General features: G+C 32.2%; 4 protein-coding genes across 11 annotated transcripts; all 4 read left to right on the forward strand.

Annotated features, from left to right (window-relative positions):
- Positions 1 to 822: 822 nt before the first annotated feature.
- Positions 823 to 17,526, forward strand: LOC127714224 (heat shock 70 kDa protein 12A-like). Its single transcript, XM_052220247.1, has 8 exons — positions 823 to 841; positions 3,554 to 3,620; positions 3,893 to 4,009; positions 4,378 to 4,446; positions 10,610 to 10,912; positions 12,673 to 12,897; positions 14,136 to 14,292; positions 15,665 to 17,526. The coding sequence occupies exons 2-8, from the start codon at positions 3,561 to 3,563 to the stop codon at positions 16,729 to 16,731; spliced, it is 1,998 nt and encodes a 665-aa protein (XP_052076207.1). The 5' UTR covers positions 823 to 841; positions 3,554 to 3,560; the 3' UTR covers positions 16,732 to 17,526.
- A 1,578-nt stretch (positions 17,527 to 19,104) lies between these two features.
- On the forward strand, positions 19,105 to 57,693 carry LOC127716439 (heat shock 70 kDa protein 12A-like). Of its 5 annotated transcripts, none has more exons than XM_052222629.1 (7): positions 19,105 to 19,115; positions 46,056 to 46,101; positions 51,344 to 51,442; positions 52,169 to 52,468; positions 53,954 to 54,178; positions 54,458 to 54,614; positions 56,423 to 57,693. In XM_052222629.1, exons 2-7 carry the CDS (start codon positions 46,063 to 46,065, stop codon positions 57,595 to 57,597), a joined length of 1,995 nt encoding a protein of 664 aa, XP_052078589.1. In that variant the 5' UTR covers positions 19,105 to 19,115; positions 46,056 to 46,062; the 3' UTR covers positions 57,598 to 57,693. The 5 variants fall into 5 exon arrangements, with proteins under 5 accessions (XP_052078589.1, XP_052078588.1, XP_052078592.1 ...); XM_052222628.1 differs by lacking the exon at positions 19,105 to 19,115 and adding an exon at positions 43,517 to 44,063; XM_052222632.1 differs by lacking the exons at positions 19,105 to 19,115; positions 56,423 to 57,693 and adding an exon at positions 43,517 to 44,063 and having other exon boundaries at positions 54,458 to 55,040.
- On the forward strand, positions 31,746 to 42,190 carry LOC127716440 (heat shock 70 kDa protein 12A-like). 2 transcript variants are annotated; one of them, XM_052222634.1, is made up of 7 exons: positions 31,746 to 31,790; positions 36,111 to 36,159; positions 36,582 to 36,707; positions 37,001 to 37,300; positions 38,508 to 38,732; positions 39,686 to 39,842; positions 40,656 to 42,190. In XM_052222634.1, exons 2-7 carry the CDS (start codon positions 36,118 to 36,120, stop codon positions 41,732 to 41,734), a joined length of 1,929 nt encoding a protein of 642 aa, XP_052078594.1. In that variant the 5' UTR covers positions 31,746 to 31,790; positions 36,111 to 36,117; the 3' UTR covers positions 41,735 to 42,190. The 2 variants fall into 2 exon arrangements, with proteins under 2 accessions (XP_052078594.1, XP_052078593.1); XM_052222633.1 differs by lacking the exon at positions 31,746 to 31,790 and adding an exon at positions 31,797 to 31,905.
- Positions 57,694 to 95,298: 37,605 nt separating the features above from the next.
- Positions 95,299 to 235,405, forward strand: LOC127716431 (uncharacterized). Of its 3 annotated transcripts, none has more exons than XM_052222618.1 (16): positions 95,299 to 95,380; positions 106,883 to 106,977; positions 162,432 to 162,492; positions 172,823 to 172,878; positions 177,441 to 177,557; positions 183,279 to 183,491; positions 185,812 to 185,940; positions 188,170 to 188,448; positions 190,667 to 190,831; positions 194,968 to 195,282; positions 196,219 to 196,419; positions 197,195 to 197,263; positions 198,703 to 198,910; positions 200,454 to 200,561; positions 203,373 to 203,438; positions 233,297 to 235,405. In XM_052222618.1, the coding sequence occupies exons 3-16, from the start codon at positions 162,436 to 162,438 to the stop codon at positions 233,576 to 233,578; spliced, it is 2,265 nt and encodes a 754-aa protein (XP_052078578.1). In that variant the 5' UTR covers positions 95,299 to 95,380; positions 106,883 to 106,977; positions 162,432 to 162,435; the 3' UTR covers positions 233,579 to 235,405. The 3 variants fall into 3 exon arrangements, with proteins under 3 accessions (XP_052078578.1, XP_052078576.1, XP_052078577.1); XM_052222616.1 differs by lacking the exon at positions 233,297 to 235,405 and adding an exon at positions 204,079 to 204,464; XM_052222617.1 differs by lacking the exons at positions 106,883 to 106,977; positions 233,297 to 235,405 and adding an exon at positions 204,079 to 204,464 and having other exon boundaries at positions 95,305 to 95,380.
- Positions 235,406 to 288,358: the final 52,953 nt, after the last annotated feature.

Genomic DNA, 288,358 nt, shown 5'->3' on the forward strand with positions numbered 1-288,358 from the left:
ACGTTACATTAAATTTCTCTCAAACTATTAAACTGATTATGACAAAACTTGACAGTAATGCTTGAAATAACCAGTATTTCACAGAGAATTAATCCAACAAAAATGTCTTCTGTATTATTTGAATTTGTAATAGCTAAGCAAAAGTGTTAATTAAAAAATTTCCCTAAAAATCATTTATTTGTCAACAACTCATGTAAGGAAGGAGTCAATTGATTGTTTGATATCTCGTTTTGCTGAAAACGAATTGATGTTACAATGTGACCTAACGAACCAAAGACATTTATTTGGTAGTATCAGAAGATATAATAAATTTAGAAAATAATTTGACGAAAGACGCCATGTGATTGTAATAGGTCAGAGAGCAATAGCTCATACGACACATAGTGCAAATATAAAAATAAGAAGATGTGGTATGAATGCCAATGAGAAAACTCTCAACCAGAGACCAAACGACGTTGAAGTTAACAACGATAGGTCACCAAACGTCCTTCAACAATGAGCAAATTAAACCAATACTGCAAAGCAAGCTATAAAAGGCCCCGAAATGACAAATGTAAAACATTTAAACTTGAAAACTAACGACCTGATTTATAAACAAAACAATAAACGAAAAACAAATATTATAAACAGGAACAAACAACCAATGAATCACAGGCTACTGACTTGCATGGGGCAGGCACAAGTTAGCTATACGAATAAAAATGGGAAGGCAATCTATTAAACATGTACCTGTAAGCCAAGTATGTATTTTCAATATGAAGTCACGAATGTCGATATAGGTTTTCGGAAAATCTAAATCTTATCGTGACCTGTTTTAAATATTGATAAATGACAATCACAGGTAAAATGTTGCTATTGAGTTTCTTTCTAAAACGTAAATAAATGCATCGCGTTGGATGTGATAAGTAGTAAGACATGCTTGATGTTTTTACTGTTCAATATGCTCTTCATTTTAAAATGCTAAGGATTAAGCTTTCGTACATCAGTAAGTATGATTAATATCTGTTTAGTACCTTATCAGAATATATGTATCATGTCTTTGTCATGCAGTACATAAAGGTTAAATGCCTTTGTGCACTTAACTACTTAACATTTAATGCAATGTAACATATGTAAGCATATCAACTAGAATCGCTGCGTTGAAGACCCATTGGTGGCCTTCGGCTGTTGTCTGCTCTTTGGTCGGGTTGTTGTCTCTTTGACATATTCCCCATTTCCATTCTCAATTTTATTCCCTTCTTTTTGTTTGTTTATGGGTTTACTTTATCTACTTCAAAACGTCAAAGCCGATGTCCGCCCTTAACTTAAGTTCTTTCGAAACAAATGTCCTGATTTTTACGTCGTTATGCATTTAGACATGCTGATTGTTTGTTTGTTAATGTTACGTATAATTGTTAGCTATCATTCCACAAGTTGGGGCATTTGTGTCGGCTATACACATCTAGCTAAATATTTTGTGTTCAATTTTGTTTACTCATCATCCGGACTCGAAGTAAAGAGGGTTTAATTGAGAGCACTTTAAATCCCAGTCGCATTATTTTTTTAGGCCAGTTGATATTAATTTATATTTGCTTTCATCAACCGATATACTTATGCAGAGCGAAACAGTAGGAATCCTTAAAAAGCAATATGAAGTATTACTTTTAATACATGGGTATAACATCAACCTTATTTGATTACATAGAAAAAATGAACAGGCTTTTATCTCTTTTTAATAAATATAAAAAATGGTATTTTAAAGGAGATAACAGTATTTTAATACTGATTCCCGAATATCTTCAAAAACAGTTCTTTGATTTGAATTCTAATACTACTGGGAAAAACACGATCAAATCATACATTTTTCAAAACATTTACACGAATAAGAAAAAAAGATCTAACAGTTTGTTTCAAGAAATTAATTTCAAATAACTTTTTCTTTACTGCTGGTACATATCAGTTGGTTCACTAACTCATAATTATGGCCTTAAAAATCTGATTTTTTAATTACAAATATGTTGTGAAAATTTGATGAAAACAGATACTGAAATGTCCAATTTGTGTCAGTTAATGAAGATTTGCACCAATTGCGTCATCAGGGATGTATTTGTGACGTCATAAATGTAGGTGAATTGCGTAAAAACCTGATTCTTTGCATAATTTGGCAAAATTAATGAGTAACTCAAGAGTTTTCTGAAAAGTTAACAGTGGCGCCATCCTTCGCCCACAAATATTTTTGCTGAAATATTTGTTATACACCATATTTTTTACTTTTCAACCATAATTCCAATGGGCAAGGGATTGAGGGCGCCACATATGAAATCATGAAAAAAGGTAAAAAAAAGGTGACATATTTCTGGAAAAATGGACTAAAATAAAATGCACTCCTATTGCAGGCTTAAATATTTATAATATATGAAGCAGTTATACAAATTTTCTTAATATAGTTTAAAAAATAATACTTTTAGCCATACAAACACGTTAGATTTGCTCAAACAATTGAAGTTTAAAAACTTAACCTTTACAGGGTCGTTTATTTGGTTTACTGGCTCTACTCCGATTTCTAAAATATATTTTAGACGAAATATCCTTATGAATTGGAGTATTTACATGCATAGACAATTGACGGGATTTGATTACATAATCTAAAGTATTTTAAGTGGTTGATAACAATGACAGTACCACCTTTGTATATTCTTAATTCTTTTAAAGAATTTAATTTAGTTGTTGTTCTCGACATGGAAATATATACTATGACACATGCCGGTTTTATGTAACCTTAAATTAGTATTTTAAAGTCATATGATACATAACAAAACATGGATTCGATTTATATACTTAGTATACAGTTTTACTATAAAACACGTGAATAGGGACTTTCTTTTGAAAGAAAACCCTTTAGTTTATCCAAATCTTCATAAATGTACAGCTTTTGAAATATTGTCCTTCTGTAACCTTATTCGCCGACAGCTTTTCCGTTTGTAGTAAACTTAACATTGACACTCTCTTTGGAACTTCGCCAACCACCCACAACGCAACTGCGAGGTTAAACCGTGATGAAAGAATAGGTTAACACGTGGAAGGTAGATAGTACTTCATCTTACTGATTTTCAAGTGCTTCATGTTTCTGTGTTAATTGCGTATCAAGGTCACGATCGGTAAACCTCGGCAATAAAACTACATTCAATTAGCAGTCAAAGTTTTAAACAAACGATCACCGAATGAAATATTGTTTGTCGCTTTAATTTATAAATTCGTAATAAATGAGAAAAAAAAACGTGCAAAGAAATTTCAGTTTTGAATAAAAACATTCATTAGTTTCCTAACCATTAGAATGACAAGAAACTCGTTCCATTTGACTTTAACAATGAAGGTCATATAAATGATATGCATTTTTACCAGAATGGAAAATATATACCAAGACAATGATTCACAAGTTATTTCGAAATAATAAGTCTGAAGAGAAACACGAACAAGAAGAAGAAAGAGAAGTAGGATGAAGTAAAAAACGGATAACATTTTATATTATGGATACTATTACACAAAATATGTATATTATTTTTTTATACAACAGATTGACAATGGGAAATTGTTTACAAGGAAGTAGACGAACACCTTATTATAACCAAAGTGGACATACCGTAAGTGTGGTTTTTAGTGCTAATGAAACAAAATTGACCTAAATTAAATGTTCAGGAAGAGATAAAGTATTGGTAGAGGAAGGACCTTATCCTTATGACATAAAGTTAAATGTTTATTAATAATTCGTTCTTTCTTTTATAAAGAAAATGCAATCTAATTACTTGTCAGTTTTATTCAGTAAAATGTTTAATCGTTTACATGTAGTATACTGATACACAAAGTAAGAAAGTGAATGAATAATAGTCTTTTCTTTTTTTGGGGTATATTCCAGACAAATCCACAAGGTATAGAACCAAACCAGTTATATCCAGTCCTACAGCAAGATGGTCAATCTATCATGGCATCAGCTCCACCGCCATATTCGGAAAGGGATCCAAATATACCACAGGTATGCCTGCTCTACAAGTGTAATTGTATGTGATAAAACTGTTCAAATGATGAAGAAAGTATACAAATAGGAAATCGCAGATTCAAGTTAAATTCGCAGTACAGTGGATACTTTCTAACCATATACTCTGTGTATTCACAATAAGAAGGTTTTGGCCCTCTTTGTTTGTTAAAATTTTATCAAAATTAATTGATATATTGGCCTCCCAGACGTCGAGCGTATCACATGGCGGTTTCTCAAGAAACTTGTATCGTGCGCACACATTTAATGATATAAACTTTAGTTCGTTAACCTTTATCGTTTCTTTTGAAAATCTTCAGTTTTAAAGTTTATGTCCTGACAACAGTTTAATTCTCGTGTGTTTTCAGATATCAAACGGTAGACAATCAGTTCGCCATGTCCAGAGGAACAGACCATCGATGTTCGCCCAGGAACAGGTACTAAAGTTATGTATCATCTCAACAACACTATGTCACAGTGAATTACCAAGAAAATGCTTACTTTCTCAATAGCGTGCCTTACTTTTGATTCTTATAATCTAACTAAGATTAAATTTCACAGTAACGTGGTATGCAGATTAGTTGTCATAACAAAGTAGGTATTTTGTTTGTAAAAGCAGCATTCTACGTCATATGGGGTTTGTTGGAAAGTTGTCTCATTGGTAATCATACCCATCTTCGTTTTTTAAATTTATATTTAAATGATTAAGAATTATTCGTCTTGTAATTGTACAGAATAAATGGGAATGCGGTTGTACTTGTACGCAATTTACACCACTTCTTATCTTATCTTTTTACCTGACAACATTTGAAGTAGTGCAATGAAATAAAGGTTAAATAAATACAATATATTCCTGCAAGCTGTTTGATAAATAGAGAATATCATATGGCTTTTACAATACCACATCCGTATCAACCCGAGACACCGGCCAATATAATCCCAAGAGCTCTGCTCGAGGGATTATATTGGTTCAGGGTTGATACGGTGTGTGATATTGAAAAAATCCATATCATATACACTTTATTATATACATATGCAGTTGGAAAGCAAGTCCTTGGAAACGTCCGTTGTCGTCAAGCTCTATCAGCAACAATAGCAGGGGGAATTAATTAGGTGGCGCTACAGTCGTCGGTGACGTCAAAAAGTCCGCGAAATAAATCGGCTAAAAAATCGACGTTTAAACTATTTTTTTCAACTTGTCATGCTTTTATTATAATTGATTTTTAAAGTTTGTAGATTTGGTGAACAATATAGTTTCAATACGACATTGAAACATTGTCGAAAATAACTTTTATTTGCTGTTACTTTATCCTGTTCGTTCTAAAAATGATCAGCCATCTTTTTTGTTCGCCAAAATCATCGAATTTATATAACTTGACGTTTGCGTATCCAAATACGGAATAGAACGTTAAAAATCTTAAATGAAACCGGGTAACCTATTTCAAATTTCTACACAATTATGAAGCCATCATTTTTTACTATTATACATCAATTTTGGTGACCACCAGTCATGTCAGTTTGTACCTGGTTTTGTTTTGGCTGCGTTTCTACTTCAAAACAGTAAAGTTCAACTTCTTTTCATTGTACCTGTTTCCAAAGTACTCTAAAATACTGATTTTATTATAGATATGAATGAAATTGTGATTAAAAATTATTGTTTTTCACAATTCCATACGATATCTCCATTTTAAAGTAATTAAACCCCTTTTTGATCCCCTACACAAATTAACGGTGCCATTGTTTTCTTTTTCAACATACGTCATATATAACGTTTACAAAATATGTGTCAGGGTCATGTGCATAGTGAAAATTTACACATTGGACAAGTGAAACAACAAACAAAGTTCTTCTTTATGGCGTTTGAAACTATAGGTCTAAGAAAATTTCATTTATACTGGAAGCAAATATGTCAAATTAATGATGGCCTATGGATAAACAAAAGCACAAAAATAGCAATAGAAAATGCATTGCAAAGAAAATTTCTGGAGGAAAAAACATATGAAAAAAGGAAATGAAGGTCAGTTAATTATATTTATATTTTATAAGTTAAAAACCTTGCTTATCAATTATCTCTTTACTAAGTAAGCTACATTAATAAGAGCAAACACTAGCTTTTCAAGTCAAACAAGAAATTAATTCATAGAGATGTGTGATTACAAACATGCAAAATTGAATTTATTCAAATGGCAAAATCTTGTCAAATTTAATCATCATGGATCAATATTAAAGTAAAATGCCCAAGATTTGTCATACCAACTTTCATTTCTGAGATTAATATCCAATTATTCAGGTAAAATATACAATACTTTGTTAATAAATATGTAAAGCAGCAGATACAGCAACCTGAAGAGAAGAAGCCTCAATTTTTTTTCAAAATGTTTACTTTCATAATCTATAAAATGCAAAAGTTTAAAACAGCCTTCCAAGACGTCATAATTATTTGGACTATAAAATACCCTGAGAAATTGGACAAGGGCTACTGAATTTTACATAATAATGATTTTAAAATTTAAAATTATGTCACTTTCACTTATAATTTTAAGCATTATTTATTTTACAGAAATTTTTGTCATTTTTTTGGTAAACTTATCCTTTTTCTGTATGATATTTTTTAGGCAGTACTGTACTGTTCAACTAAGAAACATAGGCTTGAGTTAAAAGGCTTTTTTACTTTGAAGAAATTAAATTGTGACTCTTGGTCCCACTTTATTAAAATATAAAATATAAATGGTCAGTACTATTTTTTTCAGAAAGATTATTTAAATTGTATACAGTATGTTTTATTGAATTAAACATTGTTAGAAGTAGTTACATTAGGAGTGATCCCATATCCCATTATAAAAATTATAAACTGAAAGTAAATTTCATCAGCCAGGGCTAATTTATATATCAATTCAGGTTTCTAGATATAATTTTTAACAATTTTATGTCTTTTAATTTTTACCTGTAATCCTTCTCTGAAAAGTAGAGAAGTATCTCTTCTTAATATTATAATAACATAGTTGTTAATCGACTTTCTTTTAATTTCTTCTTGATTTTTGTAAAATAAACTCCTTTTTATTCATTTTGGTGGGTTTTTATTTTTGACTGGTGATATCAAGGGGAGATAACCACTTGCACAAATCGGCAAAAAAACCACCGCTTCGTGTTGAACATAACTTGACGTTTGCGTATCCAAAACTGTATTGCCTAGATATTCATATCGAGTGTTTGTCTTAATGGGATGCTTTATTAAATTTAAATTCAGCCCATCATTTTTAGTTTCCTTGAAAATATTTAGATTTTTCGATCAGGAGCCTTGACAATTTTCACACAAACTTCAAGTTTGAAGATAAAATAAAGAATAAAGGACTTTGAGTTGATGTGTAAGTTTTGACGAGTTAAAACTATGAATATTCAAGATTATTTTGATCAATAAGTTTTTACTATGACAGTGGTATTTTAGTGAGTAAAAGTGAGGTTTGTCTCATCCGTAGTTTTACTGAATTTTCACGGTCACGTGACTCTATTGTTGCTGATAGACTTGGGGTCAAACCGTGACCTGCTTTCCAACTGTATGTACCTCACGTAGATGTTTTTTTTATGTGACATGACGTCATACAGATAAAAAGGTTTGAAATGACGTCATACAGATTATAGGTTTGACATGACGTCATACAGATTGGGGGTTTGATAAAGCCTTTGCAACCGTGCTGATATCGATATCATCACGGGTGGCTGATACAGTACGCTTGCCAATGATTGTATTACACATACAATTTATCTGTATTTACTACTAAGTATATAATAAATAGAGAATATCATATGGCTTTTTCAATATCACATCCGTATCAACCCAAGACACCAATATAATCCCAAGAGCTCTGCTCGAGGGATTATATTGGTTGAGGGTTGATACGGTGTGTGATATTGAAAAAGCCATATCATATACACTTTATTATATACATATACCTCACGTAGATGTGTTTAATGTGACATGACGTCATGCATATTTTTTTTGACGTCATACAGATGAGGGGGGTTGAAATGACGTCATACAGATTAGAGGTTTGACATGACGTCATACAGATTAGGGGTTTGATAAAGCCTTTGCAACAGTGACTGCAATCGATGACGTGACGTCATATAGATTAAAGGTGTGATAAAGCCTTTGCAACCGTGCTGATATCGATATCATCACGGGTGGCTGATACAGCACGCTTGCCAATGATTGTATTACACATACAATTTATCTGTATTTACTACTAAGTATATAATAAAGGATACTACAACACACCCGCGGCATCGCGGGTCTGTGACTGAATTAAATTCCTACGCCTTATTTTCAGCCTGGTTTTTTAGTATTCGTTTTGTCATTTGATAAAATCATGCTGATTATAAGGTGCACAGTTTTCTCTGCTTTCAAAATATTTCTGTTTGAATCCGTCCTGGTTTTCTTACTACAACTAGAAACTACTTGTAGATATATTTTTTGGTCAATGATTGAATTAAGTAGTGTCAATCCCTGTATAATGACGAATTTCGGGTTTGATTATGACCCGTGTATATAGCAAATCCCAAATACACCATTTGTTGGAGCGCCTGACAGAGGTGGAACGTACAGGTTTAAGTAACAGGTAACATGTGACATATACTATTGGTATCGGTATCGGATTCGACCCGGAACTTGTTGATTATTGGTAAATTATATTAATTATGTGTGGAAAACAAAAGGGCCTGGAATGGTGTAATTTTTAATCAAAATCATTGTCCTATATTAGTTATATATAAAGTTGAATTCTTTGATTTGTCGTTTTTATGTCATGCCGGCTAACAAATTGGACCTCGTTATTTTAGTAGTATAGATAGCGCTTCTGAGTTTTGACATTTTAATACGTGTTTACTTATAATATGGGAGATCGTACAAAAATAACGGATACCATATGCTAACCAGAAAATAATTACCTAATCTTTGCTTTCAACTTTGTGTTTTCCTAGATTATTGGTATTTTTTATGCATGCATTTTTTTTTTACATTTATGAAAAACTCTATCAAATGAACCTTGGTATCAAAAACACCTATATTAATTTTATGTTGAAAATAGCTTGAATTAAACATATTCATACATTGCTTATTATAAGTATTCCGAATGCTGTTATTTATCGCGCTGTAACCATCATATTATGAGTTCGATACAACACATACCTGATAAAGTATATTAAAACGATTTATCACTGTTTGTTGTAATATCCAAGCTAAATCTACTTATTGATCTACTTTTTGAGCAATACCTCTGTTACTTGGTACTATATTCCAAAGCTTATGTTTCCTGTAAAGGGATCTCTCTTGGTTTCTGAGTAAACAGAAGAAACGGAACGAAGTATGTTAATCAAAGTACTGAAGTACTGAACATCGGATGACCGCAAGTTCTTGTGGATTGTCAAAAGCACTTGTCACAGAAAAAAATCACATCTCTATACCTGAAACTGAGGTTAATGTACAGAGATATTTTTTTTCTGAGACAAGTTCGTAAGTGGATGATGAATAAATGACAGGAAATTCAACCTCACTGTAATAACTATTATATTGTAGTGATACAAATCAGTATACACGGGTTTGTTGTTATATATTATATTAATATAACAGTTACATGTATATATAATTTTCATCCATTTGTATATCATTCTATTCTACTTTTCTAATAAGAGTGCAGTGCAAGTGCATGGTGGACACTCTTCTGTAAAAATTCGATTTTTCTAAAAGATTGGATATGAGTAGGCATTCTTATTTTCCAGCAAAAACAATCTTCCATGCAGAGTTACCGGTCCTTGCCGGGATTGTCGCAAAATGATCTTGAGATATAATAAATTCTTCCGCATGCTTTACCATATCAATTATTTATAACTTATATATATATATATATATATATATATATATATATATATATATATATATATCTATCTAACGACAAAACATTTTCATATTATTAATTTATGTTCTAAACAAAAATATTGTTATCAGTATTCATTGAAGAGATGTATTTATAACAAACGATAAGGAATGTTATTTTGCACTCGTTAATATCCGCGTATTTATCATGTTTATAGATCGGTTACAAACCCAAAACGAAAGTTACATAATGGAAATCTAGGCGATAGCAATACATCGGAATGCCCTCACGGTCATTGCGATGTAAAAATGAAGCAATTTGTCGAAATTGTACGAACACCATTATATCTTGGTTGATCGTTACGGGATATCTATGTCGCAGATTATCACGGATAGTTTTCATTTGTGGTAGTAGCCTATCCTTGTTTGCGACTGAAAAGGGAAATGAAATGATGATAAAAGCTGCATGTAGACAAGCAGGAACTCTGTTTGATTCCGGAACACCTGGGTTCACCCTTGGTTAAAATAGAGTTCGTGATGCATGATAGTTTGCTGCGTAACATGTAGAAGACTTTTGTATGTTTGTCTTGTTTTGTTTTTTAGCCTCTGTATTATCTGTCTTTTTTCGACTTAAGTTTTGACTACTGACTTTGTATCTTTTTGTTTTGTTTTGTAAAGATATTCACAATGAACAACTTTGTACTAAATACATGAAAACTTTGTATTTTAAGAATCCAACAGAAAACAACAAAATATTGGTAGCAGCTATTGATTTTGGTACGACATTTAGTGGGTATGCATTTTCCTTCCGACATGACTACGAAGCCGACAAACTTAAAATATCAACCAATCTTTGGCCTCACAACAGTGGATTGTCGACAAAAGCTCCATCGGCCGTTCTCATTGGCCCTGAACGACAAGTGGTTGCATTTGGTTACGATGCCCAAAAGAAGTATGCGGATATATTGGAAACTGACGATGGGACTGAATACATGTTTTTCCAGAAGTTTAAGATGATACTTTACACAACAGAGGTAATTGAACATCATTATATCAGTGTAATTGCATTTGTTAATCTACGTTTAATTTTCACCTTTTCAATAAGTTTCGGATTTTCAAATATTTTTGCCTCGAGCATCAACGAAGAAACCTTTATTCGCATATGGTGGAAAAGCATTGGTACCGTTAGTTTTATTAAAACATAAATTCAAATCATTATGCTGAATAACATTACCTAACTTTGAAAGTTTTCCCTGATATTTTTTCTCTTGTTAACAAGCATACCAATGAATCTTCTTGTTTGTTTTTGTTAGGAAAAACGTTATTTTCTAAAGTAGTGTTAAAAATGTACTCTCTCAATAATAGTTATCAATGCAATAATATTGATTTATAATCTCAATTTGAAAAACGATTAATGCAAACAAAAAGGTTAAAATTTATCTCTTTTTTTCAATCAATTTAATGTAGCTATCAAAAAGGCTTGTGCATATATGCAACATTATCAGCGACGTAAACTTAGTATATCAGTCTGTCAACTATGTTTTTTGTTGGTGAAAACTGATAAAATTCTTATCCATTGTGTCAAGAACCAAAACAAGTAAACAACTTTCATTTGTATAGCATACTTAAATGGACATCAAGGTATAGAAAAGGCTGGGCTTTCCAAGTAGAAAAAACTGTTAATTTGTTAAATGTGAAAGATCTTGTGTATAATTTATCTTTCTCTACAAAAACTGTGATGCGTACAATTTGCGAAAAACTAACCGTATTAGATAACACGGAATGGCATGGGGATGTTTTCAATGATCGACGTAACCCCCCGAACGGAAACAAATTACGTATTTATAGGCAATACAAACACAATGTGTGAAAACCGAACGTTACGTCCGTCTGAACATTTTCAAAACCGAGCGACGTACCATGGCTCTGTTTCGCTTCGGTTCACTTCTACTTGCATGCGAGACAGGAAGATACTCCAGGCCGCCTACGCCCATTGAACACAGCATATGTGTGTTGTGCGAATCCAACAGCGTGGAAACAGAAAAACACTTTCTAATGGAATGCTCATTATATGACGATCTGCGATACAATCTCTTTAATGAATGCTCAAAACTAATCGAGGACTCAAGATCTTGATATAAACAGAAACATTATTGAAATAATGAACTGTATCCAGTATCATTTTTGCAAATTTTTACATAAATTTTATTTGCGTAGAACATTATTTTTACAGTAATATTTTGGTGTAATGAATTTTTAATGCTTTAATTGATCAGATTTTTACCCAATTGCATGTGCTCATGTTATAATATTTTACAGTTGATATATATATATTTATTCATTTTAGATATATTTTTTTTTCATGTGACTTGTCCCATTCTGAGCTAAAAGTTTTCGAGATTATCAACAAGTTTAAATAGTATATTTTTGTATATATTTTGGTTTAAGGATCAATGTATCATAAGTCATTTTTTTGTGCTGGATATCGATTGTTATTTCTGTGTATATAATATTATGTGAATGTCTTGTTTCAATCAATATATGCCACTATCATAAATAAATTTATTCTTATATATAGCTTATTGATAAGTAAATACGAAACAGAACAAAATCAGTGCAAATATTAAAACTATTTTTTTAGTTTATTTTTGAATCAACATAATATATACATTGTGTTTTATTGCTAGTCTGATGAGTGATTCACTGTTGTCTTAGTTATTTTAAATTAAATTAAATAAAATTAGTCGCTGTGCTTTCTATATAACATTTATATATGATAAAAATATTTTGATAGAACTTAAACAGTCAAACTCTGATTAATGACGTCACAGGGAAAGAGATGCTAGCTATTGATGTATTTGGTCTGGTAATAGGATATCTACGAGACCATTTGTTACAGAGACTGCGCGGCAGAGACAATCAAACTTTCTTTCAAGAAAATATGATACAATGGGTGGTTACTGTCCCGGCCATTTGGAATGATAAAGCAAAGCAGTTTATGCGGCGAGCAGCAGATCAGGTGAATAAGCGGACGATTTTCTTTACTTTCACTTTATCTTGTATTCTATACTATTTCAGTATAACACTAGGCAATGTGGAAGTTGGAAATACCGTTTTCATTTTCATTATATAAGCATATGAAATACTAGTAATACGTACATTTAAGGAGGTATCTAGTACGCGAATATACATGCAGAATACTGATGTGTTTTAAAATATCACAATGTCAGATCAATATATGTGACTTTCACCCTCTTATTTATGAATTTTAACTAATTAATAAACTTAGTGATGTGAGATGTAGCTTCTTACTGCCAAATGGATTATTGAGTGAACTGATTAATGCTTGGTCTTATTAGATTAAACGATTTGACAAAAAATTCTTTATTCTTTCCGTTTAAAAGGAAGGATGTGTACAAATTCTCTTTCCTGTATTAGTACAAGAACAAATATCTAATATTCTATTTATAGAATCATTGTAATTGTTTAGACAATAGTTTTATCTCGACCGAAGTTAAGAAATAGGTATCGTTGTTTGCAATATTTTCACAAGAAAAAGTTTTTAATAATATAACGTTGACAAATTTCACGGTTAACTTGAGAGACAGTAGTAGTGAAGTGCTTTGAAAAGTTGAAGCTGACTGAATTAAGAATCTTACACCTAATGGAACAAAGCAGTCTGCAACCCAATTGTAATATCTCTTAATTATTTCGGGCTCTTGAACACGTTCACAAAATAAATTTCCTATCTTATATTAGTATATTAAAAATAAATTGAATATTTCATAAATGGGGAGATTTCTGTTTAATTAACACATGGTTATAGCATCATCTCTCGTTGTTCTACCCTTTCAAAAAAAAATTTACGCCATACAAAATGCTGTTTTTAAACATTTTTGTATTTAAACCTTAAACAATAAACAAATTCAAACCATACTAGAGCACAAACAGTCATATATCTTACCTATCAAGTTATATTTATAGCGTTATTATTAAGTTTCTCGTTTGTATCAATACTCATGTACCCATGTTCAAGTCTCATAAATTGATAAAGAAGAGACAATTCAAGGTAACAATCAAAAACTGAAGGAATCGCATGAACTCTAAAAGGAGCGAGACAGGTTGCCTTCTCCTGCTACATGTATGCATGCATTACCCACCCATTGAATCCCCTCAGTCGAATAAACATTCGAGACTGGAACACAGTCCTGAAAAGAAGGTAATAATTGTTTAAAAGACGTAATTTATATATTATAGGGAGGTATCAAGAATGAAAATTTGACATTAGCATTGGAACCCGAGGCAGCAGCTTTATACTGCAGATATATTCCACAATGCATTAGTGCGTCCGGAAGTACGATTTCCACAACTGCACTAGAAAAAGGAACAAAATACCTTATCTTAGATTTAGGAGGTATGTTATTCTACTGTGTGACATTAACATAACTCAAAAGATATGTACCTCGTTTAGATAAATATTTAGAAAAAAGGTCGTATAGTATGAACTTTTTTACATTGGTCAACGCCATGTATGATGAGCCTAAATGAATGTTGCAGTGAGTAGCATGACAATCAGAGAACACTTCGGAAAAAAAATCCTCGACTTATAATTTGCACGTAACATGTCCGATTTTAAAACAAAAGAAATTTAATTTTAATTACTTACTGAGAATACTCTTTTTATTAATGCGCGATGTCGACATTACACATAATTAACTTCTTTTTGCATTCGTTTAAATCAAGCTGCTTCGTTAAAAACTTTCGGAAATACAGATGATCATGATGGTAAATATGTGTTTAACGTCCAGAGGGAATAAAAACACACTTATCAGAACGTAATATAGATATTATCCCGCCTTCTAATAGACCGACACGCTTATCATAATTTGTTAACGTGCTTGTTCACAATAAAACAATCCACAGAAATTAAATTGAGAATGGAAACGGGGAATGTGTCAAAAAGAGAACAACCCGACCAAAGAGCAGAAAACATGTCACCTTATCGGGGCATATTATTCTGACTCCGAGCCAGTCTTTAATTTTGATCGAGACAAACCTTCATCAGTAGAGCTCAAAGCTAGGAGTTTGGATAGACGAACCTGTGACTATGATAAATATAATCATTTCAATCACATTTTCATATTCATGACTGTAACGAAAAAAGTAAAATCACAAAAATACTGAACTCCGAGGAAAATTCAATCGGAAAGTCCCTAATCACATGGCAAAATCAAATGACAAAACACATCAAACGAATGGACAACAACTGTCATATTCCTGACTTGGTACAGGCATTTTCAAATGTAGAAAATGGTGGATTGAACCTGGTTTTATAGCGCTAAACCTCTCACTTGTACGACAGTCTTATAAAATTCCGTTATATTTACAACGATGCGTGGACAAAACAGACATTAACGAAAGACTGTTGATCAAAAGATATTTACATGTCGGCACAATGAGGGTTCCGGTTTTTACTGAATATAAATGGAACGCCTCATTGTGCCGACATGAAAATGCCCGTCTTTCATTACTGATAAAAAAAAGCACTAATGGGCATGTTCTTCTTCGAAAAAGATTCAATCGGTAAGTAATGTTTGTCAGATTAATTAAAAAATCACGGTAGTTACAAACAAGTGCTTATACCTCCAAATTATTTAAATATTTCATTTCCGATAAACATTACTTTAATACACTAACATTATTGTTACATATATGTGTTTACAGATTTTATTTGTCATTTTTCTACATTTAATTTGAACGTTAAATCCATATAAATTATAATGCAGGAGGGACCGTTGATGTAACTGTACATGAAATACAAGAGGATGGCGCATTACAGGAAGTACATTATGCTTCCGGAGGTTGTTGGGGTGGTTCCACGGTTGATATGGAATTTAGAAATCTATTGGTGAACATTTTCGGATCTCAAGTTATAGAAGAAGCCAACTCTAAATATCCAAACGAAATACTAGATCTGTTCTTAGACTTTGAAATGAAAAAGAGAACCTTTGAACCTGTACAAACGTCCAGCGTTGCTTTAAAATGCCCGGCATGCTTATACGATATTTTCAAAGACAGAAATAATATTACAATACAAGAACATAATGCACAAAGTGCGATGAAAGATGCCGTAGAATTTAAAAGAGATAAGATTTTCGTCTTTGCTCCTACCTTCAAATCTTTGTTTGATAATTCAGTGTCATCTATTGTTCACCACCTAAACGAATTACTTCACACGTCGCCTGTAACCGGTGTAACTACTATCCTTCTGGTGGGTGGGTATTCTGATTCATATGTGATCAAAGACGCTATAGTTTCAAACTTTCCACACATGCGCATAATAAATCCTGACGACTGCTCGTTAGCTGTTCTGAAGGGTGCAGTTCTATTTGGGCACGAACCAAACGCAATTACATCAAGAATATGTAAATATACATACGGAGTTGTTATGAACAAAGTGTTTGTTGAGGGAGTTCACCCCGAGAGTAAACGGCGTAGGTACAACGAAATGGACATTTGCGATGACATCTTTGATATTCATCTGCACAAAGGGGAACAAATTGAAATAGGAAAACCGAGACCAGAGAGAGCATATTACGCACCATACATTGGCGCAGATAGTGCACTATTGGAAGTTTACGCTTCAACTAGCGAGTCACCAACATTTGTGACGGACGATTCTTGTAGTTATCTTGGAAGTCTCGTTATACAACTGTCGCCAGATTATAATGATAAAATGAAAGAACAACTCATAAATGTCAGTTTTCACTACTGTGGCACAGAATTAGAGGTTGCTGCCAGGGAAGAAAAAACAAGAAATGTTATGAAGGCAAAGTTTGATTTTATAGGTTAGAGTATTGCAGGTGGACAAAAGATGATGTTCTTGTGAATATAATAAGTGATTACAGAATAATTAATACAACTAAAAACTAAACTGAAAAATAAGATGTTAATTCTAGTCAATTAAATTAAAATTTGTACGTGTTTCTTATTCATAGGACAATATGGTTGAGCTTATTTGTCAACGATCCAAAAAATAAACGTTTTGGTTGCCGTTCTTTGGACCATTTTGTTTTGAAACAACAGAAACTGGACGCCATTATATAGCCAAGAGTGTTGAAATTGGCGTTAAAAACAAACATTCAACAGATCAATTAATTTGAAAAGTATTTCATTTGTTAGAGACTATTTTAAAATCGTTTTTCTCATCTCAATGCTTCTTTCAAATACATATCACAATCAGTTTGTGAAGGAAACGTAACAGTCTATATCAAATGATATAAAAACTAAAGTTGTGAACGTTTATGTCAATTTTCACTTTACAAAACAACAACAACCAAGGAACAATTTCATAAGTGTAAGGATGGCACACAAAACTATAACAAAGAACAAAATACACCAGTCAATGAAATATCACAAAAACTATTACGTATTATAGACCAAAGAATCTACCTGTTTATTTCGACAAAATGTGATTCAAATTACTAGTTTGAGTTTGATTGTGTATATATTTTATTTTTATGGCGATATTCATTTTCTGGAAAGCTAATGTAAAGATATTGATCAAGTAAAATCAGGTACATGTAACATGACATGCAGGAAATGGTGTGAAGAAGTGACAAAAATAAAAATAGTACTAACAATGAAATGCAACTATCTCCTCTTCATTCCTGATGCCTTCTCGGGCATAAATAAATCATATACTTGCATCGACTGAAAGTAGCACAGTTTAATGTAATTTAAGTAAGCCAATAATACTAACAATATAGGTCTAATTACAACACTAATACTGAAACTAATAATAAATTGAATGATGATATAGTTCCTAATGTTTCTACGTATTCATACATCCCTGGTTAAAAAAACACGATACAATAAAATTCAAGCAAACAGAACAAAGAGGTAAAGAAATTTAACACGAACCACATAAGTTTACAAGTGTGCACGTTGAGTGCGACGTTGACTTTAAATCATAACTTCGCATAATGAAAGGCAATCATGCAGCTTCTGCGTTCGAAGCGTTTCTTTTGTAAGACCTTAATAAGAAAACTCAGTGTCGAAATTAATTAAGGATAAACCACTCAATACAATAATATTCCAATTGTTTAATCAAAGAGTTTTTTTTTCATTTTAAAGATCCCCTTTACCTAGGGAAGTGAATTTTCATGCGTCAAATATTAGACAAATATACAAACGGGTAACTTATCTAAACTAAAAAAGTGTTTGCCGTTACCGAAGCAATAACTACTGTCCAAAACTACATTTATAGTAAATAAAATCACGCATTCCAAATTTACTAAGTGTGTAGTGTTTTACAGAATATACTTTCAGCAAGAACGTTTACTGCGAAAAAAAAGCCGAAAAGTATGAATACATGGGGCTTTCGCAACGCTTTGGTTAGTAAACGTAATTTAGCAAACAATTTTGGGAAGCCAAAGTTATTTACTTATATTGTGTAATACATGTACCACGGCGCCCTATATTGAACATGTGATGGTTACAAGAGGATCACACGATTTAGATTATGTTGTTTATCGTTTTCAGTACATATTTGTTGGGTTTCTTTTTCGATGAGAGTATTGTGGACCCTAAACTGATATACAGTAGATTTTCTAATAATTCACCCCATACTCATAGTCGGGTATTAGTAATTTTGAAAACCCAATTCGTCAATAAAATTACGTGTAAATTCAAACTAATGTGAAATCCTATTACAATTAATAACCAAATAATAACCCAGTTCAGCAGAACTCATCAACGTCAACAAGATAAAGAGTTTTAATTTGAACCGACATAAAACCGACATAAAACACCACCGCTACTCATGGGTAGTCAAGGTCGTTAAAAACTCCCCTCGTCATCACCACCAAAATATGTGCAAAGTGTGATGTGTAAAAAAAAGCCAGAAGGGTTAGCCAAAATTACTACACTAGTTTCACCCGCGTTGTACATTGCAAGTAAAAAAAGTTGCATTCGAAAATGTCACAGTCGAGGAAGCAAGGACAGGATTGTGCGAAGGCTCTTAAATTGGCAAGAAGTGAAAGAATCGGTCTAGAATAAGACCAAAGTATTAAAATACTTAGACTTACTGACAATATGAGTATTCTTAGACCACGAAGACTGGATAGACTTTTAATGGTTTGGTTTCTGTTGTTGATGAATTATATTCAAAAGGTATTGTAAAGGTACAAGAATACTTGTATTAACTCCAACAAAATCGTTCAACTTTCAATACAAGTCATTTGGTGGTTATTAAAGATCGCTAATACTAGCGTCTGATTAAGAAAAGAACTGATATTTAGAAAAATCGTCAGAATGGTAATGATGCGCCACACAATAGATAATCATTAGATACGTTAAAATTTCAATTTTAATGTACACTAAGGTGTGTTTTAACGTTTAAATTGGTAAGTTAAACATGTTCTGAATTATTTAAAAAAAAAGTGAAGCTTCGTTTATTAAAAGTAAGGTCGTTGGCAAATGTGAACTAACCTACACTAAAATGACAAACTTTCCGTTATTCCTTTGCCGTTCAAAGAATGAAAATACACCTCTCAACCAATACGATATTTCATGAGTTGTGTTTCCTATCATGATTTTTCTAAAAGACAGTTGCTTCGTACAATGTCGCTGCTCAACCGATGGCTTTTAATGATAATAATTGTCACCTCTTCGAAGGTTTTACGCACGCCATCATAATTTTGTTATTGTAATCTGTTTAAAATATGAAACGAGTATGATCCAGTATTGACGTAGACATAACCACGTACTCCTTTCGTCGAAAACGAAAGTGTATAATCACCGGATTTCAGCATGCAATGATAAACACGACGATTGCCACTAACATAATTATTTAGTTTTTAGGAGCACAAGTTTTACCCTAGATTTTTTTTGCTGTTTCAATATGGCACCAGCTAGTTTTTCATTAAAAACATGGTTTTTCACACTTTCACATTCGGGCACGAACAAGGGTTTGGAAATATACATGTATCAAATGTTTCACGTACGACTTAGCAATTGTTGTAGAATGTAAATGTATCATAGGTTACGACTTAGCAGTTGCTGAAAAATACATGTACTAGTATCATATGTTATGACTAAGCAGTTGTTAAAGTATACACATATATCAAGGTTTGTTACTTAGCAGCTCCTGTATCTGGAGTGCATTGCTCCCAGATGATACGATATTCCAGAGCACGTGTTTCATAGCATGATTCCCGTGATTGAGGATTGCTGCTTACGCGGAACCAAATATTCCTATTGGTAATGGAATCATTTATTGGAAAGTTTTACGAGTGCCAGCATAATTTGGTCGACAGTTATGGAATAAATATGCCATAGATGACCACGGATATGTTCCAATTATCGTAACCACAATCCCGTCTTTTTTTTCTCGATAATGACATCGCCGATTGTGACATCACTATTTGCCTGCCATGAACAACATGGGTTGTTTGTTTTCCTCAACTTACATTTGTATGATTTGTTCTTACCCATTGGTATCTTCTGCCTAAGGAGTATAGTGACAAGAGTTAATATGGTACAGAAACTGCTCACTGCATAAAGCATCATCTGAGTTCTATATGGTTTTTGGTAGTTCGTGTTGCTCCTTTGTTTTCTGTGTAGTTGATTAATTTTATTTGTCTTTTGGTCATGTTCTTATCTTCCTTTTTCGACGTAAGCGTTTCTATTACTAGTATCCCAAGGTTTATTCATAGTTGTGTTGGGGTACTAAAACGCAATGTGTCCATCTTAAATGTGCTCTCGGTTTTGGTAATTTTTAATCAAATTTCTGATCTCAAACTAGATATTCATTGTAATAACTGCACTTGATGGACTGCTTCCCCAAATGAGGGTACCCAATGAAAAGAAGTTGGCCCTGATTCTACTCATGATAGTTTCACCCCTCTACCAGCTATGAATTGGAAAAATTTCAAATTCCTCCGTCTGTGGTTGAATGACTACTCCACCAGCAAATGAAAATCACCCTTTATAAATTTCGTCCGTACGAAACGCTTTTCTGGGTTAAGCTTTATCAGGAACGTTGAAACTCAAACATATAAAAACGGAGAAACTCTGGGCGCGTTATGAACAAAAGGGACTCAAATGAATAAACAAATTCAGTTAAGGTCAATTTTGACTTGGGGAGTTAGAAGCAAGGATAGTGTCTTAGGCAGTGCGGTAATGATGGGAATACGCGGCCATATTTGATGTGTCAGGCAGTCTGCACTAGCTTCTGTATTGACACGACTTATCATTAATATGGTCATAATTATAAATTAACTGTTTACAAACGTTAGAACTTTTTGAAATACTAAGGATTTTATACCCCGGGAATGTGTGAACGGTTCAATAGAACACTATTGGAAATGTTAGGATCATTGGAACCAGACAAGAAAGCTGCTTGGAAAGATTATGTTGCCCCATTGGTTCACGCCTACAATTGTACGCGTCATGACAGCACTGGACAGACACCTTATCTGCTTATGTTTGGTAGAAATCCAAGATTGCCAATTGACGTAGTATTTGGCTTAAGAGAGAACGAGAAGGAACCAAGCTCGAAATACATCAAGGAGTTGCGACACAGGATTACTCAGGCTCACGAACTAGCCACTGCAGCAGCAGATAACGCAAGGACCAAACAAAAGAAGGCGTACAACATGAAAGTCAGAGGTGGTACAATTAAACCAGGAGACAGTGCTGGTGAAGATAGTTGCCTTCAAGGAAGGGAAACACAAGTTGGCTGACAGATGGGAGCATGACCCTTATCATGTCATCAGTCAACCGAACAGCGACATACCAGTATTTTCAGTTAAGAAGGAGAATGGCGAAGGCAGAATAAGAACTCTACACAGGAACTTACTCCTTCCTATAAGATTTTTAAGTGACACACCAACATCTGTTCCTAGGACAACCCGAAAAAGACCAACACCTGCCAAGAGGAGACAAAAACAGAAGGAACCGACCACCAAGAATGACTACTCTGAGGATACAACATCTGATAAGGAATCAAACTGGGGATATGTCATCAGAGATGAACAAGGAGACAGTGATTCAACCATCATTGAAAAATTACCCAACGTTCAAACTGATGAGTTACAGAATACAGAGACAGGAGGGGACGCCCAATCTTCAGCAGACACTATTAGTGTTGATGAGGACCTGACTTCTGAAGATGAAAGAAGCGCTTCACAAGATGAGATTGTCCAAGAAGATACACTTGAACAGGATATTTCTCAGACGGATACAGATGATGAAGATGAACCGGTTCCTATTCGTCGTTTAACCAGAGAGCGGAGACCACCACTCCGGTTTACCACTGGTGAATTCGATATGGCAAAGTCTGCAATCACCACCATGTCTGATTGGGAAAAGAAGATCCAGTGTCTGAAATCTTTTGCAGACCAGACAACTTTATTTCATGATCTACAGACAGAGGCAGGTCAAACCATTCTGGACATTTTGAAGTCATCTGCCAATGCTTCTACTTAGCAGGAAATGCCGAGACGTCATTTTCCGGCTGGAGGGAGTATGTGGTAGAGTGAAATTTAGTATATTTTTGGTAATTGTAAATTTATATATATTGATTAAATTTATTGGATTAAAATGATTTTCATACTATTGATATTATTAGTTACAAATTGAATGGTATTTAATTTGTTCAGTCTGAATACTGTTATACTGACCAGTTTACTTGTTTGTCTATGTTACCTTGATTTCTATATTTAGAATCTTAATTAAGGCTATATTTCTATATGGATAGTGATTTTGGTCACATGTGCTTTTTGGAGGGAAATTTCTATTGTTCTGGACACTCTTATTTCAACTGTCTTACTGACCAGTTATATTCCACAATTCTGGAGTTTGTAAATTGACTTGATTATAATATATTGCTGAATCTTTGGGAATCTTAATTACTACTTTACAGGTCAGTTGTATATACTTTTCTCACATTATTTTAATAGTCCTAGAGTTTTTAACAGAGTATGCAAGATTTGGTTAGATTGATTGATTGAATGAAGAAATGAATCTGTAGTGTGATTCTGACCTTTATGAATGATAAATACAATTAATTAACCATAAAATGCTTTAAATCATTAAAGATTGATAAATTATTAAAATATTAAATAATCTTAAATAATAACGGAGCATTGGAGTGAAATGATATTAAATAGAAAAAAAGAGTTTTCTTCTGTATAAGTAAGAAGTAAATAAATAGTTAAATATTCATTTTAAACCTTTATTATGTTTTAGTATCTAAGGGAACAGATTTTCTTATTTTTGGTATGTGTTCATATTATGAAGTCATATTGTAGACATGGAACACATTAGTTATAAATTCATATTTATCTTCAGGTTATTATTTGATGTAGCCAAACATGATGTTAGTTTTGTGTCCTTCAAATTAGCACTTGAGGTAAGCAAAGAGTTGTATTATGTTGTTTTATAATTTAGTTAATAATTTGCTTATTTTTGCTTACTTTACTTTGCTTAGTTGCTGCATGTAGATATTTTAATGCTTTGCTGTTTTGCTTCATTTATTTATATTTATGAATTCATGTAGAGTATATTATTTACATGGTAACAGAATATTTATCGCAGTTAAGTTTATGAGATACATAAACTAATACATGTAAGACACAAGTTAAAGTTGAGTCTTTGAGGCAGAAAATATAGATGTAAAAGAGAATGACAATATTATTTTACTTAGAATGTTATACAGTGCAATGTACTTGTTCATAAATATGTCAGAGTTATCTTTCTTTGCACTAGTAATTATAGTAGTTTATAATTGTGTTTTGTAGGGTCTTTATAAGAGACTACTGTTATTTTGTTGAAGTCCTAAGACCTTTATTAAAGAATCCTTACAATATTTACAACCGAGTGCTGTTATAATGATGCCTATTTCTACCCGGTTTCATATTACCTTAGATGTATTTGGCAAAACCATTCGGATGACTGGGTCCTCAATGCTCTTCAACATCGTACTTTATTTTGCCGTTTAAACATTTTTAATTCGAGCGTCACTCATGAGTCTTTTATAGACTATACATACGTCTGACGTACAAAATTTAAATCATGGTACATCTATGATGTGTTTATTGACTGTTGCAAGGCAACATGTTTCCTATTCAACTCTTTTTCAAATGGAAATCTAAATCCCCCACTTTTGACCTGATAGAACCAATTTGTACAGCATATCTATAAAAATGAAAATTATTAATAATTTTCGCTTTGAATATGCATTTCATTTTTGCAACTGGACTTAATCAATTGTTGTTATTTAAGTCCAAAAGCAAATATATGATTCATATTGAATTAGTAGGCCAAACTAACGCTGTTGGGTCATTTAACTGGAACACATGAAACATCACATCACTTTATCCTGGAGTGTCCCTTCTACGAAAAGAGCTTGAAAATATGTATCATCATATTACAAACGGGGTCGGGATCCGAAACATCAACTGAGCAAATCTACTTACAAGACTAGACAATGCAAATATCGGGTCGACGAAAACTAAACGACAGATAGTGACCAATACCATGGACCACCTTGTGTATTTGATTCTACAGTTACTCGAGCCCAATATTAAACCAAAGCTATACTCTTACGTACAAGCACATAGGGGAAATTACTATGAGCATAAAGCACAAGAGAATAGACTTGCACCAATGTAACAAGTTTTGAATGAGGATTGAGGGTCAGTTCTGTATAGTACGATTATGGGATTCACTTTAAACATTTTTAAAGTAACAAACGCTATTAAATTGCCTTATTTATTTCTGCAGTACCAAAACATTCTCGAGAATACTCGAACTGCAAAGAGTGTTGCAGAGTTTACAAACTCCTGCATAAAAACAGGTTAGATAAAATTATCAAAGATGAAAAAATCAACAGATGTATTTCAGATTTGAAATGTTATTCGGCACGACAAAATTCAGCTTACAGATTATTACACACACAAAATGTATATTCGGTCTGAACTAATGTTTAGTCTTTCTGCCTTTCTGCGTTTAACTATAGTTTTAGTTTCGTATTTTTGCGATGGAAATCGGTTCCCATGTAGTTTGAAGCAATAATAAGGTTTCTGTAATAATACATGAATCATTATATAAAACTAAGTAGGTATGATGGTGTCTTCATGTTCTGTTTATTACGTTGCTATATGAAATAGCATATGAAGTACAGCATCCGAAATTAAGTGATTGTATAAAGTTAACTTGTTTTTAGTAACCTCGAGCATTCTTTATTACAGTATAATTCGATTATAATTTTTTGTTTTTATAATCTATTATACCGTTATATTAGAGTTAAGAGATTTTCCTGTACTGGTTTTTATTGTGTGTTCTTTTATGTATGTTTAGTTAATCTACTAATCTTAATTTAAAAAGGGGATAATTGAGATCTAAATAAAACTAGTTTAACCCCGTCACATTTTTATGTGGCTGTCCCAAGTCAGGAACCTCGTTAGAAGGTGGTAGGTTATATCATTTCTTGATGTGTTTTCGCTATACCGAGAGTTTTATGATGATGGTCGATCTTTTATTGTTTTTGTAATATATTGATGTATATCTTTTCGTATCTCGGAACGATTTAGAGCTCGACATATTGTGTAGTTCAAAGTTTATATTGCCCTCTAGATGTCTTTTGGTTATTTTTTTTGTTGGGTTGAGGCCACACTGACGTATAAACTAAGGCAACAGTAGTTTACCGATATTCAAAGATAATAAATCGATTAGAAGACAAATCAAGGAAACAAACAAAAACTAATGGAATCGAACCGTCATGCCAATCCCCACTCAGTCAAAATTGTCACAATCGGGAAAATTACAGGTTAGACACTTTATCTGGTATTTAAAAGACGGTTAGTCTGCATAAACATGTCACTAGTCAGTTGAGACGCAGATAACTCGTATCACACAACCAATTCGTGTTAGTGTCGATTTCAGTCGTTTTGCTTGGTTGCTCTGTTGGAGCAGTTTTTGAGTCACAAGCACACCCTTGCAAATGAAGCCAGTGTAGTGTGAACATGCAAGAGCGTAACGTTTTAATTGAGATATGTAAACAAACACCATACGCTGAGGCTGAGGGTATGTTACTGCTGAGAAATGGGAAGTTGAGACGTTTGCCATAGATTCTAGAACCTATATCTTCTTTTATTCAAATCTAGCATTATATTAAGTGATCTCGCCGACAAAGACAAAATATACAGCTTATTGATGTATCATTTCAATATGCATTTTAAAATGATGAAAATATTTAACCATTCTTTTATTACGTCACATATAAAAAAGAGGATGTGGTATGATTGCCAATGAGACAACTCTCCACAAGAGACCAAATGACACACAAATTAACAACTATAGGTCACCGTACGGCCTTCAACAATGAGCAAAGCCCATACCGCACAGTCAGCTATAAAAGGCCCCGAAATGAAAATGTAAAAAAATTCAAACGAGAAAACTTACGGCCTAATTTATGTACAAAAAATGAACGAAAAACAAATATGTAAAACACAAACAAACGACAACCACTGAATTACAGGCTCCTGACTTGGGGCAGGCACATACATACAGAATTGGCGGGATTAAACATGTTAGCGGGATCCCAACCCTCCCCTAACCTGGGACAGTGGTGTAACAGTACAACATAAGAACGAACTATAAAAATCAGTTGAAAGAGGCTTAACTCATCAGATGGGTAAAAATACAAATACTACAAAAACAAGTGGACGTGGCCGGGTACTAGTACATGCATTGATTTAAAATACAGTAATTTACCTGTTTGCTATTTTTCTTTGTCGTTTATTTATTTACATAATGATTGGTATTCGATGCGTCATTAAGCAATTTTCTTTTAAAACAATTCTTTTTTTATAAGTATTCTTTTGTCGGTAACAAGAAGAGACTTTTGCTAAAACCTAGGAATATAAAGGGTGAAATTTACCGAGGAGGCGTCTTTGAAACGTAGCAAAAATCTAAAGGGTATTACACACTATTTTATGTAACGGCATTACAATCAATTTACTTATTTGACATGGATTAAGAGAGAGTTACAGATTGGCATCAGTAAAGAAATATTTAATACATTATTTTGGACTAATATGGTTGCTGTTAACAAATTCGAATTGTGAATGGTCGACACAAAGATGGAATGGCAAACGATTTTACTTTTTGTGGTTCGCGTGGCATGAGTGTCGTTGATTACCTTATAGTACCGTTTGACTATTTTCACATTGTGGAACAGTTTATAGTTAGTAACTTTACTGCGTTCAGTGATCATGCGCCTCTTCACATACGTCTACAATGCAAAGCGTTGTCTTATACACATGAACAACAAAACCGTAATGTATCTACAAGTACATTTGACAGTTTTCGGTGGAACGATGAATTAAAAGAACAGTGTTACTAATCCTTAATTTTGAATAGTGGGTTACTCAGCCGAATAGTTTTTTGTGATGCTCAAACATCACAAGATGGTATTGACAATTATATTGAAACTTTTACTACCCAGTTAACGGACATTGTTGCGCCATTTTTTAGAAGTACCAGTAATAAATCGAATGACTCTCAACGTACTAGCCGAAAAATTGTTTGTAAAACTACTGATAAGCCATGGTTCAATTGTGAGTGTAGAAGACTTCGTCATGTTTATTTAAGTGCGTTAAATATGTTTAATAAAAACAAAATAGCAGAAAATCATCAAAGACTTATCACTACGAAGAGACAATACAAAGTGTTCGAAGAAAAGTTAAAACGGCAGTATAAACACCAAAAAGGCGACATGCTTGAGCATCTACGTAAAAGCGACCCTAAAAAGTTTTATAGAATGTTTCAAAAGAAGCGCGCTAATAATACAGAAGTCCCCCTTTCATCATGTTTTGAACATTTTAAAGAGTTATCTTCAAGTAACACTCCAATAGTCAATGACACACAGAGTATACAGGACACTATTTCCGACGCTACATTCGAAGAACTTGACCGTGTTATCACGCAGGAAGAAATTTTTAAATGTATTTCCAAATTGAAACGTGGCAAAATAGTTATCAAAGGTACCAGGATTATAATTTAATACGTTAGACACGCGTTTCGTCTACATAAGACTCATCAGTGACGCTCAAATCAAAATAGTTATAAAGCCAAACAAGTACAAAGTTGAAGAGCACTGAGGACCCAAAATTCCAAAAAGTTGTGCCAAATAAGGCTAAGGTTATCTATTCCTAGGATAAGAAAATCCTTAGTTTTTCGAAAAATTCAAAGTCATGGAATTGACGGGATTCTGAATTCTGAATGAAATGTTAATTGAATATAAGGATGTGCTTATAGGAAATGTTCAACAGGGTATTGTCTTCTGGTTACTTTCCGACGACATGGACAGTTGCGATACTTGTTCTAGTTTTTAAAAAGGGCGATCCGTCTGATCCTGTAAACTATCGCGGCATAAGTTTGGTTAGTAATTTGGCCAAATTGTTCACGTCCATTTTGAATATGAGACTATTACTTTGGTCCGATACCTTTGACATTATAACTGATGCACAGATTGGATTTCGGCCGGAAAGTAGTACAGTTGATGCCATGTTTAGTTTATTAACTGTCATTCAGAAAACACTCTTCAGTAAGAATCGTTTGTATTGCTGTTTTGGAGACTACAAACAGGCGTTTGATACAGTATGTAGACTGAATTTATGGTTGAAATTGTCAAAAATTGATATAACAGGGAAACTTTTATCATTACTTAAATCAATGTATTCAAATGTGAAATCGTGTACGAATTGATGGTTTTTATTTAGGGCAGTTCACTAGTACAGTTGGTTTAATGCAAGGGGAAGTACTCTCTCCAATACTTTTTTCTTTGTACGTGAACGATTTTGAAATGGAATTTTTAAGTAACGGTAATGTACCGTATGAAGTACAGGAATTGTCTTTATTTTTGCTAATGTATGCCGATGATAAATTATGATTCTATTTTCTGATTCTGTAAAAGGCTTACAAGATATGTTAGACACACTTTTATTGTACACTCAAAAATGGGGTTTAACTGTAAACAATGCTAAAACAAAAATTATGGTATTTAGAGATGGTGTTAATGTGAGGGTTGAAGAAAAGTGGTATTTTGATGGTAATGTTATTGACATTGTTTATGAATTTTGTTATTTAGGTATACTGTTGAATTATAACGGAAAATTTTTAAAAACACAAAAACAATTAGCTAAGCAAGGTAGGAAAGCTGTATTTGCCTTGAAATCAAAAGTATCATCCTTATATTTGAATGTTTTCACATACCTTAATTTGTTTGTTAAATATATAAGTAGTATTTTATGCTATGGCAGTGAGATATGGTGCTTTCTTAAAGCTCAGAATATTGAAAAAGTTCCGTTAGTCCTCTATGTTGTGTCATCTGTACTATTATTTGTCTGTTTGTCTTTTTATTTTTGGCCATGGCGTTGTCAGTTTGTTTTCGATCTATGAGTTTGACTGTCCCTCTGGTATCTTTCGTCCCTCTTTTAGATTTTTGCAAAAATATTTTAGGTGTCAAACAATGTACAAAGAATATAATGGTGTATTATGAGCTTGGTAGATATCTTTTGATATATCTTAGATTGTATAATATTATAAGATACTGGTTTAAACTTTAATTTATCAACGAATAATTGTATTCTTAAAAATTGTTACCAAGAATAGGTACGGAATCAATGTAATAACAGAAATAGTTGGATTTATCAGCTGAAGTATTTATTGTTTAATTTGGGTCTGAATGACTTTTGGTATAACCAAGATAATTTAGTTGTAAGTGACACTCTTAAGTATTTTATCAAAACTAAAATATTTGATCAAGCTAATCAATACTTGAATCAATAATTGGATGGCTCGCCAAAGTGTTTTTTGTATAAATACTGTGTAAATAATGTTTGTTTACAATTTTACCTTACTAAACATGTGAATTTTAGAATGTGTCTAATGAGAATAAGATTGTCCTCCCACAACTTATTTGTTGAAACAGGCCGATATCACGGTGTTAATAGATCAGAAAGAAAATGCACTCTCTGTACTTTAAATACAATAGAAGACGAGTTTCATTTCATTTTACAGTGTGATTGTTATAATGCAATAAGGAGACAGTATATAAAGCCATATTATTATAGGCGTCCATCGTCATTTAAGCTTATACAGTTGTTGAGCACAGAAAATGTAAAAGACATATGTAACCTTTGTAAATTTCTTTTCCATGCATTTAAACGTAGAACAGACATGTTATAAGTAACCAATACTTAATATAGATCATTATTCTTCTCGGATGTATTCATTTATCAGTTATGTATGCATTATTTATTTATTTATCATTATTGTATTTGCATATATATTACATGTCTTTGTACTGATGAGCATTATTTGCTCAAAGTAATAAAAGAATTGAATTGAACAATTAAATTTTTATGGTAACCGAACAAAGCACCACTTCAAATATCAACCGTGTCACCACGACAAAGCTTTTTTTTTTATTCTCAACAATAATTATTGTACCTAATATATCAAACTAGAATTTTTCTTAAGTATCTTGAGGAATTTACACTGTTATGTAATAAATGTGATGAGTTAATGAATCTATTCTATTTAGTACCATTGGCTTACAATAGCTTTACAATATAAAACATATTTTGATTAATTCCTTTGATAATCCATGCCTTGAAAAAATTGGTATAATTACATGTACCCAGTCACATCGAGATCGATTTCAAGCTAATGAAGCAAATTAGTTTATTTATCTCATCTCAAGTTGAACAAACATTGGAATTGTTGACGATCTATAATTGGTAAGTACTTTTAAATAATGTTCTACTAATTAAACATCATTACCTACATCATTCTTGATTGTTAAAATTGAGAATGGAAATGGGGAATGTGTCAAAGAGACAACAACCCGACCAAAGAGCAGAAAACAGCCGTAGGCCACCAATGGGTCTTCAACACAGCGAGAAAATCACGCACCCTGAAGCGGGCTTCAGCTGGCCCCTAAACAAACATGTGTACTAGTTCAATGAAAACGGACGTCACTCTAAACTCCAAAAAAAAAAAAATGAACTAAAATTAAAAAACATACAAGACTAACAAAGGCCAGAGGCTCCTGACTTGGGACAGGCGCAATAATGCGGCGGGGTTAAACATGTTTTGTGAGATCTCAACCCTCCCCCTATACCTCTAGCCAATGTAGATTAAACAAACACACAGCAATACGCACAGTAAAACTCAGTTTAAAAGAAGTCCGAGTCCGATGTCAGAAGGTAACAAAAGAAACTAAGCAAAATGACAATGATACATAAATTAACAAAGGACAACTAGCAGTTACTGACATGCCAGCTCAAGACCTCAATTAAACTGATTGAAAGATTATGTCTTCATCATATGTTGTTTGTTTAACTTTCAGTGACAAATATTTCATCCATGTTCAGGACGATAACAAATTTACAACAAATTCTAAAGGAATGATCTGCAAAGATGGTCGACCAGGATAAAGTCAAGGCGGGAAGTTCGATTACTATTGGAAAATGAGAATATGTTGGATAGGGGCAGAAATGTTAGGTCAGGTCATTTATAGACCCATAAAAGAGATGTTTTAGTGCTGTTTTTTTAACACAATGAGAACGTGGCATTTTACCTTCACGGGGTATCCAGTTTCCGACTGGAAGTTTATTTTACATACAAACGATAACTGTACATGTATTAGAATAGATTCATACCATAGTACTCTTTATCTTTTGTATGTAATCTATAAATCAGAGATTACATCTCTTTTCATAATTTCGTTTGAACTCTTCAAGTCACGATTCAGATCTTATAACAAAATATCAACTCTCTTTTCTTTTGTCCCGCTGTTTAAAGTAGCTGTGTACAATATCTCGCTTCGTTAATTTTGTAAGTACACAAAGATTTACCTAAAGTATTTTGTAATCGTTTCATATGTGAAAGTTATATGTCTTATATTGAGCTCAACTTGATTCCGTTTCTTAGGACTGTTTTAGCAAAACAGGTAAATTATTATTCTATATCTGTAATATGGTCATCTATTAGCACAGCAATTGATTCGTTAACAGTAAGACAACTGCTCAATATTCTGTTTTGTTACAATTGTAACTTTTCATGTATTACACGTTATGGTCACACATCAAATAAGGCACTGACTTCCTTGTTTCTTTCTCTCACCAGATAATGAAAAGGATAGCTAACTCTCATTTATGACTGTATTTGGACGAAATCCAAAAGTAACCTATGTATGGCGATGTTAATGGTGGGGAACATGGATATATGATTTGTGTTATCATATCGTAAACTTCACAGTTGTGCACCTTCTATAATGGAATATTTTCTCATTTTTTCTGACATGTGAACTTTGTAACTTTTTTTGAGAAAAGACAGTTTTTTGTAATGAACTCCTCCTACAGTGCTTAACATAGATATTTGAAACTTCAAAGAGAGATTGCACACTTATTGAAGTTGTGCACTTTTTAATTAAGGGATGATTAGGAATTTCCCCAGACTTGGAAACTTAGTCATTTTTCAGCATAACTTACGAAAGTCGGTACCAGTTCTGTGTAATCCTCTCCTACAGTTTTCAAACCAAATCCCGTACAGTTAAGAGAAAGATTGCACACATATTGAAGTTGTGCACCTGCTACATATTTTATGAAATTGTTTGAGGAATGTTTTCCGAACTTGGAAACCTAGTCATTTTTTTTTAGCAAAAGGTCTCAACAGATGGTAACAGTTTTTGTTTTTAACCCAGATCTTTGGAACTTCACAGAAAGTTGAACTGCCATATCTTTCCTTATGGCATTGTTTAAAAAGAATCTGCATTTTTCCATTTAATATTTCTGTATAGTTTAATTTACAGTAAATACCATTCAGCATTGTTCGAGAAATAATCTGCACAACTCAGCCAATTGCGCCTTTAAACCTTTGATGCAATTTGTAAATAATTGTGGCAACTAAAGGTGTTTCGTATTTCGATTGCATCTCGAAACAACGGTTCATCAATTCACCTAATTTTTACTCAAAAGATTGAAGGGGTGTAAAAATATTGTCACCTTTATTTCTCCCAACCCACAGTTATTCCTTTAAAATGCTAATGAGAAGCGTTCGTTTGACTATAAAACACCGACCGTACGAGAGCTTTATAACGAGTCAATGTCGTTAAAAACCCCAATCATCATCGTTTGACTATAAAGCACCGACCGTACGAGTGCTTTATAGCGAGTCAATGTCGTTAAACCCCCCATCATCATCGTTTGACTATAAAGCACCGACCGTACGAGTGCTTTATAGCCAGTCAAGGTCGTTAAAAACCCCAATCATCATCGTTTGACTATAAAGCACCGACCGTACGAGGGCTTTATAGCCAGTCAAGGTCGTTAAAAACCCCAATCATCATCGTTTGACTATAAAGCACCGACCGTACGAGTGCTTTATAGCCAGTCAAGGTCGTTAAAAACCCCCATCATCATCGTTTGACTATAAAGCACCGACCGTACGAGGGCTTTATAGCCAGTCAAGGTCGTTAAAACCCCCAATCATCATCGTTTGACTATAAAGCACCGACCGTACGAGTGCTTTATAGCGAGTCAATGTCGTTAAACCCCCCATCATCATCGTTTGACTATAAAGCACCGACCGTACGAGGGCTTTATAGCCAGTCAATGTCGTTAAAAACCACAATCATCATCGTTTGACTATAAAGCACCGACCGTACGAGTGCTTTATAGCGAGTCAATGTCGTTAAACCCCCATCATCATCGTTTGACTATAAAGCACCGACCGTACGAGTGCTTTATAGCCAGTCAAGGTCGTTAAAAACCCCAATCATCATCGTTTGACTATAAAGCACCGACCGTACGAGGGCTTTATAGCCAGTCAAGGTCGTTAAAAACCCCAATCATCATCGTTTGACTATAAAGCACCGACCGTACGAGTGCTTTATAGCCAGTCAAGGTCGTTAAAAACCCCAATCATCATCGTTTGACTATAAAGCACCGACCGTACGAGGGCTTTATAGCCAGTCAAGGTCGTTAAAACCCCCAATCATCATCGTTTGACTATAAAGCACCGACCGTACGAGTGCTTTATAGCGAGTCAATGTCGTTAAACCCCCCATCATCATCGTTTGACTATAAAGCACCGACCGTACGAGGGCTTTATAGCCAGTCAATGTCGTTAAAAACCCCAATCATCATCGTTTGACTATAAAGCACCGACCGTACGAGTGCTTTATAGCGAGTCAATGTCGTTAAACCCCCCATCATCATCATCGTTTGACTATAAAGCACCGACCGTACGAGTGCTTTATAGCCAGTCAAGGTCGTTAAAAACCCCAATCATCATCGTTTGACTATAAAGCACCGACCGTACGAGGGCTTTATAGCCAGTCAAGGTCGTTAAAAACCCCAATCATCATCGTTTGACTATAAAGCACCGACCGTACGAGTGCTTTATAGCCAGTCAAGGTCGTTAAAAACCCCCATCATCATCGTTTGACTATAAAGCACCGACCGTACGAGGGCTTTATAGCCAGTCAAGGTCGTTAAAACCCCCCATCATCATCGTTTGACTATAAAGCACCGACCGTACGAGGGCTTTATAGCGAGTCAATGTCGTTAAAAAACCCCATCATCATCGTTTGACTATAAAGCACCGACCGTACGAGGGCTTTGTAGCCAGTCAAGGTCGTTAAAAACCCCCATCATCATCGTTTGACTATAAAGCACCGACCGTACGAGGGCTTTATAGCCAGTCAAGGTCGTTAAAAACCCCCATCATCATCGTTTGACTATAAAGCACCGACCGTACGAGTGCTTTATAGCCAGTCAAGGTCGTTAAAAACCCCAATCATCATCGTTTGACTATACAGGATGTTTAAATACACAGTCACGTTCGATTGGAATGTTGACGTTACGCAATAATTTTTCATGGGCTTAATTGCTTCCTCTTTCGAACATACCCTTTAATATATCAGACGTAATTTTCTGTCGAATCACATCACAAAACCAACCTACTGAAACCAATGATGTCGTAAATATGAACGAAATATTTGCCATGGGACGTTAAGAAAATTACACCACGATCAATCTTCTTTTTTTCACAACAATGTTTTCAAAACAAAGAGATCTGGATCAAATTATCATAAAGGAAACATATACCTCAAAAAGGCAACAAAAAAAAAAAAAACAACTGGTGCTTACAACATTATGAATGTCAGTGTACTCAGCTTAAAAATATTGCAAACCAGCAAATCAGGATAATCGAGCTTTAATCGTGCTACCTAAAATCCGTGTAACACATACGAAATGAAAATGTACAAGTGGATTATTTAAACACTCTATGCTTTTTCTGTACTCTGATTTCGACAATTGGATGACACATTGTAAATTCTACGACCCTATATAAATGCGAACCTGTGAACCAAGAAGACATTCGATAAGCCTTTAATTTTAAACACTATTTGTTTCGTAAAATGTCAATGAACAATACCTTTAAACTGGCCAGGTCAAGAATTATCCAGATCTGAATACTTTATTACATCGAAAGTTAAATAATCATGCATATACCAAAAAGGTCAAAATCAATATATTCATTTTCACTTGTAAGTTTTGTGCATCTAATTAAGAATTATTACCAACACAAATTGCTTTAATTGATATCCAAACACGACATTATTTACATAATTTAATGGTTAAGCTCAGGAAAATTTTTGTAGCATATTCGGTGTTAAAACATAAAAAAACATATATAATATACATTTTTACATGTTAAGGAGCAAAATAAACATTTAAAAAATTAATGAACATAGAAAATGATAGTGCGAGTGGGGCATCCGTGTACTATGGACACATTCTTGTTTCTTTCCTTTTTAAAATATTTTGTCACAGATGTGAATTCACTAACCTGCGACTTCTTTAATAGAATCTTCTGTAAAACTACCAATATTACATACACATACAAGCTGAAGTCTGAGACGTAGATAAAAATCGTGAATTGCAAAAGATGTGATTTCAAGAAGGGAGAAAATTATCCGGTTAGTCACGATGTACGAAGGGAAGCCACCTTTTATCGATAAATGATATTTGTTTGACCTTGCAGATCAGCTGTTTTTTTTTGTCAGTCGTGAATGAGGATAAATATTCACATGCATATTTATATATATTTAAATGTCTGTAAAAGGTACGATTTTTCTTTTTTTTCTAGATAACCGATGGGAAATTGCATTTCAAAATCGAAAGAAGAAACAGATTATGTAAGTATTTAATAAAAGCAAACACCGTTGAGAAAAGTATCGCATCAATAAACGAAGATTTTCAAATATTTTTAATTCAAATCAAATTTTAAAGAAATTCTATGCTAAAAAAGGAATACATGAATGAGAAATAGGTAAATTGCAATTTGATAATGTTGTTATATCTAATATTTTTTGTTGACGCCTGGTGTTGATGTGTTGTCTGTTTGCTGGCCAATTACACTTATACAACTACTGTAACAATTATATCATTAAATATTAATGTGTTGCCTTTAATTTTGGTAAATTATCTGTACGATTTTATTTATTAATATTATTTTCTTCTATTTTGGTGTTTCACATTGTCTTAAATATTATTTTGCTTTGCGTATTTTTTTTATTTTAAACTGAACTAATATTTTTCATATTTTGGTCAACGACAGGATAACAATTCATGTTACAATGACCCAAGTGACGTATATGTAACTATAGATGATAACGCAGTAAATGATATTCAAGATAATATAGCAGAGCCAGTAAATATTGATGAAAGCAGTATATATGATCAGGTAAAAATAACAATAACGAAAAAGAATTTTTTTTAAGTAGTAATCTTTCCTGTCATAATCATTATAGATGCATGTACATTGAATTTAATTTTTTAATTGATTTTCGTGTTTTGCAGTACCAAAATGAAAAGGTTGCGTAATGATATCTCAAGTTATTTATCAATTGATAAGCCCTAGTATAGTATTATATTTACATGCTCAATGTATTTGCAATTTTTTCCACAGTAAAAAAAGATAGCTTATCAGATAGATTACAAGATTTTGTTTTTAAATTTAACTTTTGTCTTCTGCAGTTATTTTCAAACAACCATATTTTGGTGGCAGCGATTGATTTTGGAACGTCGTATTCTGGATACGCATTTTCATTTCGACACGACTATCAACGAGATCAGCTTAAGATATCTACCAATCTGTGGGCACATAACAGCGGGCTATCAGCAAAGGCTCCATCAGCAGTTTTGATTGGTCCAGATCGTCAAGTTAAAGCTTTTGGATATGAAGCACACAGTAAATACAACGAATTGATAGAGAGTGGATATGAGACAAATCATCTATATTTTGAAAAGTTTAAGATGGTTTTGTATACTGTCGAGGTACATATACAGATTTATAATTGTCGTTTGCATTTACAGCTTATATATCAAATTATGAAAATCAGATAAAACACTTCTGGAATTTTCATCCAGTCATATGTTTCAAGGAATGGTTGCAAACAAAATTAACTGTAGATGTATTAATGGTTGTTATGCTCTTAAGTCGTTTTATAGGTTTGGCTTCCCAACTTTTGGCCCGTAGCATACGTGATATTGTTTACTCCAAAAACTTGTGTTTGGGAAGAAATCATAATTACATACATTTATAAAATAATTTACGAAAAACAAATATGACAGACATGAACCAACGACAACCACTGAACTACAGGCTCTTGACTTGGGACAAGCACATAAATTTTGTGGCGGGGTTAAACATGTTTGTGAGCGCTCAACCTCCCCCTAACCTGGCACAATGGTGTAACAGCACAACATAAGAACAAGCTATGAAAATCAGTTGCAATTGGCTTAACTCAAAAGATCTGTACGAGGCACAAAACAACTAACATAAAAACAATATTTTCAAAGCCCCAAAATAAGAGAACTCGAAGTTAAGGAAATCTAGTTCAAAGCCAATAACAACTAATGGATATATCATGTTCTCGAAGATTAAAGTATCAATCAGTACGCATCACACAAATTTAGTGTAAAAACGTCATAAACAGAACAGAGAAACGCATGATCTTATATAATGCCAAAATATAAGCAGATAGTATCGTATCGACAGGATGTGGGATCATGAGTTTACATACTTATACATATATAGCAATGTATATTTAGTTATGTTTTGATTTTTCAAAAACGAAATCAAGGTTAGTACCATTAAAAACAATATTTAAAGATTTTACTACCTGAACGTAATATGTTTATTCAAAGTATCAGTTAGTTTACATTGATCGTATCTAAGTTAACGGGCTTTAAAAACAACATCACCGTAAAAATAAGGATGTGATATTTCCCGTTTTTTGGGGGATTGTGTTGCTCAGTCTTTAGTTTTCTATGATGTATTTTGTATACTGTTCTTTGTCTCTTTTTTTCTGCATTGACGTTGTCAGTTTGTTTTTTTGACATGGCGTTGTCATTTTATTTTCCCCTTATGAGTTTGAATATCCCTTTGATTTCTTTCGCCTCTCCTTTGATAAGAACTCTACAGGTACAGCCAGAATGCTTAGTGTATGTTATAACTTGTAGTATGTAAACATTCTTTCAGAATCTTAACAACCTAACTGTAATCCAGGATATTTGTGGAAAGGAAATGCTTGCTATTGAAGTGTTTGGCTTGGTCATCGAATATCTCCGAAATCACCTGCTGAGTCGATTGGAGAGTCAAGACTCTAAATCAGGGCTTAAGGAGGATATGATACAGTGGGTACTTACTGTTCCTGCCATATGGGGTGAGAAAGCAAAACAGTTTATGCGATATGCGGCTGCTAAGGTACGTTTTGTTATTCGACACCACAAAAAAACAACAGCAAACAAACAGAATAAATACCCCAGAAACAACTTTTATTTGACCATTGAACCTCCAAAAGAAATTTCTTTGCGCCCTTAAGAACACTTAGTCTTGTCTATTAGCTTCTTATAACAATCTAGTCTTTACCAAAGCAATTCTGGTAGCATACAGGACCTCTTAAAATAAATTAAATGACACCGGATCTTAATCCAAATGCGGCTGCTGATGTTATATTGCTACTTTAATTAATTAGAAAGATCAAAGTTACAAAAAAGAAGTTATATCCGTGGTCTTAAAGCTTGCTTAATGTTATAAAACCAGCCCACACGTTCGTGTGTCGGTCTAAGTATGAGATCTATAACTGTTGTAGGCAAAGTTGACCTCAAATGGATTTGGCTATTTTTTTAGGTCCTTTTTGGTCATATACATGTAGCTCTTTAAACTGTTTCGGTTCTTTTACATCATTGGCTTTCAATTATTGGGCTTTGGGCATTCCTGATGAAGGTAAATACAGAAAAGCGCTTCGGACGCATGAAATTTACAACGTGCATTGTATTGTTTGTATTTTTTGTAGCCTTATTTCATGTTCAGCTGGATAAGTCAATGTTATCAACGTAGTCATTGAATACTGAATCAATCAAGAGGACACTGTGTATAAAGCAGAACATGAAGTTGTAGGAAACAGCGATAATCTGACCTAGATCTTAAATTGAGGATTTTGTGGAATCCATCAACCCCAATTTTACGGGTAAAATATCTTGGAATTTGGTTTTAAATAAGCGAAAGGCAGCTTAACAATTTGAAATTTCAAGCACTCCTCGATATCGAAAAATTGGAAAGAGGATGTGATGCCTCAAACGGGAAATGTAGCAATTAAGTTCACTGTCCAAAATTGTGATGCTTTATCAATGTGTTTATTATACTTTATATTTCAGGGAGGCATTCCAAACGAGCATTTAATTCTCGCTTTAGAACCAGAAGTTGCGTCACTTTACTGTAGGCATTTCCCACAGAATCTAACAATCTACGGAACAAGAAGTTTCACAGATGCATTTGAAAATGGATCAAAATACCTAGTGTTGGATATTGGAGGTACTGTACGACAAAAAGAAAATATTGACACCAATCGTACTTTTTGTAATTAAAACAAAAAAAATGGTACAGTATGCATAGTGACTGATTCTTTTAATGCAAATACAAAAAATGCTAAAAATTCGATCGTAAAAAGAGGATGCAACAAAAACAATAAAAGTTAGAATTTGGTGTATTAATCTATGACACGAAATTCGTACACGCTACTGACACAAACCAAAGCAGAGGAATAAAGCTTGTTTAACTGACACAAACCAAAGCAAAAGAATAACGCTTGTTTAACTGACACAAACCAAGGCAAAGGAATAACGCTTGTTTAACTGACACAAACCAAAGCAAAGGAATAACGTTTGTTTAACTACTGTTCTTCTACTTGCTTGCTAAAGAATTCCCTATCACTTGTCTGATTGGTGTCAATCATGCAATCATGCTACATCTGTATAAAAAAAAGAAATAACAAGTCAAATAAAAGTATAGCAATCAAATATGATTGGATAAGATAAATATAGTTATTTAAGAAAAAACGTTGTTTCATCGACATTCGCTCCTTCTTATACTGTTCGGTGATTAAGAAATGTAAATATGATCATTTTTTGTTTTAATAGTTAAAATCAAAAGTAAATTTAAAAAAATGTTTAAATACTGTATATTTCACCTCTAAAATATGAATTTTAACGAACTTCAACCATTCTCCATATATGCGGTCTTCCCAGTGACAAAATGTTACTATTACTTTAAAAAAGAATTGAATATAAAAATGTAAGCACATATATCTGTTGAAAGGCTGACAAAACATATATTTTTGGTTTGTAGGTGGAACAGTTGATGTGACGGCGCACGAAATACAAAGTGATGGAACACTTAAAGAGTTGTACCAAGCCTCTGGGGGCTCGTGGGGTGGTACAACAGTAGATAACGAATTCAAGAAACTACTTATTACGATATTTGGTTCCGAAGTTATTGCCGAAACAACTACAGATTATCCAAGCGAAATGGTAGATCTAATGCTAGATTTTGAAATGAAAAAGAGAACTTTCGAACCGGGCATTACTAAACACGTGAGTTTAAAATGCCCTACATGTCTGTTTTCTACTTATCAGAAGAAAAACAATGCCAGTATAGTAGAAACCATTGTGAACACCCCAATCGGTGACAAAATCAAATTTTTAAGAGATAAGCTAATTATATATTCAGAGAAGTTTGAAAGTTTGTTTGATAATACTGTTAATAAATTAGTAATGCATCTGAGGAAACTACTTCATTTAGAACAGTTGATGGATATAACGACAATCCTTCTTGTCGGTGGCTTTTCAGATTCCATTATCATCAAAAACAGCATTTTGTCAAATTTTCCAAATATCCGTATCATTAACCCAGAGGATTGTTCTCTGGCAGTCCTAAAAGGTGCAGTTTTGTATGGACACAATCCAAAGATAATAAAATCAAGAATATGCAAGTTTTCATATGGAATCGGCATTCATGTCAAGTTTGAGGATGGTGTTCACCCAGAGGAAAGAAAACGTACAATAAGTGGTAGTGATATTTGTGATGATGTCTTCGATGTTCACTTAAATCTAGGAGAAAGAGTTGAAATCAATACACCGAGATTAGAAAAAGTTTACCATGCACAAAATAATCCTGCCAAAATTGCCTACCTGGACGTGTATGCTTCTACTTCTGAATCCCCAATGTTTGTGACAGACGAATCGTGCAATAAAATAGGATACGTTATCCTGGAACTCTCAGGAGATAAGGAGACAAACGAAAGTACAGAGGGGACAGAAACGAAAATATTTGTCAGTTTTCATTACATTGGCTCCGAACTAGGAGTGGTTGTAAGAGAAGCAAGCACAGACAAAATTTTAAGAGCAAAATTTGATTTCATGGGATAAATATTGCTTTAGGCTATTATGAAAAAAACTCTTTGCTTGTTTATTTATTATCTTTTATAACATGCGTACTGTAAAGCAACGGTACTGTTTTATGGACCCTGATTATACATGACGTTGCGCACGATGTTGGTACTACTTAGCGTTTCACGACGTTCCTCAAAATAAGGCGATTTCGACGATTTCAAAGAAAGTTTCAGGCGTTCAAGCATATTATTGATGATGTCAATTTACTGTTGTAAATTTGGTAACCGATTTCAGTTTGTCTGAAAAAATGCATAAATGGCCTGTAAAGACTGACAACTCCTGTAAATGAATTTCATTAAAAAAATATCTATACGACCACTTTGAGTTTTATTTGTAAATAATTGATAATTTTCCTTTCGGCAGCAGTTCGCATTAATGAATCCGATACAATAATGTCCAAATTTACACAGATTTATTTTTAATATAAATTAGATTTTGAATTCATATTCTCCTATGTTTTGCATATTTATTCCTTTTGTTGCATTTCTTCCCGTTTCCGTTTCCTTTCTATATTTTATCATTTCCCGATGCTTTCTTTGTTGCAAAATATTTAGGAAGTTAAACATTCGGGACTCATGTTTTAAATTTTCTCATTCCCGTATTTTTGTGGCATATCCTTTGTTTGTTATAATTGCCAGCAATGGGTTTTCTTTATTTTATTTTATTAACAAAAAAAATATACATGTTACTTTTGACGATTTAAAACTTGCAGATAGACAATGTTCCTTATATAAAACAAATTAATATGCTATAAAAAAAAACCCCTAAGATCCCGATATTTTTTTTATATCGATCTCATTTGGTCAACATTTGAATTTAAACTTAAACTATTCCTTTCTCATACATTGGTTGTATTGTAATTTATACATGTATTTTTATTTTCATTCGAACTAAACTGGAAACAAATAATTACGATATAAAATTAAAAACCAGAGCATGACATCAATTACGTTTTGCGAATGTTGGGACAAAACGGCTATACTTTTTGAAACGATCTAAAAACCTTGTTGCCTAACGAAAAAATATTAAACACTATATTGCGTAAGAAGAAAAACAGAAAAACCTTTACCGCCAAGTTTTATTTTTTATGATCTAACTATGCTTATTTGATAGACAGCTGGTTAAAACCTCAATTTTAAAGAAAATACGGCGTTTTTTTTCGTTGGGACAAGATGGCTATACTTTTTGAAGTCATTGCAATAGAAACTATACGCATGGTTTCCGGCAAAAAAATATCATGAACCAGGAGAAAAGTAAAAAAACTTTCAAAATATAATAAATATTTTTTTCTCTCAGCTTTTTCAATTTCACGGTATAAATGCGCAAACCCGAAATATACTTACTTTGCATACGGTTGGACATTTTTCAGACCGTTTACAAAAATAACATTTTCCGGATTACGGTTTCAGGGGTATTGATTTTGCTTTAACACGCGAATAATTATAACAATAGCAATATTATTGTGAAGTTTTACGATGATCAGAGAAAAAATACCGTAGGAGAGAAACGGAACTTTGATCTTTTGCACACAAAATGAAACGTTGGACATTACGTTTTTGCGTAAAAATGGGATAATTAAGTGTTATAATTCCTGGTATTTTAAATTTCGGTTCCTTTTTTTTCTTTAATTTCAAGTCTAATGGAATGAATTCAATCAGAAATCACTATATTTTTATCGAACTGACCAGTCTACGTATTTATTTTTATGCTAATCTATAGCAAAATGGAATTGGTACCAACATCGTGCGCAACGTCACATATATATAAACGTAATTACGGGAATATCTTTTTCCATAATTGAAACATTATTTGATTATTCGATTTATGTGAGGAAAAACAGTTAAAATATTTGAAATGATTAAAATTTATTATTTTTTTTTATCTCGTACCTTTTAGTTTAAAGAATGTAATATACTTTATATCTTGACAGTCATCATTGTGAAGATTTTGACGAAATTTAAGATAATTTTATCAATAGATTCACAACTGATAGCCTATGGCAAGGTGCCCATTTATTTATTTATCTAACAATAAAATGACTAAATGTTCATATTATGTATCTTTTGGAACTGATATCTTTGGTATTACTAAATAACAATTTATTAAAATGTAAGCAATGCACAAACTATGGTTATATTGAAACTAAATCTGTTAATTGTCTATCAAATGTCTAAAAGATACTGATAGTCTTATACATTTTCTGCGTAACTGTATATTTTCATCTTCCTTGTTGAAGATATATTTGTATATTTTCGTTCCGGTGGTTTCATAAGAAGCATTCATCAATGTTACAGTTTTAATACAAGTAAGTCATTGTTTTTGTTATTTCGGATTGTAACCAACCATAATTGCTGTACATGTACAAATTGTCTATAGAAATTGCAACCCAAATCTTTAAACTTTTATCACCGACGTTTTACACACATTAATACAAGAGTACCTGGGTATCAAAAACATTATAGACATGTATATAGCATATAATATATTTATTCTAAGGCATATTGCAATCCATGGACAAATCGAACAAACCCGTTGTTATCATTGATAGATTGGATTTTACTTTAATCTAAAATAGGCAGTTTGAAATAGATCCATTGCAATAATCGCCTTTGTTATAGATTTGCGTTTAGTGTCTAAAACATTTTAACAAAAGGATCTAGATATGAGCTGTGCTTGTGGTTGTTCATTAGAAGATTCGATTAATTTGTTCTTAGAATTCTATTCTACGTTAATTCTAGAAATCTCGTATTTGAAAATATCCAACTCTTACTTGTTATTCAATAGAGCAATTGTGGAACAGGAGAAATTGAATTTAAATATATATATTTGCTGTCATCTTGTATTTTTGTATATTAAAATTATTTGACGAGGATTATGTTAAGTTGTTGTTTTTTATACAAATAAAACAAGTTTATTGATAATCAGTTTTATCCAAGCATGAGCATGATATTTTTGTAACCCCCGCCGTAGACAACGGGGGCATTAAGTGCCCCTTTATAACTTGGATAATTGCAATTGTTTTCGTTTCCGCACTACATGTATATTTTAGTTTTCTTCGTCCAAATTTGATGAAACTCATACCCAATGCTCAGAAGCAAAACTAGTAGACAGAGTTCGAATTTGGGCAGTGAGTACATTACTGTTCTAGAGTTAAACCACTTTTTAACCTTTTAAAATTGCAAAACTTGAGGTGGGGAATTCGTGTCCTCAGACACATTCTTCTTTTATTTATTAAAAAACGTTTTGCAAATAATTTATTTCCTGAAATTCAACGCTTCATCGAATTGTGATCATGATTTGCGAAAGCGATAGTACCTGGAGAGAACCAGCGGCCTTAAGCAGTAAAATTTGCAATCATTAAGCTTGTCAATTAAGATCGGAGTCGAATGCACCTCGTCAGGTACAGGGTAAAAACTCATAACCTTGGAGTTGACAGGCTGGTGAGCACTGTATATTTATCTTTAAGACCAGTCAGCCATCGAGGCCACAAAAAGAAATAATTATGTTACATTGTCAATGTTTTGTTATTGTTGTTTGTCTTTTAGTAGTTTTGAGGTAGGTTTGACTATGATGTTGTCTGTTTATATTGGACTTTTGGTTTTAGATTGTCTCTTTGGTATCCTCTTTCCCTTTTTTAAATAAGTAGATAATTTTGGTGGGCTAGCAAAGTATAGACAAAGCAGGTTATAATTTTGATGTTTATTTGTTTTGTTTTTTTTATGAAGGAGTCTTTAAAAATAAATAATTCATCTATACATAATTATGATAACATTATACATTTGAGAACATCAACTATCAATATGAATTCACAGCTTAAGAAAAAAATAAAAAAGTTTGGTAACAACATTTTTGATTAAAATTTGAGAAAACGCTAAGGTACAATCAGTGTAATTGCTTTCCCTTTACTCAAATTAAAGTTGTTGTTTTTTTATCAGTCAAAATTCATCAATTTCGTGTTGGTCTTGTTTCAGTAAGGTAAATCATCCATCTCAAAAGTATTGCCGTCAGTATTATAGCATTAGTATAGGATGTCATGATTTCATATCTGCTGTTTAGTTGTTTTGAGTTTGATATTTTAGTAAATTCGGTCATTTTTTTATTCAGTAATGCGCAGTTTGTTCTGCTTGTACCTGAGGTTTTCGTATCCATTAAATTGAGTTAAGTTTTAATGGCTAAGAATCCTTTTTTTTAAATGTGCACTGCCTTGTGACTCTTATCTTACTGTTCATGCTTGAAAACAAGTGAGCATTAAAAATTGAAGAAAATGTTCTCAAATGTATATCAAAATCATTTGCAGATAAAGGATGGGGAATTGTATTACAAAGCAAAGGAATCATGGCTACGTAAGTAATAATTCATTTCAAATACTGGGATTTTAATTCATTCGAGACCACCGCTATATGAAAATAATAATAATAATAAAAAACAAACAAAAAAACACAAAATACAAATGTGGTGTCTCCGAAGCACTTTTCTTGATTTACCTTTATCAGGAATGCTCAGCCAAAAAAAGTTCGAAGTCAAGGATGTATGAGTACTTGAATACGTACAGTGCTTTATGAGCAGTAATTAACGATTGCATTACAGGTTCTTTTTACATTTAACTTTGTAATATAGTGTTTGCTTATACATGTACTTTATACAAGTATTTAAGTGTAAAACTTCCTTTATTCAATATGAATTTTACATTTGATCATAGCAATTTAGTATTTCCAGCAGTTCTTTACCTCGGCTTATGAATTTAATATTTACTTTTTATTTTATTTTCATTTAAAACTGTCTCCGTCTTACTAAGGTATTAAGGTCTACGGAGCCCCTAAAGTGCCAAAGATGAAATGTATAATATTTGTGCGCACGACTTTAAATCTTGTGCGCACAACTTTTAACCTTGTGCGCACAACTTTAAATCTTGTGCGCACAACTTTTAATCTTGTGCACACAACTTTTAAACTTGTGCGCACAACTTTTTTTATCTTCTGCGCACAACTTTTGTAAACTTTTGCGCACTACTTTTAATCTTGTGCGCAAAACTTTTAAACTTGTGCACACAACTTTTTAACTTGTGCACATAACATTAATCTTGTGCGCACAACTTTTAATCTTGTGCGCACAACTTTTGTAAACTTGTGCGCACTACATTTAATCTTGTGCGCACAACTTTTAATCTTGTGTGCACAACTTTTGTAAACTTGTGCGCACTACAATTAATCTTGTGGGCACAACCTTTAATCTTGTGCGCACAACTTTTGTAAACTTGTGCGCACTACATTTAATCTTGTGCGCACAACTTTTTATCTTGTGCGCACAACTTTTAAACTTGTGCGCACAACTTTTTTTAACTTGTGCGCACTACATTTAATCTTGTGCGCACAACTTTTAAACTTATGCGCACAACTTTTAAACTTGAACGTACGACTTTTTAAACTGTCCACAGAACTGTCAGTCATATATGTTTATAAACTTGCTTGCATGTGCCAGTTCTTTTTATAATCAAACAAGGATGGATCTGATTTTCACGTATTTCATTTTGGGAATTGAACCTAATTCGAATATTCTAGATGTTGGCCGAAGGACCATGTGAGCTATTGTCATCAATAAACGTCCGTCGTCCGCCAGTCCACCATTCACATTTTCATTTTCTCCTCTGAAACCACTTGGTCAATTCGGACCAAACTTGGTAGGAATGATCCTTGGTAAAAGGGGATTCAGGTTTTTTTTTCAAATGGTGGTCAATAGGTTAATGGGGTATAAGAACTTGAGGTCCAAAGTTTAAATATAGGCTTCAAAGGGGGAAAGCTTTAAAAATCTTCTTAAAAACCAGAGTTACAAGGCAGTCATATTGTCTGACACATCAGTAGGACGTGATGTTTCAAGTTTGTAAAAATGAAAGTCCATAGGGTCCGAGCAATTGGGGTCCAAAATTTAACATTGGTTTTAATTGGAAAATGCTTTCAAAATCTTGTTCTTATGAATCAACAGTAGCAATGCAGTCATATTTTGCATGAAACATTAAAAGGATATGAAGATTCAATTTTGTACAAATGAATGTGCACGGGTCCATGCGGTTCGAGCACTTAATGTCCAGAGTTTAACACAGATATACATGTATATATATATATATAAATATTTAGAATAAGTGACGACAAGGCAGTCATATTCTGCATGAAGCATCGGAGAGACATGAATATTCATTTTGGTACAAATGAAGGTGAGGGTGTCCTTTGGATGCGAGCTCCCTAGGAGTCTAAAGTTGAATATCCATAGGCTTAAATAGGAAAAGCATTTAATATTTTCAAACTAACCAACCATGTTTTGCATGACGCATTAATAGGACATAAAGATTCAAATTTATATAAATCAATGTCCAGTGATTTTTGGGTACCAGCATTTATGAGGACAAAGATTAACATAGTCTTCAATGGACAACAACTTTAAAAATCTTCTTTAGAACCAAGTATGATAATGCAGTCATATCTTGAATTAAGCACAAGTAGGATATGAAGGTCTGGGATCCAAGCACTGGACGTCCGAAGATTAAAATACGCTCTAATTGGAAAAAGCTATTAAAATCCTCTCTAGAACCAGCAATGACATGACAGTTATATTTATCGAGTCTCTGTTTAGGGGGTGCCAGTAATCATACACTCATTGATTGTTGTGCTTTGGTAATCACTTAAAAATGAAATGTTTTCTTCGGTAATCATTAAACCATTTTCTTCAGTAATAAAATCATCATGCAACCAATTAATCGTTAAAAATAACACATTGTGATCAAGCAATCAGCGTTAAAATGACCTGATAATCATGTAATCAAATACCCTAACAGAGTCCCGTATCGTTATCAACATACAGCAAAGAATTCCTTCTTGAACTTGTTTTGCGGTGAGACCGTTGAAAGCGTCACTGTGACTTTCAGATGAAGAACAGCAATAAAACTGCTGTTCCTTTGCTTTTGGTTTTGTCAAGTGTATGTAGAATTTTTTTGTCACGAATTTATACACCGTATTCATTGTTTCTTATTACCCAAACAATTATTGTTCACAAACGACGACAGACCTACACATTATAATCAAGTAAATATTTGCATCAGTATAGACATTGGGGAAATTAGTGTGTAAGATATTAAAAGTTGAGGGTATTTTTTTTTAAATGATGCTCTACACATTAAAGAATTTAATGGTTCTACGTGTTTCTGGTACAATTAAACTAGGCTACGAATAAAAAAGAGTCAATTATGATCAACATAAATTTTTTTTACACACTTTCATGACTTTATAAATCTTCCATCACTTCAATACAGTCCACTTTATTGAGTTAAATTAAAAAAAAAGGACACGGGGTAATGCCAATCCCATGTACAAACAAATCAAGGTTTCACCAATTGTGAGCGATCAAATCTTCTACTGTGTGTTCCATTACTGCAATAAAGTTCACCTGTATCTTGTTAAATGAAAAAAAGACACATGTTCATGCGAATGCCATGTACAAAAACAATCTAGTTTCCACCAGTTTTGAAAGGTCAAATCTTCTAATGTATGAATAAGTTAGTCAAAGGTGCACACCAGTTTTCACAGTAAAATTCCAAAATATAAAAAATACTTTTTGATCTGCAGACAAACATGTATCTATCAAAACTTCAATTTGGTAATTAAATGATGCCCATCACCCAAATATCATCGATAAGAAACTGTTAAATTCTGTTCTAAATGAGGGATAATTTTTGCAACTGTTTGATGCTTCCAAAAGTCTCCCACAAAAAGTGTGGGCAATAAATCGTAGAGCCAGACCATCTGTTGAATCAAACTGAATGGAAATATCTGCCTGGTCTTTCAACATTAAGTCAGACGCTGTACAAAAGCGTAACAACAATTTCAATTTGGCCTGATCTATTTCTTTAATGTATTTTCTCAAGTACTGCATGTCATCTCTATCAGCAGAAGAAATGTTTTCAGGAAAGATAAGGCTTCCCAAAACGTTTTTTTACAGTCGGTTGTAAAGTATTGTAAGCTGTTGTAATTTCGTTGGATTGATAAAGGTTCCCAAGTCCTGGACACTGGACTGAAACAGTCTGCAATGTACTTTGGTTGCTGAACTAGTTCTGTTAAAATGTGCAATTTCCTTTATGATTAAGTTAATATTGTTGTCAGGTTTTTCCACTTTCTACAAGAGTGGCTATCTAGAAAATCTGCAAGATCTTTGTCGACCTCTGCAAAGTTTTCCAAAGCTAATAACACAGCTTCATTTTCACATGGAGACATGCACTTTAAAAAGATATCCATAATATCCGATTTTACCTCACCAAACATTGCTTCTTCAAATATGACTCAGTCTGGTGCAATTAAAACATTAAAGATTTCAAGTTGTGCGCACGAGATTTAAAGTTGTGCGCACAATATTTAAAGATGTGCGCACAAGATTTAAAGTCGCGCGCATAAATATTTAATTTCATTTTTGGTACTTAAGGGGCTTTGTAAAGGTCTAAACGTGTTTTAGTAATTTTATAATTTCAAATAAGAAAAAAAAAAGAATGACAGAAAATGCTAAAGCCTATACATAGACATCAAACGAAAAGAGAATGTATTGATAAGATTCAAAATCAGTAAAATCATTTTAGCCTTTCGGAAATTATGTTAATTGAATGGATTAGTGATCAGATTCACTACGATTTCACAAACATCTCGAAATTGACATATTGGATTAATTTTACACACTGTAACATCTTTGTTAAATACATCTTCTAACAAAATATCTTTCTGAGTAAAGCCTTAGCTCATGTCTAGATATTAATGATAATAACTCAAAATGAGGCTTTTGGGCAGATTATTTAAAATAGTGAGATTTGGTTTAATCAATTATTCACTAGAGACCAAAGGACGTGGAGCTATTGGTCACCCATACCATATACTACTCAAGCTATCAAAATCCCCGGCATGACGAAATATGAAATAATTCAGATTACAAAATCAACTGTCTAATCTATGCTAAAACAATAAACCAAACACAAATATGGCAGAAACAAACGAAACTGGGTTTGTGAGCGCTTAACCTTTCCCCTATGCTTGCACAGCGATGTAAAGGCACAGTATAAACAAAAATTTGCAAAATTCAGTTGGAATTGTTCATCAGATAGATACGAAGCTCAAACTAAAGAAAAAAAAAGACATGAAGCACCGATCAAAGTGTACTCGCAGATCTGAAAGCTGATTCTAAACCGATTACAGATAATTGATAAATATTGTCGATTACAACTAATTAATAAATATTGTCTTCCCAGACTTAAATATCTATATGATTCCACCCAACGGTTTAGTGTAAAGAATTATTCATACACAGTCTGTTTATAGTGCATGACGAATAATTCCTGAGTCCACAGCTACTACACATCCTACTAACTGATACATTATTTAATGGTCTCGTCCACGTGGTCTCGTCATGTATAGGTATGACATATCTCCTGCTGAACATTAAGCAAACGAAATTCAGTTATTTGTAAAATATAAAAAGAAAGATTTTTGTTTGACTTTTTACAGAATTTCAAATAGAATGTAGGTTCATTCAAGTCATAGTATGATCCATCTCTTTCAGGTAGATACTTATATACCCAATCCAGATGATCCAGACGAAATATATTCCAGGATAGGTGAAGTGAACGGAACACCATTTGCAGAATCATTGGTTTTTCAGGTAAAATGGCAAAAATGTAAACAATATGCAATTTTTTTTAGCGCTTGTATAACTGAACTTTTTAAATGTGTGGAATTGTTTTAAGAAAGAACGACGATTGTCCAGTGTCTATTTTTTTTTATTCAAAAACATCACGAACTTGTCCGTCTATAGATATTAGTCTATAAAAAAGACTAACCAGCAGACGTAATATTACCGGATCATCAAGAGTAGGCGATACTGTGCAGATGAGGAAAGAAAAAATATGAGTATTACGATTTGAGCAACGATACTAATATATTATGGTAATATACGAAGAGGATGTTATAAAATCGTGTTGACAAATTACGTCTAAACAAATAACCTTCTTCAGTGTCAAATGTAATACAATACAAGTTGTTTATGTTCATATATTTTTTGTTTTATCATCGTGCACCAAGTAGTGCACAGAAAATTAAAAAAAAATTGTCATAGCATAACAATTGTTGTATACTAGCTAGGTTTTAGAAGAATTAAATAACGCAGTAATCAGATTCCACAGGGGGCTCGGAAAAGGATACACCACGCCATGATCAAATGAATAACAAACAACAGTCAATGGCACGTTACACAGAAAGATAAAGCAAGAAGAACACCACTAAAAATATCCGGAGCGTAAGTAAATCAAGTTCCACTTCTAATATTCGATATGTATGGAAACCATGTTTTAACACCACTTAATAAGTGTCTAAAATATATATTCTCCAGACGCCAATAAAGAATCACATTTTGGTAGCAGCCATTGATTTTGGAACATCCTTTTCTGGATACGCCTATTCATTCCGACATGATTATGAAAGAGACAAGCTAAAAATATATACCAATATGTGGGCACATAACAGCGGACTTTCAGCAAAGGCTCCATCAGCAGTTTTGATTGGTCCAGATCGTCAAGTGAAAGCTTTTGGATATGAAGCTCACAGGAAATACAATGAATTGATAGAACGTGAAGAGGACATGGATCATCTATACTTCGAAAAGTTCAAAATGATTTTGTTTACCACGGAGGTATAAACATTTAAAATTTTTAAAAGAATTGAAAAAAAAAACACAAATTAAATTGCTTAGATCGACAACTTGTCAAGCTTTACTTTCATCGGAAACACTAAGAGGCAACGGTTTTGAAAGCAAATTAAAGATGTATGAATATATGAGAAAACAACAGTATGTATAACATAAATTAAATACATGAAAAGAAGGAGTAGTTTTCAATACCACTAGAAAGAATTATTACATATTTTTAACCAAATTTTAAATGAAGAATTATCATTCTGTTTGAAAAAATAATAAAATGGTAACGTGAAAACATTCAAACATACAGCTTGTTTCTTTTTCTCATTCTATATAAAGATAATAAGCAGTGGTATGAAAACTTTCTGTTCGATCAAATAAAAAAAAGTAACGCTTGAATACAAATCCAACCTGATATTAATTAATGCACAAGACAACTGCAGTTCAAGAATAAATTGATGTTTAGAATATGCATACTGTTGATTATATTTATCTATTTACCTTTTAAATTTAACTGGTCATTTCTCATTTTACGGCAGTTTTTCATGAAATTTATATCGTTTACATACAACTAAAAATATAAATATGACAACGGATTTTTGAGTTTGTTTCTTTGTGTAAGATGAAACACTAAAGTGTCCCAGCTAAATTAAACTCCATTTTCCTCAAGCTAGTCTACGGGCATATTGTATTCTATATTTTCTTTAATTGTAAGGTTTTGAACACTTCCGGTACTAGAAGTAGCTACGCAAAGATCCCTTATTGTGCATATTGAAATTATTGAAAATATAAAATGGGATATTTAAGACGCAATTAATCGGAAGCAAACAAAATGGCTATGTAGCAAAACATGCATGATGATACCCGTATCATATAAACTCAAGTTATTGGACAACATGTGAAGCGACTACTTAAATCTGACAATTTAAGTCCTGGAACTACAAAGCAGAACATAGAAACAAATCTATAGGGAGTTTCCTTTGTGTTAAGATTACATGAGAACTGATTAAAGAAAATTTGAGTTATCGTACGAAGTGTTGATAGACGGACGATTTGACGGACATTGATATACATTAATACAAATGAGACAACTAACCACCAGAGTCCATATGACTGCACAACCTTCAACAATGAACAAGACCTAAACCGTATGCATTTGTCAGCTATAAAGGGCCACAACCTGACAAATGTGAAACAATTCAAACGAGAAAACAAAGGGTTTTGATTTATGACAAAACAGTCATAGAAAAACATTTATGGCAAACAGCAATCAATGACAACCACTGAAGAACAGGCTACATATTAAAATAAGAAGATGTGGTATGCTAGCCAATGAGACGACTATCTCCCAGTGATCATCAAATGAAGAAGAAAATTATACTAATAGTTCACCGTACAGTTATTTTCATTTTTGGTTATAAAACATGTACATTTTATCATCAGTTTTTGCTGAATTATAGTGTTATACAACAAATATTTCAGAATCTAAACAACAAAACTTTTATACGTGATATTTCCGGAAAGGAGATGCTTGCTATAGAGATGTTTGCTTTGGTACTTGGATACCTACGGAACCATCTAATGCAAAGACTAGAGAACCGTGATACCAATGTTATACTGGAAGAAAACATGATACAATGGGTTCTAACTGTTCCAGCAATATGGAGTGAAAAGGCAAAACAGTTTATGCGATATGCAGCGGCTAAAGTAATTAACTGAATTTACTTGAATTTGAGAAACTTAGCATATTTGTTTATGAACATGTGCCAAACTCTCCTAAAATACCCACAAGCTTTGTTTATCGGTAAAACATTTAAACAGTTTTGATTTTAAATGAACTTTCAAAATTAACTTAAGCTAAAAAATGTTCATGATTGCTAATAAGTTAATGTAACTCTGATATATAATGAACACATAAATAAAAGACTGAGTGTACATTTTGTATAAATACATATTAAACTTACAGTGACTGTACATGAATTTCAGGGTGGTATTCCGAGTAAACACCTAATTCTCGCCTTGGAACCGGAAGGTGCATCATTATACTGTATATATCTACCACAATGCATCACCACGCAAGGAAAACAAATGAATGAAAACGCCTTAGAAAATGGAACAAAGTACATAGTGTTGGACATTGGAGGTAGTTTTATTATAATTCAGAAATAAATAATTATGTAAAAATACAGGCCAATAAGATATTAAAATGTTAATTTCTCTATTAAAATTTTAGTGTTCATACTATTCTGAACTAGAAATTTCCATATAAAATAACAGCAGAAACGATTTAGAATCAAATTTCGAAGTATCGAAGTCACACAATAATGTTTTGGGTCAGTTGTATATTAAAATTGTAGGAGTTTTATCGACCCCAGTTAATATCTTCTATTTAATCGAAACTTGTATTCGAGTGGGGGGATTGTCGGGCAAATGGATTTTTATATTCATATTTCTAGTATTCATTTCATATCTGTATATCTTAATTTTTAGTATTGTTTCTGGTAGATAATTAAATATACATAAATGTTTGGTTTTACGAATAAACTCAATTTATTAGTCCTCATTTTTATTTTACTTAATACATCTTTGTCTACTTTCATTTGCACACCGTTTGTAAAACAGAATCAATCGTAATCGTTAACTAGACAGCACGTATAGATCAGTCTGTGTATTTAAGCAGATATAAGAACAAAACATTACCATCAACCTTCTTGTACCTCTTACTTTTATTTATGGTAATTCATCGACGCAAATGCTGTAACGATATGTTGCCGTCATAGAAATGCTTTATGTCATATATATTCAGTACAACATAACAATATGTTGTTGTAATACACGTGTTATTAATTGTGTTTGTGTCTTTGCTATTCATAAAACACTTACCTGTATTGATTTGTATTGCTTGTTCCATGTATCTTTTGTTCGTCCGGAAATAATAATTCAAAAGATTTTTTGATTGATTTCTGTCTGCTCAACAACAGCACATATTCCACGAGAGCTCTAGACTAGAATTATTCAAAACTAATTCAATAAAATTGAGAATGGAAATGGGGAATATGTCAAAGAGACAACAACCCGACCAAAGAGCAGACAACAGCCGAAGGCCACCAATAGTTTGGTTTTGCAAAGTGTGTCGACCAGGATAAATATCAAAAGATTTACAATGCCTTTTAAAACTGAAAGTGTTGTGGATCGAAGCAATTATTCGTTACTTGAGACAGGTCACCTACGGACCCCTAAATCAGGTGTTGCAATAACATTCGCGGTACCAATTACATATGTATGCTACATATTTTGCGCATTTTGACGACTAATGTCTCTCTAGTAATGCTGTTATCCTAAATCTAATACAACTTTGGAGTTATTTAATGCCCCTGTCCCGACTGGACGAGGGTGCATGTTTATACATCCCTAACAGCCATCAGGACGATCTTTTTTGGCAGCAATGGTTTACTACCTTGATCCTAGATTAGTGACCTAAAAATGAATCAAGGACTTCCTCTCAACGTATGTGACTATTTATCCAAGTCAGATAGCATCTGGAAACCACTTTTCTTCAGTCCACTATGGACCATTTTTTTAAGTAAAGTTTCAATCCCCTATGAAACATTTGATTTTGCATTTGGAAACCACTTTTCTGCACAAAAAGCGGTCAATTTATAGTAATAATGACAATGAACTTTATTATTGCCACCTCATTGACTCAATATCATTACGTATCTTCCTGGTATGCGTGATCATACATGTAGGTAAGGTTGCAATCCGATAAAGTTTTGGAGTTAGTATCCGGAAACGAAATGACGGACGGGTCAAACACTATACCCCTGGCTTCTTCATAGTGTGGGATATAATTAAAAACCTTCTTATATTAGAGAACTGAAAATGATTTAAAAAAATAGCAGACAGAATATTCGGAAAACACGAAAGAAAGAATCTAATTTTATGTTTCAGGCGGGACTGTTGATGTAACAGCTCATGAAATACAAAGAGATGGAACTCTCCAAGAACTATATCAAGCAACAGGTGGTTGCTGGGGTGGTTCAACCATAGATCTGGAGTTTCAGGGTTTGTTATGCACGATATTTGGATCCGATGTCATTTCTAAAATAAATGATGAACATCCAAATGAAATGATAGATATACTGCTCGATTTTGAAATGATAAAGAGAAGCTATGAACCTGGAGTAACTTCTCATATCAGTATTAAATGTCCTTCGTGTTTATTTGAGGTTTATGAAAAGATACATGGTGTCAGCATCAGGGAAGATGTAAACAATACCTGTACAGGTGAAAAGGTGAAATTTGTTAGAGATAAGCTACTTATATATGCGGATACGTATGAAGGATTCTATACTAAAACTTTGAATAAACTTGTCAATCATCTTAGACAACTCTTACATTTAGACACATTGTCAGACATATCAACATTACTTCTTGTAGGGGGGTTTGCTGAATCAAAAGTGATAAAAGACAGCATCGTTACAAACTTCCCCCTACTTCGTGTTATAAATCCAGACGATTGTTCCTTGGCAGTGTTAAAAGGTGCTGTGTTGTATGGTCACGACCAAAAGGCGATTCGATCCAGAATTTGCAAATGTTCCTACGGAATTGGAACTCACGCCAACTTTAAGGAAGGAATCCACCCGGAAACAAAGAAGCATATTGTTAATGGTATAGAGATATGTGATGATATTTTTGATATTCACATGAACTTGGGAGAAAGAGTTGAAATAGGTCAACCCAGGTTAGAAAAAATCTACCATCGGCGCGTTCGTCCTGATTCTTCAAATACAGCCTCTCTGTATGTCTATGCATCCACTTCTAAATCTCCCATGTTTGTTACCGACGACTCTTGTAATGTGTTAGGCTGTTTGTTCATTGAGCTTTCTGGGGTTAAAGATAAAAATGTACAAAGTGAGCTTTCTTGGGATAAAGATACAAAAGTACAAAGTGAGCTTTCTGGGGATAAGGATAAAAAAGTACAAAGTGCGCTTTCTGGGGATACAGATACAGCAGTACAAAGCGTGCTCGTCAGTTTTCATTACGTTGGTACAGAACTAGGGGTGATTGTTCGAGTGGCGAAGACCGGGATAGTCTTGGGAGCAAAATTCGACTTTCTTTGTTAAAATTCCAGAGTTGAACTTGGAAAAAATAATTTAGGGCGTTTAGCAGTGTCAATATATAAGCACAACTTGGATAAACAAAATAATAATATACGTTATCGCTATTTTACGAATTTTTCCTTTGATCTTGCTGACTGATAATTTCCGTTCTCAGCGGAGTCGAGTGATATGAAAACGGAGTCGAGTGATATGAAAATTATCGCTAGAAACTAAGGGAACACGTGCCGTTGTCGAGGAAATTAACAACGTCTTCATATGTAAAATACCGATAAACAGATTATCATTGGTCATCTCAACTCGATTGCTTTTCTCACTTTCGCCGTACCGGCTCATGCGAGAAAATCAATCTCGTTGAGATAACCAACGATAATCTATAATTATAAAAACAATTGTGTAGATATTGATATTTTGTTCATGTAATTGTCAGATTTATATAAAAAGAACACACCACTTTAAGAATTATTTGGGTAAGGAAGTTGATAATTTCTTTGCTAAAATGAAAAAAAAAAAAAAAAAAAAATGGCCATAATTCTAAAAAATTAAATATATGCTAAAAAAATATGCAATAGTTCATGACATAAAATCCCTACATACTCTTGACAAAACCCATACTAAAGTAAAGTGCTTCATTACTGTCCTTTGTGTCAAAGTCACAATAAGGTATACATATTTATTACATCTTCTTTTTTAATATTTACAAAACAGAACAAGAGCCATCACGGTCCTGTTATTCAATTCTTAGCAAATGTATGTATTGGTTTCTTTTCTGTTTTAACAGAGTTTTTTTGTTGAAGTCCCCCAAAGAGTGACAGAGGAATCGAAATTTGCTCACTTTGGTCTTCTTCCGATCGACAGTAAAACCCTTGCCAAAGTTGGGCGTCCGTTTGGCTGTGGGAGATGTACAAGTACGCAGACAGAATTATGATCTGCTACTTCGTGAAGAGAGAGAGTGCCATGCTCTCTGTACGTTGAAAATCCTTGCAACAAAACGTTAAGGGGTCCGTAGGTGGCCTGTTTCATGGCAAAATTTCTATCCCTATCCAATATATCCTCATTTTCCAGTGGCAGTCAAAATTTCTCCAACCTCCATCCCGGAAGGCCTCTATACATGTAACAGTACCTACCTATTGTATATATTGTTAGTTCGTTCTCGTCCTGAACATGCATGAAATATTTGCCATTGGACGTGAAGCAACTAACAATTAATCAATCAATTTATTGAATTCCGCTTACTTAAAAATTACAATTGACATGTTTAATGTTTAGAAAAAACATATTTTGATAACAATGTAATTCTTCAATAATTCGATGTAATTGAGTCGGAGTTTAGATGATTTACGATACATATGCATGTCTGTCAAACATTTGCATTAATAATAGTTTTATACTACTTCAACATGATAATAGAACATCCGTCACGGTCTTCTATTTTCTACTTTTGAGATGATTTCAGCGCAAAGAAAACTCGTATATATACCATATTTTCATTTAACTTTATTTCATTACGTGTAAAGATATTCTACTAAAAAGTAGTAAGATATGTAAACTAGAACTATTTTTGTATGTACATGTATTTAACCTAGAGTTAGTTTTCTTCGTGTTGTTTGTTTAACTTCACAAATTTTAAATAAACTGTTTTGCAATAAAACAGTTTAGCATTCTTTTGAAGAAAATCAAACCTGTTAAATAAAGACGAAAAATATATAAAGATATATCTTATCAAATAAAATAGAATGTCAATATATATATAATACGCGTGTCATATTTTTTCTACTTTGCTAAGTCCTTATGCTAACATTCCTTTACTTACTGATGACGTTAATATTGTCACCGGGGAGATTGGAGGCTGGACAGATTGTGGAACAAGAGCCTGAATGAGTGGCTGCAAGTTACTGCATTGTGTGATGCCCCTGACAACACAATAGATGAATACCCTGAATGGCAATGACAGGCTGGGTGACTGACTGAGTCGGTTGTTTGGAACTTTGAATATGAAACTCTGGTTCAAACTACAAAATGTACCACCTGCAACTCTGGAACACGCGATGTATAATTCAATTATTCAGCATGGAATACTTTTGTTATGGATGGATTGTGTTAATTGTAAAGTCTATAAAGTGTACACCTATAATTAATTTGACATGAATACACGTAACATCTGACTATTAAATTGAGTGATATTGTTCAATGTCAATATTTTACTACTTTTAAAACTTGGAAGAATAGATTTAAATTGATAATCTGATAACAACTAAAACATATAATATCAAATCATTTTAGTTTAAAGTCCTGGATATGAAATACACGAAAATAAAGTATGAAATAAATTATTAAACACAGTGAATTGAAGTCTAAAATATCAAAATTGTAAATTGTATATGCTCGGTCACAATATGTTGACTTTCTGGTATGGGAAATATAATTTCAGGATTGCTTTATGCGCGTTTGCAGCAGCAACATTAAAAACGTTCTGAGCATTTTCATAACCAATAATAAAATAGCAAGGATTTCGATAGCATTACTTTACCACAACTTTAACCACAAATATTGAGAAGACTTGTCATGAAAGAATGGTTCCTTTTGTCCGTATTTAATTCAGGAAGGCGCATTTTTTTCGTTCAGTGTCAATGCTTATACCACCAGCAAAGCAAACAAGACGCTCATACTAATCTTTTGGATCGTTCTCTTAGCCTAGCCTAGTACATACATTTCTTGACAAAGTTACAAGTAGACAAGTGGTGTTCAATATTGGTGTCCTGTCTTTTTGTTAGGAATCATATTTTGTAATCTCAACACAAATGACTAGTAGTTTTAATTTTACGCTATTTATTTGCCTTCTGTTATTCCACTGATGAAAAGGGGTTTCCAATCTAAGTAAAAAAAAAGAAAAAAAAAACTAGTTCAACCCCGTTCATGTGCCCAACATCATGGACCTCGTCAAAAGTGGTCTTAATTCATATCTTGTATGTTTTTTGTCAATAAGGAAAATTGATATTCATAGAAGATCTTACTCATTGATAGTCTCTTATAATTAAATGCATATTTTAGACCCCAAGACGACAACACATGTCTTTTACAGACAGTTTAATTAAAACGACTTTCAGTGTTTTTCGTGTCATTTGGTTGACATATTGGCGTTTACCCAACATCTCCTTTTTATTCGTGCTTAGAAATATGATAAATGTTTAGTTTCCTGTTTCTTTTCTTCATGTTGAACTGGATGTTATAGTGTTAGAAAGCATGATTTCAACGTTAATAGATCACGTACTTTCAGTAACTGCACATGTGATCTTTCGGAGTTAAAAAACTGTTATTCTTTAATGATAATTCACAGATGAATGTTGAATGTATCACTTAAAAAAAATCGAGACACTTAACTATAGGAAAAACAACAACGATACACTGGCTCCTTAACGGATGGTTCCTTTAGGGACTGATAGTCCATCAGCAGAGGTTTCGGCCCTTTGGTAAAGGTAGAAAAAGACACTCAAATAAGCAAGAACAGAACATTCAAAGTCTAATGTTAGCTTTGTCCAAGCTCGCAAGTAGTGACTAAGACCTCAAGATGCAGATAAGATACATGTACATGTATACACTGTCACTGTACTAATTCAATTGTCAGAGTAAAGAATGCAAATTAAATAAGAACGAACGAACATTTATTCCGTTTCGCCTTCATTATCAATTCCATATTTTGAGATATTGTTTTTTCTATTTACTAAATGAAATTATGATAATTCTATCGTTCATCTTAGATATGAGACATTTGCATATCCATTGTAATTTTGTATGGATTATACAAATATATTATATTTACATTTTTGATGTGCATCGCAGACACTTGTTTTACTGCCATTATTGATTACTGAATCCAAGTTCAGAAAAACGTCACTATAGCAACACTTTCCAAAATTAGAATCTTGTTTCACTATTTCGTTTTGACTTTGTAGTTTTGAAAGTTGAAAAAGTTTTCATTTCATTTTTATCTTGTTTCTTAATATCAGAATCTTCAATACCAACACTTCTTTTTCTTTGAGGGAATACGAACTCGTCCATCTTGTTCATCGTATTTTTCAAGACTTTCCGCACCTTTTGAGTTCTTGTTCTCACATTATCTGGTACAGTTTGGTAAGCTGCGTCTCTAAAAACTTTATTATGACTAAGATAAATTATAGGTTTCATAACATACGTCATATGAGTGATTGGTACGACCATAGAATACCATCCACCCCACATCGAAAAAGAGGCGTACGCATCCAGGTAGCAAACAATGACGTATGGAATCCACATTACCAAGGCAACACCCCACATGATTACATAAGTCACAGTCAAGTGAATGTCCATATGCTCCTCAGATTTTTCATAAACGTGTTCTATCAATGTAGCATGATCAGCATTCGTTTTTTCGTTCGATAAAGGTAATGGGAACAGTTCACCCTGTATCTCGGCTTCCGATCGAGATGTTGTTGACCCTGGTAAGTCGCAATTCTGTATCATCTCGGTACTCAAAACTTCAATTTCCGGGGCAATTTCCAGTCTTGAACTAGTCGTATCGATGTGTGATATGGATAAAGCTTCGGTGGTTTCCCTTGAAAGTCTGCAAGTATTTTCTTTTTCAATTATTAGTTCATGATTATTATTTATCACTTCACCCCTACCAAATTTATTTATTCTTTTGCTAGCTACATCTACTTCCGTCTGTAGTTCTGAAAGCATATTTAGAATATTTTCCCGTTTTCTTCCAATAAGAACAAGAAAAGCAATAGATAAACCAGATGGAATATAAATAGCAAATATAAATAATAGATTCATACCTATTATATTGTCGGTATGTTTGATATTGCAGAGATGTTCGTACGAAATATACTCCAAGACACCCCATCCAGTTAATGGTAGTATTCCGACAAACAGAAACACAGCCCACAAACAAACAATGATAGTTATTGAAAATTTGTTTCTGCCTAGTGTTTTGTCATAAAGATCAGAGCCCGAAATCTTCATCCAACGTTCTATGAATATTATCAGCTGTAGATAAAATGTCATTAACAAACACCCTGTTACCAAATCGCCGCTTACGATGCACACAAATTCGGATAATATCCAATCCTTCGCAAAAGAGACAATCAGTGATGGGAATAAAATGAAGAAATATGCAACGAAGTCTAGAACTATGAGGCTTATTAAATATATCCGTCCTGAGGATATTTCTAGTCGTTTTCTTCTTATAGCATGCACTAAAACAGAATTCAGTATTATTCCTATGATCAAAATTAGGAGAATTGTAACTCCAACAACTACAGGGAAAACATCATTTTCTAGCCAACGATAAAATGGTGATGTTAATGCTTGAAAGGGATCGGAACTTCCTGATATACCAGACGAATTACTTGACATTTTTGTTACCTTCAATCGGAATATATTCCTCCTCAAAATTTGAACATGATGATAAAACGGACATCCAGAATAATTTTTAGTTGCAATTTACATACACACACATATAAAACGTAAATAATTCCCTTACATTTACAAGTATGGATCGAAATTGCACAATCATGTCAGACTGGTTTAAACACCCCAAATTAGCGATCTTTGTGTAAAATATTGTAATAAATACCCACGGAGATAAGTATCCATAATACGGCGTACTTATTTATTTTGACAATTAAGTTCCGGATAATTCTAAAGATAAACAAACTGGCAACTTATATTAGTGTCATAAAACACGGCTATATAACTTAACTTTTATAATTATTTATTTCAAATAGGTTATAGATATGTCAACCTTGTAAAAAATCATAAATTGATTTTTTTGTCTGTCACATTGGGAAAGTTTAAAGTCGTGGTTTAAAAAAGAGATATTTTAGAATCCGAGTGACGTTTATACTACAGTACAAGTTGGAATTCAATAGAACCAAGGATTCTCCTAATTTATAAGTACCCATTGAAATTGAATTATCTATTAGTAGAAAATATAATTCTGATTGATACTAAGTAAAATGCAGATTATGAGTAAAAATCAGAATTCCAATATCTACTTGTAGAAATTGTAATATCAATATTTTGACTACATTGTAGGAGGATCCTGGGCCCGTATGCATAAAGCTACTTAAGTTAAGATTTGTTCCGAACGGACAGATTTTTCTACATGTCCTACGACAAATTAGTACTACGATTGGATATCTTAACTTAAGAGGTTTTATGCATATCGTACTAAGTTATTGATAGGTTCCTGGATATCAATCATAACAGTAAAATCGACACTGTACGCCTTTTAGCAAAGTGACGGAAACAAAGACATACTCGAAGACTTTATTTTGGATAAATTTAAAAGGTTATTATTTTTTCATTTGGTTATAAAGAAGGTAAAAAGTGGTATTTACTTCTTCTCAAGCAAGCACGCAGCGTTCTAGATTAACAACGGCGGCAATCGGCTCAAAGTCGAAATAACGTGTCTGGATATGCTAATCCGTCTACAGGTGTGAACTAAGACTTAGTGAGCTATATAATAATAAGAAAAGGTAGTATGATTGTCAAATGCCGTAGATTTATGCAACTAAAAACCATGCAAAGTGCGACTTACTACAATGAAAAAAAAACAAAACATGCCGTACATGTGCAGTTAGCGATAAAAGGTCCCGACATGATCAAATGTAAATAATTCATACGAGAACAGCAACGAACTGATTTATTGTCAAAACATTTAACGAAAAAAGATATAAAAAAAAATATTATATAAACATCAGGTTCAACCAAATGAACCAATTCCTTCAAAAATTCCGATTTTGCGTGACAGTTTAGTACAACTAAGACTCATTTTCTGCGGTATTATTATCTTCCAGATTACACGAATTATATTTTCCATTGCACGATATGCAGCCTTCTATATAATTACGCAATAAAAAAAACTACAATTATGTTTAGCAGAAACCTTTTAAAAAAGTTTTATGAATGTTTCTATCTCGTATGAAAAGTTTTTAAGCCATTGTGTCATAAATGGTATGAGGTCTATCGGGTAAAATGCGTATACAAACAGCATACAGTCAATGCATAATGATTTCGGAATTTTCAATGCAGTAAAAACTCAATTTCAGTAATTCTCTGCGTTCCTTGGTTGTAGCAAGGCTGTTAATCATATCTGCTCATTAATTGTCATTAGATCTAAAAAAAAAAACAGTTTTTCTCTCAGTTTTAGCAGTGTTTGTTAATCCAAAGCTTAAAGTCCCGTCGTAGTATGTAAAACAATTCAAAAATATTAATACTGATACCTGACATACAAATGCTTTGGGAACATCTCATGGATATTATTTTATAGATTTATTATGACTTTCTAGTTTTCAAATTCAAATGTCTAAATGTAGCCCTATCATGCGTTCTCTTTTCTCGCAATTGAAAAGAGCTAAAATTCAGAATTAATATCATACCTTAGAATGCAATCCATGTACTTCAGGATTTGACGGATTTTTAAACGATTTAAAGAAATACATAAAACTGTATATTACAATTGGTTTCTAACATTGTATATGTTAACATCATGGTTAATCACCTTTTGATAATAATTAGCTCCAAATTGCAATGAAGTTGTGCACGGTGTTGATACAAATCCCATTTTGCTTTATATTTTCATAAATTTAAATCTTAATAATGTTAAGAATTGCAATAGATATTGCATTCCGTGTGCATGTACCAACTTGTACTTTAAAATAAAAATCTCTCTCTCTCTCTCTCTCTCTCTCTCTCTCTCTCTCTCTCTCGTACTTTTTGTTATATGTATTGGCATGTTAAAGCAAAATCAACATAACTGAAAGCGTATAAACCGAAAATCTGAGACAAATAATATGTATAGTGTAAAAATGACAATTACTCCTATTCCTGGCTCATGATATCTTCTTGGTCGGAATAGGAGTATAGCCACTACCGCAATCATGTTAGGAAAAGATTTAGGACACTATTGAAAATAATTAAGATTAAGAATAGAACACATAAAGTTAAAGTTAAATTCTATATTTCTGCTTTGATTAACACATTCAAGTATACATAAGATGGTTTAATTATACATGTAGTTTCATTCATTATTATAGGGATATGAAATAACAAGAAGCTATTCATTTCGATACATATTATTTGTACAAATAACATAATTTTTCTTTGGCACTAAATGATAAACAAATGTATAAAATCAAGAAGCCGTTTGTTGGTGTGCCTGACAGAGGCAGAACGTATAGATTAGGTAACAGATAACATGAAGCTTAAACCATGTTAAACAAGTAAGTAAGATGTCCGCCAAGAAGTACGCAGCATTTCGAATTATTGTCAAAACGCACTTAAGCTTCATCCTCATTAATACTTAGGAATACATGTATACATCGTTTGCAAAGGAAAACTCAAGTTCGGCTGGGAGCGAGAGTGTCGGGTATCAATGGGGACTATATTAGCAAATTACGCCTTTTACCTGGCATCTTTGCATTAACCATTAAATTGAGTGGTACTGTCTTTTCTATTTGAAAAGGTAAGCGAGATCTATTTATCTCTAATATACATTGGAATTACTAAAAGCAGGAAATTAATTGTAAATTAATAAGAAAGAAACTATTTTCATTATGTAATTTGGTAAATGCAAATATAAAGGAGTAGGTCCGGTAAGGGCCGATTTTGGCCTCAAAATTCAGGTTCATCTGATAAAAGATTTTGGACACTTTTTAAACACTTAAGTGTCTACTTCAGTCGATTCAATTAGTTTATGTGAAAGATTTGAACTGATTTAGTCATTTAAGACTCTCAAATTCAAGCTTAAATATGAAAAATCTATCAAATATGCCATAATATGTCACTTTTCAGATGGTTTTTGTCAAAAATGAAAGTGGCCGCATCCGTGTTCATTCTCAACCTTTATATATGTTATGTATTATCATCAAATACAACTTACATTTAAATATTAAGAATGAACACAAATGCGGCCACTTCCATTTTAGACGGAAACCGTCTAAAAATTAACCAAAATGCTAAAATTTCGAAGATTTCAGTAATTTAGCATGACTTAATGATGCTAGTACCCGATACATGAGTATTGTATTGTCAAAAACAGCCCATATTTATGTAACAGAAGTATTCTTCTTTCCAATAAATAGCTAAAAATTTACATTTTAACAATTTTGTAAAACTGCTATATTTTGGGGCCATAAAGGGGTTATACTGGGCCTACTCCTTTATTTTAAAGTACAATAAATTGGCAATTACTCAATTTAATCCTTAATTTGATAATAAAACATCTTTTTAATTTCTATTCCAATAATTCAATTATATTTAAGGAATGACTGTAATTTGTTTTCCGTCTATGAAGAAATAACATAAAAAATGTGGTGTACACTGAATAACCCGCTTAGCTTCGCTGCCAAGCCAGTCCAAAACAACTAGATGTAGCCCCCACGAGAGGTCCACAACTACCACAATAGTTCCAACAAAAACAATCACATAGTTCCGTCACAACAATGACCTCACACATTATAGTCGAACTCATATTGTCACAACGAAGAAAACGGTTTTTACCGAATGTATACCAAACATGCACGGTTATATCATAGACAATTAAAAAAAAATGGGTAGGAGAATTAAAAGAAGAGAAGGGGAATGGGATAGAGAAAGGGGAAAGAGAAAGAAGGAAAGAGTGCTAGAAATAAGACTAATTGGTTGATTGCTACAGTAGGAAGGTCCTGTAATAGGGGGTTGACCATGATGATGTCGGAAAATTCGGAATGCATATGAAAAATGAGGGTATTTTGGATATGAACAAAACCTTCGCATTGAAACTCTCCACCTGCGGACCCCTAAATAAAGTTGTTGCAAAGGTTCTTTAACGTCCCCATTCTAACCGGACGTGGCTACGAATACAAACATCCCACACACTCATCTCTCACTTTTGAAAAAGAGGGACGAAAGATACCAGAGGGTCAGTCAAACTCATAGATCGAAAACAAACTGACAACGCCATGGCCAAAAATAAAAAGACAAACAGACAAATAATAGTACAGATGACACAACATAGAAAACTAAAGACTAAGCAACACGAACCCCACCAAAAACTGAAAGTGTTATACTGTCGGTTGCTAAAAATTAAAAGATGTGGAAGATATAAAAGAATTTCAAAGTTAAACCGTGTTCATGCCTTTATTCTAATCCACATGCATTCGTAAATACTTTGCAAAATAATTGTAGAGAGCTGTTAATAGGATAACTCAATAAATTAGATAATGTTGTACATTGTTACACCGTGGTGTCTAAATTAAGATTAAAAAGTCGTTTATTTAAACACAATTTTCACATGCATCAAGGGTTGGGTCGAAAACCTGCCACATACAATGCACATGTACCTAATATATTCTTGACAGAGAAAAGGAAGTTCACTCCGTATGTTTACAAGAATAAATGTTGAATAAACAGTTGTACTATAATAGTAATAGAAAAGTCGACTGACTTTCGCTAAATGCAGTGAATTCACAGCTTATTGTAGCTAGTTACGTATATATAACTATGTGAATTACTGCAATGTACTTGTACACAAGACAGACTTAATACTCTTAGAATGAAAATTTTAGATGTGAGAACAAGTATTACCATAAATGTGCTCACGAATATTTTTAAGTTAATAGAAAAACAGCTGCAAGACCGTATTTCAATATCAATAAATAATCTTTAAAAACGCAAACAAATGCAAGAGTTCGATACATTCAGAACTTCACTATCAGGTTAATTGAAATCTAAAATCTATTTTTTATTGGTGATAAAATAAAGTAAAAAAGGGAAACGCCAAGCAGAGATAAATTTTTATGATAGATGGTGTAATAATGCTTAAACTTAATTCATAAAACTCATATTTTCTAGGGAGAATTATTTCCATTTTTGATTTAGATCAGTTTCCGCTACTTCCATATTGACCATGCATATTCAGGACGAGACCAATAATGTTAAAGGGATATGAATATGAATCAACGTGCAAGTTCAGAAGGTAACATTCCGCAGAAAGTCATGTGTGCTATAAACAGTTTCATATAAAACTCTAGATAAAATATCATTGGAGGGAAATCCTTTTAATTTCTGAATTTACAGTATTTCATAATTGGTAAAAGGTATCTTTTTTTTTGGATTTGATAGGAAGAATTATTTAGTTAGCTTTCAATTAAAACAAGTTTAAATATCAAAATAATTTAAAAAATTATAATCGGTATACTAGTACTTGTTTTGTCGTTTACATGACGTTAATCCATACTCGATCTTTCTGTACCTTTAGAACTAACAGATACCTTTAAGAAATATATTACATGCATGTGGTCTTTAATCGTGTATGAAAAACAGAGATATAGATACGTGCATATACCAATGAGACAGCAACCGATAAATAAAAAAAATAAATCAGAAGAGACATTAATGTCAACAAACAATTTATGATTGTCAACAATGAGACAATTTTTGTCTCGCCTGCGACTTCTGTCGCAGAAAGCGAGACATAGGGATAGTGATCCGGTGGTGGCGGCGGTGGTGGCGTTAACTAGTAACATTAAAGCTTAATATTTCAGGAGGCGAAGACCTGGATGCTTCATAATTTGTATATAGATGCCTTATGTTACGACGTTTCCGTCTGTCATATGTCATATGCCCATTGTCCATTGTCATTTGCATCATTTTCATGATTCAATGAATACTTGAAAGAAATGTTAAGGTTTTTTGTAATGTTAATTTTTCTCTTAATATGAGTAATATGATAATTATATTTTGTATGTGTGTACTTTGCATGGACCTCATGCCTGTCAGACAGTTTTCACTTAAACTCAGCCTCATTTCATGGATCAGTAAAGAAGGTATAATAAGTTCTCGTGGACAAATCCACATCTGAGATACTATAAATAATTATAGGTCTAAGTTATATTTGGTGTATGTGATGATTGTAAGGTGTACATGTTTAACTGGCAGTTTCACCTGACCTTGACCTCATTATCATGGTTTATAGGACAATGTTTAGTTTTTGTGGTTTGGTCTATTTCTCAGATATTATAAGCGATAGGTCAATTATATTTGGTGTATGGAACGATTGTCGGGTGAACATGTCTGTTTGGCAGGTTTTATATGACCTTGACCTCATTTTTATGTTTTATAGGTCAATGATAATTTTTCGTAATTTTGCCAGTTTATCAGATACTGTAAGCAAAAGGTCAACTATATTTGTTGTATGGAATGATTGCAAGGTGTACCTGTCTATCTGGTAGGGTTCATATGACGTTAACCTCATTTTCATGGTTCATTGGTCAATTTGGTTTGATCTGTTTATCAGGCTATTAGCGATAAGACCACTATATTTGGTGTATGGAGTGATTGTAAGGTGTTCATGTCTGTCTAGTATGATTCAACAGACCGTGACCTCATTTTCATAGAACATTGATAATGTTAAGATTATGTGATACCTGTACACTTTCATATTACAGACTTTCAACATGAAATCAACGATAGAAATTCGTAGATCGATATAAGAAGATGTGGTATGAGTGCCAATGAGACAAATCTCCATCCATTTCAAAATTTATAAAAGTAAACCATTAGAGTCTGAATTAAAATAGAGATTTTTCAACTTTGAATGATCTCATTTACACGATATATTATTTGGAAACATGTTTCAAATATCCATTTTCGATATTCACATGCGTATTTACGTTTTCGATCCATGCCGAAAATCGTTGTAATTCCAAATTATTTATTTCACATTTACATACTTCTTACCCAAGGAGGTTATATGATATAAATAAGAAGATGTGGTATGAGTGCAAATGAGAAAACTCTCCATCCAAGTCACAATGTATAAATAGTTAACAATTATAGGTCAAAGTACGACCTTCAACATGGAGTCCTGGCTCACACCGAACAGCAAGCTATAAAGGGCCCAGAAATGACTAGTGTAAAACAATTTAAACAGGAAAACCAACGGCCTAATCTATATAAAAAACGAGAGACGAGAAACACATATGAACCACACCAACAAGCGACAAACACTGAACAACAGGCTCCTATGAGACCATATGATGATATATGATGAGATGATATTATATAAATTCCTTGATTTTACCTTACAAGTCTTATTTCTCATTCGAGAAGCTAGTGATTTCCTGCTAAAATTATATACAAAAAGAAATCATTTCGAATGTATGCCTTAGTTTGATAAGCCAGTTTGTAGAATCTTTTACAAGCAATGTGGATTACAATGAGACCAATATTTTGACCGGATATAGGGAAATCTATAAGTTACGAACAAGCTTCTTCTGATATTTAAAATTTCGATAAAACTAACAGATAAAATAGACCGTGGGTTCACATTACTCTCATGTCATTAGTTTAAGCCTTTATATATGTTTCAGGCATTTTTCGAAATTTAGGTGTTTTCTAAAATGACTGAATTGTTTTCTAAAATGCTTAGAGTTTACAGGCGTTTTATTAAATGTCTTAAAGTACCTAGTCATTATTTAAAATGCCTGAAAGTACCTAGTCATATTTAAAATGCCTGAAATTTTTAATGAAAATTCAACAAATTGCCTGTTCAGTTTCAGGCAAATTGTATAAATATGATAGACTTGAAATATATCTTGTAAAGCAATGAAATGTTGAATAAAGATTATTCTTTAAAAAATGTAGCTTGCGGGTAAATTTTTAGGTTTTTTATAGTTTTAATATCTATAACTAGAACTCCATATAGAAAAACTACTTTGATCTGTATTTCAGAGGGTCATTTAATAACCTTATCTTTACAATGACAGAAGGGCAAATTGTTCATACAACCGAACAAAGATTTAAAAACCAATCAATTGAAAATATTGATTCTTATCAGAAATGTGTGAAATGGAACAGAGAAAAATATGAAACTAAATCAAGATTGGAATAAAAGAACATCCTTTGGATTATTGACATATGCAAAGGTAGGTTCATTTATGATGTTAAGCTATAATGTTGTTTTACAGTTTTCATAACAAACATTAGTAAATAAAAAAATAGAGGCTTCTAGGTGCCTGAATCGCTAAATATGCAAAATAAAAATCTGATGCACTCAGGTCAAATAACTTAAAGGACACAATCACATACTAGAGGTTTCTCAACATCTTACGAACGAACGAAAATTGACCTAACTTGACGTAACTTGCCGTAACAAGAAAAGAGGGAGCATTCATTTATTCCATTATTTTGGACTATCGGCTGTGATCTTCTTCCCTTTGAAATGTCTTTTACATAAAAACAAATATATACATTCTGGATTTTGTAAGACCATTTTGAGTCGTAGACAAATTATATTGACTTGATATATATAAAAGAGGGGCGAACGATACCAGAGGGACAATCAAACTCATAGATTGAAAACAAACCGACAACGCAATGGCTAAAAAATAAAGAGACACACAGACAAATAATAATACTCAACACACAACATAGAAAACTTAAGACTAAGCAACAAGAACCCCACCAAAAACTGGGGGTGATCTCAGGTGCTCCGGAAGGGTAAGCAGATCCTGCTCCACATGTGGCACCCGTCGTGTTGCTTATATTATTACAAATCCGGTAAATAGTCCAATTCGGTAGTAGGTCACATTCGTGAAAAGGGAAGGGTATTGTAGTTACGACATAAGGAACATATCCGATATCATCTGTGAAACGGTTATTCCATAACGGTCAACCAACTCGTGATTGCGTCCGTAAAATTTACGAAAGGATGATATATGATATCATATATAATATATGAAATACAATTTACGGTTTAATCAAAACAGTTGAAAATCTAATTGATCAATAAATTATGGCGAAGAATATAAAATATTTAGACCCAGGACAGCAATCGTACAAGAGATTTTGATAAACATGACAACATCATTTCGAATTTTTTAGTACAAAGCTGAAAAAGGGTAAATATAGAACTTTGGAATGGAAGGGGATAGAAATCTTTTTAAATCTTATCAAGGATGGAAGAAGGTCTTTCGCAAACATGAGATAACACTAATCTAGGCGTGAACGCCTCTAGTTTTTAATTTGAAAAAAAAACATCCTCGGGGTAACTTCATTGTCCCAACTCTAAAATCCAAATGATCACTTCTTGAACTTAAATGATTATAACTGATTCATATTCTAGCTAAACTGATAAACTCAAGAAGATAACTAAAGGGAAACATTGAAATAAATATTTGAAAAAAAACCAGTTAACACTTTAAAAAGATGTTCTGTAATGTATTTAGGTTTTTTTTTATTTGTTTTGTTTTCATGGCAGTTCTTATTCTCTTTGTGTATGTTTTATAATCGTACACATTTTAGTATACATATAATTATTATTTTTTTTTTCGTGGAGTTTTTATGGCATACATAAATAAGGCCGTTAGTTTTCTCGTTTAAATTGTTTTACATTGTCATGTCGGGGCCTTTTATAACTGACTATACGGTATGGGCTTTGCTCATTGTTGAAGTCCGTACGGTGACCTATAGTTGTTAATTTCTGTGTTATTTGGTCTCTTGTGGAGAGTTGTCTCATTGGCAATCATAACACATCTTCTTTTTTATATGTATATGTTTTCTTCGGTTTTTATTTTTCTCATTTTTTCTTTTTACTTTGTGAATGGAATTTAAAGAAAATGTACCTTTTAAAAACTATGTAACTATCAGTTTGTTGGTGCTGTAGCACTCATACTTTCAACAAGAATACACAAAACTCTATAACTTTACGATTGATCGAGAGCACCTCTATATTTCTGTAACTTATTTCCAAAAATAATTTAACAGCAAGTCGGACCAATTGGATCTAGCGCACATTGAGACTTTCCTGTTGGGTGCATTATTCAAGGAGGCAGAATTTACCCAAACTGACCCTACTTTATTCGTTCCATATTTATATAGGTGTGGATATAATAAATGAAAAATACTAAACTTGTGTAATCTCAATCACTTTTCAATTCCTGTTACAAACGCTAATCTCGTCGTGAAAAGCATGGAATACTTGCCACAGAACGTTAAACATCCAACAATCAATCAAATGAAATGCAAACCAGACGCGCCGATTGTTTTTCACAACATTACAAACTGACAATGTTCTTTTTTAATGGATAAGGGAGATAAATCGAACGCATATATAATTTCGACATGTAAACAACGAAACTCAACGTAAGAATACGTAACATTCAACAACAGAAAATAAATTGGAACACCGATGTTCAACCACAAAAATAAAATGCAAGGTTGCAAAAAGACTATGCAAGTGTTAACTGTTGTCTTTAAACACACTGCAATATCGGTAGACACCTATCGTGGATTTTATTATAACAAAATTACTGCTCCTTAACGATACGTTCGTAGAGTTTCGTCCGTTCGTAAGATGTTGAGAAACCTCTATAATGAGTTAGTTGACGACCTCTGTAAGATCTTGTATATAATAGCGAATCTCTAATTATTATGTCCCCGCAAAGACCGTTCTGAATATGCATGAAATATTTGCCACTGGACGTTTAGCATGCAACAATCAATCGACGATGCATTGAGACTTATTGTTTTTGCTCCGGTTTTTTACTTCTGACTATTATTTTTAAGTCCCCTAATCGTGAAAAATGTGGACAAATGTGTAACAGTCACTAACATCTAAACATTGCATGTAGTAACAAATAATTGTCAACTTCAGTGCTTGTGTTAACTGTAAGTAATTCAATTAAGTAACTTTAACTATCAAAAATTGCATGCTATTCAATAATAAAATAAACTGGTCTGTTTGATATTCCAGTCGTTCTATTTTTGTGTACATTTCATTCTGTTTTATTGATATTCCAGTCGTTCTATTTTTGTGTACATTTCATTCTGTTTTATACTTTCAGGCATTTTGTAAAATGCCAAGTACAATTTCTTCGGTTATTTTATAGATTGCCTGAAAAAAATAGTCAATTTATAAAATGCCTGAATCGCACAGGCATTTTAGAAAATGCCTTAAAATTTCAGTCATTTTACAAAATGCTTAAATTTAGAAAATGCCTGTAACATATACATGTAATATCGGTCAAAGTGAAATGTAATTTGATTCGTATAATCTGCATTTAGTTTATGAAGTTCTCATCTATTATTCATATCTAATATAAATAATTTGTTTGTCATTTAGTAGCCGTTGAAATCGTGATTTAATTGTAATAACGTGTGAAATGTCTAATAGTTTATGTTGTATATATGAACCACAAACTTGTGCTTAATGTATTGTATATTTAATGGAATATCGTGAAAACATAAAATACATGTTTGCTTAGAATTCATACTTAGTAACTAAGAAGAATATTTTTTTTTTTCTGATTAGAAAACAGAAAACTGAGATGCGATACAAAAGAGAATCGCCGTACAAATTTACAGAATATATTTTTATGACTCCGGTACCAGAATATCTGAATGACATTGTTGGACCGATTATTTCTTACACAGCTATCTTATTTAACATTGTCGTCATTATCATTCTTTTTAACAAAACTTTGAGAACACCGTCTTCAGTTTTAATGCAAGGACTTGCGTTGTCTGATGCTCTTACAGCACTGTTCTCCTATGGATTAGAGCCATTTTTGTTAAATAGCTACATCAGAAATGAACATGATGAACAAATGGGAACAACAGTTATTTATTTTCCAATATGCAAGTTACATCATTATAAACTACTAATGGTCGATCTATTTCATTTATCATCCGTTTTGTTGACAACAGCTTTAGGAATTCAAAAGTTCGTAGCAATAAAATGGCCAATTTGGAGCTACATCAAAGTAAAAAGGAAAGAAATTTTAGCAGTAGTTGTTGTGATCTTTACTGTTTCTGTCGGATTGCATATTCCTAAATTTCTTGTAGCAGATTTCAGAAGGGGAGAGTTCGACACAAACGAATGTGAAATATCAGCTAAGTCAGAATCACTTTTGAATTACAGTTTTATATATTACTCTTCCCTGACCGCAATATTTTTGCTTTTAGCATCGGTTATTATGCTTATCACGTCTATATTTATTATATGGTCTCTTATACGCGAAAGAAATATTCAAAGCACTAGTAGTGAAAATTTACAGAACATTAGAAGGAGATCATCTAAGTTAATTGCTGTTGTAACTGTGACATTTCTCGTAATTGAGTTTCCTAGAATTTGCATGTTTGGAATAATGCAGCTTTTTTCTGAGAAGGATTCTCATAGCAGTCAACTCCTTGCTGATCCAGCCACACAATTTATGATTTCAGCCTATGTAGTTTTTAAAATCGAGGATCATGATATAGACGTATTGAAAAAGATGAAGCTGTTTATTGATATAACAAGACTGTTGATAGTAATTGCCTGCTTATCAAACTTTATAATATATGTTATAATGAGTAAACAGATACGTTGTGTTCTAAAAAGCAAGCTTGGAGTCTGTAAAAATAGACACACAATCTCTGAGCCAGCAGTTTTTTGTAGTAGTATATAAGATCATAAGTTTTTTATAATTGTATTGTCACGTGATTTGTATCTTTTCTTTTTTCGTTTAAGAAATAACGTATTGCACAGGGTTAATCTACTTTAGTCCTGTGATAATTCGAAGATTTATGGAAAATGTTTACGTGTTTTGCACCAAATTCCTTTGAATTGGACAACGATTTGTTTTGGTTGTCACACGTTCGATACTTACAGCGTAACAACAATTGTAAAAATATAATAACATCAACGGTACATGTTGTACCAATTTTACTATGAAGAACGCAAAATGTTTAACAGTGTGTCAGTAACTTACTACTCTCTATTGGAACTTCAGTACATTCACTATGGATGGTGAATATATGTTAATGCTGCTTCTTCAAATACTGTTTTGTTTTTCTTTTTTATTCAGTCAGTGTTAATAATGTTAATCTGTTTACATCTTTTCAAAGTTGATATATATAAAGTATAAATAGATGAGGTATCGATTAAGAAGTTCATAAACTCTGTAAAAACCAACGCAAGCTGCTAATGTCTTCACCAGGAATAGGCCATATTTTATTATTTCACAATATCATGTATTTAAAAATTGTTATATTTCCATGATAACATTAGCGATGGTTGTGAGTGATCTTTAATGCAAACGATGCGCCTTTTTTTAACATACGGCTCATTACTTAGGACACTATTCAAAACTGTATGAACCATTAATAACGTATAAAATTTATTGACAGATTATGGGTATATACTCATATCGTTGAAACGTTTAGTGTGAAAAATTGGACAATTAAAATATCAGTACGTTAGAACGTTGTGCACGATGTTCCTACAACACGACGTTACACCAAAAATGGGACGTCAAAGAGTGTTTTCTGAAATTTTGACGTCGATTAATTAAATTTGTTAGTTTCATTCGTTTTTTTTTTATATGTTATGTGTTGATTCTGTCTCTGTTATTTTTGTGATGTATTTTTACCATGAATTACCTCAAGTTGTAGAAATCGATTAACAATGTTTATCCTTAATTCCCCTTAAAATGCTGTATTGTAGTAAATAATGTAGGAAGGCAAAATGGGACGGAATTATTAAATATACAGTTTTCCATAAATAAATTAAAACATAATTTTAGAAGCACAAAACTTTAATCACAGGCTGCTAAAATTTTATGGTGCATATCATATGTCATTGTAAATTTTCCATATCTTGATTCAACCCCAATACAAATATATCCGACACTCTGCAAGTAAATCATTTTTTTTTACCCTTGATTAATTTGAAATGAATTGTTCTTTTCTTGACACATAATTTGTCGAAATACAGCCCTTCAATTATTTGAACCCAAGCTTCAAAATTATTTCCCCAGTCATCTATAGATTCTTGCTTAAGTTTTCTAACGTCTGATGTACTTTTTAAATTTTAGAAATCTTCTCCTGGATCGTCCGTAAAAACGGCTAATACAATCCCGGGTTGTATTATTTCAATGAAACTGTTTTCGTCGATGTTTGCAATTAGTCTTTCAGTTACCTCCGTTTAATGAACAAGTTTATTTTGACGAATATGTCCGGATTCGCTAACACATGAATTAGTTTCAGTACGACAGTAATAACATGAGTAGCAGGACAAGTCGCGAACTAAAACTTTTCGAGTACTTGTACTTTTAATTTGGTGAATTTACCTTACTGAAGGGGCGACTTTAAAAGATCTATATCTATTTCAGGGTACTTCCGCAACATAACGAAAAATTTACCTTTAACATATAGAGGACTGTCTTGGTGTCTCCAAATTGTCTTTGCAAAAGTTCTACATATCATTCGCATTCTGAATCAAACATTTGCCTCTAGCAACAATAAATCACTAAAAGCTAAAAATGGTTATAAAATATCAAAATTTAATCTGTGTCGAATCTATGTTCCGAGTTTGTCAATATGCACTATTCTTTTTTCGACAGCCTTCAATATCTTTTTCCAAATTTCACCACACGATTTGTTTTTATTATCAGGAACATTTAATTGACACAAATTTAGCACATGCAACGTCGGAAAGAAGCGTTTTTCGGATTTTTCGATGTTTTCACCCGTTTGGACAAAATGACTACCGTTTTGTAATGTTTCGTAGCATTTTCTTCTTTCAAACCCAAGCATGTAGTTAATAAAAAAACAAATCTAGGCATTGTGTACTCTTCGTGTATCTAACTTTTGTTTTTATAAATTATAAATAACTTATTGAAATATCAGGTAAAAAACCCGCATTAATTGCTTTGACAAATGAAATATCAACTTGGACAAAATGACTACCGCTTGAAAAACGACTGTAAAGAGAAGATTTTATAGAATCTACAATATTTGTACTCACGAACAATGAGGCAAATATTTGTACTATTGGTAGATGTTATTATTATCTTACCATTTTTAGACATTTTCTGCTATATCTACTTATAAAATACACTTTCAGTCGTTGAGTCAACGAAAAACGTCGTTGGACATTTTTCTTATTCCAGCTTAATATGCAGCCGCCGAGTCAAATGAAATTTGACAAAATAATGACTTAATTGTCACAAAGAACCGACACATGTCGTTGTTCTCGCCAAGTTTCAGGAAGATCAGAGAATAAGAAATAGGATCACTATACATAAGAGTTAAAACAGTTGTTCAAAAAATGTAACGTTGGACATCCGTTTTTTCACATATAGCTTTGTTGTTTTAATCCTCAAATATACTAGATATTACTAAGCATATGACCAAGAGCTAAAAGAACATTATTGAAAACATATACTGAACTTGTTTTTATAGTGGTTAGTGTTTGCTAACATTTTTTGTTTGTTTTGCGGAGGAAATGTCGAAGATTCTTTTTAAAATCCTATGGCTTGTAGGAACAGCGTGCGTAACGTTTAAGTTAGATAAGTTCCATTTATGTTCAAGTATTGTTGAAAATATGTATCAGATCGTCAACGAGAGAGCAACCCTACGACATAAATTGAAATGCACTTTGACTGCAAATTGAGTTATCAATTCTTCACAATTCTTGATTTATGATAGTAGGTCATGATTATATGAAGAAAATACGTATATTTATCGAACAATCTTTATTATCTATCTAAACAACCATGATTTAAACTAAATCAATATTAACATATCACAAAGAATGGTCAAAGATACCCGAGGGACATTCAAACTCATAAGTCGAAAATAAGCTGACAACGCCCATGGCAAAAGAAGAACAATACCAAAAGACAAACAACTATACGCAAAACACAACATAAATAATTACATCACTAAAGACTAAGCAACACGAACCCCACCAAAAACCCAGGTTGATCTCAGGTGCCCCGGAAGGATAGGCAGATCTTGCTCTACATGTGGCATCCGTCGTGTTGCTAATGTAAGTACAAACCTGTCGATACGTCTAATTTGGTAATTCGGGAAAAAGGAGACGTGATTGTGGTTACGACAATTGGAACATATCCGTCGTCATCTATGAAACAGATATTCCATAACGGTCAACCAACTCGTAATGGCGTCCATAAAATATTGCTAACTAGAACTCCTGGTTTAATATATTCTTTTGTGAGAAGCAACCCTCTATCAAGTCAATAATTGGTAGATGCGTTCAACGTAGTCACCAAATTTGAATTATTTAGTGAAGAAGTTCATAAAGTCTGTAAAAACCAACGCAAGCTGCCAATGTCTTCACCAGGACTCTGATTTATTTTCAATCCATAATAATAAATTATATGATACAATGAATCTTTTTAATTTAGAAAATGTAATAAATAAACCGACAAGGGTGACTGGACACAGTAGCACATTACTCGACCCGATAATAATCAGCGACACAATTAAATATTCTGTTGCCGACGTACTTAAATTACCGTCTGAAATAAGTGATCACGATGCTTCTTTAATATTTTAGAATGTCCGAGATTTGCATCCAAATCATTCAAAAGAGAAATTTGGTTGTACGATAAAGCAGATTTAAAAAAAATTTCTTCCGGACTTGATTCTGTCAGTTGGGATGCACTTTTTTCTGATGTTGAGGATGTCGACGAGATCTGCAATACATTTAATCAAAAAATCCTTGACATCGCAAGGCAGAGCATCCCAACTCGACATGTTTATATACGAAACAATGACAGACCATGGTTTGACAACGAGTTAAGGAAAAAAATCCGCAGAAGAGACCGATTTCGTAAAAAAGCCTTAAAAACTAAAAAGATTCTGACATTAATAAATACAAAAAGCAGAGGAATAAAGTAAATAATTTGAAAAAAGCTGCAAAAGAAAAATTTGAAAGAAGCTTGGATAATATCATCTTAAATAACGTGGCTAACCCCAAAACTTATTGGAAGATAATGAAAATGCTTATTAAATCCAATAAGGGTTCTGGTGATTTACCACCACTTAATAATATTATTCACGATGAAAGTATGGAAGATGTAGTGTACGGAGACGACGAGAAATGTCTCTTCCCTAGAGGAGGAAGGTGTTCCCATCCCTGAAGTTGAACCAAGAACCAATATTATTTTAAATGATTTAGTAATTGAAAAGTATGAAATAGTTGATATAATTAAAATTTTAGATCCTAATAAGGCATCTGGTCCAGATGTCATAAGTCATAAAATGCTGAAAATGTGTCCTGAAAAAATAGCAATTCCTTTAAAAATAATATTTAATAAATCCCTACAACAATGTAAATATCCCACCAGCTGGAAGACTGCAAATGTAATTGCTTTTTTTAAAAAGGGAGATAGTTCGCTACCATCTAACTATAGGCCCATATCGCTTATAAGTTGTGTAGGGAAAATAATGGAGCGAGTTGTTTATAAACATGTCTTCAATCACCTACATAGAAATAAGTTAATATATGAATACAAGTCTGGTTTTCTTCCAAAATGTTCAACAGTTCACCAGCTTTTAGAAATTTACAACTGTATTTTAAATTCACTAGAAAATAAAGAAATTAGCTGTTTCGTTTTCTGTGACTTTTCTAAAGCTTTTGATAAAGTTTGGCATCAAGGATTGCTATATAAAATGAAGTCATACGGTGTGGACGGGAAATTATTGAATTGGTTTAAAAGTTACCTGAACAACAGACAACAGCGAGTTGTTATTAAACAATCGTCGTCAGAGCTTTGCAGTATTTCAGCTGGTGTCCCACAGGGTTCTGCTTTGGGACCGCTCTTATTCATTATTTATATTAATGATATTGCTGAAAATTTGATATCTTTATGTAGATTATTTGCAGATGACACATCTCTCAGCTACTCTAGTCGTGACACGTCACAAATAAAATCAGTGATCAGTCACGACCTGAGTTAGCTGAGCGATTGGTCTAAGAAATGGCTGATGTCCTTTAATCCAGAAAAAACAGAAATTATGTTGTTTTCATACATTGAAACTCCGGAAATGAATTTCATATTCAATGGTAAGAATATTAAAGTTACAGATTTTCATAAACACTTGGGTGTTACATTTAGTAGAGATACTAAATGGAACACTCATGTGGAAAGTATCATAAAAAATGTATCGAAACATTTGAATGTACTTAGAAAACTAAAGTACAGATTAAGTAGAAACAACTTAGAAAAGCTATACTTGACTTTTATAAGACCGTTACTCGAATACGCCTGTGAAGTTTGGGATAATATGGGTGTGGGTTATTGTAACAAATTAGAGCAGCTGCAGCTTGAGGCAGACAGAATGTAACAGGTCTTCCTATTTTTACTACTAGTAGAATTATTTATGATGAGATTGGTTGGGAAACTCTAGCTAAACGAAGAGAAAGGAGAAAGTTACAATTATTTTATAATATTCAACATAATAATGCACCAGCCTATCTTTGCAATTTAATTCCACCAACAATCCAAAGTACAGCTATTTACCCCTTACGTAATGGGAATGATATAATATACCCTTTTTGTAGACTTTCATTGACCCAAGAATCCTTCATACCTTCAACTATACGACTGTGGAATAACCTTAATGTGCTGACCCGCAACATTGACTCTTTGGGTAAATTTAAAACTGAATTAAAAAATCTTAAACTGAATTCAAAAGCCCAAGTACCCAAACATTATAAATTTGGCAATCGTAAACTCAACATCATTTTGACTCAACTTAGATGCTCAGCCTCGTTTTTGAATTATGATCTTAACAGAGTTAATATAATTTCAGATCCGTCTTGTAGCTGTGGTGCTAAGCGTGAAGATTCATTTCACTTCTTTTTTGAATGTCCTAATTATACGAATATAAGAATCAAACTATCTAATAATCTGAACTGGTTACCAGAGAACTCTCTATTAAATTTGAACATCTTAATCATCTCCGGTGATTCGTCATTAACTAATGATGAAAATGAAAGAATTTTAAAGAATGTATATGAATTTATTAAAGAGTCAAAGAGGTTTCTAATTGTGTAATACAGCACATTAAAGTGCATATACATGTATATTGTGTACAACCATTCACATCATCACACATCATCTTTTACATATCCAATATATACAATGTATTGTTTGCATGCATGCTTTGTAAAAAATTCTATTGTTATAAATTGTTCATGGGAGAAGACTTCATAAGTTTGATTAACTTGTGTCTCATCCCTTTTGCATATTTAAGCAAATAAAATATGTTTAAACTAAACTTCACCAGGAGTAGGCCATATTTTATTTCATAATATCATGTATTTGAAGCTTGTGATATTTCCATGATAACATTAGCGATGGTTGTGAGTGATCTTTAATGCAAACGATGCGCCTTTTTTTTAACATACGGCTCATAATAATAAGGACACTATTCAAAACTGTATGAACCATTAATAATGTATAAAATTTATTGACAGATTATGGGTATATTCTCATATCGTTGAAACGTTTAGTAGGTGTGAAAATTTGGACAATTAAATAACAGTACGTTAAGCAAGATAAGTTCCATTTATGTTCAAGTATTGTAGAAAATATGTATCAGATCGTCAACGAGAGAGCAACCCTACAACATAAATTGAAATGCACTTTGAGTGCAAATTGAGTTATCAATTCTTCACACTTCTTGATTTATGATAGTAGGTCATGATTATATGAAGAAAATACGTATGTTTATCGAACAATGTTTACTATCTATCTAAACAACCATGATTTAAACTAAATCAATATTAACATATCACAAAGAATGGTCAAAGATACCCGAGGGACATTCAAACTCACAAGTCGAAAATAAGCTGACAACGCCGTGGCAAAAGAAGAACAATACCAAAAGACAAACAACTATACGCAAAACACAACATAGATCATTATATAACTAAAGACTAAGCAACATGAACCCCACCAAAAACCCAGTTTGATCTCAGGTGCCCCGGAAGGATAGGCAGATCCTGCTCTACATGTGGCATCCGTCGTGTTGCTAATGTAAGTACAAACCTGTCGATACGTCTAATTTGGTAGGTCACATTCGGGAAAAAGGAGACGTGATTGTGGTTACGACAATTGGAACATATCCGTCGTCATCTATGAAACATATATTCCATAACGGTCAACCAACTCGTAATGGCGTCCATAAAATATTGCTAGCTAGAACTCCTGGTTTAATATATTCTTTTGTGAGCAGCAACCCTCTATCAAGGCAATAATTGGTAGATGCGTTCAACCGAGTCACCAAATTTGAATTATTTAGTGAAGAATTTCATAAACTCGATAAAAACCAACGCAAGCTGCCAATGTCTTCACCAGGATAGGCCATTTTTATTTCAGAATATCATATATTTGAAGCTTGTTATATTTCCATGATAACATTAGCGATGGTTGTGAGTGATCTTTAATGCAAACGATGCGCCTTTTTTTAACATACGGCTCATTATTCAGGACACTATTCAAAATTTTATGAACCTTTAATAACGTATAAAATTTATTGACAGATTATGGGTATATTCTCATATCGTTGAAACGTTTAGTAGGTGTGATAATTTGGACAATTAAAATATCAGTACCTTAAATTAGATAAGTTCCATTTATGTTCAAGTATTGTAGAAAATATGTATAAGATCGTCAAAGAAGAGAACAACCCTACGACATAAATTGAAATGCACTTTGAGTGCAAATTGAGTTATCATTCTTCACACTACTTGATTTATGATAGTAGGTCATGATTTTATGAAGAAAATACGTATGTTTATCGAACAATCTTTACTATCTATTTAAACAACCATGATTTAAACTAAATCAATATTAACATATCACAAAGAATGGTCAAAGATACCCGAGGGACATTCAAACTCACAAGTCGAAAATAAGCTGACAACGCCGTGGCAAAAGACAAACAACTATACGCAAAACACAACATAGATAATTATATAACTAATTATATAAAGACTAAGCAACACGAACCCCACCAAAAAACCAGGTTGATCGCAGGTGCCCCGGAAGGGTAGGCAGATCCTGCTCTACATGTGGCATCCGTCGTGTTGCTAATGTAAGTACAAACCTGTCGATACGTCTAATTTGTTAGGTCACATTCGGAAAAAAAAGAGACGTGATTGTGGTTACGACAATTGGAACATATCCGTCGTCATCTATGAAACAGATATTCCATAACGGTCAACCAACTCGTGATGGCGTCTATAAAATATTCCTAGCTGGAACTCCTGGTTTAATATATTCTTTTGTGAGCAGCAACCCTATATCAAGGCAATAATTGGTAGATGCGTTCAACATTGTCACCAAGTTTGAATTATTTAGTGAGAGAACATCATCTTTATAGCGGAAAGTGAAATTAAAGGATACTGCTAACTTCTCTTCCTTCTTCCTAAGAAGTTCCATTATGAAGTCAGCCACATACGAATAAAGGAACAAGTCGGTAAGAAAAAGAGCACAGTTCATTCTTGTGGGAATGATAATTGTTTGTTGATAAACACGTCCTCCAAACGTTATATACATGAATAAACGTAAACGTTAATATAGCATGTAATAATACAAAAAGGACAATATGAATCTCAAAAAAGTTTAAATCATCCTTTCGAAAGTTTTACGTACACCATCACGATTTGGTTGGCCGTTATTGAATATCTGTTTCACAGATAACGACAGACATGCATGTTCCAATTGTCGTAACCACAACCCATTCCTAGAATGTGACATACCGAATTAGACTTAATTTTGGATTTGTGCGTACATGCGCAACATGACGGATGACATGTATAGAGCGTGGTATGCTTACCCTACCGGAGCACCTGAGATCACCCCCGGTTGTTTTAGCGGGGTTCGTGTTGCTCAGTCGTTAGTTTTCTATGTTGTGTTTTGTATACTGTTGTTTGTCTTTATGTCGTTTTGCGTTTTTTTTCATGGCATTGTCAGTGAGTTTTCGACTCAAGAGTTTGATTATCCATTTAGTATCGTTCGCCACTCAATGATACAACTGCAGTTGTATTATAATTTAATATGTTTTCTTCTGATATTGAGCAGAGGATGTTACCCTTTTAAGTAATGTGTAGTTTTGATTATTTGTAAACGCTAATCATACAGTCAAATGGATGTCCCCTTTCAAAGCAGGCGTCACCAATCCGACTGAATAGATCTAGTATTAGTATTCTGTACTCAATTCCATTGATTCTGCAAGTTAGATTCGATATATTTACATCTTGTCGAAATCACCATAAGCGTATAAGAAACCAGAAAGCAAAGAGTCTGGACCTACCAGCAAGGAATCAGGACATGTCAAAATTGTAAAATGCACAAAACGGCTATGTTTTTTTTACAGCATTACTATTTCCTGCGGATTTATGTATAAAATGTTGACTCCAGGAGTATTTTTATTTATTTCTTTTTATTCCAGATGTTCTAAAATAAGGTGCTTTTGTGTTATGCATACTAAGACAGCATGGAGGGTCACTTTTTAGATCTCTCCTTTGGATCAATAAAAAAACAAAACTAAAACATCTCAACTATTTCATTGCACCTGTTGTTTAAGAAGACGTCAACAATCATCATTTTTGTTTTTGTTTTCATATTTTCAACTATCACCAACACCGATCAGGACCAAATTACCAGCACAAAACATTCTCTCGCAAAACACCCTTACCGTGCTATAGGTCTATTTGCAGGGATTTCCTTCCTACAATAATAGCAATTAATATGATAGCACTAATCAAAGAGCTGTGACATGAAATTGACATTGTGGCAAATTTGCGTTGTTACTATACTTATGAAATAAAGACAATAGGAAGGATTTCAACAGCAGCATTACAGTCTAATAATTTTCCGCTACAAAATTGAAAACAACACGTATAATAATTTCATGCGTCCGAAGCGCTTTTCTGGATTTACCTTCATCAGGAACGCTCAAAGCCAAACATTTGAAATCCGAGGATGTATAAGTACCGAAACAGTTGAAGAGCTATATGACAAAAATACCTAAAATAAATAGCCAAATTCATCTAAAGTCAACTTTGCCTGAGGGAGTTGAAACCTTAGTTTCTTAATAATTTAAAAATTTAAAAACGGACAATTTTAGAAAAGTTTGTTAAATCATGTTAGTACCGAAGTACTGACAACTGAGCTGATGATACCCTCGGGACTGAATCCGACTGATAGTCCACCAGCAGAGGTATCGACCCTGTGATGTAAAAAATTGAAAACAACACGTATAATAATTTCATGCGTCCGAAGCGCTTTTTGGATTTACCTTCATCATGAACTCTCAAAGCCAAACATTTGAAATCCGAGGATGTATAAGTACCGAAACAGTTGAAGAGCTATATGACAAAAATACCTAAAATAAATAGCCAAATTCATCTAAAGTCAACTTTGCCTGAGGGAGATGAAATCTTAGTTTCTTAATAATTTAAAAATTTAAAAACGGACAATTTTAGAAAAGTTTGTTAAATCATGTTAGTACCGAAGTACTGACTACTGAGTTGATGATACCCTCGGGGACTGATAGTCCACCAGCAGAGGTATCGACTCAGTGATGTAAAAAATTGAAAACAACACGTATAATAATTTCATGCGTCCGATGCGCTTTTCTGGATTTACCTTCATCAGGAACGCTCAAAGCCAAACATTTGAAATCCGAGGATGTATAAGTACCGAAACAGTTGAAGTACAAAATATGTATCAAAAAGAATAAGTTTATATGAAAGCTATATAATCCAATTTCATAATCAGATGCGGATTTTAAAAATGTTGGGGCACGTGGACCCGAAACTAGGCAACATTTGGAGTGGAACATGTATAAGTCTATGACTCCTGCCACCCCCCCCCCCCTCCCCCCCCCTCTAAATTTGCCTCTGATAATCCAAATTCTCGCAATTTTACAAATACTGTAGTTATAACTGGATCAATATGTTGACCTTCAGAGACACTACGACATGTATAAATAATAAACGATAAAGAGCGTCCCATGATGTACATTTTAACAATGAGCCTAAAGCAAAAGATGGGTTGTAGGTTTATATAACTGTCAATTTACTTTAGTAATTCTAGCCTTTAGATAATATCGACAAAAGTGAAAAGTAATTCATACTCTTAATATGGCTTTTAGTTTTGTAAGTTCTCATTAATAGTAAATATCATTAAGTTGTTTGTCATTTAATAGACACCGAAACCGTGATTTAGTTGTTATGATGTTGATTGTGTGTGTAAATGCCGATCATTTACAAATGTATGTGATACAAATTCATTTTATATAATTACTCGAAAAGTTTAATGCAACCATCATGAACTAAATATATACATGTGTGTTTATAATTTATACTTAGTAGTAAGGACGAATAACATTTCTCCTCTTTTCTGATCAGAAACCTTACATGCGAAACAAAAGAGAATCGCCGTCTATTTGTACGAAATATGTATTTTTCACTCCAAACCATTATTACATTGTTTGACCTATTATTTCTTACACAGTTATCATATTCAACATTGATATTGTCGTCATTGTCATACTTCGCAACAAAAACTTGAGAACATCGTCTTCTGTTTGGATGCATGGACTTGCTGAATGCTTTAACAGCATTTTACTCTTATAGATTATATTGATTGATTTTTTGTGTTTTACCCCCTTTTCAGAACTACTGGCTATATCGGGGCGGCCAGTGTTTACTGGTGGAGGAAGCCGGAGTGTCTGGAGAGAACCACCGACCTTCGGCAGGAAAATTGGCAATCCTTGTCAGATTGAAGTCGAACCACTTGATAAGTACCTTTTTTGTTTAAGTTTTACATCAGACGAGGAGAATTGTTATCAAAACTTTTAAAACTCTTAATTCTCCAATATGTAATTTTACTAGTCGAAGTATTTCATTTGTCAGTCGTTTTTAATGACAACAGCTCTAGAAATTGAGAAGTTCGTAGTTATTAAAATACCAATTTGGAGCTACATCATGATAAAAACGAGAGAATGTTAGTATTAATTATTATATTTTTGCCGTAGCTGTCGGATTGCATATTCTTTGATTTCTTGTAGCAGATTTCAGAAGGGGATCTGGAAAGTCCGACACAAATAAATGTGAAATAGCGGCTAAATCAGCATCGTTTTTGAATTACAATTTTATATATTATTCTTCATTAACAGCAGTGTTATTAGACGTGTTAGATAAATGATTACTTTTGACAAACAACAAACGAGAGTCGAGAGACGATAAAAATTTTAAAGGGGTTGTCTAAAATGACGTTTCGATTTTTTCTATCGTTAACATAATGCATTATATAAAGTCAAATGAAGCATGATAAAGTAAAGATTTCATTATTTTCAGTCAATTAAATTGTACCCTCTTTCTACCAAACTAGCGCAAAGTTTAACACTCTGATTTAATTAACATTAAAATCTGCGAATAGCATGTTTGACATTAAATCGTAATTATTGGGTAACAATTAGCATATATTTCATCCGCTTATATAAAAAGGTTCTTAATGAAATCAAGTTGAAGTCCGTGTCCTATTTCTGGCATCGTGTTGAATTGTTGTGCATCATTTTGGTTGCCTAGGAAACCGCTGCGTACAATTCGTATGCAGTTTTGGTTGTCAATCAAAACCTGTTTTGTATCGATCTGATGAGTTAAGCCATTTTCAACGGATTTGTATAGTTTGTTCTTATGTTGTGTTGTTACATCACTGTTCCAGGTTAGGGGAGGGTTGAGCTCTCACAAACATATATAACCCCGCAACATTCTTTATGTGCCTGTCCCAAGTCTAGAGTCAGTAGTTCAGTGGTTGTCGTTGGTTCATGTCTGTCATATTTGTTTTTCGTTTATTGTTTTGTTATAAATTAGGCCGTTAGTTTTCTCAATTGAATAGCTTCATACTTTTCATGTCGGGGCCTTTTATAGACGACTATACGGTATGGGTTTTTCTCATCGTTGTAGGCCGTACGGTTGCCTATAATTGCTTAAATTCACTTTAATTGACAATCATATCTCATCTCTCTATTTTTATACTGGGTGTGAATAGAGTCCATATGTCTGTGTACGGAATAAAACTGTTCCTGTGGCTCATTTTGCGGGCGATACATTGTATAAGATGTACCGTCCTTTGTCACCACTACCTTGCAAGGACAACCACTCGTTATGTGACCGCCAATCCAATGGAGAAAATATCTCCCACAACAACGGTACTACACCGTCAATTGTATGTGTCATAGTGAATGAAGAAACATCAAACAACAAAGACAAAATCGAATAACACGAATAAAATTAAGTTCTTAGCCACAAAATTACCATCAAAAGGCAATTTCTGGGAGACCAGTTGCATATGACTGATTCATAAGTAGGCAAGTTCCAAATTTTTTAAAGACTTAATCTGATTCTGATTCTTATTAAAATAAACAGAATATCCTAGTATATGAGTCATTTATTTTTGTTAATATATCGCTATGTCATAAAAAAAACTATAAATATAATACAAACGTTCTAATTCATAACATATAGATTGACTCTGTTGTCTGAACTGCAAAACATCATTTTCGAGTGAGGTAGCATTGGCGGATCCAGGGGCGTGTTCCGGGGGTTGGAGCTACCCCTTGTCATCCGAATTTGTTTTTAATTATGTGAATGTTGGACCCCCCCCCCCCTTTTCACAATGACTTGATCCGCGCTTGTGTAGCAATGTTAAAAAAATATTATTGTACCGAGAAATCAATTATTAGTTCTACTCTTTTTAGATGGTCCCTAATTTAAATGTCTCAATTATAGATCTTTTGGCCACAATAGTTATTTATCATATTTATTGTAGCATCGGTGCTTATGCTATTTGCGTCTATTTTCATTATTTGTTATATCTGTTACGTGGGACTGAGAAATATTCTAAGCAGCGAGAGCGAAAAATATAAAATCTACAATATATCAGAAGGAGATCGTCGAAGTTAACTGCTGTTGAAACCGTGACGTTTCTCGTATTTAGTTACTGAGAATTTGCATGTTTTGAATAATGCAGCTTTATAACAAGGCTGTTCATATTAAAACTTTATAATATTTGTCATAATGATTGAGTAAGAATAGTATATATTGTCAAACACCATATACAAATGTGTCATTGAATACGTGTTTATACAAACAAATACATTTTGAGAGTAAAGTATTTTCTCGCAATAATTGTATATTATCCTTTTTAAAATAACATTGTTGAAGTGTCGACTTCAAAATTTACGGCCTAAAATGCACTATCTCCAATAATTCTGTTTTTACATTACACATATACGTAAGACATGATTTTGATTGATATTTATAACATATTGTTTTATGTTTTCCATTGTATTAATTCTTTAAAATCTGTCAAATCCGAATTGTCTGAATTTATCAATTTTAACAAATTAATAAATCTGGTACCTTTGATGAGTTTTTATAATTAAAAGACCTTTTGTACATTAACATTTGTCGAATGGAGCATGCACTGCATACCCTTCCGAATCACTGGGTGTTAATTCCTACCTTTTGCTATAAAGGGTTCTTGTTGCTTTTGCTTCAGTTTTGTTGTTGTTGTATTTGGTGCTATTTTTATTTCCAATGTCTGTAGTGTGTACCTGTTGGGAACTGCTATACATGTAAACCACCATGACCATCCCGGAGCGCCTGCATTTACCCCATTTTTAAAGGGGTTCATGTTGCCTAATTTGCAGTTTTCTGTGAAGTAATTTATAATAGTTGTTTTTCTTTTCTTCTTGTTTTACAATTGTGTTATTTTTTCAATTTTTAACACCCACAATATAAAAAAAGAAGATGTGGTATGATTGCCAATGAGACAACTCTCCACAAGAGACCAAATGACACAGAAATTAACAGCTTTCAACAACGAGCAAAGCCCATACCGCATAGTCAGCTATAAAAGGCCCTGAAATCACAAATGTAAAACAATTCAAACGAGAAAACTAACGGCCTAATAAATGTACACAAAAATGAACGAAAACCAAATATGTAACACAGCAACAAACGACAACCACTGAATTACAGGCTCCTGACTTGGGACAGGCATATACATACAGAATGTGGCGGGGTTAAACATGTTAGCGGGATCCCAACCCTCCCCCTAATATGGGACAGTGGTGTAACAGTACAACATAAGAACGAACTATAACAATCAGTTGAAAAAGGCTTAACTCATCAGATGAATACATATAGAACTACATATAACAAAAACACAGAGTGGAAGTGGCCGGGTACTTGTACATCCCAACAACAAAAGACGCTAAATACAGATCTGAGAGTACTCGCAGTTACTGACAGCTAGTTCAAAGCCAATAACAACTAATTAAAAAAATCATGCATCTAAGACTAAATTATCTATCAGTACACATCCAACATCCAATGGATTTAGTGTAAAGACGTCATAAACAGTCAGAGAAAAACATGACCTTGTGCAATGCCAAGATACAGAAATCGACAGACTGTAGATCCATGAAGGTGCATATGTATATAACAATAATATTTAGTTTGTTTTTAATTTACTGATAACAAAATCAATATTAATACAATAAAAACAATATTCAAAAATCTAATGACAGTGTTGAATTGGTAACCTTTTAGAATAAGTTTATTTAAAGAATCGATAAGTTTACTAGGATCGTTTCTAAATTTCCGGGCACGGTCAACAACATCTCCGTAAAAATGAGGATGTGCTATCCCGTTTGAAATAAGTTTTCTACAGGTACAATCAAACTTCGAAACCAAATCATTATATCTATGGATGAATTTAGTAAAAGTTTTAAGTAATTTGTGGTAACAAAATCCCTGACTTAATAATTTACCAGTAATACATAGATTACGTTCGTTAAAATCTAAAACGTCACAGCAGACACGGGCATAGCGAACGAGTTGTGAGATATAAACACCGTAAGATGGTGCCAAAGGAACATCACCATCCAAAAAAGGAAAATTAACAATAGGGAACGAAAAATCGTCCCTTTTGTCGTAAATTTTAGTGTGGAGTTTCCCGTGTAAAACTGAAATATATAAATCTAGGAAAGGACAGTTATTAGCGTTTACATTTGATTTATTTAAAGTTTGTTCCTTTAGGTAAAATTCGGCAGTATATTTAGAAAATTCTTGATTATTTAACGAAAATATATCATCAAGATAACGGTAAGTGTTGTTGAATTTATTGATTAAATGCAATTTAGACGGGTCTTTACTGCGTTTGGTCATAAGCTGTGATTCATAACAGTACAAAAACAAGTCTGCTATTGAAGGGACACAATTAGTGCCCATAGGAATACCTAGAATCTGTCGATAAACTTTGTTGCCGAAACGTACATAAATATTATCAAGGAGAACATTAACAGCTTCAATCATCTCATCACACTTCCAGTAAGTATATCTAGCATATTTACCTTTCTCATAAGGGAGGAAGGCTTTAAATGAGTTGTAGCAAATATATTTGCATTCAGATTTACCAAACGACCATTTAATTAAATAGGAAAACTTTTGTTTGATAAGATTGTGTGGAAGTGTAGTGTATAGAGTTGAAAAGTCAAAACCGTCAACATAATCAAAAGGACCATCAAAAGCACGTAATTCATCTAAAACATCCAAAGAATTTTTTACACTCCAAAATTGTAAATTCCACTATTTTCATATATTTTATTTCAAACGTTTATGACAAGTTCTTTTATAGAATTTAAGGAACTAGTTAAAAGCACTGAAAGATGAGTTGTAGAACACTTACTAGAGGCCGAAATGAAACGATATTTTACTGGTTTTTTGTGTAGTTTAGGTAACCAATACATAGTAGGGACCTTCAAATGTTCAGAAGAGGCCTTAAGCTGTGATGTGGTTATGATATGTTTGTTAACTATATGCCTATCTGTGAAGCGGACGGACTTGAATGTAGATGAATTTAAAGTTTCATTCTTAAGAACGTCCGTGTAGTATTTACGGCATACCACCACCACATTGTTGGCTGCTTTGTCGGCCGGTACAAACACAAACCGCTTTGAAAGTTCTTGAAGTTTATTTCTTATTCTGGAAATAGGCATATTGTGTACTCTTTTATTTATTTCTGAATTATTTTCAAAATGTGATATTCGAATATCCACAACATTCATACATTTATTTAAATAAGAGTCAAGAGTTTTTATCAGATTTTTCCCGTTTACACCAATTTTTACAAAACGAGGAAAGAGCGTCTTTTGTGACCTGACCACACTGTTTCCAATCTATTTTAGATGGAGGACGATATTTTGGTCCTTTTTTCAACCTCTCTGTCTTGGACGATAAGGTATATATATGAGGTCCCCCGTAATAACATGGCAATAGGGATCATATCTAAACTTCGACGATTCACAGTTTCAAGTTAAAGGAGTATTATTTTCTTCATTGACGTCTGATGTTACTGACGTATAATTACAAATTAAACTTCTGCTGGTTTTTTTGAATGTGTACGAAATAAAAGGTGGTTCTGTGTTATCAAAATAGGGAGGTACAAAATATATACAGTTTTGAATGGTAGGGTCATTAAATATACTCGATAAGTTGATTAAATCAATATCTCTGTTAATATATTTAATTTTCAGAAAGTGCCGTTTATGATCTTCAGGTTTATCGATACGCGAAAACAGCCTATGGTGGCAAAATGCTGTAATTATACGCGAATATTCATACAGTGGTCTGAAGAAGAATATTGTGTCACACTCCTTGAAAATATCATGTAATTTACTAATAGTTCTTTATTGCACTCCTTGATGTTTACCAAATTTAATGCTTAATGTACAACATTCTATCAAGTAGAGTAAGTAATCCATATTCGCCGCATAATTCGTACATTCCCACTTACATCCGACCTACATTCGAATATTTGGAACTTTTTATGTAGGTTTCAGAAATTTAACTATATGAAAAAAATGTTTGATAAAGGAATCATTTTCAAAACATTGGTTAAATGTTCTAAAAACAAACGCAATTCAAGAGGAAATCAAGTTGTTCTTGTACCATGGGGGACACATTTTCGCCGCAATGTATGATATGACCATCCTCATTATCCTGGTATATTATTAAAACGAATGTTTGCAATAACATAAATTAGCTTGAGAGATCATTACTTTACGATTTTTCTCACAAATATTTGTGTTAAGACTGCGCATGATTGCCATATAAATCTTACATAATTGCCAAAATTGTTTACTAACACCTGCGTATTTCTTTATATGTGCGAATAACCTTGGAAATGGGGTAAAGAGGAATATCAACAGTTCAAACATTACAAACAGCCTTTACCATCTTTTTAGGCAAGTATTGGGTAAACATGGTAAAGGCACAAACATTTCACAGAAGAAATAGCAAAACGGCGAAAATGTGTCCAAGGCGAATATGCGCCACCCACTCTAGCCTTGTTACATTTATACTGAATGTCCAGGGAGAATATTCAGTTAAACATATCTCATTCTATACATAGTCATTCTAATACAGTTAACTGTTCTATTTTTTTAAAACTGTAATTGCTATGTAATCACAATTCCATTATATACAAGTATATATGTAAAAATACTACAAACACTATGTCGCAAAATTAAAGGAAAATATTATTCTTTTACAAGTACTACCCGGCTGACGAGTGATTTCTATTCTGTTAACATGGTTAAAAATAAATCCTGACAGTTTTAAATAATGATAGAAAATTTAGATAATTCAATCATCAAATAATCATTCATCATCTCAATTGTAATCATTTTTGCTTATTATTCCTCAAAACAACACAAAATTCAAAAACAAAATTAACTATCTTCATTCAATATTCTTAACGGAGATTTACTTGTAAACAAATTTTAGTTATCTACCCTTTCTTACCAAGATCTAAAACAGGGAAGTAAAATCCTTGTCACAAAAACGAAAGCAGGTGCTGATTTGTGTTCCAGAAATGTAGAGAAGGTAACATATTTGTAGTATTTATATTTGGATTAAAATTTTTATATTAAGTTTCCTAAACAAAATTTGAAATTAGTTTCTTATTCTAATAGTATTGTTACTGAACTCGTTTGTTGATAGTTGTTAAGCATGCGTAGCCAAGACAATGTTCTAGTATGTTTAAAGATCTTTTAATAAATTTATTTGTAAAACAAATATGTGAATGTTAATAAAATACCTAAATTTTAAGATAAGAATGTTCATTTGAATTAATTCAATATATAGTATAGGCACGATAGATAATCAATGTTACCCACATGATCAACTAGGGAAAGATAAAAAAAAATACATTTTACACATACACTTTTATTAAATGGAGGTATTAGACCCGAAATTCGTTTGAAAAGCTGATTTTTCTAATGGCAAAAATCCCAGGATTTCCTTAATCAGCAGAATGCGTGAAATTGATCATAAGCATGAATTCGAAGTTTCACAAAAGTTCATATTTCCAAGAACAAGTAGTGAATCATCACAACAAATTTTAATGATTCATTTAAATTACCTTGACGGGTATTCAACACTTAGAAAGTAGCAGTTTTATTGTCAGATGCTAACTATTATACTTCTAAGAGTTGTTATTTTCTGTTTCATCAAAATGCATACTATTATATATATGGTTGGGCAGCTTGTTTCAAACTCAAGAGTGACTGGCATATAGAAACCTTCCCAAAGGGACGTCCGTTTGGCTGAACAGGATGTATAAAAATGCATGGCCCAACGGAATATGGATGTTAAATTCGATGCCTCGTGTAGAAATTACCACACCCTTTGCACCTTGAAACAACTATCTGAGGGGTCTGTTGGTTGTCTGTTGCAATACATTTCTGCCCCCATCTAACAAACCATTATTTTCCTGTTGGAGTTCAAATATATTTTCCTCCCAATCTTGCAGAATCTACCATTTGTATTAATTGTTAATTTGGTATCATCATTAACATGCATGAAATATAAGCCATTGTACGTTAAGCAAACAGCAATCAATCAATCAATCAATCAATCAATCAATCAATTAATCAATCATTCAGAATGTTTCATTCATTACGTGTAGTTCGAAATTCTTTCATGCGTTTTTTCAGACTATCATATGGAACGCCACAGCTGTCTTATGTGGTACTCTGATATTACGTTATATTGTTTTATCCTGCAATCAGCCAACTATTGTACAAATAATAGGTACACAAATAAATTTTTGCTTTGTACTTGTACAAATAAAGTCTCCTGTTACCCCTCTTCCATGTTGAGCAAGCGGTAATGTGGATATTTCTTTTTGCGTACCAGTTCATTTTGGGGTCCTCTTCGCGGTCCGCGTTTAAACTATGTCGATTTCTTTGAAATATTAGAGACAATGATTTAGATTTTAACAACTAAAGTTTTTAAGTGTTGGGTGTAAATTTCAGGATAAAAACAATATATGTACATTGTCGCAAAATATAAAATTTATTTGTACTCGCTGCGAAACAGGAGAAAAGCTCGGCGAGCCTCGCTTTTCGTCCTGTTTCTAAAGCTCATACAAATAAATTTTATATTTTCCGACAATGTACATATATTGTATATTTATTATTACTTGACGATTTTTTGTCTTTACATAATATTGTTTTGACATTACGTAATGATGTTTTGATATAACTCAATATGGAATAGTCATTACTTAATGATATTTCGATTTTACGTGATATGGTTTCGTATTGACTTGATATGGTTTTTCATTACTTAATATGGTTTTGTCATAACTCGATGTGATTTCATCATTATTTAATGTGGTTGTGTCATTAGACAATGTGGTTTTAACATTACTTGATGTGTATGTTGCTTTGTAAGCCAAAAAAGTGTCCCATGAAATTGTGTCTTCTTGAACTATATTTCACAGTTCATCTGTGAAATTTCGTTCACGGGACAGAATATCACATTTGTAAACTATAAAATAGTGTCTCCCTTAGTGAAAAATTGTACCTAGTACTTGTGTAACAGCCACTATGTTCCGTCAGTTACTTTGTTCCGGCGGAACTTTTCAACTAGTTATTTCGTTCCGACGGAACTTTCCAACTAGTTGTTTTATTCCGAGAGCAGTCGAAAAGTTCCGGAAAAAAATAGCTAGTTGAAAAGTCCCGGAACAATGTAGCTAGTTGAATAGTTCTGGCGGAACAGAACAACTAGTTACATCGTTCCGAATATACAATATTTCGTCCTTTTTGTAGAAAGAGGGGGAAGAATGAGTATCAGTATATATAAGAGCAAATCATTAATTTACAAGAATACCCAACGCACTGAAAGGGGTTTCTTTGGGGACAAATATGCAAAATTTAAGTTGTATTTCATAGCTCACATAAAACGGAATAAGTTGCATTATTATGCAAATTTAGTATTCATAGTACCCTCAAGAGAGGGAAGAATACACCCCTCCTCATGTGGTTATTTGCATCAATTCTCCAAATGGAACTTTGTGACTGGTTGATAAGTTCCGTTGGAACTTTTGGGCTAGTTTGTTAGTTCCGGTTTTGACTTATTTGCCAAAGAGGAACTTTGTGGCTAGTTGATAAGTTCCTTTTGACTTTTGTTATCAGTATCTTGGTTTCCCTTTGAAAGGTTCAAATATAATATGTTGTGCTTTTACTTTGCATCAATTCTCCAAATGGAACTTTCTGCCTGGTTGATAAGTTCCGTTGGAACTTTTGGGTTAGTTTGTTAGTTCCGGTTTTGACTAATTTGGCAAAAAGGAACTTTCTAACTAGTTGATATGTTCCGTTGAAACTTTTCAACTAGTCACTTTGTTCTGGTGGAACTTTTAAACCAGAGGAAGAACAAAGTAACTAGTTAATAAGTTCCTCCGGAACTTTTCGGCTTGTTAGTTCTTTCCGCCCGAAACTTTCCAACGTCGGAACAAAAGAGCATTTACACTTGGACATAATTTCAATTATGTTTTATAAAAATACGTCACAAGGGACAATTTTTCATAGTGTAGCTATTTTTATCTGTCCCTAAAGAAGGAAAATAATTTAGCAATCATTGAAATGTTTTAATCAAATAGTTAAATCATAATTGAAATTTAAATCAAGACAACACAGATGTGAACAAAAATGGAAAGTGGTGAATATAAACAGCTATATGATTTTTTGTTTGATGGTCAATACCCTCCAGAGTTTAATAATAATGATAGAAGATCATTTAGAAGGAAGGCCAAGCAATCTGAAATTAAAAACAATGAAATATTTTATATACATGTTGACAAAAAATCATTTATTGTAAATTAAATTATTTGGTATTAGACAAGACTTTTATGCAATTTGGACATGATTTCACTATGAAAAAATATCCAACAAAGGTCAAAATAGAATATCTTTTCAAGGGACACTTTTACACAGAAGTGGACAATATTTTATAATAAAATTCTGTCCTGGACAAAATTTCACAGGTCATATCCTTGAAATTTTGTCCATGGGACATAATTTCATGGGGGACACTATTTAATCCTACAGCTTAACGTAATGTGTGTTTTGTTATTTCGTAATGATGATTTGCCAATTCTTCATATGGCTTTAACATTATATAATGATGGTTCAAAATTTGAAGATTTTACACAACATGATGTGTTTGTTCCTGTATTTGATGTGGTCCTGTCATTCTTTGATGTGGTTATCACATTACTTGATGAGGTAAAGCCACGTGACCATTTTGGAAAAAAATAGTTCTATTTTTAGACCGATTTCCATATGTCGTTTGTTTAATGTGCTTCAGATGAGTGTCGCTATCCATTGAGTTAAAGTTCAAATTAAAGTTCGAGTGGTTGTTCAGAGTTATTTGGTATGAAAAAGGGGAACGGCAGACAAAAATAAGAAAAAAAGTACAAAAAAGTATCAATATTTCGGACATTAGGGGGATATCCCCAAACCACTTGGTCCTGCCGTTTTTTCCCCTTAGTTCTCAAATGGAAGCAGTATTACAATAAATTCGTGAAGAATTCCACGGAACCCTGCGTCTCGCCTGGAATTGCTGCTGTCATTGTAAAAGTGTAATGTTGTAATGACTGTAAAACGTCCATTTATCACTGGTGTTAAACTGATCGTGGTAACTGCAGTTACCACGATCCAAACATTGCGGAGGTAGAAATCGGTAAAAACGTTTTCTGCTTATTTCTCCGTGTAAACGTGTTGTTTTCAAGAATTACTCAGCCACCAGGTTGATCTGTACGATTTTGTTTTGTGTGTTTGTTCTTAATATCATATATGGTCTCGTTACCAAGATAATAGCCATCGAATATTTAAGGAAGATAATCGTAACTCCAAAAAAAAATAATCGTAACTTGTGGACAAATAATTGGAAAGATAATCGTAACTGTAGAAAATATGTCAATGATAATAGTAACTGATTTTTTAGTACCTCTGCTAACGGAATATTTGATAAAAAGATTGCGTCATAATAACAACTTACACGTAAACAACACTCAGGATTGAAATACTCTTTCAAAATAAAGTAAGTTTGCAATTTTCATTTATACAAAACTGAGTCTACTTTTCTGTACTGCCACCGTAATGACGCTATATAAGGCCGCCTCGATTATATCAGAAAACGTTTTTAGAATCTAAATGATTGACGGAATCTCCTGATCTTGATCTTAAGGGTAAATTTGACACAACTTGTCTCTTGATACTACTTTGTTTCCCCATATGGTATACCATTGCTCAAAGTAATTTGTCACGGTACTAAAGTATACTTGTTTAGGCGCAGCATCGGGATTCAGGGCTTGCCAGTTCTTTAAATCGCCTTGATCTTGCTATGTATTCCCCTACAATTTGAGATGTTGCTTTGTAAGTTTCTCTATTTGGTGGTGACGATATTGATTTTATGTCTGTTGGGATGTTCATTATTTCCATCTGTCTCAGCATGTCTTCTCTTTCCGGTTGGTGTCTTGGGCTGTATAGCAAGAAATGTTCTGTTGTTTATATGATGGCGTATGACATATCAGGCGTGAGGGATTGACATATTTGGTTTCTGTATTTATTCAATCTGCTGTAACCTGTTCTCAGTTCTTACAATATTCATCCTATTTGGGGGTTTGGTGTGTCAAGTTTTACATCCTTCCCAACAATAGGTACTAGATCGAAAAGTTGTCTCCCAGTTTCACTAATTGTCCATCTACTTTGCCATTTCAATTTTGTAGACATGTTAACTGCGCTTCTTACACCTGACATTGTTATGACATTATATTGGTCGTTTAGGCCTCCTTTGCAGCATCTTTTGCCAACTGGTCCGCTATCTCATTCCCGACTATACGAGCATGGCCTGGGATCCAAGATAGGGTTGTTAGTATGTCGTGTTTCAAGAGTGTCCCCATGCTGTCTCTAATGTCTGTTATTGGATTTGAAGAGTCAATTTAGAGTCAAGATGCCTACAGCAGTCTGGCTATCTGATAGTATTTTGGCCTCAGAGAACTGGTCTTTAATTGTTTAATGCAGTGCTCCAGAACCATTAGTAATCACCTGCATGCTTGAAAAATTCAGCAAACTGCTGATCCGGGCTTGCACGGAGGCGGTATATAGCGGCTTCTAATGACTATCCCGTCTTTGCTGATTCTCTATCAAAGCCATCTCTATTGATCTGTTCCACTAGTTTCTTTATATATTCTTTGTTGATCTCCTCGATAAATTCTTCATCAAATGAGTCAGTTTTCAGGTGGCTCCCTCCAAAGACGATACTTTCTTTCAATGTACAACTTTACCTTTATTGTCAAATATCGGATCTTGATTTTCAACAATTAATGGTAGCACTGATTAATCTTTTGTTCTCCTGGACATCAAAGTTATCTTCTGCAGTGACCAGTCTTTGTTTGTTTTGTGGTATGTTCCTCATTCTGTATTGTTTCTGGCAGTGATTAAGATGTTTTTTTGCTGATGTCACAATGCTATTACTTCATTGTCCCGCTACCGCTACCACTCGGGCCACAATATTCACGACTATAATGCCTCCCTATGTTAAAACTATACTAAAGTATAGCTTCTATGAATTAATATCTTAATTTAACACTGACTCTTAGTAACTTACCTTTATTTTTTTGTAGATTATATGTGTATATATATAGACTTTATCTACAAAGCAAAAAGTAAATTAGTTTAAGATAATCAATTATTCACTAATTATGGATACACTATCAAACTTTTAAACAAGATTAAGATATAGTCGCCGTCTGCGTCAAGAGACTAAGTTACGTTATCATGTCCAAATTACGATTATCTGATAGCCCAGTTACGATTATCATATCAAACAAATTTCATGGAGTTACGATTATCTTCCTTAAATTTTCGATGGCTATTATTTTGGTAACGGGGCCATATATGATATTAAAAGCTCACACACACAACAAAACCGTACAGATCAACCTGGCGTCCGAGTTATTTTTGAAAACAACACGTTTACACGGAGAAATTAGCAGAAAACGATTATACCGATTTTTATCATGTTGGGATCGTGGTAACTGCAGTTACCACGATCAGTTTAACACCAGTGATTTATCAGTAAAAAACAAAATTAAAAAAAAATATTTTTCTGTACATGCTTTATCTCGATATAGAAGATTACTCCTATACAAATTTTATAACAATTCATGGAGGTTTACAAATTTATCATGACAAAATAGTTTAATTTGGTAATATTTAATGCAAATAAAACTTATATAAAAATAAGAAGATGTGGTATGAATGCCAATGAGACAACTCTCTACCACATACCAAATGACGTAGCAGTTAACAACTATATGTCACTGTATGGTCTTCAACAATGAGCAAAACCCATACCGCATAGTAAGCTATAACAGGTCCAGAAATGACAAATGTAAAAACAATTCAAACGAGTAACCTAACGATCTAAATGATGAAGACGCCGACGACGGAACATAGGTTTGTTGTGTCTCACTTCCGCGACATTAATATCGCAGGCTGGACACACATCAAATGACTTGTACTTTATTGTCAACAAATGAGACACTTTCAATCAACTCACACTAAAGGTACAGGGAAATGGGGGGATCGGACTGATGAGCGACAACGCATCAATTCTATAAAATAAGAATTCTCCGATTTTTTTTAGCGTGTATTATCATTTGAACATATACGAATATCAATCTTTTAATATATATTTTATAAATTCCATTCTCTGATATACCTCGCACTTAATTGGCACTTAAAGTGAAAAAAACTTAACTTTTTGGAATATCTGTTTCACAGGTGACGACGGATATGCTCCAGTTGTCGTAACCACAACCCCGTCCTCTTTTTCTCGAATTTGACCTACCGAATTAGACCAAATCACTGGGTTTGTACTTTCACGAATAACATGACGAGTACCACACATTGAGCAGGATCTGCTTTCTCTTCCGGAGCACCCGAGATCACCCCAGGACTTTGATGGATTTATATTGCCCAGTCATACCGATCTATAGAGTTAAGCCAATTGCATCTGATTTTTACAGTTTATTCTTGTGTTGTGCTGTTACACTATTCGACCATGGTAGGATTAGGGTTAAGCGCTCACAGACATGTTTAACTCCGCCACGTGAACATTCTTTATGTGCCTGTCCCAAGTCAGGAGCCTGTAATTCAATGGTTGTCGTTGTTTCATGTATGTCATATTTGTTTTTCGTAAGTTGTTTAGTTATTAGTTACGGGTGCCTATAATTGCTTACATCCACTGCATTAAAACTCTGGTGGATAGTTGTCTCATTGGCAATCACACCACATCTAACTTTATTTCGATTTCTATGTGGTGTTTTGTATACTGTAACATTGTTATCTTTTGTACGCATACCCTTTAACCCTTTTTTTGGAAGCCCGAGCAAAAGCCCTTAATCCGCGATAGAAAATTTTAAATACGAACTCATATTAGATAACATCAATTTTAATTCGAAATCTTAATCTAAATGAGACTCAAATTCGAAGTCTAACTCGAACTCTACCTCAAAAGGTAATTCAAACTCGAAGTTCAATTCGAAACTCAATGCTTACTCGAACTTTAATTCTAATTATGACTTGAATTCTAACTCGAAATCGAAAATTACTCGAAGTTTAAATCAAAGACTTACTCGAATTTTATTTTTTACAGTAGCCCGACCTTTAATTTGAACTCTAACTCCATGAATTGCCACACTCATCCGAGGCAAATAAAACATGGAAATCGGTTTTAAAAATAGAACTAGTTTTTCCCAAATAGTCACGTGGCTTTACCTCATCAAGTAGTGATAACCACATCAAAGAATGACAGAACCACATCAAATACTGGAACGAACACATCATGTAGTGTAAAACGTCAAATTTTGAAACATCATTATGTAATTTTAAAGCCATATAAGGAATTGGCAAATCATCATTACGAAATAACAAAATCACATTATGTAATGAAACAACTATATAACGTTAAGCCACATGTTAAAACCAAATTGCCTAATAACACAACCACATTAAATAGTGATGAAACCATATCGAGTAATGACAAAACCATATCAAGTCCATACGAAACCATATCATGTAATATCGAAATATCATTAAGTAATGACTATTCCATATTGAATAATATCAAAACATCATTACGTAATGTCAAAACCATATTATGTAAAGACAAAATATCATCAAGTAATAATAATACAAGATAACGTAATATCAGAGTACCACATAAGACAGCTGTGGCGTTCCATACTATCAGTAGGTCCCCTTTTTGAATTAAGGGGACGACCATTTGATATTCGGGAGGGGGGGGGGGGGGGGGGGTGGCAGGAGGATTTGTTTTGGATGGGTTATTTGTTTTTGTGGACCAAAAGGACAGATTATTTATTTTCTGCTCTGTTGAAGCATGATTTTTCATTTTCATTAAAACAAGGGACTAATTATCTATTTTCACAATTATATTTATAATATTTGAAAACATACAATTTTTAAATTCTTAAATAAATAACATAGTCAATAAAGTCAATCAGAATTAATCATCATCCTCTGGAAGTTAATCTTCTGAATTGCTAACTGCAAATATTGCATACGTACAAGGTATTAAAGCTGGGCTGTAACTAGCCTCTTCTAAAAGTTGTCAAACATTTTCGCCTAGCGGAGCGAGGCGAAATAAATCAGCGAAGAGTCTGGGGTTCGCTGAAAGCCCCAAGAAGCTATAGAAAAAATGGCGCAAAATCATGCATTATGCGCGTTTCCCAGACCCTTTCTTAATCTGAAACGCATGTTCTGTTTAAATATTTTGACAATATTCTGGTCTCAAAGCAAAATATATAGATTCAGTGTAAAACTTTTAGTTTTTAGGGACAACATCAAAAGACCAATATGTAGGACAAAGCAAAAAATGTTTCAGTTTGCAGAAAACCTTTTATACCTGTCAATTATGTTTTTTCAAATTAAGTGAAGAGGGGGCTGATTATCATTGATATAACTATGTCAAGTCAGTTTTTATAACACATTTCAATTACAATTTGATGTAGTTCCTAACTGGGATACAATTTAAAGTAGTTTGTAATAGACAAAAGGTCCTTAAATATAATAAAACTCGAGTTTAAAACATAATTACTAAATTACAAATAGAATGCAACACTAAGAGAATAGTCATAAAGAAGGGCAATCAATGAACAAAAGACGGACCCGGGAACAGATAAAACACAAAACGCTTAACATTATAGACAATCAACACTGAAAAATAAAAATAAATGAGAAACATGGATCTCAAAAAACATGGGCTACGTAAGAGGGTGAACAGAACTTGCTTCTTGCAAGACACTTGCCATGAAAACAATTTGATATGAAGACAAGCTTTTGTTTTGAAATTTCCAACATGAGGCATTTGCCTCAATGTAGTTACGGCCCTGTAATAAAAGTGAGGTAAATGTTCACGAGACAATATACCTGAAATGAAACCCATTTTCAAACATTTCAAATACATTAATATTTAAATTATTAAAAGATTTGGGAAGTTTTTCCCGAAAAAAAATATGAAAAAAGACGAATTTTGAAGAATCTGGTGCCATCTCACACTTCAGAATAGCATTTATAAAATGGATTAAAAGACCTGCCAAGTTATTTTCAATACATTGTAAGTCAGGTTATTTATTTTCAAACTACCACAGAACAAACCATTCATTTTTGTTATTATCAAGGCCGAGTTATTTATTTTCAAAATCATCCTGCCCCCCCCCCCCCCCCCCCCCCCCCCCCCCAGAATATCAAATGGTCGTCCCCTAACCTTGAATTTGAGATTTGTTATAATCTTTTTCATGCCCTGCTAATGTCACTGTGAAATCAGTTCCCACAGTTGCCAGTGTGTATGTTTATTCAAACGATTTAAAAGTAAGTTTTCAGTTTCCTAAAACTAGTTGACTGTACAAACCTGAGACAAAGTTGACCGTAGACGGTACTGACTACTCTGTTCATACCTCTTTTGCTTATGCAACAATCAAATCAAACGTTTTAAATGTTGGGCTTTCCTTCTTCGTTTTTGATCGTATCAGACGAGGCAGTTTCAGAAACCCATGTCGTAAGCATGTACTCTTGTGTCGTGGTTTTTATTTTTCTCACGCCTTGTTTCTATGCCGGATGTTTACTAATGCGCAAGTATATGTATATTTAAATTCTCTTTTGTTTTAAATCATTGATAAATCTTTGGAAATCGCCGATACTTTAAATAAACAATATTACGTCTGCTTGACTGTAAATTTGTACATTGTTGTACTGATGGGTGCTCTCGAATGGCTCTCTGGTATGAGTTGAGCGTCTGCTTTCAGTTATGATATCATTCCAAGAGGTTGATTATGGGTATTTTAGGGTGTTGGTCTGGCCATGGTCTCATTAAATACCTACCGGTACATGTACTACAAAATTATGTATTAGAGACTATGAATATGAAATATTATTAACATATTTTCTTATTGGTGAACTTTTCTTCAAAAGATGTGCTGCAAATCAGCAATATGGTATACTGACTTGTTTGAGGTACTGGAGGTGTTGCGTTGTTGCCTACACGTTTTATATTTACATGTTTTTGCTGACAATTAGCTGTGTTTCAGCTCAACATGGAGCCGTATTGACTATTTTTTTTATAATGGCTATATATTCTGTTAAATTCAACTGCCTTTTGGAATATAAGTTGGATTAAAAATATTTTGGTAGGTGGATTTATGGACCATATATTTTGTTTTGAAAAAATCAAACATTTTTATTAAGCAAAAATCTGTAAATTAATGTGCAATTTATCTATATGAGCATTTTTAAAGATAAATGCTTGAAACTTGCAAGTAGATTGCGTTTTCGATGCTAATAACACAAAATGTAGTCTAGGTAAATGTCAATAAGATACCAACAAACAAAAACACAATAAAACTCCCAGAAGATATGGAGGTAGGCTTAAAGTCAAAAAACATTTATCTTGTTACATGTATAATGTGTGCATATTATTTCGTAAAATCAAATATCATTTCTTTTATTTAAATTGTAGTATTTATGAATATACCGATGCAGCATATTCGTTTTTTCATGATCAGATAACATCACTTGCCTAAAGTACAGATACATAGTTTGTCTTGTGATAAGGTAGGAAGACGTACATTTGCTTTTGTATATTATTAACTATAAATTGTGATCGTATAAACAGCACGAGATGGACCATGAAAACCCCTGACATTGCGCTGAAATTTATATATTATGTCACTTTTGTATAATGTAGTAAGGTTTTATATACCAATTAGCATATCACATACTTAAATATACTCTAAATATTTCCTTAATTATCGCTTAAAGTTTTCCGGAACTGAAAACTGGTTGGTTATTTTAGATATTTTAGGTCAAAAGTAGCGAAATATATATGTCGACATTTTTAATTAAAGATAATGAGTATTTATTACAAATTTGATATTTTTCACCCGTACAAAATATCCTATAACATTTTAGTTGGTTTTAAATAAGACAACTTTTGATTTTTTATTGTTAAGTTTCCTTATTGGTAAAGCAGACTAAGTAGTTAAAGCTTCTTTTTAACAACTGCAAACATTCTCTGGTACGGCATAATATCGTTTATTATTTGTTTTGTTTGTATTTTTTTATCTCTTTTTTTTCAAATTTTTACCGAACAAAATTTGCTTTGTAAATGGTTTGATTTTCATTAATCTCTAGGTAACGAGGATTTTCAAAATATTTTAATGAGAGACATCCTTTCAGCCATGAATAGATGACAATCGTTGTCTCTGTGCTATCACAGATCTAAGGTCTAGCGTTGTACAGTTCTCGCTAAGGGACACTGGAGACATATCCTAATATCATCTGGTCTTATTTTTTCTTTTAATTTTGTAACCTCGATTATCGATTGATTTCGATGTGGTACTCTATTGAAACGTCCTCAGGCAAAGTTGATCTTAAATGCATTTGGCTATTTTGTTTAGATCCTTTTTGGTCATATAGTTCCTAACTGTGCAGCGTATTTACGCATCACTGGGTTTCAAATGTTAAGGTCTGAATGTTTCTGATGAAGGTAAATCCAAAAAAGTGCGTCAGATGAACGAAATTTATGATGTGTTTAATTCATTTATTAGCATTGGATCGATACCGCTGCTAATAGACTGTTAGTCCGCGATTGTATCATCAGCCCTGTATTCTGGCCTTCCGTGCTGACACTATTTATAGCATATACTTATTTTAAATTCACCGTTCATAAATAAAGAAATAAGTAATTAACTACGGTTCCAGTGCCTTAGACAAAGTTGACATTGGATGAATTTAGCTACTTTATTTAGTTCTTTTTTTGCAATATAGTTCCTCTTTTTACAGCGTATTTACGCATCCCTGGGTTTCAGATGTTTAGATCTGAACATTCCTAATGAAGGTGAATCCAGAAAAGCGCGAGGAACGCACGAAAAAGTCGGGAAGGATGCAAAATACTGCTGGACTGTTATTCCATTGTTAATATGGCACTACAGTCGCAACTTAGGACACGCTAGTGTATATTCATGGACCATGACGAAGTATGGAGGAATCGCACACCTTATAATACTCTGAAAACATAAACTTTGTCAACTTCATAAATTGCAAACATATAAACATATGACTAAATGAAAGTTTATGTTTCAAATACAGTACTTGCAACCTTAGGCGTTACAGTTTTAGCGATCAATCAGCGGTCATCGATCAGTCACCGATCAGTCAAGTTCGCGTCAAACTCACGTCACCAATCCGTCAGACTTATAGTAAAAGTATTTGGCCAAAGACCACAATTAATGATCCCGCTTTTCGTTGTCCACGAATATAGTTCCTTTTAATTAGAGTGTATTTTTTCTTAATTTTTTTTCTTTCCCTTCCTCACTCATTTCTTAGATTTTTTTGGATGGAAATGAAAGAAGAGAGGTGAAATAAACTTTTGGATGTTGTATTTTAACTGATTTTGATATGGAAAGAGTAATTAGGCCAGGTGCAAAAAGGTGATATTTACAGTTTTCGGAACATCTCTTGACTTGTCCATAGGGGTATGGATGTGTATTGGCTAAATTTGTAAGATGCTGGGGAGCGATATTTCTGAATGTTTGATATATGTTTGGACTAGTACTGTACTTTACACACACAAAATATTTGACAAAAAGAACCGGAGCATTTTTTTTAATGAAACAAAACGTTATAAAGAACTAATAGAGAATTTAATTGTGGTCTGTGGCCTAAGAGGTGAAATTCAGGAAATATTGAATTTGTACTTTGACAACTTCCCTGAATGATCTATTGGTATTAATTTGTCAAACTACATGAGAATAAATGATTTCCACTTTTATTTGATAGAAATTTTGTAAAAAAGTGACATTTCAGCCTACATGCCCAAAATTGAACTTTTTCAGTTGTTTCAATATTTTTACAAAAGTAGCATGCTTACTTTCTCTCTCACAGGTTTTTCTTGATTTTCTACTTGTGTTTGTGGTATCTAATGTAGATGTTTAACTCATTTTTGAACACTAAACATACAAAAAAAGTAGATAAAATCAGAATAAGAGTGCAAAATGTGCTGCTTTAATGGTCCTAGTCTAACGGTCAGTATGAAGCAAGTGAAAAATGAGGTTCTATGCACATACAAGTTGAATTCCTTTTAGCAGATTTCACTGAAACTGTATCAAAAGCACTTATTACTGGTTGTTTTACCTTGTCTGTTTCACAGACTACCTTTATTTTCTTTTGTTTGATAGCTAGTGGTTAAAATATTGGCCTTTTGAGGCTGAAATTTCATGCCGGTTTTAAAAAGTAAAGTAAATAACTTTGCATTAGATCATACTGTCTACATATATAGTTGAAAGTGACAGTCTTGTTACATCCAGGCTCCATGTTTTATCATATCTGAGCAAAGATTTGAGCAAAAAGAAGCATATCTTCATCTCCCATATCATTTATATGCTTTTTAATATGCAAATGTGGGGAAAGACCTAAATTGACAACCTGTTTTTTTAAGCTTGACATTGCTGAAGACCATTTTATTCACATGTGTTATGCTATTTGAAACTTATATTTCCATTTAAAGTACATTTATAACATGTAAAAGGTTTTTTTATAACTTAGCAACTTCAGAAAATTGTGGTAAGTGAAAAATATTACATTGCATATAAGGCCTCACTTCATTTGAAAACCTCTATTTTTTGGCACAGGCCCATATGATATTTACTTCTGGCCATTTTTTATAAGTCTGAAACATGAAGTATGCTATCTGTTGCTTTTAATAGGTGATAACTTATACATAGAGACATTAAAAAGTGTAAGTTTTGGTATATTTTGGTTTTTAGAAGCCCAAATTTGATAGTTGTAATTATTCTAATTCAACGCCACAATTCAGCACCCAAAGTTCAGATATAAAAAATGCCACAATTTTTATAATTGGTATCATATGGCTTTGAAACTTTGTAAACTGTTTCATAATATACTAAGCTTAAATCATACCAAGTTTTATTAGAATTGGTCAAGGTTTAGACCCCTAATAGGTGAAATTCAGGAAATATTGAATTTGTACTTTGACAACTTCCCTGAATGATCTATTGGTATTAATTTGTCAAACTACATGAGAATAAATGATTTCCACTTTTATTTGATAGAAATTTTGTAAAAAAGTGACATTTCAGCCTACATGCCCAAAATTGAACTTTTTCAGTTGTTTCAATATTTTTACAAAAGTAGCATGCTTACTTTCTCTCTCACAGGTTTTTCTTGATTTTCTACTTGTGTTTGTGGTATCTAATGTAGATGTTTAACTCATTTTTGAACACTAAACATACAAAAAAAGTAGATAAAATCAGAATAAGAGTGCAAAATGTGCTGCTTTAATGGTCCTAGTCTAACGGTCAGTATGAAGCAAGTGAAAAATGAGGTTCTATGCACATACAAGTTGAATTCCTTTTAGCAGATTTCACTGAAACTGTATCAAAAGCACTTATTACTGGTTGTTTTACCTTGTCTGTTTCACAGACTACCTTTATTTTCTTTTGTTTGATAGCTAGTGGTTAAAATATTGGCCTTTTGAGGCTGAAATTTCATGCCGGTTTTAAAAAGTAAAGTAAATAACTTTGCATTAGATCATACTGTCTACATATATAGTTGAAAGTGACAGTCTTGTTACATCCAGGCTCCATGTTTTATCATATCTGAGCAAAGATTTGAGCAAAAAGAAGCATATCTTCATCTCCCATATCATTTATATGCTTTTTAATATGCAAATGTGGGGAAAGACCTAAATTGACAACCTGTTTTTTTAAGCTTGACATTGCTGAAGACCATTTTATTCACATGTGTTATGCTATTTGAAACTTATATTTCCATTTAAAGTACATTTATAACATGTAAAAGGTTTTTTTATAACTTAGCAACTTCAGAAAATTGTGGTAAGTGAAAAATATTACATTGCATATAAGGCCTCACTTCATTTGAAAACCTCTATTTTTTGGCACAGGCCCATATGATATTTACTTCTGGCCATTTTTTATAAGTCTGAAACATGAAGTATGCTATCTGTTGCTTTTAATAGGTGATAACTTATACATAGAGACATTAAAAAGTGTAAGTTTTGGTATATTTTGGTTTTTAGAAGCCCAAATTTGATAGTTGTAATTATTCTAATTCAACGCCACAATTCAGCACCCAAAGTTCAGATATAAAAAATGCCACAATTTTTATAATTGGTATCATATGGCTTTGAAACTTTGTAAACTGTTTCATAATATACTAAGCTTAAATCATACCAAGTTTTATTAGAATTGGTCAAGGTTTAGACCCCTAATAGGTGAAATTCAGGAAATATTGAATTTGTACTTTGACAACTTCCCTGAATGATCTATTGGTATTAATTTGTCAAACTACATGAGAATAAATGATTTCCACTTTTATTTGATAGAAATTTTGTAAAAAAGTGACATTTCAGCCTACATGCCCAAAATTGAACTTTTTCAGTTGTTTCAATATTTTTACAAAAGTAGCATGCTTACTTTCTCTCTCACAGGTTTTTCTTGATTTTCTACTTGTGTTTGTGGTATCTAATGTAGATGTTTAACTCATTTTTGAACACTAAACATACAAAAAAAGTAGATAAAATCAGAATAAGAGTGCAAAATGTGCTGCTTTAATGGTCCTAGTCTAACGGTCAGTATGAAGCAAGTGAAAAATGAGGTTCTATGCACATACAAGTTGAATTCCTTTTAGCAGATTTCACTGAAACTGTATCAAAAGCACTTATTACTGGTTGTTTTACCTTGTCTGTTTCACAGACTACCTTTATTTTCTTTTGTTTGATAGCTAGTGGTTAAAATATTGGCCTTTTGAGGCTGAAATTTCATGCCGGTTTTAAAAAGTAAAGTAAATAACTTTGCATTAGATCATACTGTCTACATATATAGTTGAAAGTGACAGTCTTGTTACATCCAGGCTCCATGTTTTATCATATCTGAGCAAAGATTTGAGCAAAAAGAAGCATATCTTCATCTCCCATATCATTTATATGCTTTTTAATATGCAAATGTGGGGAAAGACCTAAATTGACAACCTGTTTTTTTAAGCTTGACATTGCTGAAGACCATTTTATTCACATGTGTTATGCTATTTGAAACTTATATTTCCATTTAAAGTACATTTATAACATGTAAAAGGTTTTTTTATAACTTAGCAACTTCAGAAAATTGTGGTAAGTGAAAAATATTACATTGCATATAAGGCCTCACTTCATTTGAAAACCTCTATTTTTTGGCACAGGCCCATATGATATTTACTTCTGGCCATTTTTTATAAGTCTGAAACATGAAGTATGCTATCTGTTGCTTTTAATAGGTGATAACTTATACATAGAGACATTAAAAAGTGTAAGTTTTGGTATATTTTGGTTTTTAGAAGCCCAAATTTGATAGTTGTAATTATTCTAATTCAACGCCACAATTCAGCACCCAAAGTTCAGATATAAAAAATGCCACAATTTTTATAATTGGTATCATATGGCTTTGAAACTTTGTAAACTGTTTCATAATATACTAAGCTTAAATCATACCAAGTTTTATTAGAATTGGTCAAGGTTTAGACCCCTAATAGGTGAAATTCAGGAAATATTGAATTTGTACTTTGACAACTTCCCTGAATGATCTATTGGTATTAATTTGTCAAACTACATGAGAATAAATGATTTCCACTTTTATTTGATAGAAATTTTGTAAAAAAGTGACATTTCAGCCTACATGCCCAAAATTGAACTTTTTCAGTTGTTTCAATATTTTTACAAAAGTAGCATGCTTACTTTCTCTCTCACAGGTTTTTCTTGATTTTCTACTTGTGTTTGTGGTATCTAATGTAGATGTTTAACTCATTTTTGAACACTAAACATACAAAAAAAGTAGATAAAATCAGAATAAGAGTGCAAAATGTGCTGCTTTAATGGTCCTAGTCTAACGGTCAGTATGAAGCAAGTGAAAAATGAGGTTCTATGCACATACAAGTTGAATTCCTTTTAGCAGATTTCACTGAAACTGTATCAAAAGCACTTATTACTGGTTGTTTTACCTTGTCTGTTTCACAGACTACCTTTATTTTCTTTTGTTTGATAGCTAGTGGTTAAAATATTGGCCTTTTGAGGCTGAAATTTCATGCCGGTTTTAAAAAGTAAAGTAAATAACTTTGCATTAGATCATACTGTCTACATATATAGTTGAAAGTGACAGTCTTGTTACATCCAGGCTCCATGTTTTATCATATCTGAGCAAAGATTTGAGCAAAAAGAAGCATATCTTCATCTCCCATATCATTTATATGCTTTTTAATATGCAAATGTGGGGAAAGACCTAAATTGACAACCTGTTTTTTTAAGCTTGACATTGCTGAAGACCATTTTATTCACATGTGTTATGCTATTTGAAACTTATATTTCCATTTAAAGTACATTTATAACATGTAAAAGGTTTTTTTATAACTTAGCAACTTCAGAAAATTGTGGTAAGTGAAAAATATTACATTGCATATAAGGCCTCACTTCATTTGAAAACCTCTATTTTTTGGCACAGGCCCATATGATATTTACTTCTGGCCATTTTTTATAAGTCTGAAACATGAAGTATGCTATCTGTTGCTTTTAATAGGTGATAACTTATACATAGAGACATTAAAAAGTGTAAGTTTTGGTATATTTTGGTTTTTAGAAGCCCAAATTTGATAGTTGGAATTATTCTAATTCAACGCCACAATTCAGCACCCAAAGTTCAGATATAAAAAATGCCACAATTTTTATAATTGGTATCATATGGCTTTGAAACTTTGTAAACTGTTTCATAATATACTAAGCTTAAATCATACCAAGTTTTATTAGAATTGGTCAAGGTTTAGACCCCTAATAGGCCAAAGACCACAATTAATGATCCCGCTTTTCGTTGTCCACGAATATAGTTCCTTTTAATTAGAGTGTATTTTTTCTTAATTTTTTTTCTTTCCCTTCCTCACTCATTTCTTAGATTTTTTTGGATGGAAATGAAAGAAGAGAGGTGAAATAAACTTTTGGATGTTGTATTTTAACTGATTTTGATATGGAAAGAGTAATTAGGCCAGGTGCAAAAAGGTGATATTTACAGTTTTCGGAACATCTCTTGACTTGTCCATAGGGGTATGGATGTGTATTGGCTAAATTTGTAAGATGCTGGGGAGCGATATTTCTGAATGTTTGATATATGTTTGGACTAGTACTGTACTTTACACACACAAAATATTTGACAAAAAGAACCGGAGCATTTTTTTTAATGAAACAAAACGTTATAAAGAACTAATAGAGAATTTAATTGTGGTCTGTGGCCTAAGAGGTGAAATTCAGGAAATATTGAATTTGTACTTTGACAACTTCCCTGAATGATCTATTGGTATTAATTTGTCAAACTACATGAGAATAAATGATTTCCACTTTTATTTGATAGAAATTTTGTAAAAAAGTGACATTTCAGCCTACATGCCCAAAATTGAACTTTTTCAGTTGTTTCAATATTTTTACAAAAGTAGCATGCTTACTTTCTCTCTCACAGGTTTTTCTTGATTTTCTACTTGTGTTTGTGGTATCTAATGTAGATGTTTAACTCATTTTTGAACACTAAACATACAAAAAAAGTAGATAAAATCAGAATAAGAGTGCAAAATGTGCTGCTTTAATGGTCCTAGTCTAACGGTCAGTATGAAGCAAGTGAAAAATGAGGTTCTATGCACATACAAGTTGAATTCCTTTTAGCAGATTTCACTGAAACTGTATCAAAAGCACTTATTACTGGTTGTTTTACCTTGTCTGTTTCACAGACTACCTTTATTTTCTTTTGTTTGATAGCTAGTGGTTAAAATATTGGCCTTTTGAGGCTGAAATTTCATGCCGGTTTTAAAAAGTAAAGTAAATAACTTTGCATTAGATCATACTGTCTACATATATAGTTGAAAGTGACAGTCTTGTTACATCCAGGCTCCATGTTTTATCATATCTGAGCAAAGATTTGAGCAAAAAGAAGCATATCTTCATCTCCCATATCATTTATATGCTTTTTAATATGCAAATGTGGGGAAAGACCTAAATTGACAACCTGTTTTTTTAAGCTTGACATTGCTGAAGACCATTTTATTCACATGTGTTATGCTATTTGAAACTTATATTTCCATTTAAAGTACATTTATAACATGTAAAAGGTTTTTTTATAACTTAGCAACTTCAGAAAATTGTGGTAAGTGAAAAATATTACATTGCATATAAGGCCTCACTTCATTTGAAAACCTCTATTTTTTGGCACAGGCCCATATGATATTTACTTCTGGCCATTTTTTATAAGTCTGAAACATGAAGTATGCTATCTGTTGCTTTTAATAGGTGATAACTTATACATAGAGACATTAAAAAGTGTAAGTTTTGGTATATTTTGGTTTTTAGAAGCCCAAATTTGATAGTTGGAATTATTCTAATTCAACGCCACAATTCAGCACCCAAAGTTCAGATATAAAAAATGCCACAATTTTTATAATTGGTATCATATGGCTTTGAAACTTTGTAAACTGTTTCATAATATACTAAGCTTAAATCATACCAAGTTTTATTAGAATTGGTCAAGGTTTAGACCCCTAATAGGCCAAAGACCACAATTAATGATCCCGCTTTTCGTTGTCCACGAATATAGTTCCTTTTAATTAGAGTGTATTTTTTCTTAATTTTTTTTCTTTCCCTTCCTCACTCATTTCTTAGATTTTTTTGGATGGAAATGAAAGAAGAGAGGTGAAATAAACTTTTGGATGTTGTATTTTAACTGATTTTGATATGGAAAGAGTAATTAGGCCAGGTGCAAAAAGGTGATATTTACAGTTTTCGGAACATCTCTTGACTTGTCCATAGGGGTATGGATGTGTATTGGCTAAATTTGTAAGATGCTGGGGAGCGATATTTCTGAATGTTTGATATATGTTTGGACTAGTACTGTACTTTACACACACAAAATATTTGACAAAAAGAACCGGAGCATTTTTTTTAATGAAACAAAACGTTATAAAGAACTAATAGAGAATTTAATTGTGGTCTGTGGCCTAAGAGGTGAAATTCAGGAAATATTGAATTTGTACTTTGACAACTTCCCTGAATGATCTATTGGTATTAATTTGTCAAACTACATGAGAATAAATGATTTCCACTTTTATTTGATAGAAATTTTGTAAAAAAGTGACATTTCAGCCTACATGCCCAAAATTGAACTTTTTCAGTTGTTTCAATATTTTTACAAAAGTAGCATGCTTACTTTCTCTCTCACAGGTTTTTCTTGATTTTCTACTTGTGTTTGTGGTATCTAATGTAGATGTTTAACTCATTTTTGAACACTAAACATACAAAAAAAGTAGATAAAATCAGAATAAGAGTGCAAAATGTGCTGCTTTAATGGTCCTAGTCTAACGGTCAGTATGAAGCAAGTGAAAAATGAGGTTCTATGCACATACAAGTTGAATTCCTTTTAGCAGATTTCACTGAAACTGTATCAAAAGCACTTATTACTGGTTGTTTTACCTTGTCTGTTTCACAGACTACCTTTATTTTCTTTTGTTTGATAGCTAGTGGTTAAAATATTGGCCTTTTGAGGCTGAAATTTCATGCCGGTTTTAAAAAGTAAAGTAAATAACTTTGCATTAGATCATACTGTCTACATATATAGTTGAAAGTGACAGTCTTGTTACATCCAGGCTCCATGTTTTATCATATCTGAGCAAAGATTTGAGCAAAAAGAAGCATATCTTCATCTCCCATATCATTTATATGCTTTTTAATATGCAAATGTGGGGAAAGACCTAAATTGACAACCTGTTTTTTTAAGCTTGACATTGCTGAAGACCATTTTATTCACATGTGTTATGCTATTTGAAACTTATATTTCCATTTAAAGTACATTTATAACATGTAAAAGGTTTTTTTATAACTTAGCAACTTCAGAAAATTGTGGTAAGTGAAAAATATTACATTGCATATAAGGCCTCACTTCATTTGAAAACCTCTATTTTTTGGCACAGGCCCATATGATATTTACTTCTGGCCATTTTTTATAAGTCTGAAACATGAAGTATGCTATCTGTTGCTTTTAATAGGTGATAACTTATACATAGAGACATTAAAAAGTGTAAGTTTTGGTATATTTTGGTTTTTAGAAGCCCAAATTTGATAGTTGTAATTATTCTAATTCAACGCCACAATTCAGCACCCAAAGTTCAGATATAAAAAATGCCACAATTTTTATAATTGGTATCATATGGCTTTGAAACTTTGTAAACTGTTTCATAATATACTAAGCTTAAATCATACCAAGTTTTATTAGAATTGGTCAAGGTTTAGACCCCTAATAGGTGAAATTCAGGAAATATTGAATTTGTACTTTGACAACTTCCCTGAATGATCTATTGGTATTAATTTGTCAAACTACATGAGAATAAATGATTTCCACTTTTATTTGATAGAAATTTTGTAAAAAAGTGACATTTCAGCCTACATGCCCAAAATTGAACTTTTTCAGTTGTTTCAATATTTTTACAAAAGTAGCATGCTTACTTTCTCTCTCACAGGTTTTTCTTGATTTTCTACTTGTGTTTGTGGTATCTAATGTAGATGTTTAACTCATTTTTGAACACTAAACATACAAAAAAAGTAGATAAAATCAGAATAAGAGTGCAAAATGTGCTGCTTTAATGGTCCTAGTCTAACGGTCAGTATGAAGCAAGTGAAAAATGAGGTTCTATGCACATACAAGTTGAATTCCTTTTAGCAGATTTCACTGAAACTGTATCAAAAGCACTTATTACTGGTTGTTTTACCTTGTCTGTTTCACAGACTACCTTTATTTTCTTTTGTTTGATAGCTAGTGGTTAAAATATTGGCCTTTTGAGGCTGAAATTTCATGCCGGTTTTAAAAAGTAAAGTAAATAACTTTGCATTAGATCATACTGTCTACATATATAGTTGAAAGTGACAGTCTTGTTACATCCAGGCTCCATGTTTTATCATATCTGAGCAAAGATTTGAGCAAAAAGAAGCATATCTTCATCTCCCATATCATTTATATGCTTTTTAATATGCAAATGTGGGGAAAGACCTAAATTGACAACCTGTTTTTTTAAGCTTGACATTGCTGAAGACCATTTTATTCACATGTGTTATGCTATTTGAAACTTATATTTCCATTTAAAGTACATTTATAACATGTAAAAGGTTTTTTTATAACTTAGCAACTTCAGAAAATTGTGGTAAGTGAAAAATATTACATTGCATATAAGGCCTCACTTCATTTGAAAACCTCTATTTTTTGGCACAGGCCCATATGATATTTACTTCTGGCCATTTTTTATAAGTCTGAAACATGAAGTATGCTATCTGTTGCTTTTAATAGGTGATAACTTATACATAGAGACATTAAAAAGTGTAAGTTTTGGTATATTTTGGTTTTTAGAAGCCCAAATTTGATAGTTGGAATTATTCTAATTCAACGCCACAATTCAGCACCCAAAGTTCAGATATAAAAAATGCCACAATTTTTATAATTGGTATCATATGGCTTTGAAACTTTGTAAACTGTTTCATAATATACTAAGCTTAAATCATACCAAGTTTTATTAGAATTGGTCAAGGTTTAGACCCCTAATAGGCCAAAGACCACAATTAATGATCCCGCTTTTCGTTGTCCACGAATATAGTTCCTTTTAATTAGAGTGTATTTTTTCTTAATTTTTTTTCTTTCCCTTCCTCACTCATTTCTTAGATTTTTTTGGATGGAAATGAAAGAAGAGAGGTGAAATAAACTTTTGGATGTTGTATTTTAACTGATTTTGATATGGAAAGAGTAATTAGGCCAGGTGCAAAAAGGTGATATTTACAGTTTTCGGAACATCTCTTGACTTGTCCATAGGGGTATGGATGTGTATTGGCTAAATTTGTAAGATGCTGGGGAGCGATATTTCTGAATGTTTGATATATGTTTGGACTAGTACTGTACTTTACACACACAAAATATTTGACAAAAAGAACCGGAGCATTTTTTTTAATGAAACAAAACGTTATAAAGAACTAATAGAGAATTTAATTGTGGTCTGTGGCCTAAGAGGTGAAATTCAGGAAATATTGAATTTGTACTTTGACAACTTCCCTGAATGATCTATTGGTATTAATTTGTCAAACTACATGAGAATAAATGATTTCCACTTTTATTTGATAGAAATTTTGTAAAAAAGTGACATTTCAGCCTACATGCCCAAAATTGAACTTTTTCAGTTGTTTCAATATTTTTACAAAAGTAGCATGCTTACTTTCTCTCTCACAGGTTTTTCTTGATTTTCTACTTGTGTTTGTGGTATCTAATGTAGATGTTTAACTCATTTTTGAACACTAAACATACAAAAAAAGTAGATAAAATCAGAATAAGAGTGCAAAATGTGCTGCTTTAATGGTCCTAGTCTAACGGTCAGTATGAAGCAAGTGAAAAATGAGGTTCTATGCACATACAAGTTGAATTCCTTTTAGCAGATTTCACTGAAACTGTATCAAAAGCACTTATTACTGGTTGTTTTACCTTGTCTGTTTCACAGACTACCTTTATTTTCTTTTGTTTGATAGCTAGTGGTTAAAATATTGGCCTTTTGAGGCTGAAATTTCATGCCGGTTTTAAAAAGTAAAGTAAATAACTTTGCATTAGATCATACTGTCTACATATATAGTTGAAAGTGACAGTCTTGTTACATCCAGGCTCCATGTTTTATCATATCTGAGCAAAGATTTGAGCAAAAAGAAGCATATCTTCATCTCCCATATCATTTATATGCTTTTTAATATGCAAATGTGGGGAAAGACCTAAATTGACAACCTGTTTTTTTAAGCTTGACATTGCTGAAGACCATTTTATTCACATGTGTTATGCTATTTGAAACTTATATTTCCATTTAAAGTACATTTATAACATGTAAAAGGTTTTTTTATAACTTAGCAACTTCAGAAAATTGTGGTAAGTGAAAAATATTACATTGCATATAAGGCCTCACTTCATTTGAAAACCTCTATTTTTTGGCACAGGCCCATATGATATTTACTTCTGGCCATTTTTTATAAGTCTGAAACATGAAGTATGCTATCTGTTGCTTTTAATAGGTGATAACTTATACATAGAGACATTAAAAAGTGTAAGTTTTGGTATATTTTGGTTTTTAGAAGCCCAAATTTGATAGTTGGAATTATTCTAATTCAACGCCACAATTCAGCACCCAAAGTTCAGATATAAAAAATGCCACAATTTTTATAATTGGTATCATATGGCTTTGAAACTTTGTAAACTGTTTCATAATATACTAAGCTTAAATCATACCAAGTTTTATTAGAATTGGTCAAGGTTTAGACCCCTAATAGGCCAAAGACCACAACTAATGATCCCGCTTTTCGTTGTCCACGAATATAGTTCCTTTTAATTAGAGTGTATTTTTTCTTAATTTTTTTTCTTTCCCTTCCTCACTCATTTCTTAGATTTTTTTGGATGGAAATGAAAGAAGAGAGGTGAAATAAACTTTTGGATGTTGTATTTTAACTGATTTTGATATGGAAAGAGTAATTAGGCCAGGTGCAAAAAGGTGATATTTACAGTTTTCGGAACATCTCTTGACTTGTCCATAGGGGTATGGATGTGTATTGGCTAAATTTGTAAGATGCTGGGGAGCGATATTTCTGAATGTTTGATATATGTTTGGACTAGTACTGTACTTTACACACACAAAATATTTGACAAAAAGAACCGGAGCATTTTTTTTAATGAAACAAAACGTTATAAAGAACTAATAGAGAATTTAATTGTGGTCTGTGGCCTAAGAGGTGAAATTCAGGAAATATTGAATTTGTACTTTGACAACTTCCCTGAATGATCTATTGGTATTAATTTGTCAAACTACATGAGAATAAATGATTTCCACTTTTATTTGATAGAAATTTTGTAAAAAAGTGACATTTCAGCCTACATGCCCAAAATTGAACTTTTTCAGTTGTTTCAATATTTTTACAAAAGTAGCATGCTTACTTTCTCTCTCACAGGTTTTTCTTGATTTTCTACTTGTGTTTGTGGTATCTAATGTAGATGTTTAACTCATTTTTGAACACTAAACATACAAAAAAAGTAGATAAAATCAGAATAAGAGTGCAAAATGTGCTGCTTTAATGGTCCTAGTCTAACGGTCAGTATGAAGCAAGTGAAAAATGAGGTTCTATGCACATACAAGTTGAATTCCTTTTAGCAGATTTCACTGAAACTGTATCAAAAGCACTTATTACTGGTTGTTTTACCTTGTCTGTTTCACAGACTACCTTTATTTTCTTTTGTTTGATAGCTAGTGGTTAAAATATTGGCCTTTTGAGGCTGAAATTTCATGCCGGTTTTAAAAAGTAAAGTAAATAACTTTGCATTAGATCATACTGTCTACATATATAGTTGAAAGTGACAGTCTTGTTACATCCAGGCTCCATGTTTTATCATATCTGAGCAAAGATTTGAGCAAAAAGAAGCATATCTTCATCTCCCATATCATTTATATGCTTTTTAATATGCAAATGTGGGGAAAGACCTAAATTGACAACCTGTTTTTTTAAGCTTGACATTGCTGAAGACCATTTTATTCACATGTGTTATGCTATTTGAAACTTATATTTCCATTTAAAGTACATTTATAACATGTAAAAGGTTTTTTTATAACTTAGCAACTTCAGAAAATTGTGGTAAGTGAAAAATATTACATTGCATATAAGGCCTCACTTCATTTGAAAACCTCTATTTTTTGGCACAGGCCCATATGATATTTACTTCTGGCCATTTTTTATAAGTCTGAAACATGAAGTATGCTATCTGTTGCTTTTAATAGGTGATAACTTATACATAGAGACATTAAAAAGTGTAAGTTTTGGTATATTTTGGTTTTTAGAAGCCCAAATTTGATAGTTGGAATTATTCTAATTCAACGCCACAATTCAGCACCCAAAGTTCAGATATAAAAAATGCCACAATTTTTATAATTGGTATCATATGGCTTTGAAACTTTGTAAACTGTTTCATAATATACTAAGCTTAAATCATACCAAGTTTTATTAGAATTGGTCAAGGTTTAGACCCCTAAGAGGTGAAATTCAGGAAATATTGAATTTGTACTTTGACAACTTCCCTGAATGATCTATTGGTATTAATTTGTCAAACTACATGAGAATAAATGATTTCCACTTTTATTTGATAGAAATTTTGTAAAAAAGTGACATTTCAGCCTACATGCCCAAAATTGAACTTTTTCAGTTGTTTCAATATTTTTACAAAAGTAGCATGCTTACTTTCTCTCTCACAGGTTTTTCTTGATTTTCTACTTGTGTTTGTGGTATCTAATGTAGATGTTTAACTCATTTTTGAACACTAAACATACAAAAAAAGTAGATAAAATCAGAATAAGAGTGCAAAATGTGCTGCTTTAATGGTCCTAGTCTAACGGTCAGTATGAAGCAAGTGAAAAATGAGGTTCTATGCACATACAAGTTGAATTCCTTTTAGCAGATTTCACTGAAACTGTATCAAAAGCACTTATTACTGGTTGTTTTACCTTGTCTGTTTCACAGACTACCTTTATTTTCTTTTGTTTGATAGCTAGTGGTTAAAATATTGGCCTTTTGAGGCTGAAATTTCATGCCGGTTTTAAAAAGTAAAGTAAATAACTTTGCATTAGATCATACTGTCTACATATATAGTTGAAAGTGACAGTCTTGTTACATCCAGGCTCCATGTTTTATCATATCTGAGCAAAGATTTGAGCAAAAAGAAGCATATCTTCATCTCCCATATCATTTATATGCTTTTTAATATGCAAATGTGGGGAAAGACCTAAATTGACAACCTGTTTTTTTAAGCTTGACATTGCTGAAGACCATTTTATTCACATGTGTTATGCTATTTGAAACTTATATTTCCATTTAAAGTACATTTATAACATGTAAAAGGTTTTTTTATAACTTAGCAACTTCAGAAAATTGTGGTAAGTGAAAAATATTACATTGCATATAAGGCCTCACTTCATTTGAAAACCTCTATTTTTTGGCACAGGCCCATATGATATTTACTTCTGGCCATTTTTTATAAGTCTGAAACATGAAGTATGCTATCTGTTGCTTTTAATAGGTGATAACTTATACATAGAGACATTAAAAAGTGTAAGTTTTGGTATATTTTGGTTTTTAGAAGCCCAAATTTGATAGTTGGAATTATTCTAATTCAACGCCACAATTCAGCACCCAAAGTTCAGATATAAAAAATGCCACAATTTTTATAATTGGTATCATATGGCTTTGAAACTTTGTAAACTGTTTCATAATATACTAAGCTTAAATCATACCAAGTTTTATTAGAATTGGTCAAGGTTTAGACCCCTAAGAGGTGAAATTCAGGAAATATTGAATTTGTACTTTGACAACTTCCCTGAATGATCTATTGGTATTAATTTGTCAAACTACATGAGAATAAATGATTTCCACTTTTATTTGATAGAAATTTTGTAAAAAAGTGACATTTCAGCCTACATGCCCAAAATTGAACTTTTTCAGTTGTTTCAATATTTTTACAAAAGTAGCATGCTTACTTTCTCTCTCACAGGTTTTTCTTGATTTTCTACTTGTGTTTGTGGTATCTAATGTAGATGTTTAACTCATTTTTGAACACTAAACATACAAAAAAAGTAGATAAAATCAGAATAAGAGTGCAAAATGTGCTGCTTTAATGGTCCTAGTCTAACGGTCAGTATGAAGCAAGTGAAAAATGAGGTTCTATGCACATACAAGTTGAATTCCTTTTAGCAGATTTCACTGAAACTGTATCAAAAGCACTTATTACTGGTTGTTTTACCTTGTCTGTTTCACAGACTACCTTTATTTTCTTTTGTTTGATAGCTAGTGGTTAAAATATTGGCCTTTTGAGGCTGAAATTTCATGCCGGTTTTAAAAAGTAAAGTAAATAACTTTGCATTAGATCATACTGTCTACATATATAGTTGAAAGTGACAGTCTTGTTACATCCAGGCTCCATGTTTTATCATATCTGAGCAAAGATTTGAGCAAAAAGAAGCATATCTTCATCTCCCATATCATTTATATGCTTTTTAATATGCAAATGTGGGGAAAGACCTAAATTGACAACCTGTTTTTTTAAGCTTGACATTGCTGAAGACCATTTTATTCACATGTGTTATGCTATTTGAAACTTATATTTCCATTTAAAGTACATTTATAACATGTAAAAGGTTTTTTTATAACTTAGCAACTTCAGAAAATTGTGGTAAGTGAAAAATATTACATTGCATATAAGGCCTCACTTCATTTGAAAACCTCTATTTTTTGGCACAGGCCCATATGATATTTACTTCTGGCCATTTTTTATAAGTCTGAAACATGAAGTATGCTATCTGTTGCTTTTAATAGGTGATAACTTATACATAGAGACATTAAAAAGTGTAAGTTTTGGTATATTTTGGTTTTTAGAAGCCCAAATTTGATAGTTGGAATTATTCTAATTCAACGCCACAATTCAGCACCCAAAGTTCAGATATAAAAAATGCCACAATTTTTATAATTGGTATCATATGGCTTTGAAACTTTGTAAACTGTTTCATAATATACTAAGCTTAAATCATACCAAGTTTTATTAGAATTGGTCAAGGTTTAGACCCCTAATAGGCCAAAGACCACAATTAATGATCCCGCTTTTCGTTGTCCACGAATATAGTTCCTTTTAATTAGAGTGTATTTTTTCTTAATTTTTTTTCTTTCCCTTCCTCACTCATTTCTTAGATTTTTTTGGATGGAAATGAAAGAAGAGAGGTGAAATAAACTTTTGGATGTTGTATTTTAACTGATTTTGATATGGAAAGAGTAATTAGGCCAGGTGCAAAAAGGTGATATTTACAGTTTTCGGAACATCTCTTGACTTGTCCATAGGGGTATGGATGTGTATTGGCTAAATTTGTAAGATGCTGGGGAGCGATATTTCTGAATGTTTGATATATGTTTGGACTAGTACTGTACTTTACACACACAAAATATTTGACAAAAAGAACCGGAGCATTTTTTTTAATGAAACAAAACGTTATAAAGAACTAATAGAGAATTTAATTGTGGTCTGTGGCCTAAGAGGCCAAAGACCACAATTAATGATCCCGCTTTTCGTTGTCCACGAATATAGTTCCTTTTAATTAGAGTGTATTTTTTCTTAATTTTTTTTCTTTCCCTTCCTCACTCATTTCTTAGATTTTTTTGGATGGAAATGAAAGAAGAGAGGTGAAATAAACTTTTGGATGTTGTATTTTAACTGATTTTGATATGGAAAGAGTAATTAGGCCAGGTGCAAAAAGGTGATATTTACAGTTTTCGGAACATCTCTTGACTTGTCCATAGGGGTATGGATGTGTATTGGCTAAATTTGTAAGATGCTGGGGAGCGATATTTCTGAATGTTTGATATATGTTTGGACTAGTACTGTACTTTACACACACAAAATATTTGACAAAAAGAACCGGAGCATTTTTTTTAATGAAACAAAACGTTATAAAGAACTAATAGAGAATTTAATTGTGGTCTGTGGCCTAAGAGGTGAAATTCAGGAAATATTGAATTTGTACTTTGACAACTTCCCTGAATGATCTATTGGTATTAATTTGTCAAACTACATGAGAATAAATGATTTCCACTTTTATTTGATAGAAATTTTGTAAAAAAGTGACATTTCAGCCTACATGCCCAAAATTGAACTTTTTCAGTTGTTTCAATATTTTTACAAAAGTAGCATGCTTACTTTCTCTCTCACAGGTTTTTCTTGATTTTCTACTTGTGTTTGTGGTATCTAATGTAGATGTTTAACTCATTTTTGAACACTAAACATACAAAAAAAGTAGATAAAATCAGAATAAGAGTGCAAAATGTGCTGCTTTAATGGTCCTAGTCTAACGGTCAGTATGAAGCAAGTGAAAAATGAGGTTCTATGCACATACAAGTTGAATTCCTTTTAGCAGATTTCACTGAAACTGTATCAAAAGCACTTATTACTGGTTGTTTTACCTTGTCTGTTTCACAGACTACCTTTATTTTCTTTTGTTTGATAGCTAGTGGTTATAATATTGGCCTTTTGAGGCTGAAATTTCATGCCGGTTTTAAAAAGTAAAGTAAATAACTTTGCATTAGATCATACTGTCTACATATATAGTTGAAAGTGACAGTCTTGTTACATCCAGGCTCCATGTTTTATCATATCTGAGCAAAGATTTGAGCAAAAAGAAGCATATCTTCATCTCCCATATCATTTATATGCTTTTTAATATGCAAATGTGGGGAAAGACCTAAATTGACAACCTGTTTTTTTAAGCTTGACATTGCTGAAGACCATTTTATTCACATGTGTTATGCTATTTGAAACTTATATTTCCATTTAAAGTACATTTATAACATGTAAAAGGTTTTTTTATAACTTAGCAACTTCAGAAAATTGTGGTAAGTGAAAAATATTACATTGCATATAAGGCCTCACTTCATTTGAAAACCTCTATTTTTTGGCACAGGCCCATATGATATTTACTTCTGGCCATTTTTTATAAGTCTGAAACATGAAGTATGCTATCTGTTGCTTTTAATAGGTGATAACTTATACATAGAGACATTAAAAAGTGTAAGTTTTGGTATATTTTGGTTTTTAGAAGCCCAAATTTGATAGTTGGAATTATTCTAATTCAACGCCACAATTCAGCACCCAAAGTTCAGATATAAAAAATGCCACAATTTTTATAATTGGTATCATATGGCTTTGAAACTTTGTAAACTGTTTCATAATATACTAAGCTTAAATCATACCAAGTTTTATTAGAATTGGTCAAGGTTTAGACCCCTAATAGGTGAAATTCAGGAAATATTGAATTTGTACTTTGACAACTTCCCTGAATGATCTATTGGTATTAATTTGTCAAACTACATGAGAATAAATGATTTCCACTTTTATTTGATAGAAATTTTGTAAAAAAGTGACATTTCAGCCTACATGCCCAAAATTGAACTTTTTCAGTTGTTTCAATATTTTTACAAAAGTAGCATGCTTACTTTCTCTCTCACAGGTTTTTCTTGATTTTCTACTTGTGTTTGTGGTATCTAATGTAGATGTTTAGCTCATTTTTGAACACTAAACATACAAAAAAAGTAGATAAAATCAGAATAAGAGTGCAAAATGTGCTGCTTTAATGGTCCTAGTCTAACGGTCAGTATGAAGCAAGTGAAAAATGAGGTTCTATGCACATACAAGTTGAATTCCTTTTAGCAGATTTCACTGAAACTGTATCAAAAGCACTTATTACTGGTTGTTTTACCTTGTCTGTTTCACAGACTACCTTTATTTTCTTTTGTTTGATAGCTAGTGGTTAAAATATTGGCCTTTTGAGGCTGAAATTTCATGCCGGTTTTAAAAAGTAAAGTAAATAACTTTGCATTAGATCATACTGTCTACATATATAGTTGAAAGTGACAGTCTTGTTACATCCAGGCTCCATGTTTTATCATATCTGAGCAAAGATTTGAGCAAAAAGAAGCATATCTTCATCTCCCATATCATTTATATGCTTTTTAATATGCAAATGTGGGGAAAGACCTAAATTGACAACCTGTTTTTTTAAGCTTGACATTGCTGAAGACCATTTTATTCACATGTGTTATGCTATTTGAAACTTATATTTCCATTTAAAGTACATTTATAACATGTAAAAGGTTTTTTTATAACTTAGCAACTTCAGAAAATTGTGGTAAGTGAAAAATATTACATTGCATATAAGGCCTCACTTCATTTGAAAACCTCTATTTTTTGGCACAGGCCCATATGATATTTACTTCTGGCCATTTTTTATAAGTCTGAAACATGAAGTATGCTATCTGTTGCTTTTAATAGGTGATAACTTATACATAGAGACATTAAAAAGTGTAAGTTTTGGTATATTTTGGTTTTTAGAAGCCCAAATTTGATAGTTGGAATTATTCTAATTCAACGCCACAATTCAGCACCCAAAGTTCAGATATAAAAAATGCCACAATTTTTATAATTGGTATCATATGGCTTTGAAACTTTGTAAACTGTTTCATAATATACTAAGCTTAAATCATACCAAGTTTTATTAGAATTGGTCAAGGTTTAGACCCCTAATAGGCCAAAGACCACAATTAATGATCCCGCTTTTCGTTGTCCACGAATATAGTTCCTTTTAATTAGAGTGTATTTTTTCTTAATTTTTTTTCTTTCCCTTCCTCACTCATTTCTTAGATTTTTTTGGATGGAAATGAAAGAAGAGAGGTGAAATAAACTTTTGGATGTTGTATTTTAACTGATTTTGATATGGAAAGAGTAATTAGGCCAGGTGCAAAAAGGTGATATTTACAGTTTTCGGAACATCTCTTGACTTGTCCATAGGGGTATGGATGTGTATTGGCTAAATTTGTAAGATGCTGGGGAGCGATATTTCTGAATGTTTGATATATGTTTGGACTAGTACTGTACTTTACACACACAAAATATTTGACAAAAAGAACCGGAGCATTTTTTTTAATGAAACAAAACGTTATAAAGAACTAATAGAGAATTTAATTGTGGTCTGTGGCCTAAGAGGTGAAATTCAGGAAATATTGAATTTGTACTTTGACAACTTCCCTGAATGATCTATTGGTATTAATTTGTCAAACTACATGAGAATAAATGATTTCCACTTTTATTTGATAGAAATTTTGTAAAAAAGTGACATTTCAGCCTACATGCCCAAAATTGAACTTTTTCAGTTGTTTCAATATTTTTACAAAAGTAGCATGCTTACTTTCTCTCTCACAGGTTTTTCTTGATTTTCTACTTGTGTTTGTGGTATCTAATGTAGATGTTTAACTCATTTTTGAACACTAAACATACAAAAAAAGTAGATAAAATCAGAATAAGAGTGCAAAATGTGCTGCTTTAATGGTCCTAGTCTAACGGTCAGTATGAAGCAAGTGAAAAATGAGGTTCTATGCACATACAAGTTGAATTCCTTTTAGCAGATTTCACTGAAACTGTATCAAAAGCACTTATTACTGGTTGTTTTACCTTGTCTGTTTCACAGACTACCTTTATTTTCTTTTGTTTGATAGCTAGTGGTTAAAATATTGGCCTTTTGAGGCTGAAATTTCATGCCGGTTTTAAAAAGTAAAGTAAATAACTTTGCATTAGATCATACTGTCTACATATATAGTTGAAAGTGACAGTCTTGTTACATCCAGGCTCCATGTTTTATCATATCTGAGCAAAGATTTGAGCAAAAAGAAGCATATCTTCATCTCCCATATCATTTATATGCTTTTTAATATGCAAATGTGGGGAAAGACCTAAATTGACAACCTGTTTTTTTAAGCTTGACATTGCTGAAGACCATTTTATTCACATGTGTTATGCTATTTGAAACTTATATTTCCATTTAAAGTACATTTATAACATGTAAAAGGTTTTTTTATAACTTAGCAACTTCAGAAAATTGTGGTAAGTGAAAAATATTACATTGCATATAAGGCCTCACTTCATTTGAAAACCTCTATTTTTTGGCACAGGCCCATATGATATTTACTTCTGGCCATTTTTTATAAGTCTGAAACATGAAGTATGCTATCTGTTGCTTTTAATAGGTGATAACTTATACATAGAGACATTAAAAAGTGTAAGTTTTGGTATATTTTGGTTTTTAGAAGCCCAAATTTGATAGTTGGAATTATTCTAATTCAACGCCACAATTCAGCACCCAAAGTTCAGATATAAAAAATGCCACAATTTTTATAATTGGTATCATATGGCTTTGAAACTTTGTAAACTGTTTCATAATATACTAAGCTTAAATCATACCAAGTTTTATTAGAATTGGTCAAGGTTTAGACCCCTAATAGGCCAAAGACCACAATTAATGATCCCGCTTTTCGTTGTCCACGAATATAGTTCCTTTTAATTAGAGTGTATTTTTTCTTAATTTTTTTTCTTTCCCTTCCTCACTCATTTCTTAGATTTTTTTGGATGGAAATGAAAGAAGAGAGGTGAAATAAACTTTTGGATGTTGTATTTTAACTGATTTTGATATGGAAAGAGTAATTAGGCCAGGTGCAAAAAGGTGATATTTACAGTTTTCGGAACATCTCTTGACTTGTCCATAGGGGTATGGATGTGTATTGGCTAAATTTGTAAGATGCTGGGGAGCGATATTTCTGAATGTTTGATATATGTTTGGACTAGTACTGTACTTTACACACACAAAATATTTGACAAAAAGAACCGGAGCATTTTTTTTAATGAAACAAAACGTTATAAAGAACTAATAGAGAATTTAATTGTGGTCTGTGGCCTAAGAGGTGAAATTCAGGAAATATTGAATTTGTACTTTGACAACTTCCCTGAATGATCTATTGGTATTAATTTGTCAAACTACATGAGAATAAATGATTTCCACTTTTATTTGATAGAAATTTTGTAAAAAAGTGACATTTCAGCCTACATGCCCAAAATTGAACTTTTTCAGTTGTTTCAATATTTTTACAAAAGTAGCATGCTTACTTTCTCTCTCACAGGTTTTTCTTGATTTTCTACTTGTGTTTGTGGTATCTAATGTAGATGTTTAACTCATTTTTGAACACTAAACATACAAAAAAAGTAGATAAAATCAGAATAAGAGTGCAAAATGTGCTGCTTTAATGGTCCTAGTCTAACGGTCAGTATGAAGCAAGTGAAAAATGAGGTTCTATGCACATACAAGTTGAATTCCTTTTAGCAGATTTCACTGAAACTGTATCAAAAGCACTTATTACTGGTTGTTTTACCTTGTCTGTTTCACAGACTACCTTTATTTTCTTTTGTTTGATAGCTAGTGGTTAAAATATTGGCCTTTTGAGGCTGAAATTTCATGCCGGTTTTAAAAAGTAAAGTAAATAACTTTGCATTAGATCATACTGTCTACATATATAGTTGAAAGTGACAGTCTTGTTACATCCAGGCTCCATGTTTTATCATATCTGAGCAAAGATTTGAGCAAAAAGAAGCATATCTTCATCTCCCATATCATTTATATGCTTTTTAATATGCAAATGTGGGGAAAGACCTAAATTGACAACCTGTTTTTTTAAGCTTGACATTGCTGAAGACCATTTTATTCACATGTGTTATGCTATTTGAAACTTATATTTCCATTTAAAGTACATTTATAACATGTAAAAGGTTTTTTTATAACTTAGCAACTTCAGAAAATTGTGGTAAGTGAAAAATATTACATTGCATATAAGGCCTCACTTCATTTGAAAACCTCTATTTTTTGGCACAGGCCCATATGATATTTACTTCTGGCCATTTTTTATAAGTCTGAAACATGAAGTATGCTATCTGTTGCTTTTAATAGGTGATAACTTATACATAGAGACATTAAAAAGTGTAAGTTTTGGTATATTTTGGTTTTTAGAAGCCCAAATTTGATAGTTGGAATTATTCTAATTCAACGCCACAATTCAGCACCCAAAGTTCAGATATAAAAAATGCCACAATTTTTATAATTGGTATCATATGGCTTTGAAACTTTGTAAACTGTTTCATAATATACTAAGCTTAAATCATACCAAGTTTTATTAGAATTGGTCAAGGTTTAGACCCCTAATAGGCCAAAGACCACAATTAATGATCCCGCTTTTCGTTGTCCACGAATATAGTTCCTTTTAATTAGAGTGTATTTTTTCTTAATTTTTTTTCTTTCCCTTCCTCACTCATTTCTTAGATTTTTTTGGATGGAAATGAAAGAAGAGAGGTGAAATAAACTTTTGGATGTTGTATTTTAACTGATTTTGATATGGAAAGAGTAATTAGGCCAGGTGCAAAAAGGTGATATTTACAGTTTTCGGAACATCTCTTGACTTGTCCATAGGGGTATGGATGTGTATTGGCTAAATTTGTAAGATGCTGGGGAGCGATATTTCTGAATGTTTGATATATGTTTGGACTAGTACTGTACTTTACACACACAAAATATTTGACAAAAAGAACTGGAGCATTTTTTTTAATGAAACAAAACGTTATAATGAACTAATAGAGAATTTAATTGTGGTCTGTGGCCTAAGAGGTGAAATTCAGGAAATATTGAATTTGTACTTTGACAACTTCCCTGAATGATCTATTGGTATTAATTTGTCAAACTACATGAGAATAAATGATTTCCACTTTTATTTGATAGAAATTTTGTAAAAAAGTGACATTTCAGCCTACATGCCCAAAATTGAACTTTTTCAGTTGTTTCAATATTTTTACAAAAGTAGCATGCTTACTTTCTCTCTCACAGGTTTTTCTTGATTTTCTACTTGTGTTTGTGGTATCTAATGTAGATGTTTAACTCATTTTTGAACACTAAACATACAAAAAAAGTAGATAAAATCAGAATAAGAGTGCAAAATGTGCTGCTTTAATGGTCCTAGTCTAACGGTCAGTATGAAGCAAGTGAAAAATGAGGTTCTATGCACATACAAGTTGAATTCCTTTTAGCAGATTTCACTGAAACTGTATCAAAAGCACTTATTACTGGTTGTTTTACCTTGTCTGTTTCACAGACTACCTTTATTTTCTTTTGTTTGATAGCTAGTGGTTAAAATATTGGCCTTTTGAGGCTGAAATTTCATGCCGGTTTTAAAAAGTAAAGTAAATAACTTTGCATTAGATCATACTGTCTACATATATAGTTGAAAGTGACAGTCTTGTTACATCCAGGCTCCATGTTTTATCATATCTGAGCAAAGATTTGAGCAAAAAGAAGCATATCTTCATCTCCCATATCATTTATATGCTTTTTAATATGCAAATGTGGGGAAAGACCTAAATTGACAACCTGTTTTTTTTTAAAGCTTGACATTGCTGAAGACCATTTTATTCACATGTGTTATGCTATTTGAAACTTATATTTCCATTTAAAGTACATTTATAACATGTAAAAGGTTTTTTTATAACTTAGCAACTTCAGAAAATTGTGGTAAGTGAAAAATATTACATTGCATATAAGGCCTCACTTCATTTGAAAACCTCTATTTTTTGGCACAGGCCCATATGATATTTACTTCTGGCCATTTTTTATAAGTCTGAAACATGAAGTATGCTATCTGTTGCTTTTAATAGGTGATAACTTATACATAGAGACATTAAAAAGTGTAAGTTTTGGTATATTTTGGTTTTTAGAAGCCCAAATTTGATAGTTGGAATTATTCTAATTCAACGCCACAATTCAGCACCCAAAGTTCAGATATAAAAAATGCCACAATTTTTATAATTGGTATCATATGGCTTTGAAACTTTGTAAACTGTTTCATAATATACTAAGCTTAAATCATACCAAGTTTTATTAGAATTGGTCAAGGTTTAGACCCCTAATAGGCCAAAGACCACAATTAATGATCCCGCTTTTCGTTGTCCACGAATATAGTTCCTTTTAATTAGAGTGTATTTTTTCTTAATTTTTTTTCTTTCCCTTCCTCACTCATTTCTTAGATTTTTTTGGATGGAAATGAAAGAAGAGAGGTGAAATAAACTTTTGGATGTTGTATTTTAACTGATTTTGATATGGAAAGAGTAATTAGGCCAGGTGCAAAAAGGTGATATTTACAGTTTTCGGAACATCTCTTGACTTGTCCATAGGGGTATGGATGTGTATTGGCTAAATTTGTAAGATGCTGGGGAGCGATATTTCTGAATGTTTGATATATGTTTGGACTAGTACTGTACTTTACACACACAAAATATTTGACAAAAAGAACTGGAGCATTTTTTTTAATGAAACAAAACGTTATAAAGAACTAATAGAGAATTTAATTGTGGTCTGTGGCCTAAGAGGTGAAATTCAGGAAATATTGAATTTGTACTTTGACAACTTCCCTGAATGATCTATTGGTATTAATTTGTCAAACTACATGAGAATAAATGATTTCCACTTTTATTTGATAGAAATTTTGTAAAAAAGTGACATTTCAGCCTACATGCCCAAAATTGAACTTTTTCAGTTGTTTCAATATTTTTACAAAAGTAGCATGCTTACTTTCTCTCTCACAGGTTTTTCTTGATTTTCTACTTGTGTTTGTGGTATCTAATGTAGATGTTTAACTCATTTTTGAACACTAAACATACAAAAAAAGTAGATAAAATCAGAATAAGAGTGCAAAATGTGCTGCTTTAATGGTCCTAGTCTAACGGTCAGTATGAAGCAAGTGAAAAATGAGGTTCTATGCACATACAAGTTGAATTCCTTTTAGCAGATTTCACTGAAACTGTATCAAAAGCACTTATTACTGGTTGTTTTACCTTGTCTGTTTCACAGACTACCTTTATTTTCTTTTGTTTGATAGCTAGTGGTTAAAATATTGGCCTTTTGAGGCTGAAATTTCATGCCGGTTTTAAAAAGTAAAGTAAATAACTTTGCATTAGATCATACTGTCTACATATATAGTTGAAAGTGACAGTCTTGTTACATCCAGGCTCCATGTTTTATCATATCTGAGCAAAGATTTGAGCAAAAAGAAGCATATCTTCATCTCCCATATCATTTATATGCTTTTTAATATGCAAATGTGGGGAAAGACCTAAATTGACAACCTGTTTTTTTAAGCTTGACATTGCTGAAGACCATTTTATTCACATGTGTTATGCTATTTGAAACTTATATTTCCATTTAAAGTACATTTATAACATGTAAAAGGTTTTTTTATAACTTAGCAACTTCAGAAAATTGTGGTAAGTGAAAAATATTACATTGCATATAAGGCCTCACTTCATTTGAAAACCTCTATTTTTTGGCACAGGCCCATATGATATTTACTTCTGGCCATTTTTTATAAGTCTGAAACATGAAGTATGCTATCTGTTGCTTTTAATAGGTGATAACTTATACATAGAGACATTAAAAAGTGTAAGTTTTGGTATATTTTGGTTTTTAGAAGCCCAAATTTGATAGTTGGAATTATTCTAATTCAACGCCACAATTCAGCACCCAAAGTTCAGATATAAAAAATGCCACAATTTTTATAATTGGTATCATATGGCTTTGAAACTTTGTAAACTGTTTCATAATATACTAAGCTTAAATCATACCAAGTTTTATTAGAATTGGTCAAGGTTTAGACCCCTAATAGGCCAAAGACCACAATTAATGATCCCGCTTTTCGTTGTCCACGAATATAGTTCCTTTTAATTAGAGTGTATTTTTTCTTAATTTTTTTTCTTTCCCTTCCTCACTCATTTCTTAGATTTTTTTGGATGGAAATGAAAGAAGAGAGGTGAAATAAACTTTTGGATGTTGTATTTTAACTGATTTTGATATGGAAAGAGTAATTAGGCCAGGTGCAAAAAGGTGATATTTACAGTTTTCGGAACATCTCTTGACTTGTCCATAGGGGTATGGATGTGTATTGGCTAAATTTGTAAGATGCTGGGGAGCGATATTTCTGAATGTTTGATATATGTTTGGACTAGTACTGTACTTTACACACACAAAATATTTGACAAAAAGAACTGGAGCATTTTTTTTAATGAAACAAAACGTTATAAAGAACTAATAGAGAATTTAATTGTGGTCTGTGGCCTAAGAGGTGAAATTCAGGAAATATTGAATTTGTACTTTGACAACTTCCCTGAATGATCTATTGGTATTAATTTGTCAAACTACATGAGAATAAATGATTTCCACTTTTATTTGATAGAAATTTTGTAAAAAAGTGACATTTCAGCCTACATGCCCAAAATTGAACTTTTTCAGTTGTTTCAATATTTTTACAAAAGTAGCATGCTTACTTTCTCTCTCACAGGTTTTTCTTGATTTTCTACTTGTGTTTGTGGTATCTAATGTAGATGTTTAACTCATTTTTGAACACTAAACATACAAAAAAAGTAGATAAAATCAGAATAAGAGTGCAAAATGTGCTGCTTTAATGGTCCTAGTCTAACGGTCAGTATGAAGCAAGTGAAAAATGAGGTTCTATGCACATACAAGTTGAATTCCTTTTAGCAGATTTCACTGAAACTGTATCAAAAGCACTTATTACTGGTTGTTTTACCTTGTCTGTTTCACAGACTACCTTTATTTTCTTTTGTTTGATAGCTAGTGGTTAAAATATTGGCCTTTTGAGGCTGAAATTTCATGCCGGTTTTAAAAAGTAAAGTAAATAACTTTGCATTAGATCATACTGTCTACATATATAGTTGAAAGTGACAGTCTTGTTACATCCAGGCTCCATGTTTTATCATATCTGAGCAAAGATTTGAGCAAAAAGAAGCATATCTTCATCTCCCATATCATTTATATGCTTTTTAATATGCAAATGTGGGGAAAGACCTAAATTGACAACCTGTTTTTTTAAGCTTGACATTGCTGAAGACCATTTTATTCACATGTGTTATGCTATTTGAAACTTATATTTCCATTTAAAGTACATTTATAACATGTAAAAGGTTTTTTTATAACTTAGCAACTTCAGAAAATTGTGGTAAGTGAAAAATATTACATTGCATATAAGGCCTCACTTCATTTGAAAACCTCTATTTTTTGGCACAGGCCCATATGATATTTACTTCTGGCCATTTTTTATAAGTCTGAAACATGAAGTATGCTATCTGTTGCTTTTAATAGGTGATAACTTATACATAGAGACATTAAAAAGTGTAAGTTTTGGTATATTTTGGTTTTTAGAAGCCCAAATTTGATAGTTGGAATTATTCTAATTCAACGCCACAATTCAGCACCCAAAGTTCAGATATAAAAAATGCCACAATTTTTATAATTGGTATCATATGGCTTTGAAACTTTGTAAACTGTTTCATAATATACTAAGCTTAAATCATACCAAGTTTTATTAGAATTGGTCAAGGTTTAGACCCCTAATAGGTGAAATTCAGGAAATATTGAATTTGTACTTTGACAACTTCCCTGAATGATCTATTGGTATTAATTTGTCAAACTACATGAGAATAAATGATTTCCACTTTTATTTGATAGAAATTTTGTAAAAAAGTGACATTTCAGCCTACATGCCCAAAATTGAACTTTTTCAGTTGTTTCAATATTTTTACAAAAGTAGCATGCTTACTTTCTCTCTCACAGGTTTTTCTTGATTTTCTACTTGTGTTTGTGGTATCTAATGTAGATGTTTAACTCATTTTTGAACACTAAACATACAAAAAAAGTAGATAAAATCAGAATAAGAGTGCAAAATGTGCTGCTTTAATGGTCCTAGTCTAACGGTCAGTATGAAGCAAGTGAAAAATGAGGTTCTATGCACATACAAGTTGAATTCCTTTTAGCAGATTTCACTGAAACTGTATCAAAAGCACTTATTACTGGTTGTTTTACCTTGTCTGTTTCACAGACTACCTTTATTTTCTTTTGTTTGATAGCTAGTGGTTAAAATATTGGCCTTTTGAGGCTGAAATTTCATGCCGGTTTTAAAAAGTAAAGTAAATAACTTTGCATTAGATCATACTGTCTACATATATAGTTGAAAGTGACAGTCTTGTTACATCCAGGCTCCATGTTTTATCATATCTGAGCAAAGATTTGAGCAAAAAGAAGCATATCTTCATCTCCCATATCATTTATATGCTTTTTAATATGCAAATGTGGGGAAAGACCTAAATTGACAACCTGTTTTTTTAAGCTTGACATTGCTGAAGACCATTTTATTCACATGTGTTATGCTATTTGAAACTTATATTTCCATTTAAAGTACATTTATAACATGTAAAAGGTTTTTTTATAACTTAGCAACTTCAGAAAATTGTGGTAAGTGAAAAATATTACATTGCATATAAGGCCTCACTTCATTTAAAAACCTCTATTTTTTGGCACAGGCCCATATGATATTTACTTCTGGCCATTTTTTATAAGTCTGAAACATGAAGTATGCTATCTGTTGCTTTTAATAGGTGATAACTTATACATAGAGACATTAAAAAGTGTAAGTTTTGGTATATTTTGGTTTTTAGAAGCCCAAATTTGATAGTTGGAATTATTCTAATTCAACGCCACAATTCAGCACCCAAAGTTCAGATATAAAAAATGCCACAATTTTTATAATTGGTATCATATGGCTTTGAAACTTTGTAAAATGTTTCATAATATACTAAGCTTAAATCATACCAAGTTTTATTAGAATTGGTCAAGGTTTAGACCCCTAAGAGGTGAAATTCAGGAAATATTGAATTTGTACTTTGACAACTTCCCTGAATGATCTATTGGTATTAATTTGTCAAACTACATGAGAATAAATGATTTCCACTTTTATTTGATAGAAATTTTGTAAAAAAGTGACATTTCAGCCTACATGCCCAAAATTGAACTTTTTCAGTTGTTTCAATATTTTTACAAAAGTAGCATGCTTACTTTCTCTCTCACAGGTTTTTCTTGATTTTCTACTTGTGTTTGTGGTATCTAATGTAGATGTTTAACTCATTTTTGAACACTAAACATACAAAAAAAGTAGATAAAATCAGAATAAGAGTGCAAAATGTGCTGCTTTAATGGTCCTAGTCTAACGGTCAGTATGAAGCAAGTGAAAAATGAGGTTCTATGCACATACAAGTTGAATTCCTTTTAGCAGATTTCACTGAAACTGTATCAAAAGCACTTATTACTGGTTGTTTTACCTTGTCTGTTTCACAGACTACCTTTATTTTCTTTTGTTTGATAGCTAGTGGTTAAAATATTGGCCTTTTGAGGCTGAAATTTCATGCCGGTTTTAAAAAGTAAAGTAAATAACTTTGCATTAGATCATACTGTCTACATATATAGTTGAAAGTGACAGTCTTGTTACATCCAGGCTCCATGTTTTATCATATCTGAGCAAAGATTTGAGCAAAAAGAAGCATATCTTCATCTCCCATATCATTTATATGCTTTTTAATATGCAAATGTGGGGAAAGACCTAAATTGACAACCTGTTTTTTTAAGCTTGACATTGCTGAAGACCATTTTATTCACATGTGTTATGCTATTTGAAACTTATATTTCCATTTAAAGTACATTTATAACATGTAAAAGGTTTTTTTATAACTTAGCAACTTCAGAAAATTGTGGTAAGTGAAAAATATTACATTGCATATAAGGCCTCACTTCATTTGAAAACCTCTATTTTTTGGCACAGGCCCATATGATATTTACTTCTGGCCATTTTTTATAAGTCTGAAACATGAAGTATGCTATCTGTTGCTTTTAATAGGTGATAACTTATACATAGAGACATTAAAAAGTGTAAGTTTTGGTATATTTTGGTTTTTAGAAGCCCAAATTTGATAGTTGGAATTATTCTAATTCAACGCCACAATTCAGCACCCAAAGTTCAGATATAAAAAATGCCACAATTTTTATAATTGGTATCATATGGCTTTGAAACTTTGTAAACTGTTTCATAATATACTAAGCTTAAATCATACCAAGTTTTATTAGAATTGGTCAAGGTTTAGACCCCTAATAGGTGAAATTCAGGAAATATTGAATTTGTACTTTGACAACTTCCCTGAATGATCTATTGGTATTAATTTGTCAAACTACATGAGAATAAATGATTTCCACTTTTATTTGATAGAAATTTTGTAAAAAAGTGACATTTCAGCCTACATGCCCAAAATTGAACTTTTTCAGTTGTTTCAATATTTTTACAAAAGTAGCATGCTTACTTTCTCTCTCACAGGTTTTTCTTGATTTTCTACTTGTGTTTGTGGTATCTAATGTAGATGTTTAACTCATTTTTGAACACTAAACATACAAAAAAAGTAGATAAAATCAGAATAAGAGTGCAAAATGTGCTGCTTTAATGGTCCTAGTCTAACGGTCAGTATGAAGCAAGTGAAAAATGAGGTTCTATGCACATACAAGTTGAATTCCTTTTAGCAGATTTCACTGAAACTGTATCAAAAGCACTTATTACTGGTTGTTTTACCTTGTCTGTTTCACAGACTACCTTTATTTTCTTTTGTTTGATAGCTAGTGGTTAAAATATTGGCCTTTTGAGGCTGAAATTTCATGCCGGTTTTAAAAAGTAAAGTAAATAACTTTGCATTAGATCATACTGTCTACATATATAGTTGAAAGTGACAGTCTTGTTACATCCAGGCTCCATGTTTTATCATATCTGAGCAAAGATTTGAGCAAAAAGAAGCATATCTTCATCTCCCATATCATTTATATGCTTTTTAATATGCAAATGTGGGGAAAGACCTAAATTGACAACCTGTTTTTTTAAGCTTGACATTGCTGAAGACCATTTTATTCACATGTGTTATGCTATTTGAAACTTATATTTCCATTTAAAGTACATTTATAACATGTAAAAGGTTTTTTTATAACTTAGCAACTTCAGAAAATTGTGGTAAGTGAAAAATATTACATTGCATATAAGGCCTCACTTCATTTGAAAACCTCTATTTTTTGGCACAGGCCCATATGATATTTACTTCTGGCCATTTTTTATAAGTCTGAAACATGAAGTATGCTATCTGTTGCTTTAAATAGGTGATAACTTATACATAGAGACATTAAAAAGTGTAAGTTTTGGTATATTTTGGTTTTTAGAAGCCCAAATTTGATAGTTGGAATTATTCTAATTCAACGCCACAATTCAGCACCCAAAGTTCAGATATAAAAAATGCCACAATTTTTATAATTGGTATCATATGGCTTTGAAACTTTGTAAACTGTTTCATAATATACTAAGCTTAAATCATACCAAGTTTTATTAGAATTGGTCAAGGTTTAGACCCCTAAGAGGTGAAATTCAGGAAATATTGAATTTGTACTTTGACAACTTCCCTGAATGATCTATTGGTATTAATTTGTCAAACTACATGAGAATAAATGATTTCCACTTTTATTTGATAGAAATTTTGTAAAAAAGTGACATTTCAGCCTACATGCCCAAAATTGAACTTTTTCAGTTGTTTCAATATTTTTACAAAAGTAGCATGCTTACTTTCTCTCTCACAGGTTTTTCTTGATTTTCTACTTGTGTTTGTGGTATCTAATGTAGATGTTTAACTCATTTTTGAACACTAAACATACAAAAAAAGTAGATAAAATCAGAATAAGAGTGCAAAATGTGCTGCTTTAATGGTCCTAGTCTAACGGTCAGTATGAAGCAAGTGAAAAATGAGGTTCTATGCACATACAAGTTGAATTCCTTTTAGCAGATTTCACTGAAACTGTATCAAAAGCACTTATTACTGGTTGTTTTACCTTGTCTGTTTCACAGACTACCTTTATTTTCTTTTGTTTGATAGCTAGTGGTTAAAATATTGGCCTTTTGAGGCTGAAATTTCATGCCGGTTTTAAAAAGTAAAGTAAATAACTTTGCATTAGATCATACTGTCTACATATATAGTTGAAAGTGACAGTCTTGTTACATCCAGGCTCCATGTTTTATCATATCTGAGCAAAGATTTGAGCAAAAAGAAGCATATCTTCATCTCCCATATCATTTATATGCTTTTTAATATGCAAATGTGGGGAAAGACCTAAATTGACAACCTGTTTTTTTAAGCTTGACATTGCTGAAGACCATTTTATTCACATGTGTTATGCTATTTGAAACTTATATTTCCATTTAAAGTACATTTATAACATGTAAAAGGTTTTTTTATAACTTAGCAACTTCAGAAAATTGTGGTAAGTGAAAAATATTACATTGCATATAAGGCCTCACTTCATTTGAAAACCTCTATTTTTTGGCACAGGCCCATATGATATTTACTTCTGGCCATTTTTTATAAGTCTGAAACATGAAGTATGCTATCTGTTGCTTTAAATAGGTGATAACTTATACATAGAGACATTAAAAAGTGTAAGTTTTGGTATATTTTGGTTTTTAGAAGCCCAAATTTGATAGTTGGAATTATTCTAATTCAACGCCACAATTCAGCACCCAAAGTTCAGATATAAAAAATGCCACAATTTTTATAATTGGTATCATATGGCTTTGAAACTTTGTAAACTGTTTCATAATATACTAAGCTTAAATCATACCAAGTTTTATTAGAATTGGTCAAGGTTTAGACCCCTAAGAGGTGAAATTCAGGAAATATTGAATTTGTACTTTGACAACTTCCCTGAATGATCTATTGGTATTAATTTGTCAAACTACATGAGAATAAATGATTTCCACTTTTATTTGATAGAAATTTTGTAAAAAAGTGACATTTCAGCCTACATGCCCAAAATTGAACTTTTTCAGTTGTTTCAATATTTTTACAAAAGTAGCATGCTTACTTTCTCTCTCACAGGTTTTTCTTGATTTTCTACTTGTGTTTGTGGTATCTAATGTAGATGTTTAACTCATTTTTGAACACTAAACATACAAAAAAAGTAGATAAAATCAGAATAAGAGTGCAAAATGTGCTGCTTTAATGGTCCTAGTCTAACGGTCAGTATGAAGCAAGTGAAAAATGAGGTTCTATGCACATACAAGTTGAATTCCTTTTAGCAGATTTCACTGAAACTGTATCAAAAGCACTTATTACTGGTTGTTTTACCTTGTCTGTTTCACAGACTACCTTTATTTTCTTTTGTTTGATAGCTAGTGGTTAAAATATTGGCCTTTTGAGGCTGAAATTTCATGCCGGTTTTAAAAAGTAAAGTAAATAACTTTGCATTAGATCATACTGTCTACATATATAGTTGAAAGTGACAGTCTTGTTACATCCAGGCTCCATGTTTTATCATATCTGAGCAAAGATTTGAGCAAAAAGAAGCATATCTTCATCTCCCATATCATTTATATGCTTTTTAATATGCAAATGTGGGAAAGACCTAAATTGACAACCTGTTTTTTTAAGCTTGACATTGCTGAAGACCATTTTATTCACATGTGTTATGCTATTTGAAACTTATATTTCCATTTAAAGTACATTTATAACATGTAAAAGGTTTTTTTATAACTTAGCAACTTCAGAAAATTGTGGTAAGTGAAAAATATTACATTGCATATAAGGCCTCACTTCATTTGAAAACCTCTATTTTTTGGCACAGGCCCATATGATATTTACTTCTGGCCATTTTTTATAAGTCTGAAACATGAAGTATGCTATCTGTTGCTTTTAATAGGTGATAACTTATACATAGAGACATTAAAAAGTGTAAGTTTTGGTATATTTTGGTTTTTAGAAGCCCAAATTTGATAGTTGGAATTATTCTAATTCAACGCCACAATTCAGCACCCAAAGTTCAGATATAAAAAATGCCACAATTTTTATAATTGGTATCATATGGCTTTGAAACTTTGTAAACTGTTTCATAATATACTAAGCTTAAATCATACCAAGTTTTATTAGAATTGGTCAAGGTTTAGACCCCTAATAGGCCAAAGACCACAATTAATGATCCCGCTTTTCGTTGTCCACGAATATAGTTCCTTTTAATTAGAGTGTATTTTTTCTTAATTTTTTTTCTTTCCCTTCCTCACTCATTTCTTAGATTTTTTTGGATGGAAATGAAAGAAGAGAGGTGAAATAAACTTTTGGATGTTGTATTTTAACTGATTTTGATATGGAAAGAGTAATTAGGCCAGGTGCAAAAAGGTGATATTTACAGTTTTCGGAACATCTCTTGACTTGTCCATAGGGGTATGGATGTGTATTGGCTAAATTTGTAAGATGCTGGGGAGCGATATTTCTGAATGTTTGATATATGTTTGGACTAGTACTGTACTTTACACACACAAAATATTTGACAAAAAGAACCGGAGCATTTTTTTTAATGAAACAAAACGTTATAAAGAACTAATAGAGAATTTAATTGTGGTCTGTGGCCTAAGAGGTGAAATTCAGGAAATATTGAATTTGTACTTTGACAACTTCCCTGAATGATCTATTGGTATTAATTTGTCAAACTACATGAGAATAAATGATTTCCACTTTTATTTGATAGAAATTTTGTAAAAAAGTGACATTTCAGCCTACATGCCCAAAATTGAACTTTTTCAGTTGTTTCAATATTTTTACAAAAGTAGCATGCTTACTTTCTCTCTCACAGGTTTTTCTTGATTTTCTACTTGTGTTTGTGGTATCTAATGTAGATGTTTAACTCATTTTTGAACACTAAACATACAAAAAAAGTAGATAAAATCAGAATAAGAGTGCAAAATGTGCTGCTTTAATGGTCCTAGTCTAACGGTCAGTATGAAGCAAGTGAAAAATGAGGTTCTATGCACATACAAGTTGAATTCCTTTTAGCAGATTTCACTGAAACTGTATCAAAAGCACTTATTACTGGTTGTTTTACCTTGTCTGTTTCACAGACTACCTTTATTTTCTTTTGTTTGATAGCTAGTGGTTAAAATATTGGCCTTTTGAGGCTGAAATTTCATGCCGGTTTTAAAAAGTAAAGTAAATAACTTTGCATTAGATCATACTGTCTACATATATAGTTGAAAGTGACAGTCTTGTTACATCCAGGCTCCATGTTTTATCATATCTGAGCAAAGATTTGAGCAAAAAGAAGCATATCTTCATCTCCCATATCATTTATATGCTTTTTAATATGCAAATGTGGGGAAAGACCTAAATTGACAACCTGTTTTTTTAAGCTTGACATTGCTGAAGACCATTTTATTCACATGTGTAATGCTATTTGAAACTTATATTTCCATTTAAAGTACATTTATAACATGTAAAAGGTTTTTTTATAACTTAGCAACTTCAGAAAATTGTGGTAAGTGAAAAATATTACATTGCATATAAGGCCTCACTTCATTTGAAAACCTCTATTTTTTGGCACAGGCCCATATGATATTTACTTCTGGCCATTTTTTATAAGTCTGAAACATGAAGTATGCTATCTGTTGCTTTTAATAGGTGATAACTTATACATAGAGACATTAAAAAGTGTAAGTTTTGGTATATTTTGGTTTTTAGAAGCCCAAATTTGATAGTTGGAATTATTCTAATTCAACGCCACAATTCAGCACCCAAAGTTCAGATATAAAAAATGCCACAATTTTTATAATTGGTATCATATGGCTTTGAAACTTTGTAAACTGTTTCATAATATACTAAGCTTAAATCATACCAAGTTTTATTAGAATTGGTCAAGGTTTAGACCCCTAATAGGTGAAATTCAGGAAATATTGAATTTGTACTTTGACAACTTCCCTGAATGATCTATTGGTATTAATTTGTCAAACTACATGAGAATAAATGATTTCCACTTTTATTTGATAGAAATTTTGTAAAAAAGTGACATTTCAGCCTACATGCCCAAAATTGAACTTTTTCAGTTGTTTCAATATTTTTACAAAAGTAGCATGCTTACTTTCTCTCTCACAGGTTTTTCTTGATTTTCTACTTGTGTTTGTGGTATCTAATGTAGATGTTTAACTCATTTTTGAACACTAAACATACAAAAAAAGTAGATAAAATCAGAATAAGAGTGCAAAATGTGCTGCTTTAATGGTCCTAGTCTAACGGTCAGTATGAAGCAAGTGAAAAATGAGGTTCTATGCACATACAAGTTGAATTCCTTTTAGCAGATTTCACTGAAACTGTATCAAAAGCACTTATTACTGGTTGTTTTACCTTGTCTGTTTCACAGACTACCTTTATTTTCTTTTGTTTGATAGCTAGTGGTTAAAATATTGGCCTTTTGAGGCTGAAATTTCATGCCGGTTTTAAAAAGTAAAGTAAATAACTTTGCATTAGATCATACTGTCTACATATATAGTTGAAAGTGACAGTCTTGTTACATCCAGGCTCCATGTTTTATCATATCTGAGCAAAGATTTGAGCAAAAAGAAGCATATCTTCATCTCCCATATCATTTATATGCTTTTTAATATGCAAATGTGGGGAAAGACCTAAATTGACAACCTGTTTTTTTAAGCTTGACATTGCTGAAGACCATTTTATTCACATGTGTTATGCTATTTGAAACTTATATTTCCATTTAAAGTACATTTATAACATGTAAAAGGATTTTTTATAACTTAGCAACTTCAGAAAATTGTGGTAAGTGAAAAATATTACATTGCATATAAGGCCTCACTTCATTTGAAAACCTCTATTTTTTGGCACAGGCCCATATGATATTTACTTCTGGCCATTTTTTATAAGTCTGAAACATGAAGTATGCTATCTGTTGCTTTTAATAGGTGATAACTTATACATAGAGACATTAAAAAGTGTAAGTTTTGGTATATTTTGGTTTTTAGAAGCCCAAATTTGATAGTTGGAATTATTCTAATTCAACGCCACAATTCAGCACCCAAAGTTCAGATATAAAAAATGCCACAATTTTTATAATTGGTATCATATGGCTTTGAAACTTTGTAAACTGTTTCATAATATACTAAGCTTAAATCATACCAAGTTTTATTAGAATTGGTCAAGGTTTAGACCCCTAATAGGCCAAAGACCACAATTAATGATCCCGCTTTTCGTTGTCCACGAATATAGTTCCTTTTAATTAGAGTGTATTTTTTCTTAATTTTTTTTCTTTCCCTTCCTCACTCATTTCTTAGATTTTTTTGGATGGAAATGAAAGAAGAGAGGTGAAATAAACTTTTGGATGTTGTATTTTAACTGATTTTGATATGGAAAGAGTAATTAGGCCAGGTGCAAAAAGGTGATATTTACAGTTTTCGGAACATCTCTTGACTTGTCCATAGGGGTATGGATGTGTATTGGCTAAATTTGTAAGATGCTGGGGAGCGATATTTCTGAATGTTTGATATATGTTTGGACTAGTACTGTACTTTACACACACAAAATATTTGACAAAAAGAACCGGAGCATTTTTTTTAATGAAACAAAACGTTATAAAGAACTAATAGAGAATTTAATTGTGGTCTGTGGCCTAAGAGGTGAAATTCAGGAAATATTGAATTTGTACTTTGACAACTTCCCTGAATGATCTATTGGTATTAATTTGTCAAACTACATGAGAATAAATGATTTCCACTTTTATTTGATAGAAATTTTGTAAAAAAGTGACATTTCAGCCTACATGCCCAAAATTGAACTTTTTCAGTTGTTTCAATATTTTTACAAAAGTAGCATGCTTACTTTCTCTCTCACAGGTTTTTCTTGATTTTCTACTTGTGTTTGTGGTATCTAATGTAGATGTTTAACTCATTTTTGAACACTAAACATACAAAAAAAGTAGATAAAATCAGAATAAGAGTGCAAAATGTGCTGCTTTAATGGTCCTAGTCTAACGGTCAGTATGAAGCAAGTGAAAAATGAGGTTCTATGCACATACAAGTTGAATTCCTTTTAGCAGATTTCACTGAAACTGTATCAAAAGCACTTATTACTGGTTGTTTTACCTTGTCTGTTTCACAGACTACCTTTATTTTCTTTTGTTTGATAGCTAGTGGTTAAAATATTGGCCTTTTGAGGCTGAAATTTCATGCCGGTTTTAAAAAGTAAAGTAAATAACTTTGCATTAGATCATACTGTCTACATATATAGTTGAAAGTGACAGTCTTGTTACATCCAGGCTCCATGTTTTATCATATCTGAGCAAAGATTTGAGCAAAAAGAAGCATATCTTCATCTCCCATATCATTTATATGCTTTTTAATATGCAAATGTGGGGAAAGACCTAAATTGACAACCTGTTTTTTTAAGCTTGACATTGCTGAAGACCATTTTATTCACATGTGTTATGCTATTTGAAACTTATATTTCCATTTAAAGTACATTTATAACATGTAAAAGGTTTTTTTATAACTTAGCAACTTCAGAAAATTGTGGTAAGTGAAAAATATTACATTGCATATAAGGCCTCACTTCATTTGAAAACCTCTATTTTTTGGCACAGGCCCATATGATATTTACTTCTGGCCATTTTTTATAAGTCTGAAACATGAAGTATGCTATCTGTTGCTTTTAATAGGTGATAACTTATACATAGAGACATTAAAAAGTGTAAGTTTTGGTATATTTTGGTTTTTAGAAGCCCAAATTTGATAGTTGGAATTATTCTAATTCAACGCCACAATTCAGCACCCAAAGTTCAGATATAAAAAATGCCACAATTTTTATAATTGGTATCATATGGCTTTGAAACTTTGTAAACTGTTTCATAATATACTAAGCTTAAATCATACCAAGTTTTATTAGAATTGGTCAAGGTTTAGACCCCTAATAGGTGAAATTCAGGAAATATTGAATTTGTACTTTGACAACTTCCCTGAATGATCTATTGGTATTAATTTGTCAAACTACATGAGAATAAATGATTTCCACTTTTATTTGATAGAAATTTTGTAAAAAAGTGACATTTCAGCCTACATGCCCAAAATTGAACTTTTTCAGTTGTTTCAATATTTTTACAAAAGTAGCATGCTTACTTTCTCTCTCACAGGTTTTTCTTGATTTTCTACTTGTGTTTGTGGTATCTAATGTAGATGTTTAACTCTTTTTTGAACACTAAACATACAAAAAAAGTAGATAAAATCAGAATAAGAGTGCAAAATGTGCTGCTTTAATGGTCCTAGTCTAACGGTCAGTATGAAGCAAGTGAAAAATGAGGTTCTATGCACATACAAGTTGAATTCCTTTTAGCAGATTTCACTGAAACTGTATCAAAAGCACTTATTACTGGTTGTTTTACCTTGTCTGTTTCACAGACTACCTTTATTTTCTTTTGTTTGATAGCTAGTGGTTAAAATATTGGCCTTTTGAGGCTGAAATTTCATGCCGGTTTTAAAAAGTAAAGTAAATAACTTTGCATTAGATCATACTGTCTACATATATAGTTGAAAGTGACAGTCTTGTTACATCCAGGCTCCATGTTTTATCATATCTGAGCAAAGATTTGAGCAAAAAGAAGCATATCTTCATCTCCCATATCATTTATATGCTTTTTAATATGCAAATGTGGGGAAAGACCTAAATTGACAACCTGTTTTTTTAAGCTTGACATTGCTGAAGACCATTTTATTCACATGTGTTATGCTATTTGAAACTTATATTTCCATTTAAAGTACATTTATAACATGTAAAAGGTTTTTTTATAACTTAGCAACTTCAGAAAATTGTGGTAAGTGAAAAATATTACATTGCATATAAGGCCTCACTTCATTTGAAAACCTCTATTTTTTGGCACAGGCCCATATGATATTTACTTCTGGCCATTTTTTATAAGTCTGAAACATGAAGTATGCTATCTGTTGCTTTTAATAGGTGATAACTTATACATAGAGACATTAAAAAGTGTAAGTTTTGGTATATTTTGGTTTTTAGAAGCCCAAATTTGATAGTTGGAATTATTCTAATTCAACGCCACAATTCAGCACCCAAAGTTCAGATATAAAAAATGCCACAATTTTTATAATTGGTATCATATGGCTTTGAAACTTTGTAAACTGTTTCATAATATACTAAGCTTAAATCATACCAAGTTTTATTAGAATTGGTCAAGGTTTAGACCCCTAATAGGCCAAAGACCACAATTAATGATCCCGCTTTTCGTTGTCCACGAATATAGTTCCTTTTAATTAGAGTGTATTTTTTCTTAATTTTTTTTCTTTCCCTTCCTCACTCATTTCTTAGATTTTTTTGGATGGAAATGAAAGAAGAGAGGTGAAATAAACTTTTGGATGTTGTATTTTAACTGATTTTGATATGGAAAGAGTAATTAGGCCAGGTGCAAAAAGGTGATATTTACAGTTTTCGGAACATCTCTTGACTTGTCCATAGGGGTATGGATGTGTATTGGCTAAATTTGTAAGATGCTGGGGAGCGATATTTCTGAATGTTTGATATATGTTTGGACTAGTACTGTACTTTACACACACAAAATATTTGACAAAAAGAACCGGAGCATTTTTTTTAATGAAACAAAACGTTATAAAGAACTAATAGAGAATTTAATTGTGGTCTGTGGCCTAAGAGGTGAAATTCAGGAAATATTGAATTTGTACTTTGACAACTTCCCTGAATGATCTATTGGTATTAATTTGTCAAACTACATGAGAATAAATGATTTCCACTTTTATTTGATAGAAATTTTGTAAAAAAGTGACATTTCAGCCTACATGCCCAAAATTGAACTTTTTCAGTTGTTTCAATATTTTTACAAAAGTAGCATGCTTACTTTCTCTCTCACAGGTTTTTCTTGATTTTCTACTTGTGTTTGTGGTATCTAATGTAGATGTTTAACTCATTTTTGAACACTAAACATACAAAAAAAGTAGATAAAATCAGAATAAGAGTGCAAAATGTGCTGCTTTAATGGTCCTAGTCTAACGGTCAGTATGAAGCAAGTGAAAAATGAGGTTCTATGCACATACAAGTTGAATTCCTTTTAGCAGATTTCACTGAAACTGTATCAAAAGCACTTATTACTGGTTGTTTTACCTTGTCTGTTTCACAGACTACCTTTATTTTCTTTTGTTTGATAGCTAGTGGTTAAAATATTGGCCTTTTGAGGCTGAAATTTCATGCCGGTTTTAAAAAGTAAAGTAAATAACTTTGCATTAGATCATACTGTCTACATATATAGTTGAAAGTGACAGTCTTGTTACATCCAGGCTCCATGTTTTATCATATCTGAGCAAAGATTTGAGCAAAAAGAAGCATATCTTCATCTCCCATATCATTTATATGCTTTTTAATATGCAAATGTGGGGAAAGACCTAAATTGACAACCTGTTTTTTTAAGCTTGACATTGCTGAAGACCATTTTATTCACATGTGTTATGCTATTTGAAACTTATATTTCCATTTAAAGTACATTTATAACATGTAAAAGGTTTTTTTATAACTTAGCAACTTCAGAAAATTGTGGTAAGTGAAAAATATTACATTGCATATAAGGCCTCACTTCATTTGAAAACCTCTATTTTTTGGCACAGGCCCATATGATATTTACTTCTGGCCATTTTTTATAAGTCTGAAACATGAAGTATGCTATCTGTTGCTTTTAATAGGTGATAACTTATACATAGAGACATTAAAAAGTGTAAGTTTTGGTATATTTTGGTTTTTAGAAGCCCAAATTTGATAGTTGGAATTATTCTAATTCAACGCCACAATTCAGCACCCAAAGTTCAGATATAAAAAATGCCACAATTTTTATAATTGGTATCATATGGCTTTGAAACTTTGTAAACTGTTTCATAATATACTAAGCTTAAATCATACCAAGTTTTATTAGAATTGGTCAAGGTTTAGACCCCTAAGAGGTGAAATTCAGGAAATATTGAATTTGTACTTTGACAACTTCCCTGAATGATCTATTGGTATTAATTTGTCAAACTACATGAGAATAAATGATTTCCACTTTTATTTGATAGAAATTTTGTAAAAAAGTGACATTTCAGCCTACATGCCCAAAATTGAACTTTTTCAGTTGTTTCAATATTTTTACAAAAGTAGCATGCTTACTTTCTCTCTCACAGGTTTTTCTTGATTTTCTACTTGTGTTTGTGGTATCTAATGTAGATGTTTAACTCATTTTTGAACACTAAACATACAAAAAAAGTAGATAAAATCAGAATAAGAGTGCAAAATGTGCTGCTTTAATGGTCCTAGTCTAACGGTCAGTATGAAGCAAGTGAAAAATGAGGTTCTATGCACATACAAGTTGAATTCCTTTTAGCAGATTTCACTGAAACTGTATCAAAAGCACTTATTACTGGTTGTTTTACCTTGTCTGTTTCACAGACTACCTTTATTTTCTTTTGTTTGATAGCTAGTGGTTAAAATATTGGCCTTTTGAGGCTGAAATTTCATGCCGGTTTTAAAAAGTAAAGTAAATAACTTTGCATTAGATCATACTGTCTACATATATAGTTGAAAGTGACAGTCTTGTTACATCCAGGCTCCATGTTTTATCATATCTGAGCAAAGATTTGAGCAAAAAGAAGCATATCTTCATCTCCCATATCATTTATATGCTTTTTAATATGCAAATGTGGGGAAAGACCTAAATTGACAACCTGTTTTTTTAAGCTTGACATTGCTGAAGACCATTTTATTCACATGTGTTATGCTATTTGAAACTTATATTTCCATTTAAAGTACATTTATAACATGCAAAAGGTTTTTTTATAACTTAGCAACTTCAGAAAATTGTGGTAAGTGAAAAATATTACATTGCATATAAGGCCTCACTTCATTTGAAAACCTCTATTTTTTGGCACAGGCCCATATGATATTTACTTCTGGCCATTTTTTATAAGTCTGAAACATGAAGTATGCTATCTGTTGCTTTTAATAGGTGATAACTTATACATAGAGACATTAAAAAGTGTAAGTTTTGGTATATTTTGGTTTTTAGAAGCCCAAATTTGATAGTTGGAATTATTCTAATTCAACGCCACAATTCAGCACCCAAAGTTCAGATATAAAAAAATGCCACAATTTTTATAATTGGTATCATATGGCTTTGAAACTTTGTAAACTGTTTCATAATATACTAAGCTTAAATCATACCAAGTTTTATTAGAATTGGTCAAGGTTTAGACCCCTAATAGGTGAAATTCAGGAAATATTGAATTTGTACTTTGACAACTTCCCTGAATGATCTATTGGTATTAATTTGTCAAACTACATGAGAATAAATGATTTCCACTTTTATTTGATAGAAATTTTGTAAAAAAGTGACATTTCAGCCTACATGCCCAAAATTGAACTTTTTCAGTTGTTTCAATATTTTTACAAAAGTAGCATGCTTACTTTCTCTCTCACAGGTTTTTCTTGATTTTCTACTTGTGTTTGTGGTATCTAATGTAGATGTTTAACTCATTTTTGAACACTAAACATACAAAAAAAGTAGATAAAATCAGAATAAGAGTGCAAAATGTGCTGCTTTAATGGTCCTAGTCTAACGGTCAGTATGAAGCAAGTGAAAAATGAGGTTCTATGCACATACAAGTTGAATTCCTTTTAGCAGATTTCACTGAAACTGTATCAAAAGCACTTATTACTGGTTGTTTTACCTTGTCTGTTTCACAGACTACCTTTATTTTCTTTTGTTTGATAGCTAGTGGTTAAAATATTGGCCTTTTGAGGCTGAAATTTCATGCCGGTTTTAAAAAGTAAAGTAAATAACTTTGCATTAGATCATACTGTCTACATATATAGTTGAAAGTGACAGTCTTGTTACATCCAGGCTCCATGTTTTATCATATCTGAGCAAAGATTTGAGCAAAAAGAAGCATATCTTCATCTCCCATATCATTTATATGCTTTTTAATATGCAAATGTGGGGAAAGACCTAAATTGACAACCTGTTTTTTTAAGCTTGACATTGCTGAAGACCATTTTATTCACATGTGTTATGCTATTTGAAACTTATATTTCCATTTAAAGTACATTTATAACATGTAAAAGGTTTTTTTATAACTTAGCAACTTCAGAAAATTGTGGTAAGTGAAAAATATTACATTGCATATAAGGCCTCACTTCATTTGAAAACCTCTATTTTTTGGCACAGGCCCATACGATATTTACTTCTGGCCATTTTTTATAAGTCTGAAACATGAAGTATGCTATCTGTTGCTTTTAATAGGTGATAACTTATACATAGAGACATTAAAAAGTGTAAGTTTTGGTATATTTTGGTTTTTAGAAGCCCAAATTTGATAGTTGGAATTATTCTAATTCAACGCCACAATTCAGCACCCAAAGTTCAGATATAAAAAATGCCACAATTTTTATAATTGGTATCATATGGCTTTGAAACTTTGTAAACTGTTTCATAATATACTAAGCTTAAATCATACCAAGTTTTATTAGAATTGGTCAAGGTTTAGACCCCTAATAGGTGAAATTCAGGAAATATTGAATTTGTACTTTGACAACTTCCCTGAATGATCTATTGGTATTAATTTGTCAAACTACATGAGAATAAATGATTTCCACTTTTATTTGATAGAAATTTTGTAAAAAAGTGACATTTCAGCCTACATGCCCAAAATTGAACTTTTTCAGTTGTTTCAATATTTTTACAAAAGTAGCATGCTTACTTTCTCTCTCACAGGTTTTTCTTGATTTTCTACTTGTGTTTGTGGTATCTAATGTAGATGTTTAACTCATTTTTGAACACTAAACATACAAAAAAAGTAGATAAAATCAGAATAAGAGTGCAAAATGTGCTGCTTTAATGGTCCTAGTCTAACGGTCAGTATGAAGCAAGTGAAAAATGAGGTTCTATGCACATACAAGTTGAATTCCTTTTAGCAGATTTCACTGAAACTGTATCAAAAGCACTTATTACTGGTTGTTTTACCTTGTCTGTTTCACAGACTACCTTTATTTTCTTTTGTTTGATAGCTAGTGGTTAAAATATTGGCCTTTTGAGGCTGAAATTTCATGCCGGTTTTAAAAAGTAAAGTAAATAACTTTGCATTAGATCATACTGTCTACATATATAGTTGAAAGTGACAGTCTTGTTACATCCAGGCTCCATGTTTTATCATATCTGAGCAAAGATTTGAGCAAAAAGAAGCATATCTTCATCTCCCATATCATTTATATGCTTTTTAATATGCAAATGTGGGGAAAGACCTAAATTGACAACCTGTTTTTTTAAGCTTGACATTGCTGAAGACCATTTTATTCACATGTGTTATGCTATTTGAAACTTATATTTCCATTTAAAGTACATTTATAACATGTAAAAGGTTTTTTTATAACTTAGCAACTTCAGAAAATTGTGGTAAGTGAAAAATATTACATTGCATATAAGGCCTCACTTCATTTGAAAACCTCTATTTTTTGGCACAGGCCCATATGATATTTACTTCTGGCCATTTTTTATAAGTCTGAAACATGAAGTATGCTATCTGTTGCTTTAAATAGGTGATAACTTATACATAGAGACATTAAAAAGTGTAAGTTTTGGTATATTTTGGTTTTTAGAAGCCCAAATTTGATAGTTGGAATTATTCTAATTCAACGCCACAATTCAGCACCCAAAGTTCAGATATAAAAAATGCCACAATTTTTATAATTGGTATCATATGGCTTTGAAACTTTGTAAACTGTTTCATAATATACTAAGCTTAAATCATACCAAGTTTTATTAGAATTGGTCAAGGTTTAGACCCCTAAGAGGTGAAATTCAGGAAATATTGAATTTGTACTTTGACAACTTCCCTGAATGATCTATTGGTATTAATTTGTCAAACTACATGAGAATAAATGATTTCCACTTTTATTTGATAGAAATTTTGTAAAAAAGTGACATTTCAGCCTACATGCCCAAAATTGAACTTTTTCAGTTGTTTCAATATTTTTACAAAAGTAGCATGCTTACTTTCTCTCTCACAGGTTTTTCTTGATTTTCTACTTGTGTTTGTGGTATCTAATGTAGATGTTTAACTCATTTTTGAACACTAAACATACAAAAAAAGTAGATAAAATCAGAATAAGAGTGCAAAATGTGCTGCTTTAATGGTCCTAGTCTAACGGTCAGTATGAAGCAAGTGAAAAATGAGGTTCTATGCACATACAAGTTGAATTCCTTTTAGCAGATTTCACTGAAACTGTATCAAAAGCACTTATTACTGGTTGTTTTACCTTGTCTGTTTCACAGACTACCTTTATTTTCTTTTGTTTGATAGCTAGTGGTTAAAATATTGGCCTTTTGAGGCTGAAATTTCATGCCGGTTTTAAAAAGTAAAGTAAATAACTTTGCATTAGATCATACTGTCTACATATATAGTTGAAAGTGACAGTCTTGTTACATCCAGGCTCCATGTTTTATCATATCTGAGCAAAGATTTGAGCAAAAAGAAGCATATCTTCATCTCCCATATCATTTATATGCTTTTTAATATGCAAATGTGGGGAAAGACCTAAATTGACAACCTGTTTTTTTAAGCTTGACATTGCTGAAGACCATTTTATTCACATGTGTTATGCTATTTGAAACTTATATTTCCATTTAAAGTACATTTATAACATGTAAAAGGTTTTTTTATAACTTAGCAACTTCAGAAAATTGTGGTAAGTGAAAAATATTACATTGCATATAAGGCCTCACTTCATTTGAAAACCTCTATTTTTTGGCACAGGCCCATATGATATTTACTTCTGGCCATTTTTTATAAGTCTGAAACATGAAGTATGCTATCTGTTGCTTTTAATAGGTGATAACTTATACATAGAGACATTAAAAAGTGTAAGTTTTGGTATATTTTGGTTTTTAGAAGCCCAAATTTGATAGTTGGAATTATTCTAATTCAACGCCACAATTCAGCACCCAAAGTTCAGATATAAAAAATGCCACAATTTTTATAATTGGTATCATATGGCTTTGAAACTTTGTAAAATGTTTCATAATATACTAAGCTTAAATCATACCAAGTTTTATTAGAATTGGTCAAGGTTTAGACCCCTAAGAGGTGAAATTCAGGAAATATTGAATTTGTACTTTGACAACTTCCCTGAATGATCTATTGGTATTAATTTGTCAAACTACATGAGAATAAATGATTTCCACTTTTATTTGATAGAAATTTTGTAAAAAAGTGACATTTCAGCCTACATGCCCAAAATTGAACTTTTTCAGTTGTTTCAATATTTTTACAAAAGTAGCATGCTTACTTTCTCTCTCACAGGTTTTTCTTGATTTTCTACTTGTGTTTGTGGTATCTAATGTAGATGTTTAACTCATTTTTGAACACTAAACATACAAAAAAAGTAGATAAAATCAGAATAAGAGTGCAAAATGTGCTGCTTTAATGGTCCTAGTCTAACGGTCAGTATGAAGCAAGTGAAAAATGAGGTTCTATGCACATACAAGTTGAATTCCTTTTAGCAGATTTCACTGAAACTGTATCAAAAGCACTTATTACTGGTTGTTTTACCTTGTCTGTTTCACAGACTACCTTTATTTTCTTTTGTTTGATAGCTAGTGGTTAAAATATTGGCCTTTTGAGGCTGAAATTTCATGCCGGTTTTAAAAAGTAAAGTAAATAACTTTGCATTAGATCATACTGTCTACATATATAGTTGAAAGTGACAGTCTTGTTACATCCAGGCTCCATGTTTTATCATATCTGAGCAAAGATTTGAGCAAAAAGAAGCATATCGTCATCTCCCATATCATTTATATGCTTTTTAATATGCAAATGTGGGGAAAGACCTAAATTGACAACCTGTTTTTTTAAGCTTGACATTGCTGAAGACCATTTTATTCACATGTGTTATGCTATTTGAAACTTATATTTCCATTTAAAGTACATTTATAACATGTAAAAGGTTTTTTTATAACTTAGCAACTTCAGAAAATTGTGGTAAGTGAAAAATATTACATTGCATATAAGGCCTCACTTCATTTGAAAACCTCTATTTTTTGGCACAGGCCCATATGATATTTACTTCTGGCCATTTTTTATAAGTCTGAAACATGAAGTATGCTATCTGTTGCTTTTAATAGGTGATAACTTATACATAGAGACATTAAAAAGTGTAAGTTTTGGTATATTTTGGTTTTTAGAAGCCCAAATTTGATAGTTGGAATTATTCTAATTCAACGCCACAATTCAGCACCCAAAGTTCAGATATAAAAAATGCCACAATTTTTATAATTGGTATCATATGGCTTTGAAACTTTGTAAACTGTTTCATAATATACTAAGCTTAAATCATACCAAGTTTTATTAGAATTGGTCAAGGTTTAGACCCCTAATAGGCCAAAGACCACAATTAATGATCCCGCTTTTCGTTGTCCACGAATATAGTTCCTTTTAATTAGAGTGTATTTTTTCTTAATTTTTTTTCTTTCCCTTCCTCACTCATTTCTTAGATTTTTTTGGATGGAAATGAAAGAAGAGAGGTGAAATAAACTTTTGGATGTTGTATTTTAACTGATTTTGATATGGAAAGAGTAATTAGGCCAGGTGCAAAAAGGTGATATTTACAGTTTTCGGAACATCTCTTGACTTGTCCATAGGGGTATGGATGTGTATTGGCTAAATTTGTAAGATGCTGGGGAGCGATATTTCTGAATGTTTGATATATGTTTGGACTAGTACTGTACTTTACACACACAAAATATTTGACAAAAAGAACCGGAGCATTTTTTTTAATGAAACAAAACGTTATAAAGAACTAATAGAGAATTTAATTGTGGTCTGTGGCCATTTGACTGATCGGACGGATAGGACGGATAGGACCGATCGACCTTTCTGACGGATTGAACTCAACTACGTCACATGATAAACTAATACAAATTACGAAATCTTAGTTTCGTTTCATTTAATTAAAATGGCGACATGGAAAATACGAAATATTCAAGTATAAATGATCAACATCTTTTTTTATTAATTATTTAGCACAGTTTTAAGAATTTAAAAAGAAAAGAAAGATGCACATAAAACTAAATTTAAATATTACTATTAAAGAATGGCCATTTTTGTTTTAATTTAAGTAATATTTTTTCAAACCCAAACATTTCTAAAACGGTGTTTATCGCGATTTTCAGTGATTTTATTATTTTCCGAAAATGCTCTTGGAAATAAAATGAAATGATCATTTACTGCAAATTTCGATGTATTATTTTTAAATATTTTTAAGTATTTTATCCTTATAATCTTAGAATTCTTTAAACAAACTTATCTCGAGGCCATTAAAATAACAAATCACAAATAGGAAATAAAAATGCTGCAAATTCTCTTAAAAATAAAAAAAAAATATTGGTAATTTTAAACAACGAGAACAACATTATAGTATATTTTTTCTGATAGTCTTTCAAATTAATAAAAAATAATCAATCCTAAGCTATAAAAAGTACAAAAATCCAATGACGGTCAATAATTTCCATTCACACAAAGGAATTATTGCATTCTATTTCAACAAAAACAAAAGTTTCTGCATATTTATCCTTCTTTATTCACATTTTATCAAAAAATACTTATCTAAAGGCATTTATAATTACTGATAGGAATTGCATTGCACTATTTCTGATATAAAAGAAGAAATATTTGTATTTTTATGCAATGCGAATATTGAATTTAGTATCTGATCCCTTAAATTCAACATATTTTATGAAATGCAACCAATTCTGATGTACAAAAAGTACTGAAATCAAATGGTGATTCATTATTTCTATCAAAATGAAGATATTATTGCATTCATTTTCAACACCAACAAAAGTTTAAGCCTTATTCTACTTACAATATTAAAATTCTTATAAAAAAAATAATCTTGAAGCCTTTGAAATAACTGGTTACAAATAACATTGCATTATTTTTTAACAAAACAAGAGAAATTGGTAATTTAAAATAATGCGAACAACATTTATAATGACTGAAAGCAATTGACGTTGCATTATTTCTGATATAAAAGAAGAAATATTTGTATTTTTAAGCAATGCGAACATTACATTTAGAATCTTTTCCCTTAAATTCAACATATTTTATGAAATACAACAAATCCTGAACCATAAAAAGTACAAAAAGCCATAGGCGTTCAATAATTTCCATTAAAAAAGAGAAATCATTGAATTCTTATTTAAAAAAACAAAAGTTTATGTATATTTATCCTTAAATTATTCATATCTTATATAAAAGTACTTATTTGAATGCATTACTTATGACTGATTGCAATTGACGTTGAATTATTTCTGATATAAAAGAAGAAATATTTTCATTTTTAAGCAATGCGAACACAAATCTAGTATTTTTTCCCTGGAATTCAGCATATTTTATGAAAATAAACCGATCCTGATGTACAAAAAGAACCAAAATCAAATGACGGTTCATAATTTCTATCAAAATAAAGAAATTATTGCATTCTTATCTAACAAAAACAAAAGTTTATGCATATTTATCCTTCAATGATTCACATTTTATACAAAATTACTTATTTAAATGCATTTATAATGACTGATTGCAATTGAAGTAGCATTATTTCTGATATAAAAGAAGAAATATTTGCATATTTAAGCATTGCGAACAAAAATTTAGTATCTTTTCCCTGAAAATCCGCATATTTTATGAAAAACAACCAATCCTAATGTACAAAATGTACAGAAATCAAATGACGGTTCATAATTTCTATTTATATAAAGAAATTATTGCATTCGTATTCAACACAAAACAAAAGTTTAAGTATTATTCTCCTTACATTATCAAAATTCTTACAAAAAAAAATCTTATTGGAGGACTTTGAAATAACAAGTTACAAATAACATTGCATTATTTTTTATCAAAAGAAGAAAAATTGGTAATTTTAATCAATGCGAACAACATTTTAGTATATTTTCTCAGATATTATTTTGATTTTATACAAAACAACCAATCCTAAACCATAAAAAGTACAAAAAGCCATAGGCAGTCAATAATTTAAAATGAAATAGAGGAATTTTGAATATTTATCAAACAGAAACAAAAGTTTCTGTATATTTATCAGTAAATTATTTATATCTTATACAAAAGTACTAATCTGAATGCATTAATTATGACTGATTGCAATTGACGTTGAATTATTTCTGATACAAAAGAAGACATATTTACATTTTCAAGCAACATGAACAAAAATTTAGTATCTTTTCCCTGAAATTCAGCATATTTTATGAAAGATAAACAATCCTGATGTACAAAAAGAACCAAAATCAAATGACGGTTTCATAATTTCTATCAAAATAAAGAAATTATTGCATTCTTATCTAACTAAAACAAAAGTTTATGTATATATATCCTTAAATTATTCATATCTTATACAAAAATACTTTTCTGAAAGCATTTACTATGACTGATTGCAATTGAAGTTGCATTATTTCTGATATAAAAGAAGAAATATTTGCATATTTAAGCAATGCGAACAAAAATTTAGTATCTTTTCGCTGATATTCAGCATATTTTATGAAAAACAACCAATCCTGATGTACAAAATGTACCAAAATCAAATGACGGTTCATAATTTCTATCAATATAAAGAAATTTATTGCATTCGTATTCAACACAAAACAAAAGTTTAAGTATTATTCTCCTTACATTATCAAAATTCGTACAAAAAAAATCTTATTGGAGGACTTTAAAATAACATGTTACAAATAACATTGCATTATTTTTTATCAAAAGAAGAAAAATTGGTAATTTTAATCAATGGGAACAACATTTTAGTATATTTTCTCAGATATTATTTTGATTTTATAAAAAACAACCAATCCTGAACCATAAAAAGTACAAAAAGCCATAGGAAGTCAATAATTTCCATTAAAATAGAGAAATTGTGGAATTCTTATTTAACAAAAACAAAAGTTTATGTATATATATCCTTAAATTATTCATATCTTATACAAAAATACTTTTCTGAAAGCATTTACTATGACTGATTGCAATTGAAGTTGCATTATTTCTGATATAAAAGAAGAAATATTTGCATATTTAAGCAATGCGAACAAAAATTTAGTATCTTTTCGCTGATATTCAGCATATTTTATGAAAAACAACCAATCCTGATGTACAAAATGTACCAAAATCAAATGACGGTTCATAATTTCTATCAATATAAAGAAATTTATTGCATTCGTATTCAACACAAAACAAAAGTTTAAGTATTATTCTCCTTACATTATCAAAATTCGTACAAAAAAAATCTTATTGGAGGACTTTAAAATAACATGTTACAAATAACATTGCATTATTTTTTATCAAAAGAAGAAAAATCGGTAATTTTAATCAATGGGAACAACATTTTAGTATATTTTCTCAGATATTATTTTGATTCTATAAAAAACAACCAATCCTGAACCATAAAAAGTACAAAAAGTCATAGGAAGTCAATAATTTCCATTAAAATAGAGAAATTATGGAATTCTTATTTAACAAAAACAAAAGTTTATGTATATTTATCCTTTAATTATTCATATCTTATACAAAAATACTTTTCTGAATGCATTAACTATGACTGATTGCAATTGTATATGCCATATATTGAAAAATACACAATCTATTTTTATGAACATTTAGATAATCATTGTTTATATTATTTTTTTACATTTAGGATAATGCATAGTGGTAAATACAATCCTCCAAGTTCTGCAACAGGGGGACCAACATCAAAGGTAAATACATTTTTACTACAATTAATCTAAAGAATAAAAAATTTTAAAATCGAAAATGAAGTTAGTTGATTTATTAGCCACATTTGATGGGAACATAAATTTTCGTTTTTGTTTTGAAATATAATGGGAATGCATAGCATTGTTACAGCACGCTAACTTGTATCTTAACTATATAGATTGGTGTAAACTCGTAGCATTTGCAAAACAGTAGAATATACTACCAGACTCAAGCTGGTAGCCACTTTTAGCAGCCAATCAAGATAGCAGCCATTTTTTTCCAGCAGCCAATTTTCATGATATGTCTAAAAACCAAAAAACTATATAAGACTCAAACGTTCCAAAAATCTCAACATCTGAGTTTAATATAATTTAACAGCGGAATTCGACAATTTCACGGCTTGTGGTGATTCTTAAAAGATTTCAGTCCGTTTTATGTACCAATAATGATAGCAGCCACTTTTTTAGGAGGACACTGTTTGTTTAATAAAAAATTGTACAATTTAAAATCATTTTTTTCGTTCTTTTTCTCGCTCTTTGATTCCTTATGATTAAGAGCTACAGAAACAATGTAGGAATAAAAATAAAAGAAATCAAAGAACAACTAATATTGTAAATAATGGATTTAATTAAGATATGATAATTCGTGATATTTATATATATATTATAAGAAATTTGTTTTGCATGCACACGTATAAAAATTGCGGTTTTTATCCAACGCAATCATAGGTTTGAACGTTGTTTTCAATTTAGACATGTTTATATTTTTTTCGTTTGGGCTTGTATTATATTTGCCTTCGGGTTTATATGTTCCGTTCATCCTATTTTGACTCCTCAAAATTCAAGAGTCTATTCTAAATTGAGGTAAATTGTATGGCTTTCCAAATACCGTTTCCATTCCTAACATCACTGAAGAGACATTAATTGTCGAAATCCGGATATGGTGTACAAAAACCTTTGCACCTTTTGTTTGTGGTATACCATCTTTTCTGCAAGTTTATAGTTTTCTGTTTAGTATTAAATTTATAATTAAGATCCATTTATTACATCGGTGATCCGTCTATTTGGCAATCGCCAATGGCAGTCAGCAGGGGTTAAGAACATTTGTTGTTCGACCTGTTAGACAAATGCGTTTTGTTAAAATATACTTTTTTACTTTTTTGGTCTTTTGGAAAATGTTGTTTGTGCTGTATTTAGACCCCTCTAACAAGAAATTTGTTTTGCATGCACACATATAAAAATTGCGGTTTTTATATATATATTAACAAGTCTTAATTGAAAACAACGTTCAAATCTATGATTGCGTTGGATAATAACCGCAATTTTTATACGTGTGCATGTAAAACAAATTTCTTGGTAGAGGGGTCTTAATACAGCACAAACAACATTTTCCAAAAGACCAAAAAGCGAAAAGTATATTTAAACAAAACGCATTTGACTAACAGGTCGAACAACTGATGTTCTTAAACCCTGCTGACTGCCATTGGCGATTGCCAAATAAACGGATCACAAGATGTAACAAAATAGATCCTATTATTAATTTATACCAAACAGAAAACAATAAACTTGCGGAAAAGATGGTATACCGCAAACATGAGGTGCAAAAATTTGTACACCATATCCGGATTTCGACAATTAATGTCTTTTCAGTGATGTTAGGAATCGAAACGGTATTTGGAAGGCCATATAATTTACCTCAATTTAGGATAGACTCTTGAATTTTGAAAGAGTCAAAATATAATGAACGGATCATATAAACCCGAAGGCAAATATAATATAAGCCCAAACAAAAAAATATAAACAAGTCTAAATTGAAAACAACGTTCAAACCTTTGATTGCGTTGGATAAAAACCGCAATTTTTATACGTGTGCATTCAAAACAATTTCTTGGTAGAGGGGTCTAAATACAGCACAAACAACATTTTCCAAAAGACCAAATGAGTGAAAAAGCATATTTTAACAAAACGCGTTTGACTAGCAGGTCGAACAACTGATGTTCTTAAACCCTGCTGACTGCCATTGGCGATTATATATATGAAAACAATTCGATATACATGTAATGTTGATCTTTTTTTGAATGTGAACAAGTACTTTCTATAAAAATCCTACGTGGACTATTTTGTACGGCATGCGAAATTACTAATTCATAAATCTAAAACTGAAATTGTCCTTATCAAATGTGCCAGTACAAAAGATTGACATATAACTAAAATTGTGGTGGCCAGACGGACGAATAGTCTGGGTTAATACCTTTGACCTTAGGTCTGGTTCGGAACTTTGCCGTAGGGATATGCCGAGGAGTGCCGAATGTGTTACTTAAATGGAAAGTACGTTAAGGGGCAATTGTGAACCTCTGTGGTGGCCAGACGGGCCTGGATCCCAGAAAAATATTTAAGTGGCGAATAGCCTGGGTCAATACCTTTGAAATGAGCTAGATCTGGTTCGGAACTTTGCCGTAGGGATATGCCGAGGAGTGTCCAATGTGTGGTGTGTATGGAAAATACGTTATGGGGCAACTTTGAACACCTGTGGTGCCCAGACGGGCCCGGATCCCAGAAAAATATTTAAGTGGCGAATAGCCTAGGTCAATACCTTTGAAATGAGCTAGGTCTGGTTCGGAACTTTGCCGTAGGGATATGCCGAGGAGTACCGAATGTGTAGTTGGTAAGGAAAGTACGTTTAGGGGTAACTTTATACCCCTCAAAAACAAGAAATGTATCATTGTCGAAGTTGCCTTCCAAGCGGTCTTCACATCATCATCACGACTTTCTCAAAAGGTATGGACAGATAAAGGTACTGAATTTTACAACATGTTAAGGAATTATTTCAAAAGCACAACATTGAACTGTACTCTCCCGAGAATGAAGAAAAATCAAGTGTCGTTTAACGTTGGAACCTTATCATGAAAGAGTAAATGTTTAAATACTTTTCGGCGAATTCTACGCGCACTTACATCAATATGTTGAATGATCTCGTTCATCAGTACAACACGTCCAAGCATAGATCCATTAAGATGACTCCTATCGCTAAAAAAGAACACGAAAACAAAGTGTACTGGAACTTGTTTGGTAACCTTTTTCCATTTAAACAGAGTAAATTTAAAGTAGGGGATACAGTTCTAATTACTACAAAGAAAAGTGTGTTTGATAAAGGATACACCCTTTGGTGGACCGAAAAAATCTTTACGGTGTCCCACGTGTTAATCACTTAACCCCAAAAGTATCGTATCAAGGATTGTAATGACGAGGAAGTACAAGGTTCCTTTTATGAACCTGAACTTCAAAAGACGGATCAATATTTGTATCGCATCGAAAAAGGGCTTGCGAAAACGAACCAAGGGTGGTGTGAAAGAGGTCTTTGTTCAATGGAATGGGTACCGTAAGTCCTTTAATTCTTGGATCAAACAATCAGACATGCAGTAACAACCTTTTAGCAAGCTTTATAGACAATTTGCCCAAGACTATAAAGGTTACTTTCCCTATATGATTTATGGGGGTGAAGGCTTAAACATCTGAGCTATGTCTTTACCAGATACTGAACCACTAACGGTTTTTGATCTCCCAACAGCATGTTCCACAAGTGCATCGATTTTTTGATGTGAGGAGTTTTTAATCTTATTTATTTTTCCTCGAGTTATTATTAGAGAGTGGTCTTAAACTCATCTACTTTTTTCTCGAGTTCTTTAATTGTTGCATCATATCCTTTCTCTAGTCGTTTTATACCCGTCTTCATCTGGTTACACTCAGATTGTAATTGTAATTCTAACTGTCTCGTATTGTCTTTCACTTGCTGAATGACCCATCGTTTTGTTGCAGCATCCGTACCATGACTCGGAGATTTTAGATTAGTGATACGATAGTCGTTCATGTTCAAGTCTTCAAGCAATTGACTCCTATTTGTTTCTCTCTTTCCATAAAATCCAAATTTGTCTGCCATTTATTTATAGCATCCAATGGAAAACACAACTTCATCAAAAGGTTGACCTTCCGACAACAATTTCAACACATACAAACAAAAGTGTCCACAGACCACTGTTCCTCTTATCTGAAGTTCATCGGTGTTGTAGTCAATGTTAGGTTTTTAGTAATTTACCATTTCGTCGGAGGGTGGAAGTCCGTAAGAATCAAAATACACTTTGCTAGTTGTTGTCTTATACCAACACGTCCAATGGGTTCCAGGTCCCATAACGGTATCATTGTTTAAAATACCACACTCTTCATGGTGTGGTTTGGAAGGTAGGGTATCCCGCATTAATACACCTCTAAAATGCATATGAGGTATCTTAAGAGTTTTAACTGCTTTCTCCAACTCTCCGTTTGATAGGGGCTTGTTGGGATGTAGAATGTTGTGTATTCGTATCATTTATTTTACTCTCCGTTAAATAGGGGCTTGTTGGGAAGTAGAATGTTGTGTACTCGTATCATTTATTATAAGTTTTCTAGCCTCCAAACGGGGTCGAAGTTGCAATCGTCTTTCAATAACATCCATCTTCTGCTTACATATGATAAATTGTTGTTGTTCTTTATATAATAAATTTTTACGAGGTTTGATTAATCCAGGCATTGTTACTTCTACCACCACACGTCTTTAAGATAAGTGTTCAATTTTGTAATGTCCATGTGCCAGGGTACTGATTCCATCTTGTAAAATGAAACGTTTGTCATCTTGTGCTGCCAGGGCTACATTGTTAATTTCTTCAGTCACCACGTTGTGAAGGTAACTGCGAATGACATTCTTTTTTCTATGACAACTTTGCTAGGTCATTGAACACGTCTTGTAATCATTAATTGTAATGTTCTGTCGAATGACTTGTATCTTCATTCCTTTAGCTTTCATGGTGTGTTGACCATCATTCATTCGACATGAGTACATCTTGCACGAAGCCCTACAAACTCAGCCATCATTTGACCGCCACATTCATCCTTTAACATACCAATCACTTTTTTGTTGACGTTGGTTGGAATTCCAAACGGGTTGTCCGTACAGTAGTTTGATGTATCAAACTTGTTTTGAATGTGAGGTATCATGTCCTTGTAAAAGTCGTCGGTTTGAATTTCATAGGCTAAATTGTCAGTGTCGGTAAACAGTAGTCGAGCCTTGTTCCCATAGGTTTTACGCATGAAGTCATAGTGAAAGTCGTACATTAAAATCTTTGAAATGTCTAAGATGCATGCTCCTAAGTACACAGGCTTGTCAAACTTGAATTTGGTTTTCGTCATGTGTACTGCTACCATGGACTCGTTAAACACCACACGACGGTCAAAGTTGGGTTTAGCTATCAGTTTCAACGCTTGCTTCTCGGTAGTCACTAATTTTACATTTACACGTTTACGTATATTTTCCATGGTCTTTCCAAACATTGAGTTGTTCATCAGTTTAAAAAAATCCTTCTCAGACTCGGTGGTGGCTATGGTTCTGAGGTTAGTGTTCAGGTCAATGAAAGTTTTAAGCCAACGTGATTGTTTAAATTTAAACAAATAATGCACTTTGGTTAATACCACCCAATGGGAACAACACTGTTTCAAATTCTATGATAAAGAACGTACTTAACACGTTTGTTTAAATGCGGTACCAACTTATGAACCTTGTTCATTTCTATCTATGTTTTCATGTAAAAAGGGTTAGTCGTTATGACTACCGTAAAGGTCTGCTGGGTAATCCAAATCACGTTCAATCATGTACCCAGCCTCATCCTCATCTTCCCACATGTCAATGTCTTCAAAGTCGCCCATCTATTCAAAACTCCCTGTTGATTACGGTTCTGACATGGCCAAAAAATACAAATTGTTAGCACCTAAGTATTCCAAGAAAGGTTGTGAAGGGTCGTAGTCCCTCATGTATTTGTTGTTGGCCACCCCATGTCGATGGCTTATTTGAGCATCCCCCGCATCCCCACCCCCTCGTGTCGCTTTTTCAAACAGAAGTAACATGTCTGGGTCGTGTAACAATTCTAATCTTATTTTTAACGCCGCATCGTAAGCTAGCCCTGGTGACGTGTAATAATGTAATAGGTCAAGCCCCGTAATGCTTTAAACAACTATCCCTAAAGATTTCAAAGATATCTTCCAATTGCACAACGTCTCCTTTCAAGTACAAGTCGTGGTAGTATTGTAATGTTTGACAGTTAAATGTAGTAAACACATGTTGTGCATGAGCATAGTCAGCCTCACTAACGTGTTCATTGTTAAGTCGGTTGTAAAACTGGTCAGCAGGGGGTAGTTGTGTTTCCTTCATGTTGTCATCACCCTTCATGAAATCATAAGGATACACACCCTTCCTTGTCATTAATTCATAATGCTCCCCAAAACAAGCCTTCACTACCTTTTAAATGAGAATGGAAATGGGGAATATGTCAAAGAGACAACAGCCGAAGGCCACCAATTGCTCTTTAATGCAGCGAGAAAATCCCGCACCCGGAGGTGGACCTCAGCTGGCCCCTAACTAAAATTGTGTGCTAGTTCAGTGAAAATGGACGTCACACTAAACTCCAAAACATATTAATGAACTAAAATTAAAAAACATACTAGACTAACAAAGGCCAGAGGCTCCTGACTTGGGACAGGCGCAAAAATGCGGCGGGGTTAAACATGTTTTGTGAGATCTCAACCCTCCCCCTATACCTCTAGCCAATGTAGAATAAAGAAACACATAGCAATACGCACAGTAAAACTAAATTGGTTCAGTTTTAAGTTCTTAGCTAAGATGTCTAACGAATTTAATATAAACATACATGAATCAATGAATGGCATTTATAACCCACCCACTTTCTTAAAACTAATGTACTTTTCATCGGTATTGGGAATGCAATTCACTTCACCCTCGGTAAACCCCAATGCCTTTACCAAAAATTGGGCGTCATACCCTGTTAAGTTATGAAACACAATGGGAATAAAGGTGGGTAGTTGAAAGTCTATTTACATTTTTTATGTGCTGCACCATCATACTTACCTGTCAAGTGGTCGTGATCACGCACTTTGTCTTCCCCTAATTCATCATCTCAAATGTGACAACGTGTACTCGCTTTAAAACATTGGTGGTCTTCTTCGGTCATCACCATGTCTTTCTTATCCATGTACATGTCTGCAATGTCCTTCACCTCCTCTTCCATACAAGGCAAATGTTTTAACAACGTCTTCCCCTGAGTATACTTTTGTTTCTTTGTACTCCCCATGAGCATACTTGACACGGTAGTAAAACCCGAAGGTGTATGTCGTTGGTAAGCATTCGCTTAAGCTTTTGACTCGTCAGGTTGGCATGTGTCTATCTGTTCTAAGTAACATTCAAAGTCAAAGCATACATAACATAAGGAATTCGCATTTTACGTTTGTAGTTGTAAAGGTATCTTCTTCTGGCATCTCGATTTTCACTGCATCCTTCTGAATACAATACTCTAAATGTTCGCCTAAAATGTCTTCTCTTGAAAAGTTGTTCATACACCTTCGACAAAAAAAAAAAAAAAAAAAAAACACTTTACCATTGTGGGATGACACTTGGGCACTTAACAAATGTGATAAACTTTTTCCAACAGTTATGTTGTTTAGTAGCATTGGTTAAATACAACAAGTCTATGTGGGTTTTGTCCTTTCCTATGTTTTTTGAAATTCTGAACGGGTACACTTCTAATTGTTCTTCACTTTTTGTGCTTCTAACATTTTACCAATCAAAGCACTTCGACTTGCCTTAACAAAATGTACTAACATCCTGTGGTTTGAACGGTTCAATGGTCACTGTACCGAATACACCATTTAGTACTTTTGTAATATCTTTCACCTTAATAGCAGGTTCCTTTGCTATGTCTTGTTGTATTAAGTGTAACAAGACGTTTTTCCTTAGACTATAAGTATAAGGTATACCACGTTTCTTTGCTTGTAGTATTAATTCATTCTTAGTAAAACATTCTGTACGGGGTAACACTTGATTAGTTTTGTCTTCAATAAAGTTTACCAACACGTCTTTTGGTTTTCTACTATTCCCTTTTAACCCCAAATCCTTTGCCATTTTATGTTATTGCTTTACCGTTGTTTTTACTTGACCCTTTGGTGTTTTCTTTATAAACCTAGCACCACCACTTTCATTAGGTATACGTGTAGTAAATGACAATCTAGATGGCCAGGTATTTTTTCGTTTGTTGATGCCATAGTTTATTTAATACCTTGCACACATGTCTTTATCGTGAGTTTTTTCAATTTTTCACCCCTCACTACCACTTGTATTTTTTTTAAATCTAGTGTTTACTAGATGTAAAAAAAATCAAGACACGTAATACTTCTCAGTTTACTGTCTAACTAGGGTGTAGGAAAAATACTCTTGTTTTGTTTTATCACTTCGTTTTAAACCATTACTTCTTATGAACGACCCTTCCAACGTTTTATTTTCTTTATTCAACCCAGGTAGGTCCTTCCATTTAAGCACTACTTCTTTTTGTTCTTCCTTTGTGTGAAAGGTATTCAGATCAATGAAATTACATTGTTTATAAGATGCCATCGTAATCTTAATACTTACAAACATATTTCTTTATTCTGTTTTTTTTTCAATTCTAAAAAAAACACCCCGTACTCCTATTCAAATTCTAACCCTAACACCCCTAACCCTAACATACTTTACCCTAACACGTTATACACCTTACTCCTATTCAACAGTTTTAAATCGTACTACTTTCACTTTTACACCATTACACTACTTTCACTTTATAATGTAACGTCACTACTTTTACTTTATAGTATGACGTCATTTTCTTTTTCACTTTCACTCTCCTAACTTTCACTTTCACTTTTTGTTACTAAAATTGAAAGTGCGGTAGAACTCTCTTTTCTACACTACTGGTATTGGCTCAGGCTATTCGCTACTCAAATATTTTTCTGGGGCCCAGGCCTGTCTGGCCACAACAGAGGTTCAAAATTGCCCCTTAACGTACTTTCCATACCAACTACACATTCGGTATTCCTCGGCATATCCCTACGGCAAAGTACCAAACCGGACCTAGCTCATTTCAAAGGAATTGACCCAGGCTATTCCCCGCTTAAATATTTTTCTGGGATCCGGGCCCGTCTGGCCACCACAGAGGTTCAAAGTTGTCCCTTAACATACTTTTCATATCAACCACACATTCTTTCGGTACTCCTCGGCAAGTACGTACGGCAAAGTTCCGAACCAGGCCTAGCTCATTTCAAAGGTGTTGACCGAGGCTATTCGTCACTTAAATATTTTTCTGGGATCCGGGCCCGTCTGGCCACCACAGTTTTAGTTATATGTCAATTATTTGTACCGGCACATTTGACAAGGAAAATTTCAGTTTCAAATTAATGAATTGGTAATTTTGTATGCCGTACAAAATAGTACAAATAGGATTTTTTTTAGAAAATACTTTTCACATTAAAAGAGAGATTTACATTACATGTATATCGAAATGTTTTCATTTCATATATACAGAAATAGATATTAAAAATGGTTTCAACTGAAATACTGGATATTTGAGGATGCCGAGTGTATGGAAAGCATGTATGTAATTTTTCTATCGTACATTGCATCATTTTTATTCAGTTCAAATTGGTTGGAATTATATATGTATAACACGATTCCTCACAACCCACTTAAATCTAATATTAACAATGGTAGTTGTATTTTGTTTTTTTTTTATTTTCTATTCCTACATTGTGAAGAAATAAGAAAAACGAGAAAAAGAACGGAAAAACGATTTTAAATTGTACAATTTTTATCAAACGAACAGTGTCCTCCGAAAAAAAGTGGCTGCTATCATCATTGGTAGTTAAAACGGACTGTCTTCTTTTGAGAATCACGACAAGCCGTGAAAATGTCGAATTCCGCTATCAAATTATATTTAACTAAGATTTATAGATTTTTGGAACGTTTGAGTCTGATACAATTTTTTCGTTTTTAGACATGTTATGAAAATTGGCTGCTGGAAAATAGTGGCTGCTATCTTGATTGGCTGCTAAAAGTGGCTACCAGCTTGAGTCTGGTGAATATACTTACATATATTGTTTTCAACCAATTTTGACTTCACTTGACGGGAATAAAATACAAAACAAAACAAAAAGAAAAGAAAAGCCAGAAACTTCATTAATAAAGATCCTGATGTCCGTGGGTACGACAAATTTGTATAAAGTATCTTCCCCATGCATGCTCGATATCAAAGTTATTAATTAAAAAAATGTACATGTTTGATGAGCATTAGACCAAAATGGTCTGAGCAGAGCCGCCAAATCTTCAAAGATCGACTGTGACAGTGGGAGTTTGATTCGGTTTTGATTTAATTCTGTAAATACGACTTCATGTACATTTTTCTTAACATGCAAAATCTGACTATTTCAGAAAAGTAAAACTCCGAATGCGCCGTCACCAGCACAATCGAAAAAAGACCCACAGCGGTATGTATATAGCTAGAGGGGTGTTATTATTAACTTACTCAGTGTTAATATAAACAGATAAGGAGATGTGGTATGATTGCCAATAAGACAACTATATATCCACCAAAGTTCAAATAAAGTGGATGTAAGCAATTAAAGGCAACCGTAAGGTCTTCAAAAATAGGGGAAAAAAAAACCATACCGTATGGTCGGCCCTAGCATGAAAAAATTGAAACAATTCAACGATTGAGAAAACTAACGGCCTAATTTATATCAGAACAATTTACGAAAAACAAATATGCCAAACATGAACATATTAGATTTTTTTTGGAAAAGGTGCTTTCTTTTAATCAATCCCTGAAGTTAATGTATCAATTCTTTTATGTTACTTTAGTTTGTAATTAACTGATTGATAATGACATAATTTTATAATACCTTTTCTAATTTACTTTAGGAACGCCGAACAATATTTTCTATAATATGTTTTTAACGCGTTCACTTCCATGTTGGTCTAAACCATAACAAAGTTGAAACCAATAGAAAGCGTTTAAAGTAATACACTGTCAGCATGGTCAGTACCATATCGTATTTTTAAAACTGAAATAATTAGTGTATGCAGATTCAACAACATTGCCGTTACCGTGGTGATATTTATGCGTTAAATAATCAAGAATTGTTAAATATACGGCCTAATTTATCAAGAGAAACTAACTTTAAACAAATCTAATATAAACACCAATAACTGTCCAGCCCTTGATGTAGATATTTCGTGTTGTTATTTTTTTTCTGGTCAGTGATGTTCCTTTGGCCCCATCTTACGATGTTTTAATACATCCAAATTCGTTCGCTGTGCCCGTGTCTGTAGTGACGTTAGAGATTTCATTAAACGTTATCTGTGTTACAATGTTAAATTATTAAGTCGTGGATTTGGTTTGAAAGTTTGGCTATAGAAAACTTATTACAATCGGAATATCACTTTCTTACTTATACAGTGATGTTATAGAGCCCGTAAATTTAGATACGATCCTTTGAAATAAAATATTTAAAAATGTAATTTTTTAACACTGTTACACGGTCTTTGATTGTTGTTTTTACCGTTACTAAAATTTTTTTTGTTATAATAAATAAATTTTAACATAACTATATACATGTAATTCTTCTAATACAGGTATGAACACTTAAGGTCCGACATCCTGTCGATACATATATTTTATCATTGCTCAAGGTCTTCATTTTTCTCATACTGTTTATGACGTCTTTACAATAACATTCATTTGATGTTTAATCTGAGAAACATGATTTTATTAGTTGTTATTGGCTTTGAACTAGATTTCAGTAACTAAGAGTAAACTTAGTGTCGTTAGTCTTTTTCTTATTTATTGTTTGCTTGTTTGTTTGTTTTTTCGTTTGTTTGTTGTTCTTTGTGTCGATGAGGCAATCCCTTTGTAACAGATTATATTGATAGTTTATTTTAATATTGTGCTGTTTCACCATTGATCTAGATTTAAGAAGGACTGAGCGCTCCAAACATGTATAACCCCGCCATATTCTGTATATGTATGTCCGTAGGTATCGTTTATCGCTGTCTCTCTTATTTGTTTTTCGTTAACTGATTTTAACAGAAATTAGACGGTTGGTTTTCTTATATGTATTGCTTTTGTTCCATTTATTTAATTTCTGGACCTTTATAGCTAACAATACGGTATGGGTTTTGTTCATTGCTGAAGGCTGTACATTGACCTATATTTGCTTAAATCTTCGTAATTTGGTCTCGTGGATAGATGTTTTATTGGCAATCAAATACCATTTTATCTTATCTTATATGAATAAGCTCATATAAAAAAAAACATCACAAGTGGAAGAAGACTACATTTCGGAAATACCGGTCCATAAATTTACAAATAAGTCATTGTACGTAAATATAAATAAGTTTGAAAATTAAACAACTTGGAGACAGGAAGATGCGTCAAAAGAGAGACGAGGTGTTCCCGAGAGTAAAACGTTAGTGAAAATTTTATCCTTATAGTTAGTATCATTTCCAACCTCTCTTAAAATATGTCAGTGAGAAACCGTCAAGACACTGTGAGAATAGTTTCGGACAGAAGCTGTTCTGCCCTACAACAGTTTTGGACAGATTTATCCTCGAACATATTCTTACAGTTCTATCCATAAACAAATTTGAACATTTCTACTGTGGAAATATTTCTGAAATTTTCCTCTCGAAAATTTATGGACGGTATTATCACAGAACATATTCTGACAGTTCAATCTCTAGAACATTTTGGAAAGATCTACTTTATTGATATATTATATATATTAGTTTAAACAAAATAATTTTTAGGTATATCGATGTTAATTTTTTATTAGCAGTTTAGTTTGGTTCATTGTTTTGAAAAGAACACGATATTAAATATAGTATAATAAAAAAAAATTATGCAAACCCAGTTTCTGTTAGAAATTTACCAAGCTTACAATTTCCTGTGTATAAGAACAGATCACCTAGTAACACGTGGCCACATACAGGTACCTTTTGAGGAGAGTTCCTACATAGCTGTTGTTTCTTTTTGGAGGTTGAAAAAGTCGTACCACTTGACATTTTTCTGTGCTTCTGTCTAGTATTTCACTCAGGCGAAGAAAGCAACTAAAATGCTTTAAATATATTTCCACATAAATATTCGAACACACTTTTTTACTTTGACCCCTCTGCCAAATGAAAACTTACCGTAGGATGACATCACCCATAAGTTGATGTTATCATGTAGAAGACGTTGTTTCGATCGCAACACTAAGATTTCTGAAGTATCAAGTGACTCTTCTATGAAAAATGAAATCGGAAACGGAAAACGAACTATCTGGGACTTTAAATTATTCATTACTCATATCTTAATTGTATACATTCTTTAGCTTTGATCTTAAGTTAATTAGGTACTCGTTACTACATGTAGGATTAATAAACTTTCGAACATGAAATCGAAAATACATACAATCACACGAACAAAATGTAGTGATATATAATTTTAATTTTTTTGTAGTTGTATTTTACATTGTTTGAAACTAAATCATTTTCTATGAAAGGAAATATACATATCAATATCAGTTAACGATCAATCATAATGAATGTACCTACATTTTCAAAAGATTATTCAACCATAGTTTACTGGTAAGCTCAAGTTTCAAACCACTCATCGAGCAAATGCAATTGTCATTGTTAAATCCAAATATTCTACCTGTAATTAGAATCTCACTGTGCTATTTGATCAGTAAAGTTTGTTAAAAAAAGGAACAAAATGGTACTTCTGAAATATTAGAATACGTTTCCTGTACTGTTTATGCATGAATGAATATAAATGAATAACATCAATATGAGAAAAAGCATAACTCACATACATCCAAATCTCTAATAGAAAAGTCCAAGGAAAGTACATTTAAACCAAGAAAATATAAAAACTATAATTTTTTACTATTCAATCGTTTTATATTAAATATGTCATGACTGCCAAATCTTGATCAGCACTTATCTTATTTAAGTCATTCAGAACTGTTCTATTGTTTTACATTTATGTCCTAGAACAGTTTTAGACAGGTCTTAAATGGAACTTATGTGAACTGTTCTAACATAATATTGATTCGGACACTTCTACCTCAGACGAAATTTGAACTGTTATACCATAACACAAACTTGCACAGTTCGATTCTAGAACATGCACTGGAAGTCCTAACCTAGAACTATTTTGGACAGTTCTATCATAAAACAGAATCTAACATACATTAGATTCTGACAGTTCTACGTACCCTAGAACAGTTCTAGGTTAGAAATGTTTAAGAACAGATCTATGAGAGTTCATTTTGGCAGTTATTTATATATATTAGAATCGATCCAAACTGTATGTATTTTAAACCGTGACAAAGACTGACTATTTAGCATTTCACGTATACGGAATGAAGGAAACACGATAACGATTGAAGGATAACATATGACATCCACAATAAAGACGCTAAAAGACAGAATTAACGACAGCAACGCTACTTTTACTTGAAATAAACTCGTTGATATTAATGAATGGCAAGCAATTCATTTTCTTTACTGCTTGCATGATGCGTGCGTTATACTCAATATAAGCTTTAATCCAAGGAGATGTTTATGTTCAAAGTAAACTCCAAAACAAAATAATTCCAAAAAGGATCTTCAGAGTGAGAATGTGTAACTGACTTTGGACGAAGAACTGTTGCATTGTTTGTTTTTTTTTCATTCTGTGCTCGTACGCAGTAATTCCGTGTGATGAATTGATACACCAAATCCTTTCTTACTCATTTCATATCGTTTCTTTCTTCAATTTATCTACTTATTATGAAATGTTTTGTATGTTCATAAGGTTGAACATGTAGTCATTATTACTTCAAAGTTGTAGCAATATTATTTTTTCTTTGAAGTTATATATATATATGTAATGGTAAATATCCAAGAAAATTTGAAATTGAAATTTTGTCAATTATTATGTAGTATTTGATTAGCATAACATTTATTGTCTGAAGGGAATTTTAGAATCCATATTCATATTACTATTTTTCTTTATTGATTTAAGGAACGACCAAGACGAAATATTGGAATGCATCTGTTCTCTCGGCAAGAAGATACGTAAAGACTTTAAAAAATCGGGGAAAATTCAGACAAGTGTGAAAGAACTTGAAAAAGATATACAGTAAGATATTTTGCTAAACTTAAGAAAAGTTAGAATATGAAAATCACTGTAGAAATATATTCTTTAAGAACTGTGAGTGGTACAAAACAGTTTTCACTTAAACCTATACTAACTTTTATTTAGTAGAATTACTATCTTTTTCGTTTAATCATATTTTGAAAAATATTCTAAAAAAACCCTTGACATTTCGTTTGTAGGAGCTGTCTTTTCTTACCTGATGACTAGTAAAAATTATACATCGAGAAACATTGGAATTCTTTGCGTATTTAAATTAAGTGTCATGTTTCCTTTTATAGAATAACCAAACGAACAGTGTAATAAACGTTTTTTTTTGAAGTTATTGTGGGAACCCGATTCAGTAGTAATATGTCACTGTTTACGATGGCGAGTAGGAGAAAAAAGTAAACTAACAAAAATACCGAACTCCGAGGAACATTTAAAACGGAAAGTCCCTAATCAAATGGCATAATCAAAAGCTGAAACACATCAAACGAATGGATAACACCTGTCATATTCCTGACTTTGTACAGGCATTTTCTTATTAAACCTGGTTTTATAGCTAGCTAAACCCTCACTTGTATGACAGTCACATAAAATTCCATTATATTGACAATGATGTGTGAACAAATCAAACAGACATAATAGGTAAAAATGTAAAAATTAGGGGTACAGCAGTCAACACCGTGTTATAGTCTTAATCACTATGAAAACAAACAAATATATCAACAGAGAAAAACAAAAAGGCATATCGACAAAGCACATTAGTAAAAACGAAAGACAAGAATACAAATCAAAGTACTGAAGTACTAAACATCGGATGACCGCAAGATCTGGTTGATGGTCACAGGCACTTGTTTCAGAAAAAAATCATATCTCTATACCTGAAAGTTAGGTTAAGGTACATAGATATATTTTTTTTTTCTGTGACAAGTTCCTGTGTGGATGATGAATAAATGACAGGGAATTCAACCTCACCGTAATAATAATTATATTGTAGTGATTTAATCATTTGTTATCAATATAATAAAGCTGGTTTGTTGTTATACATTATATTAATATTTGTATAACAGTTATATATATAGCAGATCATCTTAATAACTCTACAGGCAAATTTTCATCTTTGTCAGTGCAAAACGTCCTCGAGATATTCTTCCGCATGCGTTAACACACATTTTCGGTATTCATGATTTGGTACTTATATATATATATTTCTCACGACAAAACATTTTCACATCATTTAAAATATTTTCAGGAATATGACAGTTGTTATCCATTTGTTTGATGTGTTTGAGCTTTTGATTTTGCCATTTGATTATGGACTTTCTGTTTTGAATTTTTCCTCGGAGTTCGGTATTTTTGTTATTTTACTTTTTCATGAGTATTCAATATTTGTATAACAGTTATATTTATAGCAGATCATCTTAATAACTCTACAGGCAAATTTTCATCTTTGTCAGTGCAAAACGTCCTCGAGATATTCTTCCGCATGCGTTAACACACATTTTCGGTATTCATGATTTGGTACTTATATATATATATTTCTCACGACAAAACATTTTCACATCATTTAAAATATTTTCAGGAATATGACAGTTGTTATCCATTTGTTTGATGTGTTTGAGCTTTTGATTTTGCCATTTGATTATGGACTTTCCGTTTTGAATTTTTCCTCGGAGTTCGGTATTTTTGTTATTTTACTTTTTCATGAGTATTCATTGAAGAAATGAATTTATAACAAGCGATAAGGATTGTTATTTTGCACTCGATAATATCCGCGTATTTATACGAAATACGTTCGGTTATCAGTCAAAAGCGTAAGAAATTTCGACGGCAACATAACACCAGTATGACCTCTTAAGGTCACATCCGATGTAAAAATTACCATATCACAATAACACAATAACGGGATGTATAAGTACCGAGCCATGCCAAATTGATATTACCAAAAATAGACTAAACAGTAAAAGTAATAGTTTACAAAGACAAATAAAAGAATATATAATAACACGTTATTAAGATGATAAACAAAAGGAGATCATTTACACGAAGAACCTGAATTAATTGGGTATTTATTGCGGTGTGAATTTAGAACGGTTTCAAAAGTTGTCCTACTTAAAGTACATAGTGCTTTTGAAGTTTTTGTTTAATGAGATTGTCGAAATGTGAAACCTGTACAATTTAGGATGTACATAGTCCGGGAGAACATACTTCATTTATTAGTTGTAATTGGCTTTGAACTAGAATTCAGTAATTACTCTTAGATCGGTACTTTGTGTTTTTTGTCTAATAGTAGTTGTTTTCATCTTTTTTGTGCTTATTGCCTATCTGATAAGTCAAGTTATTTCAAACTGTGTTTTACAGTTTGTTCTTATGTTTGTGGTTTTACTCCACTGTACCATGAGGGAGGGGGGGATTGAGCGCTCAAAAACATGTTTACCTCGGTACGTAGTTTACGTGTCTATTCCAAGTCAGGACATGTAATTCGGTAGTCATTTCTTATACATATAAAAATGAGGAGATTTGATATGATTGTCAATGAGACAACTATCCACCAAATTTCAAATGAAGTGGGTGCAAGCAATCATAGGCAACCGTACGGCTTTCAAAAATGAGAAAAACAACCTTACCATATAGTCGGCTAAGCATACACACTTAATAACAAATGGCCGTGTTATCTTACAAATATTATACAACCCCTTGTATCTGAATCTACCAAGCACAATATGCGTAACAGCCACATTTATAAAGTTCTTAATCTGTATATTTAATATTTTCTTCTCACTACTTCTAAGGCTCTGGGTCAATTTGTACATACTAGTAGTTATACGAAATTTAAGTTCTATCCATACCTTAATACAGTCTTTGAAAAAAGTATAACAAAAATACCGAATGCCAAGGTAAATTCAGAAGGGGGAATTCCATAAAACTGAAAAAATCAAACGGTATCAATCAACGGAACAAGTTAAAAACAACTGCCATATTCATGACTTGATACGGACAATTTCTGAAGAAAATGGTGGGTTAAACATCGTTTTAAGACTAGCCAAACCTCCAACTTGTATGGCAGTTGTTTATAGCTACGTTGTATTGATAAAAGTGGAATGAGAAACCCAAACAGACATAAAAGTTTAATGTGACAATAATTGGGATCCAGCAACAAAAAACTGTGTAAACCCACATCACAGACATAAAACAAAACGGACAAAAAAATTTAACAGAGGTCTTGACTGACTTAAAAAATACATTATATTTATACTGTTCCAGTTTTTGATGATATTTAAAAAAAGAAAGTTTTTTGACTAAGATAAATATCATGAATATTGCTTGAGAGATTTTAAATATTTCAACTGATTCAGTATATTTTGTTGGAAATATTAAAAAAACAAATCTTAATTTGCATTACATTTGACACAATTTCCGATTTCCTGAAAAATGTTGTAGTTTTTGACTCCAAATAATAATTTCTTGTCATGAAATTTTGTCTGTTTCCGTTTACAATTATGTTTACAATAGATAAACATTTAATAGACAACTTTTCGGTTTCCTATTTTCGAAGATTTTATGATAATTTCTGGCTACGATCTTTTATCAGTTTCCTCCTACAATCATGTTTGTAATGGATCAACAAGAGTTGTATTGTAAAGACATATTTCATTCTATTGATATCATATTAAAATGAATAAGTTTTTCATTGATTAAAATAAAAACGATGATTTTATCCCAAAGTCACCAATTTCCATCACTATTTATATATATATAATTACTTTGTAGACTGTGTATAAATGACCAAAAATGATGACATCCCGATTTCTATTCCCATTTCACTTGGCAGTAAAATTGATATCGTTAATGTTATCACTTTTACTGGGTCGATACTGTAGGAATATAAGTCCCATATGGTATCATCCCAAAGAAAACAGTACTCATGTACTGACTTGAATATACGGATTTTGTTTTGATACAAATTTACTGTTAGAAAATTTCGAAATCATTATGAATAAAGAAAATAACGTTACGGTAATAGTCAAATATTAAAGAGACAATGGAGTAACATTAGTATGTTTCGTTGGTTCATTTGGATATCGAAATTATCTTTTCACTGTGTATACCTTATAACAATATAATTCCAGAATTGCAAAGCTTGTATGCAGAACGCGCGACAAGTTTGGAGAACCTGTTCGTTTTGAATTAACTTAGATTGAAAACTCAAATCAGGAGTAATTAAAAAGAAAAACATAGTCAACATATTGTCTTTCGCTCATATGATGGTATTCATCTATCACACTTAATACAGAATACACAGACATTGCAAAATTGTTAAAATTCTAGTCTGTCATTCGGTTCATACAAAATTCCTGTAAAACTACCAAATTCAGAATACCAACAAGTCTGTGTATGCCTTGTATGCAGCTTTCTTGGCATGTTGGTTGAATTATTATTTGACAATAATTTTGATTCTTGATTAACACTCAAAACAGGAACAATAATTTTGATTAAACATTCATTATAACATTGAAAAAAAAAACAAGTAAAAGAAGTTGGAACTGATCACAAGATTTTAAATTTTTTTCTACAGTATAAAATTGTACACTGATCAGAAGGACAAATCTTATAGTCCTTGACTTTCCTGTCAACTAGAACTGTTTCAAACCATGTAAAAAGAACTGCTCGTTTTTGCATGATATATGATTGCTCGGTCATATAATGATTCTGACAGTTTTACTCTAGAATGTATTCTAACCTAAAACCAATTCTGAGAGTTATATCCTAGAAATGATTTTAAACGTTCTACCATAAAACTGATTCTGACAGTTTTTAACCGAAAAAAAACAAAACATTTCTCTACTAGGACATAATAACAGATTCTAACAGGGTTTAGGAACTTTCCGTTTATAATTTTCCGCGGAGTTTAGTATTTTTGTTCTTTTACTTTCTTCAACCTTCTTCTTCTTCTTCTTCGTTTCTGTGTCTTCCTCCTGCTAAAAAGGAGCACATCCAAACGGATTTAAAAATCTGGGCTTATATTACACGGGCACAATATCCATATAGAATGTATGGCTTATGTAACACGGGCGCAATATAATCCACTTTAAAAGTAATCCACATAGTAAGTCACTTAAAACGTCTATCATAAAAGTATGCACTGTTTTTTAAAAATGTTAATATATGTACAAGGTAAAAACCGTAGATCACTTTTGGATAGTTCTACCGTAGAATTGATTATATGATTCAGTCAGTTTAACCCTACAACCGAGTCGAAAGACCAACACGGATTCTTACACCTCTACATTAGAACTAAATCTTGTCATTTTCTCCCAAGAACTGGTTCTGTCAGTTATACCCTCAAACTGGTGTATAGTGCAGAATTGTTCTAGAACAGATTAGATCATTTCCAAGACAGCTTGTTTCAGCAAATCTGAAAAGAAGTTAGAACTTATATAATATATAATTATGCAATATATACATCATGTACAAGCCAATCCCTACATCGTCCAGGATAAAAGTAAGTTAGAATGATAATTACACGGAGATATGCAAAGAGCCAACTTCCCTTGTTTTATCTCGATCCAATATCATCATTGCAATGACCGAAAGTCGGGTTCCCCTGTTTATCATCGAATGGCCAAAACCAGAACCGATTAATTACATTTACAGGAGTTTTGTTAATCTGAGATACATGTTAAGGTGGAAATTGAAATAAAGTATTTTAACTATTTTTAGAAGTTTGATAAACGATATTGTAAAAGAAGAAAAGAAGCATGATGAAACTAAAGGGCCTGTCACTAAAGACAAAACGAAAGAAAAGGATAGTTCCAAAAAAGATGCAACGCAAAAAACTGCAGTAAATGAAGAAGAAACCGATTTGTTATCTTTATTTAAGACGATGAAACATGAGAAGATAAAACTGAATAGTGATTTAGTGACTGCTAGGAAGTATGATCTATATAGATATAGTTTATTTATTTAATAGGCGAAGATAACTGAATGCTATGTAGACTACACATTAATTGAGGCAATGAAAACCACCAATAAAAAATTGGAAGCCTACACATTAAACTAGATAAAGCAATTATAGGAAAAGAAAGAGACAATGTAATAAACAATTGTAAAATTCGTTTATAAGTTCACAAAGTAATTACCAATTTTACCACGGAAAATTCAAAAGATTATTTTATTCGAAATAAGACCGTAATGGAAAGGGTATTCACCAACATTTTGATTTTTTTCAAAATGTCAAGACATAATTATGGCGGTTCTAATTAAATTTTCTATATAGAACTTAAAATTTAATGCTTTATTCATTGTTCTTTACACGAATGAGGAAGTCAGTTTCCCTATAAATACATGTTCATTTTAATCTCACAAAACAAACAAGAATGTTGGTGCGCTGTCTACTTCATAAATTCATTCATTTTAAAACTGAATGTTTAAAATGTAGTTTTTTTTCATTTTGGCAATTATCTCCATCGAATTCATAAATAAAAAATAATTATGTTAATCGTCTTTATATTTAAGTAATACGGGTCGTCTCAAATTTCGCAATATTGTGGAAAAAAAGAAACAGAAATGAAAGTTTAGGCCTTCGAAATAATATAAAACATTGAAACAACTCTTACGCTAATTAAACTACAATACAGAACCGTTATAACCAAATAATATAAATTAATATTGATAGACTTGGTTTTATTTCAACGAAAAATATTTCAATGCGTGTGCAAAATAAGATTTTTGTTGGTTCTGCAAATAAAAATTACATTTATTAAATAGCTTTGTGCGTCCGTCGTATAACCATGTATAAATCATTAACAATTGCAACACGAACAAAAATTGACAGCCCTGCGAAGAAATCGTTTGGTGTTTACAGGTCACAAATTCGTTTTGTTCAAATAAAACTGATTTAGTTTTTAACCGGATTTACGAAGCAAAAATCGGTTATTGATTTGGGGATGTACGGCGGGCGGTCGGGCGGGCGGCAGTCAAATGTTATCCGTGCATTTACTCATAAACCGTTCAATCAAAGCTTTTAAAATAATGATATGTTGTTACTGACAACAAAATGCAGGTCAAGTTCAATAATAACGATTTTAACTTTTACCGTTCAGGAGTTATGGTTCTTGAAAGATTGAAAAATGGTGTTTCCAGTCGTGTCCGTGTATTTACTCATGAACCGTTCAACCAAAGTTTTTAAAATAAAATTTTAATATGTTGTTACTGACAACAAAAAGGAGGTCAAGTTCAATAATGACGATTTTGACTTTTACCGTTCAGGAGTTATAGTTCTTGAAAGATTGAAAATGGCGTTTCCAGTCATGTCCGTGCATTTACTCATGAACCGTTCAACCAAAGCTTTTGAAATTTAAATATGTTGTTACTGACAACAAAAAAAAGGTCAAGTTCAATAATGACGATTTTGACTTTTACCGTTCAGGAGTTATGGTTCTGGAAAGATTGAAAAATAGCGTTTCTAGTCGTTTCCGTGCATTTACTCATGAACCGTTCAACCAAAGCTTTTCAAATTTAAAAATGTTGCAACTGACGACAAAATGGAGGTCAATTTTAATAATGACGATTTTGACTTTTACCGTTCAGGAACTATGGTTCTTGAAAGATTGAAAAATGGCGTTTCCGGTCATGTCGTTGCATTTACTCATGAAGTATTCAACCAAAGCTTTTAAAATTTAATATGTTGTTACTGAAAACACAATGGAGGTCAAGTTCAATTATGATGATTTTGACTTTTACCGTTCAGGAGTTATGGTTCTTGAAAGATTGAAAAATGGCGTTTCCAGTCGTGTCCGTGCATTTACTCATGAAGTATTCAACCAAAGCTTTTAAAATTTAATATGTTGTTACTGAAAACACAATGGAGGTCAAGTTCAATAATGACGATTTTGACTTTTACCGTTCAGGAGTTATGGTTCTTGAAAGATTGAAAAATGGCGTTTCCGGTCATGTCGTTGCATTTACTCATGAACCATTCAATCAAAGCTTTTCACATTTTAAAATGTTGTTACTGTTGACAAAATGGAGGTCAAGTTAGATATTGATGATTGTAACTTTTGCCATTTAGGAGTTTTGGTCCTTGTGATATTGATAAATGCCAGGACACAAATAAATGTTAAAAAATCCAGTTTACTGTCATTCTGACAGCTCTTGTTACATGTATATTATGAGGCTAATACCTGCATGGGTATTTAGTTCCAAAGTGTAAAATGTATGTCCAGTCTTTCTAAATATCTCTTTATTGCTGTAGAGATTTAAATTTAATCTGTGAAAAAATATACTCAAGTGGAAAAGATTTAGGAATGGAGTCAGTTGATGAAAAACCGCATGATGTTAAGAGTTCAAAGGAAACTATTACTTGCTTATTGGAAGAAAATAGGTAAGTACCGAACTTCATCGACATGATATGACATGAACGAAATGGTCAATACCAGGCAAATACTGTCTTTCTTATTCAATTTGTCTATACACTATGCCAATCTCCCTGAACTGCCAAAAGACAATAATATGTGTGAATAAATTTATGAAAAACAACCAAATTTCTGCCACACACACTTATCCTCATCACACATGGTTTAAGATACTGTAAATTCAGAAATTATTGCAATGTTTTTATTATTGCGAAAAAATGCAACAGGGTTATAAACGCAATAATTTAAACTCGCATTTTGAAATTTTTTATATGAATAAATAGGAATTTTTGTCAATATCGCAAACATTAAAATCGCATAGTAGTCTAAATGATAAAATCGTAATAATAAATGCACGCAATAATTTCTGAATTTACAGTACATACTCTTAAATTCGATAGTGTCGATCAGACTTAGATATAGGAAGATGTGGTATGAGTGCCAATGAGACAACTCTCCATCCAAGTTACAATTTATAAAAGTAAACCATTATAGGTCAAGGTACGGCCTTCAACACGGAGCATTGGCTCACACCGAACAGCAAGCTATAAAGGGCCCCAAAAAATTACTAGTGTAAAACCATTCAAACGGAAAAACCAACGGTCTAATTGCATATTCATTGCCATTATTTTTTAACTGGGGATCATTCGTGTAAACCTATAACGAGTTCAGAAAGAACAAAGCATAAAACCATCCTGCAATTCTTTGCCAGTATCTTTAAAACTCTTAATAATTGCAAAATGTAAGGGCCGGTGTAACAAATGACACGATAAAAAAAGCGCCCAAACTATTTGTTTTAATTATTTTATGAACATATTATGAAATTAGTTTAAGGAAAGGTACGTAAAAAAACAACAACCCAATTAACCTTAAACAGAATCTACGGATCAACATACTGTCTTCAACAATAAACTAATGTCAAGCTCCAAATCAGCCAGCGTTTCGGCAAATGTTGAATAAGTGTTAACAGAGCCTGCCAAAGTCCGTAGTGGTCATAAATGTAATTAAGTATGAAAATTATATTAAACAAAAATAACGAAAACTGATGAGGTTTTTGACTTGTTAAGAATACGATTTATTTAGAACTTGTACCCAGTCTCTTATCAAAATTAATCATATTAAGTTAATTCCCATAGAAACCATACAATAGAAATCATTGCAGAAACAGCAGTTAAGTTATGCATGAAACAAAAAGCAGATACAAGTGTAAAATTGTATCAAGTGACTATTACAACTGTATGCTCTAAGTAAACAAACGCTAAATGTATTTAATCATGTAATATATAAGTCATGCTTTCTAACACTCTAATAACGTCCTTGAAGCTCACAGACAGACGTGTACAGCAAAGTAGCAAATACAAAACTATTGTACTATTGTATTGTATATGTTTGACAAATTTCTATTGAAAATATTATAAACCAGGAGTATCTTTTTTCAAAAATGAATTAATTCATTTTAATTTAGAATGTTAGCTCCTCTGTTTCAAAATTATTTTCCTTTTAAAAGACTGTATTAAATTGATAGCATATAAATAAAGGAACTTAAAAAAACAGAGAAAAATATAAAAGTCTGTATTATTGTTTTTGAGACAGAATAAAAATGAAAATTTAGAAGAAATATTCCCTCTAGATTTTTCAGTCATTTAACATTGGTACCTGTGCTCTTTCGAAAACTATGAAAAAGTGACAAGGATTTTAAAAGATTTAAACAAAATAGCTTTTGAGCTATATGTATAAAATTATGAAAAGAAAAGAATGTCGTCACATTCACAAAGTTATTTTAATGTTATATGCAAGTTTTTTCCCGATAACTAACTAAATGATGACAGCTTCTTAAATACTGTACATACTGTAGCCCTTTATTTTTTCATTGATTGTTTTTGTATAAAAATCTATGCCGTGCTCAGTGTACAATAAGTTCGTTACGAGTATAAAGGAGAAGCAGATCTGCATGGAGATAAAAATGATATAGAATGCTTGGCATGTTTCAATGAAGTTTTGGGAGAAGCGTTATATGGAATTGAATATGGTCAAAATTTTTCATGAGATTAAGATCAAACATGTAATTTTCTCTTAGCAGTACATTGATTTTGTGCATTTTTTCAATATTTTGTATATATATATATAGCTTCTTGGAAATATATTCAGTTGTTCATCTTTGTTTTGTATACTATAGTTAATTTTTGATATTTATCTAGGAAATTGAGTAAAATTCTTAGTATGCTAAACAGAGAAATCGAGACCTTGGACATGCAACAAAAAGATGCTAGCAAAGACCAACATAAAAAGAATGCTAAAGTTAAAAAACAAAAGGAGGACAAAGACATGAATAAATTTAAGACCAGCAAGCAAAATGACAAACAACACTCAAATTTAAGTGATGAATCGCCTTTTACCGTCTTCACAGCTTTTGATAATAATGCTCCGAGAATAATTGAAACCCTTAAGAATGAGTCTATGCTACAAGAGCAAAAAAGGTATTTAATTAAACATGTTAAAAATGTTTTAGAAAATTAAAAAACAACATGAATTTAATCATCTATATAACAGGCAAAGAAATTACTACAACATTGTAATGATATGCTGAATACATTATAGCAACTTTTTCTTAACCATCACGAAAGATCCTAGAAAACAACCAGTTCCTTAGTTACTTAAAGCTGATTAAAATCCAATTTCAACCAATATATAGATCCTATTTCCTCAAAGCAAAATATAATTCGTTACACATTAAACTGATTTAATGCAAATACGATATCATACACCGTATGTTAGCAAGAAAAGCATGGCAAAATATAAGTTTCAACAGATGTACTACCATCTGTCCTTATGCCATGACAATATGTATTAAGTTATGTTTTGATTTATTAAAAACCAATTAAATCTTAGGACCCGTGAGACAACGTTAAAAAAATCTTAGTACAATATATGTTAGATTGATAACCTTTACTTAGTTGTCAAATTATTTAAAGATTTTTAAGTGAACATGGATTTTATCTAATTTCATGTGTTCTATAAGCAACAGTATTTAAATAGATAATTGTCTTATTAACGGACATCTGGCATCTACTTGTATTGATTCTAGACCAAATATATCTAAGACAATCTCTAGAGGGCAAATTATATACGGTTTCAACAAAATTACACTGAAAAATGTAAAAAAATCAGCAATACAGATAAATAATACTTAATAATATATCTAAAATACACGAAGTAACTGAAAGCAAACCAACGGTACATAATCTACTGATAAGGAAATCATAATTAAAAACTATTTGAAAATGTTTGTAATTATGGCTACTTTCCCATGGCTTTTTGCAAAGGAACACTTAGGTAGCATAATATGGGATCCTGATCAATGTCTATCTGCGAGTGATCACGTAGGTCATTGATTTAAGAAAAGCTTGTTCCGGTTTAAATCTCGAAAAGACTTTCACACAAACCAATTGAAATAGATATATAAATAAGTGGGAATAAATACGACTTTTCTTCTAACTTCTAGGTGATATAGCACATATGTGCCATGCATTAATTGTAAACTGACACCATTGTGTTGAAATTAGGAATTTTGTTGTCTCTGACATTTTCTCTAAAGTCTTAGAATTATATTCAACAAGGTGCCTGGCTAGTTCAATTGTAAACATAATGATATTTGTTCTTGTATGCACATGCATTACCTCTTTTTATTAACGTATATTATTTTCGTTTTTTTTAAAGACGTGTGGTAGCATGTATTTTTTTCTCTTCACAATATATTGCTATAGCTATGTGTTTAAATTTCTATCATTATGCAATAGTCGTTATGGTTTTTTTTCTGTTATATTTCCTGGTAACCTATAGATCATTCTATGGTTGGCAGTTAGTTCATTAGCACGTGCACCTATTACTTTTATATTTCTAACCAAAACATCAAAGAAACTTCTAATTGACAAATGAAAAAAAAAACGCCATTTCTTTTTAAACTAGCAAACAACCTTCATATAGATCAACGGTTTCTTTAAATTCCTTTTTGATGACTGTTGTTGAAAAATGATCATATGTTATCCTGCTTTCACATGAGTACTCAGATAAATCTTAAAACATCACAACTGTCCCCGTATTTTTTATTTTTTTTACGAGAAACTGACTTATAACAATATTCACAACTCAACTACCCTAAAATTGTTCCTTCACGTCTGATTTGAGAGGCCCTAGGCTCTAAATGTAGTTCTGAGACGAATATGGAATACAGCCACTATTTTAATTACAAATTATATATTTTCTACTATATGCTTTAATCTGTTCAACTTAACAGGCAGTTCAAACTTTTCTTTCTCAATGGACTTGAAGAAGTATTATTTTGAGTACAGACTTTTATCCACGGCGGTGATCTTTCTTCATTTAGGCTTTTGTAATGGCTTATCAATTACAAGTGTTCTTGTCAATAACATCATCAGGAATTTACAAAAGTAATACAGCCGCAACAAAAATAATACATGTTAATATCTATATTAAGCTCGGTGCCATAATCAAGCATCTTTGGATTAGCGAAAAAGACATAATTTGAATTACAGAATATAATCTATTGATAGCAAAACATTTGTTGTTATATTATCAAAGGAAAATTAAACATGTAAACAACCTTCTACATGTTTATAAATTGTTATTTAAATGTGAACACTGTACCAGCAGACGAATTATTAATTATTTTTACAGTCATCTTGATAAGATCAGACAGATTGCTATTGGACTTTGTAAACGAGAAGACCAAACGAATCAGACGGTACATTCTTTGCTAGACACAGGCAAAGCAGCGGAGATTATACAGAAAGAAGTTGATATTCTTTTACAAATGAAAGAACAAATGGAAAACGACAAAAAGTAAATAAAGTTATAATTTATTTATATTTTACTTTAAGCTAACTTGTACCAAACTTCCGTCTGAGCTTTGGCATTCAATTGGCATTCGTTGTATAAAGTCGTTCGGTGTTGACTGTATAATCAAGCTTTCTATGAATATCTCTTAAGGAATCTAGTTTGTAGATGTTATCTGTGGATTCTTTCAATTGATTAAAATTAGGGCCATTGTTAAATAAAACAGAACTGAATAAAAAAAGGCTTCAAAACGACAAAAGTAAAACAATACACGACCTGATTTATGTAAAATTCAACGAACGAAATACAAATATGATATACAGCAACAAACGACAAGCACTGAATTAAAGGCTACGAACTTGGGACAGGCACATACAGAATTTGGCGGGGTTAAACATGCTATCGTGTCCCACCCCTCCCGTACAGTTTGGACAGTGGTGTAACAGTACGACATATGAACAAACAATAAAATTCAATTGAAAAGGACATCACTCATTAGATCGATATAAAGCAGATTAAAAAGTAACAAAAACACATACCGGACGTGGCAGGGTATATAAACATCACTATAATAAAAAGGACATTAAGTGCAGATCTGAGAGTACAGATCTGATAGTACTCGCAGTTTCTGACAGCTAGTTCAAAGTGAATAACAACTAAAGAAATATGTTTCTAAGACTAAAGTATCAATCAGTATACAAATCCAACATCCAATGGATTTAGTGTGAAGACGTTATTAACAATCAGAGAAAAATAAAGGCAACAGTAGTATACCGCTGTTCGAAAGTCATAAATCGATTGAGAGAAAACATATCCGGGTTACAAAGTAAAACTGAGGGAAAGACATCAAATATAACAGGAAAACAATGAAACAACAGAAACACTAAAGTGCAACAAAAAACCAAACGACAATGCAACACACACAGAAACGAACTATAATTTAACAATTGCCATTTTCCTGATTTGGTACAGGACATTTTAAGAAAAAATGGTGGGTTGAACCTGGTTTTGTGGCTAGCCAAACCTCCCGCTTTTATGGCAATGTTAAATATAACACTAAAATGACAACATTACATGACAGGACTACATTACAAATAAATGGAAGAACATTCAGGATAGAGATATACACAAATAAACAATACAATAGAACATTACGACATGCTAAAAGTTATTAAAGGTACCAGGCTTACGACCTTGTGCAATGCCAAAATACAGGTATCGATATATATAGTAGAACCGTGAATGTGCATATGTATGTATTTATCTAACAATAATGCTAGTTTGTTTTAATTTACTGATAACAAGATAAATATCGATACTTACGGTATAGAAACAATATTTAAAAAACTTCTTACTGTGTCAAATTCATAACATTTAGAAAAAAAAATAAAGGATCGATTAGTTTACCCGGATCGTATCTAAATTTCCTGCCTCGGTAAACACAATCTCTGTAAAAATAAGTGTTCTAGGTACAGCAAAACTTACAAACTTTTAAGTAATTTACGGAAACGAAATACCTGACTTAATAATTTTCCAGGAATACATATGTAACATATGTATGATATGTAACATAAAAAGTAAAATCACAAAAATACTGAACTCCGAGGAAATTCAAAACGGAAAGTCCCTAATCAAATGAGAAAATCAAAAGCTCAAACACATCAAACGAATGGATAACAACTGTCATATTCCTGACTTGGCACAGGCATTTTCTTATGTAAAAAATGGTGGATTGAACCTGGTTTTATAGATAGCTAAACCTCTCACTTGTATGACAGTCGCATCAAATTCCATTATATGGACAACAATGCGTGAACAAAACAAACAGATATAATAGGTAAAAATGTAAAAAACAAACAGCAGTCAACATTGTGTTATAATCGTAATCACTAAAAAAAAAACAACAACATACAAATATGTAACAAAGAAGCATTCTTATTTTTGAATTTTATTTATGTATCTTAAATTCACCCATAAACGATTGAAAGATTTTCAGCATTGGGACCGAATGGCCATATCATATATGCTCATATGTATTACTGGAAAATTATTAAGTCAGGTATTTCGTTTCCGTAAATTGCTTAAAAGTTTTACTAAATTCTCCTATAGACATTTTAATAAAAAAAATTTAAAAAATTAAAAAAAACGTCACTACAGACACGGGCACATATTGCGAACGAGTTTGTTTTGAACATCTTAAGATGATGTCAAACATTATCATTCAAAAAAGGAAAATTTATCATAAGGACAGAAAGAAATCGTCCTCTTTGTCGTAAATTTTAGAATAGGATTTTCCGTTTAAAAATGAAATAAATATCTATATCTAAGAAAGGACAGTTATTACCGTTTATATTTGGTTCATCTGGGTAAATTTCGGTAGTGAATTAAGAAATGTCTTGATTATTTAACGAAACATTATCATAGAGATAACGATCAGCGTTTTTAAATTTATCCATTTAACGTAATTTAGACGGTTCTTTACTGAGTTTGGTCAGACACTGTGATTCAAAACAGTACAAGAACCAGTCTGCTATTCAAAGAGCACAACTGTTGTCCGATGGAATATCTGCAACCTTTCGATACATTTTAATGCCGAAACGTACACAAATTTAATCAAATTAAATAAAACGCTTCATCTTTTCATCATACCTCCAGTAAGTATATATAGCATATTAACTCTTCTCATTTGAAAAGAAGGCATAACATAACATGCGAGCATATATATATTGTGTTTTTTATATCTTGTAAATAAAAGAGGTTCTATAGATGTAATGAAAAAAAAAAACCATACTCAGATCGAGTTTCTAATTGATTACAAATTTCAATTAATTCCTAATTGAACCTCTGGCACTTAAATGACGAATTAAAGTACATTTCGTAAATTTTGTCAATAAAAAATAACGAAAAAGGAAAAACTATAGACCACAAAGTAATCAATTTAGGAGATTCTAATAACAGTCATATAAGTCAACAAAACCGAAATAAACTCGACTCCTCATAAAAGTTACTGCCCTTAATTGATGATTTTCAGTTTTGTATGTTTCAGTCATTATATTAAAGTTTGTTAAGATTGATAGAAACTTTCAACTGCAAAATGATGAGAAACCTTTAATCTACAAATATGTCAAACGATTGAAATTACTAATTAACTCTTTATAAAGAAATATTGGCCTTCTGTATAAGAATATTACAACTATTACCCTTTTTGAACTTTGGAATTTTCTTAAAATCTATAAAATATATTCCTTTATAAAACAAAAATAAAATGATCAGCAAGAAAAAAACTGTTACGTGTCAAAATAGATTTATTATACATTAACTGAAAGTTGTTGCAATTCTTCCGTTCTTGGTTTCTGTCTTGAAATATTCAATATATATGAAGAAACTGTAAACAGCACCACTTTAAATGTAAATCTTCTAAACAATCAAATAATTTAAATTGTGGATCAATTTCTTGAAGGATTAAAACCATTTATTGGTAATTTATTAATCATGTTTGTGTTTTCCTATTTTCCTGAAGGAGAAAAAAATGGTAAAAAAAGTATAGATGTAACTTTAAAAAAATTCGTTAAGACATAATTTTATATATCTTATTTGAAAGAGTACAGTCACACAATTATACATAAGCTCTAAAAGAAAAATACGTTAAACAATTTCAGTTTTTGAAATGCTTATTTGAAATTGAAAAAAGGAAATCTCCAAAATAGTAAGATCCGTTTCAAGAATAACATCCGACAGGGGACACTCGAGAATAAAAGTTGAGGGGTTTGCAAATTTACAAAATCAATATTTATGCCAACACAGAACCATCGGTTTTCGGGTGGATGGAACGTCCATCAGCAGCAATATCAACAAAGAAATAAAAAAACTACCTGGTTGATACTGATTTCATTACACACAACACGTGATTCACATCAGGCCATATATAGCTTGCAGCTAAATCTCTATGTGTTTAATACGTTTTGCAGCTTTTATGTTTTTCTCTTAATTTTTGAAAGTACATATGTTAATTAAAACAAAATGATTAATTAAATTCTAAATCTAACAGATGCAAAAATTTCGAATACATCAGCAATAAATGTAATGATAACAATATTGATAAAATAAGATAAATGAACAGTTTTTATCTTTTCTAATTTCAGGGACCTTGGTTATCACTTAGCTCAAGCCCAGTTTGTCAGTAAAAACATTAAAGCGAGCAAAGATAAAAACGGAGAAATACGCGTTTCTGGAAGAGTTAGCGAAAATAAGACTACAAGTAACGTAAATACAAATGAAAGAAAGACTAATACCAAGGAACAACACAAGAACCCACAACATGAGAAAAAAATAAATACAAGGGAACGAACAAACATACCAGATAATTTACAAGGATATATATCAGAAACTGTAAAGGAATTGGACAAAATTCTAACTTTCATACAAGATGAATTTAACAATCTAGACCATCAACATGGGTAAAAATACAATTTTAGTGTTAAGCTCTACTTATTCCAACGATCCACTAATACTAAATTAAGGAGAACTATAAAGTAGTTCACAAAAAATGTTCAAGAAATACTAATTGCGTTATTTATTATTATCAAGTGATTAGAGCAAATCAGCCCTTATTCGGATGAATTAGGTCTTTGTTAAGTTTTGTATGTGTTTTAATGTTGAGTTCATTTATATGTTTTTGGTTTAAGTATGAAATTCATTTGCACTGAACTAGTACAGTATACAGTATCAGTATACAACAACACCTCCCCACCACACACAAGAACAAACCTCAAGTAAAATGATAATTATGAAAAAAGGAGCCGTTGGCATAAGAGATATCTTAACATTGACTGCAGTCAATCAGCCTTACATGATATATTTTACCTTACCAAATAGGGATTGTTGTTCACGGCATGTTATATCTAAAAAAAATCTATATGAGATGAAATTCTATGAAAATAAAAAAATATAAAAAAAAACAAATATTTTGAGTGCCATACTTGGACAACTATTTAGAATTACAACCCCCAAAAATATTTTGACACAATTTAATCAAAATTTCACTTTTAAAAAACGACGCTAAAATGTTACCCTTTATCATGTTTATTGAAGATTTAGGATTTTACGCACAACGAAGAAAACTAGAAGAAGCAGTCTGAAAGATCAGGCGTGAATCAGACTTGGATGCAATAAAATGTCCTGATTTTCCATTTAAATAATGACTGATATATCACAAATAAAATATATCTTGTATATATCTTTTTTAAAAGTGAAATATTGATTCAATTTTGTCAATCTAAGTTTTTAGGGCTTAAATTCTGAATATATGTCCAAATTTGTTAAATATCATGTTCAGTTATTTGTATAAATAAGATATATAGCTTTTTTTATTATCGGACTCTTTGATGTTACAGAGTGAAGGATAAAGCACTAAATCATGTTCTAAACACAACACAAAAAGCGACATTTTACGTCAGAAACAGTATCGAAAATATTGAAATGGAAGGGAAAAGATTTGATGTTGAAGATTTTGCTGATTTGTCATCATTTAACGATGACATATTACAACTTGTCACAAATGTAGAGTCCTTGAAGAAAAAATATGACAAAAATCTGTGAGTCAAATAATTAGAAAGGCATATAAGACTATTAAATACAAAAAAATCAATTACCAAATTACTTGTTTTAGTTGGTACAATTAGATAACACTTATCTTTAAAAATGTTGCTATGGAATCGATCTATGGACGAGCAATAAAAAATCAAACTAAAATTAGAAGAATTTCATACATTCCCAAAATATGTGATGAAAATGCTTTAAAAAAGTATGAAGATATAATATATTGAGTGTTTGTTTCTAACTTTCTAAATGCTCTCATTGGCAACATTCTCCTTTTATAAGAACCACATGGGGAAATGCATAATGATAACAGACACTGAATGTTTGTTTTATGAAATTATTCTGATCGAGTATCCTTAATTGTATGTACAAAACAAACTTATCAATGAGAGTAACCACTCACACAAATTAGCTGTTTTGCTATTAACACAAATACAATTTAAGGTCAATCAGTATAAGTTTTGACTGAACAGAAACGTCTTTTTTTATCTTTTAAAATCGTCTTCTTGGTTTTTAAAGTTTTGTACAGACGACTGTTGTGAAACAAATAAATCATTAAAATGAATTGCATTTTCCATTAAACATGTTAGATAGACCAATTCAGTATCAAGTAGAACAACATATTTTTGAGCTCAATAATTACCAGTGTGAACTTAAGTTTAGAATCAAGACGACATTGCAATTACAAATTAATTACTTTGATTGAGAAATGAAGCCTTTTTTGTTAAAGAATCTGCTTTCAAATAATAAACATAAAATATATCATTTTAGTCAAGAGATTGGTCAAACAAAGAAACAATTAGAGGAAACAAAAAATGAATGCGAGACCTTACAGCACAGGTGAGTATAAAAAACTATTCTATACGTTACAGGACTGTATTCCTCTCACGTAGTGGTGTCATTTTAGCGATATTTGTTAACATTGCTATATAAGTGGGAGGTTTGACTAGCAATAAAACCAGGTTCAACCCACCATGTTTTCTTAAAATGTCCCGTACAAAGTCAGGAATATGGCAGTTGATATTAAATAAAACATTTCTATGTATGTTGGCGTATGTTTTTGTTGCACTTCATTGTTTCTGTTGTTTCGTTGTTTTCCTCATATACTTAATGTGCGGTTTAAGTTTGTAAGCTGGATTTGTTTTTTTCTCAATCGATTTATGACTTTTGAACAGCGGTATACTACTGTTGCCTTTATTTAGGTGTAAGCGAATTAGGCTTATCATCGGGTTTGTACTTAAATAAGCAACACGACATATGACAACTGTGGAGCCGGATCTGCCTCCACTTCCGGAGCACCAACCGGAATATCCCCATGGTATTTTTCGCCAAACTAAACACAATAAGAACAAGGCAGAATAATTAATGAAAATTATTAATAAAGCACACTACCCTCATAAGAACACAAAAATTTAAGGAACACAAAACCCCGTAAAACCGACGAATGTGTACAACCGACGAATGAGTAGTTTTATGCTTTACTTGTACAAATGTTGTAATACCCGATTTGTTCTCAAAAGTAAAAATCGAATATTAAGTCCTACTCGATAATAATTGTTGGTGAACGATACACGTTTGCAGAGTTGACTTCTCATTTACAACTCGGAAGGGTTTGCTGACCAACAGCATATGACAGTTATCTTGATTGATTGATTGGTGTTTAACGCTACTTTTAACACTATTGTAATATTTTGGAGTGCTCGGAGGGAAGCCCCCGATCTTCAGTGTGAAAGCTGATAATCCTTATCAATTAAGACAATTAATTTCAATTAAGATTGGAGTCGAGTGCACCTGTCCCGTGCGGGATTCGAACTTACAACTATACAACCTCAGTGTTTACTGCCTAGTGATTCAGTAGTTAGACTACTCAGACCACTCGGCCACAGAGGCCCCCTGAATCAATATGTCAAGATATTAACATAAAGTGCAGGTAAACATGCATGTAGCCAATAAACTCATCATAAATACCAGACTTAAAAATTTTGTACGCAGAAAGCGATTTTCGGCGACAAAACTCATCTGTGACGCTCGACAAAAAGGTAAAAAGGCCACAAGAGAACGAAGTGGAAGAACATTGAAGACCCACAATTACGAAAGGTTTGATTGAATGGGTGATAGAGATTCCATTACATACGCTATTGTTATTATGTTTAAGTATCATGACGGGAATTAGTATATTGTCTTGAGAAGATTGCTCACTTCCATTACGTTTTTTTCAGTAACAAAGCACCACTTAATTACTCATTATTTAAAACTACAAAGAATATATCATTGTACAGGTTGAGTAAGATGGCTGGAGCTCGATTAACTGATGGAAATCCGAACATTACAAACTTAGGGGACCCGAACAGGCCGATGAAAATAGGAGAAACTTATTCAGAGTTGTATGACAATGAATGGACTGATACTATGGATTTGTGTATACAAAAGTTTGGCAAATCATATGGGGAAGACTCTATTATTCAACATTTGTTTAAAACAATAGTTGTAAGTAGATGGTAAAAACATATTGAAATGGACCTTTATGTAATGGTTGAAATTTAAGGTGTATTGGGTAGAAAAGTGTACCCGACCGTTCATTTTCTCTGGTTATATTTTCGATTTGAGTCTGTTTTCCTAGCAATTTTACAAATTAGACTTTAGCTCATTACAGTCATGGAAGAAAATAAAACACCCAAAGATAAGTAAAGATAAATGACTTTATATTGATAATTTATAAAGGCACTATCAGGTTAGACAGCGTTTATCGTATTTGTAGTCATCAAGTTAAAGCATGTTCTTGCCTAGGTCATGAAAATAAAGATATTATCATAAAAAATAGTTTTCCAAATTGAAAAAGACATTATCACTCACCATTTTTCTGTGAACATGTCGGCATTGTACATTTCAGTATTTGCTAATAAAAATACAGTCCATGTGCTACTGTAACAATAGGACATTGACCACATACAAGAATTACAAAAAAACCCTCATCAAACTGTATGTTAAGGGAAATCGATGGACCAAATTTCAGGAAAAAGAATAAGGAGATGAGAGGAAATATAAAATGAGACAAAAATCTCAAGAAACAAATAAGAGAATGAAGTACGGAAGACAATATACAGTTTCAACAAGTTATCCTTAATTATACAACATTTCAAGCTCTATTATATAACTTCTTATCTCATACTCTTGAATTCCAAATATAAGTAAGATGAATACTAAGGTATTTATGATAAAATATCTCAAATGGTATTATACCTAATCGACTATTTTCTTTGGAAAACTGTGTTCACTGACCCTGGAAACAAACTACTTTTTGTATACAATTTGGGGATATGGTGTTGGGATTTGTTATGTCCGTTAAATTTCATTCCGACTGGTACACGCTCTATCGTTAATTGCAGTGGCGGATCCAGGGGTATAGTGATTGCCTTATATATATAATTATATCATGTTTTTTCACGATTTATATGATTTTCTGGGCGCTCGGGTGTATATATCCGTTTATGGAATTACATCACTCTTATTATTAATTATGGATCTGCTCCTGGGTTTTTCCTAAGAAACTTATATCAACATTGGAACATTTGTTATGATAAAATGATATTTGACAATCATTGCGGAGGCTTTTGACTTAAGGCAGGCACACGAGAGCGTTGGGTGATTAATCGATACAAGATAATGTTAATAAACTGTCAGAATAATTAGTACGTAATAATGAATGTATATCAATTTAGAAGATGATGTTAAACTTTGTAAATGTATGTTTTATTTTTCTGAAAATAATTGGTAAGTTTTTAAAAAAACAATCGGCCGAAAAGTTCAAGAAATTAGTAACAACATAGTCTAATGAGTTTTATTCCCCCTTACAAACTCCTGGTATAAAGTGCACATGGGATCTTGTATCACAATTCCGTCGCCTCTGTAAATATTTTTTTTTATAATTTTTATAAAATACGTGACACATAGCACCATACTTGTATATAATAATGAGCACTTTGACAAATTGATATTCAATTATTGACATTTACATTTAAAACCTTTTTAGTGTTGCCACAAATATTGCGAGGAAAAGTCTGCAGTCATGTTAAAAGCCGGAAAAGAAAGTTTACTAACTGCAGTGACAACTCTAATGATTGTGAGCAGTGAGGCTGAGGTAATCGTTTATGGTGTTCATTAAAGGAACAAAAGTAAACAAAATGTATGTTAAATGCATGACAAGACTGAAAGTTGTCTTCTATGATTATCGGACTTAACTACAATAATATATATATACCTTTTTCTTATATATCATCTGTGTTAATATAGATATGGACCTGGTAAGATCAAAGTACTTTATGCTGCAACCTTATAATTATTTTTCACTAACAAAATTGGATAATCATTAGAGCTTTTAATATTCTTTGACTAAAATGACGTTGCATTTCTCTGTTGGAAATCGTTTGAAAGCTAAATAACCCTCTCCTATAAGTTCTAAACCACAGTCTAATCATCTTATAAGAATAATATTTATTTTATCAAACAGAAGTCATCAGTGAATAGAGAAGTATTCATTTCATTTTAACTGCATTTTTATTTGGTTAGTTTCTTTCGAGTAAATATTGGGTTAATATGTGGTTTATTGGGATGCTTGTGGACTTTTTAATATGTCATATCAAAACCGAATTCTTTTCAAAACAAGAAAATGTGCTTCATGAACCCAATAGCTTTTGATAATACGTGAAATTTGATTCGGTAAAGTTTATCCCTAAATTATGTAGGTTTACAGAGTAACAAAAAAATCTGCAAATGAAAATCCACGTTTGAATTAGTAATTTCGTGTGTACGGAGCACATTTATAAAGTTCAACAATGTCGTTATTTTACATGCTAGCAATTCAAAAGCATGAGTTTGATGAGATATAAGAGATAAGAAGAAGCATTTTTGCTTTAACAGTCTTTCGACGATAATCGACGTCATTGCATATTAAACAGGATTTTTTTAAGGTTTGCCTCGGGATGGAATTTTTTATTCCCAATTAGCCTCACATAGCCTAAGATTCATCAAAAGATTCTCAAGAAAAAATCATAAGAAATTAAAGCATCACTGTCTTCACAATCCGAAAATAGGTATTGTCCTTGCACTAAATTATTAAAAAAAAAATAAAAAAAATGGCGACTATGTTGAAATAACATAAACGTTACCAATTATTCTGCACCAGATGGTCATTTGACAATCAATGTCTCTTCACTGATGCTCGAGGCTCAAATATTTGAAAATCCGTAGCTTATTAAAAGGATGAAGAGCTATAAATCAAAAAGAGTAAAAAAGTATGTCTAAGCCGGGCAAGGAATCAGAGCTTTGCATGAGGGAGATACATTCCTTAATTTCAAATAATTTCAAAAATTTTGTATCAGCAAATTCTAATAACACAAAATCCGTATTTTCATGCCAGTACCGAAATAATGGCTACTGAAATGGTGATACCGTCGAGGAATATCAGTCCATCAGCAGAGGTATCGACCCAGTGGTAGTAATAACATAAACGGTACCAATTTGTCTGCACCAGATACGCATTTCGACAATCAATGTCTCTTCAGTGATGCTCGAGGCCAAAATATTTGAAAATCTAAAGCTTATTTAAAGGACGAAGAGCTAAAAAAAAAAGCATCTATCCTATTGAGCTTGAGCACAGATAACGTTATGTCTGCCTCATATATCCTGACTTCAATCTTGAAATGGACAAGTTCGCTTTAGAAGAAAACTTTACAACAAAAGGGATGACTTCCTTGTAGTAGCATTATACCGGCTTTACATTCTTATTAAGTAAATGTCGCATAATTCAAACCATTACAGAGCTTGCGTTTCCTATCATGATGTCCTTGATAAAGAGGTACTGCTTACAGGGAAGTAATTGAAAAACCATATGCTTCAAAGTAATAAAGTTGAAATCATCCCTTCGAAAGTTTTATTAATAGATGCCTTCATGCGTTGGTTGGCCGTTATGCATATTGACTAGTGTAGCATCTGAAGTCACACCCATTTTTTGTGGGATTTGTGTTGCTCATTCATAGTTTTATATACAATGTTTCATGGATTTGTTTGTCTTTGCGTTATCTTACGTTTTTTATCGTAGAATCAGCATTTTCTCTTCGACTTATGTCATTTGAATTTTCTTCGGTCTCTCCCGCTCTTTTTAAATTGAAAAATACAGAATTTCTGGTATTCGATCCAAAACTGATAACATATTAATATCTAGATATATGTATGCCAGTATCACATATTACTTAGCATCGTATGAAAGTAAAAATACTACGAGGACAAAAGAAAAAACAAAGAAGATGTGCGTTCAACTCTCCACAAGATTCCAAATGACATATAAGTCAACAACTATAGGTCATCGTACGGCCTTCAACAAAGAGCTAAACCTACACCAGAATTATGAACTATAAAAGTACAAAATAAGAAAAAACTATAAAATCAGTTTAAAAAGATTGAACTCATCAGACAGATACAAAACACAAAAAAAATCCCTAACGAAAACACGAACGACACAGAACTGAGAGTACTCGGAGTTACTGAATGCATTTTTAAGGCCAATAATAACTAGTACATAACCATGTATCTAAGACTGAGACAAGTATATTTCATATTCAGTCAAATTTGTATTGATCATGATTCATCAAATTAACAGTTTGTTAATGGAATTTCCTAATTTAATTTAATTTAAACATATTTATTCATAGTGTATTGGAAAACAAATTATTGCAACCTATATTTATTCTTTTCCACTTTGCGGGTGCGAATGCTGCCTTGTAGCGGCATTAGTCTGCTGTTTTTCGATATCTACAAGAGTGTCTTTTACGTGCAAGAAATATGGGTTTCTCTCAACACGGTCAGCCATTTATCGTCCACTTCAGACGGACTATCATCGTTTCTGAAGACCATACTCGCAATTTCATAATTTCTTTTTTGTTTTCTTGGTTAGGTTATAAAACAAGCAATGGACATAAGAAAAATGGCAACAGAATCAACGTCGGATCAACTGTTGGATGTAAGATTTTAGATTGAATATATATCTTGTTATTCCGTGATATGACCAAATTAGCCTTAACACCGATAAATCAGTGTGTATTCACTTCCATTTGCAAATATTCCTCGCTTATGTAGATTTTGGACATAATTTGAAGCATTAAATACATTTTTATCATATAAATGATATTAAAAAGTTTTAAATAAAGGTCCTTGTTATTTACGATTGAAATTGGAAAAAATCCACCGGCTTTCAGAGAAGCATTTTCAAATAAAAAAACATTGCTTCATTTCCGTCCATCAAAAAACACAAGGCAAACGTTAGAATTAGTTTGGAAAAAATTGTCTGATATTTTCGTCGCATTTTGCGAACGAACTTATTAGAATTAGAGCGTCCTGATGTTTGGTAAAATTGTCATGTGAGCATCGTCTAACTTCTAATCTGTTTTCAAATCAATCCGTCGTCAACTTTACTTTAACCAATACTCCAACAAGAAATGGGGAATCAGTAATGATCAATAATTAATAGATCACCATGTAGAAAAACGTATTCGTTAGAACAGAGTAAGAGGCACTGGAATTTATAAACTTGATTTCTAACAAATTATTTTCCTAATTTCAAGGGTACTGAGTAAATTGTTCATTGCACATATTAATTGCAGAGTATTCGCAAAAGTAAGAAAGAAATAATAGCAGCGTACTTTAAGACCATGGATAAAAAGATTCTTGAGACGATCATGTCGACATCATTCTTTACCAAATGTTTTAAGTTATGTTGGAAGATGGTAGTTCAAGACCCTCCAATGTTCCTTGATGAAGGACCACAGAAAGACAAAGCTTTCGACAAAAACGTTTTCCGAGAATATACAAGTAGTGGAACTAAAGTGGTTTTCACGGTGTGGCCTGCATTATACTTACATAAAAATGGAGCACTGTTAGTGAAAGGTGTAGTAAAAGTCAAATAAGGATTCATATAGAATAAACATTTGAAATGTTTTGATATATTTTCTTATACATGTTATAATGGTAATAAATATCTTAAAGAATATTTTTTGCTATGTGAATTATTTTTAAGGTTCCTCGCCAAGTACACAAATCATAAAATCTCACAAAATAGAGAAAGAAACAAAATTTGTTATACTAGACCGACACTTTGAGTCGGATATTTAGTGAGGAAGTTCACAAGGTAATTGGTCACAGAAAGACATGTTGCCCTACCTGGACACATTGTTTTGATCGAGCCGACTAGTTTATGTTTTTACTGCTAAACACCAGAACACTAGCAAATACCTATTAAAAGTCTTCTGTTCGTCCCAGTCAGGGTTCGAACGCACGACCTCCTGAATTCTAGGTGAGCACGCTTCAACGAAATTAAAGGGACGGGTTGACTGCATGACGAGTGGAACTATTTAACTAGATATCTGAAATTGCAAAAGAAAACAGTGCAAGTGGGTTCTTGGATAATTTTTCTCTAACTAGTTTGTTTTTGTAACAAATGATAATTCAGTAGTTCTGTAACAAATTCCAGGAGAGCTACAAATGTATGTAAGATTTGAGATCCTTTTGTTGATTAGCTCTTCTTATTTATATCATAATTAGGTTATTAAGATTTCCAAATAGTGTTGCCTCAAGTCATTGAGGAGACATTCGTTGTCGAAATGCACATCTGGTGCAGTGAAATTGGTGCTATTTACATTATGTAAGACAAATATAAGTATGTACCTCACATTCCAACAAAATTATTGACTTATTGCAGACAATTAGTTTATGAAGCGTTGCTCTTTTACGAATACATGTGATATTTTGTTACATATCAGAATAAATTCTTAAATAATGCAAACTATTTATTCTAATGAATTAAGTATCATTGTAAAAAAAAATCGTTCAAGTGAGACATGGTATAGCAAATATCGAATTATCTCACAAAATCTTATCACATACTATTATTCTGTCGTTATGTTTCAGGTAATATCCCTCTAACCTTTATATTGCATTTGTTCTGCGAAACATCTCTTTTATGTAAAGCACAGGATACCATGTGGTTTGTCTTATACAAATTGTGCAACATCGGGTCTGATATCGATATCTTGAACACTCTTTAGACATCACAATATCATATTTGGATGTGAAGCGCTCACAGTGCCATAATTTCTATTGAACGGTACACAACGGTTTACGCTCAGTTTCACTGTGTCAGAGAGCCTACGTTTTTGTAACAATATCACGCTGATTATCAAAAATTAGAATAACGCGTGAAGTAATACGAAGATGAGCAGAATCTAGAATATTGGTGGTTTTCAAAAGAGTAAAAAAAATAATGTTTGCATTTTGAGAAAAATATACTATTGTAATTAGTAGTTATACTTGGATATATTGGTTAATTTCCAACTATTGTAGTAGTATTCCTGATGGATTGAAAATGTAGTTATTTGAGAAAATAACATGTCAATACGACCAGTCTGGTGCTCTTTTCATCCACAAAAGATAAGATCAACGTACAGTTGCTCGATACTGTAACTCATTATAACTTTAATCAACAATTAATGGACATAAAATAAGATAAGTGCACTAGAAGCAATAGTGAAATGCGTAAACATAATAAATATCAAAATCTGTTATTGAATAGTTATCAAAGGTACCAGGCTTATAATTTAAAACGCCAGACGCGCGTTTCGTCTTCATAAGACTCAACAGTGACGCTGAGATCAAAATAGTTAGAAAGCCAAACAAGTACAAATTTAAAGAGTATTGAGGACCCAAAATTCAAAAAAAAGTTTTACCAAATATGGCTAAGGTAATCTTCGTCTGGGATAAGAAAATCCTTAGTTTTTCGAAACATTCATACTTTTGTAGACAAGAAATTTATAAAAATGACCATACAATTGATATTCATGTCAACATCTAACGGTAGTATGCAAACTGTAGATAGTAATTTTCCTTAATGATTAGAGCTGGTTTGGAAATAATTAAGAAATGAACCAATTCCAGATTTAGTTTCCGTCAATACCTTCTTCTTCTGCTTCTCCAATTCGGAATACAATTCAGTACTGGAAAACAGTTATTAGTTAAGCTCCCAAACACTTCAGGTTAAATACATATGGTTGGTCATGTAGGATGCCATCAACAACATCATGTCCATTCCATTGATCATGAAATATAAATGTTAAATTATGTATTCCGTTTCAAGTAGTAAACTCAGCATTTGTTTCTTTGGTAAATTCTTTATTGTGTTGATGAAGATGGTAGTTGTATATGGTTCTGTTATGTACAATATGTTAGAAAATTGCAACAATTACGAATTTCATCAGTTATGAATGAATCGTTTTCAATTAAATTTTTATCCCGTCGTAAAATTTCAATAATATTGAACATTGACCAATATTTAAGATACTTCAGTAGGTAACATGACATATTTGCAATCGACAAATCTAAAATAACCATTACAGCATCAGTTGGTGAATACACTTAATAAAAAAGAAAAGAAATTTTCAAACAGGTACATGGCAGTAATTGTTACAAGCTTCAATGGAAAACCATAGGTTACCGTATTTACATAATCAATCGTATCTTAAGTACCCTGCAACTGATTAGATAGTGTGCATACATCACCATAAGTCATGCGCATATATATAAGTGTGAACATTTATGTCATTTATCACTCGGTCCGTTCATTGATAGCGTTTGATTTTGTCATTCATTATGGACTTCCTCTTTTTAAATTTATCTTGAAGTTCGGTAATTTTGTTATACTACTTTTCTTTTCATCTCAAACCATAATCATATGCATTCCTTCTATCAAAGTATAGGAAGCAAATCAATTATAATTACTATGACCTGTCAGTGTCAGTGTAGATGGTACATTACAAACACACAGGGTCGACTTCGATTTGATTAACTCGGGTTACTAGGGTGAAGCTTTTTACGTAACTGCGCAAACGCACTAGACAGTTAAATCGAGAATAACATACAAGTCGAGTTAACTCTTCAAACCCCTCAAAAGAATCAGAGAAATGTTTTTTAACGGTTATATCATGTTGTTATGATATTGTAACTGTCATATTTATTTAGTTGGCCTAATTTGTTTTGTGTGGCCTATTATATATTTTTACATTGTGTACAAAATAAAACACATTGGTTTACAACTATGCAGTTTAGAAAAAACTGGAACAATCATTGATACTCATGGAATGATTAGAACTTTCTATTTCACTTACATAACGTTTCCAGAATGATCATAACAAAAGATGCGTAATTTAAACATCTAGCGTTATCTAGAAGTTTCCGTTTGAGTATATATATATATATATAAGTATGCAGACCCTAAAGTTAGAGATAGACTTAGACATCGTAAGACATCAACATTCTCAGCAGTTGGATTGACACTTTTATTTACAAACTACATCATACTAGATTGTGACCTATTGGACGTAATATTCTGCGTGGATTCCCGAGAGGATTTCCGGATAAAGAAAAGATTAAAGATTGGACTCATATTTTGACAGTTAAGTTGACATTTCTAATTGTGTAATACTTCTTGTAGACTAGTGTATAATAAATCTTCTTAAATTTTATTATTGATTTGTGTCTTTTGTTGGCTACAATTAAAAGTGGATTTTTCTGGTCGTAACAATGTCAAATATTCATTGATAGTGTTATCTTATTTTAGGCCCGAGAACACAGATATTTCGTAGTGCAATTCTTTTAGACAATAAATGAAAGTTAAAAAAAATCCCACCTGCGCTTCTCAAAAAATATTTTAACAGTGTATTGTACTAATTTTGGAACAAATTATCACAATTATAGAAAACTTCATCAGCTCTTACTCAAAATATGGACAATTTTGTGTTAAGGGGGTCTTGAAATCTTTCGACAGCTTCCAAAATGCTAATTTTAACCTTTTTCAGCTGGACCAAAACACTACTTTACTTTAAAATTCATGACCCATTTTTTACAGTGTAATTTCATCCCCCGACTTGATAATAGTGGCATTAAACATGAAGAAATGAATTTGGAAGGGATATAAAAAAAAATAGCACACCGTCCACAATAGGGACTATATTCGTGGACTACAAAAATCAAATCAAAGGACGATAATTGTGTTCCCGGACCTAATTGATTGATTATAGAGTAATGATATGAATTGTTCGTGTTAATAATGCACATTTTCATAGTAAATATTAAAATTATCTCTTTACAAAGAAAGCGGCAAAATGATAATTCACGATAAAGCCAGCGTCGGAAAAATGGACACTGCTACATTGTGCTATTGAATATGCCTTTTTGCCGGATTTAATTAAGGTATTCTAATCAGAGCTGGCAAAAAGGCATATTTTTCTATTTTGCCGGCGTCGTTTTTTATTAATGGTACTGCCAAAATATATTAAAATTCCATATTCAAAATAACAAATTCATTATAATGCCGGCGCAAGCAAAATAGCCATTGCTAAATATATATGCTACTTGCCAAAGGTATTTTGATCACAGCCTGCAAAATAACATATTTTCTAGTTTGCCAGCAACGGCAAAATAACATATTTTCTAGTTTGCCAGCAACGGCAAAATAGCCACTGCTTTATCAAATCGTACGTACCAAATCGATAAAAACATTTTCATTTTATATTAAGTCAATAACTGAGCTGGTTTTTTATTTTTTGGTTTAATAAAGTTTTAATTTTTAACATTTGTTACCTAGTGTAAAATGCTTGAAGCTTAAATTTGCAGGTATTTTGTTTTTAGTTTTTACTTACTTCACTGGTTCTTCCATCTTGTTTTCTTTACTCTACACGACTAAACCTGCCATCGTGGTAGGTAGAACTCGACTCGGGTCATAACGTTAAATTGATGACGTTTTAGAGAAACCCTACCCGTTCGATTTAAACTCTACTTACAAGAGTAACCCAAGTTCAACTAATCGAAGTCGACCCAGGAGAAAAGAAATTATTTCATACCTGATGATGGAAGTTTTTAACGACCTTGACTGGCTATACAGCCCTTGCACGGTCGGGAATTTCATACCTGATATGAATAGAATGTTATTAATGGTTCTATTTTTTCCTATGATATCACCCATTGTATATGAACTATGCAAGTTGGGAAATACTTTTAAAGAATGTTATAATGTCTTCTTATGTGCTATATTGATACAAGCTTTTAATGAGCTCAACCTACAAGAATAAATATAGTACTTAATGATAACCCTGTAAAAAAAATCCATGGATATCTAATATTTCTGATCCCAAGAGAAAGTTTCGTTTAAATTTTAGCATTCTCCAAACATAATTTCTTTTCAATTTGTTTCTTATGTTTCATTTGAAAAACTACATAGGCCTGTTTGGTTAAGTTCAAAGTATTAAAGTAGGTCATTTGTGCTTATTATTATATGTAAATTTATATTATTACACGATTTACAATTTGTTACTTACACCATACTTGAACGGATGCATATCAAGAACATCCATGTGAACTATTTCTATATGCAAAATGTCTTTCCATTTAATATTTCATTAAGATGGTTTTTCGTGATAGATAGACAAACAACAATGGCATTATTTTCTTAAATAATCTAAGTTATCACAAGTGATATTGATTTTCTTTCATAATTTTTTTGTGTGGTCCAACCAACTACTTGGGATCATATGATATAATTGTAGGAATTGTCTTTCAATATCAACTGTTTCTTGAAATTAATTAGAAGAAAGAAAAACATTGTTCTCATTCAGTAAATCATCATAATACTATCTCACACCATTTTTCATTACAAAATAGTTATATTTTCAATTTTCAAATGTTTATTTGATCAAATAGACTGGGCAAAGACGTAACTTTGAATCGAGGTTGAATTTCTCAGTTTTAACCAATTCAGAAAAATTTCCATCCAAAAACTAATAAAGAGTAGAAATATGACCTGGCTGTGTTTCCGACTACTAGGGGAAATTCACGCATTCAAATTTTGACATATATTACCGCTTTCTCACAATCAGACGTATTATAGGATTCCAACTAGATCGAAGAAAAAAAAAGAACATTTTTTTTGGTCTTTTAAAAACACATTTTTATTTCAAACCCTCAAATGTACTTTATATATAACAGTTGAAAAATTTACATTTTGGTAATTAAATTTGGTTTATCATAATTATCATTAGTATTGTTATTCAGAAATTGTTTGAGGGACAAGGTTGTACTAGAAATAGTAATTCAATAATTGGGTTGTGGAAACAATGTTAAAGTATTTTCTGTAATATATTATTAGAAAAAGTCTAACCATACAAGTTAAAGTAATAATTTTGAAATCTAGTGAAAGACATATAACATTTATAATTGATTATAGCATACAGCAAGAACGCATATAAATTGTGTGTCAATGATTACATATTCAGTTATGAGAAGTCAAAAGAATTGCATAAATAATTAACATCTTTTTTATCGATACATTTTAATTGTATATCATAATGTATAATGTATGATTACTTGCAGGTTTAAGTGCATCATTTGTAAATATGTCAGAGACAATCATTTACATTACAAAAGTAAATAAAATTTTTGCATTCAATGAAAGGAACTAATTAGAGAACAGTTTGTGCCATGGTTTCTCTACAATGTTTACTTCAACACATTTTACTTTCAAATAATCGTCAGCAGTCATATTCGAAACTAATTTCAATACCAACAACTTCTGGGATTTAATCAGTGAACAACCTATGTCCTTAATAAAAAAAATCAATAACATCTTTTCTTACGTGATTTCCTTAAAATGACCAAATATCTCAAGGTTATTGTCATTGCTGCAGTCATCAGCGTTAGAGCTAAGAAATAAATATACCCCTTGATGGAGGTCTCTTTCTATATTAAAGATATAAGAACAATGGATATTATTTATAATAACTTTAATTTTCAATACTGGAATATAAAGATTTGATCCAATAAAAAGAATAAGGACCAAAGCATTAGATTTCAAGTGATTTACATTTAGATGACCATTTAATAGTATCAAATTGAACAAAAATAAATCTTCTATCAAAACTCGTTTTTAAGCGAATAATTCCAAATACAAAATCGAAATTCAATGGAAGTATATTTTTTTTTGTAGATGACATTGACATAAGAGCAGATGCCACGAAACATACATGTACAAAATATATCTCATGTTCCCCGACATGACATAACATATTAAAATTTATACCAGTCCTGAAAAACTTTTTGTAAATAATAACAACTTAAAAAGGTCTCACCTCTACAAGTAAAGTATTCTAAGAGACTGTATGTACTAAAGCTTTTTCAGCAAGTATTTCCTTGGAACCAAGGGATCATGAGTTACAAGGATCTGATGTAAAATGACCAAAATATACCAACAAATATCAAAACATAAGCAATCTCCTACTGACGGAAAGCAGGCAGAGGTAGGGAGAAATCTAAAAGTGAAAAGAATAACATAAGTTAGGTTCCCAATTCACTGTCATATTTAATCGTTAATAAAAAAAAATTTCTAAATCGTAGGGGCCATAAAACAATTTTGTACGTTTAGATTTGGAGTGCAGTAATCACCGAAGCACCTTCGCCAGTGCCAAAGTGTAGAAATATTACCAGTAACTGCATTTACTAGGGGAAACTCACTTCATTCCAATTTGTCAAGGTGTTAACTTATTCATCCAAATCGACGTACTATCAGATTTCAGATTTTGGACTATTTTTACCTTTCTAAAGTTCCTATCACTGATACACAAGTAAATGTAGAATATGTTTTAGTTTTATGTGTAAGTAGGCTTAGTTTTGTTTTGTATTTTTGTATATTTATGTCGACCCTAATCCTTTTTTTAAACCTTGTATTTCCATTTCAAACCAAAAAATGTAGTTATATATTAGGGTTGACGATCCTAATTTTTAGTATAAAATTGATTGACCTTTATTCATTTATTTATTCATTTATTTTTATTTTCATTTTTCAAACATTTTTTAAATGACAAGGTTATACTAAACATAATACATCGGTAATTATATTGCTCAAACAAGGCTTAAAGTACTTTCTTTTTTCAATTAAAAAAATTGAAATTACTTAGTATACAAGTTCAATAACAATTATGAAATTCAATAATTTTGTCACATTTATAATTGTTTTAAAATATTAGCCTACCAAAAGAACGCAAACAATTTGTGTGTCAATGATTACGTATTCAGTTATGACAAGCCACTAGAATTGTATTAATAATTATTTCTTTTCGTTAATAATACATTTTAATTGTATATCATAATGTATAATCTATGAATATGTTTAGTATTTAACGCAAAATATGTGTTTATGTGTCAGGTATAATCATATTTGTTACAAAAGAAAATAAAACTTTGGCATGCAATGAAAGAAATCAGTTAGAAACCAATTGGTGCCATGATTTCTATATAACGTTTTAGATCGTGCACAAAATTTCAATCCTGATATCTATGATGAGTTTATTTACAATCACTGGGTCGATGCCACTGCTGGTGGAGTTTTTTCCCGGAGGGTATCACTAGCCCAGTAGTCAGCACGTTTGTGTTGACATGAATTATCATTGATATGGTCATAATTATAAATTACTGTTTACAAAACTTTAATTTTATAAAATACTAAGGCTTTTTACTAGATGTAATCCACTATTTTCTACATTAGGAAATTAGGAAATGCCTGTAACAAGTCAGTAATATGACAATTGTTTTCCACTCGTATAATGTGTTACAGCTTTTGATTTCCTCATTTGATTAAAGACTTATCGTTTTTAATTTTCCTTGAACTTCGGTATTTTTTATTTTGAATGTGTACACCTTTTCTTAAGTGGTTTGCTAAATATATGTATATTTTCTTAGATTGTCCTTTATAATTGAAATAAGATACAAACTTCTTGTAGCGATAACTACGTTTAAATTGAGACTCGTTATTCTTATATACTTAATAAGAGCACCACCATTCGAATCAATATGTTTATTACCGTATAGCGGGTTATTTTCGCGGGGTGTAAATTTTCGCTTATTTTCGCGAATAGAACAAAATCGCCAAAATAAATTCCGCCAATTTGAAAGTGTATATGAAAAGGTATTGATAAAAGTTTTGAATCCGTCAAAATAATCACCGCCAAAATATTTCGTATACCTTATTGAATGAAAATCGCGAAAATTTACACCCGCGAAAATAACCCTCTTTACGGTATTTGGCGTGTAACGGTTAACATAAATGAAGAAGTATATAAATTAAAAATATAGTTATTTTGTCATGTGTTTTTGATTTGTGCGTTGAGTCAAATTTTACATTCGCATGTGTTAGCTGTACATGTCATTTTGTTTTAAAAGTATCGAAATAAAGTATTCATACATAATTTCAAACATTACTTATCAAGCTTCGCCTGCACACGGTGTATATATCCTCCTTTTGATATTACTGGACTTGTATTTCCTATCATAATTTCCTTGATAGAGGGTTGCTGCTCACAGGGTTGCTATTAAACCAAGAGTTCCAAATGGTGAAGTTGAAATCATTCCTTCGTTAATCTTACGGATTATATCTCGAGCTGGTTGACCGTTATAGAATATCCGTTTCACAAATGATAGCTAATATGCTCCAAACGTCGTAACTACAATCCCTTTCCCTTTTCACGAATGTGGTGACTTACCGATTTTAAATATTACCGAGATTTTGTACTAACATGAGCAACACGACGGATCCCACATGTAGAATAGGATCTGCTTACCATTCCAGATCACACGAGATCACAACAAGTGTTTGGTGTGGTTCGTGTTGCTCATTCTTTAGTTTTCTATGTTGTGTTTTGTTGGATTGTTTCTCTTTTACTTTTTCTTCCCTGGCCATGGCGTTTCAGTTTGTTTTCGACTTGTGATTTTGAATGTCCCTCTGCTTTATTATTAAAGCTATTTATTTATTAACTGTTAGAGCCATGCACTACAAGACCTTTAACTGGCTATTCCATTTGAAAATTCAATGTTTTAATATATTTACATTTAGTGTTTTTAAATTGAAAATATAAGGGCTCAAAATCACTATATTTTGTGGCATGACTTGTCAATAAATGTTGTAAGCTTTTCCAAGGTTTCAGGCATATATGTAGCGTATAAGTTGTTAATTACATTTTATACCGCACGAACAACGGCAGGTAAATTAGTTCAAAAATATATTCATTTTCAAATCTCAGTAGACTTGATTAATTAGTCATGATACTTGTTGCTTTAAGTTTTTAATACAAAATAACGGAAAATTCTACACATTACACAAATGACATTCCATCTTTAGTTTTGATTGGTGTCGAAATAAATTAGGTTTAAGTTGTCACGTCTTTCATTCAAAGTTTTTATTCATTTTTTAAAAGGAGCTCCGATTTAGACAACTTTTCAAAATATGATTTATTTTGTTTGAAGTATTAACAAGACGTTAATTTTTAAATAATATTTCGTTAAAAGACGTCTTGGTGGCTCGATTTGTCAAAATAAGCTTACAAACATTGCTTCTGTATTATTGATTTGCAATAACATAAATAATTTAACCTCATGTGAATGCATATTCATATGACGTTCTATGTAACCGTTTGGCTAGAAATGAGTTACGCATATGCTAGGCGTGTTCAACCTTTCAAAGGAAATGAATGTCAACATTCAAACTGAAACAGAGGTGAACCATTACGTTAAATGATTCGATCCATAAAAATATTCTTATACACATTATTCTATGTGAATTTAGTCAACAGAAGTATATCGCTGTCCAACAGTCATATTCAATTAACCAAAAACAAATCCAGGTAAAAAAAATAAATGTAACACATTACCTATAAGAGCACGGAACATAACAGAAACACTGAACTACAATAAAAGCAAAAACCAACATACATGAATACTGTTCCCTTTTTTCTTGAATTTGATCCCGACTTCTTCTTTAATTTGTCGAGATAAATTATCTTGCTCAGAAGCCAAATCATATTTTAAGTCTACAAGTTTATAGTCATGATAGTCATGAAACAAATGAAATGCATCTGCGATATCAGAACTTGGAGCAGGGGGCTGTGACTCACCTCTTTCATGTGCATTAGATGCGGTGTGGTCCGTACCAACAATATGAGACATAGCTTAAAATTCAGCGAATTCTACTGCACTAAGACTGAGCTTCGAATGAGCTTCGAATGGTCAAACTATGAGAATGTATTTTCAATGTAAACTTTTAACGCGAATGTCTAGGCCGTGCTATCATATGAACCAACATTTAAACTCTTAACTTTGACTAAGATTACTTATTGTTATGCTAGAATAGTTTAAATATTATTGTAAACATGAAAACATGTTCCCAATATAACAACAAACCCATGTGCTATTGATAGTTAATAAATACATTTTAAATTATCAATTTCGTTCACCTGTTGTATCTGCGCTTGGTTTGCCTCACAATAAGGCCGACTGAGGAATAATGGGTCCATACATAACGTCATTGAAAAACTATGTATAAATCACTTATAACCTGATAAAGTAGAAAGAGAGGGAAGTAATATGTGTACAAATTGTCAGACATACAATTTGTATGCTTACTATAATGTCAGAGACAAACGATGACAGGTTTTTTTTATACTATTACTAGTAACATGTCTTTGTTGTCGTTTTTGTAAGTTATCCTGTAAATCTGAAAATTTACTGAAGACTGAAAAATACATGATACTAGTATTTTATCATTCTTTTGAGAGCTGTTCAGATCAAAATGCCCGTTTCATATCAAAATTTGTTTTAGAGTGTCTTACTAATATTATTTATCTATTCTCTAAATTATGTGTTTAATTATGCATCGTCCTCCTTTTTCTTTTTTTTTTCATTAAGCTATCTCTTGATACTATTTTTTTATTTTATCTATATTATTTCAAACAATATAACCAATTGGAAATCGTTATTACTTTCTTTGATTTATTTAGTCTTGTTTACATGTATTTTTCAATTACTATTATTTTCTGTTTTTTTTTTTTAGCTTTTTCTACCGTTGTAAATATTACAAAGTATCAAACTTTATATAATTGCATAATTAAATAATAAGATTTTCCTGTAAACATACAAATAAGAAGATGTGATATGATTGCCAATGGGACAACTCTCTACAAGTGACCAAATAACACAGAAATCACCAGCTATATGCCTCCGTACAACCTTCAACAATGAGCAAAGCATAGTCAGCTATAAAAGGCCCCAAGAGCACCCAGATCTATTGTAACAATGCCATACATCTCGAGCACCATGATCTATTGTAACAAAACCACCAATCTCAAGCACTAGGAACTATTATAACATTGCCACCAATCTCAAGCACCAGGATCTATTGTAACAATGCCACCAATCTCAAGCACCAGGATCTATTGTAACAATGCCACCAATCTCAAGCACCAGTATCTTAAAGGCTATTTGCCATAGGTTATAAATTTTTCAATGTTATCAATGAAAGATGTAGTATATTTTATATATGTAGACTGATTTCGATCTATAGGTATAAGAAAATACGAAACGTTCAGTTACGGAACCACAATGTTATATAATTGGTCTGTCAGGTGGAATTACATTTAACTCATTCAACCCATCAGTTGTATTTGTTTGAACGTCTCTGTTTCAAGAAAATTAACTGTTTTAAAAATATAAATTCTCCCTAAACGTGCATCTCTTACTTTTTGATCATTTGTTAAAAAATCAAATGATATGTTGTCGATTATGCCTTGCTCTTATAATGAATTAACATAGTCAATGACCTGGGGTTTCAATTCTGCCATGTTAAATGAATCAAATTGGCAGTAATGTTGAGTATTTAGTTGTCTTGGGACTTCTGTTATGTAGTCTAGCCTGTCTAGATTGACACAATTTAAATTTGTTCTGCCTTTTTTATTACTATTGTTTCATAATTTAACAAATTGCGTAGTGCTATTCTTTCGTCCGTAGTAAGATTTATTTTTACATTATTCTATTGATAGAAAAGATAAATCAAGCTTTGTTAAATCGATATAATTTTCCAACGTATAGCATATACAAGCAGGTTTATATCCTGCATTGCTATGAAATAGATGATGGTCCGATTTTTGCTTGACTGAACATATATTGAGATCACAGTTTCTAACAAATTCATTGTAGTCTTTTGTATAAACATTTTGGAGTTTTTGCTTGATGGTGTTGGAATATTTTTAGCGTTTTGCTAACAGGATACAATCCTGATTTGATAATTTGCGTTTTTGTAGATTACCTAAATGCTTTTTTGTATGTGCCGCTCTTCGCTGCATATTATATTCATTCCGTTCTTTTTTTTTTATTGTAGAATCTATTTTTGGCTTTAAGCATTTCTATTAAAAACGACGTTTCATTTTTGAATTCACATTTGGTAATTCTCTTAGCTATGTGCCTTTATTGACCTCACACTTGATGTAGGATCTATTATAATAATGCCATCCATCTTGAGCACCCGGATCTATTATAACAATGCCATCCATCTCACGCACCATGATCTACTGTAACAAAGCCACCAATCTCAAGCACCAGGAACTATTTCTTACATTGCATTCAATCTCAAGCACAAGGATCTATTGTAAAAATGCCTCCCATCTCGAGCACTTAGATCTAATTTACAAGTAAAATGCCACCCTTCACGACTACTTGGATCTCTATATAAAGCATATAACGATGACAACCGTCTTGATCACTAGGATTAATTGTAAATATATTACTAGAGCTCCATTACCTATTGTAATTTGGAATGTCATCCATGTTGATGATTAGCATTTTCTTTGTAGAAGTGTCACCAGGTTCGGGCACAAGGATCTATCATAAATATTGATCACCATGGTTCTTAACATGTTTCTCTTCCACCTTTTCATTTACAGAGACGTTTTTGCGCATGTACCAAGCCAGGAGCCTCTGGTCTGTGTTAGTCTGGTATTTTTTTTTTATTTTAGTTCATTTATATGTTTTGGGGTTTAGTGTGACGTCCATTTTCTCTGAACTAGTACACACTTTTTCATTTAGGGACCTGAGGACCATCTCCAAGTGGGGGATTTTCTCGCTGAGTTAAAGACCATTTGGTGGCCTTTGGTTGTTGTCAGCTCTTTGGTTGGGTTGTTGTCTTTTTGACAATTTCCCCATTTCCATTCTCAATTTTATTACTTGTGTTTTGATTTCAGTTTTTATTGTTTTAAATTCATTATTGATTAAAAAAATTATTAATGCATACCTTGACAGCTATTACCTCTAAATCTTTCCTTTTCATTTTTCTCATCAATACTTCCTAAAACTCTATTTTTCTTGTGAATAATTTAATGTGAACATCGCACAAATATCAAGAAAGATCCCAGTAAGACGTCGGTTAGAGTTTATATTTCTTTGGAATTTTCCACATTTTACTACACATTGTACGAAATTAATAAAAAGACGACTTCGATGGCAATATCTATGAACTTTTGTTGATGCAATAATAAACGATGTACAAACAAAATGATTCCTCTTTAACACTGGTAGTAAATAATTGCATAAAAATTAATCCAATGTTTTCTCGGTTCATTCCTCCTATTTCCACTTTTTATTAATCTGGTAGGAAAAGTTAATATTCCATGTGGGAATAGGGGGAAAGCTTGTAAAACAAAGGATTATACTGTATAAACATTGTTTAATCAACTTTTGATTTAACAGTGTTTATTTAAGACAGATAATAGATTATTTTTGCATGTGAATGAAATCAGTGTTTTAATTGAAATAAATATGAAAGAAATGGAAACAAATACAAGTACATTATTTTATTTCTTTTATAACACAAATTCAACAGTAGATTCAAGCAAGCATTATAATTTGAAACAAACAAAATAACAGCACCAAAACAAATCACACATTAAAAATTCACTGTATATAAGTCTATTAAAGTTTATCAACCTATTCAACGTGAAGAACGTAGGAGACTGAATGGCCAAACTGTACTGTTGTGACTTCGTGTTTGCAGTGTCTAACCTTAAGTTCTTATAATATGTTGTTAATTTCGACATACCCTCGTTTTTGGACCACTCTCTTCCCACCGACTGCATACTGGATCATGGGCAGGGCGTTGAAAGCCTCCTCATGTTTCAGTAGTTTTATGAGTTGAAAGATGTTTGGATGTTGGTGCTGGACATGCTTTTCAAGCTTTCTGTGTCATCCCTCTTGATGAAGATAAGGGTAGGCTATGGTAGTGGCTTGCCATTTCCATTCTAAATTTGATTTTATTTCACATTTTAAGATTAAACTTTGAAAAAATATTATCTATCATCATTGTTTTTTGTTCGATTGAAAAAATTTTAAGTTTACAAATTCAATGATTTTTCAATCTTACTCCAATCTATCTATCTGAATTATTCTTTATTTTTGAGTATTTCTCAATTATGCAAATAAACAGCGTATTATACGTAATCAGTGTAAGACATATGTTTTCTTTTAAAAAATACAGGTATATCTTATGTGAATTTGTAATTAAACTTGATTGTTTTAAAAACAAATTATTTATCAAAACCATCTTTTCATTTATTATTTGCATGTGGGAATAGTAGGAATAGTGGTTTTAAAAAGAAGACACCGTTTTCTCGACAAACCTCCATCATCGACATATTAACCAACGTTAAACGATGAAACATATTTACCTCAACCCAATTTTAACATTATAAATTCAATATTTTCATTACATTGTAGGTCATGTTATTTAATTTTAAACTACTACAAAACAAACCATTCATTTCTAATACTATCAAGGCTGAGTTATTCAAAATCCTCCGGTCCTGGCTTTTCCCCCCAGAATTTTAAATGGTCGCCCCCCTTATTTCGGAAAGAATGAATTATTTCTTCAAAAACTTATAGATACAAACCAGAGGGGATATGTAGCTGGTTGATACATTGGTGAAAATCTAAGCCTCATTGCTGAGTTTACATTGTTCACTACATTAAAGAATTATCCAGGGTCTTTACTACTACTCGATTTTTAAAAGCGTTTGATATGCTAGAATGCAAATTTATTCAAAAATCAAATAATATATCTAGTCTTGTCGTGAATAATGGAGTAAGATCTACTTCGAAAATCGTGTTTTTAGATGATTTTGTCCAGACGTATGGTCCATGGACTAAGTAAATTCACTCAAATATTCAGTTTTCCCCTTTTTTGTCATACATGAAGATATGATTTGATAATTGGTATGTAGTTTAATAATGATATGTTACGGATCAAGTACGAATTTGGTTCTGTCTATTGATTTTGTGCAGAGTTATGGTCCTTAGACTTGGAAAATTCACTTAAATAATACGTTTTCACGCCTTTTTGCATCATGCTTGAAGATATTGACTTTATATTTGTTATATATTTTATACCATGACAAGTTATAGATTAGGTATAACATTTTGTTTCAGCTGTATAATGAAATTTTAACCGGTTGGGGTCTTGGGGACTATAAATTGCCATGCGATATTCTCAGAATGCTTGTTTTATTTATTTTGGATATGAAACTAAGTATTCGTAAGAACAATCAGATATCTTGTATAAAAATTTGGGACACTAAAATAAAATTTTACATTTGGCAGATAACACAACTTGTTTTCTGATACAACGTGTACGGAAACTCTAAAGTGTTCTAGGTTAAATTTTTTCTAAAACCGAAGTTACATGGATTAAAAGAAACAAAGATTGGTCCCTTCCCATTAAACGGACAGACAGTTTTAAAGCCTATGTTTGAAATGTAATTCTTGTGAAGAAATGCAAAAATACAATGAATTATAAAAATGTGGAAAATCAGAAACCTTCCTTTGAGCGGCAATATTGAAATTATCAAATCGCTTGCAATATCATAGCTAGTTTATGTCATTTCATTTAAACATGTACCAACATCTAATGTAACGAAAATACAACGTGATGTTAACTTTTTTTGATGGAAGGGTCATACTCCGAAAGTTAAATCGAAAGTTATTCAAAATATAAAAAAGAAGATGTGGTATGATTGTCAATGAGACAACTCTTCACAAGAGACCAAATGACTAATAAATTATCATCTATATGTCACCATACGGTCTTCCACGATGAACAAAACCAATACCGCATAGTCAGCTATAAAGGGCCCCGAAAGGACAAATGTAAAACAATCTAAACGAGAAAACTAACGGCCTAATTTATGTACAAAAAATGAACGAAAAACAAATATGTAAAACATCAACAAACGACATGCAACCACTGAATTACAGGCTCCTATCTTGAGACAGGCACATACACACAGAGTGTGGCGCGGTTGAACATGTTAGCGGGATCCGACCCCCCCCCCCCTTAAAAATGGAAAGTGGGGTTAACAGTATAACATAAGAACGAACTATAAAAATCAGTTGAAAAAGACTTAACTCATCAGATGGATACGAATAGAAATACATCTAACAAAACACAGAGAGGACGTGGCCGGGTACTTAAAGTCTTCTTTCAAGGGGGACTGAAAGCCCAAAATTTTGAATTACATCTGCTATCCATCGTATAATGTGGGGAAAACGATTTCTGGCAGAACATAATTCCAAAAGAAACATGTTTCCAAAGAATTCTTCCCTCTTTTTGACTTTTTACGAGCAGAAGTGAATTTGAGTTTTTTATTGTAAAAGCACCTCTTTGATATAAAGATTGTTATTTGCTTGGAAACGTTTCAAGGGTTTTTTTCATCGGTTAGATGCATTTTTATGTGAGAAAATAATTTATCTAGTTTAATTCTTTTATCAAAGTTGACAACACGAGTATCGTTTAAAAAATCTTGGTACATGAAAGGCATAATGTTCAACAATGAATTCGTATATCACAATAGCGAATTGTTGTCTCATGACGCTAATAACAAAAAATATAGCCGACATTTTACTTTTGTAGACATTCTATTAAACTTGCTTTAACACGGGACAGGAAAGAGTTGTTAATAAAAGACACTTGTCACCTAAGCTTAACTCATTTGGATTTGTTTTTGAGCATGTAATTAAAAGATGCCAATCAGTTCATCATTTGCTAAAGATATTTGTTAACTTTTAATTAATTAAGGACATGTTTCTCCTATTTCACAGCAAAGGTAGCAAGAATGTTTTAATACAGAAATTAGTGATAGCAAATGCAAAACATATGTATTTACTGGCTTTGAAATATACTATAGAAAGCAAACTATACTCTTTCGAATAACTATTTGTTACATAGAATAGTCTCTCATATCCCAGGCACAGATAAACTTAACCGTATGTGGCACATTTGTTTGGAATTTTGGGTCATCAATGCTCTTTAACTTTATATTTGTTTGGCTTTCTGACTACTAGTATTTTGATCTGAGCGTCACTGATGAGTCTTATGTAGATGACACGCGCGTCTGGCGTATCAAATTATGAGCCTGGTACCTTTGATAACTATTAGCATGTCGAAATGTATCATTGTATTGTTTATTTGTGTATTTCTATGTCCTGAATGTTCTTGCATTTATTTTAACTGTAGTCCTGTCATGTAATGTTGTCTATTTAGTGATATATTTAACATTGCAATAAAAGCGCGAGGTTTGGCTAGCATAAAAACCTGGTTCAACCCACCATTTTTTTCTTAAAATGTCCTGTACCAAGTCAGGAAAATGGCAGTTGTTATCTTATAGTTCGTTTCTGTGTGTGCTACATTATCGTTTTGTTTTTGTTGCATTTTAGTGTTTCTGTTGTTTCGTTGTTTTCCTCTTATAGTTGATGTGTTTCCTCGGTTTTAGTTTGTAACCCGGATGTGTTTTCTCTCAATCGATTTATGACTTTCGGACAGCGGTATAATATTGTACTTTATTTATAGTAAAGTCTCTCATAATTATCTTTTTGAAAAATATAAACTTTCTGATACTAATGAATTTACCAGTTGTAAATCGATAGAAATATAGAGCATAAATCAAATCTTTAGAACGCCATTTCAACAAGAGTATTCTGTCTTTATCCTTCTTTGGGATTAGAGTCAGAACACCCGGTCATTGGTCTATCGAGAGAGTCCGTTCTCGAAGAAATATTCATAGCTTTTTTAAACATGATTTTTGTTATGTCAACCCAGAGACAATTATAAAATTCAGCAGTTACATTCCACCTTTTACCTGTATGACAGTTGTTTGTAGTTTCAATATAAACGTCATATGTGTATGTATACAACAACCCAACCAAAGAGCAGAAACAGACCAAATCTACCACTAGGTCTTCAACGCAGCGTCAATTCCTGCATCAAGAGACGGACTAAAGCTGCCCCCTAAACAATAGTGTACATTAGTTCAGCAAAATGGACATAACACAAAACTCTGAAATACACAAATAAACCAAAATTAAGTAAAAGACGAAAGTTTTGTGATTTTTATAGAATATTACCATAAAACATGGGATGTGAATTACTTGAACGTATAAGATGTCTGCACGTTGAGTTACTTTCACGAGTAATTTGTCTATTGTTATATCTGATTTTCTCTGTTGTCTTATAGGTTCGGACAAGGTCTAATAGGGAACACATATTGGTCTTCGGACAAAGATAAAAAGCTTCTGAGCTTAAAAGAACAAATTAGAAGTCACGAACATACAATAACGACATTGGTGAAAGCAAAACACGAAATCGAAGAAGAAAACAGGTAAATCATTGTGTTAAGAATTCTGAAAGCATGCTACAATTACGTAAATTAAGGAGATAGTAGATTAACGCTGGTCAAATATTAAAAATAAATTGAAACAGAAATATCTAGAAAACAAACACAACTGAAGGAATCGCGTTTTCTCCAAAAGGGGCGAGACTGAGTGCATCGACAGTGAAGCTTCTCCTGCTGTGCATGCATCACCTGTCATTCAAATCCATTTTCGGTCAAAAGGTCACATTCGGCAAAAGAACACGATCAGTAAAATTACACATTACACGACTATACTAGTATCCAAAGTTCATAAAACAGGAAAACGGGTTTTAGTTAGATTTTATACAGCCTACCAGACTACACATGTGTTCTATAATCTTCCGGTTTTGGCATGAACGTGTATTATGTCGTATGTACCATGATTAAATGAATTGTGTTATGACCTGCAAACAAATACGTGATATGCCCGTTTCATTAAGTGTGTATTATAAAAAGTTGTAGTTGTGTTGGAAATACATCTGTATTTTGTTTGGTTGATAGTAAGCTACAAAATAAACTAGAAGAGTCAGAAAGGAATTTTCTGAAGAAATCAAAGGCAGCTGATAAACTAATTGGTGAGAAGCAGACTTTAGAAGAAAAATTGAACAAGCAGATAAGCCAGGAAACACGGTAAAAACTTTTTCGCTAGCAATGTTGATCCCATCTATGAATAGACTTGTTCTTATTAAACATATAATATGAATAAATATTTACGCTTAGTAATGTGCAACATTGTATGCTTCAGTAATAATAGATATGTTAAATATACATCCAAATTCAAGAACAATTAACCACTTTCACGATTATTACAAATATAGATATTATTTCACCAATTGATATTCAGTTTATATTATATGTAACCTTCCGTCTGTAGTGACTGTAGTGAGGTTTTGGATTTCACTGAACGTAATCTATGTATATCTGATAAATCTTTAAGTCGGGGATTTCGTTACCTTAAATCACTTAAAACCTTTATTAAATTCTATAATGGATACACAGATTTGGTTTTCAAGTTTGGCTGTACTTCTAGAAAACTTGTTTCAAACGAGATAGCCCATCCTAATTTTTACGGAGATGTACATGTTGTTATACGAGCCTGGAAATTTAGATACGATCGGTAAACTAATCAATCCTTTAAATAACCTTTGTCTAAAAGGTTATCAATTCAATATTGTAATTAGATCTTTAAATATTCTTTTTATTGGTATAAATATTGATTTTGATATCAGTAAATTCAAAACAAAATTATATTTTTGTTGTATACATAAACTTTCACATTCATGGTTCTACGATCTGACGTCGATACCTGTATTTTATCATTGCACATGATGTTGTTCTTTAACTGTTAATGACCTCTTACGTTAAATCCATAGGATGTTGGATGTGTACTGGTTGATAATTTATTATTAGATACATGATGTTTTTATCAGTTGGTATTGATTTTGAACTAGCTGTCAGTAATTACAACTGTAAGTACTCTCAGATACGGTCTTTGATTTTTCTTCTTGTTTTGTCTCCATGCTGAACGGTACACGTTTGCAGAGTTGACTTTTTTAGTCTTAGATGCATGATTTTGTATTCGTTGTTATTGGCTTTGAACTAGCTGTCAGTAACTGCGAGTACTCTCAGATCTGTACTTAGTGTCTTTTTGTTGTTTAGATGTACAAGTACCCGGCCAGATCAACTCTGTGTGTTTGTTAGTTGTATTTATATTCGACTATCTGACGAGTTAAGCTTTTTTCAACTGATTGTTATAGTTCGTTCTTATGTTGTACTGTTATAACACTGTCCCAGGTAAAGGGAGGGTTGGGATCTGGCTTACATGTTTAACTCCACCACATTCTGTATGTGCCTGTCCAATATCCAGCGCCTGTAATTCAGTGGTTGTCGTTTGTTGATGTGTTACATATTTGTTTTTCGTTCATGTTTTGTACATAAATTAGGCCGTTAGTTTTCTCGTTTAAATTGTTTTACATTTGTCCTTTCGGGGCCTAAAAATAGCTGACTATGCGGTATGGGTTTTGCTCATTGTTGAAGGCCGAAAAATTACCTATAGTTGTTAATTTCTGTGTCATTTGGTCTCTTGTGAAGAGTTGTCTCATTAGTAGTCATACCACATCTTCTCTTTGCTAATTTAACTTAACAGTCGGGATAGTTAGTTGACCAACTATTTTATACACAGCTACCCTGTCTGAAATTGTTATTATAACAACGTAAAGTGCGGGCAAACATGTATATCCTCATTGATACCAGACTTAAAATATTTTACGCAAGATGAGCTTTTTGTGTACAAAATGATAATCTTTGACGTCGAAAAATTAGTTTAAAAGCATTGAGGACACAAAATTACGAAACGTTTGATTAAAAGGGAGATATTGACTCTTTCACATATGCTGTTGGTATTATGTATAGTGTAATGACGTGAATTGGTATATTGTCATGATAAAGTTCCTCATTTCAGTCACTTTTTATGTCAATAACATAGAACGACTTAAAATACTCATTATTTAAAACTGCGAAAACTTTATCTTTGTACAGGTTTAGTAAGATGGCTGGATCTCATTCAACTGATAGAGAACCAAAACTTACAAATATAGGGAACCCTAACAGACCGATAAAAATAGCAGAAACGTATTCCGAGCTTTTTGACAATGAATGGACTGACACTATGGATTTATGTATACAAAAGTTTGGCAAATCATATGGGGAAGACACTATTATTCAACATTTGTTCAAAACAATAGTTGTAAGTAGATGTTAAAAAAATTGAAATTAACTTTTATGTAATGGTTGAAATTAAAGGTGTTTTGAATGGAAAAGTGTACCCGACCGTTCATTTTCTCTGGTGATATTTTCGATTTGAGTCGGTTTTCCTAACAAGTGCACATATTAGGCTTTACCTCATTACAGTCATGGAAAAAATAAAACAACCTAAGATAAACAAAGATAAATGACTTTTTATCAATAATTTATAGAGGCACTATCAGGTTAGACATTGCTAATCATATTTGTAGTCATCAAATTAAAGCAAGGTCTTACTTTGGCCTTGGAGATAAAGATATAATCATAAAAAACAGTCTTCCAAATTGGAAGGGAAACATTAAAACTCACCATTTTTCTGTGAACATTAGTATTTGCTTAAAAAGATACAGTCCATGTGCTACTGTAACATTAGGACATTGATCACATACAATAATTAAAAAAAGAACAAATCAAACTGTATGTTAAGGGAAATCGATGGACCAAATTTCAGGAAAAAGAATCAGAAGAATTCAAAAATTAAACAACAATTTCAAGAAAAAGTAATGTATGTATTAGTTTTAAGATTAAATATCTGAAATGGTATTATACTTAATCATCTTTTTTCTTTGATAAACAATGTTCACAGACTCGGGTAACAAACTACTTTTTACATACTTGTTTTGTTTTTGGAAACCATTTATGGTGTTGGGATTTGTTATGTCCGTGAAATTTCATTACGACTCTGGTAACAAACTACTTTTTACATACTTGTTTTGTTTTTGGCATACCATTTATGGTGTTGGGATTTGTTATGTCCGTGAAATTCCATTACGACTCTGGTAACAAACTACTTTTTACATACTTGTTTTGTTTTTGGCATACCATTTATGATGTTGGGATTTGTTATGTCCGTGAAATTCCATTACGACTGGTAAATGCTCTTTCTTTAATTTCAGTGGCAGATCCAGGGGTATAGTGGTTGCCCAAACAATTATGATGTCATGTTTTTAATGATTTATATGATTTTTGAGTCAAAACCATCAAAATATGTTTGCTTCGCTCGTCGGTGTATATCCGTTTATGGAATTACGCCACTCTTATTATTAATTATGGATCTGCCCCTGGGTTTTCCTGAGAATCGTGTATCAACATTGGAACATTTGTTGTGATAAAATGATATTTGACAATCATTGCGGAGGCTTTCACTTAAGACAGGCACACGAGAGCGTTGGAAGATTAATCGATAAAAGATAATGATAATAAACTGTCAGAATATACATAATAATGAACGTATATCAATTTAAAGATGATCTTAAACTGTGTAAATGTATGTTTCATTTTTTTCAGAAGATATTTTATTCTAATTGGTAAGCTTTTTAAAAAATCAATCGACCAAAACGTTAAAGAAATGAGTAACAACATAGTTTATATGAGTTTTGATCCCTCTTACAAACTCCTGGTATAAAGTTCACATGGGATCTCGTATAACAATCCCGTTTTTATAAGATACGTGACACATAACACTAGACTTGTATATAATAATGGGATATTGACAAATTGATATTCAATTATTGACATTTATAATTAAAACCTTTTAAGTATTGCCACAAATATTGCGAGGAAAAGTCTGCAGTCATGTTAAAAGCCGGTAAAGAAAGTTTACAAACTGCAGTGAAAACTCTAATGATTGTGAGCAGTGAAGCTGGGGTAATCGTTTATAGTTATTGTTTCATTAAATGCCAAGACTGAAAATTGTCTTCAATATTTATCGAAATCAATTACAATAACATATATATATATATATATTTATGATTGTTGCTATTTTTAGACACTATATACATGTTTATATATATTTATATATATATACAAGTCTAAATTGAAAACAACGTTCAAACCCTATGATTGCGTTGGATAAAAACCGCTATTTTTATACGTGTGCATGCAAAACAAATTTCTTGGTAGAGGGGTCTAAATACAGCACAAACAACATTTTCCAAAAGACCAAATGAGTGAAAAAGTATATTTTAACAAAACGCATTTGACTAGCAGGTCGAACAACTGATGTTCTTAAACCCTGCTGACTGCCATTGGCGATTGCCAAATAAACGGATCACAAGATGTAACAAAACAGATCTTATTATCAAATTATTACCAAACAGAAAACAATAAACTTGCGGAAAAGATGGTATACCGCAAACATGAGGTGCAAAAATTTGTACACCATATCCGGATTTCGACAATTAATGTCTCTTCAGTGATGTTAGGAATCGATATATATATCATATATATCATCTGTGTTAATATAGATATGGCCCTGCTGTGATCAAAGAACATGTAATTTATGCTGCAACCTTATAATTATTCTTCATTGACAAATTGGATAATCATTCGAGGTTTTAAAATTCTTTGACTAAAAGGACGTTGCATTACTCTTTTGGAAATCGTTTGAAAGCTAAATAACTCTATCCTATTAGTTTTAAACCACAGTCTAATCACCTTATAGGAATATTATTTATTTTATCAAACAGAAGTCATTAATAAATTAATTGATTTCATTAAACTGCATTTTTATTTGGTGAGTTTCTTTTTATCTTTCGAGCAAATATTGGGTTAATATGAGATTTATTGTGATGTTTCTGGACTTTTTAATATGTAATATTGAAACCGAATTCTTTACAAAAAAGAAAATGCTTCATGAACCCAATAATACGTGAAATTTGATTCGGTAAAGTTTATTCCTAAATTATGTAGATTCTGCAAATGAAAATCCACGTTTGAATTAGTAACTTCGTGTGAACGAAGCACAGTTATAAAGGTCAACAATCTCGTAATTTAACATGTTAGCAATTCAAAAACATGAGTTTGATGAGATATAGGAGATAAGAAGAACCATTTTTGCTTTAACAGTCAGTGGACGACGATCGACGTCAATTCACATAAAACAGGATTTTTTTATGTTTGCCTCGGGGTGGAATTTTATATTTCCAATTAGCCTCACATGGCCTAATATTTATCATTAAACCATTGTGGTGACGTCAGCCTATTCATTTACCGTGGATTCTTTTTCTAGAATCAACGCTTCCTAAATCTGCCGCTGAAATTGACTCACCAAATTATATTCAATTGTATCGTTTGTGTGCCTAATTTCATTAAGTATGAATTGGCTAATTTACTGATTTCTGTTCACTAATGGAATTAATTTAAAAACTTACCTTTAATTTTTGTAATTTTTATATGCCTTCACTGGGAATCGAACCCTTCTTAGAAATCTGTTATGTGTGACTGACATCAACACTTCGACGAAACCTCTCGGCTACCAATGGGTTACACTTTAGATGTCTATATTATATATATAAATGAACATCTGATATACATCGGTTCATCGGACACACATGGCTTGTACCTTTATATAGACACAATAGGCAGTCGTATAGTATGAGTTGGTAGCCGCAAGGTTAGCATGGTTAAAATCAATGAGTTAAAGATAGGGATTTGTCGGTTTAGGTTCGAATCCCTGTATTCTCTCTGTTGTTCCAATTCTTAAGTTATCCTGGTTTTTTTTCTAACCTTGCATTTTATAGTGGATATTTTTGTAATAAAAGCGAGTTTTACCGTTTTTTTTTTATTATTATTGGCTATTTCACATGTTTAAAACAAAAATTATTACATCCTATTTGTCAATTTTTGTTTTATAAATATAGTATGATTTCATCTGTTTTACTACATAATTTTACAAAGGTTTGTTCGCAAATTCCTATGCAAGAAAATGGTGATGTGCCTAGAGTACTAGTGCTAGAACAATTTCGGTAACATACTTATTATATATACTTTATATATGCTTTTTGGTCGGGTTGTTGTCTCTTTGACACGTTCCCCATTTCCATTCTCAATATTATAAGAAATAATTTCGAATATGTCTTATTTTGTATAAACAGATATTATTCATATGCCTGGTAATATAAAGATCTTTAAAGGTAGAAGTTTTATTTTTGTATTTTGTTAACCAATTAATTGTGATCTGAGATTTATCAATGCATCGTTGGACACGATAACATGGTTGTTTAAACTCACTTACAATACCTTCTAATAAAGAAAAGGCTTTAATTTTGAAAAGAAATTAACACAATAGTTTAAGTTATAGATACAATGGATAAGCGTAGATTCATGAAAAACAAACCATTCGCCCTCCGGGCTCATGGTTTCTTTTTCAAGAATCCACGCTTATCTATTGTATCTATATAACGTAGATTCTCAAGAAAAAATCATAAAAAGCTAAACGCATCACTGTCTTCACAATCCGAAATATGGGTATTATCCTTGCACTAAATTATTAAAAAAAACCAATAAGAATGGCGGCTATGTTGAAAGCATCTATCCCATTGAGCTAGAGACAAATAAGATGTCACAGATAACATTATGTCTACCTCATATATCCTGACGCCATCTTGAAATGTACAAGGTCGCTTTAGAAGAAATCTTTACAACGAAGGGGATGACTTCTTTGTAGCAGAATTCCGGCATTACATTTTTATTGAGTAATGTCGCACAATTCAAACCATTACAGAGCTTGCGTTTCCTATCATGATGTCCTTGATAAAAAGGTGCTGCTTACAGGGGAGTAATTAAAAAACCAAATAGTTCAAAGTAATAAAGTTGAAATCATCCCTTCGAAAATTTAATTAATAAATGCCTTCATGCCTTGGTTGGACATTATGCATATTGACTAGTGTAGCATAGTTTGTTAACCGTCCATGCATCTGAAATCACTACCAGTTTTAATGGGATTTGTGTTGCTCATTCTTTAGTTTTATATGTAATGTTTTGTCGATTTGTTTTATCTCTGCATTATCTTACGTTTTTTTATAATAGAATTATCATTTTCTCTTCGAACTATGTCATTTGAATTTTCTTAGGTCTCTCTCACTATTTTTAAATTGAAAAAATACAGTTTTTCTGTTATTCGAACTATACTCAATAACATATTAATATAAAGATAGATTTATGCCAGTATCATATAATACTTAGCAATGTATGAAGGAAATAATAATACGAGAACAAATAAAAAAACAAAGAAGATTTGCTTTCAACTCTCCGCAAGATAACAAATGACATAGAAGTTAACAATTATAGGTCATCGTATCGCCTTCAACAGAGAGCTTAACCTACTTCGCATAATAAGCTATAAAAGTAAAAAATAAGAATAAACTATAAAATCAGTTACAAAACAAATTAACTCATCAGATGGATACAAAACACAAAAACAAAATCCCTAACAAAAACACAGGAAAAAAGTCGTATTTACCCATGGGCTAATACGGGAAATTCACCTCCGGTTTCAATTTTTGTACGCCTTAGCTTACATGACAGTTGATTTTGGACGTATCGTTATGCATAAAATAAATTTGTTTTCATATTTTTGAACTTTATATCATAAAAAAATTTAAATGATGTTCGTCTTGAAACGGAAATATTTCTGAGCCAATTTGAGTACGACTTCCGATTATTTTTACTGTTTCATTTCCGTTGATCAATCATCAGAAAGCAGACGATTCGAGAGCAGAATGATTACACTGTCAGATTTATTCTTCCCAGCTACTTGATATTTGCTAGATAAAATGAATTGTTATGGCATAATATCAATTACTTGGACGAGAAATAAGAAATTACGTCTAACAATGTCTATTACAGGGCCAATACAGAAACAGCCAGTTTATAACACTTTAAGACAAAACCATGTATCTAAGAATGATAAAAGTATATTTCATATGCAGTCATTTTTTTTATTGATCATGATTCATCAATTTCCTAATGTCTATTTTTTCCTTGATTAGATTGTAAAACAAGCAATGGACATAAGAATAATGGCAGCAGAATCAACGTCGGATCAACTGTTGGATGTAAGATTTTAGATTGAATATATATCTTATTATTTCACGATATGACCAACTTAAATCAGTGTGTATTCACTTCAATTTGCGAATATTCCTCGCTTATTCAGATTTTGGACATAATTTGAAGCATTACATAAATTTTCTTCATATTAATGATATTAACAAGTTTTAAATTAAGGTCCGTGTTTTTTTACATTTGAATTCAGATTGGCATTTTCAAATAAAAAACACAACAACGCAGACTTTAGAATTAGTTTGGTAAAAATTGTCTGATATTCCTGTCGCATTTTGCGAACCAACTTATTAGAATAAGAGTGTCCTGATGTTTGGTAAAATTTTCATGTGAGCATCGTCTAACGTTTATTTTTTTTTCAAATCTATCCGTCATCAACTTTACTTTAACCAAATACTCCAACATTAAACGAATAAACGGGGAATTATTAATGAGCAATAAATAACAGATCATCATTTAGAAAAAAACGTGTTCGTTGGAACAGAGTAAGAGGCACTGCAAGTTATGAACTTGATTTCTTACCAATTTTTTTCCTTATTTCAAGGGTACTGAGTAAAATGTTCATAGCACATATTTATTGCAGAGTATTCGCAAAAGTAAGAAAGAAATAATAGCAACTAACTTTAAGACCATGGATAAAAAGATTCTTGAGACGATCATGTCGACATCATTATTTACCAAATGTTTTAAATTATGTTGGGAGATAGTAGTTCAAGACCCTCCAATGTTCCTTGATGAAGGACCACAGAAAGACCACAGAAAGCTTTCGACAAGAACGTTTTTCGAGAATATACAAGTAGTGGAACTAAAGTGGTTTTTACAGTGTGGCCAGCATTATACCTACATAAAAATGGACCACTGTTAGTGAAAGGTGTAGTAAACGTAAAATAAGGATGCATGTGGAAAAAACATTTGAAATGTTTTGATATATTTTCTTATAATGAAAATAAATAACTTAAAGAATATGTTTTGCAATGTGATTTTTTTTAAGTTCCTAACCTATGCACACATCATAAAATCACAAAGAAGAGAAAGAAACAAAATTCGTTGTACTAGACCGACACTTTGAGTCGGATATTGAGTGAGCTTGTTCACAAGTAATTTGTTACAGAAAGACATGTTGCCCTACTTGGACACATTGTGTTGATCGAGCCTACCAGTTTTGTTCTTACTGCTAAATACCAGAACACTAGCAGATACCAATTACCAGTCTTCTTTTCGTCCCAGTCGTGGTTTGAACGCACGACCTTCTGAATTCTAGGTGAGCACACTTCGAAGAAATTAAAGAGACGGGTTGACGGTATGACCAGTGGAACTACTTAACTAGATATCTGAAATTGCAAAAGAAAATATTGGAAGTGGATTCTTGGATATGATTCCTCTAACTAGTTTGTTTTTGTAACAAATGATGAATTAGCTGTTCTGTAATAATAATTCAGGAGAGCTACATTTGTATGTAAGATTTCAGCTCCTTTTGGTTGATTAGTTCTTTTCATTTATATTATAATTGGGTTTACTATTTTCAAGTATTATTGCCTCAAGCACCACTAAAGAGACATTCGTTGTCGAAATGCACATCTGGAGCAGTGAAATTGGTGCTATTTACATTATGTAAGACAAATATAAGTATGTGCTTCACATTCCAAGAAACGTATTGACTTAAAACAGACATTCGTTTATTAAGCGTTGATCTTTTACACATACGTGTAGTAATTTGCTACATATCAGAATATTTTTTTTAAATATTGCAAACAATGCATTCTGATGAATTTAGTAATATTGTCTAACAGTGCGTTCAAGTGAAGAATGGTAAGAATTAACTCACAAAATCTGATCCCATTATTTTATACAAATCGTGCAACATTTTATCGTTTTTGAGCTTTTGATTTTGCTATTTACTTAGGAACCTTTTGTTAAGAACTTTCCTCGGAGTTCGGTATTTTTCCTATTTTACTTTTTTGGAACACTCTTAGAACATCACAATATTATATTTGGAGCTGAAGCGCTCTTCATTGCCATTATTACTATTAAACTACAGACACTGAATAACGCTTAGTTCCAATAGGACAGAGTGTTCACAGTTGTCAAACAATATCACGCTGATTATCCGAAATTAGAATAAACGCGTTGAGAAAGCAGAATCTTGAATATTGTTTGTTTTTAAAAGAATACAAAAATCATGTTTGCTTTTTAAAAAAATATACTATTGCAAGCAGACTTGGGGTAATTGTAATTGAAATCATTAATCAGCTGTAATCCATTGCAATTTTTCAAGTAATCATTGTAATCATTAATCAGCAAAAAATCTGAGTACATGTTATTTAATTTATTCAATAACTTTTCAAAATGCTTTGTAATCCTGATTACTTTTTGATTACATGCTGATTACAATGTAAAAAATTCATTAAATGATGTGAACATTTTTAAGTTGTACAGTTGTTATATCTGGACAAACGAAGACAACTTCAAACTTTTTAACACATCTCAAGATAAGGATTATTATTACAATGTGTGATTTATTAGATTTATTATTTGTCATTGGGGACAGTGAAAACCGTGAGTTATTGGATAAATCAAAATATATATATGCATAATGTTTATACCAAATTTATAGGATTCAAAAATCTACATTTCTGATTATAATTCAGATTAAAAGTGAATATGATAAGTGGCTAAACATCCCGTTTTTTTTTATAAAAATATTTTTTTAAAGGAATAACTCTTTTATTGAACATACATTTTTATCGTTTATATTTCATGCTACATGTAATATAAGTTTCGGCTAAAAAGATTATTTCACTTCTTTAGAAATAAACTGTGACAGTATTGAAAGTACTTGTCTGCCTAAATAAAAAAAATTATACACAAATATTCACAATTAAAAGATGTTTATTTGATAATGACTGTTTTGTTCATGTTATACTTTTCTTTAACTCTAACCTGAATTATAATCCTTTTGATAATATTGTGATTATTGTCACCTTTGAATTGAAAATTAAAGTATGTTTTTATTTCAATTACTTATTCTGCAATTAGGGCAAAATGATAAAAGATAAAAGAAATTTTATCTAATAAGTACAAACAAAAAATTGTGTCAAAAATGTTGTTTAAAATAAACAAATGTTGGTACATTTACTATGTTTTTAACTGATAACAGAAATACATTTAAAATCTGTAAGATGTCAGAAAAACAATAACTTAGCCTCTTTACAATCTGTATTCAATCGAAGTAAAAAAAAAATCAAAGATTAATTATTATTTATTGGTAAAGTGTGAAGGGCCATAACCAGTGACAAAATGTTCATATATATATGTTGTGAATCTTTGTGGTATATTAAATCAATGTTTTTTTAAGTTATCATTTAATAACATATTAAAAAGTAAAATTACGAAGTACCGTACTCTATGGAAACTTCAAAATTGAAGGTCAAAAGCTCAAACACATCAAATGAATGGATAACAACTGGCATATTCCTAGGAGACTTAGTACAGGCATATCCTAACGCAGAAAATTTTATGGAATAAAATCCTTTCTAAAAACATGTTACAATTATAATCTTTATATTTTAACATCATTCAAATCGGTTATTTTGAAAATCATTGTAATCAGATGTAATCATGTTTATTTGCCAACGTAAGCATTAATTTAATCAGCTACTTTCAGAAATGATGTAATCATTATTTTAATTTAATCGTATAATTGATAACGTAATTGTAATGTAATCAATTTCGTTGAAAGTAATCGGACTCATCTCTAATCAAGTAGTAGCTTTTTTCCGTATTGGCTCCCGTATTGACCCTGTCCAAAAAGCAATATTAACTCTTGATTTATATCGACAGGGTAACGTCATCAGTATTGCGCATGCTGATTTATCCTTAGAGGGGCTTATTTGCTCGTATGATTTAATAATAGGCTATATTAGTTGATTTCCAACAATTGATGTAGCAGTATTCCTTGTGGAGTGAAAATTTGTTATTTAAAAAAACCATGTCAATAGGACGGATCTGCTTCTCTTTTGATTCATAGTAATTTTAATTCACCATTATTTAGAGATGAGATAAAATAAATGCGTTTAAAACAATATTGAATGTCGTATACAAAATAAATATTGAAATATTTTATTTAACGTAAATCTAAAGTAAATTACAAAAAAACAAAATTGCTTTCTTACATACAAACTAGAAATTAATAAAAAAGTATAAAATCAAAGTAAAATAAAAATAAACTTCTTTTTTGCATGACGCCTCAAAAATATTGGGGAGGAAACAACACTATTGGATTTAAGAAAATATTATGCACAAATACAAAGTATTAGGTATTTATTTTACAATATAAAACATAGAACTTATAAACCCGTATAACAACAAAACAAAAACAAAAATCACAAAACAGCACACCAACTATGCAGGTTTATCTTACATGTACTTGCAAATTGAAACGATTATATTTGTTGTTATAATGATACTTAGTATAGCAAAACTACATCAATACTCGAAAAGTCTTTGAAAATACACTCTAAAACTGAAGTAAATGTAGTTTAATAACTGATCTTACTGAAACATAAATTGAAAGACATAAATGAGGAGACCTGCTTTTGTGTGTCACTCTTCCGTACTTTTAGATTGAATTAATCAAGCTCTTTGTACTTACGATAGTATACAAATTGTAGTGTGTAATCTTCCCTTATAACTATTCAGTTTGGGTTGGTTTGGAAATAATTAAGAAAAGCAACTATTTCAAGGTGTACTTTCCGGCAATACCTTCGATATCTGATGTGTACCTACTTATTCTGCTTTCACAATGAAAATGACAATTCAGTCCTGAAAAACAGTAATTAGTAGAGCTTCTGAACCCTTCAGTTGAATGGTTTGTCACTCAGAATGTCACAAAAAGCTTTATGTCCATTTCATATTGATCATGATTGTACATTACATTTCAAGTAAACGCAGCTTTCGTTTCTGTTGTAAAAATTGCCTTGATGAAGATGACGCTTCGGACGCATATAATTATTTAACGTGTTGTTTTCAATTTTTTGTATATGGTTCTGTACTGTACATTTATAAAACCGATTAGGAAATTTCCACAACTATGAATTGCATCAATTATGAAAGAATCGTTTTCGCTTAGCTGTCTTTTATCCTATTGCACGATTATAACATTTTCCAATAATATTAAACAGTAATAAATGTTAAATGTAATTCAGAAGGAACCAAGACATACTCACAATCGAAAAATCTAAAATAAAAATGACAGCACAGATTAGTAAATAAAAAAGAAAATACGTTACAAGCAGTTACATGGGAGGAATTGTTACAAGATCTTCAGTGGATTTAAGAAAATAGGTGTCGGCGTTCGGAAATGTAATAAAATGAACAAGGAACTATAAACTAAGGAGAAACATAAGAATTATTATAATGATTATATTCGCTCTTTAAAACATAAACACATATGATTTTAAATGTACAAAAGTTACCCTTTTCACCAAATTCCACATTCACTTAAATTATTTTTGATAACGTACAACTTGTTCTTGTTGTTTCTTTTTATCGAGCTGCATTTTTCAGGTTGGTTTTGAAATGTCTGCTCCACGGCATTCTCCAAACTCCTTTAGCACATTCTTACGACTTCTCGTCCAATCAAATTACTTAAATTTGCCTTCTAATTTTCATAGTACATACTTTTTCCGTGTACTAAGTAACTACGCATGAATGACCACAAGGGTAAGATTTCATTGTATCGTAATCAAGATATTAAAACAAAAATTACCACTGGCTATTTTGATATCAAATGCTGTATTCCAAATTAAATTAAATAGTTTGTAATTAGTTTTCACATTGATTTTTTAAATATCCTGCTATTAAAATCTTTGGATCTAAAAAATGTTTTCGACGCTAACAAGTTTCTTTCCTTTAAATAAAGAGTAACAAATATGGTTCTTTAAACCTTGATCAGAGTACAACGCCATCTTAAAATTGTGATAATTTATCATCCATGCGATTACTTTGTACACAAAAAAGTCTGTACTATGAAACCTTGTGATGGGAAATTAAGGCAACGTGATCTATTTCGTGATGAATTGATTGATTGATTGATTATTGGTTGCTTAATGTCCAGTGGCAAATATTTTATGCATGTTTAGAACGATGTTATGAATTGAAAAACCGTGATACTGTCTGAAGAGAATGCGCCACCTATATATATATATACATGTTCTGATAAATATTTTAGTTTTTAATTTGAAAAAAAAAACAACATAAGCCCTAGTATCTTTGATCTATTGATAGTTGCTTTTGAATGACTATCCGCTAGACTACCTATAGGGACATACCAGGGGCTGATCCATCCATTTTTTAAAAGGGGGTTCCAACCATATGTCCCCATTCAAAAGCATTGATCGTCCAAAAAAGGGGGTTTTCCGGACCCCCCCCCCCCCCTCCTTGGATTCGCCACTGCATTTATAGGTTTCAAATTTATCATAGCTTTAGTTTTACTGTGAAATTGAAAATCTTTCACTGCAATTTAATTATTGCCTGCTTTTGGTCAATTTATTTTGTCATCTTACCATATAAAGAAGTATATGTATAGTAAAACACCGCTTTTTATCAATAAACATACTTACACCAGCAGCTACCATCTTTTCATTCTGGAGTCAAGGGCCTTTTGAAATAACATATTTTACAATGATACTAGTGAGTAGAATTACAAAACATTGTTAATGAGATCCGTTTTACAAACACCTGTGATAGAAGTAGTCAGCCAAAATAAACTATCAAAAGACCAATTAAAAGATTACTCAAGTTGTAAATATGTGCTAAATTGGATAGTCTATGAAAAGGTATATACTATGATATTAAGAGCTCGGGGCAAGCCCCTCGCTCTAAATTTTATAGTATATACCTTTTCATAGACTAACCTAGACTTAGACAATGTACATATACAGATAGTATCAAAAGGATTTCCTCAAATAATGTCATCTTTGATATCTTCATAGGGCTTAAATTGTCATTTTTCAGCTATAAATCGTCAAAACATCAGGTCAAAGGGCATAGAGAGATGTCTAGACTTCCTGATCTCTCAATTTTCCTAATATTTTGCAGGTAGTTAGTTCATATAAAGATACAATCGCGACCAAAAGGAATGTGGATAAATTTCTTGTCTTCTATGTTTATGGAGGGCTCAAAGTGCCGGTTTGATATTTAAAATACATAGAGAAAATCTACCGGGGATCGCTTAATATATGGTGAGACCCCTGGTCATGCAATGTCCATAAAATTCAAGGAACGTTTTGACAATGTATATATATACAGATGGTTCAAAGGATTTTCCCAAATACTGTCATCTCCTAAATAAATGTTTTAATTTTTTTCTGAAAATTTCAAAACAGGTATTTGGCTATATTTTCAACTGAATGCGAATTGGTAAGGCTAAATACTTTATAATTTTTATTTTTCTCAGGTATGAAACATCTTAGTTAATATGATTACTATATGATTATTTTGTTATCTATTCAAGGTTCTGTTTGAAATTATGAGCTTTCTCATTGACAGCCTAATGATCATTATTTATACCTTAACTTTCTCTGTTTGATTCAATTTTTTATTTTTCTCTTGGATACGATTTTCTCTTGAATGTACTTTGAGCCAATCCATATGACTTCTATTTTTTCTAAGTTTGCTCATCACAAATATGGAATTGATACAAGACGGGCATTCTATGTCTGTCAAATTTATAATTGCTTTACAATTATAGCATAAAACAAGCACGCATACAACCTGTGTGTCAATGATTACGTACTTTGTATTCAGTAATGACAAGTCAAAATGATTGCACTAGTTATATATTTTCTGTATTGATACATTTTAATTGTATATCATTATGTATAATATATGATTACTTGTAGCATTTAACGCAGAACTTGTTTATTCGTCAGAGATAATCATTATCATTATAAAAGTAACTTTGAATGCAATGAATGAAATCAATAAGAAATCAGTTTGTGACATGGTTTATGAACATCGTATTAGTTCGAGAAATATTACTTTATAAATTCGTCAGCAGTCATGCCTGTAAATAAAAAAAAGGAAGATGTGTTATGATTGCCAATGAGACAACTCTCCACAAGAGACCGAATGTAACTTATTTCAATATTAAAAATTTCTTAGCTTTTATCGCTGATTCACTCGTGCTGTTTTTATAATAATAAAAATATAAAGCAACCTTTCTTAAGCGTTTTCCTAAATAATGTTTTGTAATTTATTTGTTTTTGACATAAAGACAGAAAACAATAAAGCAGGATTACACGTATGTACAGTTATTAAGTACTTAAAGATATTATTATAACTTCAACTCTACAATAGCAAGACATAAGACAAAATATAATATTCGTAAATATTAGTACATTTGTCTTGGTTATTTGTCGTTGCTGCACTCATCAGTTATAGAGCCAATGTTACAAAAACTACAACAATGTCCATTATTTATGTACAACTTTGGGTGTTGAAATATAACTATTTTGTCCTCTTACAGAAATCAGAACCTAAGTCTAAGAAGTCAAGCGCTTATTTAAAGATGGACATTCACCAATATCAAATTAAAAGGGAATATGAAATCTTTAAAGAATTTTATACGTTTAGATTTAGGATGAAGGAATCTCCTAAACACATACCCCAGTGCAAAAGTTTAGAAAAATTGCATGTATCTTCGATTACTAGGTAAATTCATCTTACTCAAATCTATCAAAGTGATAATGCTTTCATCCAAATAAACGTACTACGAAAATGTAGTTATTTATTAGGATTGACGGGTTTATGTCTTAGTATAAAATGGTATGGGTCATGGCCATTATTTTTTTATTATTAATATTAGGTCTTTCCACTTGTCTGTGGAAAGACCTATTGTATTTGTTCTGATTATTAGGTCTTTCCACTTTTCTGTGGAAAGACCTATTGTTTTTGTTCTGATTATTAGGTCTTTCCACTTTTCTGTGGAAAGACCTATTGTATTTGTTCTGATTATTATTATTATTATTAGGTCTTTCCACTTTTCTGTGGAAATACCTATTGGTTTTCTTCTGATTATTATTGTTATCATTAGGTCTTTCCACTTTTCGGTGGAAAGACCTATTGTATTTGTTGTGATTATTATTATTATTATTATTTTTTTTTCTTCCCCAAATTTTGTTCTTGCGATAAATATTTGTTTCGCAATATGTCGCTTAGATATTTGGTATATGATATCGAACAGTTTATGCGCCTTTGAAATTTACCCTGCGTAACCAAATAATTTTCTTTGTAGGAGTTATCTCCCCGAACACTGTTTTCCTTGTGCAAGCATCTCCTCCGTAACCGTAAAAGAAAGCGACAAATTTATTTTACCAAATTGCTCGTTATATCCTCAGGATGTTTTGTCCAATTTTGACCGAAGCGATACGTAAACTCCATATGAGAGTTATTTCCCCTTCTGTATTTGACATAAGGGATATATAAATGTATAGCATGAATGGTAAGTGATAGAGACCTAAGGTATATTGATTTGAGTTCCTTGGTTCATTTAAATGAAATTGAGGCCAAGGTCAAAGGTCAAGGTCATATTCTAAATTTTGACTATTCCTTGTTATTTCATCTCCTCTGTCACTTTTAAAATTACAAATTAAAGAACTAGTGCAAAATGTTTGCTTAATTGTGATTAAGATATGATACATTTGGTCTGAAACAATCCAATGATATCTTATAGGAGTTATTGTCCCTGAAGTGATTAAATTTAAGGTTAATTGATTATTACTCCAACTTGGTACATGATAAAGCCATAGGGTCTTTTGCAAACTGTTGGTTGACATATGACCTTGAAAAAATAAAACCGGAAGTGACCTTGAGTGAACCGGAAGTAGTATTTTTTGCACTTATTTCAAGGAAAAGTACCTAGAAACCATATATTTTTTGAATGATCATAGGTTAACCTATCATTTGAGACCGGAAATGAAATTTTATTAACCGGAAGTAGCATATTATCTCCCTTATTACAAGCATAAGTATATACAAACTATATATTTTTGGAATCAGTGTAAATAAAGCTTTCATATGAGACCGAAAGTGACATTTTCTAAACCGGAAGTAGTCAATTATCTCCCTTTTTACAGGCAAAAGTATATATAAACCATATATTTTTGGAATCAGTGTAAATAAATCTATCATATGAGACCGGAAGTGACATTTTCTAAACCGCAAGTAGCCAATTATCTCCCTTTTTACAGGCAAAAGTATATATAAACCATATATTTTTGGAATCAGTGTAAATAAAGCTATCATATGAGACCGGAAGTGATATTTTCTAAACCGGAAGTTGACAATTATCTCCCTTATTTCAGGCAAAATTCTATAGAAACCATATGTTTATTGAATCAGTATGAAGAAACCTATGATTGGACGCCAATAGTAGCTTTGAGTAAACCAGAATTAGCTTTTCATCAATTATTTAGAAAATTGATGTGGAAAGACCTTCAATTGTTCTTTGAACAATTGGTTTTTAATTATTATTTTTTTTCTTCTTCCGCCACTTTTTTCTGACGGTGCTTTTTTGTTTCGCAAGATGTCGCTTAGATTTTTTGCATATGATATCGAACACTTATTGCAACTTTGAAACTGACCCTGTTTAACCGAACACTTTTTATTGTAAGAGTTATCTCCCCTAACACTGTTTTTCTTGTGTGCGCATCTCCTTCGCAACCGTACAAAATTACGACAAATTTACTTCACCAATTTGCTCCTCATATCCTCAGGATCTTAAGAATAATTTTGACCGGAGCGGTCCGGAGCCTCCATTTGAGAGTTATTTCCCCTTTTGTATTTTTAATAAGAAAAATATAATTGTAACTGGTAAACCATAAGTGATAGAGACCTATGGTCTTTTGATTTGAGGTCCTTTGTCCAAAACAAAGAAAATAAGGTCAAGGTCAAAGGTCAAGGTCATGTTCTAAATTTTTATTTAAGCTCATTTTCAGAAACCGTATAAGATATCGACAAATAACTTTAACTAAATTGTTAGTCGCGAAATGTTATAACACATACATTTTGGTTGAAAGGGTGCGTAGACATTACATGGGAGTTTTAGCCACTCGTATATTTAGAATTATGCGTATAGTAATATAACTCATTAACCATATATAATAAAGACCTAGGATCTTTTGGTTTGATGTCTTTGGTTTATGACCTTGAAATTTAGCTCAAGGTCAAATGTAAAATTGACGTTCTAGATTTTGACCTTTGCTGTAGATTCTTATTCATACATGATAGAGCCTTGGGATCTCTCGCATTAGGTTAGTAGACATATAACCTTGAAAATGTCAACCAGAAGTGACCTTTTTAAAACCAGAAGTAGCAATTTATTTCCCTTATTTTAAGAAAAGTATATAGAAACTATATATTTTTAGAATCAGAGTAAAGTAAGCTATTATTTGACACCGTAAGTAACTTTGATTTAACCGGAAGTGGCTTATTATCTCCCTTAATTGATGAAAAAAGTTCCTCAAACATTTTATTTTCAAAATCAGTGTGTGATAAGCTATCATTTAAGCCTGGACATATTGGTTTTTATCAAAATTTTCTTATCTTAAGTTAATTTGAGTGGAAAGACCTTCAATTGTTCTCTGAACAATTGGTTTTTAATTTGTTTTTTTCTTCCGCCAAATTTTGATCTTGCGATAAATTTTTGTTCCGCAATATGTCGCTCCTTCGTAACAAAAAAAGATATCGACAAAATTTCTCTTACAAATTGTTACATCCTCAGAAATTTTTGGCTAATTTGAATCGAAGCAATTCGATGAAATTTTATATGAGTTATCTACCTTTACGAAATAAATTTGTCGGTATGTGTCATTAACTCATCAACCGTTAACCGTATAACCCTGGAATGTTTGTATTTGAGGACACTAGGTCCTAACTTAGAAAATGAGGTCAAGGTCGAAAGTCAAGGTCAAGTTCTCAATTGTGACTTTTCCTTGTTTTTGCATTTTCTCCAACACTTTGAAAGATATGTATAAAAGAACAAGTGCAAAATGATTGCTTCATTGTAATGAAGATATGTTACATTTGGTCTGCTATAATTTAATGGCATCTTATAGGAGTTAGTGCCCCTGAAATGTCTATTTATAAGGTTAATTGATTATTACTTCAACTTGGTTCATTATAAAGCCGTATTACCTTTAACAAAAGGTTGGGTTACATATGACCTTGAAAAATGACAACCGGAAGTGACCTTGAGAAAACCGGAAGTAGCCATTTTTGCACTATTTTTCATGAAAAAGTACTTGGAATCCATATATTTTGTAATTTAGATACATTAACTTATCACTAAAGACTAGAAGTGACTTTCGATAAACCGGAAGTGGCCAATTATCTCCTGGTTTACAGGCAAAAGTATAGAAACTATATATTTTTGGAATCATAGTGAAAAAAACTATCATATGAGACCGGAAGTGATATTTACTTCACCGGAAGTAGTTAATTATCTTCCTTATTTCACTCAAAAGTAAATAGAAACCACTTATTTATCGTATCAGTATGAAAAAACTTATGATTGGATGCCAATTTTAACTTTGGGTAAACAGGTACTAGCTTCTTTTCAATAACTTTGAAAATTGATGTGGAAAGACCTTCAATTGTTCTCTGAATTTTTTTAATTATTATTATTATTATTATTTTTTTTTTTTTTCTTCCGCCAAATTTTGTTCTAGAGATAAATATTTGTTTCATAATATGTCGCTTAGACATTTCTTATATTGTATCGTACAGTGTATGGCTTTTAAATTTCACCCTGCTAAGCCGAAAATTTTCTTTGTAAGACTTATCTCCCTATTCCCTGTTAATCAAGTTTGTGCATCACCTTCGTAACAAAAAATGATATCGACAAAATTCTTTTTCTAAATTGTTCGTTACATCCTCAGGAATTTCTGGCTAATTTGGATTTAAGCGATTCGATGAAATTTTATAGGAGTAATCTACCTTTACCAAATAAATTTGTCGGTATGTTTTTTAACTGATAAACCGTTAACCGTATAACCGTGGAATCTTTTTACTTGGAAAGTGAAGTCAATGTCAAACGTCAAGGTCAAGTTCTCAATTTTGACTTTTTCTTGTTTTTGCATTTTCTCAAACACTTTTAAAGATATATATAAAAGAACAAGTGCAAAATGTGTGCTTTATTGTAATAAAGATATGTTACATTTGATCTGAAACAATCAAATGGCATCTTATAGGAATAAGTGCCCCTGAAATGTCTAATTATAAGGTTAATTGATTATTACTTCAACTTGGTTCTTTATAAAGCCATATAACCTTTTACAAAAGGTTGGGTGACATATGACCTTGAAAAATGACAACCGGAAGTGGCCTTGAGAAAACCGGAAGTAGCCATTTTTGCAGTTTTTGGATGAATAAAAACTCGGAATCATAAATTTTGTAATTTAAAAACATTAACTTATCACAAAAGACTAGAACTTCGAAAACTGATGTGGAAAGACCTTCTTTATTATTATTATTTATTTTTCTTCTTCTGCTACATACGGTGCTTTTTTGTTTCGCAAGATGTCACTGAAATTTTTTGCATATGATATCAAACAGTTATTGCGCTTTTGAAACTGACCCTGCTTAGCCGAATACTTTTTATTGTAAGAGTTATCTCCCTAAACACTGTTTTTCTTGTGTACGCATCTCCTTTGCAACCGTTAAAGATTTCGACAAAATTAGTTCACCAATTTGCTCGTTATATCCTTAGGATCTTGAAAATAATTTGACCGAAGCGGTCCGGAAACTCCATATAAGAGTTATTTCCCCTTCTATATTTAAAATAATAAAAATGTAATTGTTACTGGTAAACCATAAGTGATAGAGACATAGGGTTTTTTGAATTGAGGTCCTTGATCCAAAAAAAGAAAAAAAATAGGGTCAAGGTTAAAGGTCAAGGTTATTTCTAAATTTATATTTTGGCTTAGTTTCCCCTCTTTTCAAACACCTTATAAGATATAGACAACATATTTTAGCTTAAGTGTTAGTTGTGACATGTCGTAAGACATACATATTGGTTTCAAGGGTACGCTATCATTAAATTAGAGTTTTCTCCCCTCTTGTATCTAAAAATATGCGTATGGTGATTTAACTCATTAACCAAATATAATTAAGACCTAGGGTCTTTTGATTTGAGGTCCTTGGTTTATGACCTTGAAATTGAGTTCAAGGTCATAGGTTAATTAAACGTTCTAAAGTTTGACCTTTGCTTTTACAGCATATGTAGACATGATAAAGCCATGGGACTTTTTGCAATAGGTTTCAAGCCATTTAACCTTAGAAAGGCCAACCGGAAATGACCTTGTGTAAACCGGAAGTAGCTATTTTTTATACTTAATTAAAATAAAATATATAGAACCAAATATTTTGGGATCAGTGTCAAGTAAACATTCAATTAATACCGGATGTAGCATTTTTCAATCCGGAAGTAACAAATTATCTCCCTTATCTAAAAAATATTGTATAGAAACCATATATTGCTTGGAATCAGCGTACAATAAGTTATCATTTGAGGCTTGAAATGAACCGAATTTTACTATTTTCATATCAAAATACATGTTTTTTTTTGTGGAAAGACCTTCAATTGTTCTCTGAACAATTGGTTTTTAATTATTATTATTATTATTATTCAAAAAACATCTTTAACATGTTCAAGGGCCAAGGTTATACTAGAAGTCAATTCAAAAAGTCACATTACTTAGAATACAATTTGTATAACAATCATGATATTCAATAAGTTTGTCACTTTTATAAATGTTTTATAATATTAGCCTACAACAAGACCGCTTTGTGTGTCAATTATTACGTATTCAGTTATAACAATTTAAAATAATTGTATTAATAATTATTATCCTACAACAAGACAGCTTTGTGTGTCAATGGTTACGTATTCAGTTATAACAATCTAAAATAATTGTATTAATAATTATTATCACATTTAAGTAGAATATCATAATTCATTATCTATGAATATTTTTAGTATTTACGGCAAAAGTTGTTTAGGTATCCGATATAATTATAATCTTTACAAAAACAAATACAACTTAGATATGCAATGAAGGAAATCATTAAGAAACCAATGTGTGTCATGGTTTCTTTACAGCGTTTTAGTTCGAGACATTTTAGTTTATAATCTCGTCAGCAGTCATGCCTTGAATAAATTTCTACAATAAAAATTTCATGGCTTTTATCGCTTATTCATACATGCTCTTGGATTGTGAAAATGAAAATCAATTTACTTGGTTAAATCCACCGTTTTCTTCAATTGGAAATGCCTGTTATGACAATTGTTTTCAACTCGTTTAAAGTGTTTGAGCTTTTGCTTTTGTCATTTGAATAGAGACTTTTCGTTTTGAATTTCCCTTGAAGTTATTTTTACACATTTTTCATAAGTGGTTTGCTAAATATGATTGTCCTTTATAATTGACATAACATACAATCTTCTTGTAGCGAATCAATAAGTTTAAATTTTTGTTCGTAATACTTATATCCCTAATAAGGACACCACCATTAAAATCAAAATGTTTAATATTTAGCATGTAACGTTTAATAATAAATGAAGTAGTATAGAAATTGACAATACCTTTATTTTAGACGTAACGCCAATGATAGTATTGAAAAAAATACCACTTTTTAAATCAAAATTGAATATTTTTCAATTATTAGAGCCATGTAACACAAGTCCTTTAACATGCTATTCCATTCGAACATTTAAGGTTATACTATGTCAATTGAATTAAATTCGTCATCATTTATTTACTAAAACATTAAGTGTTTTTAAATTGAAAATGTAAGGGCTCACAATCAATATATTTTGTAACATAACTAGTCAATAAATTTTGTAAGCTTTTACAAAGTTTCACGCACAAATGTAGCTTACAAGTGGTTAATTACATTTCATACCTCACGAACAACGATTGGTAAAATAGATTTAATGTCTTAACATTACCAAATCTCAGTAGAATTCATTAAGTAGTCTTGATACTTGTAAATTTAAGGTTTTAAAGCATAATAACTGAAAATTCTACACATTACACAAATGACTGATAGATAATGGTAGATATTGACTCTGTTGCAGTTTGTCTTGATGCGATTATCGGGAATCTTAATTTAATCCCTTCGTTACGTCACAATACTATATATAGAGTCACAGGTGTTTTATGGTTCACGCATACGGGTTGGCCTTTTCCTATATTTTTCAAACATTAGTTTTAATTGGTGTCGAAATAAATTGTCAAGTCACTCATTCAGTTTTCAGAACTATTCATTTTCTAAAAGTAGAATTAGATACGATTTAGACAACATTTTAAAAATACGATTAATTTTGTTTAAATAATTTTTAAAAAGCGGAAATGTTTTAAATAGCATTTCGTTGAAAGACGTCATTATGGGCTTGAATACATATCTTTTATATTATTGGCTTGCAAATCAATACTTCAACCTCATGTTAATGCGTATTTATGTGACCTTCTATTTAACCGTTCAGCTGACAAGTGGTTACGTATGTACTAGGCGTGTTCAACCTTTTAAACAAAACATTGAAACTGAAACAAGGGTGAAACATTTCGATAACTGATTCGATCCATAAAACTATTCTTTTATAGGTATAAATACAGGCAACAGTGGTATATCGCTCATCAAGAGTCATAATTGGATTTAGCAAATACAAATCCGGGTAAAAACTCACTGTTGTTACACATCAACTATAAGAAAAAAAAACCCAACATAAACAATGAACTACAACAAAAGAAAACACCAACATACATAGAGATGAACTGTAGATAACAACTGCTATATTCCTATCTTGGTACAGGACATTTAAGGACTAAATGGTGGGTTAAACCTGGTTTAGCCAAACCTCCCGCTGATATGACAATGTTACATAATATTGTTACAAATAACCGCTAAAATGACAACACTACGTGACAGGAATACAGTACAAACAAATCATAGCACACTCTGCACTTAGAAATACATACCTAAATTTTATATAAATATACTAAATAAATAAATGATTTGGGAAATACGTTGAAGGTATAAACAATCATGGGATTTCCGAATGCAATTAGGTTCTATAAGGGCACACTGGTTTCAAAACCTTGGTTACATCAGGGTCTTTTGGTTCTGAACCTTGGTTTTATCCGGGTTCTTTGGTTCGGAACCATGGTAACAATGTTTCCGTTGAACTTTGAGAAGATATCCGCAATTATTCGAAAAAAATATAAAGTGGGTCAAAGACGCTTATCTTGTTTTATTTCATTAAACATTTCAGCATCGCCGGAAAATGAAGCTGTAAGGTAATTATCTTCTCATTTTAATTATTTTGATTAGGAATCTGGACAAAAATAAAGCATCGTTCATAACATGTATAATTTAGAAATAAACCGAAATATACAGTATATCGAACATCCTTTTTATTTAAATCAGTCGTTCCATTTTCATTTATTTTCCAGTACTTATCCCTTATTTCCGCCAATATTTCGAGAAGTTTCCAAAACACCTAATTAGGACATGTTGTTCAATTGGCCAATGATATGTGCATCTAGCCACTTGACGACTTGCATGTATATTCGATTGAACATTTATTTTCAAGTTCGACTGAATTTTATTTGATTGGCTTTGTAATAATATCAGATTTGATAGAAATACATGTGCAGTTTATGTAACAAATCGTTTTGTTCAAAACAGAATGTAAAAAGACATATAAAGAGAAAGTGATGAACAATTTAAGTTTGTAAACTTTAATCAGTTAAAAAATAAGCTATACAATAGTACAAAAATGTATATGTAGAATAAATTTGTAAAATGTGACACTCCTTGTGAAGGGCATGCATATAATCATTTGCCCAAAATAGAGAAATCAAAACTAAAATTGAATATTTTTATAATAAAACTGTGTGGGTTGATGCCAGTGCTGGTAGAGGTTCAACCATGGGTATCACCAGCACAGTAGTCAGAACTTCTGTGTTGGCGCCGTAGCGGAGGGAGCATAAAGTGTTACCCTGGTCCGTCCGTCCCGAACGTCCCAAAAAATTTGTTTTCGTTCTCCTAACTTTAGTTTGCCTCAACCAAATATTATAAAACTTAAACGCAATGCTTATTACCTCAAAACACAGATCAAGTTCGATATTCGGTGGCGTCACTTTTACTGTTCATGAGTTATTAGATATAATAAGATGTGGTAAGAGTACCAATGATACAACTCTCTATCCAAGTCACAATTTGTAAAGTAAACAATTATAGTTCAAAGTACGGCTTTCACCACGGAGCCTTAAGATAGAAAAAATGCTAAAATCTGTTTTTTCCGTTCTCTCACTTTAGTTTGCCTCAACCAAATGTTATGAAACTTATAAACAATTCTATATGTGGAAGTTGACTCATGTATATTTACAAGAAGGGCATCTGTGGCCCATAGACATTTTCTACATGTATTTAAACAGCTTCTTTACTTCCATTGAATTCTTCTTCTAATACTGATATTTTTTTCAGGATCTCAATGCAGTTTGGTAACATACAGTGATGTTTCAAGGTTCTTTGCACTGAGTTCAGTTTATTGATATGCGTTTACCTTCTGTATGTATTTTTAAGATTCAAAAACAGACCATCCATATCTATATGTCCATGAAATGAAATGTAAGGTAAAATGATCATTAAAACATTTTCCATTATCTATCACAACTGTCAGCACATGGTACTAATGAAGCAATAAATGTTTTCTTTAATTTTTCACGGATATTAAAGGATTTAATTTTCATTTGAACCTAAAATTCTTAAAAATTGAGAATGGAAATGGGGAATGTGTCATAGAGACAGTAACCCGACAAAAGAGCAGAAAGCAGTCGAAGGCCACCAATGGGTCTTCAACAAAGCGAGAAAATCCCTCACCCGGAGGCGGGCTTCAGATGGCCCTAAACACAATGTGTACTAGTTCAAACTCCAAAACATAAAAATAAACTTACGATTAAAACATACAAGACTAACAAAAACCTGAGACTCCTGACTTGGAACAGGCGGCGAGGTTAAACATGTGTTATCTGCTTTTGGGTCTGGTTGTTGTCTCTTTAACATAATCCCCATTTCCATTCTCAATTTTATTTGTGATATATCAACCCTCCCCCTATACATCTAGCCAATGTAGAAGAAACAAACACACATCAATACGCACAGTAGAACTCAGTTTAAAAGAAGTTCGTGTCCAATGTCAGAATAGATAACAAAAGAAACTTAGCAAAATGACAATGATGCACAAATTAACAAGGGACTACTAGCAGTTACTGACATGCCAGCTCCAAATCTCAATTAAACTGATTGAAAGAGTATCTCTTCATCATATGGAAATCCAGGACAATCCCTCTTGTTAGGAGCTAGTAGCATGCCATCACAAAATATATGAGAACATAACTGGTCTTTATCTGCCAGACAGCCAATAAAAGAAAGCATAATTAAATACACACAAACTGCTTATTGCAATACATGTATGATGTCAGGTTTTTAGACCTGTACTGCCTACTCAAGAGTACCAAGTACAAATTGTCATTAATTTATAGATAATATTTATGTAAAAGGACGAGACTCACAAGGCCCAACTGACTTTTAGAATTGAATTGCGTTATTTACTTATTTACTAATTCCAAATTTTCGGTATGGACAACACTGCTCTAATTTTATACCATGATGTGAAAACTACGTGCTTCTGTTCTCGTCTACACTGTCCATTAAGATTCATTTATAACTTTGTTCACAAAAATATATTTTGACATAATTGATTATGCAACAAATACTATAGTCATGGTGTTAGATTTGTATTCTTTATATTTCTTTCCTCTCTCGTAGAAATCTATAATCATTTAACAATCAATTGAATTTATTAATTGATTAAAAACATAAAATTATATTTGAAAAAAAGTCTTTTAAATAATTTTAACCAAAGCATGGAGTCTAGGGGCATGTGAAAAGTTTCTAGAAACACAATAAAATTTTGATTTATGCTCCTTCTTTGTATAAGTTCACCTTGCCCTAAAAATAGCCTGTTACAAATTTTGAGTTTGTAGCCAATCCAAATTCAAGATGGCCAACACCACTAGACACAGTTTAAAATAAAACTATGAGATATACATATAAACAATGCTTTTCCTCATAAGATGTCTCGCATATTTAAACACAATGGATCTGGGATGATCCTACATGAGTTTTTGCTATTTTGAATACCACGCTAGTACTGAAATAAGATATGACTACAACAGTGGATCATAAAGCCATACTAGAAACATACAGCTTCTCAAAAACTAGATCGCACAATAAAATCCGAATTGTGCGCCTAGGATATTCCTCTACTTATTTTATGTTCTGGTGTGTTCTGATGTGTATCCCAAAAGAAACATTGTCACTAGAGTGCAATAGTAGTTAACCTTGGCTGTATTTGACAAAACCTTTCCGAATTACGGGTCCTCAATGCTCTTCAGCTTGGTAATTTATTTGGCATATTACCATTTTGATTTGAGTAATTTCAAGACGAAAAGCGCGTGATACGCGCAAATTATAAGAATATGGTGCAAAATGAGGTTTTTTTTTACAATGCAGTCTTTTTGGAAATCCATACAAATACAAAAAAATTGTAGCGTTTCCAAATCTTTAACATTACGTTTAACAGCTGCTCAAATTTCCCTTGATAAATAAACATTTAAAGTTGAAAAAGACAGAATCTGTTCTTCATTAACTCTCTTTTAAGTAAAAATCATTAAATTAATAATCCTAGACAATATGGACAAACTTGCATAGTTTAAGTATTTTCCTTTCTAAATATAAACATTGTATACTTATTGACTGGGTATGAGTGGAATAGTAAGTTTATTGTCCCCCGAGGTACAACTATTGCCCTGAGGCGTAGCAGAGGGCAATAGTTGTATCCGAGGGGACAATAAACTTACTATTCCACAAATATCCAGTCAGTAAGTGTTTTATTATATCGAAAAATACAACAGACAATAAATTGGCGGGGATAAATCAACTATCGTTATATAAAAAGCAGAAACCAAACCATACTGTTTAACATTTACTTCATAAATATTCTGATAAATGATATAAGGCTACGTCCTTCACTGACTTCAAACCGTAGATACAATAGGTAAAACGCGACGTCGTAACTCCCGCGGTATTTTCAAAATCCTCCAAAACCGTAGCTGCATTTGAAATTCCGCGAAATATAATGACGCTTGCGGTCAAATAGTTTCATTGAAGTCCAATAGTTGGAAACTATTGACCGGTCAAATAGTTCAACGCTTGCAATTTGAAAAATAGTGAAAATATTGTGTACTTATTTATATAGAAAATGATAACTGAGGTATAATAAAGTAAAATATTGGCCATTAGAGTAAAAATCTGTTTCAGGTTTATTATTTGATGAACTATTTAGATTGGACCTGGTTTTTGAGGAAATATCTGAAAAACAATAATATAAGTTGGAGATCACCTTAAAATTTTTGACTCTCATTAATCTTGAACAAAAATGAAATCAATTATCTAAGATCCATAAATCAACTTTGTATAGTTATATAAACGATAATACTTGTAATATATAAGTAAATTACAAAATGTAAACCTCAGAATAACAACGGACATCTCTTATGAATTTACGACAGCAAATCAGGACACAACAAACAAAATATAAACTGCGCGTCACATAAATGGACCAACTTCACAAAAAAAGGCAACAGTAGTATACCGATGTTCAAAAGTCATAAATCGATTGAGAGAAAACGAATCATGACGTTTATATAATCACAGGTACTTTTAATAAAATAGATTTGTTTTATGTATAGACATGTACTAGAATATCAATTTGGGATTTGGTTTGTAATGGTGTTTTTTTTCATGTTTTTTTCTAACCATGAAAAGAATACTGAAATGGAACAGTGTTTGTTATATACGTTATAGTGTTAGCATTTGTATTTTCTCACCATGTTTTAAACTTAAAATCATATAAATGAAGTAGCTGAGTTTTATACCCCACCTATCGGCATTATGTTTTTCAGTCTGTGGGTCCGTCTGTCCCGCATCAGGTTAAGGTTTTTGGTCAAGGTAGTGTTTGATGAAGTTGAAGTTCAATCAACTTGAAACTTAGTGCACATGTTTCCTATGATATAATTGTTCAAATTTAAAAAAAACAATTCCAAATAAGGGACCCCAATATCACGGTCCACTTAAGATTTAAAATGATAGTGCGAGTGGGCCATCCGTGTGCTATGGACAAAATCTTGTTGTTTATCTTAACTTTTACAATGATTATATAAAGAATGAAAAATAAATATTAGGCAAGATCAGTAAAGAATTGAAAACAAACAACTTAAAAAAAAAAAAAAAACACGAATATCTTGACTATACTGACAAATAAGACATATATGAAAAGTACCGAACATACAGAATTCAAACCACAAACGAAATAGACAGACAACAACTCATTACAAAATGACCCTACGGACCCACACTTTTAAGAAAGTAACAACAAAATGCCGGAAAACGGGATATATAAATACCCAACCACGTCTTCTCCAACAGCGATATAAGACATAACAAGATATGCAACCGGACTTACATAAGAAACACCATAACTAAATACATGAATGTTGGCTATATAAATACACGCCGTATTACCATGCGAATTCACACTCGGCAAAACAGGCATTTTCGGGATTAGGTCACGTTCGGTACTAAGTGAACCAGGTAAAATTTATGGTAAACCACATTCTTGTAAAAACGTCAGCTACCGTACCAATACTTGGAATTGAAATCAATAATAAAAGGTGATCTATGATCGTCATAAAATCGATAAAAAACTAAAGATGGTCGTTTAATCAACCATTCTGATTGAATCATTATTGTTATACATACATATTTACATACTCAATTGGACCTAATTATTTGACTTACTGGTCAGTTTTTAATTTTCTCCTAAATTGATGGGCGCTGTCTCAAGCAAGTGTAGAAAATATTGGCCTTGTCACCATCTTATGGTGTTTATATATCTCAATTTGTACGATTCGCTCGTGTATGTAACAACGATTTATATTTTAGCAAAACATATATCTATATATTACTGTAAAATTATTACACATGTTACACCAGGGTTTTCGATATCACAAACTAGTCAAAAAATTGACTAAATTTGATCATCGGTACAAGGACATCATTTGTAAATATAATTCAACGTGCAGACATCTTATACGTTCAGGTATTTCACATCTTTTATGGTAATATTCTATACAAAGCATCATTAATGTCGTCATTCACCTCAAAAGCTAACAAAACCTTTTAACAGACTTATTAAGAAGGGATATAGTCACGATACTGTTGTCAGGTCATTAAAAGAGGGGCGAAAGATACCAGAGGGACAGTCAAACTCATAAATCGAAAATAAACTGACAACGCCATGGCTAAAAAATAAAAAGACAAACAGACAAATAATAGTACAAAAAACACAACATAGAAAACTAAAGACTAAGCAACACGAACCCCACCAAAAACTGGGGGTGATCTCAGGTGTTCCGGAAGAGTAAGCAGACCCTGCTCCACATGTGGCACCCGTCGTGTTGCTCATATTATTACAAACCCGGTAAATAGTCTAATTCGGTAGGTCTCATTCGTGGTGAAAAGGGAAGTGGATTGTAGTTACGACATAAGGAACATTTCCGATATCATCTGTGAAACGGGTTTTCCATAACGGTCAACCAACTCGTGATGGCGTCCGTAAAATTTACGACGCGATGATTTCAACTTCACTATTTGGAACTCTTGGTTTAAAAGATTCCTTGTGAGCAGCAACCCTCTATCGAGGAAATCATGATAAGAAATACAAGCCCGGGAATATCGTATCAATTGGGAGATATATTCTCCGTATGCAGGCGCTGCTGGAATGTTGCTACATAGAAATGGAAAGTTCACAATTGGGAAGCTGAAATCATCTCTTTTGTCGTAAAGTTTTGTTTTCAACCGACCATTATTGTCAATTTTTAGATGTAAGTCAAGATATGAGGCAGACTTAACTGTATCTGTTGTATCCTTTATCTCTAGTTCGATGGGATAGATGAGTTTAACATAGTCACCAATTTTATTATTATTTAGTGAGAGAACATCATCTATATAGCGGAAAGTAAAGTTAAAGGATATTGCTTACTTCTTATCTTTCTTCCTAAGAAGTTCCTTTATGAAGTCAGCCTCATAATAATAAAAAAACAAGTCGACAAGAAGGGGGGCACAATTGGTTCCCATTGGAATGCCGACAGTCTGTTGAAAAAACACGTCCTCGAAATGTAACAAATGTTTTGTCAATCAAGAAATGAAGCATCTTGATAATGTCAGTTTCAGAGAATTTTTTTTTAAATCAGAGTGATTCTTTACAAAGTAGGATTTATCCCTCTCCATGACAAGATACTTGTATCTACGTTCGCCATTCTTTTTTATGAAACGAAGCAATACCAACTCTTTCAATTTGTCTTTTATTTTGAAATGGGGAATACTTGTGTAAAGTGTAGAAAAGTCAAATGTTTTAATACTATTACAAGATGAGAGATTGTTAGATTGTACGTAAAGATTAAAGATTAAATATGGCAGGGTCTTTGCATCGGAAATAAACACTTTTATTCTAAAACCAGTTTTTGGCATGGTACTCTTCCCATAAATTTTATGATGGTTATTATGATATGATACTAAACCCCTAACGGGAGGGATGGTGATTAACATTGATATGATGAAGACATAATCTTTCTATCAGTTACATTAAGGTCTGGAGCTGGCATGTCAGTAACTGCTAGTGGTCCTTTGTTAGTTTGTGTATCATTGTCATTTATTTAGTTTTTTTTTGTAACCTATTCTGACATCGGACTCGGACTTCTTTTAAACTGAGTTTTACTGTGCGTATTGCTGTGTGTTTGTTTTTTTTACATTGGCTAGAGGTATAGGGGGAGGGTTGAGATCTCAAAAAACATATTTAACCCCGCCGCATTTTTGCACCTGTCCCAAGTCAGGAGCCTCTAGCTTTTGTTAGTCTTGTATGCTTTTTGATTTTAATTTCTTTTATATATTTCGGAGTTTAGTATGACGTCCAATATAACTGAACTAGTACACATTTTTGTTAAGGGGCTATCTGAAGCACGCCTCCAGGTGCGGGATTTTCTCGCTGCATTGAAGACCCCTCGGTGGCCTTCGGCTGTTTTCTGCTCTTTAGTCGGGTTGTTGTCTCGTTGACACATTCCTCATTTCCATTCTCAATTTTATTGGAAATTTGCTGTTATCTTTGGATTGATTGTGATAACCAAATAGTCAGAAAATTATCAGTACATACAATAAATTCAATAGGTCCTGTAATAGAGTCCGTTCAGACCGCATTTAAATCGCCACTTGAAAATGAGAGTATTTTGGATAGGGACAGAAATTTTGCAATCAACGACCCACTCAAAGAATTGTTGTAACGGTTCGTAACTTGCAGAGAGCGTGGCACTCTCTATACATGCCCCATTCTGACTGAACGTGGCTGCGTACTTGCTCAAAGTTGATTGTCGCACGATAACTTACACAAGTGCAAGTCACAAATACGGAACTATCCCTTATTTAAAAAGCTTCCTTGTATTCGCTATTTACAAATAGCAGTCCACAAAGTCGACAAGTAATTTCGACATATTGTCCATTTAGTTACAGAATCAAAGTGTGTCAAAATCAGGTCTTTCTAATTATTTTTTAGACTTAAAGAAACATATTCTTATTTTTCACCCTGTAGATAAAAAAAAATAGAGGCGAAAGATGACAGAGGGACATTCAAACTCATATGTCGAAAATAAACATAGAACGCCATGGCTAAAAAAGAAAAAGACCAATTATAGACAAAGAATAGTACACAAATCACAACATTGAAAACTAAAGACTGAGCAACACGAACTCCACCAAAATAGGGGTGATCTCAGGTGCCCCGGAAGGGAACGTAGACCCTGCTCCACATGTGGCACCCGTCGTGTTGCTCATGTTAATTGTTTTTACAAACCCTGTAAAAAGGATTTCAGTGGATCACAAATTATAGCCTCTTGTTTCATAATTTTAATTATATTTAGTTTTTTCAGAAAATATTGTTTTCGTTTTGATATGTTTTGGTAAATTTCATTCTTATTCCGTTTTGCGCTTGTAACAGATATCCACTTTTTAGTCCTTTCCCCCTTTGCTATATTTTAATAAAAAATAAAAAAAAATAAAACTTTAAAAAAGCGAAATGATCAAAACTGTACATTGTACGTTTAGTTTAGTATTTTTAAAGTTTGCTTATATATCTAAACTATCTAATTTTAAAAAGAAGTTTATGATTTAAAGTTTTAATTATTTGGTGAAATTTTTAAAATTTAAAAAAAAAAAAAAATTGGAATTCTGATATTTTAAAACTTTGATCAAAAATCCAAAATTTAAAAACTTTTTGAAATTTAAAATTGATAAGTGTTACACGGACATTTTTACCATTAGTATCAATTTATACCACGTGCTTCAATTATGATAGATACATTTGCCTCTTATGCATATTGTACACTTGAAGGAACAAACAATGCATTCACATTTGATTGATTAGTTTACACCGCCTTTAATTTTTTGTCGACCGACAAACCTTGTATATATACTGAAACTATGATGCAGTTTTTCAGTCAGAGAAAAGCAGCATTGTGTTGAGAATGTTGCTGGCACTGATAAGTTTTGGCCTGTTTAGACCAATAATTGTATCAGGTAAGTTATGATTATAATACTTTTTTATTTTATATAGGGCTTGGCTAACCAATTACGCTGAACTGTTCATTTAAAAAAATAAGAGTACGTGGTGTGATTGAGAATGAGACAACTCTCCAACAACAATTAATTGACGCAGAATTTACAATTCTGCATTACTAATTAGCCAAACCCATACTTCATTGACACGTTTTAAAAAAAAGATAGGAAAAATCTTTCCACTTAAATCAAGTATACAGAAAATTCCATATGAATAAAGTTAATTTTCTTATTTTGATAATTTGATATTTGTCCATAGTTTTACAAATATCAGCTGCATTATAGAAATTCATGACTGACTACTTACATTTTGTAATTTATACGCCATCATTTTGTACCAGACTAGTCATGTTTATTGTATCATATAAATAAGGAGATCTAGCAGTATTGACAAATGATATAACTATCCAACGGAGACCAACGGACGTCGATGATAACAATTACAAATCTCTATATGAAGCTTTTAACAAAGAGCGAACCCATACCTTAGAGTTGCTTAAGAGAGACAGGTATGACAAATAATGAAATAACTAAAAAGGGAGAACTACCGATCTGATTTATGTTATGCAAATTCACATCTATTTTTAAATTTGTATAGAATTTTATACTGTTCTATGGAACAGAATTCCATATAGTACAGGTCATAGTAAAGAAGCCATTTTACTCAAATCCCTTTATGCTTCGATTTTTAAGGGAGTGGGGTCTATCGGAATTGTGATACATCAGTATATGTCAACCAATGCATTTATAGTTGTAGTATCTATTGTTTAACACAAAATAAAGTTTATTCTAGAAAATTGACACATGACAAAATCTGTTAGATCTAACTATGCAATAACTGGAAAATGAACATATACAGTGCACATTATAGCTACCTAGAATATATTACGCTGTTCAAAATATACTCTTGTCTTACGTTTACAATAACGAAACGGTTGTAAAGTTCATTACTTTGTACAAAAAAGTGAAATAACAAAAGTACCAAACTTCAAATTCATCGTTTAGAAATATTAATCAAAATAAAAGATGTAAAGTGTAAGGGACGGGAGAAAGGCTAACATAAAACTGTGAATTACCAAAAAAATATTACATTGTTAATCCTATATAAATCTCCAAAATAAGTAACACTAGATGCTGTTTTTCGGTAATTGTTGTTCATAAGAGATAATATTCTTAAAGTAAAGTTAGAGTAAACAAATATTTGCTTATTTCAATCTTTGTTTAAGAAATGTTTAGTGTGTGTGTGCGTGTTTGAAAATGATAAACCAAAACAAAACATATCATATTAACATTGAAGATAATGTTTAACATCAGTTATACAGGGTGTTCCTGATTTGCCTTGTTTATGCCTTTCCTGTGTTTTTTATTCGTGCTATTTTCTATGAGGTTATGGACATACTGTAAACCAACTTATTTTCGCGACTTTCGCGAGTAGAAAAATAACGCGAAAATAAATCGTCGCGAATATGTAAAACTCGGTTGTTTCCTTATTAAAACACACCAAGTAAGTTAGAAAGGGTCAAACGCGAAATAAAGTATCCGCGAAAAAAGTTGGTTTACAGTACATTAAACCCGAAATAAGAATGCATTTTACTTCGTGCTTATTGTTTGAAATGGATAAAACGGGAAAAAGCTGACAAAAAATCTTTGGACTCTTTTTTTAATTCAGTAATGAAGATAGTTGATATACGTATACAACATTTTAAAGAACATTTTACTCTTAACAACAACCATAAAAATCCTATTTCTCGTATCAAACATAAACTAAAAGAACTAGCCAAGGAATTTGTTTTTGTCCCGGCTGATAAAGCTGCTAATAATATTATTATAGTTTGACGTAAATTTTACATTGAGGTTCTGCAAAAGGAAATCACCAATTCACCAACATTCCAACTGACTTCATTTTCAGAAAACGATATCTGTAAAAAACATAAACTATTAGCTACTTCTTTACAAGCAGAACCAAATACAATGAAAGTCCCAACTATGTACTAGCTTCAGAAGCTACACAAATCACCTTACAAATATAGATTTATTTCGTCTTCAAGTCATTGTTCCACTACTAAATTGTCTATTCTACTTACTAGTACACTTGGTACAATCAAAAACCTGATAATAAATTGTTCAAATAAGGCCTTTGAAAATAGTGGAATTAATTACTTTTGGAGTGTCAAAAACTCGTTGGAAGTACTTGATAAATTGCATGCATATATTAGTGATTTTGAATCGGTTCAAAGTTTTGATTTTTCTACCCTATATACCACTTTGCCTCATATTCTTATTAAGAAAAAATTCACACACCTAATTAAATGGGCATTTAAAAAGTCGGAATGCGAATACATATGTTCAAACTCTTTTAGGTCATTTTTCAGTAGCAACAAACAAAAGAACTATGTCAATTGGACATGCTTTGATACTATATCTGCCCTTGAATTTTTACTTGATAACATTTTTGTTCGCTTTGGAGATTTCGTATATCGTCAAGTTATCGGAATTCCAATGGGGACTAACAGTTACTGTGCACCACTTATTCTCTTTTTGTATTGTTATGAGTTACAATTTATGACTAAAATCAGCAAAGACCCATCGAAACAACATCTGATACAAAAATTTAACAATACTTTTAGATATTTGGATGATATATTGGCTCTCAATAATGACGACTTCAGTATGTATACTAAAGAAATTTATCCTGTTGAACTTACTTTAAATAAAGCTAATACTAACAATGACCACTGTCCTTTCCTCAATCTTGATATCTATATCATTAACGGGAAGCTTAATACAAAAATTCATGATAAAAGAGATGATTTTTCATTTCCTATCGTTAATTATCCATTTTTAGATGGTGACGTTTCCTTGTCACCATCTTATGGTGTTTATATATCTCAACTTGTACGATTCGCTCGTGTATGTAACAACGTATTAGATTTTAGCGAGAGAAATTTATGTATTACTAAAAAATTATTACACCAGGGTTTTCGATATCATAAACTAGTCAAAACATTTACTAAATTTTATCATCGGTATAAGGGCATCATTCGTAAATATAACTCAACATGCAGATATCTTATACGTTCGGGTATTTCACATCCAATCCTTTATGGTAATATTCTTTACAAAGCACAAAAATGTCAGTATTCACCTCAAAGGCTAACAAAACCTTTAAACAGACTTATTAAGAAGGGATATAGTTACGATACTGTTGTCAGGTCATTAAAGATTGCATATTTTGGCTTTAATATTAATTCACTTATAGGGTCTTTGCATCGGAATTAAACACATTGATTCTAAAACCAGTTGTTGGCATGACACGGGTTATGTTCTTCTCATATATTTTATGACGGTATAATACTAAACCCCTAACAGGAGGGATTGTGCCTGATATTCATATGATGAAGACATAATCTTTTAATCAGTTTAATTGAGGTCTGGAGCTGGCATGTCAGTAACTGCTAGTAGTCTGTTGTTATTTATGTATTATTGTCATTTTGTTTATTTTCTTTTGTTTCCTATTCTGACATCGCACTCGGACTTCTCTTATACTGAGTTTTACTGTACGTACTGTTGTGCGTTTGTCTTTTCTACATTGGCTAGAGGTATAGGGGGAGGGTTGATATCTCAAAAAAACATGTTAAACCCCGCCGCATTTTTGCGCCTGTCCCAAGTCAGGAGCCTCTGGCCTTTGTTAGTCTTGTATCATTTTTAATTTTAGTTTCCTGTGTATAGTTTGGAGTTTAGTATGACGTCCATTATCACTGAACTAGTATACATATTTGTTTAGGGGCCAGCTGAAGGACGCCTTCGGGTGCGGGAGTTTCTCGCTGCATTGAAGACCCATTGGTGGCCTTCGGCTGTTGTCTGATCTATGGTCGGGTTGTTGTCTCTTTGACACATTCCCCATTTCCATTCTCAATTTTATAACATTATTTTCATAAATTGTAAAAGGAGTAGAAGATTACTACAACCCTAATCCATCATACTTGAAATGAAAGTGTTGCATAAGAAAATAATGAGTTATTACACTATTGTCGCAGGTTAGGGTGACGGTTGACGCCTCTTTAAAACCTTTAAACCCGCTGCATTTGGTATGCACCTGTCCGTAGTCAGGAGCCTGTTGTTCAATCGTTTTCGTTCTCATAAGTGTTTATTGATTTTTTTTTATATAGATTATACCGTTGGTTTTCTTGTGTGATTTGTTTCACACCGGTCATTTTTTTTTTGGGGGGGGGGGGGGGGGGGGGGCTTATATATAGCTTGCCATCGGTTTGAGACAAGGCTCCGTGTTGAAGGCTGTACTTTGACCTATACTTGTTAACTTTTCATATTCGTCTCATTGGCACTCATACCAGATCGTATTTATATATAAACGAAATGAATTGATAATTGTCGGTTAGAGCATATCACATGTCAGTGACTCTAAATGGATATTAAAAGATATACATTATTTGACATTCAGGTACATTCACATGTACAGGTTCGGATTGAGAGTTAGATGAATTTAAATGTTATAAAACGATTTCTGGAAGTCTATCGGATGGACAGACTCGATGTAGAACCGAAGATCCAAATGCCGTATTGATGCTAGCTCCTACAAGTGCAGCGGCTACACATTTTGATACATTATTGTAAGTAGAACGTAGAATTATATACATTCCAGGTATACACGTACTTTAATTCATTTACAGTCTGTTATTGTTGTTTATACAAATTAATGATAATATAGTTTCTTTTCTCGCCAATACTGAGGAACCAGTCTTCCATGAACATCAGTTAGATCTCCTGTTTATTTATTCAGTAAATTGGAAGTATGAATTCTTTACTTTAAAATGGTACCATGCTGTATTTACTTGCTCAATTTCATGTACAATAATTGTGAATCGTTTTAGACATGACATATTTTTGTCATATTTGGCAAAATCCGAATGACAAACTAAGTCTTTTATTATGAAAGTACAAAATTATCATAAAAAATTAACATATTATATACTAGTTTTGTTTCTCAGAAATATGCATAATTCTACAACAAACATTGAGCCATATGTTTCAAATGTGTTAAAGTAATTCATATAGATAAACCTTCACCTGAAACATTTGTTATATTCAGAAAGGCGAAGAAATAAACAAAAGGAATCTGTATAATGAATACTAGTATAAGATATACGAAACATAATTATAAAAAATATGATATCTATTATATTAACAAATTAAAACATCTTTCAACGGGCATTTTAAAAGTCTTACATAATCTTAATTGACGCAATTATTCTATACACCTAATTATTTACTAATTTCCATATTGGGTTACCACCGTCGAGTATTCTCTGCTATCCCTTTACCCGTGGCACTATTTTGACTACACAACATAAGAAAAAACTGTGTTTGAATTGGCTCCGACTGACACGAATCTCAAAACAAACTGTTTTATTCAACGGCATTTTGTCCCATATAAATGTTTTCTTATTAATATAACACAGACGACACAAAAAATACCGATCTAAAAGACCTCTGAACTACTGAAAACTATTTCATTCCAATTACATCTACAACTAATACAAAGTCATATAAATCATGAAATCAGTCAGTTATGATCCGTACCTCTATTTGTTAAAGTTGTATAAGTTACCATTAGGAACGGTTTGGAAAAAAGAAGGGTTTATACTTTTAGTATGTTTATATTTCTGAAAATCCAAACACCGTATGATGCTGGTAGGAATGGTGGTTGTAATTGGATTTATATGGTTGTGACAGGAATGGTTTGCGCATTTTTGGTATAGGACGAAAATAAAATTTCAATATGCGTTTGAAATGTAACCGACGTTGTAGCTTGTTTTTTAATCAATGTTAAAATTGTAAATTGTTGTAGTTCCGGTGAGAAAATATGGGTAGGACTTCGGTTCAGAAAAGGTGCAGAATGGCTTTGGGACAATGGTTCTTTCGAACCAGGTATCTGGGGAAGTAAGTATACATTCAGCACGTTAGATAATATTTAGAAAACAATTAGAACGATATGATTTTGTACATTCTATATTATTGTCCAATGACATGTGTCTTTAAAGAGACATAAGTTACGAGATATATAAATAAAAAAAATGTTCGTTTTATCGTTAATGAAAGTAATATAGTGAAATAAAAATTTGCTCTAAGTAGCCAATGGTTTTTTGTCTTCAAAAATTAAAATTCTTTTGCGTACATTTTTTTTTCGACGCTATCAATCACATTTTTCAAAATTTAAAACTTTAAGGTATGGAGAAAATCTAGTTTCAGAATTATTATCTGCTTGATCACAATATTGTTTTTCTTCATCAAATTGGGGATCAGAATATTTGTTTAGGAACAAACAAAAACCCCCTCCCCCCATTTGAAGTTAAATTGAAGTTAAAAAAATGGTTGTCCTTTAGCTAGAGATTGGTTACACATTTATTGGTCATATTTGCCAGTAAAAAGAAAGGAATATCAACATTGAAAGTGAAACAAAGGTAAATAATTGTTGACTGATTCGATCTATATTAAATCTTTTTATACAGGTAAAAACGATATTACAATTATTTTGTTAACATGTTATATGAGATCGAACAGACCTAAAAAAAAGTCTAATTGCACGAGGTCGCTATCTATTCATATTCGTGTTCATTTTTATATTGGATTATATGACCGTCTTCGGTGGCTATATCAACGATAAGTTAGATGGCGTCTCGACTAAATTGCACACCGAATACTAATATATATTATTGAGGCCATGCTTTGTTAATTGTTTATTTTAGACTTATTGTAATTTGGATATGCATTTTAGTAAAATATAAATGAAAAATTACAATTTGAGTCAAATCGGTGAACATAAATTTGACAGCCTATGACGCCTTAATAAAAGAAAGTATTAACAAAAATACCGAACAAAGAGGGAGTCCATAAAACCCTGACAAAAACTTAAATCTCAAAATAAAATAAATGCCTTTTTTTTAAGATGAACCCCAGTTATGTATAGGAGTTGTTGCATCTTGGTTAATGTATGATTATGAATGTTACAAATCAGAAGGACTAATTTGCCAGAAATATATCGACGTATCAGGTATTCATAGTGAACTAAGTGCATTGCTAATGAAAATTTCAACGAATTATGATTTTTAATCTTTAATGCAAATTTTCAATATGACATTATCAAGATGTTTCAACCATATCAATCATTCCCATAATCCTATGCCTTCTTCCATATAAAAAAGAGAAGATATGAATATGATTGCCTATAAGACAGCTCTCCACAAGAGACCAAAGAACATCAAAGTTTAAATACAATTATAGGTCACTGGACGGCTTTCAAAAATGATCATATAAAAATCTATACCGCATAGTCAGCTATAAAAGGCCCCGAACTTACAAATGTAAAACAATTCAAACGAGAAAACTAACGGAATGGTATTTATACATCCCGATAACAACAAAAAAACACTAAGTGCAGATCTGAGAGTACCTGAAGTTACTGAGAGCTATCTCATAGCCAATTACAACTAATAAACAAATCCTGCATCAAAGACTAAAATAGCAATCAGTACACATCCAACATACATGGATTTAGCGTAAAGATGTAATTCAAAGCCATATAAATACATGACCTTGTGCAATGCCAAAATATCGACAGATTGAACAGTCATGAATGTGCATATGTAAATAAAAATAATATTTAGTTTGATTATAATTTACTAATAACGAAATCAATAATTATATGATTCTATAGAAGAAGTGTCAGTGATATGAGTGTGATAGAGACAACTCTCCATCCAAGTCACAATATGTAAAAGAAAACAATAAAAGTAAAAGTACGACCTTCAACGAGGAGCCTTAAGAAACACCGAACAGCAAACTATAGAGGGTCACAAAATGACTATTGTAAAATAATTCAAACGGGAAGACCAATGGTCTTATGTATATTAAAAACGAGAAACGAGAAACTCTTATGAACCACATCAGCAAAGGCATCCACTGAACAGGCTCCTGACTAATGACAGGCGTATACAAATGCAGCGGATTTAAACGTGTTAACAGGTGCCAGCATTCAGCATAACCTGAAACATACTACAAGATATGTCTAAATGAGAAATAATTTAAATCTTATTTCAGAAAATTATCGTATATTATTGTTGAATTAAAATAAATTTGCAAGAACAAGACGAATAACTGTTCTACATCATCATGGCAGAATGATAACATCGTGGTGTTTTGTATGAAGTTGTTGTTTTTGTATTCTCGTAGTTTTAATCTAATGTTAACACATCACAGGTTCCTGCGAACCAGATTGGACAAAATTTGGAACTCATTACTTCAAAAGACTACGACAGAAAGGCGAGTTCGGTGTCAACTTTAGTGATGGAAGGATACTTTGTGGTATCGAATTTGCATACATTATGATGCCACAATCACAAAGTGAAGCAGCGGCAATTGCAACCAATTTAGACTTTAGGGAGTAAGTAGTTGATCAAATTTGTCAGACAAGAATATTGATCGAAGTTTACAGTTGCTGGCAATTTCTTTTATGAGATTGAAGAAAACTTACATGTACCTTTTCTATCACATAAGTGATGAAACGACGTCACATTTTATTCGAACATTTACTAAAATATGGTGAATAATACAGACATTAAACCTAATATACCTTTTATAATTATATCAGTTGCAATTACTTACGGAGAATGAGGTGTATTTACGCGTCCCTGGCTTTTAATTTTTTAGGCTATAGCGTTCTTAATGAAAATCAATCAATAAAAGCACTTCAGACGCACGAAATTTAACAAAAATGTTTATTTCATTTATAAGCCATATGTAACTATATAATTCTATTCTTAATGGACAATACGTTTATGGTCAATACGTTTTAGTACGAAATTGCAGGTTTCATTCCGTGTTTGCTGGAGTAACCTCTAGAGATTGAGTGGATTAAGACCACTACTGAAACACTGTTCCACCTTAATTTTTATTAATTTTCAATTATTTCTGTTGGATATATTAATTGTAAAATCTCTTATAATGTAAAGGTCAATGTCAATAGTTCGACTATTGAGATTGAAAGTTGCGCGTATTTCTATCAAATGTCTATAAATATCTAACCCAACAAGATGGCCACCAAGGCTTAAAATAGAACATACGGATAAAATGTAGATTTTGGCTTATATATCTTAAACCAAAGTATTTAGAGCAAATCTGAAATGGGGTGAAATTGTTAATCAGGTCAAGACCTGAATGGTAATTATAAGAAAATTTTGCAGTTTTTGGTTATTATCTTGAATATTATATTATTATAGATAGAGATAAACTGTAAACAGCAATAATGTTCACCAAAGTAAGATCTACAAATAATTCAACATGACCAAAATGGTCAATTGACCCCTTGAGTTATTGTCCTTTATAGTAAATTTTCTACAAATTTTTGTAAATTTTTGTAATCTTACAAAAATCTTCTCCTCTGAAACTACTGAGACAAATTTAACTTAACTTAGTCACAATCATTATTAGGGTATCTAGTTGAAAAAAATGTAGCAGATGACCCCTTTTGTCAATCAACATGGCCGACATGGCTAAAAATAAAACATAGGGGTAAAATGCAGTTTTTGGCTTATATCCCTGAAACTAAAGCATTTATAGCAAATCTGACGGGGTAAAATTGTCAATCAGGTCAAGAACTATCTGTCCTAAATTTTCAGGCAATTCAGACAATTCGTTGTTGGGTTGCTGTCCCTGAATTGGTAATTTTAAGGAAATTTTGCAGTTATTGGTTATTATCTTGAATATCATTATAGATAGAGATAAACTGTAAATTGCAATAATGTTCAGCAAAGTAAGATATACAAATAAGTCAACATGACCAAAATGGTCAATTGACCCCTTAAGGAGTTATTGTCCTTTATAGTAAATTTTTAACATTTTTTTGTAAATTTTTTTAATTTTACAAAAATCTTCTCCTCTGAAACTACTTAGACAAATTTAACTAAACTTGGTCACAATCATTCTAAGGGTATCTAGTTTAAAAAATTTGTCCGATGACCCCGCTTGCCAACCAACATGGCCGATATGGCTAAAAGTAGAACATAGGGGTAAAATGCAGTTTTTAGCTTATATCACTGAAACTAAAGCACAAAGAGCAAATTTGACAATGAGCAAAAATGTTCATTAGGTTAAGATCTATCTGTCCTGTAGTTTTCAGACGAATTAGACAAATCGTTGTTGGATTGCTGCCTCTGCATTAGTAATTTTAAGGAAATTTGGGGTTTTTGGTTATTATCTTGAATATTATTATAGATAGAGATAAACTGTAAACAGTAATAATGTTCAGCAAAGTCGGATCTACAAATAAGTTAACATGACCAAAATGGTCAATTGACCCCATAGGAGTTATTGCCCTTTAAAGTCAAATTTAACAATTTTTTGTGAATTTTTGTAATCTTTTACAAAAGTGTTCTCCTGAAATAACTGAGACAAATTTAACCAAACAATCAGCATTAGGGTATCTAGTTTAAAAACATGTCAGACATGGCTAAAAATAGAACATAGGGGGGAAATGCAGTTTTTGACTTATATCTCTGAAACTAAACCAAAAGTATAACGGTTGCATTATTTCATGCATCAATTGTAAAAAAAAAAAATCAGGTGAGCGACACAGGCTCCTTGGAGGCTCTAGTTAATGGTTGCCGAGGAATTTTTTTCTCTCTCATCCATTACTCTATTTGTCTCTGCTTTCCTTCCGAATTTTATATCCTTTCTGCTACATGTATACCATCGCCTCGCCTCCTGTCAGTGTTCCAAAATATAAAAAGGAAGAAATATCATGGGGTACATCATTTTTATTCTTCACGTAATGAGTATCATTAAATATGTGTTTCCTAAGCAATATCTATAATGAAATTATCTATGATAAAGTTTTTTCAAGGACGTATGTTATGAGAAATTAATAGACGCGGACATCATTACTATGCAATTCAAACACAATATTCACTTGATACACAGGTAATATGGATCTTTAAATCACTTTTGTGTTTTGATACGATACCTGCATTTAAAGTCTAATTTGTCAAACTCAGCGTCGAGTATATACCACTTCGTAACACGTCTATGAGTACTTTTTCGCCAATTGCTCTTCCATATACATGATATAGAATCGTTATATGGACGAACATACTAATTTATAAAATTGCATGCTTATTCAAACCAATCAGCTGAAAATATGTCAGGACAAATGCTGTACTTAAATGACAGGTACTTATACAAAATGATAAATATTCTTTGAAACACATTCTTAAACGTTTTGATAACATGAATCTTTAACATAATTTTAAATGGATGATTCTAATGTCTAGAAACTGTAGTCTATTATGACACATTTTAGAACATATTGAACGTATTTATTCGAAAGTGGAACATTTTAATGGTGTTTTTGAAAACAAATATTTTGTGTTAAGGACCAGAACCAACCAAGCGGGATCTAGATAACATCTGTGCATATATTGATAATGGTAAATTCTACAATGGAGAATGTACAACAGCTGAAAGAGTAATTTGTGAGAAAGATGGTAAGTGGTTTGCATTTGTAATCTCCATCATATTATATACAATTATCAACAATTGTTTTTTTAATTACAATTTCTGAATTACACAATGTAAGGTTGTTGTAACTATGTTTTCACAAGTAATAATTTATGGCGTATATGTAATTGGTGTTGTTAATTTACGCAATTGGTTATACATCAATTTTAAAACATCAGAGTCTGATTGTATTGTATTATGATATAACCAACTAATGTTGTAGGTAACCTTCTCAAATCTTGAAAAATAATTTTCCTATACGGACGATCATACTTATCTGGCCTCTCCTATGATGTGTATATTTCTCCACTCTTCGCCTTCCTAATGTCTGACATGATGTTAAAGATTTATATGGACACATTTTATTATAACTTGAAAATTAAGTCTTGGCTTTTGTTATCTCAAATGAGATAAAGTATTTACATAGTTCTTTCATAGGTACACACATTTGGATTTTCTGTTTAGTTACACATGTCATTATTCGAAGCTTGGATCGATACTACGTCATGTCGTTTGTGGTGGATTGTTTTCTTAATACCAATCATACCACATATTCTTATCTCTATATTAACTACGTCACATGTGTCAAGTTAGAAACCTGTAAATTAGTGGTTGACGTTGCTTGTTGTTTCATATGTTAGTTTTTTCGTTTTCTGTCAGCATTAATTTAGCCGTTCATATTCTAGTTTTTTTTGGGGGGAATTAAGCTAACTATTGGTTTACAATACGATATTGGTTTCCCTCTTTGTTGGGGTTGGATATTAAACCATGCATGTCCTATATTCACGTACACGTGCTGTGGTCTCTAGTGTGGACAGTCGTCTCATTTTCATATTTAAAAATACAACCATCTACTTTTTTATGTATTCATTGTATACACTCTCACTAGACGAAGAAACTTTTAATCCTGACGTGTTTGTAAATTCAGAAGAAGTGTAAAACATTCTAATGGGATCATCAAACTCATCAGCCCAAAACGAACTTACAATGTCTTGGCAAAAAAAGGAAAACGACTAAAAGACGAACAACGATATGCACAATACAGCATATAAATCTATGGACACGAACCTCACCAAAACTGGGGTTGATCTCAGGTGCTCCGGAAGGGTAAGCAGGCCCTCATTTTGTACCCTTTGTTGCTCACAAAAGTACACCCCCTGATCAGTCGGTATAATTATAATATGTTGTATCAGCTGAAGTGTTATTGTTAAAGTGATACAACTTGTTTATTTTCAAAACTATTTCGTTAAATTAAAATTCTTTGCTCGTCATATCGAAATAAGTAAAAAGGTGTTTTTTGTAAAGAACAATTATGACACGATAACATTTAACCTGATATGTGAATTCGGTTTACATACATAACATGTATAATATTTGAATTTTCAGCCATTGATACTTCACAAACCACTGCCTCGACTGAAATGTCTACATGGATGGAAAACACTTCAACGACGTATACACCTTTAATCAAGACAAATCGTACCACACCAGCAACAACAACAACAACACAGTTGGAATCAACATCAGTTGAAATACTAACAACGGTTCACACATCTGCAATCAAGACACCATCTTCCACAGGGGCAAAAGCATCAACACCTTATGATGTCAAAACGGCAATTGGTACAGCATCAACAGGATCTAAAAGAAGTACAGACGAAACGTTTATTACGGTAAACAAGCCAGTTGTACAATCCAATAACGCCACAATCATGCCATGCACGTTTTTAGGGCCTATCATATCTGCATCTGATGTTCCTTGCATCATACAGTGTATAAGCAATCCTCCTGAAAATATTAATACTAATGATGATGTAAGCCCTATTAATATTCCTTATAAAGTTGTTTTAAAATCATTATCATCTTACAGAAGAAGACACAAGAGTGCCGACGATCCTAGAATGTCCTCGTTCTACATTGGTTGTGTGGGAATAGCTGTCCTTGTCATATCTTTTCTTTTTATAATAATGCTGGATTGTTTACCGAGTGCATGATTTCCTATGCAATTTTGAACTTTTATGTTTCCGAAAAGAACGAAAATATTCTCAGTCGAAGTCATTCAATTTGTTTAATAACTGAAAGCCTTAAAGTTGCATACTGTCGATGATAATTGACTTATTCACACTTATCGTTTAAAAGCTGAAACGAATTATATTTTTTTAATGTGTATTGTTTATTTATATGTATATATAATTTTTCTTTGCCTATCCTTTAAAGTTTCAAATGTGTGAATAAAACCTTCTAAGTTTTGCGCAACACTGGTCTCAATATGTATATTTATCCAAGCTGTGCGTATTTGTAGAAATTGTTCTTAAAATTGGTACAATTCTGTATAAATCTTACCTAATTTGGATCTCTCTCTTTGTCTCTCTTTGTATACACCCACTTAGCGCTAGGTATGTTATGTTGACACCTGTCTTTTCTATATGTTGCCCTCAAAATGTTTCGGCTAGTTTATTTAATTTGGTTGCTTTTTTGTATTGTATTTTTACATGATTTGTGGTTCAATGCGACATTTAAAACACAAATCAACACTTTCAAATACTGCATAGTTTGGCGTAGTTTTAAAACGAAGATTGTTAAGCTGAATATTAAGAACCCCGTGAGTTTCAATACACTTAAATTCACTGTAACGATATTACTGCACCAGTTGCGCGATTTAGCTTCACACGCAATACGCTGTTCGAATGTGAAACAAATCTCCCCATACGGAGTGAATTAGACAAAACTTCTTTAAAAAACGTATTCTGATAATATTCAGGTTATACATATGTCGATGTAAATATATTTTAAAAACATTCATCGATTTCACCAGGTTTGTTAGGGTTTGTGTTTCTGAATAACCAATTAGAATCTTAGAGTCTGACGTGTGTATATATCTACCGCAATATAAATGTATGTCTTATTTATTTGTCATAATTAATATGCTTGTTAATGTAAATCATTAATTGTTTTACCTTTTTTATCGTTATATTTTTTTTATGCATTCCGCTATCGGATTTTCTACCTTTTGACTTTGGGCCTTCCTGATGTAGGTTGATTCTGAGGAAAGATTCGGGCACAAAGGGTGTTTACAGTGTTGTTATTTTGTATTTGCTTAATTTTTACCTTATCGAGAAAGTGTATACTATATATATTTGGTATGTACTATCAACGACAAAATGTTTTTTTGTTGATGTCAATGTCAAATATTTACATAAATCACCTTTTCTGTTGTCATTTTTGTTAGAGTTATTTGTTTGAAATGTCTAGTCAGATGAGTAGTAATTATTGTATGTCTGTGATAAAATTGAGAATGGAAATGGGGAATGTGTCAAAGAGACAACAACCCGACCAAACAGCAGAAAACAGCCGACGGCCACGAATGGGTCTTCAACACAGCGAGAAAATCCCGCACCCGGAGGCGGGCTTCAGCTGGCCCCTAATCAAAAATGTGTACTAGTTCAGTGAAAATGGACGTCATACTAAACATATAAATGAACTAAAATTAAAAAGCATACAAGAATAACAAAGGCTAGAGTCTCCTGACTTGGGACAGGCGCAGAAATGCGGCGGGGTTAAACATTTTTTGTCTGTGATGTATGTTTAAATATACACAGTTTGGACTGCTGGATCCCAATTATTGTCACGTTTACCTATTTTGTCTTTTTGGGTAGCTCACTCAATTTTGTCAATATAAAGGAACTATAACAAACTGTCATCAAAAATGGAGATTTAGCTAGCTATAAAACCAGGTTTAACTCCCCATTTTTTTTTTTTGGATAGTGACTGTACCCAGTCAGGAAAATGGCAGTTTTTTTTCTCACTTGTTTCGTTAATTGATAGCCCTTTATTTTATTTTTTTACTCTCCATTTTTCATTTGCCTTGGAGTTCAGAATTTTTGTTAAGTTTGTGGACATGTTTGTCTATTTGTGGTCTTTCGTTATTTGTCATTGCGTTTTCAGTTTATCTACGATTAATGTGATTTGAATGTTCCTTTGATATCTTGGTATCTTTGGTCAAAATGAGATCTCTATTACAGGCAGCTTTCCAAAAAAGTATGAGAACAAACACCACAATAAATTTAAAAAGAGGGGAAGTCCATAAAAATGTCAAAATCAAGCGTTATCACCAACGGAACGAGTTAAATAAAGGAGTATTCCTGGCTTGTAATACTCTAAAGCATTTACAGCATTTTGTTAACTATAGCCACTCAAGACGACAATATTATTACTATGACAAAAACACCTCTTTTCCAATAATTTGAGTAACCACTTCAATTAGAGTTTTAGTGTCGCTGTATATATCTTCTGTAATAAACATGTATGTCTTATGTCTATTTTTTTGTTACATTAGTTGTTTGTTTTGTGTAAGACATGATCTTTTTTAACTTTTAAATTCAATAAATAATCATATATATTTTACTATTTTATTTCACTCTAGCAGTTAATGCATGTGTCGTTTATCAACTCCAAATACAAATGTTCTTGTTGATTGGCGTTAGTATTATACAATGTATGGACTGTATCGTTTCTTAGCTTTATAGGGGGACAGCTGTTTGATTGATTGCATTGTTTATTAAAAAGTTAATAATTCATTGAAAGAAGCCATACATATATTTCGGAACCTTCTAAATGTATCAAGTGTGTCACACTGACCTATCATTCATGCTTCTGTTAGTCCTCATATTACATTTGTTATGCGTTTGTTTGAAATATCTTTCATCATCGTTTTATCGTTTGAAGATAGTAGGTCTTCTGTATGATTGAAACCTAGCAAAAAACCGATGCTTACTGTTCACAAACATAAACTGGCGTCATAGGATTTACGTAGGGGGATGAGGTCTAACCATGATATATTGCATTGTATAATTTCTTTAACTGAACATGTAATCGATTTAGCACGAGTTGTACTGAGGATTGTTGCTGTGTTATTGTGTATATGTTTTGTTTTTTTGTTCAACGTTAAGGTATAAAAGTATGATATTGTTACTCACTCAAGCTTTATATATGGCTAGCCATCAGTAGTAGGATAAGAGACGATGCATAGCGAAATTTGTCTTGGGTTGATAATGGCGTATGAAAAGTAGTATATTGAATTGGTCATTTTTTAAACACGAGAATCCAAGCGAACTTAGGTTTTAACATTATTTCAAAATAGTGGAACATCTAGTAAAAAAGGGTAAGGAGTATGCACTAACCCAATGACGATAAACACAATTAAAAAGAATATATCGCATATAACAGTACAATTTATCCCCTGTGTTGTATAACAGAGATAATAAATTGTGTGTCAAATAGTCAAAATATAGATAAATTCCCCAAACTTCCATATAAAATGGACTAATCAAGATCACTGTATGATATGGTCGATTACACTTGATTGCAAACAATCATACTGAGTACGATATAATTCTAAACTGTCTCAGAGGAGTTGCGTTTATAAGGTGTAATTATCACAGTACTAAAAAAGAATTTCAAAGTCTCCTAACACATATAAAATTGCAAAATCAAACCACGATATAGAACATTCCAGAGAATACGACAAACAATATTACCAGGTATAAACGCTTTATGTGAAAAAAGAAAGTTTACTTATGTGTACCGAAGGAACGGACAGGGAACAAAAAAGCTCAACCGAAATCGGAACACATTATTGTCAATTTAATTGAATTGCATGCGACTGTCATACAAGTGAGCAGTTTAGATAGGTATAAAAAAAGTTTAATCCACCATTTTCAATATAAGGAAATGCCTGTACTAAATCAGGAATATAAATAAAGGCAACAGTAGTATACCAGTGTTCAAAAGTCATAAATCGACTGAGAGAAAACAAATCCGGGTTACAAACCAAAACCGAGAGAAACACATCAACTATTAGAGGAAAGCAAAGGAATAACAGGAACACCGAAGTGCAACAAAAACACACATTGAAACGAACTATTTGATAACAACTGCCATATTCCTGACTTGGTAGAGGACATTTTAAGAAAAAATGGTTGAACCTAGCCAAACCTCGCTTTATGACAATGTTAAAAAAAATCGCTAAAATGACAACACTACGTGACAGAAATACGGCACAAACACACGCAAGAACATTCATAACAGAGAAACGCACACACAAACAAAATAATAGTTGACTCAACATGCAAACCGCAGAACAACAACGAACATATTCCATCAACGACAAAAACCACAGGATATCAAAAACTGCGACGCGCTTACGTAACTAACATGCAATCTTGAACTTTATACAATTATTTTCACAATACTCGTCCAAAGAATTTTCATTACAATGATGTTATGGAAAGGCAATTTTATAATTATTTGGACTACAAGCGATTTGACATAACAGATTATCCAACAGAAACATCAAAAATAAATACATGAATGTTAGATGTACAAAATACCGAGACACGTCGTATGGCAATGCAAATTCACACTCGGTATAACAGTCATATATCAGTAGTTTTCCATTCGTTTAATATGTTTGAGCTTTTGATTCTGTCATTGGAATTGTCGTCTGAGTTCTGTATTTTTTTGTTCTTTTACTTGAGATTTAGCCCCACAAACCCCATTTGTCCATTTGTTCTACCTATCATTAAACGCCTATGCACTAACATTCAGTCAATATAGACATGAAAGGAGCTACAGTGAATAGCACATATATTCATACCATTCCATCATACGTTATAAAGCTAGATAACATCTTCAGGGTTATTTAGGTGTATGAACAGCGGCCAAAGTTTCAAAGAAAAAAGGGAACTATTTTCTTCTTTTTTTCGAATTTCACTATTCGGAAGATTCAGCACAAATATCATAGCAGCATTGAAAGCAATCAACGTCGATGACTACGGCTCTAATTTCCTTTAAAACAGGTTGTACAAGAAACAAGCTACGTGCGCAACAAAGTAGGTATCATATTTGTACGTTTACATGACTGCAACTTTTCATCATATAACTGTACTTAAAGTAAGGTAACAATTTCTACCTGAATATATGCTCGTCGATAACTAAAGTTTTTATGTGTAAATGTTTGGTGTTTGTTGCCCTTATTACCGGGAAAACCTGGCTTCTAAAGCCTTTAGATTCGAGCATACTAGTACGGTGAATGTTATCCATAAAAATTAATGCATTTGATAGAGGTGAAAAAAATGTAATGAAATGTTCCATCCTCCAGTGTACACTATACGTAATTCATGTGGAATGCGGAAAAATGTAGCAGTTCAATTATCGCTTGGGTGCAAAAGGGGAATACATATATTTAAAGACATTAATATTTTTCTTTAATTTGTCCTTTTGTGTGTTCCCATGCCACAGTGGTATTCTTCAAAATAGATATGTTTCCTATGTCTATAACGAGATGAATATCAAGGTTGCCTCCTGTACAACACGGATTTGACTTTTTCAGGGCTCAAAATTAATGGGAGTAAATATCAGTAAAAACACATTAAGAACACTTTGTGTAATGATCAACATTCAGTTTAATTTCATTAGATAATAGTAAAATAACCAAAAATAAATAAAATAAAAAAGGGTGATAAGGCTAGAAAAATTAACTGAAAATAATTTCTTGGCAAAACTTTTAGTTTTCAAAGACTTATCTAAATATAACACTAAGAGATGAAAATGGAATTCATTATATAATTATGTGTATCATTTTAATTTGCACGGGATATGATCTTTGAACTAGTGTTATAGTTATAATAACTTTTGAAGACTTTAAAGGATCAGAATGCTACATTATATTCCTCTATCGAAAGTAAAACGTAATATAAGTTCATACGGAATATACATAATATTGATTGGCAGAACTCCTAGTAGATAGACCAGATGGCTTCACGAACCAACGGTGGGAACAAAAACAACATGTTTTTAAATTGGAAGGTTCAGGAATTTAAAGAAATTTATTTCTGCAAAATATTTTTTTGTATATTTTTTCCAAATTTCCTTTAAAAATTACATTTTCATTCCGAAGTAGAAACAACACCGACAATGCCATCCGATAGAAAGATTTATAAAAGTTCGGAAAACACCTCAAAATCACAAGCATCTTCCAAATAGCTATATATATATGAAGTTTTGTATCCATATCTGAATGTCTTTTTCACCTACAATTTGAAATATCTAAATAAGATCTTGTTTCATATTAACATATGGTATAGTCTCTTACATGAAATGTTGTATTATTCTATCCCAGCACACCGCTGTTCAAAAGTCTGAAAAGTCATTATTTAAATCACAATTATGTGCTGGTTCTGTTTAAACATCTTCAGTGCATGATATGGTTTGCAAATCCATCTTAAGAAATTAAAGTTTAAAAAATGCAACCTATGTTTAAAATTAATCAAAATATTGAACTATTCAAATTACTGCTGTACGCTAACCCTAGGCCTAAATGACTTGAGAACTATATGGAACACAATTTAAAACTACATTTCATTTGCTCTGAATGCATCCAACGTCATTATTTATTGGACCCACCTGCTGGTTTGATTCGAGCACAAACAATTGATGAGTCTTACGTTAACGACTAGCGTGTCTAGCGAAACAAATAATAAACCGGGTATATTGGATGAATTTTTATATCATATTCCTGTGAGAAAACATGGTGACACGCAGTGGCGTAGCTAAACGGAAGTTCGGAAGCCATGGCTTCAACAACGTTTTGCCAAAAAAAAAAAAAATAATAAAAAAAAATAATAAAAAGGAGAGAGAGAGTGAAGACTTTTAGAGGGAAGAGTCTGAGAAATGGGCGCTGTGCGGTTAAATAAAAAAGGTTGTTGAGGTCAACGAGTCGATATCACTTCTGAGACAACCGGCGTTCGTTACCATCCCTGTGCTTTATTTCCCCTCTTTTTATAGCAGACGAATATTGTTTCTGTGCGGTGTTCTGCATGTTACAATGCAACGCAGAATTGACAATTTCTTTACTCATAAGAACTTCGATAGTACCATAATATCTACAGACACACAGGATTTACAAGATGATACTTCAATCCAAAATCCAGAAAGTCAAACAAGCAGTAACAATGACTTTGCGTGCAGTTCAACTTCGTCCCCAAATGTATATGGTCCTTCATACCCTGGTATTGGTACCCTTACCAAAGAAGACTTGAGAAAGGATGATGACGTTAAATTAAAGTTACTAACAACTAAATGGGAAGATCCTAAATTCCATTTTCCAACCACGTAACATATTATATCATTGTCTCTCTGTTGTGACATTAATTCCCAAAACAAAAAGTCAAATCCCGTGTTTTTGTATTTAGATCAAGATCAAATAATTAAATCGCCTAGAAATGCTATTTGAATTATTATAAGATTCCGTCACCATATTTAGTCTGTCCTTGGAGTCATTCCTTTTGTTCGACTCATGTTATGTCTAGCTCTAGCATGTTGTATATATGTGTGATAATACTTTTTAAATAAAATTGATATAATATTGAGTATAGTGACAGTGGCATGACGATTAGCACCGTCCACCCCGTACGTACGTCCATCCATCCGTTGCAAACTTTTTAACCTTTTGCGTTTATTTAAAATTTTCAGCTTGGGTAGTACAACAGGGTTCACTACTAAAAGGTTCACTTTAACCTAGATTTTCCGCGTTGAACAGTTCCGTGGTTCGTAATATAGAGATGGGACATCCCCTGTCTCATAAATAATGATATATAGTTCTTGTGTTTAATCAGAACAACTGCATTAAACAAATTATGTTTTCCTTTTGCCGTGTGATTTGTTTTATCGAAAACTATAGCTTAAGAGCAACCTTCCACAAAACAACATTCAGAGATATTTTTTTTCATTTTCCAGAACCCTACATGGGAGGACCGGCCGAGCATGCCAGTTGTCATGGTTGATAGATAATCCTTGGCTGAAGTATTCTGTATCCCTTCACGCATTATACTGCGCTCCCTGTGTTTTATTTGGCTCACAAAGATCCGACACTAAAGAGAAAACATTCGGGTTTCAGTCCCCGTGTACAGATTGAATAAATGTCGGTCGATCTATCAGCCATCACTTGCAACAGGGCTCTAAGCATCACGAATACGTTATATCATCGGAGGAATTTATTCGTATAAGAAGTGGAAAATCACAAGATATTTTGCAGTCACTCTCTACAAGCTATAACCAAGTAGTTATAAAAAATCGAAATATCTTAAAGAGTATCATTGAAGTAATCCTGTTATGCGGCAAACAGAATTTAGAGCTCAGGGGTCATTCGGAAAAGGACAGCAATTTCATTGCCATTCTTCACGACAAGGCAAAGGGTAACGAAGTTCTGGCTAACCATTTAGCATATTGCGATCCAAGAACCAAATATACGTCTCCCGACATACAAAACGAACTTATTATGCTGTGTGGGGATCAAATACAATCTGACATTGTTGCCCGATGCAACAGTTCTCGCTACTTCGCATTTCTCGCGGACGAGGCAACCGACTGCTCCACCAAAGCACAGATTTCACTTTGTGTTAGATTTTATGATAGGATGGACAAACTCATTCACGAAGATTTCTAAGGTTTTGCGGAAGTTAAGAAAACTACAGGAGAAGCGTTATCAGATATCTGTCTCACTCAACAAGAGAAATTTGGCATTATCATAGTAAACATGAGAGCACAAGGATGCGATGGTGTTGCAAATATGTCAGGGGTTCATCGTGGCGTCCAGGCTAGAGTACGTGAAAGAGTACCGCTTGCTTCATATGTGCACTGTAAAACACACAATCTTAATTTGGCCATAGTGCATGCTTATAAGGAGGCACTGGTTCGAAATCTTATGGACACCGTGCAGGCGATCGCGTTCGCTTTTGGGTGTTCAGCGAAGCGTTTGACATCATTCAAAGAAAGTTAAGGTACTGCCCCAAATGAGGTTAAGGAGGAAATGGGTAGACGACAGAAGTTGAAGACCTTATGCGAGGCAAGCTGGGCTAGTAGGTCTGATTCTTTGTTCACTTTTCTTCATGCATACTCTGTGGTATGTGATTCTCTTGATGATCTCGAGCAAGATGGGGATCGATGCTAATGCCAGAAGTTACCGATGTTCAATAACTAAATTTGATTTCATTGTTGGTCTTGTTGTCGCTCATTTCATTGTTGGTCTTGTTGTCGCTCAGGCTATTTTACAACCTTTGGCTCCTCTGTCTGCGATCTTGCAAACTTAAGACTTTGACGTAATTCAGGCTGTCGAGGAAAGTGAAGTCGTTGTCGAAATGCTGCAAAGAAAACGCGAATCCGACGACGATTGGGACCAATTGTTCAACAGTGCCGTAACTCTTGCTAATATTGTTTATGTAGTACCGTCGATGCAACGAGGGGTAACAAGACAACAGTATCGGGGAAATGTTTCAGCTGCCGGACCGAAGGATTATTGGAAACGAGCGTTATTCATCCCGTTTATTGACCATCTACTTCAGGAACTAAGAGATAGGTTAATAAAAAATGAAGACAGGTTTGTAGCGCAATATTTGATTCCGTCAAAATTAGAGAGTTGCTCTTTACAGGTTGTTGAACGTCTTTTCAATACATTTGCTGATGACCTTCCATCTGACCATTATACTTTTAACATCGAGGTGGAAAGGTGGAAAGCAAGATGGTCTATAGCAGAGGGACAAATCCCTGGTACACTTGCGGAAAGTTTGAATTTGTGCAATGTTGACCTGTATCCAAACATTAACACTTGTTTGCTTATTCTTTTGACAATGCCAGTGACCACTTCCACCGCTGAACGCAGTTTCAGTGTCATGCGCCGGGTAAAAACATATCTGCGTTCTACAATAACAGAACGACTTTCGGGGCTATGTATACTTCGTGCATACAAGGAGACGCCCATTGATATTGACAAAGTTATTGACTACTTTGCAACCAAAAAGGACAGGAGGCTTGCTTTTTTGTTTAAAGTCACTGGTGAGAGAGACTGACTCGTTACTCTATGTATTTGGAAATAAAACAAGACACATTTTTTAGTTTATTCACTGAAAAACATGGCAGGAAACTTAGGATCATGCATAATGATGTGTCATAAATATTGCTCAGCGTTTACACGATGTTTGCGTAATACAGCCAAATGAAAGGGCGAGCCATCACCTATATATCCATTTGTTAAACTTTTTCCATTTAGTTGACCTCGTAAGTTGTTTTCCGCTAGCCCATCAGTAGGTATAAAATTAAGATGTGGTAATGAATGCCAATGATACGACTCTTTACAAGAGACCAAACGACACAGAGATTAACAGCTATAGTTCACCGTACGGCCTTTGACTATGAGTAAAACCAATACCGCTAAGTCAGCTACAAAAGGCCCCGAAATACCAAATGTAAAACAATTCAAACGAGAAAACTAATGGCCGTGATTTATGAACAAAATAATGAAAGAAAAACAAATATGATATACAGCAACAAACGATAATCAGTACATTGAATGACATGATCCTTACTTTGGACATGTGGCGTGGTTAAACCTATTTGAAGGCGCCAACCCTGCCCTAACCTGGGTACCCACTATAACTAGATATATTGTTTAATTTAATCTCCAAACAAATTATAATGTTGTGATATTTATCATACTGGTCTCAGTAGATATAACCTTTTAACCCCTCTGGAATCTCCTGGTTTTTACAGTTTCTTTGAGGAAAAAAAAAAATTTTTTTCACAAAATTATCCGACTTTTATTAAAACAAAAAAGCGTTTGACTACACCTTAATATTCACAATATTTTCAGTTCATATTTGTGGGTCTAAAACACAAAAATTCAGGAGCTTACGGGGGCTTCGCCACCCCCCCCCCCACCCCCCACCCCTGGCCCCCCTACCAGGGATTTGCCCTGGACAAACTGGGGGCCTTAAGCGGCCCCAGACCACCTGCCGATTTGGGCTTCAACTTCAACATTTGTCTAGCTACGCCACTGACGAAAGCAAAATAACACACAATTAAATCACCTAATAATCAGCAAAGTTGCAGGACAATATGCCCTCTTAATCTGGTGTATTAATACCCTGACGCCGTTCAACAAGGATATATAAAATTTTAAAGTATAATGCATATTTATACATCAGTGTATGTATTGGATAAACTGCGTGTTAAAGGTTGCACTTTGTAAATACAGCTGTTTCACAAACCACACCTCTTTTTGGGAAGATATATAATATTCATAGATAAGTAATTTTGTTTACATACTGGTTCCCAGATATGATCACTATGTTTCTTTTCGTAGCGACATAACTTGGGAATGTAACCAGTAAATATACATATGCATAGCGGTCAAATTGAATTCTGCCGCACAGCCCTAAATTTCACCTTTGAAAAAAAAATAGTAGTGCATATAAACTTTCCATTCTAGGACATATTTTTTTTCAAAACTTCATTGGAACAGTTGATTTTATTTTAGATATTACATGTTACTTTGCAGTTAATCATATTGATTGTCATTACTGTTGTTGGGAGGCTTTAAGAAACCCAGACCGATTTAATTATTTTTTGTTAAAATTATTTATTGTCGCATCGTGATAATTTGTAGTATTTGTTCATGATGGTTGAATGGCATTTGTGATATATTTGCGACTAAAAGCTATTCAATTGAGATGCTCGATTTCAAATAAATTTAAGACTTAAATATTCGATCGACTGGGTTTTCAATGATTTATCTCATGGTTTGTAAACCTCATCCAAATAACTATTTTTGAACCTATCTGGACTATTTATTAAATTTTGTACCACATAGAATAAGATCAAAATCCTGAAACCCAAACGGTGACTGGTTAATAAAACTATAGTCACTTTGTTCTTCGTCTGATGATTAGGTTGTTAACCAAATTTAACAGTATGAAGTATTTTGAAGTGTCGATCAGCACACAGTTAGAATACCGCATAAACTACACATATATATTTTGGACACCAAATCTGACGTCATGTTCTCAAATCAGTGTCCAATATTTTAACCCTCTAATCGACGTCCAATGTGACGTTTTGAATCACAAAATCTGCGTCTGATCGATGAGAGAAAAGATGTCGATAAATTTCATTGAATCATTTATATTTTTTAAATAGATCTTTATTCATATTATCTATATCTTTGTCTTTATGTGAAGTAGCTTACACAAACTATACTGTTTTCTTATATTTGTATCAAAATAAAAGGACAATCATCAGAAAATGTCAATACGAAAATCACCGACATCGTATTACTATTATATATGTACATGCATATTAATAATTTGATGAAAGACGTTCATATTCTCGAGCTATGTTGTCGCTTTCCTTTGTTGTTCATATAAACAAATAAATGTAGGTATAGATTGTACGACAATGGGACAACAAACCAAAGGCAAAGATAATTGAAAGACATCTAGAAACAGTATAACAGTTTATACAGTCTTAACAATAGAAAGAATAAAAACGTACGGCCAATTGTTGAAAAGTATTATATTTGGTCTTAATATATTTTTCAACAACTTTTTGAGTTTTAGGTTCAACCCACCCTTTAATGTGATGTCATTGCGACAAGTCCATAAACCGGACGTCGATTAGAGAGGCCAAAAATTGGACGTCGATTTGAGAACAACAAAAAGAAGTCGATTAGAGGGACTTTGGATTGTTATTTTATCGTGATGTCAGATTTGGACGTCGATTTGAGGAACGGACATCGATTAGTGACCGGACGTCGATCTGAGTCTAACATATATACAAAAGAATATGAGATGGCAACCAACTATATGAAACTAGAGGCTCTAAAGAGCCTGTGTCGCTCACCTTGGTCTATGTGCATATAAAACAAAGGAAACTCTCCAACATTGTAGACGAGAATATAGACCATGACAAAAATCTCTATTTTGTTGATCTTGTATTACTGATCTTTTAGTCTGTTTAGTTTCTCTCTATCTTCTTTAGTTTTTGCCAAAATCAGATTTTCTCTATTTATAACGGTTTAAAAAATGATAGACAAAACTTGCATTTTACCCCAATGTTCTGCATTTTACCCCCTATGTTCTATTTTTAGTCATGTCGGCCATGTTGGTTGGTAGGCGGGGTCATCGGACACATTGTTTAAACTAAATACCCTAATAATGATTGTGGCCAAGTTTGGTTAAATTTGTCTCAGTAGTTTTAGAGGAGAAAATTTTTGTAAAAGATTACAAAAATTTACAAAAAATTGTTAGAACTGACTATACATGGCAATAACTCCTTAAGGGGTCAATTGGCAATTTTGGTCATGTTGACCTATTTGTAGATCTTACTTTGCTGAACATTATTGCTGTTTACAGATGATCCCTATCTTGATATTAACCAATTGCAAAAACTGCAAAAATTTCTTAAAATTACCAATTCAGGGGCAGCAACCAGACAACAAATAGATCTTGACCTGATGAACAATATTACCCTTTGTCAAATTTGCTCTAAATGCTTTGGTTTCAGAGATATAAACCAAAATCTACATTTGATCCTTATGTGCTATTTTTAGCCATGGCGGCCATCTAGGTTGGTTGTGCGGGTCATCGGACACATGTTTAAACTAGATACCCCAATGATGATTGCGGTCAAGTTTTGTTAAATTTGGCCCAGTAGTTTCAGAGGAGAAGATTTTTGCAAAAGTTAACGACGGACGACGGACGCCAAGTGATGAGAAAAGCTCACTTGGCCCATTGGGCTAGGTGGGCCAATAAAAAAAAATATAAAGATCAAAATACAGTCAAGACAAATATATATCCCCTTTGTCAGTCCCTCTTTGAACTATACGTATTGATTCTACTTTAGGTATTTTCTATCTAAAAGGAAAATTTTGCTTCATCTTTAGAAGTAGGAACCTTAATTTTGTAACAATTTCTAAATTCATCAATGCAGAATTTTAAATTGGTTTATTTCAAACAATATACATACTAAGGCACAGACAATTGTTACGCTTTGGGACTAGCAGTCCACCAACAGCGGTATTTAGATATATCAAGCGACTGGGTAATATATAAATAAACAGAATCGTTTAGTACGAAAGTCTAAAACCTCCTGTGCCGACAACGGTTTAGGTGCTATCAATTTTATCCTTTTTTTTCTGGAATTGATATTAGGCTGCAGAATAAACTGGGTACTATTCACTATTCATTTAATTGAATTTCTCTGCTCATAAGGTGGTATCAGCACATCTTAACGTTATGTCCTTTAATTACTTTGTTCGTTAAAATAGACAAACGTAGAGATAAACATATGTGTAAGGAAGTTTTAAAACCTACTTTAAAAAACCTTCTTCACTTCAAAATAAAATCAAAACTGAAATAGTCAATATTTTCAAATTAACAACACAATTATTAGGTTTGAATGTCAAGTATTTTAACAGACTGCACACTTTTCAGTGGGAGCCAATTGTGCTCCACTAACAAAATATGTTTCTTTATTTTCACTAAGAAGACTACATGCATGATATTTACAGGAAGAATATAAAAAAGCATTATAATTAAACCTAGGTTCTACTTAAAAAAAATGTCATCTCACTGAATAAATCCAAATAAACTAGGTGACTATGTAGACCGCATACATCCTATGAGAACTTGAAATAAATAACACAGCATAGATAGTCAAGTCTGCTTTGTAAATTGTCTTGAAATCTCGAAATTGATAATGGAGGTCGGTTGAGAATTTAACTTTACTGAAAACACTTTTTTCCGCTTTAACTTTTCTGTAGAACAATTCAAACAGCTCTCGCATATGATGTATAGGTGTCAAAACTGATTGGCGTATTTCTTGTATTACATGTATTAGATACACTCAAAGCCGTAGGCATCATAGTTGTGATCATCAGTGTTATATAATATTCGGTGCTACATGTTCTGGATTGCAACTTTTGATATTAAGGTGTGTTTAGAATTCTTTTTTATTTTTGTAACTAATTTCATAAGAGAGATTTGATCTAATTTTTATTACGTACGAAATAATGGTATGTTTATGACCCTCGTAGCTCCTTTTATCTTTCTATTGACTGATAGGCGTCTGCTGCTTTGTAGTGATCAGTCTGGATAAATCCTAATTTGTAAAGAATCACTCTGATTCAAACAAAAAATTCTGTGAAATTGACATTATCAAGATGCTTGATTTCTTGATTGACAACATATTTGTTACGTTTGGAGGACGCGTTTTTCAACAGACTGTCGGAATTCCAATGGGAACCAATTGTGCCCCTCTTCTTGCCGACTTGTTTCTTTATTATTATGAGGCTGACTTCATACAGGAACTTCTTAGGAAGAAAGATAAGAAGTTAGCAATA

The sequence above is a fragment of the Mytilus californianus genome, unplaced genomic scaffold (genome assembly GCF_021869535.1).
Source record: "Mytilus californianus isolate M0D057914Y unplaced genomic scaffold, xbMytCali1.0.p SCAF_9, whole genome shotgun sequence".
NCBI lineage: Eukaryota > Metazoa > Mollusca > Bivalvia > Mytilida > Mytilidae > Mytilus > Mytilus californianus.

Bases quoted from the DNA above. Each gene is read 5' to 3' on its own strand.
- LOC127714224 (XM_052220247.1), top strand. From the start codon at position 3,561: ATGGGAAATTGTTTACAAGGAAGTAGACGAACACCTTATTATAACCAA. The intron at 4,010-4,377 runs GTATGCCTGCTC...GTGTGTTTTCAG, and splicing joins GGGATCCAAATATACCACAG to ATATCAAACGGTAGACAATC. The intron at 4,447-10,609 runs GTACTAAAGTTA...TTGTATTTTAAG, and splicing joins CGATGTTCGCCCAGGAACAG to AATCCAACAGAAAACAACAA.
- LOC127716440 (XM_052222634.1), top strand. From the start codon at position 36,118: ATGGGAAATTGCATTTCAAAATCGAAAGAAGAAACAGATTAT. The intron at 37,301-38,507 runs GTACATATACAG...ACATTCTTTCAG, and splicing joins TGGTTTTGTATACTGTCGAG to AATCTTAACAACCTAACTGT. The intron at 39,843-40,655 runs GTACTGTACGAC...TTTGGTTTGTAG, and splicing joins CCTAGTGTTGGATATTGGAG to GTGGAACAGTTGATGTGACG.
- LOC127716439 (XM_052222629.1), top strand. From the start codon at position 46,063: ATGGGGAATTGTATTACAAAGCAAAGGAATCATGGCTAC. The intron at 52,469-53,953 runs GTATAAACATTT...CAAATATTTCAG, and splicing joins TGATTTTGTTTACCACGGAG to AATCTAAACAACAAAACTTT. The intron at 54,615-56,422 runs GTAGTTTTATTA...TTTATGTTTCAG, and splicing joins CATAGTGTTGGACATTGGAG to GCGGGACTGTTGATGTAACA.
- LOC127716431 (XM_052222616.1), top strand. From the start codon at position 162,436: ATGCATAGTGGTAAATACAATCCTCCAAGTTCTGCAACAGGGGGACCA. The intron at 195,283-196,218 runs GTAAAAATACAA...TTGATGTTACAG, and splicing joins AATCTAGACCATCAACATGG to AGTGAAGGATAAAGCACTAA. The intron at 200,562-203,372 runs GTAATCGTTTAT...TTTCTTGGTTAG, and splicing joins TTGTGAGCAGTGAGGCTGAG to GTTATAAAACAAGCAATGGA.